This window comes from Ctenopharyngodon idella, chromosome 5, assembly GCF_019924925.1.
Source record: "Ctenopharyngodon idella isolate HZGC_01 chromosome 5, HZGC01, whole genome shotgun sequence".
NCBI lineage: Eukaryota > Metazoa > Chordata > Actinopteri > Cypriniformes > Xenocyprididae > Ctenopharyngodon > Ctenopharyngodon idella.
This window is the reverse complement of record NC_067224.1, coordinates 14,980,024-15,268,381: the sequence shown is the minus strand read 5'-3', so window position 1 is coordinate 15,268,381 and position 288,358 is coordinate 14,980,024. Positions and strand designations below refer to the sequence as shown.

Genomic DNA, 288,358 nt, shown 5'->3' with positions numbered 1-288,358 from the left:
TACACCATGTTTTTTCTTTGAAAAAGCTTGTGGGTTTTAGGCATGATTATAAAACACGTCAAGTGAGTAAGGCTCAACTCTTTTTACCATGTCCACAAACAAATTTGATGAAATAGACTGTATTTTATCGTGGCTCTGTTGCTTGGAATATGGTTCCCACAAATATACGAAAGAGTAATTGCATATGTGTTTCGAAGAAAATGTGAAGATATGCTTATAAATATGTAGATGTATGTTTTATGTGCTGCTACTGCTAAGATGTATAGGTATAGTTTTGTGATGTGATGATTTTTCTGTATTGTACAGACTTGTGGACCCCAGGAAGATTAGCAACCACTTTGTGGAAGCTAATGGGGATCCTAATAAACAATAAACAATAAACTTTTACTGACTAAAAAGCTGAATTTCCATGACCTATAATGAACGGAAAAACAGGCCGCTGTTGTGCTGAGCACTGAGCTGACAAAAATCAGCCACAGACAGTATTTTAAAACCATATATTTGCAAGCTTTATTTATTTGTTCACAGACATTTTTAGTACAAAACGAAGTTAAACACTCATACACACTACTTTTTTTTTTTTTTTTTTTTCGCTTTTACTTGTTAAATGCACTTTGATATTTTTCTGTACTATTTCTACAGAAATTAATTTATAGTTTTTATGGTTTCAGGGGTTAAACGCTCTAGAGGATTTTCTGTTTGTCATCAAGTTCACCATTCAGTCTTTTTATTTCTTCACATTTAGTTTTTGCAGATCGTCTTAGACTGTTTGACACTAGGCTATTTCTGTAAAATGGTTGTTATGATTATTTAAGTCTGAAACAATGATTTAATAATTATTAATTATTTAAGTCCTGGAAAACCCATAATATTTTTCCTTCAGAAGTAATGTTGACAGTTTATCCAATGTGTATATATTAATTTATTCATATTTATTCATTCTACCATGGTGAATAAATGATGGTAACGGCTACACACGACCAATTTGAAAATTCTTTGCAACTGCCACTAGTGGGCGAAATGCGACAGTCGTATCATAGACTGTAAAAAATATGGACGTAATGTCCGTGACGTCACCCGTGGATTTCTGAAGAGCATTTTTGAAGTAAAAATGAGGCCGCTGCCATCTTAACAGCGCGTCACCGCACGTCACTCCCGTCACTTCAAGAGAAACTGGGGGAGGTTGCCGCTTGGTTCGGACCTTAGGACACGGTAAGCTAAAAAAAAAATGCCGCCTTTTCACTGCACACGACATTAGGATATGACTCAAGCGGCAACCACCCCCAGTTTCTCTTGAAGCCAATACGGAAGTAACTTAAACTGCAATTCATCGACTGGCCGCTAGGGACAGGCTCCAAAAGAGAGCAGAATCTTATTGACCCCCATGTTAAAATGGCCAACTTTACAGCAGAAAAAAAACATGTTTACAGCTGGTACAAATGGTGGTTTTGGTCTGTACTGCTAATTTTGCCCTTCATGACAACACTGAGGGGGGTGAATTTTTTTATAACCGTTTAAATTATATTAAGCCTTAAAGTTCTGCATAATTACGGGCGTGGTCACTTGAGTGACAGGTGGATTGCGCTGCCGTCTGTGAGCCGTCACCTCAGCTAATTCCAGCCACTGAATTTGGCTTCTCTGCCCTGTTTGTGCTTTTTTCGGGATTATTTTATACAATTATAAAATAATGTTGCTGCGTTAATGGTCGAGACTCGAGACAGATGTGCATCTGTGTAGATATGCACGCATGTGGAAAATAAACAGAAACACACGTTGTTGGATCGTGGCATTGGCTAAAAGTTTTGTTCGTGAGATTTACTACAATGACAATGGTGGGAGGATATAAAACTCCGACAACACTGCTTGGATATTATAACTAAAACTGCTGCATTTTGAAAAATTATACTTTGGACGTGGGCTCATTTGTTTGTTAGAAATATATATGATCATCAGAGCTGGGTAGTAACAGATTACATGGATTACGTAATCAGATTCCAAAAATCAAGTACTTGTAATTAGAGTAAACTACTTTCTAAAATACTCGTAATCAGACTACAGTTACTTTTTTTATGGATTACATGATTACATATTATTTACTCAATGGCAGTAAGTTGTTCACAATTCATTGATTCTCCTAATTTTTCATTTTTTTAATGTTTATATTTTTTTCATAATAAACCTGCCGCTTATATATTATAGAAATCAGCAACAACAAGAAATGATGAAAATATTTACGTAAATTCATAAAAAACACTTTTACACGCCACTTTTAAGCAGCAAGGTCTATGAAGCGTTTCTCAAGGGTTTTGGGGTGACATCTTTGACCTACTGTGGCAATGGTATTGCTGTAAATTTCATGTACTTTTTTTGTATTGTTGCTCTTGTTTGATTTGTTTTTCATTGTTACTGTCATATGAATTTCCGGTGTTTTGGGGTGAAATCTTTGACCTAGCAATGTTATTGCTGTGAATTTCATGTTCTTTAATATTCATTTTTTTGTAATGTTGCTATTGTTATAATAGAATATATTTTTTGGAATATATTTTTTCTTTGTATCTGTCAAAATAGTACAAGATTATCCTACAATATATGTGACATCAAATAAGGGTTAGGACAAAAGTAATCTAAATGTCAGATTACGTTACCAAAAATGTGTAATCTAAGAAATTATATTACTGATTACAAATTTTGTTATGTAATTTGTAATCAGTAACTGATTACAATTCATAAGTAATCTACCCAGCTCTGATGATCATACAGTTTTACAACATAAACACAGCTCGGGTTGCATAATTTCTTGAAGAACGATGATGGAGAGCAGATCATTCAGAAGAAATGTGATGCAAACAATGGATAATATATCAATATTTCATGGATTTAACGCTTTTGTGGACAAAAAGTACCGTTTTTGTTTTTCAATGGACACTCATGGACATTTTACCCAAGTGCCACGGATTGGATTCATCTCGCGAGTCACGATCGCTATTTCATTATAAAGGTATGAAGTCCCATTTGATTTTTTATGTTGCCATGTGCACACCCCACACAAATTACAATTACTGATGCTGGAGCATCTATATTGTAAAAAAGACACCGTAGATTGACAGTAATCCTTTAGAACTTTTTAATGATATAACTTATCTTTATTAACTAATAAAGATAAGTTATATCATTAGAATAATAATATTTTAGATAGTATCTAAGATAGATAGATAGCTCCTTTGCCTGCTAACATGATCACATCAAGCTAGGCAGGCGTGGTTTCAGCAACCAGGCACCTCAGTTCCAACCACGTCCCGCCTCTTTGCCCATTTTCATTTATCCGGGAGTGACGTGCGGTGACGCGCTGCTAAGATGGCAGCGGCCTCATTTTCGCTTCAAAAATGCTCTTCAGAAATCTACGGGTGACGTCACAGACACTACGTCCATATTTTTTTACAGTCTATGGTCCAACCAGATGTGACAAAGCTACAAGAAGACAAAATCAATCATAAATCACAGCTGCCGTACCATGGGTGCAGCAGGCACAATGATATTGCGCAGCATCTCTCACAAATGTCTCCATGGTTGCAAGGCACGCTCCCTGTGCAACCAGGAGGTCACAGGCGCTGCGTAATATCATCGGGCCTGCTGCACCCACGGTATGGTAAAATATCGAAACTCTTTGGTCATTTTTGAGCGAGATGCTAACAGTCTAATCAGATTCAATGAACTATGCTAAGCTATGCTAAAAGTGGTACCGCCAGACCCAGAGATCGGCTGACTGGATTCGAAAACGGTAAAACTCAACTGTTTAACTCTAGGGGAGTTGGAAAATGAGCCTATTTTCAAAAAAAAGTGGAGTGTTCCTTTAAATGATTGCCAGTTGACGAGTGGGAAGGGAATAAAATGCCGCTGAAAAATAGCCTGACTATACAAATACGCAAAATGCATGAAACAACACGATAAAAAAAAAACGGTATAGAAAAAAAACGGTATAGAAAAATTACATTTTGATAAATGGAAACTAAAATTTAAAGCGATAAACAAAAATCCCTGATATTCAATGACTTGGACAAAAAAATACATAAAATTCCCTGACTTTCAATGTCTGGAATAGACCTTTTAAAATTCCATGATATTCCAGAAATTCCATGACCCGTAGGAACCCTTCAGGATTTCTGAGAAAATAAAATAAGGCATATGAACCAACATAGATTTAAAGTGGTGTATCACACACAGTTTCTGCCAATCTCATGTTAATCTTGAGTACCTATAGAGTAGTAGTGCATTCTTCATATCTCCAAAAAGTCTTTAGTTTTATCATATTTATAAAAGACACATACGGTGTACCGAGTCTTTCCGAAAACATCCGAGCACCTGGTGGCATGCCGTGTGAGCGGAGCTAAAGAGTCACGAGCACGCGCAGCTTTTGCGTAGTGATCATCTGCAAGCTATCAATGGTCAGCTAAACAAATGTATTTAAACACACACAATACACCATCGCATTATCCCTGGATAACTTTTAAATCACTATAATGAATATAGCGTATAGTGAATGATGAATAATTAATTTATGAATTCACTATGTTCGTGTTGTTTACATTATATGCACTTAGGCGCCTATTGCCAACGAAACAGACATTTGAAACAGTTTTACTCACCACCTGCGGTTCCGACTCATGACCGGGATCATTACCGCTGTGACCGCTCCATTTCAGTTTCAAACAATCTGTAAATCCAGCGTAGAACTGGGCCTTGTTTATGAAAGCAGCCACGGAAAACACAACACACAGGCCCATACTCAAAAAAAAGACCAGGAAGTTTATGAGGATTTGGAAGAGTATTTTTGGCACAGAAATACTCCGTCATACGTCCAACTCGTGTTTTGAAACTTTGGCCATGTTTAGCATGAGAATCCAACTCTTTAACAGAGTAAATAAGTCAGAATATATGAAATAGCATTCTTCTCAGAACTAAACTAAGTTTGACTGAATTTTGACTTTGGCTGAGTTATAAATGATTTCTAATCTCTTTATAATCTTATATTAAATTATAATATTATTTTTATGCATATTTTGTTAAGACATAGATTAAAAAAAAAAAAAAAAAAAAAAACATTAAAGAGTTCGCCTTGCTCAGATCTTGATTTTGACCAATCAGATTAGAGGAGCGATTGAATTACCCCAATTTGGCGCCAAACAATAGAAATTATAACAGACTTTAATAGAAAGCGTTGATGAATATTCCTAAATTACCCAAACGTTACGCTTTTATTTAGTGTCATGTGTCGTATTGTTCAATGCGAACAAATATGGATTTAAACCAGGATGAGACCATCGCGACCGATGACGACAGTGGTGAAGCAGACCAGAGCTTTTACCTCAGCAGGTCATCTCATTTACGGCTAACAGCTCCAGTTCTACATTCTGACCCGATAAATGTAGCGAAAATTCGAGATTTGCAATCGTAACGACTGATTCATATATTATTGTAGGTTAATGTTGACAGAACATCAGTTATCGTCCCCCATCGTCGTCTCTCCTGGTGTCCTGAGTGAAGGTGAGATCATGTAACGTTAACGTTAATCAAACTCAGCTCGTCTCTTGAGTAATGTCGTTTTCGCTTTTTGATCCTCCAAATATAATAATTTTCTGAAGAAATGTCAGTGGTGGTGCTTTGCCCTTGCAAAACTTGTAACCATGATCGCGAGGTGTTTGTATGTGGCCCCGATTCAAAAGATTCGAGTCAATGTGATTAATCAAACATTTAACTTGAAACATCTGAATCGGTTCGAGACCTGTTGAAGCTGTCTTGGCAAGAACAATTAATTATACTACCATTAACTGTACAGTTACAGCTGCAGCTAAAGTAGTCTCTTTGGTTGACAGAGATTTCTCCTCAAATTGACCTGCGGTGTTGCACCAAACAGAGCAGAAATACATCTACAACGGAACAGGTAGATTACATTAGACTGCACATGCTGAGGTCCTTATTAAATCTGCACCTCTGCACTTGTACTTACATTATGTGTTGAATTCTTTTTTTATTTTATAATGAGCAGACTCATGGCACCGTGGTTCCACCAGCAAATGTTGTAAGGTTTGTACACCTTTTTTTAGACTTGGAAAAATACAAATTCAACTGTAAAATTCACAGAATAATAATTTGATTTGTTCTGTGTTTATCAGAGTTCAAGCTGTTCTTAATGAAGGAGAAAGTCCTTCAGAAAGGGAACACAGTGAAGGTAACCTTGATGTACACAGTCTGAAAAAGTGAACTTTAAACAAGTTCATAAGACCCACAAAAGCCTTTAGTGCCTTGCAAATGAAGAATGCATCTGTGCTAACTAGACATATAGATCTTCAAAACGTTTTCACTGTAAGCTACGCACCTGATCCACCCTGTTTCATGGTTTTGGACTGGAGAATAAGCAGTTCATACTTCTGATTTGTGACTAATTCTTTTGTTACTTCTGCCCCCTAGTGGTGAGACCCATTTCCATAAATGGCAGCAACTTGGAAGCCTCTCACCTGCAGCCTGAGCCTTCTTTGAGACGTTCATTGAGAATAAGTGCCAAGAATAACGGAAAAAAATCTGATCCATTGGCCACAATGAAGAATACTCAACTACTTAATACTCAACACAGGTCAATCTTGAATATGCAATATGGAATTCACAGATTTGTAACTTTCATATTGTCTTAAATGGTCTTAAAGTGTTAGTTCAACCAAAAAAGAAAATTCTGTCATTAATTACTTACCCTCATGTTGTTCCACACCCGTAAGACCTTTGTTCATCTTCAGAACACAAATTAAGGTATTTTTGATGAAATCCAAGAGGTATATGACTCGTCCATAGACAGCAATATAATCACTTTCAAGGTTCAGAAGGGTACTAAAGACATCGTTAAAACAGTTGACGTGACTGCAGTGGTTCAACCTTAATTTTATGAAGCGACGAGAATACTTTTGTACGCAAAAACAAAACAAAAATATTGACTTTATTCAACAATATCTTCTCTTCTGTGTCATTCGCTGTTTATGTCCAGCGCATCCAGGTTCTACGTCAGAACGCCGACTCATTATTGGCCGGCTCCTGCATCAGCATCACACGCATGCATCGTGCTGCTCATGTGATCAGCTTTGGCCAATACTGAGCCGGCATTCGGACATAAACACGGAAGCCTTCACTGTGCTTACTGCGTCAACTGTGTCAGGATAATGACAGGGAAGAGAAGAGATTGTTGTATAAAGTTTTTATTTTTGTTTTGTTTTTGTGCACAAAAAGTATTCTCGTCGCTTCATAAAATTAAGGTTGAACCACTGCAGTCACGTCGACTGTTTTAACGATGTCTTTAGTACCTTTCTGGGCCTTGAAAGTGGTAATTGCTGTCTATGGATGAGTCATATACCTCTCACATTTCATCAAAAATATCTTTCGAAGATGAACAAAGGTCTTATGGGTATGGAACGACATGAGGGTGACAGAAATGACAGAAATTTCATTTTTACTGTGAACTAACCCTTTAAACCATACTGAAAATTTGAGATTCAAATGATAATAATAGATGTCTATTGAGTCAAATCAATACTAGATGTTTAAAAAAAAAACAAAAAAAAAACATTATTTAATTGTATTTCAGCATAAATATACATTCATAGACAGGTAGTGAACATAATCTGGTTATTGTTTATACAGCTGAATGTTGAAAGGGTATGTAATAAAGTATTATTATAATGTACTTTAAAGCTGCTGTCCGTAACTTTTTTGGTTAAAAATTATCCAAAATCAATTTTTGAGCATGTACATAATCAGCCAGTGTTCAAAACTATCTCCTTACCTTAGACAGATTCACATTGGTAAGCTTGTAATAATGTTTTAAAATTCGGGTGGTACTGGTGGGTTTCTGCGGGAAATTTAAGCATGTCTTTGCGTCATTGCTTCACATCTGTATACATAAAGAACGAGTCCCAGCTAGTACACTACATCGCATGTGAGGAAGATCATTTATAGCCTTTTCTCATAGCAGCTGCAATAATTCAACTTATCATTTTGATGGCAGATTGTATGGTATGACAAATTAATGTTAGAGATTAGATCTATAGGTAACGCTAATACACACTAAATACCCTACACATAGTCACACAATGCTGATGTTGTTAACATTAACAATTTGAGAAAGTATAACAATAATAATAATTTGCACAGTTTGATGTGATCCGAGCTAAGCGATCATTAGATTTAATCACCATTGGCAGCGTGATTTATTGTAATGGGGTTTTTTTTTCCCTCGGTCAGAACAAAAGTGGCAGACATGTTACTTACTTGTTCAGATGACATTTTCCGTTGAAAATACTTCTGTTGGTCATATTTCAAGACTACAAGCTGTGATTCCAAAGTACAGTATCCACACCGGTGTAGTGATTGACAGCAAACATTAGATTCATCCGCGCTGAGGAGCATACAGATAATAATTTCGCAAACAACTGCAATTGCAGGTTTTAAACAGAGATGGTGACAAAGAGGCAAAACTACCGACTGCAGCTTTAAATAGCTTTACAGAAAATAATGTCAGGAAAATACAACCCGAATTCTGGAAATGTTGGGACGTTTTTTTAATTTGAATAAAATGAAAACTAAAAGACTTTCAAATCACATGAGCCAATATTTTATTCACAATAGAACATAGATAACATAACAAATGTTTAAACTGAGAAAGTTTACTCTTTTATCCACTAAATGAGCTCATTTCAAATTTGATGCCTGCTACAGGTCTCAAAAAAGTTGGCACGGGGCAACAAATGGCTGAAAAAGCAAGAAATTTTGAAAAGATTCAGCTGGGAGAACATCTAGCAACTAATTAAGTTAATTGATAGGTCTGTAACATGATTAGCTATAAAAGCGATGTCTTAGAGAGGCAGAGTCTCTCAGAAGTAAAGATGGGCAGAGGATCTCCAATCTGTGAAAGAGTGCGTAAAAAGATTGTGGAATACTTTAAAAACAATGTTCCTCAATGTCAAATTGCAAAGGCTTTGCAAATCTCATCATCTACAGTGCATAACATCATCAGAAGATTCAGAGAAACTGGAGAAATCTCTGTGTGTAAGGGACAAGGCTGAAGACCTTTATTGGATGCCTGTGGTCTTCGGGTCCTCAGACGACACTGCATCACTCATCGGCATGATTGTGTCAATGACATTACTAAATGGGCCCAGGAATACTTCCAGAAACCACTGTCGGTAAACACAATCCGCCGTGCCATCTGCAGATGCCAACTAAAGCTCTATCATGCAAAAAGGAAGCCATATGTGAACATGGTCCAGAAGTGCCGTCGTGTCCTGTGGGCCAAGGCTCATTTAAAATGGACTGTTTCAAAGTGGAAAAGTGTTCTATGGTCAGACGAGTCCAAATTTGACATTCTTGTTGTAAATCACGGACGCCGTGTCCTCCGGGCTAAAGAGGAGGGAGACCTTCCGGCGTGTTATCAGCGTTCAGTTCAAAAGCCAGCATCTTTGATGGTATGGGGGTGCATTAGGTGCATACGGTATGGGCAGCTTGCATGATTCGGAAGGCACTATGAATGATGAAAGGTATATAAGAGCAACATATGCTCCCCTCCATATGACGTCTATTTCAGGCAAGGCCTTGTGTATTTCAGCAGGACAATGCAAAACCACATATTGCAGCTATTACAACAGCATGGCTTCGTCGTAGAAGAGTCCAGGTGCTGAATTGGCCAGCCTGCAGTCCAGATCTTTCACCTATAGCGAACATTTGGTGGATCATTAAACGAAAAATATGTCAAAGACGACCACAGACTCTTCAGCAGCTGGAAACCTATATCAGGAAAGAATGGAACCAAATTCCAACATCAAAACTCCAGAAACTCGTAACCTCGAAGTCGACCAGACGTCTTCACACTGTTTTGAAAAGAAGAGGAGATGCTACACCATGGTAAACATGCCCCCGTCCCAACTATTTTGAGACCTGTAGCAGGCATCAAATTTGAAACATTTGTTATGTTATCTATGTTCTATTGTGAATAAAATATTGGCTCATGTGATTTGAAAGTCTTTTAGTTTTTATTTTATTCAAATTTAAAAAACGTCCCAACATTTCCGGAATTCGGGTTGTATCAGTTCTGCTGTTGTTCATGAATAGCAGTAGTGACACTGTAAAATGAGAACATTTTTATGTCACCGGAAATAGAGTCATCAGTGTCCCAATGTGTAATGAGCCGGGGTCCTTACCAGTGCCCGAATTCATGTACGTGATATACTGATTCGCAACCTAGGGAGCTGATTGAGACGCACACTAGGTCAATAATCAGATAATGGACAAATGATCATGTCATCAGTTAGGACAAATCATGTGTACTCTTTTGTACAAAAAGTTAAGATGGTCTTTGGTGCTTGCTTAGACGTATATATGATCTAATCCAACTTTTCACACTAATTGTTATGCTAATAATATAATTTGTGATTAAAAAAAGTTAATCAAATTAGAAAAATGATAGAAGCATGTTTTAAGCATCATTTCAGACTTAATGCCCCACTGTATGTTATTGATTGAATTCAGCTGCTCTATAAGTACCTAATAAATCTGCTCAAAATGACATTTGTAAACGTTTGTTATTTTTCTGTGTATGTACAGGTCACTGAAGGAGAGTCCAGACACAAGTGAACAACAAACATTACTCACTGAACCCTTCGTCAATACAGGCAAGTGCTCAAACCTGACCAATAAAACTAAGCTAAATTTGTACACATTACACATGTGTTCTTGTTGATTTTGTACAGAAAAACGAAGCCATGCTAGAAACGTAATAACTTTCTTGACATTAAAATGCATATGTGTACCCTAATGATATACCCTTAGATACCCCAAATTCTGTTCCTTAGGTTTCCATGGCAAAGGCATTATAAAACAAAAGACAGGGAGATCCCTATCACTCAAAACCATTCAGAAGCGGAATCGATTTGGAGAGACAAAGCTGCATTTGGCTGTCATGAGGGGAGACATTCAAGACGTCAATGCCTTTCTTACAGTTGGTGTTTCTGTTAACGTAACAGGATTATGCAGGTAAGACATGTTGGAGGATATAATAAAATTGTTAATTTCTCTATCAACCTTATTTTAAGAGTGAGTGAGGGTGCACCCATTTGTAAGATGAATGCGCGAGGCTTTTAGCTGGGAAAAAAAACAGTCCATTATGCTGCTTGATATTGCAAACTGGTATTTGTTATCATATTATTTTGATTTATTATCGTAATCATAAACAGATAGTTTCGAAAAATAGTTTTACCATTTACTGCACTTTGTAATTCTTCTAGTTCAGGGGGTTCTCAAACTTTTCCATTCCAGGACCCACCTAGACAAGTCTATCTCAAGACCCACCAATATATTTTTAAGTGAAGTATTGGGGGATTGTGGGGAAGGAGGGGGGATACATAAATAATCGATTGTGTCATTGCATTCATGATCAGACATACCACTGTATAATGCACATACAGTATATATTTCATTTTAAGAAGCTGTGATTGAATAAGTACACATACACAGTGCTGGCTCATGTTTGGAGCCTTAGAGTAGATGATATGTTCATAAAAACGTGAAACACACTTGCTCCAATCTGGAAATGAACTGTGATCCGCTCTGCGAGTGTTAAACTCATTGCGGTGTGTTCAGTGCAGAAAACGCTGTCATGATCGTTCTGTATGTACATGTAAAATGCTTTTATATTTTTCCTTATGTGTTGGTAGGTAGCTGAATGCACGCGGGGGAACGATAAGAACACACTCATACGACCATGTCTCTGAAAGACAACAGCGCTGAGTTGAACAGACGACAGAGATGAATGAACAGACCTGAAACAGTCTTTTGTGACATTTGAATTCGCCAGTGTAATGCGAATGAGTTTCTTCTCATTAATGAGCCTCTCTGAGATGCAGAAAACATTGTTTTAACAAATCACACTCGCGCACTTCACTAAAAACACACAGCTAGCGCATATATTTATATAATTAAATCGCAGTATTTGTGATTCAAAAATCACACTAAGCAATATCGCCGTTTCTAATTAATGTTGGTATATCGTGCAGCCCCAGACTAAACCTCTTCCCACTCTGCGACCCGCAATTTGAAAACCCCTGTTCTAGTTAATTTCCTATAGCTGCTAATGAATCTGAATTCACATTCACAGAAAATAGCTTACTTCTGCGTTGCAAAATAAGATGGATAGGATTTCACTTTTATTCCTGCCACAGGCTTTATTTGGCATCCTTGTTGTACAAAAATTGGTCGAAGTTAGCACACATTTCCACCTGATGGCATTGTGGACCAACATTTCTCAACTGAATACTCTATTAATTCTTAGGTTGGACTCCACTCCATGAGGCAGTGTGCAGAAACAACTATGACATGACAGAAATTTTACTTGAAGCTGGAGCCCTAGTCAACTGCAGAGGAGATAATGGAATTACACCTTTACATGATGCCATACACTTTCAGTATTACAAGGTGTGTAAATTGCATTCAGTGGTTAACTATTATTATTAAAGGGGTCATGAACTGGATTTTTTTTACTATTTAATGATGTTTCTTGAGGTGCACTTATAATGTTAATATGATTTTTACATCAAAAAACTTTTTTTTTTTTAATTTAGAAAATAATTTAGAAATAAATGGCCATTTTCTATCCTGATTTTAGCCCTCTGATTTGAGCGCTCTGTTTGAAGGGGCGTGTCTGCTGTGAGACTTCAGTGTAAACACCCACTGCTGTGATTGGCTGACATCTTTGCAAATGAAATAAGTATTATAGATGGAACCCTCTAGAATACTTTTACTACATTTTTACTATTACAGCTGTCGAAATTAACAAATCATGAAAAGTGTTGATTATATTTAGATCTATTCCCATCTCATGGAAGGTTGCAGTGATGAGCATTGAGCAGATGACAGTGCAGATGCAGTGATCTCATCATTGCAACGCATTTTCGCACTCTCACAAAATGCTTTCACCATAACTAACAATGCAAACAGGATGTAAATACAGTAAGAAATTCATTGTGTAGTGTAAGGCTCTCGCTGATTATAACGGGAGTTTTGGCGAGCGTCCAGATAAACTCGAGCTGCGTGATCACCAGCTTCAGCCATTGTAAAGAGGGCATTTTTTGAAGTAAAAATTATTGGATTATTCATTATGAATTTAACAGTCATTACCGATTTAAAAATGAAATACGTTACTTATAGTTTGCAGGGTCTTTGCTGGTTCCAGAATAGTTGGCACAGCCTGATCTTTGAACAAAAGTTTTTTTTAAGCTAGTATCGTACTGCGACTTGTCCTCAAAACAGTTGCTGGTAAAATATACTGACGTGACTAGGATGTTCATTAAAAATAAACTGAATCCATTTTTCTCTGACATTGGGATCCTTCAGCAGCCTATGCAAAGATGATGTTTTTCCACAGCCAGGAACAGCACAGCATCTGCCTGGCATCACAAATTTGTTATTATCACAATCGTAAACAACTACTTTAGATCCACTCGCTGCTCATCGACTGAACACCAGTTGGTGGGAACAACGATGCAATGATGTAAAAGTGGCCGTTGTCTTGCTCCAGAGGCAGTCGTATGCAAATGATTGTGCCCCTGTGATGTCACATGCCACCTCGGATCCAAACGAAGCTTTTTTACAGCTTGCTTTTTTATTGATGATGAGGACATTATAAGTTATGGCACTTGCAGGATGTATTAATGATACAAAGACTTCATATATGCCAAAAGATCAAGGAAATGTTGATTTCTCATATCATGACCCCTTTAAAAATATGCCTATAAAATACACAGACTGTGATAGTTATTATATTGAATACATACAGGTGCTGGTCATATAATTAGAATATCGTAAAAAAGTTCATTTTTTTATTGTAAATTATTTTAAAAAATGAAACTTTCATATATTCTAGATTCCCTACATGTAAAGTAAAACATTTCAAAAGGTTTTTTTTTTTAATTTGTTGATTAGAGCGTACAGCTAATGAAAGTCCAAAATCCAGTATCTCAAAATATTAGAATATTTACATTTGAGTTTCATTAAATGACCATCCCTACAGTATAAATTCCGGGTATCTTTTGTTCTTTGAAACCACACTAATGGGGAAGACTGCTGACTTGGCAATGGTCCAGGAGACAATCATTGACACCCTCCACAAAGAGAGTAAGTCACAGAAGGTCATTACTGAATGGGGTGGCTGTTTACAGAGTGATGTATCAAAGCATATTAAATGCAAAGTTGACTGGAAGGAAGAAATTGGGTAGGCAAAGGTGCACAAGCAACAGGGATGACCGCAAGCTTGAGAATACTGTCAAGTAAAGCCGATTCAAACACTTGGGAGAGCTTCACAATGAGTAGAATGAAGCCGGAGTCAGCGCATCAAGAGTCACCACACTCAGACATCTTCAGGAAAAGGACTACCAAGCCACTTCTGAACCAGAGACAACGTCAGAAGCATCTTACCTGGGCTAAGGAGAAAAAGAACTGGACAGTGAATAGTGGCCGAAAGTCCTCTTTTCAGATAAAAGTAAATTTTGCATTTCATGTTGAAATCATGGTCCCAGAGTCTGAAGGAAGACTGGAGAGGCACAGAATCCAAGCTGTTTGAAGTCTAGTGTGAAGTTTCTGAAGTCAATAATGATTTGGGGGGACCGTGACGTCTGCTGGTGTTGGTCCATTGTGTTTTATCAAGTGCAAAGTCAATGCAGCCATCTTCCAGGAGATTTTGGAGCACTTTATGCTTCCATCTGCTGACAAGCTTTATGGAGATGCTGATTTCCTTTTCCAGCAGGACTTTAGCACCTGCCCACAGTGCAAAAACCACTTCCAAGTGGTTTGCTGACCATGATATTACTGTGCTTTATTGGCCAGCCAATATGCCTGACCTGAATCTATGGGATATTTTCAAGAGAAAGATGAGAAACAGTCAATCCAACAATATACAGATGATCTGAAGGCTCAATAGTGCCTCAGCAGTGCCACAGGCTGATCACTTCCATGCCACACTTCACTGATGCAGTAATTTGTGCTAGGAGCAAGTCATTTGCTGTAATATGTCCTGCCGATCAAGTATTGAGTGCACAAAAGAACATACTTTAAAGAACTTGAACTTTTCTGTTTTGCAAATCCATTTTTTGATTGATCTTAGGAAATATTCTAATATTTTGAAATACTGGATTTTGGACTTTCATGAGCTGTACGCTCTAATCATCAAAATTTAAAAAAAAAACTTTTGAAATGTTTTACTTTACATGTAGGGAATCTAGAATATATGAAAGTTTCATTTTTAAAAATAATTTATAATAAAAAAATGAACTTTTTGATGATATTCTAATTATATGACCAGCACCTGTACTTGCTTACAGATAGTAGATCTACTTCTGAAGAACGGTGCTGATCCATTATCAAAGTGTGACAGAGGAAAGACTCCTATGGACATGACCACCGACACATCTTTGGACATACTGGGGGAGAAATACCTGCAAAAGCCTAAAATAGATCCTTTTACAGGTGTATCCTCTTTACATACACAAATCTGTTTTTATTATTATTATTATTATTATTCCTACAATACAAAACATTCTTAACTTCTTTTTTTTTTTGCTTTATTTTGGAATAGCTGAAAATCCACCCAGAGATACTGATTCTGAATTTAATCCAAATATGAGCAAAAGAAACAACCAGAACTCCATCAGAGTAAGTCAAATGTGATACATCATTAAATAAAATATCCGCTGTCAAAGACTCTGACATCATTACATGATCTGATTACTGATCAGTTACTTTTGTTTCATTTAAATTGGAGGACACAAGAGCTCCTCTTCCTAAATCAACTGTCGAAGGAACTGCTGATACAATTGAGCATGAAAGCAGCCTGCAGTCTTGTGAAGATGAACCCATTCCTGGTCCAAGCAGAGGACAGCCAAACTATGATCCATCCATGAAGTTTCAGGCCCCTTTCAAAGGTTCTTCCCTACATTTGTCATGGGTTGTGGGAACTAGATATGGCTCATGCAATATTTAATAGCAGTAAACGTGCACCCCTCAAGAGTCTCAACTAGTCACTGTGATGATCGCAACATTTACCCGACGGTGAAATACGCATATGTTAAATTTCACTTGATGCATTATTATTCAAAGTCAGGTTAAGTTAGCCATCTTAAATTAGGACAAAGATTGCCTTTTAAGATATATCAGATATTTTCTTTCATCTGATATGAATTTGATATCCATTTGATATGTTTAGTTAGTGTGGAATCATTAGTGCTGGTGCTGCAGAGATGAATGTAACAATGAGCTGACAGATGAGTTTTTAGAGGGTCAGAATCTCTCATATTTAGTAGGCAGTGTTAAAACTACACATTAGCAAGCAACACTATTTTCAAATTGAGTCATGTTTTGCCCAAGCTCTGCTGCCAACAGCTTTATTTACAAAAATGAGTCCCTTACGTCTTTGGACCACATATACAGGTGCTGGTCATATAATTAGAATATCGTGAAAAAGTTCATTTTTTTATTGTAAATTATTTAAAAAAATGAAACTTTCATATATTCTAGATTCCCTACATGTAAAGTAAAACATTTCAAAAGTTTTTTTTTTGTAAATTTGTTGATTAGAGCGTACAGCTAATGAAAGTCCAAAATCCAGTATCTCAAAATATTAGAATATTTACATTTGAGTTTCATTAAATGACCATCCCTACAGTATAAAATCCGGGTATCTTTTGTTTTTTGAAACCACACTAATGGGGAAGACTGCTGACTTGGCAATGGTCCAGGAGACAATCATTGACACCCTCCACAAAGAGAGTAAGTCACAGAAGGTCATTACTGAATGGGGTGGCTGTTTACAGAGTGAAATATCAAAGCATATTAAATGCAAAGTTGACTGGAAGGAAGAAATTGGGTAGGCAAAGGTGCACAAGCAACAGGGATGACCGCAAGCTTGACAATACTGTCAAGTAAAGCCGATTCAAACACTTGGGAGAGCTTCACAATGAGTAGAATGAAGGCGGAGTCAGCACATCAAGAGTCACCACACTCAGACATCTTCAGGAAAAGGACTACCAAGCCACTTCTGAACCAGAGACAATGTCAGAAGCATCTTACCTTGGCTAAGGAGAAAAAGAACTGGACAGTGAACAGTGGTCGAAAGTCCTCTTTTCAGATAAAAGTAAATTTTGCATTTCATGTTGAAATCATGGTCCCAGAGTCTGAAGGAAGACTGGAGAGGCACAGAATCCAAGCTGCTTGAAGTCTAGTGTGAAGTTTCTGAAGTCAATAATGATTTGGGGGGGCCGTGACGTCTGCTGGTGTTGGTCCATTGTGTTTTATCAAGTGCAAAGTCAATGCAGCCATCTTCCAGGAGATTTTGAAGCACTTTATGCTTCCATCTGCTGACAAGCTTTATGGAGATGCTGATTTCCTTTTCCAGCAGGACTTTAGCACCTGCCCACAGTGCAAAAACCACTTCCAAGTGGTTTGCTGACCATGATATTACTGTGCTTTATTGGCCAGCCAATATGCCTGACCTGAATCTATGGGATATTTTCAAGAGAAAGATGAGAAACAGTCGATCCAACAATATACAGATGATCTGAAGGCTCAATAGTGCCTCAGCAGTGCCACAGGCTGATCACTTCCATGCCACACTTCACTGATGCAGTAATTTGTGCTAGGAGCAAGTCATTTGCTGTAATATGTCCTCCCGATCAAGTATTGAGTGCACAAAAGAACATACTTTAAAGAACTTTAACTTTTCTGTTTTGCAAATCCATTTTTTGATTGATTTTAGGAAATATTCTAATATTTTGAAATACTGGATTTTGGACTTTCATGAGCTGTACGCTCTAATCATCAAAATTTAAAAAAAAAACTTTTGAAATGTTTTACTTTACATGTAGGGAATCTAGAATATATGAAAGTTTCATTTTTAAAAATAATTTATAATAAAAAAATGAACTTTTTGATGATATTCTAATTATATGACCAGCACCTGTATAAGACAAAATAAAATAAAACAAATTACCACTCATTCATTTTGAAGCATGATGTACATGCAGACTATTTTATCCTATTTCTTAATTACAGCCCATTGTGGTTTAGTAATTACACTTTGCCACATTGTGCAGCTTTTTCAATTCAAGTTTATTTTTATAGCGCTTTTCCCAATATCGTCCCCTTGGAATTATAAGGTTCTAGCTGACTTTTTTATCAAAAATGTTATTCACATATTCTTATTCTGTGACAATTTATTTACATTATGTGATGTTTTTTGGGGATTTTTATTTAGAAAACAAAAAGGCTCTATCTACAAAGTCGAATGGAATGCAAAAACTTTAAAGCTCAATATCTCAAAACTGCTCAGAATGCAGATAGAACCTTATAATTCCAAGGGGACGATATGTATTGTTTCAAAGCAGCTTTAGAGAAAATGTTAGTTGAATATGTTACCTTGAGGAGACACATAATAAAAAGTTTTTTTTTGTTTTTTTTAAGTTGTTTGGCATTTTTTTGCTAGTTATAAGAAGACAGACTGTGAAGTAGAAACAGGAATCAATGAGGGAGGAGATAGAGGAACTCGGGTCACCCCAAGGTTCTACTCCACAATATGTTGGCGCACTGTGTGACCTGTGATGGGTGCACAAAAAGTTCAGCCAGAGTTGAGGCTCTTGTCATTTAGGGATACATTCAGGGCTTGATATTAACCTTTTTGCTTACCAGCCACAGTAGCTAGTGGTTTTCCAAAGTTACTAGCCACTCAGCATTTTCACTGGCCACAATTTTGACATCAATAGCATGGGGAAAAATTGCTATTAATATTATCTCTTAATTTGGCAGCAGGTACAGGGCTCGACATTAACACTTGTCTGGGACAAGTGGATTTTCTGAAGGGGAAAGTGAGAGAATTTTACTTGCCCAACCGGACAAGTTGACTGATTAAATCTAAGAGACAAAAAATAACTAGGGAAGCATTGAAATTCGAGAATGATTGTGATTTTTTTTTTTATTACATTCAGTGTAAATGCGATTGATATTTCTGGTGCTGTTGAGGCTCACACTGATTGTCTCTTTGTGAAGAAATTGTATTTACACCACCAAAAATCTTTTTATTTTTCCCCGGACAAGTAACTTTTTTACTCGGACAAGCACATGACAAGGCTTAATGTCGAGCCCTGAGGTATATTAGGCTACTGTCACTTTAAGACCTGACGCACGGATCCATTATACTGTTACACACGCGTTTTCTTTCTCAACTGTATACATTCACTTAAAACATAACTGACTGCATTTTGACCTTATTTTGTGTGTATTTGACTGTTTAAGCGCAATAAGCAGTGAAAATTATGCGCAATGTGCTCAATCCCACGCCGAAATTCAAGCCCTGTAACACCAACAATATTCATGTAGAGCAAATGCAAGGGGAGGCGGGTTTGTGTGTCAACTCGCTATCGGAGAGATGAGAGAGCGAGAAAGCGCAGCTGGTATTATGTTTATTCTGTGGAAAATGAGTATTGTAAGCGTTTCAGATATTTCATTATCGATATGTATCATATGTATGTATATTTTTGACAACACTACATTGCACTTAGTTTATTTCAGATGCCTTTTTAAAAGACTACAACTGAAAAATGTATATATTATATATAAAATTCAACCCGCCAGAGTGGCTAGTAGCTGCTGAAATCCACCCGCATTTGGCTGGTTGGCAGGTGTTAATGTCAACCCCTGGATACATGTATATTCTAATCTAAGTGTGAATAGGAATGTGCGGCTCAGTGTGAATTGGGGTGTTGTGTGTCCTCATTTCCCAGTGGAACCATCACCTCAGACTAGCAGCAATGTACTGTGTCTTGTGAGAGACCAAGGACAGGACTTCTGTAGCCAGGGTCCCTCTCTGGTTCAAGATCAGGAGAGTGAGGGATCAGACACCTCCAGCTGCCTAGACAGTGATGTTACAGTGGAATATATCGAAGATAATTCATCATCACCAGAGCATTGGACTCTATGTGCCACTCAAGATTTCTCTGGTTCCTAGAGCACTAGATGTTTCTGTGGATTGTCAAATATCTGAAGTTCATTCAGTTGACATTTGACACTTAAATTTTGGGTTTTTTTCTGTAAGTTAGTTCTCTTATGTTCTTTTACATCATTTGAGCTGTATGCTGTCTGTGATAATACATGCTTTGGTGGAAGTGATGTCATCGCCTTAGTAATCAATTACAAAATGTATAGGCATATGGTATATGTTCAAAGTGCTGCAATTTTCCATATGAATTTGTAGCTGCATTTTAAAATTTACATGAATGTCCAGCCAAAATTGTATTAAAAATTGTATGTTAATTACATTTGTTTTGTTATGCGAAGTAAGCAGTGTTATACAAGTATGTAATTAAAATTTATAATAGCAGATCTACTCTAGTTTCATTTGTTTGGAATTTATGACACAATGTAGTTGTTCATTTGATTTAAACATTTGATCTGTCTTCTGAATATGGTTGTAAACACAATACCACATAGTTTTAGGGGGAAATTATTTGTTGCCTTTTGATTCATTCAAAAAACCTTAACGCCTTAAAATAATTTTAATGCAAATAAATTAGTGAAGCATGTGAAATTGCATCATTAATGTAATTTATTTTACGCAGTTAGATGATCTTGGGTGTTGGGAGTTTATCACACTGAGCATCTACAATGCAACTGTAACCCTGGTAGGCAGAAATTTCTATTCTAACCCTTCTATTCTAACCCGATTTCGCTTCTCTGTTAGAGATCAGATCATTCTAAGCCGCTAAACACCAGGAATGTTTTCAGTCCAATGATTCAGTAAGTGATTTCATTCAAACAATCAGACCAAAACAGCGCTAATGTAAAAAAAAACAGGCTGATTAAATCATAGATTGCAGAGAGAATGGAGACTCACATTGCGTTTTCAGTGAATTATTCATTCCAGTGTGTGTTTCACTTTAAAACACGAGCTCTGTCATATTCTGTCATTGTTTCTGAAGTGCGCAAGCACTCACGCATCGTGCTGTGTGAAATACAGACTGAACGGAATGTCGAAACATCCCACAGTTTCTCTGCTGGATAAAGCAAACCAGTAAGAATTCATGAGTCCGTTATATTAATGTGCAAACATGTGGTCCTGTTCGGTATCACAACTTGACTTGTCTAAAATGTAAATAAGGTCTTTTCTGTTGCACTATATGCATACTATACACTGTGAATTCTGAAAAGTTTTTTTTCCTGTAATGTTAGCTTTTTATGGGTGCTTTGGTGTGCATACATTTATGAATTATATGGACTCCTTATATCATTTGGTTTTTTGGTGTCCTTTTGGAGTCTCCAAGTGTCCTTTTTTGGAAAGACACCTAAATTAACCTTGAAAAAAGCACTCAGAAAATACATTTTTGTGAGAATCACTCCAATCTGATGGTTTACTTTGCTGGATATAGCAAATAATGACAAAATGAACATGTTAAGATAAATGGTGTATGCTTAATTTTATGATAAGTGTGCGATGAATCGATTACAATTTTTAATCTATTAACAGCCTTATTTTTTATTCTATCTTTATTTGTTTGTATTTATTATTCTTAGGGGAGGCTGGTGAAACTCTGATGAATGATGCCAATTCAGTAGCAGAGGAGACAAGCTCACATTCTTTCCATGACCACAACTATCCAGTGAGTGGTTTCTTTTAAACCAAACAAAGTCTGTCATATGAATTTTGCATTGTAATACAAAACTGATCAGGGTTTTTATTTCATGGACTCTTTCAGATTACTGATAAGGGAAATCCAAGTCAGAGCACAATTGGAGATTCAAATAATGTTCTCTCTGCTAAAGCCATGTCAGCAGGAAAGAGGGTATTGGAAGGTTGTCAAGACAGTTATGGGGCTGATATTAGAAATGATAACGACTCTGCCATGGCTAAGAAACGGATCAAAAGAACAAAATATAACAATCAAATACAAAATGATTTTTTGGAGTACTTGCTGAACTTTGATATGAAACATTTTTTTGAAATTATAAAAGATGTTGATTGCCCCTCACTTCAACAGAATGACGATGCAGGCAAAGATGAACGGTCAGCTCTTGATGTTTACCAAAAGGTTCAATCTGAAACTGTGTTTATTTCTGACACTAACAACGGCAGCAGTCAAGAATGTAGCAGTTCTTTACGGTCCCCTCATTTAAATGAACTAATTGACTCATGTTTACAAGGTGAATTCAAGGAGGATGTTAATGTACATCCATCTGGAGCAATGGTGGAATCACCATTACAGAGTGAGGAACTGTTTGACTCGAGCAGCTCTGGTTCACTGTCTCTGCTTATGGCCAAAATCCATAATCAAGGATCAACCTGCAGTCAAGAGTTTCCAGAGAACAATGAACCATTAGAGGAATTAGACAGAGCCAACAAACAACTGGCAGATACTGAAACATCAAAAGAACCATTTGTGCAATCAACCAGCCCTGCCATTGAGTCCCTCCATGTGGATAGTATACCTGGATGGTTTAAAAACAGTATAAACACACCATGTAATGACTTGACCCAAATCAGCCTTCAAGAAATGCATTCTCCTAACACACTGTACCTAAAGAAGCCTATAAATCAGGATGAAGAAACAGACATGGTCACTGTTCAAAACCAGCAGGGGGTGGTAGAGACAACGGAGACAGCACTTAGCACTAGTCGGACTCAAATGAGTAAGAGCTACACTGAAAATCATGGCATGGAATGTGAAAAGCTGGAAGGTGACGCATTAATTTTAAATGAGACAGATCTCATTGATGGACCTGAAGCAGAACCACATTATTCCTGCAGGGTGGCAGTTAATGAGCTATTGATTGACGTTCCTGAAGTTCATGCCAATACATGTGCTGTTTCACCAATTTTTTCCTGTGCCAGGGTAGATGTTGAACATTCTGAAAATTCTCACAGGGCTGATTGTATTGTCGAGGGTGATATGCTTAAAAATTCAGCTGATTCAGACTGCACTGTTGTGGAATGGTCCAGTGCTACTGACATACAGGATGTGGCCATCACATCAATTCAGCATAAAGTCTGTGGTTATGAAGAGAGGCAAAATGAAAAGGAAGCAGAGAGCACAGAGGGCACACCAGACACAGTGGCCTCAGTGAATGTTTTAAGGCCGTTTCTTCCTGAAAATTTGCGTAAACATCCATCACTGGATAACACTGAAGAAAAAGCACATTTAAAACATCCACACATAGCTCTGGAAATGGACGGGCTTTTCAACTCGGGTGAACTGACAAGTCAGAAAAAGAAGTCGAATCAGCAGAAAAGGAGGTTTAAACAAAACTTGTTAAAACGAAAAAATGATCCAGATGCATTGAATACAGGTGATTCCCTGGGGTTAAAGGAACACTCCACTTTTTTTGAAAATAGGCTAATTTTCCAACTCCCCTAGAGTTAAACAGTTGAGTTTGCCGATCTCAACAGTTGAGTTGAGCGGTACCACTTTTAGCATAGCTTAGCATAGTTCATTGAATCTGATTAGACCGTTAGCATCTCACTCAAAAATGACCAAAGAGTTTCAATATTTTTCCTATTTAAAACTTAACTCTTCTGTAGTTACATCGTGTACTAAGACTGACGGAAAATGAAAAGTTGCGATTTTCTAGGCCGATATGGCTAGGAACTATACTCTCATTCCAGCGTAATAATCAAGGAACTTTGCTGCCGTACCATGGGTGCAGCAGGTGCAATGATATTACGCAGCGCCTGTGACCCCCTGCTTGCACGAGATGGTCCTCACTAGATCCGACTCCTCCCACTTTCCATATCTCTAAACCTACCCATCTCCGCCCCCTGGATCTAAACCTACCCATCTCCACCCCCTGGATCTGGATTCAACTCCTCCCACTTTCCATATCCCTTAACCTACCCGACTCCGCCCCCTGGATCTCGAGTGTTCTGCAGTGAGGGGCTACTGGCTTGCACAGGGAGCGTGCCTTGCAACCATGGAGACATTTGTGAGAGACGCTGCGCAGTATCATTGCGCCTGCTGCACCCATGGTACGGCAGCAAAGATCCTTGATTATTACGAGAGTAAAAAAATCGCAACTTTTCATTTTCCGTCAGTCTTAGCACACGATGTAACTACAGAAGAGTCAAGTTTTAAATAGGAAAAATATTGAAACTCTTTGGTCATTTTTGAGCAAGATGCTAACGGTCTAATCAGATTTAATGAACTATGCTAAGCTATGCTAAAAGTTGTACCGCCAGACCCGGAGATCGGCTGAATGGATTAGAAAACGATAAAACTCAACTGTTTAACTCTAGGGGAGTTGGAAAATGAACCTATTTTCAAAAAAAGTGGAGTGTTCCTTTAATCATAAGGATTATCATCACAATTTAGAGCATGTTACTTTATATATTGTTATTTCTTAACAGTATCAAAGAAGGTCGTGCAGATTTCCTTGAAATCTCTCCACAAGAGAAATGGTTTAGGAGAGACTCACCTTCATCGGGCATGCAAGAGAGGAGACCTGCAACTGGTCAAAGGCTTGATAGAAGCTGGGATAAATGTTAATGTATCAGATAATGCAGGTGGGAAATCTGTGCCTTGTTATGTCTACATTATTACCTTTGATCTATTTAATGCTTTCATGATGTCTTGGGTGGACAGGATGGACTGCCCTTCATGAGGCCTGTTCTAGAGGTTTTGTAGATGTGGTGGAGCATCTCTTGGAAGCAGGTGCCGATGTCACCAGCAGAGGGCTAAATGGATGTAACCCACTGCATGATGCTGTTGAATCAGGCACATATGAGGTTGCTTCTATATTTCTGTAATGATCCGTTACAATTTTAAATGTCAGAATACTTCACTTTCTAGGGCCATTCACCCAAAAAGTAAGATTCTGTCATCATTTACTCACTTTCATACTGTTACGAATGTTTCCATACAATAAAAATATAGTGATCATGGGCTGACAAGCTCCTATAAAAGTAACCCATGCAACTCATGCACTATGTTCTTCTGAAGCCAATATGACTACATGTGTTATAGCCAGAATTATGTAATTGCAACTGAAGCTCTTCCAGTATTACAGTTTTCATCTTTTCAACGTGATCTCCAGTTAACCACCACCAGTTCACCACCTCATTCACACTATCAGTCTGTACAATGTGAATGCAGTTTCAAAAGCAGTTAAAGTTCTGATCTTGATGTTTTATGCATAGATCGTGAGACTTCTCCTTCAGTTTGGCTCAAGCCCTCATGACAAGAATATGCTGGGACAGAGTGCAGTAGACCTCGCACCACATGAAAGCATCAAAGAGCTGCTTTTGACATTTAAAGGACCTTTTCGCAAACCTGCCCGGACAACTGACACTTCCAAACAGGGATCTCAGCTTTTGGCTGCAGAGCACATGCAGCCAGGTGAAGGTCTCTGCATAGAAGATACTGAGAAAAAATGGCTTATTAAAGAGATAGTTCACAGAAAAGTAAAAATTCTGTCATCATTTACATACCCTCATGTTGTTCCAAACATGACTCACCTTCTTCAGTGCATACGTTTAATATATGTGTATTAAGTTTATTTATTCACAGTTATCCTCAACAGATCAGTGTTTACAGTCAGCAAGAACAAGGATCGATTTTAGTGGCAATAGGAAGTTGACCTGCCTTATAAGAGATGGAATCATTCAACATGGGGATGATAATTTAGAAATGACACTTAAGGTACAGTACTTAATAAATCATTTGTCAGGTGCGGATCAAGACATTGCCATTAGACCATTTCAAAGTTGGTTTGGTGACTTTCATACGATTTGTAAAGCTCTGATTGAAATGTAGGGTTGTAGCCACAAGGCCTCTCTTTTGGAAAATGGATTTATCAGAGATGCCAGTGGGAGAGTCTTTCTTCTTCCCGAACAATGGGTTGAATCAGTCCTGGAGACTCAATCCATAGCTCAATCCGTCACCTCAGATTTTGCCTGGAAAAAGGTAGGCCTTCAAGACAACCGTTTGAAGTGTTAGGCTAATATCTGCAATTCTGATGCATGGCTAAAATTGTAAAGAAATCATGAGACAAGAATATTGTGGCTCTCTTGAGTAGGTACTTATTTTGAATAAGTAATTCACGGCCGCTAAGAAAGTACGTTCTGTATAATACGAACGTAATCTGGACATGCATACAATATAGACATTGATCTCCCATGGCCTCATGGGATAGTAAAGTGTCTATCGTATGTACACTTCAGAATCTCAACAGAAGAAGTAGGCCATCCGGGTACTTTTTGCCTACTCTTTATAAATACTGTGAATTTGGACATACTACTTTTGTCACATACTGTTTTTCACCTACTATATAGAAGAGGAGTATGCGATTTCAGATGAAGCCTGTGTCTAATGTGAAAATGTGAGCTCAGTACTTTCATGATTTACTAGTGAACTTGAAACCACTTCTGTTTTTTTTTTTACCACATTTTTTTTTCTTCCTTGACAGGTTATGTATCAGTCAAAGTCACTGTGGTATTACATTTCAAGTTATTTAAATACAGAGAAAAAAGCCAAGACATCAGTAGAGCCTCATTGTTGCAATGCCAGTGCATCAGAACCTGCTGTAAAAGGTTAGTCAGCAAAGTTACTTAATCATGGACAAGCCTCACTACTCTTATAAGAAAATCATTTAAGATCATATTTTCAGTTTCATACATTCCAATCTTATTTAAAATCAGATATTATTTGTTAAAAGATTATTACAAAAAATATATAAGCAGGATCTGTGACATGCTGTCAGTAACCACAGAAACTCCACAGTTCTTAAACTTGCTGTAACTCTCAATAGCATGGAAGCATACAGTGTGTCCTTTTCTATGTGAAGAAAGTTGAAATTGTTAGTGGTAATCGACAGCATGCCATATATGTTTTATAAACTTATTAATATTAATGTAGGCCTATGTATGTAATATTTTGTTTAATAATTCTTTCATTTATTCATTTTGTTCTTTAGAACCATCCAAAAATGACGTTTTCATAAACATCAGGTCGATTCATTTGGTCAGCGATGAAGAGTTTTTTCCTAGCCATCTGACGAACAGATTTTGGAACTTATTCGCACGGAGTGAGGAGTGGAACTTTGAAACTTAGTTGCTTGTGTACCTCAAGTAGCTGTTAGAGCATCAAGAGAAGACTGTTCTAGTGTTATAAAATATTTGTTATAACTTTAATAAAGTGTAAAAGTGTTGCTTTTTCATTATTAGTTTGAAAATATGAATAGCCTGTGTGTGAAACGTCTTTGTACACCGATCAGTTTCAATGATAAGTTGATGGTCTTGATATTAAAATAAGAATAAACACATTACCCTTTCCTTTTGTATGTGTATTACATAACTAACTAGTATAGATCCTAGCCTTTAGTGTTTCGATTAGGTTAAGTTGAGTTTGTGTGTGTGTGATGCTCGGAAATGCTGTCGAGTAGTTAGGTTCTAAGACAAAGCTCTGGGATGAGTGGGCGGACAAGACTTTCCTGGCGTTCACGCCTCGAACTGCCTCTCTTGAGTCAAAGTGAAGTCAGCGGTAAACCCTGAACTTTACTCATCTTGAGCGGAGTAAGTGTACGAGTTCACGCAATCTTAACAGCAATCGTAAGTATCCTAAATTCGATAGATTTAGAGATCGATAATGTAACAGATAAGACATTTAATTCGTATTTCGATTTCTTTGTTTTATATAGGCTATACAAAACGCGCAAATGTGTTGTCTAGTCATTCAGTCTTTTTTTTATTCTGTCTTTATCAAGATGTTCATTTGCTTGAGTAGTATAATTCAACTTTTCTTGCTGTTTGGGCAGATTGACGGAAATGTATCTAATCTTTGTGGCTCGTGCGTTTTAAAAATTTTCAAACCGCAGGCGTTAACTTTTGTAATATTAGGTGACAAATTATAATGTCGAAACGGCAGGGTTTTTACATTTATACGTTATCGTTTCTTTGTCACACAGGTTAATATTTTGTAATGTTGAGAAACATTTGATGGCAGTGGCACAAAACAAAAGACCGGCAGTGTGCAAGGTAGGCAAATCCCCTTCAGTTATATGATGTAATTCAACTGAGTATGATACCTTTTCATGTCAGAAGATTAGCATATGCCAGATTTATTTCTAACACCTATTTGTATGTACTTTTCCAACAGAATGAAAAGAAGATGTGCTATCTTACACTGGTTAAGATGCAAGTTTTACGTGTTTGTTGTTTCACTATTTGTTGTGCTGAAGCTGGTGTACATAAAGATTTCAATGGATGACAGTATCTACATTGAACCCTATGGAGCTACACATAAATCACTCAAACCTCAGCCTCTGAATGGCATTAACTGCACAGCCATTTATGAACAGGAACCAGTGGAAATTGGCAAGTCACTGGAGATAAGACGCAAAAACATTGTCGAAGTTGATGATAGGAGTATTGTCTCTTTCACTGCAGACTGCAAAAACTACATCGAAAAAAGGGGCTACAATGAGATCTTTGTAACTGATGAAGAATGCAGCTTTCCAATTGCATACTCTTTGGTGGTGCACAAGAACAGTGCAATGGTGGAAAGGATTCTTCGAGCCATTTACACACCTCAAAATATTTACTGCATTCATTATGACCAAAAGTCCTCGAAACATTTTATTGCAGCATTGAAGAACTTGGAGAAATGTTTTCCAAATGTCTTCATAGCCTCTAAAATCGAGTCTGTTCAGTATGCACACATTACAAGACTTAATGCAGATTTCAACTGCCTTTCAGACCTGCTGAGTTCAGAGATCAAATGGAAGTATGTTATCAATTTGTGTGGTCAAGACTTCCCGCTTAAGTCCAATTATGAGCTGGTGACTGAGCTCAGGAAACTGAATGGTGCAAACATGCTCGAATCAAGCAGGCCCAGCGAAATAAAAAAGCAGCGATTCGAGTTTCAGTATGAATTAAGAGATGTATCATATGAATACCATAAAATGCCTGTTAAAACCTCAAATGCTAAAGACCCACCACCGCATGACATCGAGATGTTTGTTGGGAGTGCCTACTTTGTGTTGACACGTGATTTTGTGACATATGTTATGAACAATCAACTGGCAAAGGATTTTCTGCAGTGGTCAGCTGACACATATTCTCCTGATGAGCACTTTTGGGCAACGATGGCCAGAGTACCTGGAGTTCCTGGGGAGATCCAAAGATCTGAGCCTGATGTTTCAGATCTAAAGAGTAGGACACGTTTGGTTAAATGGAATTATCTTGAAAATCATTTATATCCACAGTGCACTGGCATACACAGACGTAGTGTCTGCATCTATGGTGCAGCCGAGCTCCGGTGGCTTCTGGAGGACGGCCACTGGTTTGCAAACAAGTTTGATCCCAAAGTTGACCCTGTCATTATTAAATGTCTTGAAGAGAAACTTGAGGAGAAACAGCTTCAACAATGCTTTAAAAGAGTGTCTTAAAACGGGACCTTTTGTTTTGGACTGTATTTTGGTTGAAATATGTATGTTTGCTGCTGCACTTATGTGTATTCAAAGTACCAGCTGATCAAAAGGTTAGCTGTATCTCCAAGCTATTCCTTTTAAATTTTGAAATGTTGCTGTCCACTACCAATGCTAGGTCAGTATGTTAATGAGTTTGGAAGTGCCTTTCAGCTTCAGCTTTTTAATCTGCCCAAAATACGAAGTTATGGGTGCTTGAGCTATGAAATATTTATGTATTTTATTTTATTTAAACCAATACTGTTAGATTCATGGAGAGGAAACCCTCTTTTTCATTCTGTTTTTATCGAATCAGTCTATGTGGGAACTTTCATAGGGCTTCAGCTGTGAGAGTTGTATTGATAGTGTTTTTGTGTTAAAATCATTATTACTGGCCTTCAAAGATAAAATTGAAGCTGAAATGATATTCTGTGTAGTGCACTTACAGCAAGATTTTCTACAGTCATTTCAAAACAATATCTGTATCAATACCAGGGTTATGCTGTGTCTTTTTAAGAGTAATTATATAATATCTGACGGTCTCTACTGTACATTCAATATTTACTGTTCAAATAAAGCTGTCTATCTATTGTACTTGTGTCTTTCTCCCCACCTATGTACTGTAACAGAAAAACAGTCACACCTGTGTACTTAGAGTCATAGTATATTTGCTGTCTATCAGTGATGTAAATGCTAGCCTATTAAGCAACAGTTTGTTCTGGTCCTCTTAATTTTTTTAGCTGAGTGATATTAAGTGTTGCTGTATTTGCTTGTTTACTGAACTGCTGTACAAACAATTTTACACTCGCAATAATGTTGCTGGTCTGAATATCACCATGTGCTATATGATATTCGGAACAACAACACTCTTGCTTGTGTGATATATTATTAATTATTCATAGTTAAAGTAGGCTTATGAAATTTGCTTATGTCGAGTTTCTATGTGCTGCACAGCATAAATCGCTTATTTAAACAGGACATCTGCGTCATAATCAAAGTCCTTATTTAACTTGCTTCATAAAGCTGTCCTTTGTTTGCATTTAGGTGGTTTTAAAATTTTGCTTTGTTGAAACCACAGTCTGTTGAGTCAAAGCTCAGCAAGTCTTTAAAGTGGAGATGCAAGACCAATAAGTAAGCCAATAAGTAAGTCAATGGCTGGACAAAAGCACCTAAACTTTAACTGCAACAAGACACTCGAGTGTACAAACCGAATGAATTCCCCAAAGCCACTTTTTATAACTGATATGTCCCTTGGGATATTTTAAAAACAGGCATTTTTTTAAAGTTAGCTTGTAGGACAATCATTTCACTATTTTGGAAGCTAAATGAATGTTGTCAAATACTATAATAGAAATTTTTGTAAGTTTAAAAAGATTTTTATTTAAAGCTAAGCAGCGCCAATGTCCTGAGTTTGCCCTCTGCCAGTCTGTCTCTGTTCGTTACTAGAGGGCTGGAATCAGAGCTCTTGAACCTACTTTTCTGAAAGGTTTTCACTCTAAGACGTGATTGTACAGCATGTTTAACCACTGAGGTAGCCAGCGAGGCTTGATTTCCTCAATCTAAATGCAGTACGACCGGCACATGCGGTTCTGTCACAGTGTTGACAGTGTAAGTTAATGCACCCTGGAATGTAGACGCCTGCCATTAAAACCTCTTTTACCCTCTCAGTTTTTCCTATGTCTCAGACCCCACATTGATGTAAATAGTACAGAAAGCCTCTGTGTAGGATTTATTTACTCAATATCAGTTACTGCTCTCTGCGATCAACAGTTTGACTTACCAGTTCATGGGTCTTGTACATGTGAGTACAAAAAAATAATACATACATCTACTGGAGTATTCTAGATATGAACTGAAACAAGGATTAGTCAGTGTCATATAATGTGTTTCCTAAAAGGCTGGCATGAGGAAGTCCCTTCCAAAAGATAAAGCTAAAGGAGAAATGCTTCTGGTTTAAGTGAGTAATGAGTCAACTTTACAAAAGTGGGTGGAAACTAAACTGACTGAAAACAGGAAACAGGCAGCAATGACACAATTTCCTCAGAGATATTTGCAAACGCCAGCAGGCTGGAGATGATGCCCAGGACACATCTGTTTGATCACAGACATGCAAATATGATTTGAACAAATTAAATATTAACCTATTGCAACATTGTATTCTTATGTCATGGTTTGCATAGTATTCTGTAATGGCATGACTAAAACACAAATGAACTGAACGATCATTTAATGAACTTTCATACAGGAAAACAACTTGCGTTAGTGGTTTTGTGGATTCAAAGTAAAACACCATTTGCATGGTATCATTTGTTGATTTTTGAGCGTTCAGCCTTGCCCAGCCCTGCCTTGCATTTAACTACAAAATTGTTAGGTACAATGTACTTTTTGTGTTCGTGTTGTATTGCAAAGCACTTTTGCTGCTATTGAGGTGGATACTGGTAATGTTAGGGACAGGTTTGTTTAGGTTTAAGGGTTGGTTAAGGTGTACGGGATGGGTCAACAGTGTTATCATAAATGTTATTACAAAAATTAATAACAGCCATTACATGCTGTCAGTCTGGTTTGTGTTTGAGTTTAGTTTGAGTTGGACTTTGAGTTGGTTCTGCACTGCACTCCATGACACATGCCGGTATTTTTAAATATAAATACAATGTAAAAACATGTATGTAGACAATAGGTGCAATGTATCAAATTATTAATATATATGTTAGTGCAAAGTAGTTAAAGACATATAAAGTGGGACCTATTTTCCTTTATTCTTAAGAAAACAATATGTTTTGTAAAGTTTTAGGCCCTGTATTTATTTTTCTGCATTTGAAAGGTCCCAAGTTTAAACAATAGAATTGCATGAGGTCAGGAACTGTGTCACATTGACTCTCCACATTTCTATATAAAAGGAATGAATGAATGGGTGGTTTGTATTTTAGACTGAATGTGTGTAAATGTTTCTTGTTTTTCTAAGGCTGCAACAGTACATGACTCTTGCCCAGATTTTTGCCAGAATTTGCAGTCTGGACGAGTAAACGCTAGTTGTGGAAAGATAGAGCCAGTCTGCATATTTTGGCAGTCGGGGTTGACAGATTTCCCAGAAATTCCCAGAAACTGTATGATGGACACAGACTAGCTTCAGACTAAAAATCTATCCAATCTGAGAATCTCAAAAATGTTTGATATTTTGAGCCGATTTTTCATGCATCTCACTGAGCCGCACATTTCTCTGTGCGTTTGTTGTTTTTGGTACGACTTGAAAGTCTGTCACCCTTAATTATTTAGTGTATGATGATCAGTTTTTCCTGGTTAGCAAATGTGTGATGCCTAGTGTTTTAAAATCTGTTTAAAAGTCTGATTAGGGATGGTTTGGGATCAATACTTGCAATTAACCTTTTGCTTTTTAAGTCATGTTTTCAAATATGACATTCATGAAAACAGAAGTAAACAAAAAGGAAACTGTTTCGTGAAGCATTATCACAAATCTCACCCATTTCCTTTTTGACATGGTGGTTTAACTAGCTGAACATTTCCACTCCCAAAGCATTTGCGTCACCACAGACCAAATATCATCAGCCTTCATGGATGATACTAAAAAAGACGGGCACTAGAGCTTAATTACAGTTTCTTTAGAACCTGAGGGTAGAAAAGACCAAAATGAGGGGTCATCCATTGTAGCGATGTGCAGGCCTTCACTGAGACCACACCTCTGTGTTATTCATGCTAGTGCTATTTAAGGATGTGACATTATTAGCACAAACTTGTGTAGGCTTCTTTTCTGCCAGAAAGAAACTGGTGTGAAAACTCATTTAAATTGACTGCTGTCAGTTCTCAGTATCTTAGTCGCTCGAAGCAAAGGACTGTGCTCACAGAGTTGATGAAGTGGGTTGCAAAAAGTTGATGTTTGTTAATTCACAATCTAAAGTTTTTATCTTATATTTAGTCTCTTCAAAGTGCTTACAAATACGCTGGGGAATCACAAAGTCAGAGTGTTGACAATGCACCTTTAATGTTCGATTTCAGTCAAACTATAACAATAATTCGACTTTTAAAATGTCATGTAAATGCTTTAGTCAGACCAGAATCATGCATTTCCAGCTTTTGTAAAGTCAGACCAAAAGATCTTGATAATGTGTTTATAGCTTGACTTTGTCCAGCATGTAAACACACTAATCACACAGTTGCCCATTATACACACACAGAGTGTGTATATAATCTTTCACTAACTGATAACAATATTTTCCCAGAGTATTGACAAAATCAATAAAAATAGAAGTCCGTAAAAAAAAAAAAAAAAAATTTCCATGAACAAGAAGTCTGAGTCTTTGCTCTTTGACCGACTCTGAACAATGTCATCATATCCGTAATCACAGCTATAATCACGCCCATTGTGGGCCTGGTGATGGAGGCCCCAGGGTCCATGACAGATGAGCAGAGCCACACTGACCGCAAGAGCTAGCAAGACAAGCCCCGTCACTCAGCATTGTGCGCAGAGTCAGCCAGGTGAACCGACCAAACTGCAACAAAGAGCCTTTTTATTCTTCTTACTCGTTTGCAGCACTTGCCAACCCTCCAGGCTAAGCTTGTGCACCCCAAGGACATTTGATTTTTTTTAATTAGATTAGAAACAGAGAACATGGCAGCAATGAGCTCTTCCTATTTAATATTATCTAATCATAGTCATCAAATGCCATCTGGAAGTCCTCAGTTTGTACCAGGAAATATGCTACCAGACTAGTGTCTAGATGTTGAGCAGGTCCCTGTTGTAACATTCAGCCTTGTGCAGTAATACAACCCGAATTCCGGAAATGTTGGGAATTTTTTTTTAATTTGAATAAAATGAAAACTAAAAGACTTTCAAATCACATGAGCCAATATTTTATTCACAACAGAATATAGATGACATAACAAATGTTTAAGCAGGGAAATTTTTACAATTTTATACACAAAATGAGCTCATTTCAAATTTGATGCCTGCTACAGGTCTCAAAATAGTTGAGACGGGGGCATGTTTACCATGGTGTAGCAACTCCTCTTCTTTTCAAAACAGTTTGAAGACATCTGGGCATCGAGGTTATGAGTTTCTGGAGTTGGAATTTAGTCCCATTCTTGCCTGATATAGGCTTCCAGCTGCTGAAGAGTTTGTGGTCGTCTTTCATTTAATGATGCGCCAAATGTTCTCTATAGGTGAAAGATCTGGAATGAAGGCAGGCCAATTCAGCACCAGGACTCTTCTACGACGAAGCCATGCTGTTGTAATAGCTGCAGTATGTGGTTTTGCATTGTCCTGCTGAAATACACAAGGCCTTGCCTGAAATAGACGTCATATGGAGGGGAGCATATGTTGCTCTTATATACCTTTCATCATTCATAGTGCCTTCCAAAACATGCAAGCTGCCCATACCGTATGCACTCATGCACCCCTATACCATCAGAGATGCTGGCTTTTAAACTGTACGCTGATAACACTCCTTCCTCTTTAGCCCGGAAGACATGGCATCCATGATTTCCAACAAGAATTTCAAATTTGGACTCGTCTGACCATAGAACACTTTTCTACTTTGAAACAGTCCATTTTAAATGAGCCTTGGCCCACAGGACACGATGGGCTTCTGGACCTTGTTCACATATGGCTTCCTTTTTTGCATGATAGAGCTTTAGTTGGCATCTGCAGATGGCACGGCAGATTGTGTTTACCGACAGTGGTTTGTGTAAGTATTCCTGGACCCATTTAGTAATGTCATTGACACAATCATGCCGATGAGTGATGCAGAAGGCCCGAAGACCACGGACATCCAATAAAGGTCTTCAGCCTTGTCCCTTACACACAGAGATTTCTCCAGTTTCTCTGAATCTTTTGATGATGTTATGCACTGTAGATTATGAGATTTGTAAGCCTTTGCAATTTGACATTGAGGAACATTGTTTTTTAAGTATTCCACAATCTTTTTACGCACTCTTTCACAGCTCTGCCCATCTTTACTTCTGAGAGTCTCTGCCTCTCTAAGACATCCCTTTTATAGCTAATCATGTTACAGACCTGATATCAATTAACTTAATTAGTTGCTAGATGTTCTCCCAGCTGAATCTTTTCAAAATGTCTTGCTTTTTCAGTCATTTGTTGCCCCCGTGCCAACTTTTTTGAGACCTGTAACAGGCATCAAATTTGAAATGAGCTCATTTCGTGGATAAAAGTGTAAAATTTCTCAGTTTAAACATTTGCTTTGTTATTTTTCTATTGTGAATAAAATATTGGCTCATTTGATTTGAAAGTCTTTTAGTTTTCATTTTATTCAAATTTAAAAAACGTCCCAACATTTCCCGAATCCGGTTTGTATGTTAAACAGGATTAGAATGTATAAGCTTGAGTACATATTGATACATGCTAGAACATATTGACTTACAGTGTCCATGCACTATGTGAGTCAGTGACTCTGGAAATTCAAGTGTTACCAGTATTGTTCAAACATTTTTATGCAAAGTCATAATGAGTCATGTGAAGTCAGCTTGAGTAAATATTAAAACGCATTAGGTTATATTGACTTATTCTGTACATTATGTGAGTCAATGACGTCTTCATTAGGCAAAACCTGAGAGCGTATCATCGATGACTTCACAAATTCACAAAGTGCTACCAGTATTATTCAAAATGTTTTATACAAGTCAGTCTTGTTTGGAATGCAGAATATATCTAACTAACAAAATATCTCTCATGTCTTTGTGATTAATTCACTCCGGCATCAAGCCAGACCAGAACGCAATCTGATCACACGTCCAACCTCACAACCTGTTTGCGTGAGAAAAATATTTCAGTCATCTTATGGGATTGTCTGGCTGAATTCAGCCATGACACATACTTGAGTCCACTGAACACTGTTTGTTTAAAAGATTACAATGACAGTTAACTGAAAGTTAAGACTAGCTTGTCGACTTTTGGTTTGTGACAAACACGTCCCTTTTATTTGTAATAACAGGAAACCTGAAAGCTCCCTATTTCCAAAATGAGTTATGTTCCACAGTTCTTAATAATAATAGTGCAGATTCTTTAAATACCTGTGATCGACAATCTAAAAGCACCTCGCACCTCACAGCTTGTGAAGGTCTATTGTTTGAGCAATGCCAATAAGCTTCAAAGAAATGTACCCTATCATGATCAACATGAGGGCACTAATGAAACCCAACACCTAACTCACAGTCTTAGCCACACAATGATACAATTGTTGAGGCAGCGGATCATTTTCTGCCGACATGTAATGGCTTCCTCTGCATTCTATAGGGTGGGCGTGCAGGTGGCTGAGTAATTAAAGAATATTGCGAGGTGGGCTTATCAATAAATTAAAACGAGGGGGCAGAGTTTCTTTCAATAATTGATATGAAGTCTTATGTATCCTCACTCTTCTACTGCCCAGGTGGTTACAGGTCACTGGCTCCACAGAGGGTGATAGTCAGTGGGGGAGAAGGACAGGCATAACCTGTGGCGTCCGAGACATAGCTGCTTCCTGCGCTCCTCACATTGCTAGAAGTGTGCAAAGAGAGAAAGCAAAAGTAGGAGAGAGTGAGTGGGAAAATGAAGACATAAAAGGAGGTTGGGGTTAAACGCAAGCATTTACATTCCCACTTTTACAGTAGATGTTTTGCGTTGATCCATGTATAAGTCCAGTGGCGTAAATTTGTTTTTTAAAAAGTGAGTGGGACATGAGTGTGTGTGTGTGTGTGGGGGGGTGGGGTGTAACAACAATTACAGAAAAAAATAACATTACAACGTAGAGAACTCAATTTAAATAGTACAATGAGATTAATTTATCGACATAAAGTCATGTTTAACGTAACTTACATCTACTATAATGCAATATATTGTTAGTCCCGAAATTGACCTTTCGCATAGACCCACTCCCCTTTAGTTACTGTTGCTTTGTCGAACAAGCCATGGCGATCTCACGCCACACATCATGTTCTCACAGAATGAAATACATTGCGGAACAAAGAGGACTGACAACACGTCGACAGACAAGACAGAGCAGTTTACTTTTGGTATGAAACAAAGTCTCAGCTTTCAAATTTTGTAATTTTTCAAAGAAACTCAAATCACTGCGTTTCAGTTCAAGCGGCATGCAAACTGATAATCTCTTCTTACTAGTAATAAACATGAATTAACATCAGTGCTCACCGTTTTTTAAGTTCACCGACGTTAATTTATTAACTCTTCTGTATGGTTTGTTTGTTAGACAAACTCAGTGTCATGTTTGGTCAGATCGTCTGTCATTCAAACTTCCGGTGAAGAGTGAATTTCACGTCAGTGAATAAATACATAGAATTACATAAAATGTTTGTCTGACTTACAGCATCTCACAGAAGTGAGTACACCCCTCACATTTTTGTAAATATTTTATTATATCTTTTCATGTGACAACACTGAAGAAATTACACTTTGCTACAGTGTAAAGTAGTGAGTGTACAGCTTGTATAACAGTGTAAATTTGCTGTCCCCTCAAAATAACTCAACACACAGTCAATAATGTCTAAACCGCTGGCCACAAAAGTGAGTACACCCCTAAGTGAAAATGTCCAAATTGGGCCCAAAGTGTCAATATTTTGTGTGGCCACCATTATTTTCCAGCACTGCCTTAACCCTCTTGGGCATGGAGTTCACCAGAGCTTCACAGGTTGCCACTGGAGTCCTCTTCCACTCCTCCATGATGACATCACGGAGCTGGTGGATGTTAGAGACCTTGCGCTCCTCCACCTTCCGTTTGAGGATGCCCCAAAGATGCTCAATAGGGTTTAGGTCTGGAGACATGCTTGGCCAGTCCATCACTTTTACCCTCAGCTTCTTTAGCAAAGCAGTGGTCGTCTTGGTGGTGTGTTTGGGGTCGTTATCATGTTGGATCATGCTCTGCTTCAGTATGTCACAGTACATGTTAGCATTCATGGTTCCCTCAATGAACTGTAGCTCCCCAGTGCCGGCAGCACTCATGCAGCCCCCAGACCATGACACTCCCACCACCACGCTTGACTGTAGGCAAGACACACTTGTCTTTGTACTCCTCACCTGGTTGCCGCCACACACGCTTGACACCATCTGAACCAAGTAAGTTTATCTGGGTCTCATCAGACCACAGGACATGGTTCCAGTAATCCATGTCCTTAGTCTGCTTGTCTTCAGCAAACTGTTTGCGGGCTTTCTTGTGCATCATCTTTAGAAGAGGCTTCCTTCTGGGACGACAGCCATACAGACCAATTTGATGCAGTGTGCGGCGTATGGTCTGAGCACTGACAGGCTGACCCCCCACCCCTTCAACCTCTGCAGCAATGCTGGCAGCACTCATACGTCTATTTCCCAAACACAACCTTTGGATATGACGCTGAGCACATGCACTCAACTTCTTTGGCCAACCATGGCGAGGCCTGTTCTGAGTGGAACCTGTCCTGTTAAACCGCTGTATGGTCTTGGCCACCGTGCTGCAGCTCAGTTTCAGGGTCTTGGCAATCTTCTTATAGTAGGGTGACCATATGTGCCATTTTCCCAGGATGCATCCTGTCCAGGATTTCTAAGTTGCATAAAATGTCCCAGTTTTGTTTTTGTTTTCATGTTTGCGGAAGGTAATGACTGAAAAATAATTTGACCAATAGCGTGCATTATACATAATCGACCAATCGTGGCTTGCGAGAAGGCTGGATCTACAGAGAACGGTCAAAGCATTGCAAATACGACAACATTTTAATGCATTGCATGAAGACTGTCAATAAGAACAGTGGCTTGCACAGACCTCCGTGTAGAATTCGCGTTCCTAAATCGCGTTCGCGGGGGCACATCGATATGACCACTTTCACGATTAAAGAGGCAAGGGCTCAAGCCATTTTAGGCAATTTAGAAATCCTGGACAGGACGCGTCCTGGGAAAATGGCACATATGGTCACCCTATCTTATAGCCTACGCCATCTCACCCATATATAGGTGAGATCAAGACTAGTTGTCACATGGGGAAGTTGTCTATATCTAGCAGTGGTGTTAAGTGTTAGTTTCAAACATCACAATTTCAAAACTAGTTAAATGTAGAATCATTTTTGATCAATTTTACTCTCAAACCTAAAATTCAAATATCATATTTGCAATAACTGTTAAACAAGTGAACACAGTAAAGCCAGAATGAAATAAAACTGAAAGGTTGAACTATCTTAGGTTTTAAGGGTATATTTAACAAATGCCAGGTAGGGACGGGTTCTGAATTTTTTATTGAGCCTTTTATTGTGTTTTAAGTCTTATAAATGTATGCATTTTAATAATTACAATATTTGTTGTCCAGAATAAGAGTTATAATATTTTTGTTTTACTTTATACATTTCTGTTGTTAAAAAGGTATGTGCCTATACAGAAATTGACTCTCAAAAATAAATAAATCTACCCTGAAAATTTCTGTTTAATGAGTGTAAAACTCAGCAGTCACACAGTTATATAAAATGAGTATTGCACGCCACCTAGTGACAGGAAATTGTACAGCGCAACCACACTACTAAAAAAATGTATAACCGAGCTCACTAAAGTTCAAATAGAAAGATATAGCCTATTTATCTTCATGAAAAACTATTTTGTTCAGAAACAACAAGAAATAATAAAACAACTTTTAGAAAAATTTTAGAGTTTGATAAATTTTTGATAAATTAAATAAAACGTTTTTTTTTAATCGCAAATTTAAAAAATAAAAACGATCTATTTTCATACTAATCAAAAAGCTTTATAATAATTAATATGACAAAATAGTATACATAAGGCAGAAACAAGAACTCACTGGAGAGAAAACCATTGTGGCTGAGAATTTTATAAAATTACATGTGATCTAGGTTCTTTGTAGAGTGCATGCCATTGTAAAGACTGCAAGTCTATCTCTCACAGCCTTCTTTCCTAAGGTCTATTGTTAACAGTTAAAGTACATATCTATGAAATGAAGGTGGACAGCAAAGTTTGGTTTTGGACATGGTATTTGACGAATGTTGGCATTCTTATTGAAACTCTGACTAAAATGCATACTTATGTTGCAAGATCTGAGTACAGTGTTGAGGACCGGTCTGTTCTGGGGAGACACATTAATTGATAGATTAATTGGGTTTTCATTTGGCACAGGAAAAAAAACGATGACTTAAGAAAAAGTCTCCTTTTTCTTCCAGTATAATGTCATTACTGTCTATAAAAAATAATATGGTTATTGTAACAATAATGAAAATCTTTTCATGCTACCTGATTGTGGTCTTACTTACTGTATCTGTAACTTTGGCACTGTTTGGCTTTTATTTTGAAGTTCATTTGTATATGTCTTAACTTTGTTCATTGATTCCACCCTGATTGTTCTCTTTCAAACATTCGCTCGGTAAGCGAAGTGTCCCCCTCCCCAGAGCTTGACCTACTTGAAATGTGCCGGAAGGCAGCGGAAAAACTCTCCATTGACTGGCCATTGCAGTAGGCGGGCAAGGGAATTGAGATCTCTATGATGGCAAGAGAGAGTGCTGTCACGTGCCCCAGCTGTTAACCAGCTCATTCCAGTAGCCTGCGTGTACGTTTCAGAGATGAAATGTTTCTGGCCTTTTTCACACAGAGTTCTTGTAAAAGGGTTTCCAGGCTGAATTTTAATAACATGGAAGAGTTAGGGATGTCAAATCCCCCTCCTGTCAGTGGCACATCATAAACCCTAACTGCAGGGCAGCCTTTTCCTCTGCCTCAGCCTCACTGCCAGAACGCACGCGGGCAGAATGTGATTTTCACCAAGTGCAACATGTCCCTGGAACCATGAGCAACCTAATCCGTCCTTCTGTTCAGGAGAAAGGGATGAGCAACAGCACTCTCCCTCAAAGAAAGCAGTCATTTTCTCCCCCTCCCACCAAGAGAAGGTGTTAGACATGGGAACTGTTCACAGAAATATCAAACAGTTATCTTATGACCAGCTCATTTGTGGAGCTGGCACCAGTTCCCCCAGTGCCCCACAGACAACTTCTTCCCCCCTCCACCCATGGGGTTACAACAAAGGGCAGAGAGCCAAGGACATTGTGTGGTGTGAAAATAATAAACGTCTCAGGTTACGCATGTAACCATGGTTCCCTGAGAATAGGGAACGAGACGCTGAGTCCCCTAGGGGTCGCTATGGGGAATGCCTCCGGCATGAGTCTTAACACTTCAATGAACTTGACATTGGCAGGCGGCAACCTATGACACCGTGGTTACGTTCATGACATCTTACAAGGAGGCTCACAGAGAGCCTACCACTCGCAATCGCTATCCCAGCGGAGCTCAAGTGAGTGGAGGCCTCAAAAAATATAACTCGCTTTAGCAAGAGGAGGCCTGACAATGCTAGCAGTAGCCAAGGAGTCTCACAGAGAACCTAACAACTTAGCAAACCTTAGCCGAGCTCTAGGAGCGAAGGCCTCAGCATGACGACTCTAAATCGAGAGGAGACCTAACAACACCCCACACTCAGGGTATCTTGCAAGGAGGCTCACAGAGAGCCTACAACTCGCAATTGCTATCCTAGCGGAGCTCTGGGAAGTGGAGGCCTCAAAGATAACTCTTTCTAGCGAGAGGAGGCCTAACGCTCGTAGTAGCCAAGGAGGCTCACAGAGAGCCTAACCACTTAGCCTATGGCTGAGCTCATAGGACGAATACAGTATGTCCTACACCTGTTAAGGAAGCTAAATAACAGGGCTAGCAGCCTACCACAATAATGGGAGGAGCTCAGAGGAGTGGAAGCCTCTAATAGAATGACTCTCTAAAGTGAGAGGAGGCCTAACAACTCTCTGGTTCAAGAGCAGTGACCAAGGAGGCCTACAGCTCAGCGTAATTGCCCAAATCTGGATCTGAGAATGGAGGCCTCAATATGCTTACTCTCCAAAACGAGAGGAGGCCTATCTACATTCTATACCGAGGGCAGCGCCAAAGAGGCTCAAAGAGAGCCAACAACTCAGAAATATAAAAAGGGCGGAGCTCCGGGGCAGCAGATGCCTAATGAACAATATTTCTTAAAAAAGAGAAGGCCTAGCAATGCTATATCAAAAGAGCAGCCGAGGAGGTTCAAAGGAGGGCCTAGCAACTCTGCTTTGTAGCTCCATCAAGCTTCCATCAAGAAGACACGCAGTGCACCTAACAACTCCCCAGGTGGAGCACTGAGGAGCAGTTTCTATAAAAGCAGTAGCCAAGGAGGCTCAAAGGGAGCCTAACGAATTGACAACACTGCTTACTAAAAAGCAGTGCCTTACAGGAAAATTCTCATAACGCGAAAAAGCCTAACAATGCTTCAAACCTAAGCAATAGCTAAGGGGGGCTCAGAGAGCCCAAAAAACAGCCTCCAAAGGAGGCTTGATGGAGCCTAATCAAATCGCACCATATGCAGGTGAAGTTCAAAAGAGTGAGGCTAAAATACCCATGGCGCTTCCTAAAGGCAGTGGCCAAGGAGGCTCAAAAGCCTGACAACCCAGCACCACTGCGTGGAGGAGCTCTGCGGACAGCGGCCTCAACATGACAACTCTCTAAAGCAACATTCTAAGCAAAAACACCACTTATAGCGAGAGGGCATAACATGCTCCATAGTAAGCAGTAACTAAGGATGCTCACTGAGAGCCTACTACTTACTACACTATAGGCTTCAAAAGCTTAACTCTGACCCGCTATTCAGGTGAAGCTTTAGGGAGCGGAGGCCTAAAAGAGTGACTATAACAAAAGGAGGCCTTAACAACGCTCCGCTACTGTAAAGGCAGTAGTCAAAGAGGCTCACAGAGAGCCTAACAACCTAGCGTACTGCCTAGCTTATCTCTGAGGACAGAGACTTCAGGATGACGACTCTCTCTAGTGAGAGGCGGCCTAACGATGTTCTACGCTCAGAACAGCTTACAAAGAAAGCTTCTCAAAGCCTAACAACTCAAATTAACTGTCTGGGCGGAGCTCTAGGGAGAGGAAGCCTCAGAAGAATGATTTCTATAATACCAGTATTGCAAAGGCAATAGCCAAAGAAGTTCACAGTAAGCCTGACAAACTAGCATACTGCCTAGCTGAGCTCTGAGGACGGAGACCTCTTCCGTCCTAGAGAGCATAACTCTCTAAAGCGAAAGGTGGCCTAAAACGTTCAATGCTCAGGACAGCTTATCAAGGAGGCTTACAGAATGCCTAACGACTTGATACTGCTATCCAGGCAGAGCTCTGTTATTCACAGGAGCAGGGCAATTATGTCCAGACACAAAATGTTTTTCATAAAGTCTGTCTCATGTGGCCAAACCAGATCTAATCTGTCATTAACGCAGTCATAACTTCTGATCTAATTCCTCAGAATTAGAAACATACATAATAACAATAGTGATATTTGAGCAAACAAGAGGAGCCAAAAAAAGGAAACTTCCTGTTTGACTTATCCCTGCTCTGCCTACAACGCCCACATTCAATCCCGCCTCACTGTAATGGTGGCCGAGGGACCCGAACTGCGTTAAAAATCATTAATCATTAAATCATTAAAAATTCCATGGCACTTCTCATAAAAGAGTAGGGGTGTAACACTGGTGTCATGGCCACATTCCCTCCATTGGCCCCCATCAATCATGGCCTCCTAAAATTCCCCATCCACTCAATTGGCTGTATCACTCTCTTTCCTCTCCACCTATAGCTGGTGTGTGGTGAGTGCACTGGCACCGTTGTACTGTGGCCGCCGTCGCATTATCCAAGTGGATGCTGCACACTGGCGGTGGTTGAGGAGAGACCCCCTGATATGATTGTAAAGTGCTTTGGGTGTACAGTAGTACAAAAGAAAGGCGCTATAAAAATACCTCATTCATTCATAATATAATAGCTAATATAATATACACAGGTCTCGGTCCTCCAGAAGGGGAAGCTCATTCTACCTTATGGGCACCGTTTATGGGTGTTTCAGTTCAGGACATTTGTGCAGCAGCAACTTGTGTTTCACCTCACAGTCTATTCAATTTTATAGACTGGATGTCACAGAGCCATCGCTGACTCATTCCTTCATAAGTGTGTAAAAAAAAAGGAGAAAAGAAAAACAACAAAACAAAACACTCATTCATGAGGTGTTTTTGTTTTTAGTTCTTTGATAACATGAGTTAGGTATCTCACCACACGTCCTACCTCGCAGTTGCAAAGAGAAGAGATATGCTGAGAATGAAGTAGGGACCAGCGGCAGCAGTATATATTGTGATTGGTCTCTCAACTGACAGACATGGTGTTACTGGTGTTTCCAGGATCTGTCACTCCAGAGGCGTTTCACATAGTGAGATACCTCACTATGTTATCAGAGAACCAGGGTTATGTATGTAACCTGTTTCCAGGTGTGTCTTGGTTTTATTTCTTTATCCTTTGTATTTACCCACCTATTTGCCATTGTCCTTTCTCAGTTATTGGTCTGGGTAAATCTTAATTTTCTCCGATTTCTGGTTTCAAGTTTTGTTTCTACCCTGCTGAAAAATCCAGCATAAACCAGCAAGAGTTAGCTGGTCTACCAGCACTCCCGTTTCCCAGGCTAGGAACCAGCAAACCATCAATCAGCATCATATGGTCCCAGCCTGCAAAGCATACCTTATGCTGGTGACCAGCAATGCTGGATTTTTCATCTGGGTAGTCATAGTGTTTTGTTTTTGGGTTAACCAATTCTTCTGAATTTAGATCTTTAGCTCTGCTTTTGTGAGCCCTTGTTTTTCTGTACAGAGATTATTTTTGTGCTTTCTCTTTCCTATGGGTATTTTTTTTTCTTGACAGTACCAAACCCCACTCTAAACACAAACCACACTCTAACCCATGAACTATCAATGAACTGTCAATACTACTTATGTAAATTAATGCACTTAAATTTTATAAATATAATGGTACCAGAAACTAAAGAATTTTGTAACTGAACGTTATAAGATTTATTTATACTGTAACAATCTCCTATAAAATAAGATTTATTTTCTCCTAAAATGGCAAATATAAAAAAACTAAAATGACCACTACTTTTGTCAACACTAAGTTGTGATAGTCTTTTCTTCCCTATTATGATATATTTTCAAGTGAAACCACATCTTGAACAAGAAAACAATGTAGGCAGAGAAGAGAAGAGAAGTAGCTGCTAGAGGAATGGAAAGTTATTTTAATTAAAGATTATGAGGGCACATGAATTAAAAAAAATAATGATGTGCACAGATATAAATCATTGATAATAAATACTGCAATATTCTATAAAAAGAAGAATTATCCTTTTGGTTTCTTGGTGACTTTAAACACTACTTTAAGCCCTACATGTTTGTCGCTGTGTACTGCAAAATTAGATTTGAGGTCATTTGGTCTAACATGTAATAATTTTGCAAGATAATCTTTCAAGTCGAGTCAAGTCAAGTCAAGTCACCTTTATTTATATAGCACTTTTTACAATGCAGATTGTGTCAAAGCAGCTTTACAGTAATACCTGGTAAATAATTTTGGCTGCACAGCAGCTCTTAAAGAAAATGGTGTCATTGTACAGCTTAAGTAAATTCAGTATTGATTCATTCCATTTTAAAAATCAATAGTTATTAATTTAGTTAATTTATCTATAAATCAGCACTGGAGAAAACATTGAGACAAAATATGTTTTCCAGTTTTGTTGAAGGTAATTTAAGCAATAAGTTATTGAAAGTTTTTCAATAACTGTCACAAAAATTAAATAATATATCAAGTACAATACTTGCTGAAGGGGCTAAAGCCTAGGCAAGGTCTTCTACTTTTTGGACTGTAAATCATGCATGCTATATGCCTACCACAGTAATAATTTTTCTGTCAATGCACATTATGGTGTCTGAAGAGTCTCATCTTTCGCTGAATGACCTTTTGCATCAGATTTTCTTGCAGGTAAAGTCAGATTCTACATTTGAATAGTAGCCTATGTCAAAAACACTAACCTGCAAGATTTTTCTTTTTTTTTTTTTTTTGATGATGATGATAAGAATTAGTTGTTTAAATTGTACCTACTAACAAAACATGTGCGTTTCAATTTTTTTTTTATTTTGAATACCAAACGCGTTCCAGATTTAGACCTAGAATATAGAAGGTTTTAAGCAGTGTGAATGTGATTGCATAACGCGATTGTGCGCTCATCTCCCGTTGGCTGCTCGTGCGCTTCTCAAAGTGGAGGGAAAGAGAGTGTGGGAGGGGGCTCGAGCTCGCACTTACATACACAACTACAATGTAACAGCCACGTAATATTCATTTACGGAGATTTACGGGAAATTCGGGAATTAAAACATATTATAATCGACGGGAATTTAAAAAACAAAACAAAACAGGTAAGTTCTGCTTGCTTTTTATGACAAATGGTTTGTTGTTATTTTTGTTCTTCAAATCAGAACAATGTAATGGCGTGACGTGCCAAGTACGCATCATCAGCGCACTGGATTAGTGTTTGTTTACTAAGCTTCTCGCTACTGTTCGAGTTCACCAGGTCCACTGTTTATAAGGAATGAATCATGCATATTTATTGAAATTCTTCACTTTTGCCCAAGGCTGGTCATTCTAGAATGTCGATAATTGTATTAATAAAACTGTTTTTACACTCTTGCAGAACATGTAAGAGCAAGTCTTAATATTTAATTAGGTTAGTTCATTATTAATGACACATGTGCGCTGTTTGTTATGCAATTGCAAGCTTTTGGTGGCTGCATATTTTGCCAGCGCTTTACTTGACGAATGCTGCTCGGTTCACCTAAAGAGTGAGCTTAAATTCGCTCGAAAAGCCCCCACTGTGTGTTTATATCTATGTTTGTAGATGTTTAAACGCGAAAGATTTTTTTTACACACATGCGCGCACAGCACAGTTTGGCCATCCTTACTTAAAACCTCTCGAAACACCTTTCGACTGTCGTTCAAAAACAGACAAAGGCTTGCGAGGGAATATATTCTCGTATAGGTTCTTTCGAAGTGTTTCTCCACAAATGTCTCTAGTTTGTCCATAAATGTCTCTAGAGATGGAGGAACATGTGCAAGAAGTGTTGGATAAGTTAAAGTTTTGTTTTGGTTCGTGGGACTTTAAATGCAGGGATTCCTCCGGCAGCGTGCCGGGACACACACACCCACTCTGCTTTTGCTTTTTGCTTTTGCGCAAAAAGCAAAGTACACAGTGTTACCAAACCTTTCAAGGCTTTTGTTAGGGGCCCCAAGCATTTCACTGGCGACCCTAAAGATCTTTTCTTGCACTATATCTTAGATAAAGCGTCCGCTTTCTGTATTTTAACTTTATCTGGCCTTTGATTTCTCTCTTTATATAAAAAGCTTTATAAAAAATAGTGTGTATGTTGTATAATATGATATATATTACAATTGGTGGTATGTTTCAGGTGACTGCTCCCAAGTGTTTTCTCAAAGTTTAGTTACTTAATTCATTTATTTATGTAATCTTTCATTTATTAATTTGTTTATTCATTTAAGAACGTTTTTATGCACACTGCAAATAATTCTCCAAAGCTTGATCTTAAACTTTAGTTTTATTTGTTTATGTATGTATTTGAAGAAATATATTTTATTAAAATGTAAAATTTTATTTGAATGCATTCAGCAGATAAATGCTGAGACCAATAGCAAATGCTAATGTGTTGAGTAGACTTGTATAATGTTTGCGTGACTTGTTTTCATATTGGCCTACAATGTCACATGTAAATGCCATGTGCAAAGCACCTCCTACATGTATTTTAAATGAACATGGGTAATGTTGTGTTAAATTTGTTCTGTACAATACATTTCATACATGTCTGCTGTTCTTTTATATGGAAAATACAGTGCATTTTTTCAATTGGAGAGAAACTTTTTAATCTGATATCATTGGTAGCTGTGAATTGATCATATACGTGACTACGAATGGAATTGAATTGAATCCATACATGACTGGCTTGTAAAAGAGGGAGTTCATCTGAAGTTGACATTAATTTGTTGTCATCAATTTTGTTAATCTAGCACATCGTGACAACATAACTAAGTTGCTGGTTAGCTGTTATGTTTGATACCTTTCAGACAACCAGATTGCACACTGGTTGTGCAGTTGTAGTTTATGGTGAGCATGTTTCTGCAAAGAGCTGATATTCATATTCAGTTGCCCTGCAGGTAGGTTGCCATGAGGAAGGTGTTCATCTGGTTTTCAGTAAACCCAAACACACACACACAAAGCTTGCTTTTCTGCCTCACTGGTAATGTTTCCTGACAGAAGGGCCGTTGACTAATTCATAAGGCAGCGCTTAACTGTTTTTTACTATCAAATATATAGGCACGAACATGAACAAACCCACTTTGTTATGTGGCTTACTAACACCTTCTTGTATTGACTGGTTCAGGCACAAGCTAACATTAAGTCTGTACTCATAAATGCATAAATTAATTACATATTGACTCATTCTTGTAGCTTCTGGAGTGTCTGCTTCGTATTCAATGTTTTTCCCTAATAATACTGCATGTGTTTACTGTGTATGTCATTTATCATTGCGATTTGCACTTTCAGAGGTAGTATCTGTCTCTCTGTGGTCTGTACAAGTATGAAATTACACACTTGATCTTTAAGACGAAAGCTTTGGCTGCAAGATGTAAGACAGCTTTTTACACAAGAATTTAAAAGAATGCCAAACCAGAAAAGGGGCCCACAGCACAGATGACTTTGTTTGTTTTTGTATGTATGCTACATATGTTGCTCCTCCCACTTATATGTTCTTCAGCTCCAGGACTCTTGAGCTACTTATGAAATGCACAAGAACTACTAATGTCTATGTGATTGAGTTGAGGCATTCTGGTGTGCCACACCTCTGCATTAAGCTATCTATTGATATATTTTTCTATCTCCACTGCAATAATCATCAAGAGCAGCTGTCAGTTCTATCACTCAAGGGCATTTCTTAGCCTTATGTCGCAAGCAGCATTTACCACATTCCAAAAAAGCCACAGTTAAAGACACATTTAAGAAGATATGATGCACCTTGCACACCTCAGTGCCAAAGTCTAAGTTAGAGGCTAATGTGACATTTGTGACAACAGGATCTACACTGAACGAAGAATCTCAGAACTCCACAGTAAATCTAGATTATCTCTGGAATCTTATTTTTTGAAGGTTGAAAAGGAATGTTTGTTTATTTTACATTTTTTGTGTAGAGGGTTTTATGCATATTCTGCCATTCAAACAAAGTGATGTTTAGCTATGCTCATCAGGAATTGTACAACTACATTATCTACAAAGTAACACATTGCTTATTGTAGATTTGTTCCAAAAGTTCTGTTCTTTTGAGAATTTTGTCTTTTAAAAATTGTCAGTTGTACAAACTTTTGTTCTTTTGAACTTTCTGAAAAAAAAAAGAATCCTGAAAGAAATGTTGTCACGTGTATGTACGGGACATATACGTCCCACCACTAGTTTATTTCTATGGTTGTTAATTAGTTCCCCACACCTGTTCTGTTTCTACCTTGATTACCCAGTTTGTATATAAGCCCGGAGTTCTTCTTAGTTCTTTGTCCTGTATCATCAAGTGTTTTCATGGTTGTGTTCTTTAACGTTCTCCTGTGTTTGCCTTGTGGATTATAATAAAGACTGTTTTTGTTTACAACTCCCTTCGTACAATCACAGCGTGACAAATTTATCTCAGTTTCTGCAAAAATATTTGGAAGCAGCACAACTGTTTTCAACATTGTTAATAATAAGAAATGTTTCTTGAACACTAAATCGGCATATTAAAATGATTTTGGAAGAACAAAGTGACCCTGAAGACTGAAATAATAGAGTGCAACAGTGCCCGCTCCCTTTTTCAGAGGTGCTGTTTCTAGACGTTATTTTTTCCATTCATTTTTCCCATAAGGATTTTAAAAAAGTCAATTAAAATGTTATAAGCCATGAACCAACCCAATCAGCTATGAGGTGAATCACAACACAACAAACTTTGATTTGAAGCAAAAATGTTTTTGAAAAAAAATGACAAAAAGAACAAAGGTACAAGACTGTGTACTTAACGACTTAAGTGAGGGAAAGAACTGCTATCCTATGAAGTATTACGAACAGCATAATCAAATTTAAAACGATGGAGAAATAGAAAAAATGCTCATTTATAAATGTTGATTTAATATATAAAAACAATAATATGTAAGCAATAAGGTACGAGAGGCTGTGCTGTATCGTGAATAAGTTGATTTATTCACAATACAGCACTAACCTCGAATACCTTATTGCTTTTATAAAACGGTTACCACACAATACAAATATTAAAGCCAAAAATATGTAGCAATGCAACATTCATGAAGTAAAATCACTAAAAGCCTTTCTTCTGCCGGAAAAAATAGTCCCTGACTGTGAACAGCAACAGAAGTTACATTATTACGCCATTAGATGGCGGCAAAGACTGTCTTTATGAGTGTGTCAGTCAGTAGCGAAGACTTTTACATTGAAAAGACTGAATTGTTGTGAACACGGAAATAGACGCAACTGACAAATGCTTTGACTAGCGCTGTCAGTCACGGGAAAACCCCTTAACTGTTAAAAGGACAAGATAATATCGGACATTTAAACAGATTTTTTATTATGAACATAGGACTGACCTGAAGGAAAATGCTAAATCTGAATGCAGGTAATAACTCCCTCACTCGATCTCTTTCTCACAATACTCTTCTACATAATAGAGTAAGCTTCAATGAACAATGTCAATTGAGAACATACAGTTTACGTTGCTAAGAGTGGTTGCTAAGGGTGTTGTGTAGTGATACATAGAACCGTTGGGTAAAGCGGTCATAACCGTGTTTTATCGTGAATAAAACACAGCTATTGACCAATCAGAATCAAGGACAGGAACTAACCTATATATATATATATATATATATATATATATATATATATATATATATATACACTAACTTCTAAAGGTTTATAAGTTATCTTTAAAATTCAATTTCCCCATGGAGAAAATGAATGGAGTTTTTACTTCTGGAACCTGACTGTTGCACTGAAAATTCAGCTTTGCCATCACAGTATTGAATTACATTTTAAAATATATTCAAATAGATAATAGTTACTTTAAATTGTAATATTATTTCACAATATTACTGTTTTTACTGTAAATATGTTGGTCTCAAACCACACTCAAAATAAAGGAGCAATAAGCAGTTGTACATTATCATTTACATCTTCCATAGCCAAGTTAAGACATACATTTTTAGATATTATGCGAGTGGTATTTTTTTAAGTATAACAAATACTATAATTTCTTCCATAGGATGGCATTCCCTGTAGATATTCTGACAAATGTGGATCAAGAGTCCTTAGAGCTAGCAGCCGAGGAATACATGTCTCAGCTCCCCTACAGAAATCATAAAACAGCTGAGTACATCAGCCTACCTGATTCCAAACAGGTAAGATGGTTGGTGCTATCTATAATATAATTCTCAGGAAAGTTTAATATTATTGTTTATTATATATATATATATATATATATATATACATATATATTTTTTTTTTTTTTTTTTTTTTTTATTATTATTATTGATGGAAATACTCTATAAACATTGTTCTTATATGAACAATGTGGTTTCAAAACATGTTCACATTTTCAATTATGTTCTCTTGGTGACAGATTGCGATTGGACCCTGCAATGTGAGTTTTGTCCCTCTATATGGAATAGATACTAAAAAGAAGCTCCTTGCATTGTTCTCACCTGATGACTTTACCACAGGTAATATGGTTAGAAGTTATGAAAATCAGAATCATTTGTAACATATTGTGATGTTAACACTGTATATTTCACCAGACATATTACATTATATTTGCAGTTGTTGGGCTTTATTTGTTGGGTCAGTGGTGGGGAGTTGAAGATGTTCTTAAAACAGCAGAGCCCTCAAGAACAGGCCTGATCAAGGTCAGTGTTTTCTCTTTTTTTTTTTTTTTTATGTAAGGCCAGTAATGCTTACTTTGAAAATCAGAGATCAGTTGAATACATTTTTAAAACTACTACAAGACTAGTGCCATGCTTATCGTAGGTCAGCACTCTTGGGGAGAGGATAGTCCTATATGTTCTCAACAGAATTGTGTTGAGAAATGAGAAGAGCAGTGAAGATGTTTCCTTTCTCTGCCATTGTGAGCATGAAAGTGCAAAAATACTATGGAAGGATGGAGAGGCCATTGGCTTTTACTCATACAAACCCAAAGGTAATGACAGTTCCTTCAAAGCCTTATGTACACTCCCAGACCTTACTTGTTGTTTTTACATTTTAGAAAACTTCATATTACTCTTCACTTACAGGTAGCTTGTGCAGAAACTTCTTGACCCAGTGCTATCAACTTCCTGTCATGGACACAGTATTTGTCAGGAAGTGTCACCGGGGCAAGGGTCATGGCGTGAAGATACTGGAAGACTTTGTTGGTAGCTTCAGAAAGGAGTTAATAGGGTTAAAGTTTCCTCTTTCAGAAGCTATGTATAAAGGTATAGAAACAGACTTACATTCTGGTCAAATGTCACCTTTTCTCACATATCAGATATTATTCCAGGTTTCTACATTTGGTAACTCTTTCTTTACAGTTTGTGAAAAGTACTTCAGTATATATCCAGCTGACAAAGAGATTCTGTGGGAAGTAGAGAAAATAGGAAGCCCTTTCCAGAGAACTCTAATAGCAAAAAGGCTACAGAAGTTGAAGCTAAAAGGTAAGGAAAATGCCTGTATTTTTAGCTTCAGTGATATGTAAATAAAAAACAAACAAACAATACACTGACTTCTAAAGCCACTTTTTGTCTATTCAGTGCTTTTATCTGACATGATGATGTCTTTGAATCATGTTAATCTGGTAGCTTTTCTCAGCAAATACTGATATTTGCGATTACTTGTGATAATAAATTTGATTAATTAAATAATTAATTAATTAGGATATCATGTAAATAATATAATTAAAATGTGTAATGGATTACAGCCCTAACAATGTTGTTCTTTATTAGCAGAGAAGGACCAGGTTGTGAGCAAACTGAATTTTGAGAAAGAGGATGTCACTGCTCCAATGGAAATTGAGATCACAAAGGTTCAGGAAACCACTGAATATACAGTGGAGATTGTGGTACATGAATTTCTGATTCTGTTACCTTTGTATTAATTAACTTTGTGTAGATTCGATTAACTAGTTTCCAATTTGATTCAAAATCATATTTTTTTGGCAAATTCAGAACAATTCAATACGATTAACAATGATTTGATTTGATTGATACAATTTTAGGATTTTTTTATTTTTTATTAATATGTTTATTATTATTTTTTATAGTTTTACAATAACAAAACTGTGGTACAGGTGTCTCATGGCAGTATATACAGTCATTCATCATACAATCCATCATACAATCATACAATGGTAGTTCAATGGTCGAGTGGAGGGAAATAGCACCAAACTAAACAAGAATCAAGAAATAAACACAATCAACTTACATTCTCAAGGAAATTCCAAAGAGGGACCAAACATGCCAAAAATCATTAGACCTCCGGTGTAAGTCACCGGTTAGTTTTTCTAAAGGTAGGGAAGTAGCAATTTGAGTCAACCACATATTGACAGAAGGGACCCGAGGAGTGGACCACAACAAAAGTATACATTTTTTCACCAAAAAGGTACAAAGATGTAGCACACATTCTAGATCATGGTTGAGGTGTAATTCAGCTTTACAATTCAAGAGATAGACCCTCGGGGATAGAGCAAAAGATTTACCAATGGTCCTCTGTACAACTTTATGTATCTCTTTCCAGTAAGTCTTGATCATGTCACAGTCCCAAAATACATGCATAACCGTACCAATATTAGACTTACACTTGAAACACAATTGGAAAACATTAGGAAAAATCTTGGGGAGGCAAACCGGTGTTAAATAAGTTCTGTAAATTAACTTAAAGTTTTGCTCATGACCAGGGTTCTAAATTAACTTTTTTGATCACCAGCCAGTGTGGCTGGTATCTTTTTAAAGTTACCAGCCAATCAGAATTTCCACTAGCCAAAATATTTTCCGGTGAAAACAAGAGAAATTATGAGTGCCACTGAATGCATTTGATCATTTTATTAACATTGTTGGCATGAAAAACACATATAAAGTACATGCGGCAATCATGACAAAACATGACGACATTTTCATTCACATTCACGACCCGTCAGCCATTTGGCATTAAATTTTCTTTTCTTCGTTTCTCTGTCGATATCCTCATCCCCTGCCTCGTTCCTCTTCTCGCCCCTGGAAATCTATCCCAACCACCACCACATTTAGTTTAATCTTAACTTTTTCCTTTAGCTAACTCCCTCCTCTTTCAGTCTATGCTCCCTGCTCTGGCTCCGTTCGTTCTTCTTCCTCCTTGTGTTTTCTGATGGACACTCTGTTCGTTTCCATGATTTCTCGCGCTGGTTTCACTGCAAACTGCGTGCAGCCAATGGGCGTATGAAACGTCATCGCGTAGCATTACGGCACAGTGTTCATGGGAAATGTAGGAAGTGCTGCTAGGGGGATAAATGACCGAGAACAGAGCCTCATGCATCACCGGCCTAACTGGCTAGTAAGGTTTTATTAACACCCGCCAAAATGAATTTTAACCCACATTTGGCGGGTTGGCGGGTGTTAATTTAGAACCCTGCTCATGACTCGATATTGATGCGCCTCTAAAGTAGACGCCAGAGCATGCCGAAAGCCAATCCTCGTCACTGAGATTAGTTCCAAAGTCTTTTTCCCATTCCAGTTTCAGAGGATCAAAGGAGGAGGAGCCAACATTAGATAGCATAGTATAAAAAACAGAAATCTTCCTTTTGAGAGAAAATGAAGAGTACAATTGTTTTTCTAAGCGTATTCTCTTGTCCTTTAGAAGTGATTCCAGAAAATGTCGTAATTGCACAACATAGCAACACAACAAATTTGGGAAACATCTCAAAGCCTCAATCCATTCTATTTAGAAACCAATTTATCATATTTTTAATCTGGGCAGGCCAAAAATATAGCTGGAAGTTAGGGAGTGCGACCTCTCCTAATTCTCTAGGTTTCAGTAAGATAGAAAATTTGAGTCTCTGCTTTTTTTTATTCCAGATTAATTTTGATGTAATGGAATTTAACTTTTTAAAGAAAGCAGCAGTCAAGTAACAGGGCAGACTTTGAAATAAAAAGTTCAACCTGGGTAGGATGTTCATCCTAATTACGTTAATCTTGCCCAGAAACGAAATGGGGAGGTTTGACCAATCGGACAAGTCCTGATTAATTTTGGTAACTAATGGGGTGTAATTAGCTTTGAATAAATCACACAAATTGGGTGTGATATTTATTCCTAAATATTGAAAACCTGAGGGAGCTAAACGAAACGGACAGCCCAAAGCAGCTTTGGGGGGAGCATACAAGTATAAGGCCTGAGATTTATTTCGATTAATCTTATACCTGGAAAATGTACTATATTCTCCAATAATCGAAAGGATTGTGTCAACGGAAGTCTCTGGATATTCAAAATATAATAACACATTGTCGCCACATAGAGAAATACGATGCTCATCTGAGCCAATTCTGATACCCTGTATACTTGTATTGGCCCTCATTGCCACAGCCAGAGGCTCAATGACCAAAGAAAATAAGAGGGGTGAAAGCGGACAGCCCTGGCGGCAGCCTCTACCAACAGGAAATCTACTAGACATTAGCCGGTTCGCCATAGACTGGGAATATAAAAGTTTAATCAAATTAATAAAATTGTGCCCTAAATTTATCTTCTCTAATACGGCAAAAAGAAAAGGCCACTCCACCCTATCGAATGCCTTTTCGGTGTCAAGTGAAACAATTAATGTGGGATCTTTGGTCATATGTACATAATCTAGAATTTTCAGTAATCTACGAATGTTATCAGAGCCATATCTAGATTTTACAAACCCGGTCTGATCTGGCGAAACGATAAAAGGAAGGACGGATTCAAGGCATCGAGACATTGCTTTAGTCACGATTTTGTAATCTACATTCAATAAACTGATGGGGCGGTAGGAGGAGCAATTTAAAAAAGTTCTGTTTCTTTCAGAAACAACAGGAAGAAAAATTTTACGCAAATAGTCTGATAAATCCCCCTTCAAACCACAACCCTCAGCTTTGTATAAAGTCCTATAAAAATTGGAAAGAGTATCGTTAATTATCTGGGGATCAAAAGAGACCCTGCCCTCTGGAGTCCTGATTGCCTTTATAACTCTTTCTTGTTGTGCTTTTTTAAGTTGATATGCAAGTAAACGACTAGGTTTATTTCCGAATTCATAATATTTTTGCTTACTAAAAAAAACAGTAATTTCTTAATATGCTCCATGTGGTCTAAATTTAATTTCGCTCTGGCTCTGTTCAGCTGAATCCAATTGGTCTGATTTGGTATTTGTTTGTGTTGGTTTTCTAGGTCAATCACTTCGGTCTCTAATTCTCTCCTTTTTTAGGGCCCGAGCACCGATGGTGTGAGGACCCTATTGTAATTGCTCGGACAATTCTTCTTCTTCTCTGAAATGAATCGCATTTTTGAGGGCCTAAACATACTCGAAAACTCATGAACCTTTGCACACACGTCAGAAGTGGTGAAAATTTATGTCTGAAATGGGTTTCAGAATTAGGTGTGGCGAAATGGCTCGATAGCGGCACCTACAAAATTTTAACGAAGTGCCCCTGACGCTACATTTCACGTACAAGTATGAAATTCGGTACACATCTAACAGCCCAGTACCTACAAAAAAGTCTCTTGGAGCAAAATCTGAAAACCAACAGGAAGTCAGATATTTTGAATTTTCTCTGCAAAATTTGTGCAATTTTTGCCATTTCCACACGTTGTACTTTAACAAACTCCTCCTATAGCTTTAATCGGATCAAGGTCATATTTGGTCAGTCTAATCTAAAGGCCTTTGTCACATTAAATTGCGAAGATCTAGAGTTTTCACTAAAGGGCGTGTCCGTAGCGGCCTGACAAAATTCGATGTTTCGCCATGAAACAGGAAGTTGTTGTAACTCGGGCATACAATGTCCAATCTGCCCCAGACTTCACATGTTTAATTAGAGTCCTGGCCTGAAGACATCTACATGGCAATATTCAGTTATAGTTATAGCGCCACCTGTGGGTTACAGGAAATAACATGTTTTACACTGTGATTAACTCCTCATAGACATTTAACCAGAACCACATCATATATGGTCAGTCTAATCTTGAGGCCTTAGTGACGTTAAATTGCGAAGATCTAGAGTTTTCATTGAAGCGCGTGTCCTTGGCGGACTGACAAAGTCTGATGTTTCGCCATGAAAGAGGAAGCTGTTGTAAGTCAGGCATACAATATCCGATCTGTCCCAAACTTCACGTGTGTGATAAGAGTCCTGGTCTAAAGACATCTATATGCCAATATTCAGTTAGTCATAGCGCCACCTGCTGGCAACAGGAAATGGCATGCTTTACACTTTAATTCACTCCCAGAAACACATTTCAATATGCCACGAAGTGCCAAACATACTAGAAACATGTTATATCATGCAACACTTGGCTAAGTGCTAATGTATGCGATTAACGCCACGAAACAGGAAGTTGTTGTAACTCAGGCATACAATGTCTGATCTGCTCCAAACTTCACATGTTTGATAATGGTCCTGGCCTGAAGACATCTACATGGCAATATTCAGTTACAGTCAAAGCACCACCTGTTGGCAGCAGGAAGTGTGGCACTTTGAAATGACTAAGGCCAATGAGTAGGAGTTTCCCTTTCAGATGCAAAATTTATGGAAGGAGAATATTTAAATGAATCACGCAACGCGATTTACTAATGTTTGCGCTTGTCAATTTACTGGTATTTTTCACCATTATTTAACGCCCCAAAAAAGCATGTCTTAACCTATTTTGCGACATGGCTGCAATTGTTGCTGCTAGGAGGAGACACCACAGAGAACAGAGAGCGTGTGGTAGAAGGGAAAAAATATTTTCCACTTGTATTCATTTCCTTGGAATGCCAGAGGAAGACATTATCCGAACATATTATTTGCCAAGCAGATTACAAGATTGACAGATTACAAGTTGCGCCTGTGTCGACCTGCACCTGATAAGCATCAGTTCTGTTTATTTGAGACCCAACGCTAATTTGCGCTGCTCTTGTTAGATTGCATTGGTCATTATGTAAATGATTTGACTGCGTCTGTGTTCTTTAATTTGAATATCACATGCAAAACTTACCACTCCCATTGGCGCATTTGTGGAATTGCGCTTTCACGTTAATTTGCCCTGTTTAGTAAACCTGGCCCTAAGTGTCCCCAACTAAGCAAACCAAAGGCGACATTGGCAAAGAACCCAAATTCCATCAGGTAACAGAATTGAGAAGATAAAAAAACTCTGGGAGAATCCAGGCTCAGTCGGGGACCAGTTCACCTCTAATCGAATGAATGCACATGGTGCGATTATGATTCCAGGCTGCATCACAAGTCAGATTGTGGAATTGATATCATTCAGGATATTTCATCTAGTTCCTTCTGCTGAAAGATTGGGATACATCACACTGGCATATGCAAATGAAATTCTCACAAAATGAGTTGGCAAACTGATTCAATTTTTAACATTTTGATTTGATTAATAAATTAGACTGAATTGTTAAATTCATATTGAATCTGTAAATTATGAAGTATATTATGAAGTAAATCTTATATCCAATATTGATATTAACTTTAGGAGGAGACCATTACAGACATCACCAAAGGCAAGTATAATCTTTTGGTTGAACAATAATTTGCTCAATAAAGTCTCTCCAGCCAAATCTAACTGATGTTCTTCACTGTTACAAAAGTAGATGACATACCTGTCACAAGGCGTGGCAGAGGTAGCGACCTGAAACGCAGAGGTATCAGAGAAAATTCAGAGGAGAGTCTTTCAAAGAACACAATCAGGTAACGTTACTTGTCAGCAGAATACCATATAACAGTATTAATTACTACATTATGTTCATAATTAACTATGTCTCACAAAGGGTGGAAGACATTGAGGCAGGAGTTGAAAGTCCAATTGAGGTGGCAACCGAGGAACATCTTGATGACACTTTTTCTGTAAAAGAATCAGAAACTCTCAGGGTATGAATTCGACCAAATAAATCTATGGTTTATATCATTACTAAACAGCTTGAACAGTATTATTATGTACTTGTTTACTTAAAATGTCCTTTTTTCCAAATTTTCACACTTTTAGTACAGTAATTAACATCTGCCTTCTCTAATTTGGCAGAGTACAACAGACACAGAAATTGCAACTGTGACAAATATTTCAGAGGTTAGAAGTTCACAGAAAGAGGAGGAATGGGAAATTGAAAAAGACAAAGTCACAGCTACATCAGAGGGGACTCCAGTCACCCACTTCACCACAGCTGGGGAAATAAAGAGCCAAGAAGGCAGTAAAAAGGAATGTGAAATGGTTAATAAGGAGCAAACTGTAGTAATACAAAGAGCCACTATAGGGTCTATTGACCAAAGCCAACTTCAGTCTGTGGTGGATATAGAAATTGTCAAGATGAGTACAGGAACTGAAGAGGAACAAATTGAGAATTTAGAAAAGAACAAAAAGGTTGAGAAACATAAACCTGTGTGTGAGGCAGAGAAGGAGGAAATAAAGCAAATGCTGGATGAACCTGAAGAGGAAAAGGCTGTGAGTGGGATTGTTGAAACATATAACAATACTGAAGCTTTAGAAGAGGTGACAGATCAATCAGGGACTCTTGCTAACAAAGTAAAAGAGTCTAAGGTTGAGGAATACAAAGAAAAAGACAAGCTTACAGTGGAAACGGATTCTACTATGGATGCTGAAATCACACAGGTTGGGGAAACTGTAGATGTAGTTCCTGAAATTTCAGAAATAGACCAAGAAGAAGCACCACAACAGTCATCTGTAGAGTCTGCTGAGGTACACAAATTGAAAACAACACCTGAAGAGGATGAGGAGACAGTGGAAAATAGCTCTATGATGTTGACACTGAGTGAAGCCAAACTTTCTCCTAAAGAGGCAAGTGATAATCACGGAGAGATAGATATTGCTGAACAAGATGAAATGAAGCACACAGTGTCAACTGAGAAACAAGCAGCTGAAGAAATTATGAGAATGGAGGAACAAGATGGTACATTGGACACAAGAGAAGGATATAATGCAGCAGCTGATGCCAAAATAACTCCAGAACAATCAACTGGATACAAAGAACAAGAGGGTGAACCAGAACCTGAAACCACAGAGGTTGTTCTTCTAAGCCAAGTTGAGAAACCAGAGGAGAAAACAGACACTGAACAAGCTAAAGAGGATGCACAAACTTCATATGAGGCAGATAAGTTGATTCCCAAACAAGGCAAACAAGCTCAAAAGAAAGGATCTACTGACACCCCAAGTAGATCAACAAGTCTTAGAGATCAACCTGTTGACCCTGGGGCGACAGTTAGATGTCTCAGAAGCACTTTGAAACCAATCAAGATCACCCCTGTTAGGAGATCTACACGTAGCAAAGTAGTGATTCAGCAGGTGGAAAGTGTTGAGCCACAAGTTGAGGCAAAATTCAGGACTGATGAAAACCCAGAAAGGGATGAAGTTATTGCAGAAAAAGTAGGTCTAGAGGAGAGTGAAAAGGCAAACACAAATGTTGATGAAACAACAGTCATTGAAACTGGAAGTTCTGAACTGCTGAAAGCTACAGAAATAGATGACAAAGAGAAAACACCACAGATTACAGAAGGTACTGAGGAGGACATCCCACTTGTAGAAGCAGAAACTGATGAGGATGTAACAGAAAAAGTCAAAGAAACCAAAAAGATGGAGAACAAGGAAGCAAATTTAGCTGAACAAACAGACAGTGGTATAGAGATGAGCAGTCTTGCTCAGGAGAAAAATGTCCAGGAAGAGGAGGTACCAGTCAGGACAGAAAGAAGTCTTAGACGTAGAACAATAAGAGTTCAGTCTCCACTGAGAAGGAAATCTAGACGTGTACAAAAACAAGAAGCTGAAGCAGATGTTAAACATCAGGAAAGACATGCAGTGGTGACCAAGAGTAAAACTGAATCAGTCTCAACAACAGAAGAGAGAGTTGAAGAAATGGATCAAGAGGTCAACAAGATGGAGAACAAGGAAGCAAATTTAGCTGAGTTGGAGCCAGTGGAAGAGGATACTGAGAAGATTATCCCACTTGTAGAAGGAGAACCTGATGAGGATGCAACAGAAAAAGGATTTGAAGAAATCAACAAAATTGAGAAAAAGGAAATAAATTTAGCTGAGTTAGAAGAACCAGACATGATTAGAAATGAAGATGAAAAAACTTTAGCATCAACAGAAGAGACTGTGAATGTCTGTGTACCAATTATTACAACAGAGACCAGTTTTGAAAGTCTTGATATAAAAACTGTAGAAACTGCAGCTGTTGATACTGAGAAATCCGAGCTAATGATGGATGTAGAAATAGATGATCAAGAAAAAGAAGCAGAACCTGATGAGGAGACAGGGATAGAGGATGGTACTCCAGTAATAACATTACAAAAAGCCACAGTAGTACTTGTAGATTTGAACAAACTTTCTCAAAATACAGAGGAGGTTGAGACTCTAGAAATCTTAAAACATTCCCAAATGGAGGAACATCTGGAACTTGATAAACCAGATAAAAGTGAACAAGAACTGTGCAACCTGGCATCAGAAGAGGAAGAACAAAAAGAAGAAATACAAACACAGGAAGCCACTGAAATGATCCCCGAGGAAGAAAAAATAGAGGAAGAAAAGATCACAGTTGAAGAGCAGAACAAACTCAATGAACAAGACATGACATTTGAGGAGCAAAAGCCAATAGAAGATTTAGCCACAATGCCAGCTCAGAGCAACTTGGTGGAAAGCAATAAAAATGAAAACAATCAGAATGAGGATGAATTTGTAGAAGCAGAACCTGAAGAGGATGTGGTAGAAAAAGAAGCTGGGAACAAGGAAACAAATTTAGCTGTGACAAAGGACACAGTTGAGGAGGCACCTGAGATGGGAGAAGAAGCCAATTTAGAGCAACAGAAAAATGAACCATTTATTAAAAATGAAAAAGAAACAGCTGAGACAGAAAACCCCATGGAAATTGACCCAGTGGTTAACAAGAAGCAAATGTACATTATAGAGGGGACCACCATTCAAATAGAGGAGAAGACCTCACAGGTGGAAAGCACTGAAACCATTCAAAGTGACAATGAAAGGATCACAAGGAGAAGTCTCAGGCTCAGTGCAAAATCAGTCACAGAATCTACACAGAAGACCAGAAAATCTACACGTCTCCACAAAGCAGATTTGGAACAAGTAAAAGCAGCAGATATGAGTGGAAATAAATGTGAAGAAACCTCAGCAAAGACAGAAGAGACTGTGAACGTGTGTATACCAGTAATTACATTAGAGCCCAATTTGGAAAGTATTGGTGAAATAGCAAAGACAAATCTTGAAGAAACTACAGCTGTTGAACCTGAGACTTCTGAACGGATGAGTGTAGAAACAGATGATAAAAAGGAGGCACCTCAGATTCTAGAGGAGGTCACATTTGTAGAAGCAGAACCTCATGAGGAGGTAGAGAAAGATTATGGTATTCCAATAATACAGCTGCAAAAAGCCACAGTAATACTTGTAGATTTAAACAACCTTTCCCAAAATAGAGAAGGAGAGTGTGACACTCCAGAAGTCCTAACGCATTCCCAGACAGAGGAACAACTGGAACTGGATGAACCAGATAAAAGTGAATATCAACAATGTATACAGACATCAGAACATGAGGAACAGCAAGAAGAACTACAAAAAGAGGAAGATACTGAAAAGACCCCTGAGGAAGAAGAGAACAAAATGGAGGAAGAAAACACAGTTGAAGAACAGAATAAACATGATAAACAAGACATGACATTTGAGAAGCAGAAACCAATAGAAGATTTGGAAGGACAAAATGATGTAAAGGAGATTGTAGAGGAATATAAGGCAGTCGTAGATGAGGATATGGAAGAAGCTGTAACATCTAAAGAGCATCCAGAAGCAACAACAATGGCAGAAAATGATCAAGATATTGCTTTAAAAGAGAAACAAATGGACAGTGATGTAGAAATTAGTGGTCTTACTCAGGAGGCACCAGAAGCTATCCAGGAAATCTTAGAAGAGGAGGTTCCAGTCAGCACAGAGAGAAGTCTCAGACATAGAACAATAAAAGTTCAGTCACCACCAAGAAGGAAATCTAGACGTGTACAAAAACAAGAAGCTGAAGCAGATGTTGAACATCAAGAAAGACACACAGTGGTGAACCAGAGTAAAACTGAATCAATTTCAATGACAGAAAAGACAGTTGAAGAAATGGATCAAGAGGTCAACAAGATGGAGAACAAGGAAGCAAATTTAGCTGTGTTGGAGCCGGTGGAAGAGGATACTGAGAAGATTATCCCACTTGTAGAAGGAGAACCTGATGAGGATGTAATAGAAAAAGGATTTGAAGAAATCAACAGGATGGAGAACAAGGAAACAAGCTCAGAGAATGATGCGGCTCCTGAGATGGGAAGAGAAGATGCCAATTTAGAGCAACATGAAAATGAGCCATTGGTTAAAAATGAGAAAGAAACAGCCGAGGCAGAAAAACCCATGGAGGTGGATAAAGTTTCAGTGGTTTGCAAGGAGCAAACATGCAATATAGAGGAGACTGCCATTCAAGTAGAGGAGAAGGTCGTGCAGATGGAAAGCTCTGAAACCAATGAAAATAAAAGCGAAAGAATCACAAGGAGAAGTGTGAGGATCAGTGCACAGTCAGTCACATCTACACAGAAGACAAGAAAATCTACACGTCTCCACACAGCAGAGTTGGAACCAGTGAAAGAAGCAGATATGAGTGGAAATGAAGAAAGCCCATCAACGACAGTTGAGACTGTGAATGTCTGTGTACCAATTATTACAGTAGAGGCCAATGTGGAAAGTCTTGATAAAGATGGAGATGGAGATATGGTTTCCATGAGTAGAAAGGTGGAAACTACTTCATATGAGCAAGAGATAGACATATCAAATGATAAGGGAAAGGTGGATGAAGCTTTGCCTGACAAATCTACAGATGATGAAGAAGATGAGACCAAGAGCTCAATTAAAACAACTGAAAATGAAATTCTGGTGGAAATTGATAAAACACAAAAAATTGTAGAGGGGGGAGTTCAAGATGAAGAAAAAGTGGAGCCTCCACAGGAAAACACAGGCCAGAAACATGAGGAGAATATTCAGGAGAACGAAAGAACAAGCTCAGTAGAAGAGGATGTTGCTCAACAAGAAGCAGCACTGTCAAAAGAGGAAAATGTAGGGGAAACCACTCCGACGAATGAACTTAAGACAACCGCTGTGGAGGAGAAGGTTGTTTTAGAAAGCTCGGATCAAGAAGCACCCTTCATTACAAGAAGAAGTCTCAGATACCGAACAGTAACAGTCCAGTCTACACCAAGAAGAAAATCAAAACACCTCCACAGACAAGTGGTGGAGTCAGAAAAAGAAACAAAGGACAACATATGTGGAAATGAAAATGACTCAGCAATACAGGAATCAGCTGATGATTTAAATATCCCTATAGAGAAGGAGAATAAGGCATTAAATGCTGAGGAGAGCATTGCTGAATTTGAAAATTTGAAGACAAAAGAAGGAGAAGGCATTATTCAGGGAAATATAGAAGGAAAGGCAGATGAAACAGGGACAAAAGATGATGCTGTAGAGGAAGGAAATGAAGTCCTGTTTGAAATCAATGAAAGTAACAGTGCCAGCCCTAGAAAACACTAAGCAGAACAAGACTCAAGAGGAAAATTTTGAGAGAGATGTACAGGTGCCTAAGGAACAGGAGGATGAGGTCTCAAGTGTACAGGAGGAAGAGAAACCACTCCAGGAAAGAGAAAATGAAGACGCAGTGCAAGGAAGTTCTTTTGGTTTGGAGGAAACAGCAGTGGAAAGCAGAACCCTGAGAAAAAGACTGACTGTTGAAATAGCTGCTCCAAGAAAATCAAAACGTCTTCGCAAACGAGAGCATGATGACGATAGCGAGCAAGTCAAGGAGGCAGTTATGGAACAAACTGAGACAGTTGAAGTGACATTTACAGCAGATAATGTAGAGCTGAGCTCAGATGTACCTGCAGCAGTTTTTGAGGGCAGTCATTTGGGTGGAGAAATACAACAGATAATACAGAAAGGGACTAAATCAGATGGAGATTGTAATATACATGAAGACACCAAGACATATGTAGGTGAATCTCAAGAGGAGCAGAAAGAGAAAAAAGTAAATAAACCTCAGACAGATGAGGATAACGAAGAGGTTATGGAGCAAAATAGCAAGAAAGTAGAAGAGACGGGTGAAATGGAGGAAGTGATAGAGCAACATGTGGAGACAGAAAAGCAAAAGCTTGAGTCCAGTACAAATGAGGGCTTCACTTTAGCGTTGGAAGTAGAGGAAACATCTGATCAAGAAGAAAATAAAGCAGATGAGGAGAGCAGAGTGGCCATGGAGGCCACAAAAGACATATTCACATCTGCAGAAAAATCTGATGAAGGTGAAGAAAATATCTCTGATGAGGATGAGAAAGGTCTTGACATTGAAAAGCATGTTCTTCAGAGTAGCTCAAGTACATCTTCAAGCAGACGAAGATCAATGAGACTGCAAATGCATGAACCTAAAAAGAACACTAAAGAAGATGAATCAGATTCAGAGGAGTCAGAAGTACAACAAACAGCGAAACAGAGACATCAGAGAAAAAGAAAAGCCATAACTGACTTGACACCTGCACGCAGATCAAAAAGCTATGTTAGGGGAAAAATTGTTTAGCAGATTTGTGGCTCTTGTATTAGTACAAGCCTGCTATGCATTGCTTAAGGGACCTACCAATTATATACATAATGTGAAGTTTTCTATTACATTTTCATATGCAAAATAATGCAAATTATTTTAAACAACTATATTTTGTATTTCTTTCGGAAGTATTGGGGATTTTATAAAATACTTGTTTCTTGAAATTATGATTTATTGGTAAATTAAGCATGATAAGTATAACATTTTAGTTGGTAAATGTCTAACTACAATATATTTAGGTTAGACGGTTATTGTTTCTTTTTACATTTTTATTCTATATTGTGCTTTGCAATTTCATTATAGAGGTAGTTTTTATTGTAGCACTATTTTTTATATATTCTATAGTAATTTTTATTTTAAATCCAGAAAATTCAACTAAATGAATTCACATGCAACAATTCACTACATTCAGTTCTGGATAGGATGCTAAATTAAATATTGTTCCTCATTTTCAGAGTCAACGGGCAAGTGTTTTGTGTGAATTTTTTTCCAATGTGCAGTATGTGCTTCCATTACATATAGTGTACCTTTCAAAGGTGGATTTGTGACAAGTTTTGTGACTGCAGTGTCCCAAATTATAGAGAATCTGCCACAACTGCTCTTGTTTTATTGCCAAGGAAATTATATTAGTCTTTTGTGAATCTCAAAGCAATATATTTTGTAACTGGATCCATTTGATCATTTTCATAGCAAATGGTCGCGAATGTGTAATGCTATAGGTTTGTTGAAGGTTGTTTATTTAGCACTCCATTCTGTTAGCAGAGCAGTTTATGTAGCTTAACATTTTACTTTTCACATCAATATTAAAATGCAAAAAGAATGACTTTTTTCTTTTATCTCTGTGATTGCCCTGTGAAAACATTTCCCTGAACTGTGATTTGTCAGCTAACTTTTCTTAAATGTTTAAATAAATTCATAAATTAAAAATAAATTTGTCAGTTGTCAATTATATGTTGAGATAGGCTCCAGCATCCTTTGCGATCCTATAAAACATAAAACAAGCAGTTTGCGAAAAGGATGTCAGTTGTTTGACATATTTACAGTATTTGTTTGATTTATTTTTTATACATCCAACACTAATAGCAAAATAGCTCACATAACTACATATGAAATACAATGGCCCCAAAAAGTAACTTTAAAAAGCATGAACTTGCACAAAAGCCAAGTAACATCATCAAACAAATGATGCAAGACTTTTATTCTTATTTTTCCCAGTTACTTTTAAACAATTACAGTTAATAGGCTATGATCCAAAGGTGATTTTAGTGGATATATAACGTCAATGTTTTTCTCATTTCATTTAATCACATTAACCAGAACATGTCCTGCTTTACTTTTTTTCTTAATCTGAACATTTTATTGATTGTTGTAAATGTATTTCTACGATAAGCAAACAATTGTTTTTTCATTTTTATTTGTATGTTTGCCTTAAAAGTATTTGTGCTATTTTTCTTTAAACAACAGCAAACATCCAAATACTTTTAGAGAAAGGGGCTTATCTAGTGCAGGAATGTTGGAACTTTTATTTTGAAATGTGGGCAATACTGCCCGGAAACTCCAGGGCACCGACTACATACGGTTGGTTTATTTACATATTTTAGTGTTTTAAAAGAAAAGATTAAAGCTGTCGCTTGTGCCAGAGACATGGCTGCATTTTTTTAATCAACTCAAGTTTTAACGAAGATCTGTGTTCGTTACTTTTTGCGAGAAGACACAGCACATGTAGACGCGAAATCAGCAGTGTTGACCTATGATTGCGAAACTCGTGAGAAATTTAAAACTAAATCTAACTGAATCAAGGTAAATAGACTACATGTATTTACATAATATGCAAAATGCATTTTCTATGCTGGATTCTGCCATTATAGATGCAGAATAAATTAATACGTAGCCTGTATAGTAATAGCTATATGTTTTACCCTGATGAATGAATGTTTTGTTCTGTTCTGTTCAGGCAGGATGCAATGTGTGAAACTGCCCATCAGTGTGACAGTGGAGATCAATCTGCTGCTGGTGGCAGTGACAGCATTTGCGCTCGTGACCCGACTTTATGGCATTCACTGTCCTAAAGCTGTAGTGTAAGTTTGCGTTTAATCATTATTTTTAAACATTTTTATTTATTTATTTTTAATTTTGTGAAATAAATTCACCTATGTTTATCATGTTTGTATACTACTAAAGGTTTGACGAAGTTTATTATGGACAGTTCCTGTCTCTGTACATGAAGCAAGTGTTTTTTATTGATGAGAGTGGTCCACCTTTTGGCCACATGATACTAGCTTTAGGAGGTGAGAAAATCATTGATATTTATAAATCATATTCATGAAGAAAACCACTTAATGTGTATTTACTAATGTATATTATTTATCCATGTAGCGTATTTAGGAGGATTTGATGGCAACTTTGTTTGGAACAGAATTGGAGCAGGTGAACATACCATACACTTCATGTTGGGTTAACAAAGCCAACCAGCTGTTCATGTACAGACGTTTCAGTTTTTTTTTTTAGTGTCACTAATCCAATTTAACTGGTTTTAGAGGAGTTATATTAAACTATTTTAGGGCTAGAGCCCCGGAGCATGGACCCTTGACCACTTTCGCAGACGAGGCTTAAACCTAGTCCCAGACTAAAATGCATGTTTGTGCTGTCTTAACTGAAAGCAACTTGCTCTGACATATCTTAAATAAAATATGTCAGTGCCATTGTTTTGTCACAAGATACACAACAGTAATGTTTTTATTTCTAAGGCATGTTTATTAAAGCTACTTAAATTTCCTAATTAACTAAGATTAATCTAAGCCCTGTCTGTGTAACCAGGCCATTGTGTTACATAATCATTTTAAGCCTAGCCTAATAACACGCATAACATACTATGGTAATATATTGACATACTTTGCTATTATGCTTACATTTCAAAGCCATTAAAATAATCATTATTGATGCACAAAGCCATATACATTGGATTTTAATTTACCTTTAATATGAGATGAACAGTGAAGCATATGACTATTTTTTGAAATATATTCTCTCTCTCTCTCTCTCTCTCTCACACACACACACACACACACATAATAATAATAATAATAATAAAAATAATAATAATTTAAGATCAAACGTAGCTTATTTGGCGAACCCCCTGTCCTAGACCAGTGGTTCTCAACTGTTTTGACTTGAAGGCCCCCATTGTTGAACACAATTTCTCTATATTGGCTATGTCTATTTTATCTGGTATTTCTCCTGCAACTTTGAAAATGCTGATGGTTTTAAAACTTTTTATTAACAGAAACTGGAAGTGTTGAATTAAATTGAATTAACCCTGATCCAATATTCTGATTTTGTATGTTGATCTATATATAAAAACCAATAGTCATTGAGGTGGAAAAATAAATAGGATTTCAATTATTATTATTTTTTTTAAAAATATAATTATATAATTTTAAGTCATCCTGTGGCCTTCTTGTAAGTACGCTGAGGCCCCCCAGTGGGCCCTGGTTGAGAACCACTATAACATATTGAAACTTGCCTTGCCTTGCCTATCTTGGCCCAGTCTTTCAGGCTGTTCTGACTAATTCTGTATTTTCTCTAAATGATCAAACTCATGTTTCTAGGACCTACTGCCTTGCAATGTCCTAGCCAGAACACCTTAGAGAACACTTAGCATCATCTACATTGCATCAAGCTTCAAATCTCAAACTAACACTTAGATAACCTTCAAACTGTCGTGAACGTTCAGGCAAGGCTTTGTCAAGACAACATGTCAACTTTCCTTTTATTTTTACATGTTACACTGCTATACATTAACACAGACTTTAGTAATTTCATTACTTTTACTGATTATCCTTTGATTCCATTGTAGAATACACCAGTAATGTTCCTGTTTGGAGCCTTCGGATAATACCGGCCCTTGCTGGCTCCTTTTGTATACCACTTGCTTATCTTCTGGTGGTGGAGCTGGGATATTCCCACTTGTCAGCATTGGGGGCCTGTGCACTGCTCCTCATGGGTAACCACTTGCCATATAATTTTCAAGTCATTGCCTGAGGATGGTTTTTCTTGCATGTTAGGGTAAATACTTTTGTTTCATTTTTACAGAAAATTCCATGATTGTGCAATCACGCTTCATGCTGCTGGAGTCTGTTTTAATCTTTTTCCTACTGTTAGCTGTGCTGTCTTACCTCCGCTTCCACAAAGCACAAAAGTAAGAATTGCTGGCTAATATGTTTTGTACATCTCTGATCTGGATTGTCTTGTTAACCTCCAATGGCTGTAATGATGATGACCTAAATGTGTCATGTGCTCTCTCTTCTTCCAGTTCATCTTTTAGGTGGTGTTGGCTCGTGATTTGTGGGGTCAGTTGTGCATATGGAATTGGGTATGTCTGGGTTTTTTTTTTTTTGTCTCAGATTTTCTTCAGAAAAAAGTGTTGTTTAATTTGCTCATCGAATGAAATTCAAGTAGTAAGTTTTCTTTTATGTCTTATTTTTCAGGGTAAAGTACATGGGTATGTTCACATACTTTTTACTGCTAGGCCTGGCAGCTGTACACACCTGGCAACTTATTGGAGATCGAACCTTAAGCCATGTGAGTAATACTTACCAAATTTTCATGGGTTTTACAGCGCTTTGGGTACAACATTATGATTTTGCGATCTATGTCAAAAGGGCAAAGTAGTGGTCCAGGTTTTGGTTCGCTTCCTGGCCCTTGTTGTGTTACCCGTCATCATGTACCTTGGGTTTTTCTACGTCCATCTTACCCTGCTGTATCGCAGTGGACCACATGACCAGATGATGAGCAGTGCTTTTCAAGCAAGTCTAGAGGTACAGAAAAAATCCTATTAAGTACACTACTGTTCATAAGTTGATTACATTTCATCAATTTAATGCAATGGAAGTTGTGATAGTCTTTTCTTTCCTAAAACAAAACAGAAAAAAAGGGGGAAAAAAACTTACTGACCCCAATTTTTTTTTCAATAGTAGTGTGCAGAATGTATTCAAACAGATTTGTTCAAATACACAGTGTAATAGTCACCTACCTAAATAGCGAATCTTATCACAGAAGCATTTATGTTTGTATGATCATCTCCTTTATTTCTCCTATAAAGGGCGGTCTAGCACGGATCACTCAGGGGCAGCCCTTGGATGTAGCGTTCGGCTCACAGGTTACTCTCCGCACCGTGTCCAGTAAACCTGTTCCATGTTGGCTTCACTCCCACAAGGCTAACTATCCAATCAGGTGAGCCATCAGCAGTCACAAAGCTGCAGGTTCAACCACATCTTCATGCAGATCTTTACTGTTTATCTATGCTTAAAGATATGAAAATGGCCGCGGTAGCTCCCACCAGCAGCAGGTGACCTGCTATCCTTTTAAAGATGTCAACAACTGGTGGATTATTAAAGACCCTGGGCGGTATGTATTTGTTAGTAATTTTAGATTTTTTTGTAAAGTTCATATAACCCATATTTGGGCTGCAGATAAACATGAATTGTATTGTAATTTTGAACCGCAGGCAGAGTCTTGTGGTTAGCAGCCCACCCAGACCTGTCAGACATGGCGATATTATTCAGCTGCTACATGGAATGACATCTCGCTACCTAAACACGTAATAAAATTCCACCAACAAGTTACATTTAATATTAACATTAATATATTTTTAAAAATAATATTAATAATAAACAACTGAACAATAATAATAGAACGTTTGTAATTTTTTTTGGTAGTAGCAATAACTTGACTGTGCTTTGTTTTTTAAGACATGATGTTGCAGCCCCCATGAGTCCTCACTCACAGGAAGTGTCTGGATACATTGACTTTAATGTGTCTATGCCGGCTCAAAATCTATGGAGAGTGGTAAGATCTCAGTCCCATAGGTCTATAATAAATATTCACATTTACTCAAAATGGGTTGTGTTATGCATTCTGTTCATTGCACCGTAGGACGTAGTAAACAGGGAGTCCGATAGAGAGATCTGGAAGACGATTTTGTCAGAGGTGCGACTAGTCCATGTGAACACTTCCGCTGTTCTGAAGGTTTGTATAGTTGGACAATTTGTACACAAGAATATAGGCATAATAATAATAATCCAGTATACAGTTTTAGGAAATATGTAAACTTGATCAAATTTTAGACTAATTTATGCAGAAATACATGGACAAAATCACATACATACTTTTTTTTTTTTTTTTTTTTTTTACTTTATATTAACTAACAATGAGCAATAGATTTGATATGGTATTTATTTATCTTTGATAACATTAGTTAATAAAAATGCAACAGTTTATGTTCAAAAAGTGCAACAGTTTGTTTATGATGGTTCATGTCAGCTCAGGCCCATTAAATAATATTAAAATAACAGTTTTTGATAACATACAGTTTTTGATTTTAATAATGCTTTAATACATTTTGAAATTAACATCAACTAAGATTAATAAATGCTTTAGAAGTATTTTCATTGTTAGTTCATGTTAACTAATATAGTTAACTAATGTTAACAAATGGAACCTTATTGTAAAGTGTTAACATATCGTTATATAATTAGTAATTGTTACTGCCCTTAAAGATATAGTTCACCTAAAAAGAAAATGATCCCATAATTTACTCACCCTCAAGCCATCCTAGGTGTATAGGACTTTCTTCTTTCAGTCAAACACAATCAGAGTTATATTAAAAAATATTCTGGCTCTTCAAGCTTTATAATGGGAGTGAATAGTAACTGAGTTTTTGAATCCCAAACAAGCACATCCATCCATCATAAAAGTAATCCATACGGCTCAAGGGAGTTTAATAAATGCCTTCTGAAGTGAAGCAATGCATTTTTGAAAGAAAAATATCCATATTTATAACTATATAAAATAATATACAGGTGCATCTCAATAAATTAGAATATCATGAAAAAGTTTTTTTTTTTTTTTTTTTTCTGTAATTTAATTCAAAAAGTAAAACTTAAATATATTCTAGATTTATTAGACATAAAGTAAAATATTTCCAGACTTTTTTGTTTTCATTTTGATGATTACAGCTTGCTGCTCATCAAAATCAAAAAATCAGTATCTCAAATTATTAGAATATTTAATTTCAAGTTATTTTAAATTACCATTCTCAGGGTATAAATACTGGGTATAGGTCAGTAATACCAACAGCAGTCATGGGGAAGTCTGCTGACTTGACAGTTGTACAGAAGACGATCATCAAGACCCTCTACAATGAGGGTAAGCCACAGAGGGTCATTGCTGAAAGAACTGGTTGTTCGCAGAGTGAAGCTGGAGTCAGTGCATCAAGAGCCACCGCACACAGACGTCTTCAGGAAACGGGCTACAACTGTCACATTCCACGTACCAAGCCACTTCTGAACCAAAGACAACGTCAGAAGCGTCTTACCTGGGCTAAGGAGAAAAAGAACTGGACTGTTGCCCAGTGGTCCAAAGTCCTCTTTTCAGATTAAAGTAAATTTTGCATTTCATTTGGAAATCAAGGTCCCAGAGTGTGGAGGAAGAGTGGAGAGGCACAGAAACTATGTTGCTTGAAGTCCAGTGTGAAGTTTCCACGGTCAGTGATGATTTGGGCTGCCATGTCATCTGCTGGTGTTGGTCCACTATGTTTTCTGAAGTCCACGGTCAACGCAGCCATCTACCAGGAAATTTTAGAGCACTTCATGCTTCCTTCTGCTGACAAGCTTTATGGAGATGCTGATTTCATTTTCCAGCAGGATTTAGCACCTGCCCACACTGCCAAAGGTACCAAAAGCTGGTTCAGTGACCATGGTGTTACTGTGCTTGATTGGCCAGCAAACTCACCAGACCTGAACCCCATAGAGAATCTATGGGGTATTGTCAAGAGGAAGATGAGAGACACCAGACCCAACAATGCAGATGACCTGAAGGCCACTATCAAAGCAACCTGGGCTTCCATTACACCTTAGCAGTGCCACAGACTGATTGCCTCCATGCCACGCCGCATTGATGCAGTAATTCATGCAAAAGGAGGCCCAACCAAGTATTGAGTGCATAGAAATGAACATACTTTTCAGAAGCCTGACATTTCTGTTTAAAATATCCTTTTTTTTTTTTTTATTGATCTTGAGATGGTGAATTGGTGGGTTTTTGTTAAATGTGAGCCAAAATCATCACAATTAAAAGAACCAGAGACTTAAAGTTCTTCAGTATGTGTGCATTGAATTTATTTAATACACGAGTTCCACAATTTGAGTTGAATTACTGAAATAAATAAACTTTTCCACGACATTCTAATTTATTGAGTTGCACCTGTATAAAAGAATCACTAGCTTCCGGTATCGTCTGTCCGTGCGTTCACGAGAGTCGAGTTCTGGTGTATGACGTAGGATGTAGGAGTAGTATAAGCTTAGGTGAGAGTAGACGCCTCTCGCAGTTCAAACAAATTGGGCTGTGGAACAAACTCAAGCTCCTCTGACATTTCTCTATAAAAATTCTTATTTTAGACTTCTAATTCATGACTATTGTTTTGCTCTCTCCTCTGCGCTTCCGTGTTCATCAATATGTCATGTGTCAGGTCAAAGTTCACTCTTCTGTCAGGATTGACTTGCGTATGGAAGCCAGTGATTTTAGTTCATAAAGTTATAAATATGGATATTTTTCTTACAAAATGGATTACTTTTATCATGGATGGATGTGCCTATTTGGGCTTTAAAATATTGGTTACTATTCACTCCCATTATAAAGCTTGGAAGAGCCAGAATATTTTTTAATATTACTCTGATTGTGTTTGACTTAATGAAGAAAGTCATATACACCTAGGATGGCTTGAGGGTGAGTATATTATGGGATAATTTTCATTTTTGGCTGAACTAACCCTTTAAAGAGATACTCCACCCAAAAATGAAACTTCTGTCCATATTTACTTTATTTCTTCCATGGAAGATGTTTTGAAGAATGTTGGAAACCAAACAACAGCTCATTGAGGAAAAAACAAACAAACAAAAAGTCAGTCATTTTTGGAATAACATAAAGGTGGCAGAATTTATATTTTTGGGTGGAGTATTCCTTTAAGAGATTTACTTATACTGGTTGTATTTATACCTGTTTTGCAATGTTTTGCAGCTAAGTGGAGCGTCTCTGCCAGAGTGGGGTTTCAAACAGCTGGAGGTGGTTGGGGATAAGATTCATAAAGGCTACCAGCAGAGTGGCATGTGGAACGTGGAGGAGCACCGCTATGGCCGAAGTATGAGAATTAACATCTGTATATGTTTTCATATTGCTTATGTCTTCTTTTTCAATGTAATACATATCTATACAGGTCAGGAACAGAAGGAAAGGGAGTTGGAGCTGAAGTCACCTACTCACGGCGACGTCAAAAGAAACCTCACTTTTATGGCCAAATTTCTTGAGCTGCAGGTGAATATTAAATATTAATCTTGATTATATTTCAATTGTCAGAAAAGCCATTTAGAGTCTGTGTTGAAAAATGAACACACTTCATGTATGTTTGAGTAACAGTGGAAGATGCTGACAGTAAAGAATGAAGAGTCCGAGCACAAATATAGTTCATCACCTCTTGAATGGATCACAATGGACACTAACATTGCATACTGGCTTCATCCTTCAAGTAATGTATGTCAGCATCATTCTGTTGGTTTTTCCTTTATGTCTGTGTGTTTTACAGAATGAGAACAGAACTAATCTGTCTAATCTTTTCTATTTTAATACAGGCACAAATTCAGTTGATAGGGAATTTTGTGACTTGGACCATTGCAAACCTTGTGCTGGTTGTGTATTGTCTTCTGTTTTTAACCTACTTGCTAAGACGACGGAGAAAAGTTGAAGACATTCCTCAGGGTATGTGCCTGGAAGTACTGCCATGATTTGAGGTAGCATTCATGTCTGTCACACAAACAGTGAGGGAGACGTTACATACAGAAGTTGAATTCTTAAGGGTAGGGGTTTGTTTAAATCTCTAACATGAACTGTGAGCATTAATAGTAGATACACTATATTGCCAAAAGTTTTAGGATGCCTGCCTTTACGTGCACATGAACTTTAATGACATTGCATTCTTAATCTGTAGGGTTTAATATGGAGTTGGCCCACCCTTTGCAGCTATAATAGCTTCAACTCTTCTGGGAAGGCTTTCCACAAGGTTTAGGAGTGTGTTTATGGGAATTTTTGACCATTCTTCTAGAAGCGCATTTGTGAGGTCAGGCAGTGATGTTGGTGAGAAATCCTGGCTTGCAGTCTCTGCTCTAATTCATCCCAAAGGTGTTCTGTCGGGTTGAGGTCAGGACTCTGTGCAGGCCATTTAAGTTCCTCCACACCAAACTCGCTCATCCATGTCTTTATGGACCTTGCTTTGTGCACTGGTGTGCAGTCATGTTGGAACAGGAAGGGGCCATCCCCAAACTGTTCCCACAAAGTTGGGAGCATGAAATTGTCCAAAATGTCTTGGTATGCTGAAGCATCATTGAGAGTTCCTTTCACTGGAACTAAGGGGCCAAGCCCAACCCCTGAAAAACAACCTCACACCATAATCCCCCCTCCACCAAACATTACACTTGGCACAATGCAGTCAGGCAAGTACCGTTCTCCTGGCAACCGCCAAACCCAGACTCGTCCATTGGATTGCCAGACAAAGAAGTGTGATTGGTCACTTCAGAGAACACGTCTCCACTGCTCTAGAGTCCAGTGATGGCGTGCTTTACACCACTGCGTCCGATGCTTTGCATTACACTTGGTGATGTAAGGCTTGGATGCAGCTGCTCGGCCATGGAAACCCATTCCATGAAGCTCTCTACGAACTGTTCTTGAGCTAATCTGAAGGCCACACGAAGTTTGGAGGTCTAGCTATTGACTCTGCAGAAAGTTGGCGACTTCTGCGCACTGTGTGCCTCAGCATGCGCTGACCCCGCTCTGTGATTTTACATGGCCACTATGTTAAGATACCACTAACAGTTGACCGTGGAATATTTAGTAGTCAGGAAATTTCACAAATGGACTTATTGCACAGGTGGCAACCTATCACGGTACCATGTTTGAATTCACTGAGCTCCTGAGAGTGACCCATTCTTTCACAAATGTTTGTAGAAGCAGTCTGCATGCCTAGGTGCTTCATTTTATACACCTGTGGAAGTGATTGGAACACCTGAATTCAATGATTTGGAGGGGTGTCCCAATACTTTTGGCAATATAGTGTATGTTTGCTTTACCATCGCCATTTATTAAAACTGTTCTTTTTCTGTTTTGTTTTTTTTCTCTCTTAGACGCTTGGGAACAGCTGGTTTTGGCTGGTGTTGTTTGCTTCGGAGGCTGGGCAGTTAATTACCTGCCATTCTTCCTAATGGAGAAGACTCTGTTTCTCTATCACTATCTTCCAGCGCTCACCTTCAAGATCTTGCAGATACCGATTGTCATAGAGCACCTCTACATCCATGTAATGAGGTAAGAGCCATTTCTGTCCAAAAATCATCAGTTACTGAAGATCTCAAGTTCACTGTAGAAATGTTACATAGTATTATGCTTGGATAGTGTGTGTGTGTGTGTGTGTGTGTGTGTGTGTGTGTGTGTGTTTAAAATAACTGTTTTCTATTTTAAAATATTTAAAAAATTTAATTTATTCCTGTGATGGCAAAGCTGAATTTTCAGCATCATTACTCCAGTCTTCAGTGTCACATGATCCTTCAGAAATCATTCTAATATGATGATTTGGTTTTCAAGAAACATTTATTATTATCAATGTTGAAAATAGTTGTGCTGCTTAATATTTTTGTGGAAACGAATGCATTTTTTTTAAGATTCTTTGATTAATACAAAGGTCTAAAGAACACCATTTATTTGAAATAGAAATCTGTAACATTATACATGTTAAAAATATGAATTTCTTAAACACTTACTGACCACAGACTTTTGAATCATACTGTATATACAGTATATGCTCACATTAGAGACAGAGGGATGAAACTCTAAAAGTGCTGTTCTTCTTAGTTGGTAAAACATGTTGTGTTGAAACAGCCAATAATAAAATGTGACATTTTGTACTTATGCCTCCATCATTTAATCATATTTACAGATGTCTTGTCTTCACAGCAAACAGACCATTTTTGCCCTTACTGTCCCAATACTTATAGAGGGCACTGTATATTTAGATTTATTTTATGTTATATATATTAAATCAGATAGATAGATTGATTGATGTGTGCGATTGAATGAAAGCTGTGTTTATCATTGTATCACACCAGTGTTAATCACATGTCTGTGCTCATATCTGTATGTCATGCTGTTTCTCAGATCCCCAGCTCAACGGAAAGCATTTGGTGGTGTTATTCTGGCAGTCCTTTGTTCAGTATACGTGTCCTACCGTAACTTGAGTCCTCTCACCTACGGCTGGCCTGCGTTAACGTCAGATGAGCTTGCTGCACTGCGTTGGAGAGAAAGTTGGGATATTCTCCTACGAAAACGCTGAAATGTCCGACTTGTTTCCTTAAGAACAGGAGCGTCCATAACTTTATTATGACATGAACTTTGAAGGCAGTATGGTAGTGCTGTTGGATTTCCAGAGAACTGTGAAACTGTGAAACACATTTTGATGTTTGTACTCAAACATCAAAATGTGAAAAACTCTACAATGAGAATTCATGCTGCTGAATCTCAAAACTTTAAACCAAATGGACTGTAAAGCACTGTTTTAGTGCTTAATTTATCATGAGCTTGTTTACATATTATTCTGTTTGTATGGCAGTTTTATTGTGTTTTAGGGACTTGTTAAACTGAGATCTGTTGTATTTCTTAGAATTTCTTTTTATTTAATCCGTGCACAACACTGTGTGAAACTTGAAAATCGAATAAACATTTTTATCATAACAAACTTTGTATTAGCCTATTCATAGCAAAAGCCATTATGTTAATCATTAAATGAATCAAGCAACATGGAACAGATAAGTGTGTAAATGTTGAGTGGCAAAAGCACAGTTGTTCCTGTAAGACAAATCCATGTGTTGTAGTGTCTCTTCTCTTTGATGGTGTTTAATGCCTTGGCTTAGACTGTCAGTGTTCATAAATATCTCGTGGTCATTCAGAGTTGAGTGAAGCGAGGGTTTTTAGCTGACTCTGCCAGTGGTCGTGCCACTGCTTCAGCTGTCTTTCCTGAGCGTCACACTCTCGCTGGCTTTTGTCCAACTCCTCCTGAACCCTCTGCCCATAGAGCTGGGGGAAGATTAACACAGGCACACAAGCAGAACACTTGTTTTATATTTATATATGTTCATATTCTTTAACATTCAGCCTGCACCAGGGTTTCTGCTTTAGGTGCAACAAAAATTAAATAGACAAAAGGCTGTTTCTAGCAAATTACTTATGCATGATGTAATAGACCTCTGAATGGATGAACTAGCATCTGCCGCAGCCTCATTTGAGCTGTAATTGACACTTTATAGCTCCAACAGAGTTTGTTATTGTTGTAAATCCTAGTACATATAGCTTATGTACAGTTGTTGTATGCAGATCCAAAAAGAGCATATTTTCAAAAAAGCCTATTTTCATGCTCTATCAGGCATGTTTAGATGAAAACAATTCATTTAAACTCATTTTAAATGAACTTACCTCATGCATGGCATCTCGCACTTCAATGGTCTTAAGATGCCCTAGTGTTGTTTTAGCAGTTGTGATGGTGGCCGTTTCCTGAGCTTCTTTATGAAATGTGCTGTCATCAGTGTATCCGAAGTAATAAATGCCTGACCATGTTCTATAAAACAACACGTTATTGAGCATTTAATATTCACAATTAATGTCCCATAAACAGTTAACCCTCTGATACATGGTGACCACTACAGATGTGTAACTCTATCGGAATGAATTATTTGGAATTAGTAATTACATTTTATTAGATTTTATTTTTTTTATTAGATATGGAATCATGTTCTTGTTTTAAAGTCGTTTGAAGAGACCCAAAACATTGAGATCAGTGTTGTTGTTGTTGTTGTTAAAATAACTATTCAAAATAGTTGAAATAAAGCTGTAATGAAATAAAATATAAATAGAAGAAAAACTTGAACAAAAAATAGAAACGTTGCCTAAGCAACTAAGTGATATAAAATAAGTTTGAAGTTGAAGTACTAAAATTAAAAACTAAAACAACAATGAAATAAATCTAAATAGATATATAAATTAAAAAAATTAAATTACAAAATAACAAAATTACTAAAACAAACTAAAATTAAAACCGAAAAAAAAAAAAAAAAAAAAATATATATATATAAAAAATACTATACAAATACTATTAAAATTTCACTAATTAAAACTGTTATCATATGTGAAATTAAAAATTCATGCATCACAATGTTTAAAAAAAACAAAAAAACAGTGGTGTTTGAAAGACATTTTCCTTGGCTATGGTATTCCATACCTGCTGCCCTTCTGCATCAGAGTACTGCTCTTGTCTTCCAGCAAAAGTCCAGTTTGTGCTTGGCGAATAAGTTTAGTAATATTTTCCTTCTTTTGTTCAGCATCTGCTTTTCCAAAAGACATTCAGGTTCAATACAGTAAATTAATGATTGTTGTAAGCAGTGTTGGAGAATGTTACTTTTATAAGTAATGTGTTACGCTATTGTTACTAAAAAGTTACATTGTTACTTTTTATGGAAAGTATGGTTTTAAAAAGATTTTCTCCAACCATCAGCTGACAGAGGCTCAATTACAAATCTGTGAACAAAAGAAGCTTCAAGGTCTTCCTGCAGTTCCCTTTCGAAGTGGAACTCACTGCGTCTTGGATCGGCGCTATGGGGAACACCATCAGTGTGACCGGTGTCTGAAGCATGTGTATACACACAACTAGTTCATTGGCCGACAACAGTCCATGATGTCACTACCAGAGCACTCATGCATATAAGAGGGTGCCTGCAATAGATGTCTTTAACTCTTTTGTCTTTAGGAGATGCTTGTTTGCATGCGTGTAAAACAAATGCTAAAAAGTGGAGCGTGTTCAACTCCTGTTAGCTCCAATACTTACATGTCAGTTTCTAGTCTTAAAAAAAAGAGAGTTGAGGCAGATATTATTAATAAATCTGTTCCCTCTGCTGTCCACAAGCAGATAGCAAATGTTGCTGGCATCATCCAGCCAAGATGAGGTGGATGTGGTTGATGAGGGCGAGGATATTGCTTATAGTGAGCCCTCTCAGCCTGCCAGCTCCACTTACAAGGAGTTGCTGGAAGTGATGGCCCGTGGCACGACTAGACTAGATCTGGTTTGGGGGCGCGAGAGACAGGAAGTCCCTCATGAGTGATTCACGTCAGGCTTTAACTGCCCCACTCCGACCCTGCCTTGCGTTGAGGACTATCTCATGTTTGAACTGCAGGTATGTGGCAGCAAATCAGGCTGGTTGTTCCTTGCACACAATGATGATGTTGCAAGCGTACCAGGTGGATCTGCTAAAAACTTGGACCAGGGACAGGGACTGTCTCCTGAGGCGGTCACGGAGCCGTGCCACAACATGAATTTGGACCTCCGGGATACCAAATAAACTGCTGCTGCTATTGGATGTTCAATGGCAACGATGGTAGCCACGGAGAGGCATCTGTGGTTGAACTTGCCAGACATCAAGGAGAATGAGAAAAACTTTCTCCTTGATGCTCGCCCTCTGAATTTTTTGGCACATCTATAGAGACAGTAGTCAAAAGGTTTAGAGGTGAGGGTGCCGTCGGCAGCTTTCAGAGGATACATCCCGCACCGGTCTAAGTCTTCACCTAATACCTCTGGGGGACCTCGTCCGTCACAGTCTTAGGACTGGAGGCAGGGCCAGAGGCTGAGCGTGGACACTCTTGCTCTTCCTCCTGCGAGGAGAAGAGCGCAGAGGAGGCGGGACACTAGGAGGAAATAATTGAAGGAAATGATTTTGGCCTAATTGCAGAGGCCTAATTTAATTAAAACCTAATTGCAGAGGAAAAGTAGCATATAAAAATGGTTTCCCTTGGCCAGTATTCCCAAATAGCTGTGTCAAGCTAAAGAAGCTGTCATAGCTAAACCTTAGAGCTCTGCTCCTGGGCCACAGGTGGCTAAAACTGGGCCCACAAGGAAGGGAGGAAGGTTGAAAAAGGCTGGGACTTTCCTTGTCATGGGGTATATGAGCTTGGGTAATGGTCGAAGGAATATTACCACTTGACTGTCTCTGAGTCTTAGGATGCGCCCTGTATGATTGAGGCTTCGGACTCTGGCTAAACAAGTCAGTAGAGTCAGTAATGCTAAGCCTATTGTGGTTGTGCATAGGCACAGCTAATGAGGCAGGCATTCCCTTAGCATGGCAGAGTGAGTATTTGTTCCCCATAGCGTCGATCTAAGACGCAGTGTTGAGTTCCACTTCGAAAGGGAACGTCTTAGGTGTCAATGTAACCATGGTTCCCTGAGAAGGGGTACGAGACACTGCTTCTCATTGCCTGCACATCTCCAGACAAAAAAGTTGATGACAGCTATTGTAGATGCCCTCTTCTATGAGCGGGCACTCTGGCAGTAACGTCATGGACATGGAATTGTTGTATGTATACATGTGCTTTAGACACTGGTCACACTGATGGCGTTCCCCATAGCGCAGATTCAAGACGCAGAATCTTGTTCCCCTTCTCAAGGAACCATGGTTATATTCGTAAACCGAGACATTTTCCGCCAAAATAAAGGCTCTATGGTTTAACATTTCAAAGCAAAGAAATTAGGACTGCCATAAATATTAGTATTGTAATTTTACTCTTGTGTTGCAGATAAAATTATACAAAAATTATTATTATTATTATAATATAGTAATTGAATCGGGGAACAATGTTTTCCTTTTTTATATTTTTACTTCTATTTTTTTTTTTACAATATTAATAATACAATAAAAATAATGTTAATAATAATAACAAAAATTAAGATTTATTATTATTATTAATAATAGTTACAATTAAGACTAATTATTATTATTTAAGTTATATTGAATTGAGGAAAAAAAAAAACTGGATTTCATATTCTTTTTTCCCTTCGATGATCACATGCCTGAAAGACCCAAACCTGTGTTCTGGCACCATCTACATTTCCATACTATTAATTCATAAACTTACATCCCACTTGAACCTCATGGATGGTTATGAGGTTGTCGAACTGGAAGAGTAAGGCTTCTGCCAACCTGGAAAGAGCAGTTACAAATTCTTCTGCATTTTTGAGGGCACAGGCCTGTCCAGAAATAAGACCAAGTTTAAATTTAGTGAGTTTTTTTTATTATTATTATTATTTTTATTTTTTTTTTAAAAAAAGCAATAAAAGCAGAACAGCGATTATTTGAGTGAAAGTCTGAAGCAGTAAGTCTGTAACCTGAACTTCCTGTCTGGTATTCTGGATGGCTTGTCTTTGCTCTCTCTGTCTGTCCTCCTCAGTCGCCACCAGCTGCTTCAGTTCTGTCTCACAAGCCGGATGGCTCAGACGCACACGCAACTGACCACTATGCTCCCTCTATGACAGCAGGCCACAGAACAGCAGAAACCTGGTGACTATGCTTTATACATAGCTAGGAGTGCATGTATTTCAATAATATTTTGCAAATATCTGAGGCAAATAACAGTAATATTGCATTATGACAGTTTAATGGCTTCTTCCGCAGAATGACTACATGAGAGGAACTTAGGAGAGAGTTGTGATAGGATAATTTCCTCTGCCCTTACCATTGTTCTGCATATGTTCACATACCCTCTTTTGTTCACTCTGCTGTTGAACTAGTTCAAACCGGTGTTGAATTTCTGTCATGCTTTGCGTCAGTTCCTCAAGGTATTGATCTCTTAGTTTAGAGAACAGCTTCTCTGGTACGCTAGACAGAAACTCCTCAATGGCCTTTAACTGCACCTGAAATTCTACACGGAGTGAAAACTTTCACATATTGTCATGTAATCTAAATGAACATGATCTTGTCTCATAATTAGACCTCTGTTTTGTTATAACAGGGATTGCAAAGCAGTATGGTATTGTATGGTTGTACGGTATATTCCAAAAACACTGCATTTTAACTGTCCATTGCCATCTTTTCCACTATTTTCCACAGTTAAGGCAAGACACTACAGGTGAATAGGGTAAACATTTTAACAAATAGATATCACCATACTTCCCCAGCTGATTAACTGCAGTACATTAAGACACCTGTTTAGTATGACAAATTTTCTAAAATGTTATGTTTAAATATGCAAATGATGCATTCACTAATTAAATATGCACTATTTACAGAACAGAAATCTGAACATTAGATAAAGCTGGGTTGAAAATTAATGTTTTTGCCTGTAGTGTCTTTAATTCATCTCAAAGTCAATTTAAACTTTATATGGATAATACACTTTAGACATTCTATTTAAGTAACTCTGCAACTACATGTCAACTAACTCTCAGAGTATTAGCAGACTTTTAGGTTAGAGTTAGGGATGTTGACGATAGGGAAGTTGACATTTACTTGAAAATTTACTTGTAGTCAGTAGAATGTCTTTTTGTAGGACCATCAAAATTAAATGTTAATCCGGGCATACACGGTAAGATTTTTGCTGTTGTACGAGCTTGCAGGGTTTTTTTTTTCACTCTCGGGAGAAATCGCATGGAAATCATTGATGCTTGTATTGTCGCGGCACAATACAAAATTTGGGGAGTTAGCCCAATTTTGACCAGTGTATAGGCTGTTCCCTATTGCCAAATCATACACAACCATGTCACATAGGCTAGATCCCGGCCAGGCATCAAGAGGGGCCTACGATGATCTAAAGCCCCTATCCCCTCAAACCCCTGGAATGCGCAGGAACACAATTTGAACCAAACGCGATTTCAACCACTAGCCACCCTGAGAAATATAAAAGCTTTTGGCCGGCTTGGCGTGCAGTACAGCTGCTTCGACACGATTATCAAGTTAACTGACTCGTAATGTCGTAATGGCTCATGACCTCCCGAGTGTCCGAACTCACACAGTGTACGCCTGCCTTTGGCAGATATTAAAGGGTTAGTTCACCCAAAAAATGAAAATAATGTCATTTATTACTCAACCTCATGCCGTTACACACTTGTAAGACCTTCGTTAATCTTCGGAACACAAATTAAGATATTTTTGTTGAAATCCGATGGCTCAGTGAGGCCTCCATAGCCAGCAATGATATTTCCTCTCTCAAGATCCATTAATGTACTAAAAACATATTTAAATCAGTTCATGTGAGAACAGTGGTTCAATATTAATATTATAAAGCGACGAGAATATTTTTGGCGCGCCAAAAAAACAAAATAACGACTTATATAGTGATGGCCGATTTCAAAACACTGCTTCAGGAAGCTTCGGAGCGTTATGAATAAGCGTATCGAATCATGATTCGGATCGCGTGTCAAACCGCCAAACTGCTGAAATCACATGACTTTGGCGCTCCGAACCGCTGATTCGACACGCTGATTCATAACACGCTTCCTGACGCAGTGTTTTAAAATCGGCCATCACTATATAAGTCGTTATTTTGTTTTTTTTGGCGCACCAAAAATATTCTCATCGCTTTATAATATTAATATTGAACCACTGTACTCACATGAACTGATTTAAATATGTTTTTAGTACATTAATGGATCTTGAGAGAGGAAATATCATTGCTGGCTATGTAGGCCTCACTGAGCCATCGGATTTCAACAAAAATATCTTAATTTGTGTTCCAAAGATTAACGAAGGTCTTACGGGTGTGGAACGACATGAGGGTGAGTAATAAATGGCATTATTTTCATTTTTGGGTGAACTAACCCTTTAAGCAGATATTCTACTAATACTAATAAATGCAAAGTTACTTATAGTTAGTAGAATGTCTATAGTGGATTATCGAAATAAAGTGTTACTGATAATTTCCTTCTTAGGTGTGTCATTTTATTTATTTATTTATTTTTTCTTTTGAAAATTTCAATGCTTTTTAAGAAATTTAAATGTGAACCATACAATGGTGACAGCATCATACAATGGTGAGATTATCAAAATATTTGCATACTAAATTGTAATACTTTCATCTTTTTGCAAATAACATTTGAGTTATGCAATATTCGAAGAGTTAACCTTGCAGGCAGCTGTTGTGGTAATCATGTGACTGACTCTGGTAGATAAGAAGTCTTTTGTTTATCTCCTCTGCACACTGATCAAATGTCTCCTGCAGTTGCTCAGAACGAGTGATAGGGCGGCGCTCTTTCTTCTTATAGAACTCCTGACGATGACATATAGTTCAGTTACACACTAAAATCAACTTATTTAACACCAAATGCTTAATACACACTGACTGTGTTCACATTTTTTATAGTACCTCTGCCACCAAGAGGAGAATATCATTGGCTTTCCACAGAATACCGGTGATTGAGGCTTTGAATGAAACACTGAGAAATGCAAATTTCAAAGAACATGAAATTAATATGGCAAAAACAAACAAACAAACAAACAAACAAAAAACTTTAAATAACAGCTAGCAGATGCACTGACCTGTCCTGCTGCTCTTCAGGTTTTGAGCCAAAAATAAGGAATTTCTTATCAAAGCGGTTGGGTTTGGAGACCCTCCTTACACAGAATAATTTCAAAGAAATAAAAAAATTGTTTCTTAAATTAGAACATTTTATATCATAAATGTACATTTTACATGATCATTGAATGTAAAGTATATTAATTATTACAGTAACAGCTAATTCTCTATGTAGACAGATTTTATTATTATATTACTATATTACCACCAGAGGAGAGGCATAGCCACTTCTCTAACAGTATTTCCTAAATCTCTTATCGTATTTGAAATGTCAAACCTCTGTGTGGTCATTGACTCCACTGACTTTCTGTGCAGAGTCTCTATTCCAGACTGACTGGCGCTCTTTCCTGACCTCCTACCTGATTCAAGAGGGGAGTTTAACTTTGCTGAAGGCAAAGAATTTCGAATTTTAGAAGACCTCACAAAAACTAGTCACAGGTGAGTGTAAAAAGGCAAACTAATAACACTGTAGTTCACTACAAAGACAGTATTAATTAATGAGGACACATGAACAACCCAACCTGCTGAAGAGTGTCTTTCTGTTGGGTCAGTGTTTACCTCCTTGAGTTCTTTAGTTTTGCCTACCCTGTTCAAGGAAAGAGACATTATGTACATAATGAGAAGTAGATTATTTCCTCATTTTTGAAAGTTTTCATTTTACTTAGATGTCATGTGTTCTGTTAGTGAGCATTACAAAAAAGCTCCCCAATACAGAACAAATTACGCAAATAAACTGAAGCAAAACTTGAATCACGTTGAGGGAATCAAGTCACTTATGACTATGAGGACAATGTTAAAAAAACTATTCTAGTAGATCCCAAAAACAAACTCAAGACTTTGAAAAGGGCATACTAGGCCCTCTTTAAGGACACTGACTTGAGTAGGCCTTTGATAACCCCCACTGCTGCATCATCCAGGAAGGACACTCCAATGCGGCTAGGATGGAGCAGGCTGTCTCCATCTGGACTGCCTGTTTTTTCCTGTATACGGGACCTGGTGCGAGCTGCAACTGCAAAAGCCCCCTGAAGTGGAGTCTCTGGTCGGGGGACAGCCATAGAGGCATCCTACAAAAATATATCAGACATTATTATCCGTGTCTATAGGGATTACATGTCAATAGGCCAGTAGCATTGGAATGTGTAATGCCTTACCAAGAAGCATTCAAGGTACTGACACCTCTTCTGTAGCTCCTCCATCAGAGAATTTGTTAAACTTGTTATCTCCACTATGGTTACAATCTACAAAACAAATAGTTTTCTGTAGACCAGTATTATAATGACATAAATGTGAATCTAATAATATATTAAGAGGATTTACCTTCTTATCAGGGCTGGGTTGGCCATACTCAGCAGTCATTTCCTTTAAATCGCTCAACATGCTGTCAATCGTCTTTTTCTGCATGTTACTCTTTAAAGCCTAAACAGACACATACAAATATAAACAGATTATGAACAGTGGACAGAGGGCAGGAATAAAATAAGAGTAAATGATATACTGAAAATACCACGCTTTTGATCTGGACTCGTGTGTTGTTAAAGATTTGTTGCATTTTTTCAAGAAACTTCAGCTCGATAGCAAGAAAACGGAATTTTTCCTCAAACTTCCTGATTATATCCTTGACCTGAGGAAAAATGGATTCTTGCTGTGAATTCCTGTCGACATAATAATTATTTTGTGCATGATCACAGTGATCGACTTATGAGCTGGAAATCTTAACCTGCTCCAGACACTTTGATTCCTTTTCTTCCATGTCCTGCATCATGGCCCCCTCTGCTGAATCGATGCGCTTGTCCATTTTTTCCAGATGTGACTGAAAGACCTCAATTTCTTGGGGTGTGAAATTTCCCCCCTCAGAAAACAATCTTGTGGAATAGACAACAACTGTCGTTAATATATTTCACTGGGCCTATATCAAATTCACTGCACTACACAACACTGATAATGACTTATACAAAGAATATCAGTGACATACTTGAAAGATCTCATTATCTGAACATTTGCTTCCCTCAAGCCCTCCATTTTTAACTCCATCTTTTGTCTGAAGTCTCTTTGTAAAGTCTGGATGGTATTGATGTGTTTGTCCAGGCTGGTTTGAAGTGAGGTACAGAGTTTATTTATCCTGTGAATAAAAATGGCCAGAATAAGTAGATTGAGTATAAACTGCACACATCATTACCACTATTTTTTGTACATTTATTTGCATTTTACTTTTCAGAATTAGTGGCAAAGGTAAAATCTTTCTCTCTACTGTAGATCTGCATTTGGAAGTCTTCAGTCAGTTTATTTTTTTGTATCTGTAATTCCTGTAAGTCTGTCCGGCAGTCTTCTAGGACCTCTAGTACATCCTTGCAGTGTCGATCCACACTTTCTCGATGTAGCACTAGTTCAGCTGCCCAAATAATGAAGAGAATTATGAATGTATATGTATACTGAGCTCCCTTGTAAAAAAGAAGTATGCTTAATTCTATTGAATGTGCATTTGTAGTGTACTTCAAATCTTAATAGTATATTTTTAATGACTTTTTCATGACTATCCATGAGATATAAGTTTCAACAGAAATTACATTAAATTTGAATTTATTATACATGCTTGTTCATTCGGCAGTATGCTTTAACCATATTTCAAAGACAATAGAAGTAATTATGAAATAACATAAAAATGTACTCAAGTCCTACTTATGTAAAAAAAAAAAAAAAATGTATATATATATTTTATGCACTGGCTGGTTATGTACTTGCTAAAAAATTGATTTTGGATCATTTTTAACCAAAAAAAGTAATGGACTGCAGCTTTAAGTATATTATTTTAAAGTATATTATTTCCTTAATAAGTACTCTTTCAAAGTACAGTATGCAAAATGTACTTCTTTTTCACAAGGGCTCTTGTTACACTCTTTTAAATAAGTAAAAGCCAAAATGGCTTTAGATGTGATGAGGGGACAAACCTGCTCTGACATTGTGAATGTCCATCTTGATTCTTACAGCACGGGTTTGGTGGAGTTGGAGGCGAAGTTCTAGCTCTGCTTTCAGTTTCTCATTCTTGGCTTCCACAACAGTCATAGTGTTGGTTAGAATAATATGAAATCTCTCTTCCAGATGGCTGAAAAATGTTTGCCTCACACTGTAATGGGGAAACACAACAGTATTCATTTCTTTTATTACTCTATGCAGGAACTAAACATAAAAAATTATAGTGAAAGTAAACAACACAGAAAAAAACTACATGCAGAAGTAAACTATAGTTAAAAAAGAACATGGGTTTTTTTTATTTTTTTTTTATTGCACAATTTTAATTTCACCAAATTTCATCACTCAAGCTTATGGCTCTTGTTTTGTTGATTTTAAGTATACTGTTTTTGTGCTGTGTAAATCATTGGTAGAACACAAGTTAGACATCAACCAAAGCATTATTTTATTCTTTCATTTTTATTGTACACTTACTCTTTTAGCAATTCAAAAATTAGAGCCTTTGGGTATAAAACCAGCTCAGTTTCCTTAAGGTTTGTCTCCAGATCCTCATCACGTGTAGTGTGAAACCCATAGCAGTTGTACACATTTCCTTTTGCGGTAGTGAAAGTCTCATTGGTTTGAGAGACTGAAAATTCTAGAGCTTTACAATCTTGGTCATTCTACAAAATAGAGGAAATGAAATAAATAAATAATGAAATAATAAACAAAAATTAAGAAGGGGAAGTATGTATGTCATTATTACCATATCACAGGACGTGCCAAATGTTGAGCTTCCTTGGTTGTTGAAATGCGGCTTTTGTGCATCTCTAGGTTTCACCTCAACTTCTTTCTTCAATCTTTCTTTCTTAATGGCTGTCATGCTTTGATCTGAGTAAACACCAAATAAACATAATAAATCTGTGTTAAACAATTCAAAGGCAACAGAAATCTGGCTCATTGAGACTAGTTTTCAACTCACCAAGTTTAAGAGAGTGATAAAGTTGGCAAAAATCCTTAGAGTCCTTTGACAAAAAAAACAAATTTATTTTAACAATGTTTGTCTTGCACAAACATTGAGATAACAGCTTTGTTTGGTAACACTTTAGTATAGGGAACACATATAAACTATTAACTACGACTTTTCCCTCAATAAACTCCTAATGTACTGCTTATTAATAGTTAGTAAGGTAGTTGTTAAGTTTAGGTATTGGGTAGAATTAAGAATGTAGAATAAGGTCATGCAGAATAAGGCATTAATATGTGCTTAATAAGTACTAATACGTAAATAGCCAATATTCTATTAATATGCATGCTAATAAGCAACTATAAAAGACCCTAAAATAAAGTGTTACCCTTAGTTCTTGTGGAATATGTACCTGGCCATAAACCTCTTTGACATTAAAGCACTGGCTGACAGAAAGACTGTATGCTTGTAATTCCTGAAGGACTATAGATGGGTAACACTCCACAGTTTCCACTTCCTCCGTATAGATGTTCATATACCTTAAAGAACAATGCAGTTAAAGGATTTACAAAAATGTCCTGGTTTTCTTTCTTAATTTGTATAATTTTCTTATTAAAGTCAAGTTTAAGCAGCTTAAAGTACAAACAAGAACAACAACAAAAAACCTCACTCAAAAAAAATCTCAATGTGCGTTACCCATTCTTAACCTCTTCCAAATAGGTTAGTGTCTTCTCTAAGGAGTCTTTCAGAGCTTCTTCTGAGCTTTCCTGCCTGAGTTTGTCCAACATCATATCCAGCTGGGCCTCTTTCCTCTGTTGGGTGAGACATTTGACAGCTTATTTCCATGTTTAGCAAACATGACAAGGCGTTAAATGTTACAAAATATTGCAAAAAGATAGATATTATGAGCATCAGATTTGGTGGTAAAGCATCACAATAATGCAATTAATAACGCAATATTGTAACACATTACTTTAAAAAGTAACTTTTCCGAACACTTATAAGAAAGTTGCATAAAACAGTTAATACAATCTTGCCTGGCTCTCTTGGTTGTGGACTTGACTGATGGACTCCAATGACTTTTGAAGCTGCTGTTCCCTGTTCAACAGGCCTTCGCAGTGGATCTTCCACAGCTGAGCCGCCCCACACATAAACTTGAATAAACACTTGCTCTCGTTAGCTGCGGTTTTGGCCAAACTTTCAAAAGCTTTCTGTAAGAAGGTTAAAATGCACAGTGTATCATGAGAGAGTACTGACATAAAAATCATCTTAAGATGCAGAGAACACATCCATAAAGTTGCAAGCTTATAATCCAAAAGTTAAAGCATAGTTTAAAGCATTAAGAAAACTAAACTTACATCAAGTTTTTCCAAATAGACATCCACTTGTGACTGGCACTGGCCAATGAGAGGTAATATCTCCACGTTAACAATATTCTGTATCTCATCTGAGGTGAATCCGAATGTAGACACCTCTGTCTGTGTGTAAAGAGTTGAGAATATTGTTGTGTTAATGTTGTGTTTTGACAATCAAGACAAATGAGAAAGCTTAACTTATTTCTTACCTTAAATAGATCAACCTCCGCCAAACAGACCTGCCAACTGTTCTCATAGTTTTTGTGAAGTTTTTCCATTGTGGCAACGTGAATACAATCTAAAGAAATGGAACATAGTGCACATAAAGTGATGTAGGGCATGCAATACCGTTGTATCATATTGGATTATTGTAATGAGAAGCACATTTTCTGACCCATTTGCTCATTGATGGCAGACAGTGCTGAATACCATTCCGCAACTGATGACTCTGAGATTTTTGGAGGCGTCATGTCTCTAGATATGGGGCAGAAAATGTGAGTTAAAGGTACACAGCATGTTAACAATTAATATTAACTGAGTAAATAGAGTGCAAGACTAGAAATCTGTGTTTTATTTCTCACCTAAGAATTTCCAGCGTTTGGATGCGTTTCTCACTTAGTGTTTTCTGATCTGATTTCACTGTTCTCAGAGTATCTTGAATGTTTATAGGGTTCTGAATGTGAGGGCTGTTCATAAAGTCTCTGCAGGGAGAACATGAATATAATCAGTATCTCGTTTTTGTTGTGACCTGTTAAAAAGACTGGTACTGCTGGTCACCAGTATACTGTATATTATATTTTTACTGTTTTTTTTTTTAACATGAGACATACTTGAACCGGCTGACTGCATCAGTAAGTTTCATTCTTTTCCAATCTTGAAGCTTTTCCTCCCATCTCAGCCTTTGGAAAACATCTATCTGCAAATGTTTCTCCATCAAATTCAAACACAGTTTGGCCAAAGCACGTCGATTTGCTAGCAGGGCTTGGTTTATCATCTGTGGAGAACATGGACTCAATCCAAAAAAATAAAAAATACATAAAATGCATACAAATACATATTTGTCATGTAGAATATACTACCATGGCTTCATTGTCAATCAGTCTGTGGACATCAGGCGGCATCAAATAACTGATTTTCTCTAGTTTAGTGGTGTATTTTCTCAGTAATTCTGCTATCTAGAAAAGAGAAACAAATAAGCAGTGTACAAATCTACTGACTGCAGCAACATTCACTTTACATAATATAGACCACATACCATGGCTTTTCTCTCAGATTCATATTTGGCATATATCTCATCTAGCTCTTTAATCCACTTCTTTTTCATGGAAGATTCATGGCAGACTTTGTTCCAGATCTCATGCATGTCCTTTTTAAGACAACATATGAGTAAAAATTGAGTGATCCTACACTTATTTACTTGAAAATATTGAATTTGACAAGTAAGCAAGTATTGTATTTGACATTTGGTCCTCACCTGATAGCTATGTGCCATCAAATCATTAATGTTCTCAATCTTCTGCATAAGCCTTTCAATACTGTCATTATACTCAGCCAATCTGAGCAGGATATCTTTTCCTGTCTGTCTAAATAATGGTTCAAAACCCTAAATGCAGAAATATCACAATATAAGACACGTTTGAAAGAGATAATTGTAATATATTGATAACTAGCTGCACAACAGATGAACTTGGCTCAAATGAACACTATATAAATGTGTTTACCACAGTGAGGCTGGCGAGATCTGTCTGCAACTGAGACACAGCTTCATTGTGATCCGTTCGCCTTTTCTCTATAAGACGATCAATGATGTCTGAGTTTTTTTTCTCTGGAACTACGAACAAAACAGAATCACAACAGATTGACTTTTAGCTCTAAAAGACTTTGGGGAAAGATGACTAGGTCTACAATTTGGTAAATATAGCTGCAAGCAGCGATGACGGGCCCAAGCCCGGTGGCACTACCACCCTGGTGGCTTCAGGGCAACTGTGCATGGCGGGCAATAGGCATTTAAAACGGGTAAACATAAAAGGACTATGTAATTTGAATACACCACATTTACCGCAGTCCTTTTATGTTTACCCATTTTAAATGCCTATTGCCCGCCGTGCACAGTTGCCCTGAAGCCACCGGGTTGGCGGTGCCAACGGGCTTGGGCATGTCATCGCTGCTTGCAGCTATATTTAGAAATGGCTTCCCTATTAAAACATTATTAGGACATGTACTGCAATTATTCTATATTATATAATTCATTCCCCCGGTTTCACAGACAAGGCTTAAGCTAAAACCTGGATTAAAATGCATGTTTGAGCTGTTTTAACTGAAAATAACTTGTACTGACATATCTTAAAATATGCCAGAGCCATTGTTTTGTTTCATGATGCACACCAGTAATGTTTTTTTTTTCTAGGGTATGTTTATAAAAGCTACTTAAATGCCCTAATTGAACTAAGGCCTAATCCTGGCTTAGTCTAAGCCCTGTCTGTGAAACCGGGCCATTGATTAATATCAATGGCAAGAGATATGTCTTGAAGAAAAAGTTTCTTTGAATTAAATATAACAAATGCTGGTTTAAAACTAATGTTTGTGTTCTTAGATATTGTTTAGGTTTGCGTACGATGCGTATATGTGAGAAAAGAAAAGAAACAAGATTCCATGGTGGAAACAATTAAGCATCAGTTCTCACCAACAGTGTCTGGAAGACCCCAAACCTCCTCAGTATCATCCTGGCCCTCCTTTCTTTTTCTACCTGAATAAATTGTGTCCCTATCAAAAAGAGTAATTTTTAATTAAGGTTCAAATCTTCACATTAAAATAAAAATAAAAAAAAGCAGCAGCATCATACCGTGTGGTAATGTTGAATGTCTCATTGAGCTGCTGTGATGCAGAGTCTGCAGCATCTCCACTTAGCAGACAGTCGCCCTCATCTGCCACGCGCTTCCTCCGCGAGTCATAGAGAGCCAGAGACAACTGAACCTGAGCACAAACACTCAAAATCAACACATGCGCCAAGAGCTTCCTCAGCATATTAGGCCAAAACAAGTCTTCAATCCTGAAGATGCTCGACAATATTACAAAGAAAGCATCAATAATAAGTAAAACACACATATGCCGTTTAGATATGAACATGAGTTCGTACTATTACCTGGGCGTCAAACATTTGCCGATACACTTTACCACTGGGAAGCACACGCGTGTCTGCCATTGTAGCGACAAATAATTGGCTTATTTCTTATTTCAAAACGAAACTATATCGAAATCAATGGGACAGTTCGTTTATTATCAGAGTTTACAAAAAAAAAAAAAAAAAGCAAATGCTATCTACGACTGTCTGAATTCTTGGAAGCGTTCAATCAGGCTGTGTGAAAGCATTTTCTCGTTGCTATGGCAGTCACGCATGTGACGCAAGGAAAAGCCCAACCAGCGGTGAGCTGAAGTGGTGAACTCGGTCCAACCAAATTTCTCTTCGAAAGAAGTTTGAACCATTACACCGTAGATTTTCGTACAGTATTCAGTGAAATAGAATTTTTATTTTGCCGTTGATAACAAAACAAATATATATTTTTATTTTACCACTGTCATTATAATTTAACAAAGAAAGTTCATGAAAATAATTAGAATATCACATGCACATAGGTTCATAGTATAATTCATGCCCATATGACTGGGGGTAATTGTCATGCTTTTAGTCCTGTAAATATTTTTCAGGGTAAGTTTATATTTGGAAAGTCAGTTTAGTCTTGGCATACATACATAAAAATACATTATATTACTGTACTGTATATGTTCATAGACAACAGATAGATTGTACATAGCAGATCAGACTCATGACAACAGTCATGACTGACTGGATGTACTTTGACAGTAAAAACTATGATATTGATATGATATTAATCAGGTTTTATGGGTCACTGGATGCAGAACAATGTTGTATTGTGATTAAAATGTATTTTAAAGGGGTCATGACATGAGAAATCAAATTTTCCTTGATGTTTTGGCATATAAGAGGTCTTTGTACCATTAATACATCCTGCAAGTTCCATAACTTAAAACGTCCTCATCATCAATAAAAATGCATAATATATATAGTCAAGCTGTAAAAAAGCTTCGTTTGGATCCGAGGTGGCATGTGACGTCACAGGGGCACATGCCTTGTCTGCAGCAAGACAACAATGGCTACTTTTACATCATTGCATAATTGTTCCCACCCACTGGTGTTCAGTCGATGAGCAGCGAGTGGACCTAAATTAGTTGTGTACATTAAGAATGTGATAATAACAAGACTGTGATGCCAGGAAGATGCTGTACTGTTCCTGGCTGTGGAAAAACATAATCTTTGCATAAGCTGCCGAAGGATACCGATGTCAGAGAAAAATGGATTCAGTTTATTTTTAATGAACATCCTATTCACATCAGGGTTGACTTGCGTGTTTGTATACATGTTACCAGCGACTGTTTTGAGAACAAGTCGCAATACGATACTGGCTTTGCCCAAAAACTTTTGCTCAAAAATCAGGCTGTACCAACTGTTCTGCAACCAGCAAGGACCCTGCAAACTGTAACATACTGTATTTCATTTTTAAACAGGTAATGACGGTTAAATTCATAATGAATAATCCTAGTACTTAAAGTATTTTTTACTTCATCACTGCAACCTTCCATGGGATGGGAATAGATCTAAATATAATGCAATAATCAACATTTTTCACGATTCGTTAATTTCGACAGCTGTAATAGTAAAAATGTAGTAAAAGTATTCAAGAGAGTTCCACATGCAATACTTATTTTAATTGCAAAGATGTCAGCCAATCACAGCAGTGGGTGTTTACACTGAAGTCTCACAGCAGACACGCCCCTTTAAACAGAGCGTTCAAATCAGAGGGCTAAAATCAGGGTAGAAAATATCCATTTATTTCCAAATTTAACAATTTTTTGATGTAAAAATCATATTAACATTATAAGTGGACCTCAAGAAACATTATACAATAATTAAAAAAAAAAAAAAAAAAAAAAAAAAATCCAGTTCATGACTCCTTTAATATGCTTTCAAAAAAGGCCAAATTTCTTCTTGTCCAAAGCTGTATGTCACATCCCGTCTGTATCACTCTCGGTAGTGTTGTCCAGGATGGACTGCACATTCTCTTTGTCTGTGAATTTTTTTGTTCTTAAAGCACGTTTCCTGTACAAGAACACATTAGGAGTATTGCTTCACTCAGTTTAATTAAGATCTTAAACATAGTAATTACCTTAATAAATAAATTTAATAGTTCAATTAAATGGTTAAATTGTGGTTATGAAAGAATAATAAAAAACTACCTCCTATAATGGAAGTTGCATTTTCCTTTAAGTCTGCAGTTGCTTGATACGTCCTCTTCAGAGAACTTCCTCTCGGTAAACAGACATGACTGCAAGCATGAAAAATGCAAAAAAAAAAAAAATGAAGCCACTTTCATTTTATACAATGAATGCATAAACATTCACAACAAAGATACCTACAGGTAAATTGTACTCGCCAGATGTTAGGCTCTGTGACTCTTCACTCATATCTGTGTGAGAAAAAAGGAACAACGCTTAAAAAATGAGAACAATCTATTTTTGAGCATGAGGCCTGATAGAGAAAATCAGAGAACGTTACCCTTTTCACCCCTCTCTCTGGACTCCTCCTCACTAGTCTGACTTTTCATCTGTGGATAAAAAGTAAACAACCTTGTTGATGACCAATATAATATGTTCTTTGTATCAGCAGTGAATTCTGAAGGGTTTTTACATTTAAATTGGTTTAAGAGAAAGTTATTTAAAATTACCTCAAATGAACTAAGCAAAGAGCTTTCTTCTGAGTTCTGAGGAATAAAACAAATCATAACCAGCTTACTATTCACTATAAACTGTAACCCAGTGGTCATACATTTTGGTCATACATTTTTCCATTCATACATGTAATGGTTTTCAAGCGTACATACCACTTGAATTGGGTTTTTCTGTTTGCGAAGTTTTGCTTGAAGAGCAAGAACATCTCCTTGAGTTCGAAACAACTGGACTTGAAGTTCATCATAACGTTCTCCCATCTCCCGGATCTGTTTGCGGTACTGGTCCTTGTCTTGGAGGTTTTTTGAGTTCTCCAAATGGTACTCCTCTCTTGTACAAATAGCCTATCAATTGTGGCAGTGCCATACAATTGTAGCGGTAAATGAAATGCATAGAACAGGCACATTTAATAAAATTGGCGTTCATATAATGTAAAATGTCCATAAAATATCCATCTTATTTTACAATGCAAAAGAAAGCTATTTTCTGTGAATGTGCGAGACTTTTGATTTATTAGCTGTTATAGGTAAATAACTAGAAGAATAAAAAAAGTGCAGTAAACGGTGAAACTATTTGCTATCGTAAGAAATTCCAGTTTGCAATATCAAGCAGCATAACAAGCTGTTTTGTACAGCTAAAAATAACTGGAAGCAGATGACACTGGAAGCCAGGCATATTTAATTTACAAATGGCCGCTTTCATTAAAAATAAGGTGGACATTGTAGTGAACAGCAGGCGAACAGGCTGGCAACAAATTTGTGGAAAATTGTTTCTGTGGACAATGAAAACAGAGACTCTGAACAATGCTTAGGTTAATCTGGAATTGGTTTGAAAAGTGAATTAACTGTGAACTTAAATTAAGCAAATAACCCTCACAGCAGAGGGGGGCCATACTGTGGCCTTCTCTGACAACAATAGCCAATCAGAATGCTAGAATGGAAATGTGCCAATTTGCTAATTTATCCTGCTCCGGAGACTGTTGTAGTAACCTGTTGTTAAATGCTGTGGTTGTTGCTAAAAGAAACTCTGGTAACACTTTATTTTAAGGTGATGTAGTTACACGTTACTATATGTACTTACTGTAGTAATAACAGTAAATTATGAAGAATAGCAACTAGGGATGTAACGATACCCTCATGTCATGATTCGATACATATCAAGATACTGAACTCATGATACGATATTATTGTGAACTTCAAGACATATGGAAAAAGGTTAACAAAAAATGCACTGTTGATTAAAATGCTAAATTTGGTATTACATTGGGGGTGGAAATGAATAGGCTTGGCCTTTGTGCTGGTAACCCAATACACAGGACAATGCTGATACCAGAATAAAAATATTCATGATTCTGGAGCTGAAAGTACAGAAAAAATACGAATGTGCTTGCACTCTGTCATTGACTAGATATATTTAAAATAATGTAGGCCACTTTTTACTGGTAACACAAGACTGGCATTATCAGGACCCATAAATATTCCCCCATTGCATTATTATACATTATATTCAACATTATATATATAGTTCAATGTAGAACTGACACTAAAACTCTGTAAACTTGAATTTTTTCTCACACATTAATTTTCATTTTTTGGGTGAACTATACACAATGCATACTGTCACTATCCACGATACATATTGTTGCAGTTTTGTATTGCAATATATTGTGACACAATATATTCTTACACCCCTAATAGTAACTAACCCTAAACCAAACACTAACCATAACTGTAACTCTATAGTAAGTACAAGTAGTTAATTAATATCACTCAGTACTTATTTGAGTCAGTACCATGTAACTACATCACCTTAAAATAAAGTGTAACTGAAACTCTCAAACTTGAACTCAAGGAAAAGACTCTGACGCTCTAAACTGAGAAACAAGGAAGTTCTGCAAGAATGGAATTTCTGGGAGTTCGGAAACAGAAACATTAACAACGACCAAGCTTGTGCTCCCCCATTTTGAGGACCCTCTGCGCCAACTTCAGAATCTTCTCTTCAGGGATTGGAAGACATTGCTGTCTTTATTTCATTATTCATTCATGGTATTCATTTAGTAGAGGATAGTTATTCTTGTCTATCTTTTTGTTAAAAAAATCCATTTTATTACACTTCCTTGTCTTCCTTAAATTTATAATATAGTAAGAGGCTGTATAAGTAAAAAGTGTCTCACAATATTGGTCAGATGACAAACTCCCAAATTATATAAATCTTATTTATTCAACAATCTTAACTGTTTGTACTTTATTGTCAAGGAAACTCCTGGTACTTCGCAATTTAGGAAGGAATCATCTGACACTATCACAGACACCTTAAGTGACGTGTGACCAAAACTCACAATAATTTGGTGCTTCCTGTGAAACCCTCTAAATTCTGGTGTCCATTGCGAGAAACAGCTAAATTAGTGTTGCCGGTGTAGGCTAGGCCGAACATTACAACATGATGTTGCTATATGCTCTGTCATGCAAAGGTTTGATACCTTGTCTCTTTCTTTGATCACCTCTTCCAGCTGCTTCAGAATGTCTTCCATTCGATCACGATACATTTTGGAGTCTTTTCTTAGTATTGCGCACTTCAGTGCCAACTCATCCTTCTCTTCTCGATACTTAAATTTAAAAGGAAATTAAAAAAGTAGAAAAAAGTATTAGTTTAAAGTAAATTTAAATTAATACTTTGATTTAAATAATGTCCAATATGAATGTATTAAACAAATGCTACCTTATCACGCAACTCTTCTGCGTCATGTAGATTTCTCTTTAGATTGTAGAGATCATTCACCAGCTCCTGGTGTTGTGCCTGACTTTGTTGCTTGAAATCCTCTAATGACTGTGAATCAAACTTTTCGTGCTCCAGAGTTCGGACCTGTATGAATGAATTGTGTTGTGCAGTTATCCTTACTCATATTTTGATTAGTGTAGTCTGGTAAGTGAGGCTGATTTACCTTGGAAGCACTTTCAAGTTCTTGTATACGTGCTGTAAGAAGATCATTTTCTCTCTGCATCTGCCAGATGATCTCTGGACTCGGCCTCTGCTCCATAGCATTTTTCAAAGTTACTGTCTTTTTTCGTTGGATCTTTGAGTCACTTTCTGCATTCATTAAGCTGTGTTTCAATCTCTCAATCTTATAGAAAGGACCAAAACGGAGGGAAATAAATACAAAGAGAGAAAAGTCAAAATAAAAAGATAAAATTAAATAGAAAAACAATATCTTATATCAAATCTAATAGGCTACTTTCTTCATCTTTGCCCTTCCCCCAACATCAACATTACGCTTGTAACCATAAATGCACATAAATAAATGCATTAAATTTCTTATTTCTATCTTTACATTTTGTGTTGAACTATGACCTGAACATGTTCCTGACAGGCTTTCCTGAATCCTGATGGAATGACTGATCACCTCGAGTTGGAGGTCTCTGTTACACATGAGAGCGCTGTTCTTCTCCTCGCTCAGTCGGGTCAGATCGTGCATCAGTCGGTAATTCTCGTCTCTCAGTTTACGAGCTTCCTCGCATATGCGCTCACGCTCCTCTCGGATGCGTTGCACACGATCTTGCTGTTTGTGAAGCTCGCTCTCACGCAGCTGCAGCTGGCGGATGCTGTCTAGATGCTCTGCTGCCTGCGCAGACAGTTCGTGACGTGCCCTTCGTTCATCCTGTGCGAGCTTCTGTAGGCGAGACACCTCGCTCATGAGGAACTGAGTGAGGCCACATTCCCCGGCAGTGTCTGGGTGGACAGAGAGAGTTATATAAACCAGAGGTTTTCATAAGGACAATTCATATAGTCAAGTGGCCCAAAATTTCTAGCAACGCTCCTGGAACATCAGTTTAAAAAGCTAATATTGTCCTCTAACACGTTGTATTCATTTTTATTTAGAATACTAACAGTACTGCATTTTATAAAACAGTTTTGGTATAGGCTAGTCAAATTTAATCGACGAGCGTAGCTCTAACCGCACAGGGACATTTTACTGTTTGTATCATCACACTGCATCTGTGTGCTTTCCAGACAGACTCAGCATTCCTGGTAGGGAATTTTCAGCGATTCTTTCTGCAGTTTACATTGTTACACCTGTAGGTGGCGACAAGGCCGTAACCACGTCTTGAACATTGGGGGGGACCTTTTTTTTTTTTTTTTTTTTTTTTTAAATGAAGTATAAAGAAACAAAACAGTGAACGAAACTGCTGCTAATACAATGCTATATCAGATATGTACAATAACAGTTAAACAGAAAAATAACAGAATAAATAATAACAGAAAAAAAAATAACATTACGACCAGAAATTAATTTCAATAGTATATTGAGAACTCATTTTTAATGTGATAGTTTCACAATACGATTCACTTTTAGTTCCGAGATTCTTCAGTTTAGTGAATAAATATATTGTTCCTCAATAAATATTTAAATTCCCTAATGGTCTAGTAGTAGATATTTTGTTAACAGTATCAAAGGTTGCATGTTCTAATCCGCCCTCGCATAGTTTTTTTTTTTTCCTCATTAAAATCAAAGATGTATATCAAGAGCAGGGACATGTTTGTGTGCATCTGTTTTGTGATTTTACCGGAAAAATAGAACCTCTGCAACGGCGTTAAGCGATCGATTAACGCGCCCGTCTGTGCTGTGAAGACTGTGCACGAGCAAAGAGAGAACGTAAACCCCGCCTACTTTTTAATTTGATTGGCCATCTCAATCATTTTGACATTGACGAGCGTTCTTAGACTGCTAAGACAGACCAGACTAAAAATGTAACTTTTAAAACTTTTTGTCATCCTAACAACATGCAGGGTGCTGTAATAAAGTGCAGCTGAGCAGTGCAAGAATTTCAAATATTGGGGGGGACTTGTCCCCCTCAATGTCTATGGTGGTTACGGCCCTGGGTGGCGACAAGTGGCTATGTTTATGGGTGAGTCATTGAATCATCCATTCAACGGATTTGTTCAAAACAGTGATTCATTCAGGAATGAATGAATGTGAATGGCTGCGTCAAAAATCACATACAGTATGTTCTGAGTAGGTAGACCTACTTATTTTGAATTAGTTACTTCATAAACTGGTAAAAAGTATGTTCTATATAGTATGAAAATGTGTAGAATTAATGTAATCCAGGCATACTACATTGGTCATGTTGTTACTGTCACATGACCTACAGTGACGTCGCTTCACTGCCATTCACAACTCCTCTCCTTTGCCCTCATGGGATAGTAAAGTGTCCATCAGATGCGCACTTCAGAATCTCATCGGAAGTACTGGGTACTGTTTGCCTACTCTTTTATGAATACTGTGAATTCAGACATTTTACTCTTTTCACATACTATATAGTATGGAAGTATGCCTATTCGGATGTAGCCACTATGTGTGTTTGACTTGAAGCAGCACTGCGCAGACCAATCGGTGTATGACATCAAAGTAATATGACTCTCTAATCGCTCTCGTGGTAATGTCATACACCTATCGCTCACGGTCTTCCTATGAATCCGCACTTTCGTGATGTAATGCCACCTTCACTGTCGGGAAGATGTCTGCTGCGGAGCTCACACCAGTGTGGGCTCAGCAAAAGTGTGCATCGAGGGTGCATATTGACCACAAAGGGGGCGCTCGCGAGCACCCTTCTGAGACCTAAAATTGACAAATGGGACACCCTACGGTGTCATGGACTTTACGGACATACGCACGTGGCAGCCGTTGTCAGTCCACAAGACCGAAAGTGCTATGAAGTGTGCCATTTGGGACAGGGCCCTACTGTCTTTATGAGTGAGTCGTTGAATCATTTATTCAACCAAATCGTTCATAAATTCTGATTCACTCAGGAATTAAATGCTACAGTGTGTTGCTTGGAGATGTGTCGGTTGAATATGTTTAGAATTATATATTTGCCGGTGCAAAAATACACAAAGTAACTAAAAATCTTGTGTTTAATATATTTAATGTAGGCCTATAAAAGCAAAAGCAATACCACACTTGCAATTGTGCTGTTGGTTTGAATTTTTTTTTTTTTTTTTTGTGGAATAGTGCCGATTGCGAATCACAACGGTGCTGATGTTCAGATCAACAGTTGTGTTATTGCTAAAAAGCTTAACAAATCTTTAGAAATTTAGAAATTATTTAATGATTAAAAATCTTATGTAAATATAAGCAAATAAGAAATTCCATATGTTTTATATATCCGATCCTATTAAGGACTCCTTGGAGTACCTTCAGAGAAAAATCCTGGCAATATTTAACAAAATCTATTCTCCTTTGGCCGATGATGATAGCAGTTATCAGAGCAATTATCATTTTGCATAAAATATGTGACTAAAGTATATTTTACATGACATAATACATTTGAAAAAATTTACAACTTACCAATTAGTATGGAGAAGACCCTAGCAGGCTCTTTGCCAGTGATTTTACGGTACACATCTGGGTAGTCTAGCTCCAAACTCTCTAGAAATGCCTCATATCCTTTCAGGCCAGTTCTTTGTAATATGTCCAGCAGCACCCCTACAAGCGAATAAAAATAGTCATTCCTAAGCTCTATATAAATATCTGCTCAGATAGTATATGCTCAGAAAATAAGATAAAAAACTTCATTTCACAGTAAATATCCCTGTCAACAACATTTTTTAGCATATTTAATGTTTGAATATTTAATGTTTACATAACATAACATAACTTTAGGTGGTCTGACACATCTTACCAACTTTTCGGCGTCTGATAACCAGACTGGGGTCATTGTAGATCTGTTCCTCGTCCTCGCTACTCAGCACCTTACACTGTCTCAGATAAGGCGTTATCCTTGAGGGCTCAATGGTCTTGATGAGAAGCATTCGGTAGTCTTCCAGCTGTGCCCAGCACTCATCATCATCTTCCACCTCCAAAACTCCTGTGCCATCAGACATGACTGACACTAGCTCTCTGTTGGCTTGACAAGAGTTGTCTGATAGGAAGCTTTATGGCCAAATGCACATTACACATTTGGCTGGTCTCTAAACTCAAATAGGAAATGAAGTTCACTGAGCACTGCGGTGGCATAAGTTCCCCTTTTCCAGTTGTCAGTGCATTTTTTTTTTTTTTTTAATTTCCCTCTATTTCACAATAAATTGTGTTGAAATGCACTTGCTGTAGTGTTTGGCTGCAGAATGAATACAGTACATAAAGTAAAGATGTAAAGACATTTTCTAAAGAACTGACAGTCATCCATGAATTATTTATTCAGTGTTAAGTGTCTCTGTGATCTTAACTTGGCAGCATCTGTGAGGCTTCCAGCTCACATAAAATACAACAGCTTTTATCAGGCTACTGATATGACAGGAGTTCATCTCACGTGAGTGTACATGAACAAACACATTTTTTAAATTTTTTTTTTTTTTTTTTTTTAATAAATTGAGAACTACTGTGTGTACCTTAAAGAACTCTAGAAATGCCATACTTTTATAGAGTGGTATTGAACATACCGAAACATTATATTATAAATTTACGATTTTCAAAAATGTCACTTTTTGATTCTATAAGTTGCACATTATGATCACATAATATAAAAGCATAAAAACTATAAACACTTATAGGCCTAATACAAAAACATAAATGACAAGACATTTCACAATTCTAAATAATTTATTCAAAAAACAACAGCAACAAAAGCATAAAATATTTTAAGAATAATTTACAATAGTTCAGTGCAAAATTCTGTCTTTTTTTTCCCCAAGAAAATTGCCAGGACGCATGTTCTTACAACAAAACATATGGATGGAGTAAAATAAATCAGTACAATGAACACATACTGGTCCCTTAAACTAATAAAACGTCAGATTGAACAGAATCTAAAGCCATTAGCACTTCATTGCTATAGCATGGTATGGACATTAAACAACTGATGAATCTTATGTAACTTGACGTCGACTCTTTTGCCTTTTTGTACTGATTCCTGAGAACTGTTTTGCTGATGCTTCGTTTTCATTCATGTTAAGCTCAATCCTCTGAAAGAGAAAAATACATTAGCAAAATATACTAAAACAAACAAACAAAGGTTACTTCAATGTTAAGCGCAACTTACTGCAGCCGGTGACTGAACGCTTTTTTTCCTCTGTAGTAAATGTAAGTCCTCATCTTCATCACTAGTGTTTTCTGACTGACATTTCTCAGATGGGTTTATAGTGGCCAAAATGGCTGGTAAGGTAAAGCATGACAAGAAACGAGCCTTGAAAAGCAGGTATGCTGGATTTGAGGCAAACCTTTCTGCAATCATTTTGCGGATGGCAGCTACTTGAGCTTCTTCTCCCATGCCATTTTGATACTCAACTGGCAGTTTTTTCACTGCAGATGTAAGCAGAGATTGTTTAGCTTTGAGCAAACAAGTCAGTGTTTTGATGCTGGCAGCAGATGGTGGAAGGTAAGGCAAAGACATCTCTAGATGAGGTATCGGGATTCCACCTTTCCCATTTATCCAGTCATCTACTTCAGATGACTGCTCAGGAAATATCAAGTGAGGATCGAAGCTCACACCATCAGAGGGAAGATCAGAAATAGGGATCAATGGTTCATTTAATGTTGTGATTTGAGGTACTACCGATGGAGCTACAACGCGAGGTGATGCAGCTACAACACGAGGTGACGGAGCTACAACACGAGGTGACGGAGCAACTACACGAGGTGATGGAGCAACTACACGAGGTGATGGAGCAACAACACGAGGTGATGGAGCAACAACACGAGGTGATGGAGCAACAACATAAAGTGATGAAGCTACAACATGAGGGGATGGAGCTACAACATGAAATGATGGAGCTGCAATCTGAGGTGATGGAGCTGCAATCTGAGGTGCAGGAACCAGAGGTCGGAGAGGTCTTCTAGGAGCACAAAAGGGGCTCAATATTGTGATGGGTAAACTGTTCTGTTGGATTATGGTTGGCAGCTGACTAGTTTTCACAGGAAAGCAGCCATTTTCAGAAACACCACAAGGCTTTGCCACTTCATTTGTTGGTCCACTAGTCAAAGTTTGCACAGTCAAGGGAACTGGAAAAACACTGAAAACAGCATGAGATGCACTGGGAACAGTTGATGGAGATGATTTATATTGCCTTACAATGGCTTCATCAGAGGAGGAGTCTGATGAGTTCTTTGTAGCTTCAACATGAGAACCTTTCTGGTCAACATTGGTAGGTGCTTGGGACAACCCCTGAACACTATGTGGCATACTTTGGTTCGGTACTAAACTAGTAGTAGTTGAAGGAGGCATCTGGATGCCTGAATTATTACCTCTGGGGCTAATGTTCATAGAGGAGGAAGTCTTTTGGGTATAGCTGGAGGCATCTGAGACAGAAGAACTTATAAGGGCAGGACTGACAGAAGCAGCAGCAACAACAGGGGCAGATGATAATGGGTATAAATTGGTTGAGGTAAGTGGACAAGTACTGTTATTTAGGGGGGAACTGTTTGGCACAATCAGTGTCTGGTTGCTTGGGATATTAGCAGAAAGTGGGCCAGTTACTTGTACCAAACTGGTGGGGGTAAGAATCCAGTTTACTGGCTGCGTCTGCAATGTAATAGTCGGAAAAACAGCGTGTTTGCTCTTTTTTTGTTTCTGTGACACTTTTTTGCTACTTTTAGCTTTTGATTCTTCCATTAGGGCTTGGACTTTCTCAGTAGGTTTGCGGATGCGTTTCATAGATCTGACGCAGTCTGAGTCCTCTTCACTTGGTGATGTGGACACTGAGGTTGTAATGGGTTGTGCTGGAGGTGTCCCTTGTATTACCGGTAGAGGAATTGGTGACATAGCTTGTGGTGGTGACTGTAGTAGTAGTGATACTTTCTGTCCTTTAGGCATTAAAGGTTTCACTGCCTCCTGCATGTTTGGCTGTGTAATGACAAGATTGTTGGGATGAATCAAAGCAGGGGGCATCATTTGCCTGACTGGCAGCTGAGGAGTGTTAAGATGATGAACTGGCTGCAGGGGAGGTGGATGTTGAGGAGGTTCTGCAGGTTTCTTGTGTTCAGCTTTCTTCTTTCCTTCCTGAAGCATCACTGCCACTGTTTTAGGAGGACCTAAATAACCTTAGGAACGACATAATAGCATTAAGCATGATTTGACAGAAATAACCAGAGCTCTTTGGATATGTGTATTTTTGCTACTTTATTTTAAAAATTTAAAATGGATAAATATAAACGGAGATACCTGTTGTCGGGTTACATACAGCAATAGGCTCCTGGAAAGAGGAGACAGGAGAAAACAATTGACAACACTGATAGAACCCTAATCTTCTAAATATTAATTTCTTTTCAAAAAACTATGTATTTATTTAGGGCTGCCCCCTAATAGTCATCTAAACTCCACAGGAATTGGCAATCCGCTATCATATTTTCCGATGCCACCCACCAGTATATATATTCAAGTAATTAAATTAATATCATAAATGTGTGACTATTAGTCGACTAATGGCTTAAATGAAGGACTACTAGTCGACTAGAAAATCCAAGGGCAGCCCTACAACAAAGTATGACAACTACGCTAATAAACGTAAGATGCTGGATTGATAAATACCTTAATGCCTTTCTCTTGCTGAATTTCAATGACATTTCTGCAACCCATGACATCTATGTGAAAAGCCTGTTTTCAGACATAACACAAAACTATGTGAAACTCTGCAATCTTCGTTTCTTTTATTTCATTATAAATGTTGACCAAGATGTTAGGCTTACTTTGATAAAAAATACAAGCATTGATGTCTTAGGAAGAGGGATGTCTTCTGCTTTTATTCCAACAATATCACCTGTAAAGTGATTATTGATGAATTATTGACAACAAAAACATATGCATTAAACTTTTCGCTTATAACTAGGCCCACTTGGAATCTGAACATTATAATACTAACACTTAATGCACTAAAGTCAATGTAAATTGTGGTTCACATTTTAGTTCCATAATGAGACATACCTTGGTAGTGAAGCATAAAAAAAAAAAAAGAAAGAAAGAAAAAAAAAAAAGCTAAACTTCTGATATGATATCTGAAGTTGCTAAAACATTGCTTCAACATCACTTTAACTAATGGTATCGTTATCCAGTAGTGTGCCTGACACAAGTCGTTTTAGAAGAAGTGCAAATTTGATTAAGGAATACAAATTTATTTTTTGTGCAAACTCCATGCAGGCCTGCTTATAACTACATATTTTCAGGTGTTTTGTCAGAAGTCAAACAAGGGTCTGTACCTTCGCGAAGTGTATTTTCTTTCACTGGGGGAGGCATGATCACATTACCAATCCATGGGGTGATAGCTTTCAGGAGGTCATTTTTAAGGCTGACCATGTCCTGAACCGGCCTTCTTTTTTTATTATTTCCTTGACTTTCCTGGACTTTCTTTTTATTTGCTGGACTTTTTACTTTCTTTTGAAAAGAAAAACATATTATCAATATAAAGTATATCAATTTTTTTTTTAAGTAAATACATTTTCCAAATGTTACTTAAAAAAACATGAAGTATGATTATAAAGACAATATGCTGCCTTAAAGGGATAGTTTACCCAAAAATGAATCAATTACTCCCCTTCAAGTTTTTCCAAACCTGAATGTTTGTAACCAAGCAGATCTCACCCCCCATTGACTAACATAGTAGGAAAAAAAAAATACTATTGTAGTCAACGGGGGGCGAGATCTGCTTGGATACAAACATTCTTCCAAATATCTTCCTTTCTGTACAGCAGAACAAAGAAATGTATACAGTACCAAGTCTGAATAAGGCTATAGTTTTTAAATCTTATTAGCTTTTGCCAAGTGGCAACCATTTTCATTTATGTTTAAACAAATATTAATAATGTAATGGCCTTATGTTATTTACTATAAATGTAGATCTAGCATCATCTCTGTTAACCACACCTTTATTACAGATGTTCCCTTGCACTGCACGAAGAGTCTAATATCACTCTCTGCCACCTTGATCATGGCCTTCTCATCGTCAGTCTGCATGCATGAAATGAAATTTATTTTACAAAGAAAAATGGCAGAACATATAAATCTGCACTGATCTGACAAGAAAAGAGAATGAAGAAAGAAAACATCTTACCTGGCTTTGCAGGACAACAGGATTCATACCCACATAAGTTCTTTCAATGTTTCCGAAGCGGTTCAGGACGGTGTTGCGCACCAAAACGGGCCTGACTTTCGAACACTTGCTCTTCTCTGATCGATTGCGGCCCAACTCAGATTCTTTAGTGGCATACTGTAGCTCCTCCTCATTGGTGGGAAGACGGACCCATACTGTCCTGAGAGTTTCTTGAGAAACAACCAGTAAGTTTGCATTTGCAGGTATCCATTTCTTCATATCTGTCTGTACATAGTCCTTTCGTATTATTTCCATTGCTTCAACTAAGGGCACGTCTGGTTCAGCATCACTGTCCATATACTTTATCTTTTTTTCATCCTCAGAGCTGGAGGAGGTTCTCATCTCCTTTTTAATTTTTTTTCTCAAAACTTTTCGTCTTTTTGCTTTTTGTTGTATTGTTGTTGGCTTCATTTCTCTTTTTATGCCTTTATTTTGACTCTTAAAAAAAGAAAACAGTGTGTATGATTATTTATGATATTTAATCTTCTTTTGAAAGCTACAAGACTGAACAATGAACTTACAGCTTTTGTCAGTAATTTCCACTTGTTCAGGCACTGGCAGTCAACCCGGTTTGGGATCTCTGAGGCAATCTTACTCCACTTGCCTGGAAAATTATGATACACAATGGATAAAGACAAAGACAATATAGAGTCATTAGGATACAGTATGGATACATTTTGGTCTGCCAAAAAAGCAATACATGTGGTTAGAGCTCTTTTGAAGGCTGACAGTGTCTACATTGAAAAATACCATTGCCATTGTGGGTCAAAGCTGCAATGTTTAATAAAATCTGTTGGTTCAAAAATTCCCTTTGCATGAGTCATTTCAAAATGTTGAAGACATTTTTACACACTTTTGTTATATTTGCTCCATATTCATATGGAAACAAAACATGATTTAAATTAGTCATGATAAGTCATCTTGACCTAGCCTTGATGTAATGGTCATTCGTTACCGTTCAAAAGATTTGATCAAAAATACAGTAAAAACAGTAGTATTTTGTAATATTATTCCAATTTAAAATAACAGTTTTCTGATTTAATATATTTTAAAATGTAATTTATTCCTGTGATGGCAAAGCTGAATTTTCAGCATCATTACTCCAGTCTTCAGTGGCACATGATCCTTCAGAAATCATTCTAAATGCTGATTTGGTGCTCAAGTTAATTTATTAAAAAAAACAAAATTGTATTGACCTCAAACTTTTGAACGGTAGTGTATATATACCAAATATGCAAAAAAATAAAAAAATAAAGTAAATAAAAATAAGAGGGACAACACTTACCAACACCATATTTCTCAACCATTTTTTTTAGTAGTTCTACCTCCTCTTCGCTCCAAGGCCCCTTTTTCACATTCTCCTGAAGACAATCCAAATACCTAAGATACAAAAATATTAATATTTACATATCAATTACCTAGCACTAGTCCATTCAGCAAGATTGATTTAAGAGTTAGGAGATGATTTCAGGCACGTTATTTTAAACATTAGATGCAGAGCATAAATTTACCTTTATCTGAAATGAGTCATACCTGTCACGACAAGCACCGTCAGTCCTGCCTGGCACTTCCATTCTGATTTTCCCCCATTCTTTGGTGCCATATTTTGCGACAGCGTTCCGTAATAACTGGTATGAGAGCAGTTAGTCAAATTAATTAACATGGGGACATGTGATTCTAGCAGGTTAAGAAACAGCAAAAAAACTTGCATGTGTGACTGCAACAGATATTAAAACTGTCTTCAGTGATGGGATATGCTACAAAAGCTTCTGTTTGTCATTTATTATACAGGGCTCCTACACATTTTCCATTTCAAAATTTCATACTTTTCCAGACTCAAATTTCCAAACCTGTACATATTTCAGACCATAATTAACATAAATGTATTTTTAATTTTTTTTTTTTTTTCCACTAGTTTTCTCAAAGTGGTAACATGCGCTTACATGAGCCTAAAACGCTTAATAACCTGTACAGTATATATTCACCTCTGACACACCAGTTTGATACTGTAAATGTGGTTTGATGTTGCACGATCACCAAACAGCAAAGTACAATCGGATTTACATGATTGTTTCTCCTTTATCTGTTGCTGGTTTGAGTGGCTCACGCACATTTGTTTAGTACGGTTCAAAAGAGACTCGCTTATGGTAAAGACAAACAGTTTTGCGTAATGAAAATGTGCGCCTTGAATACATTCCATCGTGTATGACAATCACTAAAGGATCAATAAACTTTTGCCATGAAAACTCTCTGCTTGTATGATAAATTTATTTTTTTAGAAATTCTTAATTTTATAAATTTAGAAAACTAAATAGGGGCAATAGTCTGGAAACTGTTTTTTTTCCTCCAATACTTATCCAGACCTGGAAGTTACTAAAATCAAATTCCACACTTTTCCAAACTACATTCTGATAAATGAAAAAAATTAATTATGCTCCATACCTGGTCCTCCTCTTTGGACCAGGGACCTTTCTTTATAGAGGGATCCAGAACAGACGTCCAGCGATATGCCAGCTGTGATCCATCACGGCCCGGCATGAAGTATGACACTATGGAGATAATAAATATTACAAATATATGGCTCCTATGATACATTCTTGTTTCCAAAATAGTAAACAGTCAATTAAACCTGTCATAAAAGTCACATTCCTGCATTTAAAACAAACTGTATAATAAACTATTTTAAAAAAGTGCAGGTGTATGCAAGAACACATCATGTGAGAATGAATTCCTCATAGTTCCCTTACTGGTTTTCTACTATTTGTTTTTAGAAGAATTACGTCTACATTATATATCACCTATTTTAATTTGAATGTGAGTTATCCAATTTGATTTCAGAGTCAGAATGATCTGTTTTAGAAACAAATACACCACATCCAGTACAAGAGCTCAAGAAGACCCAACTGTCTCACTTTGTATGTAAGGAATGAAGTTGCCGATTCTCATTTTCTCAACAAGGTCTCTGAGGACCTGGTCTTCTTCCGGTGTCCACTCTTTCCTTTTGAAGGTCTTTGAAATGTAGCGCTGGTAAGTCTGGAAGCACATGAAAGCCGTTCTGTTCGTCTGGAAAGCAAAAGAAAACAAGACATATATATGTCAAAGGCATTAAATGAGTGGTAAGTTGTGTTGTTAAACATGATGTTAAATATTAAAAACCATAATACACAATAATACACACAATATATTTACATAAGCAGCTATTTTGAAAGTGCATGAATTTCTCTATCCTTACCCCAAGAGCTTCTGCGATTTTGTCCCAATGGCAGCAATTGTATTCTTCTACAATTCCTTTCAGTTTATCGATCTCATCCTGTTTCCACACAGACTTGTTAATGGAGGGGTGCAAATAGTTCTGCCAGAACCTTTTCAAATCCTCAGCCTGTCGCAAACCTTCAAACTATCACACAGAAACAAGTCCTTTCATACTTTTAAAATGAGAAACTTATGTTAGAAGATAGTGCACAATTTATTTGGCTGCAACTACATAACTTACGTCAATATTTGATATTTTCTCCCAGTCATGATCATCATGGCGATTGCCCACCAGCTGATCATCTTTCAGGGTGCTAAGGCGATATTATTAGGTTTGATTACACATTTTATTGCACAACAAGTACACTAACATTCAAACGTTTGGAGTCTGTAAGGTTTTTTTTTTTTTTTTATTGCTTTTGAAAGTTTTTATTGTTTTTGAAAATGCATTTATATGATGGCATAGCAGCAGTCTTCAGTGGCACTTGATCTTTCAGAAAACATTCTAATATGGTGATATGCTGCTCAAGAAAAAAAATTCTTATTTATTATTATCTTATTATTTCTTATTACGAAAACAGTTGCGCTGCTTAATATTTTGTGGAAACCATGACACTTTTTTTTTTTTTTTCAGTATCTTTGATGAATAGGAAGTTCAAAAGAACAGCATTTATTTGTGCATATATTATATATATATATATATATATATATATATATATATATATATATACACACATACACACATATATATACACACACACATATATATATATGTTAAAAAAATCTTACTGTTCTTAAACATTTGAATGGAAGTGTAGGTACAATCTTACAGGACATCATTTATGAGACAAGAAACTTAAAATGTCTTTACCTTATTTCTGCAATATCTTTCTCAATTAATTCCATTTGTTTTTTCAACTGCTCTTTTTCCTCATCCCCAGCTCTAGACATCTTGGCACTCAAATAGTCCAGCCTATGACATCCAAAAAATTACGATAAAAGCAAACTTGCATTTCTAAAAGAAAAAACTCTTTTTATCCAAACTGAACAGACAGCGCAACAATAGCCAGATATTTAGGTCAACTTTTTCTGCAACTCACTTGGATAGTTTGGGTTGTAGCATCCTTTTCAGAATGTCTTTGGCGACTCCGTTAGTCAGCAAAGTCTTCTGCCAACCCTCCCCTGAAAGACATAACCACATGTTTTATTTTTATATATATAAAAAAAAAATCTTCAAGTAACAAGAAGCAAGCACAATGTCTTAAAACATACATCTTCTTATTTTCAGCTCATCAATGGGTCTGGTACCATGACTCAGCCTCTCTTTAGTTTCTGGATTTGCTGGAGGGCCCTGGAGGCAAATAAAAAGAAATGAATAAATATTTCAATTTCAATGACTCTGAAATGCATGATTTCACAGACACCACAAAAACGTACAGATTTCCAGTATTAGTTTCATAACATACCAGACCGGTGAGTTTGTCTTTGAAGTAAGGCTTCATGAAGTATCCAAGATAGAGTTTCTGAGGGGGAAGTCCTGGTACAGAGGAGCTAGAAGTGCTTGGGCCAGAGAGCTGGGCCTCAACCTCTTTCTGTGGAGATACAGTCAGCTTTAAATTGGTGATAGTGTAATTTAACTCATGCAATTGAGTGGCATGAAAACTCTGTTTCAATGAACTACAGCCCAGATGTTTGTTGTTAACCTGCTGCTGTCGATTCTCTTTGAGGAGCTGTTCCAGCTCAGATAGTTTCTCTTTCAGGACCTCCTGATAGACCAAATTCATTTGCAGGCAAGTCTCCACATTTTGCGGGAGATCCAACTCATAATTATCATCATCACTGTCTTCATCACTCTAATGGAGGTAGAACAATTTTAAAAGCATTAAAAAAATGAGGAAAATATATATATAAAAAATTGGCAGTATAAGCATGTATGAAGGAAGCAAAGGGGTAACTCACAGAATCAGATCCATGTTCACTGTCTGTTTCCCCCCCCAAAACAACAACAACAACAACAACAACAACAATTTAATAACTCAAACAGCAGACCCTATAATGAAATACTACGAACCTTTCAGATTATGAATCAAATATTTAAAAGCAACAACCCACTAATTTCAGAGAAAGTTCCCATGGAGACTATGAGAGTTAATTTTTTAAGCTGATGAAAATCACTGTCAATCTGTCAGTTAATATTATTTACCCTCCAATACGTCAGCCAGTGCTGCATTAGCACCAAGTGTATTCTCTAACTCCTCAATCTCCCTCTGAATCCGCAGCCGCTCTGCCTCCAAGTCATTGGGCTTTGAGAGAGAGTTACAAATATATAAGAATTAAAAAAATAATAATAATTACATTTCATTTCTATGGTGCTTTATATTTACTTTCTAGATTCTTACCACTCCTTCAATCACAGGTCCACTGTCATCAGATTCATCATCTGTCATGGAAACATAATATTACATTAACACAGAGCACAAGTCAAAAACACAGCTCCCAACTTTTTGTCAAATGAATTTCCATGGGTTTTCCATGACCATTCTAGGTAAGGATTTCATTAAATCATCAATAGTCCACTACGGAATCATTTAGAACATTTTGTGAATCAGTTTAATCAATTAATTTGAAAGGACTTACTCAAAAGAATGATTCACACATAAATTGAACATCTAGCCTATAATACAGCAATATAAGATTTTATTTATTTCCAAGATAGGCTGTTTCTCAAGTCCCAGTGAGCTGCCTATCTACTACCTAGGCAGCATTTGTGGGCGTCATGGGTGTGTTAATGCGATAGGATGGTCCAAAACACAGATTAAGTGGGCATCTCCACAGTGACTCACCGCTGTTGCTGTCAGATGACAGTAGGTCTATGATGCTGCTGTCTGCACCTAGAGAACTCTCAAGAGCCAAAATCTCCCTCTGGATTTTTTCCCTCTTCGCAAGCAAGTCATCCGATGCCATTTTAGACAAGATGAAACCTGAAAAGCCAGTATAATCATAATCATTTACTTCAAGATGGAATTTAAAATGTAACGTTTTTAAGACATTGTTTTTACATCTAACACTGAAAACATCTAAGTGGTTGGTTTACAAAGTCTCTTGATAGAAAGTTTACTTTGTTATTTTTACATACTTAACTTTTACAATTAAAAGTGGAATGGAATTTTTTTTACATTGACTCTGTGTTTTGTTTAATAGACGTTTAGGTGAGTACATTTTTTGATTCAGTACCTACTTTCTTTTCGTTTCATTTGCTCAACTGTAATGTTGTAGTAATAAACAATAACTCTTTTAAACAAATGCCTAAAACGCCCCTCTATATTCAATATAAAATAAATAAACCTAAATTAAGAAAAAGTAAAGCATTAGCACGAAGCAGAATATACAGTTTATGATTATCTGGCAACATGAAATGCATACAGCAACAAAATACCTAGTTGTCCGTCTGTGCCGTCTGGACATGTACTTGCATTAGCTTTCCTTTAATGCATTAGGCTGCTGTGGGCTTCAGCATTGCTGCTCTTCTATAACACAAAAACAATAATAACACCTGCTGGATCTTGTAGCATCACTGCTCGCGTTTCTGAATGTCTCACTCAAATCTACCTGTACAGCAGCAGCATGTTCACAAAGAGTGCACTTGGGGTCTCTGAACTAGATTTACACTTATTACAACATAACTCGAGGTCGTTGCTTTTAATGAGTGACTTCAAATATCACCCTGATTTAAATTAACTTAGTTAAACTGTTAAGAATATTTCTGCCGATAAAACTATTCTACGTTCATAGAACGTCATACGTATCCAAACACGAAGCGCGCGTCAATAGTGCGTCATCTTTACTTACGCTTCATAATAAAGGTCCCATCGACCCTTCACCATTAAAAAAAAAAAAAAAAAAAAAAAAAAACAGAAAAATGTTTTACTGTTAATTACAAATTAATACACATTAAATTAATACTTATTGCTTTAATATTTAGCATAAATATTGTATATGTTAAAAAAATACATATACAAAATTGTATACAATAAAATGGTTTTATGATGGTATCTATTAAATGTTAGTGTGACAATTTAGGGATATTAAGTGTTGGATTTTCAAAGAACAATAGGACCATATGATTGAAAAACGTTTTTATTAAGTCAATAACGAGCATTATAAATATAAGGCACTTCATCCAATGCTGATTAGTAAACTATTGTTTACATAAACAAATAACTAAAATGTTGTAATTTAAACAGCATAACTATAAAAATTTATGTTAATTTATATATCAATACACAAATCACGAAACACTAAAAATCTTGTAAATAATATGTAATAGACTTTTAGGAAAGGACTTATTTGACAAAAGTGCAAAAGGTTTTAAATACTACTACTACAACATAGAGCTTTGATTTTGATGAAAGAATCCAAGGCACTATTTGGTGCACTTAAGTCTCTGTATGCTTAAGCTCCTGTTAGAGCTTAACTTGGTCATTATTTAGCCCAGCACACCTTATTTTGCCATTTCATAAAACCTAAACATGATTTTAATGAAATTTATGAATGAAATAATAAACAATGAAATACCACAGTCTAAATATAGTGGGCCCATAGTGTACAGAACATGATGTTTGGCTGTGAAAGGGAAACGCTTAATCATGAATCTCTGTGATCTTGTCAATGGAGGTCAATAACTGGGATACAAAATAGAGTGTCTCTCTTCCTGTCAGCAACTGCCTGTAAACATAAACAACACATTCAGTGCAATGATTTGATTCATTTACTGTACATTTCTGATATTTTTTTAAAAGAGAAATAATCAAAAAACGTAATGGTCATTGTTAATCATACTTGATAGAAGTCTCTGCATCTTGAGCTGCTTTGTTAAGGTACTCAGAGGCCACTTGTGCATTGTGTCTCATTGTGGTTAAGGCTGTAGTTTCTCCATATCTAAGCCTCTCATTTTCACTTTTATATCCTTCAAGCTGGCCCTGAGAAGAAAACAATAAAATAATCATAATGGTGGAGTTTTAACCTGAACAATAACAGAAGTGAAATAGTCATTTTGATCACAAATTCACACAACATATTATATAGTAGTATATATAAATGTATTACAGTATACAGTGGTATATACATATAAATGTACAATTTATTATATTGTATATAGTGTGAATTTTCAGTGTGCATGTGGAAAGAAGTCAAACCTGGAGTTGTTGTATCTCTTGTTTCAATTTTGAAATATTATTTTCAGCCTTGACTGCCCGCTTCTGTATTCGATAAAACAGAATTTTCATTTCTTGAATGCAGTAAAGATAAAACATCTTCATCTTATATTTTAAATAAATATTTTAAATATTTTTAATAAAAAAAATTGTTATATGAATGACAACACAATGCTTTATACCGTCATTAACTGAAGGTTTTGTTCTACTGACTGCACCATCGTCTCCAAAGCCTTAGCCTCTCTCTCCTCCTGTAACTTCTTGTTGTGCAGCTCATCTGTGAGTTGTTCGATCCTATTACAAATTGGAAAGTTTAACTATTAGAAATAATCTAGAAGCAACCAGAGATCTTTAATCACACAGCAACAATACTGATACACTTCAGTCCATTAAAGGCACAATATGTACATTTTCACCTCTAGAGATCGCTTATTCAAAACAAAGACGTAGCTACAGCTAATGGAAAAGAATCGGGACGGGACTCGGGCAGAAATCATATTCATGGATGAGATTATTAACGTTACTGTAGTATGAAGCAGAGCAGGGCCGAGTGCTGTGCGAGCAGAAACGAGGCCGCTGGAGCGATTGCTAATGAGAGACGAGCACGACACACGTCTCGAGAGCAGCGGAACTTTTATTATGCCGCAGTCGCCGCTTCCGCTTATTACATATTGTGCCTTTAATTACCTCTGAATCATTCTAACTTGGTAATCTGCATTAAGACTACACACATATAACATTACATTCTGTGTAAAGAGCCTTACCTTTTGGAGTCAGTTTCTGACCTTCTAAGGAGTTCTTTGATTTGCTTTCTAAGTAGAGAATTCTCTTCTCTGAGCTAAAACACATTAAAGTCAACATAAAATCAAAATGGACAATTCTGTTTTTTTTTTATGGAATATTGAAGTATTTATTATAAATGATTTATGTGCACATAATCACTTTTTTTTTTATTCATGTGTCCTCATAATCTTTAATCAAAATAACTTCCCCTCCCTCTTGCAGTGACATCTCTTCTTATCTCTGATGATGTTTACTGGCGTGAGGGCGGGACAACCTGTCACTTAATTAAAATCTACCAATAGCAACAACCCAATCAATTCCTACAGTTTTTCTCATTCGAGAAGCCGTTTCATTCAAATATACATCTCAATAAGGAAAAAAAGACTATCACAACTACCGTTTCATGTCGACTTGAGAAACATTTATTTTGAAAAGCAGCACTGCACCCGTTATAATATAACAAACATTCACCTCATGCATATGTAAAAACTCACACCATGCACACAACATACCTGTTGAGCATTCTTTGTGCCATTTTCAGCATTGTTCCTCTTAAGATGGAAAGAAATATCAATCACCGAAGTCTCTTCATCACCCTCATAACTTCCTGTGCTTCTTCTTCCTAAGTGCTTCTTTGGCAGGAAGTCGGACTGATCCAGCTCCCATTCAGTCACATTTGCTTCCCTCTCATCACTGCACAGAGATGACTGCTCAGAGTAAGTGCTGAGGTCTAAAGTCCCACTTAGTTGGAAGTCATGAGAACCTTCAAGGGCTGATGGGTGGCAGCTTTCAATCCATGTCTCCTCAGGTTCGCTTTCAGAAGGCTGACAGAGCACAGAGGGGTCTGTGAAGAAAGGCCCCTTGGTAGCAAAATCTATGGAGGTGTTATAGTCCCGCTCGACGTGGCATGCACCATCATATACCTTTGGAAAATCAATCATATCACAGGACTACTGAAGTAAAATGGTGATCAGAAAGTATCTGAAAGTAAATTTGTCCATGTGCACAAAAGACATTAAAAATAAAGTTGATTCATTTACATTTCTGATAATTATTAAAAGAAAAGTACTCAAAAACGTAATGTCATTGTTAACCATACTTGACAGAAGTATCTGGATCTTGAGCTGTTACAGTTACCTGAACAGTTAATAGACATACATACATTTTATCCTAAAATCTAAAAACTATACCAGGTGACAGTGCATTTGTAATCTTCTTCCTCACCTCTGTGGCTTCTGTAGTACAGGGCTGCTGGTTCTTGTTTCTGATAAACTCTTTGAAAGAAAATGGATTCAGCTCATCTTGCTTTGGCTCATCTGAAAGTAAATTTGCCCATGTGCACAAAAGACATTAAAAAAAAAAAGATTTCAAGAATACAGAATGTATTCTGTAATACCCATTCAAGTCAGAGAACTGTATTACATTATCATGTTGGTTTATAGAAAGAGCAAAAGACAAGCAGGTTGACACGCACCATCTTCAATGATGAGCTTTTTCGTCTTGTGTTTGGACATGTTAACTTACAAGTCAACTTGACCACAGACGTAAACTATCCTGCAGACTGTAACTGCTAAATAACTGAGCTCAACATCACAAGAGAAGAAAATTGATGAAGTACTGTAGAAAGTAAAAGGCATTCAGAGTAAACGGTTTCGTTTAATTAAGGTCAATGTCGAATAATCTGTCATAAACCTTAATTCATTACTGTATTTTAGAAATGGCAATACTAATCTCCAGCAGTTCTCATGGGTCTCCTTCTGTCCGACAAATAGAGGTTTTTCTACAGGGAACATGTACAACATCGCCACCTATTGACGTGGAGGACACAAGTATACAGGTCGGACATGGGTTGGTGTTTGGTTATGAGAAATGCTGACCCCACTGCGTATTATTATTTTTGTTTATATTAATATTAAAAACAATAAAAATAACTTATAATAACATCTTAATACCCCAATTGTCAACACTGGTACCTGTACTGTAATTGTACAATGTAGAATTGAGAAACAAGATTTGACAAGACTTTGCATGTAAACTGACTTGCCCTTTTCAGGATAATTATTATTCTAGCTGAATAATATTGGTTAACTTCCTACGCAAATTTTATTCATATTTAATTTGTGTAAGTATATACAATGTCAGTTTTTAAACCTTTAGAAAAACGTTCAATTTACTCATTTCCCACAAAGGTATTTATTTATTTAATAGTTTGTGTTTATCAGATTTTAATGTACATCATTTAGGTCAGCATTTGTTGTGTAGTACATGCTGACTTTTAATGAAACTGTAGTACTGTAAGAGTACTGCACTGTTTATAAGCACGTTGTAGAGAGATTAGATAAGTAAGAAAGTTTTGTAGGTAGGCCAGGTAGACATCTGGAAGCAGTTATGGCCGCAGAAAGTTGTACAGAAAACTGGATTTGCGGTATGTTTGCTGAAGCTACCGTGAAAAGCCTGTTCTTTTCAATTGCAGAGCTCAGTGCGTTGGATATTGCTTGCCTCTCCCATCCGAGGCTGTTTTGAGAGTCTGCAGCACAGGCATCAGGACGCGTCTGCGTCTGTTCGTACTTCCACCAATCACATTCAACAACGTCACGCATGCGCACTGGTGCACCGTACCGACTGCTGTCGCTCTCGCATCGCAGGTGTCAACGGAGCAAGCGTCTCTGCTGCAGCTGTGAGTGAGGAAACCTATCTGTCCTATCGAAAAATATTAGTCCTTCTAAGAAGGCGGCAGTACAGATCGGACGGCATGAAAATGTTCGAATGAGACCGTGAGCTCGTGTCTGTTGCCAGGGCAGATTTTAGCGGGGAAGAGGGCGGCTTTCCGGGCTGTAGACAGCGGGCTCTCGGAGCGTCTTCAGTGGGGAAAGCTGCGGTCCTGCTGCCGCCGCCGCTGCTGCAATGTTCGTGCAGGAGGAGAAGATCTTTGCAAGCAAAGTCCTGAAGGTCCACGTCTGTACTATGGAGGGGACCGAGTGGCTGGAGGAAGTCACGGAAGACACCACTATAGAGAAACTCAAGGAGAAATGCTTGAAGCATGTAGGTTTGCCATCGGTTAGCTGGCACTGTTAGCCAACCCGGGCAGGACAGGCCCGCTAGATTTTCAGAGTCATTGCCAAGTATTTTTAGTAACTTGCAGACGAGTCGACGGTGCTATTTATAATTTAGCAAGCTGGCCCGTCACCTCCGTCTCTGTGGCTGGACTGTAACTACCACTGTCACTCTTGTTGACTCACAGTGTACAGCTGACTTTAACTTGTTGACAACCTCTTTTTGTTTACAATATATCTGTCAAGTACTGTACACACATCTGTGGAGATCAGTGCACACCCTTTCATATGTTCTATGAGGATTTGATCTGCAAAACTTAATTGTTTGAAGGTTGTGGATGTGTTTGTAAGCACTTTAGCAGGTGGCATCACCACATAGACTGTACTGTAAGTCAAGTCTGGTTCCAGCTTGAAGATGTAGTTTGGTCTGAAGTACAGTGGTATTACCCTGTGCATAATGGCACGATAATACCAAGTTTTATGGACATATATCATGCCAATGCTGTAGTGTTCTTTAAAGTACTTTGGAGTATCATGTAAAAAGCAGGATACATTAATTATTCAGTACGAAGGTGTATATCAGTGTATCGTGGTGACAATTGACTTTAACTGTACCATGGTACCAGTGCCACAGTACTGGACCACCCTGTGTAGATGCCAGAATGGGCTGAGCTCATAAGTGGGGGGGACCAGATTCACATGTAAAAGATGTGAATTTTATGGAGTAAATGTATAAAAGTGTGGGGTTGGTAAGATATTGATTCTCTTATGCAGAAAAGAGAAAAGAAGTTTCTTATGCTTGACAAGGCTGCATTTATTTGATCCAGTAAAAACAGTAATATTGTGAAATATTATTACAGTGTAAAATAACTTTTCTATTTTAGTTGAGTAAGTTTAGTTTAGTTAGGAAAAAAAAAAATCAGCATCATTACTCCAGTCTTCAGTGTCACATGATCCTTCAGAAATCATTCTAATATGCTGATGTACTGTTGTGGAAACTGTGATTTTTTTTTTTTTTTTTTTTTTTTCAGGATTCTTTGATGAATAGAAAGTTAATTAATTTGAAATGGTATTTTTGTAACATCATAAATACCTTTACTGCCACTTTTGATCAATTTAATGCATCCTTGTTGAGCAAAAGTTTTAATTTCTTTAAACTTACTGACCTCAAACTTTTGAATGTGTGTGTATACTTTTGTATATACATATTTTTTTGTTAGGACTAAACAGAAATAAATGTCCTTTAAACTCATTTATGTTCTTAGGCACTGCAGAATGCACAATGCTATTTAAATCTTTTTTACTTAATCTATATTTTCGTCTCTTACAGTATGTCCATGGAAGTCTAGAGGATCCTAAAACTCTTACACATCACAAACTTATTCATGCTGCCACTGAGAGAATTCTCACCGAATCCAAAACAGTTGCTGAGGAAAATCTTAAAGATAAAGGTAATGAACTTTTTTGATGCATCTAGAAAGGTGATTCTCAGCCTTTTTGACTCCAAGCCCCTCATTGTCCACAACAATCTTCAAAGGCCTCATAATTTTTGTAATTTATTAAAAAAAAAAAAAAAAGGATAAGGACTTTTAAAGGTATGATTTATGTAAATATATAAAAAAGCCTATAGAGTTTTATTAGGTTTTTATAATTTACATGACTTTTCCAGGTCTGGAAAACACGTTTAAAATTAAGACTACCTTATATATCCAGGTTTTTCAAGACACTGGAAATTAAAATAAGAATTGATTTAGATTTTTAGTTGTTTTAGCTTAATTTAACGCTTGTTTTGTCTTACTTTAAATCATTTTAATGTCATCTCTGGCTGAGAACGACTGATCTAGAGTATTACATATTGTTTTGCATATGTTCTTTGTATTTAAAATTCTAAAAGACACAATTTTTTATTTGTTATTTTTTTATTGTTTGTTTTCTAGATTGCTTATTATTGATAAAGAAAAGACCTCCACTGGCTCCACCAAAAATGACTGACATATCTTCTGAGGAGAAGGTATGTGGTGACAGTTTTCATTTTTGGGTGATCTATTCTTAATGCTTACTATGCTTTTACACTTCTAAGATTTTTGATTCTGCAAAATTAACCAATTTTTGTGCTTGTTGACAGAAAAAGCAAGAGAACAAAGCACCAGATAAGGAGGCCATCCTTAAAGCCACAGCAAACCTGTCCACTCGTAACACTGACCGTACTGTAACTCAGCACAACATCAGAGATGTGGGTACTTGCAGTCTGTTCATTTTGACTTTTCATTGCACTGCTTATGTTTTAGAATATATTGTTTTAAATGTTACAATATTTTTATTTTATTTTATTGTTTTTGTCAGTTTCAGACAGAGCTGAGGAAGATTCTGGTCTCACTTATTGAGGTGGCTCAGAAGCTGCTGGCTCTGAATCCAGATGCTGTTGAGCTCTTCAAAAAGGCCAATGGTAAGCTATGGAAGTATGGATAGAGACCTGAATTTATTAAATCCATGCTTTTCGGACATCTACCATGGTAATACTATCGCTGCGTCCGAATATGCCTACTTCCATGCTATATACAGTAGTTGGTGAAAAACAGTATGTGAGCCAAGTAATAAGTCGAATTTATAGTATTCATAAAACAATAGGTGAAAAGTACCCAGATGACCTACAACTTCTGCCGAGATTCTGAAGTACACATTCGATTCACTATCCTATAAGGCGGTAGATCACATGACAGTGACAACATGGCGGATGTAGTACGTCCAAAATTCATTCATACTACATACATTCATACTATATAGAACATATTTTTTAATGGTCTTGAAGTAAGTTTCAAACCAACTGTAGTACAATCTAAACAGTATGCGATTTTGGATGCAGCATATGTTTTGGGACATATTCCATACCATTTTATTTGAAGTACAATATAGTAACATTGTTGTACCATAGTACTGCCACAGTACTTTGTTGTTGTTGTTGTTTTTTACAAGGAGTCGTTATTAACCTATTTGTTCATTTCATATCCGCTCAGGCCACTGTGCAGGAGTCATTTTGCTATCTTTGCGAATGTTGGTGAGTGAATATTCTTTCTATCTTCGCTCTCTGACAGCCATGCTGGATGAAGATGAGGAAGACCGTGTGGATGAAACGGCCCTGCAGCAGCTGACTGAGATGGGTTTCCCTGAAAGCCGCGCTGTGAAGGCTCTGCGCTTAAATCAGTAAGTGCTCTCAGCTGTGTTTGTGAAATATTTGTTTTGTAAAGAAGTCTCTTATGCTCACCAAGGCTGCATTTATTTGATCAAAAATACAATTAAGAAGTATTGTGTTATATTTGCTGAGTTCACGCCATGTCACAATTACCGTAGTCTCAAGATGACAACACGTGACGTTCAATTCGCAGCTGTAACGTCCTCAGACTGGAAATTATGCGTTTCTATGGCAACACTATCAATGCCTAAATGAATCCACAGCAGTCATGTGGTACAAAAGTAGGAGCTCTCAGAAAATTCCCATCTTACAAGCTGTAATTACAAGCTCTAGAAGGACTTGAACGCTTTTTACAAGTTAAAATCTTGTATTTATGGTAATTACCATGGCATGAACTATTATTACAATTTAACATAATAATAGTATTTTATTTTAATATATTTTAAAAGAAATTTTTTCCTGTGATGGCAAATCTGAATTTTCAGCATCATTATTCTAGTCTTCAGTGTCACATGATCCTTCAGAAATCATTCTAATATGCTGATTTGGTGCCCAATAAACATTTCTTATTATTATCGATTTTGAAAACAGTTGTGCTGCTTAATATTTTTGTGGAAACTGATAAATTTTTTTTCAGGATTCCTTGATGAATAGAAAATTGAACAGTATTTAAAATTGAAATAGAAATCTATTATTATTATAAAGGTCTTTGTCACATTTGATCTGTGTAATGTAAATAAATGCTGAAATTTTTTTTTTAAATTTATTTTCTGTTACACTGCTGACTGCAAACTTTTTAACAGTAGTGTAAATTATCCATGGATAAATATGCATAGCATTTCAAATTAGCAGTATAAAGTCCAAGACTGCTGTCACATTGGTCAGCGAAACAAAAATTACTTAGTGCACCCATTAAGTGTCATTTCAATCGATATATGAACACGTGACGTGATAAAATGTTTAAACATGATGTTTTGAGTTTGGTGCAGAATAACATCAGCTCTCAGTGGAAGAGTCACTAATAACTAATTACTCTTTCCGCAGCATGTCTGTGACCCAGGCTATGGAATGGTTGATTGAGCATGTAGATGACCCCATGGTTGACACTCCTCTGCCGGGACAGGACACCCCAGGGGCAGCAGCCGCTGCAGCTGCAGCCCCAACCCCAGCACCTGCCCCAGGTCTTTCCGCCACAGTTTCAGGAGCTCGTGCTCGTCTGTCGTCTCAGGCCAGCATAGATGAAGCCAAGCAGGACGAACTGACAGAAATCTTTAAAAGGATCAGAAGGAAAAGAGAGTTCAGGCCTGACTCACGGGTTAGTGTCATGTGGGTGTCATAAGAAACAGGAGAAGAATAGTTCATTTTTAAACCCAAACATTGTAAGTTTCCCGATGCACTGATGATATACTATGTTAACAGCCTCATTGGTTTGTCCCGAGCATGGAGATTAATTTGCATGAAATCAGATCCTTTTGTTCAGTTTTATCTATATACCGTAGAAATGACTTAAACACCAGCATGATGCCACAAGACATTCTTGTACAACAACTGAGAGTAGCTGTCATTGTTAAAAGTGAAAACTGGAAATCTGTGCTTCTGCTCATGTCTGTTATGATATTGAGTTTGAATTAATGAAATGCGAACACATTTCCAGAAGACTTATTTTAATCAGGTTTCTAACCACATATGAAGAGACTTTTTTAGTTTAGGTTTTTTGTAAATTTGTTATGTGACTTTGTCATTTTTATTATTATTTTTTTTTTAATATTTCTATTTAGCTTTAATTTATTTTTATTTTAGTTTTAGTCATTTAAGTACTTCAACTTTTATTTCAGTTAATTACCAAGGCAACACTTCTAATTTTCTTTTAAGTTTTTCATATCATATATTTTATTTCAGCTTTATTTCAATTAAAGAAAACGATTTTAATAGTTATAATTTTAGTTAAAGGGTTAGTTCACCCAAAAATGAAAATTCTGTCATTAAGTACTTACCCTCATGTAGTTCCAAACCCATAAGACTTTAATTCATCTTCGGAACACAAATGAAGATCTTCTTAAAGAAAAAGCTTTCTGTCCCTCCATTGACAGCCTACGCAATTGAAACTTCAAAAAGTTCTTAAAGAGATCATAAAACTAATCTATATATATTGAACAGTTTAGTACAAGTGTTCCAAAGAGACACAATTGCTTTATATGATGAACAGATTGAATTTAGACTCTTATTCACATATAAACATTCATCAACTCACACATCAGTTGTGGTAAACGGAAGCTCAAGCATGTTTGCTTGATGTGCGAGAACCAATAAGGTTCGTTCTCGTGTGTTACGCAGTATGTTTGAGCTTCTGGAAGAGGTTTGTTCTCGCATGTCAAGCAAGTGTGATTGAGCTTCTGTTTATGTTCACTGATCAATGTTTATATGTGAGTAAAAGCCTAAATTAAATCTGTTCATCATAAAAAGCGATCAAGTCTCTTCAGACAAATTGGACTTAACCATTCAATTCAATCAATACTATGGATTAGTTTTACAATCTCTTTATGAAATTTTTGAAGCTTCAAAAGTTTCAGTTGCGTAGGCTGTCTATGGAGGGACAGAAAGCTTGCAGATTTCATCAAAAAGATCTTCATATGTGTTCTGAAGATGAACGAAGGTCTTACGGTTTTAGAACGACATGAGGGTGAGTAATTAATGACAGAATTTTCATTTTTGGGTGAACTAACCCTTTAACAATAACAACACTGATAGCAACAAGCTAAAATCCATTAAAATACTTTAACCACATAGCAATGCCCTGGCAATCACCCACAGCACCCTAGTATTGTGTAAGTGACTTTTTCACAGGCAAACGCCACTTCAGAATGTAAATGTATAATTCAGGATCTTTGTAAAGCCTGCAGTAATTCACATAAAATAGCTGCTTCTGTGTTACTGTAGTTTTAAATGAGATGCATTGTCTCATCTGTGTGTTTGTGAGCAGGCAGTGATTGCGCTGATGGAGATGGGATTCGATGAGAAGGAGGTGATTGATGCCCTCCGCGTCAATAATAATCAACAGGATGCAGCTGTATGTAAACATTCAGAGGATCATGTATATTGTTATTTCTCCAGCCATTTTAGATACTATACTAATTAAGCTGTAAATTCTTTCAAAGTTAAACCTCTATTTCCACACAGTGTGAATGGCTGCTAGGTGACAGAAAGCCCACCCCTGAGGATCTGGATAAGGGCATTGATACCAACAGTCCACTGTTTCAGGCCATCCTGGAGAACCCTGTTGTACAGCTTGGTCTCACAAATCCCAAGACTCTTCTAGGTGACTTTTCTTCCTCTATACTAGGGATGTGCCCGAAGCTGAATATTATGTTCGGAAAGGAAATTATGCATTCTATGGATCCCCTAAAGGGACATGGTGATGGATAAAAAATGAGATGGAAGTAAAAATTATATTTCAATGCTTTTCCATTCTCTCGCAATTATATAGTTGGGTAATTATATTGTATATAATTTGCAGGCATCAGGGAGCCGCTATCAACACACAGGGTATTGAAATCGCTTTCGAATGCACATTCGCTTTTTACTTTCACTTTAGAATTTGCGATCACGAGTACTCTGTAGGAAGCGGCGGTACTGACCACACATTTTATAAGATATTTGTCAATGACTCTCCGGATTTGCGCACCAAATCCTCCGACATAGTCTTGTCAGTCATCTCTCCTTACTGTCTTCACGTGATAAGTGAAATCATGATGTACTGTAATGTAACGATTAACACAGCAAGCCTAACCATGTTCCTTTTGGGGCTCCGTAGAATGCATTATTCATTTTTAGGGCACATCCCTAAATACTCTTCTTTTGAAATGTTTCGGTTAGGCATTATTTTGATGGACCCCTTTAGACATTCTGTTGACTATAAGTAAATTTGCACCTACATGTCAAACTAAGGTTTGCCTTAACATATCAATTCACCAAAGAGCGTCTGTGAACACCAATTTTCTAGTCATACCACAGATGCAGTTGGATTGATTTTTTTTTTTTCCCCCTTTAAATTAATTTTCTTCTAGTTTCTGCTCTGTACTTTTCAGTTGGAAAAAAAGATGTTTCTGGCTGATCAAAACATGTCATTTCAAGGTTTTCTAGTCTTTATTTGATTATCCATTTGGCCAGTTACTGTATGACATCCAGTTTTCCAGTTTCTCCAGCTGAAAAGTAACCCTAGACCATGATGCTGCCACCACTATGCTTGATGGCAAGATGACGTTATCTGGGTGTTGGGCTCTGTGTGGTTTGTTGTAAACATAGCACTTTGCTTTCAAGCTAGAGTGCTCAATTTTCACTTCATCAGACCACAGCAGTTACTTTCAAAGCCTTTCAGCTTTTGTCACATGGCTTCCCATAATCTTCAGAATTAAGTTGGACATGCTCGGAAGTGGCTCCCTTTCTAGCCACTCTCACAAGGAGGACTCAATCTTTGAAATGCTGAAAACATTGCTGATGTCTGGACAATATGTCTTATTTAAGGCAAAGAGCTCTTCAAGTGACCTCTTGGTCCCTTCTCTTTCAGTTGCTCTTTCTGTCTGGTTGGTCCATTAGCTAAGCTGCCTTGATCTTAAAGGGTTAGTTCACCAAAAAATGAAATTTCTGTCATTTCTGTCGTAAGACCTTCGTTCATCTTCGTAACACAAATTAAGATATTTTTGATGAAATCCGAGGGTTTCTGAACCACACATAGGCAGCAACGTCATTGCACCTTTTAAGGAACAGAAAAGTAGTAAAGACATCATTAAAACAGTCAACGTGACTACAGTGGTTCAACTTTAATGTTATGAAGCGAAGAGAATACTTTTTGTTTGCAAAAACAAAGCAAAAAAAAAATTTCTCTACCCTGTCAGTCTCCTACGCTGTTGACGTAGTGAACACAGTGCAGCGCTTCCGTGTTTTCGTCCAAATGCCGGCTCAGTATTGGCTGACGCTGTACATGTGAGTACCACAACGCATGTGTGTGATGCTGATGCAGGAGCCGGCCAATAATGATTCAGCATTTTGATGTAGAACATGGAAGATCTGCACTGTGTTCACTACGTCAACATAGGAGACTGACAGGGAGGAGAAGAAATTGTTGAATAAAGTCATTATTTTTGTTTTGTTTTTGCGCACAAAAAAATATTCTTGTCACTTCATAACATTAAGGTTGAACCACTGCAGTCAATGGACTATTTTAATGATGTCTTTAGTACCTTTCTGGACCTTAAAAGGTGCAGTGACTTTGCTGCCTATGTGTGGTTCAGAAACCCTCGGATTTCATCAAAAATATCTTAATTTGTGTTCTGAAGATGAACGAAAGTCTTACGGGTGCGGAACGACATGAGAGTGAGTAATTAATGACAGAATTTTAATTTCTGGGTAAACTAAGTCTTGATGTGATTTAAATACTTTCTGCTTCAAAGTCTAAGACCACACAGGGCTCAACGCTAAGGATTTTTTCTACTTACTTGCCCTGCCAAAATTTTCACTGGCCCCGCAACAAAAAATTAATAAAGTAAAAGAAAAGAAAATGGACCTATAAAAAAGCCTAATTATTGTTTTTGTTGTTTTTGATACATGTAACCTTAATAAATAGGATTATGACACCAAAAGCTACTAGATTAACTCACTTACATTTTAAATATTATTAGACAAATAAACTGTAAGTAATAAAATAGTAACAAATAATCAAATTATGAGTAATAGCAAAATTAAATACAACAGAACAAACTAAATGAAATAAACGTTTCAAAAGTTTTTCATGTAGGTTTAAACAGGAGATTTTCAGGTACAGAAATTGTAATCTAATGTATAACTATATAACTATAGATTAAACTTTATTAAAGTTAATCAGTCAAGAGCAGTTACAGATGCATAAATAATGTTTTGGAATGTTGAAAATATAAAACGTTAAATACTGTTATTTGAAATAATTTAAAAAATGAAAAGACACTTTAAACTTGAAATTAAACCCGCCAGTAGGTGGTAGCAAGTCCCTGTTAATGAGCGAGTCATTCAACCGATTCATTCAAACGGCTGATTTATTCAGGAAGCGTTGCTCAGAGACGCAAAACAATTCTGTGGACTTTGGAACTATTTTCGTAGGCGAAATAGAGCGAAACAGGTGATTTGGTGTCTAAAATGTAAGTCACTTGATATTAAGTTCTTGTTCATTAAACTGTACGCTGTATAAAATCAATATCACATTTGTAATCGTGCTGATATTTGGAGAAAAACTGCGCTCTTTGTTTAATATTGGTTAACTATATTAAATGATATAAATATAAAAGATATACAGTTATATTTTTGCCCATTATCTTGAATTCTGATGCATTCTAAATCCGTTTTAATAGACTAAATCACACAGTGAATGCTTACACTCTAAATAAACACGCGCACTAGTCTAACCTACTGGACTACGTCACGTAGTGCATGCGTGCACTCAATGGGTGTGTTTTTGTAAAGTGAGGGACATACGATAACGCACACCCTAAAGCACTGGCCCGATCGGGCAAGTGACAGTTCTGCCTACTGTCCCGAGCGTCGTTCACACTTATTGTCGAGCCCTGCACTGTTGAGTCATTTAGCAAAACAAACTAGTGCACCTTTAAACTGTATTTTCAATTAGGTGCAGTCCAGTCTGTGCCAGTTGTTAGTTGGATGTGGCTGAGACATGTTTTTCTTGGCTTTGCAGCGTTTGAGGACATGCTGGAGAACCCGTTGAACAGCACGCAATGGATGAACGACCCTGAGACAGGTCCCGTCATGCTCCAGATCTCCAGAATCTTCCAGACACTCAACCGCACGTAAAGCACACCTCATCTCTGGAGCAGCCGGAACCACAGCATAGGGGAAAAGGTCAATCATTTATAAGAGAAGAGTGAGTGAGAGTGTGTGTGCGTGTGTGTATGTGGCATAACTATTGTTTTAAATGGAGAAATCACAGAAGATGAATGTAAAAATACGATGATGACATTTCACACCGTTATACAGAGGAAAATATCTATTTATAACTCTACACAACACTTGTACAAATACAATATAAGCAGTAACTTAATAAATTGCTAACTTCATTATTTAGTTTTTTATGTTTTAATAAGATCTGTTTTAATTATATTAAGCGCATGCTTTATTTTATGTAATTTCTCTATATAATTGTACAATTGGACACAAAAAAAGAAGAAAAAAAAATCTCAAGAAACACTTTTGTATGTTTCTTGTGCTCAAAGATCAAATTACAACCAAATTATTTGACACTTCACATGGTACATTTGTCATAACTGAATGTTACTACAGGGAGATATGTGTATTCAGTTATTTTTATTATGTTTAAAAATGAAACACTTCATGTATTCGATTATAAGTTCCTTCCAAAAACATAAACTGAACGTACGTTGGGGGGAAAATCAAGCACCAGCAGTTTTTGGCTTCTCATTTGAAAATCATTCAAGCTTTGTGGTTTCATTAACACTACAGACGTTTCTGTGATGTGGATGTGACGCAATAGCAATTTGCAGCCCCCTACTGACAGCTATGTGATAGATATTGAAATCTAACCTGATCCCTTTGTTCCTCTTATCTCTTTCATTCTTCTGATCTATAAACCAATTATTCAGGTGGAATCAGGTCCAAACGGACTCGAGTCAGTTCTGATTCCATCGGTTTAGAAAAAAGATGGTATAAATAAGTACTGGATCATTTACTTTGTTTGCCCTCAGTAGCTCCTGCATCAGGGGTTTTCAAGTTGAAGTATTACAGTACCTTTTTATCCAATGTCATGATCAAGCTGCTGCCTCTGATCTCACTCACATCCCTGCACACGTTTAATGTTAATGTGAACTTAGATTATTACAGGAGGCTGGACAGACTTTAGTTTGTACTAACTAAAATAAAATGACTTCTCCTTTATGAATTGGTTCTACTACAGTACATCAGTTTCTACAGTATATGTACATCGTTGTGTTTAATGACCAGTATGAATTATATGTGCTTAGTGTGATCGCAGTTCTCTTATGTCACACTTTTTACAGTGCACTTACTAGTTTTTGCACAGGAAATTCAGACTACGCAACATTCTGATGTACTCTTTTATTTTAAATGATACATTAGATGTTCATCTTGAAATTCCCTGTCTAAAGTGAAATTCAGGCATTGTGTTTTCTAAAAGAAATGGTTATTTAAGTTTTCAGTCAGAATCAAGATAAAATGTTATTTGATTGGTTCTGTTATGCATTTTTTCTAACATTTTGATTTGTATCAGATAAATATATCACACAAATGTGGTCATACCAAACACCAATTTTAGATTCATAGATAATTGTGTGAATTAGAGGATGGAATATACTTTTTTTTTTTTTCTTTTTGGCCAAGCGTGGAGTGTTTCCATTCAATATTTGAATCGTGTTGGTGTGAAGTGTGTGCTCAGGGGTTTCTTAGCCATACCGGGCAAATATCTGCTATAGTAATGCCTACTTTATCAATACAAATAACAGTAGCTTAGTGATTGCATTATCAGAGAACTCTATGAATATATCTTAAAACTTACTCTTTAAAGGAACTTGCTATCCTTGTGTGATTTATTTATTTTGAGGCCAAATATAGTCAATCATGAAACCATCGTTAGAGAGATTGTCAATACCGTTTTAGAGAACCTCACCTATTAAAATGGTACACTAAGTTCACTTCACTGTCTGAGTGGCTTCATATTGTATGTACTTAAAGACTATGTTTAACACATTCAGCATTTGAAATCAGACCATCTCCATTGTCTTGACAACATAAGTTTTTTTTTTTTTTTTTTCCCTTAAGAGAGGTAGCTTATATTGTTTTGGATGACTAGAGAGTAAAGGCTTCTATGCAATTCAATTTGTTTTTTGTTGCCTCAACAGAAAAACAACAGGTTTCAGTATCATGATGCATTTGTAATATTTGAGTATTTGATGTGCACTTTCATATCATATCTTTTTTAATTTTTTTTAATTTGAAGCAAATTTTGGTTTCATCATGGGTAAGTCTCTGTGAAGTAGAAAATGGTTTATGATTTCAGTATTTTAAAATGTTTGATGTTCATTCATTTACTGTTTAGAAATGCTTGTATGGTTGAACAGTGTCATTTTGGAACCTGAATTTTAATTTTCTTAATGTCAGTGTGCTGAATACCTTAAAAAGTTTCAGATTTTTTTCTCCCTCATTTTAAAAAGGTTATCAGGTCACAGAGGTTATGATGAAATGTCCTGAAGGTCTGGTGCTCGTGTGTTACCATTTTACTTTTGTGTCTTTGCTCCGTGTACAATTTCACATAGAGTCCCCACTGTCTGAGAGCTGAAATGTAACTTTTCTCAATCCAATTGTTGAAAAGTCTTTCATGACAAATAATAAAAAAAAGTTTTGAAATCCCTGCTTTTTCTAATGATTATTATTATCCTCTACATGTTGCGGTAAATTCAACAGCCAAATATCTTTCTTTACATGTATCATGGCCTACTATCTTTCACCTTCCCCATATAGTCACATTTATCAGATTAGAGCTGGTCGATAGTTTAGCCTAATTTTGTTGTATTACAGCAGTAAGCCACTTTGGGCAGTGTTTAACAGTTATTTTACCATAATTAATTTAATTTGGTTATTGATTTAAATCAGTATTAAGTTAATTTGTGATAACAAATCGTGGACTGCGCATATCTAACGCCTCTTTCCCCCGCTGCACTACAGCAGCGACTGCGCATATGTAGCGCATATTTCACCCTCTGCAGTACAGCAGTTCGCATGCGCGAGTGGGTACATCACTCACGCGCCAACATGATCAGCTGTACTACTAGTCTCTTCTCTAAAAACTATTTTTAATCATCAGAGTTTAGGCCTGTTTTCAAACAACAAAGTAAATCTTGCAGGCCTTGTATTAATAATCAGTTAATGCTGTAAAATGCATACAAGTGTCAAACGTGTGCTTGCATCCAAATCCTCCAAAAAGTCCAGTACTCAGACAACTATCAGCAGATTCTTCACAAGTGCAAGCGATCAATCTCAACCAGTTGACCAACCTGGGATTAACTTCCAAGACCGACGCCATGAGGGCAGAGGAAAGGTAAGAGCTTTATATGCAGAACAGACAGCTTGTTTACTTTGTAAAGAATCTGCACTCATATCATACTATAGAGCCATGTCAACAATGCACGTCAAGTATGCATCGCATTCGCATGAACGAAGCTTTTGCTGTTTCAAAGCAGCACCGACTGAAATGTAAACCTGTTCTGATTTAGAAGAGGTTACGTGATGGAGGAATGTCCTCAGAGAAACGACCCAAACTCTCTCACAATGTGGAGGAGGACAGAGATGAAGACTGCATGGAGACCCACAGCACCTGTAAGGACATATGCACCATGCATGTCATTCTTTTCATTATGTTTATTGGAATTTTTTGTTGTTGTCAAGCTGATTTGTGTACCTGCACTGCACATTTTCTTTTAAAGCAGCTTGTTTACGTTGACCTTATAAAATGTACAAATGTGTTTTCTAGCATTTACTCTAAGCAGGGCTCAACAACAATGTTTTTTGTGCTCTTCAGATTTGAAATGGACCGTTTCACTGACCCACCATTATTTTTATATACTTTTTTGTTTTAAAAAAAACAATAAAATTTTATTTAGCCAAATAAAATGTTTGTTTTTAAGGCATAAAAACACAATCGATTAATCGCATCTAACACAAATGTTTGTTTACATAATATATGTGTGTAACTTTGTATACATATTACATTTATATGTTATATATGTCTGTATATGTATACACACACTCATATATAATATATAAATGTTATTATATACACACACATATATTATGTAAACACAAACTTTTATGTTAGACGCGATTGATCACGATTTATCGATTTGACAGCCCTAAGTACAGTACATGATCAACATAAGATCTACTGACAATGCATCTCTGTCTGTTATTCTTGCTGGCTTATTAATTTTATTTTTCTCTTCTGTGCAATAGATAAGATGGTATCCCCTAGAGCCAGTGTCAGCCATGCCACCCTGACGAGACTTAAAGATTTCAGCTGCCCAGGGAACTCAGAGAGCCGAGTCTCCGATCAGGGTATAAAGATGGAGGTGGAGCTTTCAGACTCTGGAAAAGCTGAGAGATCTGCCATGCAGCAACATGATACTATCATGAAAAACAACTTATCTGAGTTGGTGGAGGAGGTTAAAGAAGAGCCTATTAAAATTAAACAGGTTTGAGTTTATAAGCAGTACTTGTATGATTCAGAGTTGTCTTTGCTTTGTCTTAACTGCTTTAATTGCAGATTTTATATATATATATATAAACTCTTTGATTTGTCTACAAATTTAAATGCTAAAGGCTAACGGACTAATCATTGTAGACTAGTCACATTGTCATAGTAATGAAGACACAAATGTTCGCCAGAATGGCATTTCAAACATGATGTTTTTCCTCTTTGTTTTTAGGAGCTTTCCTTTAGTCAGTTTGCTAAGAATACTGTGATCAGGAAAAGTTCAGAAGAGCCTGGCGTTCCCAACAGGAGAACCAAGACCATATACACTCCTCTAGAGGAACAGTACATGGAGATCAAAAAGCAACATGTGGACACAGTGCTTTGCGTTGAGTGTGGCTATAAGTACAGGTTCTTTGGTGAGGATGCAGAGGTAAGAACTAGAGCAGCCCATCACAATTATCATACAATGGGTAATTAATTACCCTATTCAAGGGTTATATATACATATAGATTACCGTCCCTCCATTAAAAGGTCATTCCACCAAAACTTTCAAGCTACAAAAAGTTCATAAAGAGATCATAAAAGTAATTGACTTGATAGCACTGGTGCTCTTAACTAGTGATCCTAACTAAAAAATTTACCCACCAATAAAAAAGGAGCACGCACCACAACTACAAAGTGTGTATTTGTATGTATATGTATATACAGTGGCAAGAAAAAGTATGTGAACCACTTGCAGAATCTGTGAAAATGTTAATAATTTTAACAAAATAAGGGAGATAATACAAAATGCATGTTATTTTTTATTTAGTACTGTCCTGAGTAAGATATTTTACATAAAAGATGTTTACATATAATCCACAAGACAAAAAAATAGCTGAATTTATTAAAATAACCCCATTCATAAGTATGTGAACCATTGATTCTTAATACTGTGTGTGATTACCTGGATGATCTACGACTGTTTTTTTGTTTTGTGATGGTTGTTCATGAGTCCCTTGTTTGTCCTGAGCAGTTAAACTGAACTCTGTTCTTCAGAAAAAAATCTCCAGGTCCTGCAGACTCTTCAGTTTTCCAGCATTTTTTGCACATTTTAACCCTTTACAGCAGTGACTGAATTATTTTGAGATCCATCTTTTCACACTGAGGACAACTGAGGAACTCAAACACAACTTTTAAAAAAGGTTCACTGATGCTCCAGAAAAAAACATGATGCATTAATAGATGGGGGGTGAAAACATTTGGAATTTGAAGATCAAGGTAAATTGTATTTAATTTGTCTTCCGGGAAACATGAAAGTATCTTCTGTTGCTTCCGAAGGGCAGTACTAAATTAAAAAAATGATATTCAAGTGAAATAACAAAAATTTGGACCTCTTCATCCTGTTCAAAAGTTTTCACCCCCCGACTCTTAATGCATCGTATTTCCTTCTGAAGCATCAGTGAATGTTTGAACCTTTTTTAATAGTTGTGTTTGAGTCCCTCAGTTGTCCTCAGTGTGAAAAGATGGATCTCAAAATCATTCAGTTACTGTTGTAAAGGGTTCAAATATGCAAAAGATGGTGGAAAGCTGAAGAATCTGCAGGACATGGAGGATTTTTCTGAAGAACAGAGCTCAGTTTAACTGCTCAGGTCAAACAAGGGACTCATGAACAACCAACACAAAACAAAAAAACAGTCGTAGATCATCCAGGTAACCACACACAGTATTAAGAATCAATGGTTCACAAACTTTTAAACTGGGTCATTTTAATAAATTCAGCTATTTTTTTGTCTTATGGATTATATGTAAACATCTTTTATGTAAAATATCTTACTCAGGACAGTACTAAATAAAAAATAACATGCATTTTGTATGATCTCTCTTATTTTGTTAAAATTTTGCACATTTTCACAGATTCTGCAAGTGGTTCACATACTTTTTCTTGCCACTGTATATTATTGCCGGTCGACTGGTGCATCTCTATTGTGGTGCACCCTGCTTTCTAATTATTTGCACTTGCACAAATGCTCAACGCAAATATATTTTGAGGTCGCATAGACTAAATTTTGGGAGCAGATGCAACCAAAATGGTCGCAGTTTCGAGCCTTGTAAATAGAAGTTCAGACGTGCTTGCTTGATGCAGAATTTTCATTTTCGGGTTAACTATCCCTTTAATGTAGTGGCATTGACTTATCGCCATTAATAATGTTCAACTTTGAAAGACTTATGGTGTGCAAAATTAACTTTTTTTAAGAAACCTGATTTGTTTTTTCCCCTAAGTACCAACATTTTTTTTCATAGATTGCTGCAAAGGAACTCAATATCACTTGTCATCTGGACCATAACTTCATGACGGCCAGCATCCCTACTCATCGCCTGTTTGTGCATGTTCGCCGACTGGTCTCTCAGGGTTACAAGGTCACTGACATTCTTCTAATTACAATATGCTGCAAATTTGTCATGTAGAGATAAGTATATCTATCAACATCCCATTTTATTATTATTTTCTGTGATTTCAGTCTGTGTAAGAGTGTTTTCATGCCTCATTTCTTAGGTAGGTGTAGTGAAACAGACCGAAACTTCAGCCATCAAGGCCTCCAGCACCAACAAGAGTTCTCTCTTCACACGGCAACTTCATGCACTTTACACCAAATCCACGCTTGTGGGAGAAGGTATTGTTTCTGCTCTTAATACTCCATAGATTCGTAATTGCCTTTCATTTCTATTTTAAGATTAATTTCAATATCTGTTGTTGACTAGATTCTCAGCTGCAGTTTACAGTTTTCAACTGTTTGATGGGTGTCATACAGTACACTACCGTTTAAAAGTTGGGGGTTGGAAAGATTTTTTGGTAATACTTTACAATAAGGTCTCATTTGTCAATATTAGTTAATGTATTAACTAACATGAACCAACGAGCAATACATTTGTTACAGTATTTATTAAACTTTATGAATGTTAAGTTAATACAAATCCAGCTGTTCATTGTTTGTTCATGTTAGTTCACAGTAACTAATGTTTACAAATACAACATTTGATTTTAATAATATAATTGTAAATGTTGAAATTAACTAAGATTAATAATGCTGTAGAAGTATTGTTCATTCTTAGTTCATGTTAACTGAAGTAGTTAACTAATGAACCTTATTGTAAAGTGTTACCAAGTTTTTATTTTTTTTTGTAATTTATTCCTGTGGCAAAGTTTAATGGCAAAGTCTTCAGTGTCACTTGAGCAGTGTTGCCAGACTGGGTCAATGATTTCCAGCCCAAAAGCTCTCAAACCCGCCCAAAACATTCACTGCCAAAAGAATGTGATAGAACTCTGTTGACATGACAACCAAGATTTATAATGACCATTTACCTCATTTAAACTAAATAATGATGACAAATTAAAATGATAAAAATGAATGAATTTCCCTGACAGGAGAACAATACAACACAGGAAAGCTTAGCAAATACACACAGTAAAAGAAAATGAGCAAATATGACAAAAATTGTTACTTCGCAAACAGGTAGAAACTTTTAAAGTTTATTTGTAGGGCTGTAGCTAACGATTATTTTGGTAATCGAGTAATGGTTTGATTATTCTAACGATTCCTCGAGTAATCGCGCCAGACTCCCTCCCCCTCCCCCTCCAGGCGCGTGTGCTGAGCCAGAGACAGATGCACTCAGTGCTTGGCATATCACAACTATTCAGTATTTCAATCACATGATGTTTATTTTAGTTTTCAGATATTTAAATACACATAAGTACTAGTAACAATACATTTAGAGTTTGTAAAATATACACTGATGTCTATGGAAGCTGCAGTACCTTACCTTACAAATCTGATTAAATGTCGCACATTGCGTTTCCAGATGAACATTAAAAGCAATCCAAACTCACAGCATATGCAGAGATGGAGTTTGAGACGCGCCATTCATGTAAATAACAGTTCACTTGAAGCAGCATTTACTGTGAATGGAGCCGCATGATACGCACATGGATAACCTACACGTATGTAAATAATTACAATGCATATTAAACCTGCAGCACATACATTTATTTAGTTTCATGGATTCTCGTCCATGGAAAGCGCCACTTGTATTTTACCGGTTACTCGACACGGGCAAATTGAAATCGAGGATTTTTTAAAATCGAGTATTCGAATTTAATCGAGGAATCGTTACAGTCCTGTTTATTTGTAAATGGCAGCCAAGAAATTAACAGACTTCAACCCTCGGAAACACACATGGTGACACGCTTGTGCACACACCATAACAGCTGAAAATGTGTCATTCGTGTTCAAAACCTCAGAACTTTTGCACAGTCAAAACTGACATCAACACCAGCCCACTGTGTGTGTTTACTAACCTGCGTTTTGTTTGTTTACCAATTAGCATATAAACTTTAAATGTTTGAAAACCTCCAAACTGATCCCAAACAAGCCCAAATTTGGTCTCACATTGAGTCTGACAATCAAATTCAAAACTGCCCAATCTGGCAACACTGCACATTATCCTTCATAAATTATTCTAATATGCTGAGTTGCTGCTCAAAAAACATTTCATATTATTATTATCAATGTTGAAAACAGTTGTGCTGCTTAATATTTTTGTGGAAATTTTGATAATTTTCATGAATAGAAAAATTCTGTCACTTTTGATCAATTTAATGCATCCCTGCTCAATAAAAGTATTAATTCCTTTCAAAAAATTGAGGACAACATTTCGAAGGATATCTATTTATGAAATGGCATCAGTATCTTTTTTTTTTTTTTTTTGTGATGAGCGACCTACAGAACCTGAAATGAATTAATTCATTGCCTTGTTCTCAGATGTGAATCCTCTGCTGAAGCTGGGAGATTTGGAGCAGGCTGAAGATGTGGTGCAGGACAGTGGCAACAACTATCTAATGTGTGTGAGCGAGAGTTTTGATAAACAGAGCAAGGAGCTGACCGTAGGGATGGTGGTAAGAAATCATTGTGGTAATTGATAGTGTTGGGTGAGCTTTGAGGCCGTGACACACCAAGCCGACGTCAAAGAACTAGCGGTGACAAAAGCCGACTGTGTTGTCGCCTCATGTTGGCTGGGACAAAAAGCTGCGTTTGAGCACACAGCAAAGACTACAGCTAACTGCCAACTAGCATGTGCTTTCTGCATCTGCATGTAAAGAAATAACCATCTATATTAGCAGGTATCAAGTCTATATTCATCATTCATAAAGGGAATCTGAAACTAGGACCATAGATATACAAACTATAAGCAAAGCAGCGCTTGCTTAGCATTTTGAATATTATTCATTCTGATCACTTTATTCATTCCAGGCGGCTCATGATATTATTAAAATATTTGCACATTGGAATGCTCAGGTAAGATGACGTAAAATTCTAACAGCCTTCTGTCTGTGCTGTCTTCACTCCTTTGCTCACTTTCATCGCTTTCTCTTTTATTCTCGTGCAATGACTCGTTCACTAAACTGAACAGCCAATCAGAGAAATCTCTCTCACCAATGACCCCCGACGACAATTTAACATGCTGAATCGGGCGAACTGCCGCCGACGTAAGCCTGACTACAGTTGATGTGTGGAACACTGCAAAAATTAGCCCAACTGACCGTTGGTGTAGTGTGTCCGGCCCTTAGTTATAATACAACAGAGAGTTTCATTTAGTTAAAACAATCCCATATATTCATAACATTTAATGCTCACTACTACAACCCTGTCTTCCCTTTTGAGTTTAGGTGGTCCAGCCAAGCATCGGGGACGTGATGGTGGACTGTTTTAAAGATAATGTGGCCCATTCAGAGCTGGAGTCCAGGGTACTTAAAATACAACCAGTAGAGATCCTGGTGCCTTCAGACCTCTCAGAGACAACTGAGAGGTTATTACGCAACATTGCTCTGTCCAGGTAAATGTTCATGTTGTGTAGGCATATTTTGTCCTGTAGAGATCTTATTGTGATTGAATATGTTTGTGTGATGCTACATTGTAGATGATTTATACTAGGGCTGCAACTACTATTCGAATAATCGATAATGAAATGACTTGACACACAAGAATGCATTTCTATGAACAAAACGCACCTGAAAAATAATGGAGGACAGAGTGAGCTGCTGCGGTAAGAGTGAACAATCCCAGCTATGCAAAAAATAATGAGAATGTTTTATATTAAACAATTCAAACAATGCGGCATGCCATGTCAGGTGCTCTTGTAATATTTATTTCTCCATTTTACTTCTTAGTAGTTAACAGTTAGATTGTGCTTGTTTTTCTTTATCATCAGTATAGTGATTTAAACTGTCTTTCTGCTTCAAAACAACCGATAAGCTGTTGTTTTTTTATGATGTAAGATTTATTTTTTAAATATTTGTTGCACATAAAAAAAAAAAAAAAAAAAAAAAAAAGGGATGGCATACAAGGATGCAAGGCATATTGCATAGCCTACATAGATACAAACACTATATTTGTTGTTAGTGTGCCTTCAGTTTGCACATTGTTTGGAAGAAAACAATGGAATAGTGTGTTTTTCAAATAAAAACAGAAAATAATGTTTTATCTGATTAATCAATTAATTGATGAAATAATCGACAGATTAATTGATTATCAAAATACACAACTTTAGGTAGTGGACCTGATTTCATGGAGTTATTCCATGGAGTTATTTGCAATTTTATTGTGCGCTTTTGTTATTTGTTCTTTTTTTCTGATTATCTTAAATATGCTTTTGGTGAGTAAGTTAAAACTGTATTCCAAATTATATATAATGGGCCTGTTCAAATACCCACACTTGCATTCTTGGCCATTTGAGAGCATGTGCAAGTAAATTAACCAACCTGCGGGCACGGCGTCCCGTCTAACACCGTGTCTACACTGGATGCGGTGCGATGCAACAAATTCCTGACAGTAAATGGATTTCCCGTTCTATTTCTGACGTAGTCTAAGTGCTTTGCAACGGTCGGTTTGTCGCGTTCAGTCTAGACAGCTTTTAGCTGTAGCGGTGCGCCGTGACGCGAAAAAAGTTGCGTCTGGTGTAGACACGGTGTAAGAAGACACTGTCACTCTCTTACCACTTCCAAAGTGTATGCTAGAATCTTTAGTGCTTCTCTTTCCTTAGCTGCGCAGTATCAAAAACACCACTCCAAGTTGCTCTTTAAGGGACAGTATTTGCCCCCTGAAATTGATTATTCAGTGCATTTTTTACCTTTATAAAATAAATAATGTTTTAAATAAAAAAAATGTTGGTAACACTTTACAATAAGGTTCATTAGTTAAACATTAGTTCATGTATTAATTAACATGAACTAACCATGAGCAATACATGTTACTGTATTTACTAATCTTCATTAACGTTAGTTAATGAAAATACAGTTGTTCATTGTTAATGCACTGTGAACTAACATGAACTAACTAATGTTAACAAGATTTTAATAATGCATTAGTAAAGGTTGAAATTAAAGGTGCAATATGTAAAGATTTTGTCCGCTAGAGGTCGCTAGAGGCCTATTCAAAACAAAGGCGTAGCTTGATGACACCAAGTTTGAGTGCGGAATCTTGGCACATGTGGTCTTCACCTCAACGGACGGTGCAAAACAATAGGGATAGGACTCGGGAACAAATCATGTTCATGGATGCGATTATTAACGTTATTGTAGTATGAAGCAGAGCAGGACCGAGTGTTGTGGGAGCTGAACGAGGCCGCTGGAGCGATTGCGCAACACACGCCTCGTGAGCAGTGGAACTTTTATTATGCCACAGTCGCCGGCGCCCCTTCTGCTTTTCCGGTCATGTGTATGAGGTAACGCAGCTCTGTTTATCATATTATATACATTTGAGTGTTGAAAATGATGTTATAACGTTACTCAGTGCGTTCGCTCGGCGGCTGCTGTGAGACACTTGTTTGAGACACACTGCAGTAAGCTAGATCGATTTTGAATATCATATTAAATTCTGGATGGCTTGTGTTGATAAATGGCATGCAATTCATTTTAAAACGTATTGTATGATGGAGAAAATTTTGTATTACTGTTACTAAAAATATGTTAGCTACTTGACAAAATAGTGTTTTTCTCTGAGGCATGGTAAAGCATGGCACTCGCAAAAAATCAAGAAAATTACATTTAAACAATAAGACTAAACGTGTTGAGCTAAATAACAACAATTCGTTTTCTGTCTATAAATATATCAAAACAGTTGCTGCCTTGTCTATTAAAAAGTGTAATATATTAAAGCGTCTTTGGTGTTTCCATGGTTTCTACAAAATAAAACCGGAAACAGAGGCAGACCGAGGGTTAACGCGGGTATGACGCAATTGACAAGCGACTCCTCACACGTCCCGGAGCCTTGGTTAAAATTGCAATTTTCTCACGATTTACAAATAGTTGGAAACATTTGGGATATTGTAAGTACTCAAGTGAACAAAATATATAACACTAGCCTAGTGGTTTTTGGATATTTTACTGCAAATATATTACATATTGCACCTTTAACATTAACAAATATTAATATATGCTGTATAAGTGTAGTTCATTATTAGTTCATGTTAACTAATGTAATTAACTAATGTTAACTAATGAACCTTATTGTAAAATGTTACCAAAATGTTCAATAGAGAAATATTCAATGATGTTAAAAATGAAGCGATACTTTTAAATGTTAAACTAAAAACACCAGTAGGTGGTGGTAAGTCACTGTCTTAATTAGTGAGTCATCAAGTCATTCATTTATTCAGTAACGAAGCAAGTGGATGTATTTATGAAAGGGTCATTGAATCATTGACTCACGAGTCATTCAAAGCTGCAGATTCATTCACGAAACACCGCTGTGTGCTGCAGTTTTGCTGTGGCTTTCGTTGGAACTATTATTTTGTTGCAAAATAGCGCAAACAATACTGACAATACTGTGCAATTCTTCACAAATATCCACACGTCTGCAAATGTACATTCTTGATCATATAATGTATCATCAATGTTAAAAACAATAACTCACACAGGGTATGTTTTTGTATCAAAGAGAGTTTGAATCTCAATCTCTATGCACAGTCTGTGTCTATATTTGTTCATCATGCTAATAACTGCAAAATACCCCCTTTTACAAAGATACATTGTCGAGAAAGGCAGAAATGCAGCATACTCTGCACGCAACCTATCATATGCACGCTTCTTGTGTGGATGCAGTCAGTTTTGACCGCAAAAGATGAGGTAATTTGATTGGATGTCGTGTTTGACCTTTTATGGCGTTGTGCCTGTTTAGAAATACATGCTCGGTTTTAATGTTATTTTAATGTGGAGTAGAATTAAACTGCAAAACTCAGCATTTTGTTTGTGTACCCCAGTTTGGAAACCACTTATATAGTGTATACTTGTTGACCATAAAACATTGAGACAAAATTAAGTGACATTGACCGCAAGACCGCACCTATCATTAGACTACAAAAATACTATTTTAAGATCACTTTAATTATTTAACCTTATAAACCTCCTCACATGACAGAAACTTATTTTCAGTGTCTTTTTATGCTTTCAAATAGTTTTCAATTATAATATGTAACTGCTACTCAGTGACTAGCAATTGTTCACTGTCACCACTAGATGTCAGTAAATGACTATCACCTCTTAACTGACATCATTTCATTGAGGGTGGGAACATTTAAAGATTTGAAAATATGTATTTTGGTCATTTTCAAACTCATATTGTCCACCCGAGAAGCGCGGCTCAGTGTATTAGAGTATGTGTTCTAATTGTTAAGCCACAACAATCCATCATCCTATATATTCTTATGTACACATAGCTATATACACTGAGTACAAATGATGTGCATGTTCTATCCTACTGAAGTGCACTTTTTTTTGCTCCTATATTTGTAGGATACCTCAAACTGAGAAGAATTCCATGGGGGTGTACTGCAAGTCTTGAAGTATTTCCCTCTTAGTTTAACTTGACCCAGCCTGACTTTGTTGGCTGTTTCACTGCCTGTGGCCGTATGTAGACAAGGTTGCTTAACATGGCAAAGTAGAATGGATGGTATTCATTAGGGGTGAACTGGTGCTGGTGCTTCATCACCCAGTTGAAGTGTATGTTTTATATAGTGTTGTACACTGCTATTTACTGATACAGGATCGTGTTGTTGTTGTGGTTTTGCTGTAAACGAAGTGCTTGAGGATATCCGAGGGGGGAATTTTATTTGTGATGACATAGTATTTAGATGTAGATTGAATTCATAATTTTGTCAAAACTCTTATGCGTTTTACATGCAGGTGTAAAGAATCCTGCAAAAATCACCCCAAACCTCAGCAGAACTAATCTGTGTGTCCCCATCTAAGACTGCTAAAAAGCTTTTCCACTGGCTGACCCAACCAGGTTACTCTGAGTAAGTCTTGGAGCACCACAAAATAATGTGTTACTCTATTGTCCTTAGATTTTCCAACCAACTGGAGTGAAATTTGGCTTGTTTTGAAGACATCTGCATCTTCGCACATAATAGCACATCTGCAAAGCAGTCAGAAACACTTTAGCTGTCATTATTGGCACAGCTTTAGACTGATGAACATGTCTAGATGATTGTTTCTTCAGACAGACCTTAATCCACTATTTAATGTTTTCACATGTAGGATGAAGAGTAAGTTGGCTGAAATCGTTAATAACTACAAACCCAAGAGAACCACACTGAATATTTACTACCGGCATAAAAAAAATGCTACAGTACCTAGTTTTTTTTTTTTTTTTCTTTTCTTGCCTCGAATCATAGGTAACATTTCTTTGACAAATCAGGGTGATGTTTTTTCACACTGGCGATCAGGCCATCCAAAGTTCCTCCAGAACATATCTGAGATCACATCTAGTGGTTACTTCTGGCCTTGGCCACCCAACTTTACAGCAGCATCAGTTACAGGATAATGTTCTGTCAATTCACTTTTTGGAATGACCAGAAAGCGTGAACAACCAAGACCAAGAGGTTGTGCTCATTTCCCCTGGTGGACACCTAGATCCATACTTGAGCTCAAAAGGGCGTTTCTTTGAGGGTCAGGAACACCTTGACAACTTTTATTGTAAAATGAATTGAGGGAGATTTGAACTGAAACATTCACTCGTCTTTTTGCGGTTGTCATCTGAAGGACCTTTAAGAACAGGAGTAGGGGTTACCTTCCTGTAGAGTTGAGCTCCTACCTTAATAAAACAAACCTGAAACCACTAATCAAGAGCTGTATTCAAAGCCCCCTATACCCTCATTCACTATTCCCTACATTATGAGTGAAAGAAAATGAGTGAGCGAATTCGGACACTGAGTGCACCAGAAGGGCTGCCACTTTTGCATATTTTGTGTTTGCTGTTTAATAATGATTTGAAACTTAGCAAACAGGCAGCTCCAGTAGTAATGAAAAGAGTTATTTTGAACTCTGTCATGGAAACTAGCATGTATAAATCTTAATGAAACAACTAAAAAGGAATTTATACTTATGATATTACGCTGTACACACATTGGAAAACTGGTTTGGAAAATGGATGGATGGATATGATTCAGCTGCGGTCGCCATCTTCTGGTCTGATGCGGGAATTCATTCTGCACGACCCTTACAGTGCATTATGGGTATTTTCTAGCCATTGAATGTACATCTGTTGTACACTCCCTAATTGCGGTGCATTACGGGATTGAATGAGTGCACTCGATAACATCCACTATGGTTTCAGTCACCACTACAAATAGCTGTAATCTCAAGTAGTACCCTATTTAAGGGTATATGGGGGCGATTTCAGACACAGCCAAGGTTTTTAGAGTACTTATTAATTAATTACAGGCAGGTGTTTTGAAGCAGGGTTGGAACTGAAATCTACAGGAATGTAGCCCTTGAGGAGCAGGATTGGAGACCCCTGTAGTCTGTTTTCTCTTTTGTTGCACTGTGTCAAGCAGCATCTTGAATCAAGGTTGGTCTTTCTCCAGGAGAAGAAACCATGGCCATATCAAGCTGTCATTTTCTGAGTTCAGCTGCTGTAGGTCATGGTCACCAAGCAGATCCACTGGTGTGCTGTCCTCAAACTGAAAGTGGTGGTTAATGCAGACTGCACTTCAGAATTATGGAGGTCTCCGCAACACCTTGCTTGGTGAGCTTTGCTGTTAGATTATGGCACTTTGCCTGTTGTTTATTAACTGCCTGATGAGAGTTAGATCAGTAAGTGGTTACAGGCGCCAACATGTGACAACTGGATAAAGTTGTAAAACATGGATTCTATACTTGCTGGCCCTGCATGTGAATATACCTTTAAAGGGATAGTCACAAAGAGATAGTTCACCCAAAAATGAAAATTGTGTCATCATTTACTCACCCACATGAAAACCGGTATGCGTTTCTCTCTTCTGTTGAACACAAAAGAAGATATTTTGAAGAATGTTGGTAACCAGACAGTTGACGGTAGCCATGGACTTTCATAGTATTTATTTTCCTACTATGGAAGTCAATGGCTACCGTCAACTGTTTGGTTACCAACATTCAAAATATCTTTTGTGTTCAACAGAAGAAAGAAACTCATACAGATTTAGAACAACTAGAGGGTGAGTAAATTACCATGTTTTTGGGTGAACTGTCCCTTTACCACTCATAAAACAGGATGCAAATTTCCTGGGTGACTTAGAGGTAGTATGTAGTATGTCCAGATTTAATTCATACTACACACATTCATGCTATATAGAACCTCACAAAGTTCTTTCCTCATCAAATGTGGTACCTACTCAGGCAGTATGAGATTTCAGATGCACTGTGGGAGTCCAGGCTGGTGGTTATAACTCATCCTGGGATGTTATTCTTTCTATTCTGGTTGGTTCCTCGGAAAAGAGACCTTAAGCCCGGAACACACCAAGCTGACGGTCGGCCGTCGGGCAGAGAATGACTCCCCAACACCAAGACCCTTGAACTTGCTAACACTGTTAAGATTGAAGAAACTCTGGCAAGGCGACAGCTGCAGTTTGTCCTCAACAAGTTCTCCATCAGTTACTCTGTGCCATTAGAGCTCCTGGCAGAAGGATGTAGTATAACACCAGGGGACAATGGGAAATTGGCTGGCATCTAGTGCTACATATAATAAGGGTGTTGAACAATTAGAAATCCAGTGTAGAAAGACAAGTGGGTCATTAATTGGGTTCCACAACAATCTTCAATGGCATTGCTGACAACTTAACCCCAAATTAACCACATTTCTGGAAATGACGACATCTTCTGTAAGAATGAACAGTCATTAGTGAATGAACAAGCAAGCTGTTTTGAAGGAGCTTGGATTCTGTACTCTCTGGGAGTCCCGATTGGTGATCATGGAATATCACGTGGCCAAGTCTAGTCGTTTCCTAAAGAAAAGAGAAATGGCCATTGCAGTCCTGCGAGACACACTGCTCAGTTGACGGGCAACACCTCTTGTTTTGCCTGTTAAACAAGACAGATGTTGTCGATTTATTTTGACTCGCTGTGACTGTGATCACTGTTGCCAAGGGCAACGCTTTAAGGAACTAGATGGAAGGTATTAGATTAAATTAGTGAGGGGCACATACTCCAGGAAAGAGTGTTGCCTCCCCAACAGGCCTTATATCTTTTGAATTTTACTGTTGCGCTCACTCTATCTATATGTTTCTCTACTGTCTCTAATGTGCACTGACCATTCATTCATTCACTCTCTCGCTTCTCACTTGATTTTCTGTCTTGCTGAATAGGTTGTTTGCACATGGCGTCATGGGATAGTGCAAAATGCAGATGGAGGGCAGGAAGTGATTTTCTACATAGGGAAGCACTGTGAAATGCCTAAGTTTTGTGTCGTTTGTAATCTATCAAACTGAGAAACCACAAAGAGCTTTTATCGTGTACCAAAAGTTGTTGTTCATCAGGGGGGAAAATGCAAGAAATTGACTGAAAAACGCAGGAAAAAGTGAATTTTAATCCTGCATCTGCGGTCGGGAGGAGCCGAGTCGGATAATGCTTGTGTGTGCAGTGACCACTTTGTCAAAAGTTAATACAACCTGCATATGCAACCATTAACAAAAAAGTAGTATGCCTTCATAGTTTTGTATGCTTTCATTTGTTTTCTGGAGTAGAATGATGTCCGTGCCGGTTGCATAAAGTACCTCAAGTGTAATTTTCCTTAGTATAACATATGTTTTGGAAAACTTCACCTTAAGTGTTACATGGAGTGAGCAGGTTAAATCCAAGTCTTCTAACGTTGCTGTCCTGGGTCGCTGTTGTGAAACATTAGCGGTTTAAGGGATTATATCAAAGACTTTATATGCAGCACCCTTAAGTCATTCCCATAGGTAAGGGGAAATCACGACTTAATTCTCATTCTTAAGGGAAACATTTGAGGTGCTTTACGCAACTGGGCTCTGGAGAAGTTGCTTACAGTCTCAGTGACAGGCAAATATTCCAATTCAGGAGAAAAATCGCTCCTCTTTATAACGTAAGGATCACGTCCAACATATGTTGTGATTTTCTGTTTATACCTCTTGTAATAGTGTCTAAACCAGTACATTAAGGACTTTCCTCCATCTTGTCCATTCTGCTCTTCACTTCCTGCCCTCCATCTGAATTTTGCGCGTCATCAGAATCACGTCATTGCAAACAAGCTATTGCAGTACTTCTTGTCCCTCTGTTTTCTCCTATCCCAGCTCAAAATGCAGAAATATGTATAAGTAAGCCATTTGTTCTTCCAAGAAGTGTAAACACTGTGGCTACGTGATTGTTTGAGCATCCTGACCAACCCAGCATAGCAACACCAATGCAATGAGTTTGGAGGCAGAACTGTTTGCTCGACTGATAGCAGACAGGGAAACCTGTTTGATAAACAGTCATTGTTTTTGCAATTCTGTTTGGTGTATTAGCACAGAAATTACGTGCCTAACCTTTAATTGTCCTAGCTGTCTCAACTCTCCCTTTCCTGATTATGTGTTCCTGTCATGCTCTCTCTGTCCTTTTGTCTTGTCTCAAGCTACTTCTCGTTGCCTCATTTTACCTCTTTGTGTTTTATAACCAGACATGGCTGGCCTCATGTTCCCTTGCTGTCCTTTCCCTCCATCGCCCTGTCATTGTTCTGCCATTAACATAACCTCTGATATTGTATTACTGTTACTAGGAAATCTGGGGGAAATTAAGCATGAGTCAGAATTATATATCAAAGTGTGGATAGGTTAAAGCCTCTGACCTGAACAACTGTCAAATCACTGCGTAGGCATTTGCGTCCGCATACAAGCTATAAAGGGCACTCTTGTTAGGCAGCTTAAACTCGAGACTTGTTAAAATGGTTTGTGTGAACTATGCAGGTTTGCATAAGTGCTGTCGGTGAACCTCCGTTCAATCAAGCAATGCTTAATGTTTGATTTTTATATATTTTTATGGAAGTAAATAAGTATGGACATAAATACCACCATGTAAAATGTCTCATTTTTTAAACAACCTTTGTTTTTTTATTTCTGAATTTATGATTCTGAAGAGAAAGGCAAGATAAATTGGAGGCCAATTTATCATCATCATTGTTAAAATCACTTCTTTCACATTTGTTCTCAGTTTCCATTGTCCCATTCCATTCTTCTTGCTTTGAATATTGTAGACACATTTCAGGGTTCCACTGCTAACCATGTGCTGTGCGCTTCAGTTCTCAGGGGCGCGATAGTACGGGAGGGCCCATAGCAACTGTTGCCGAGTAGTTGCTGTGCTGTGGGTTAATGAGACCCTCAGGAGAATTGCAGGTGGTGTGTTGTAGGTGCCACTGCCATCAATTTATCCCAGTGCGTACTGGTTACTTGAAATGGATTCTGAATGCTCCTCTCTGCCCTACCGATCAAACATCTTCAAATTCTTCGTACACAAACACAATCATGCTTCATCACTGGAAGTTTTTCTATCATTTACTTCTTCAAATAAATTTCCTCATGTTATCATTATTTGGCTTTGATAACCAAAGACGGTAATGAAGTTACTCCAGTGAGGGTCAGAACTGGTCCTTAAATTAGTTACATTTCAGGTTGAATACAAGTTATGTTCCATCGAAAGCATCTGTTGGTCAGCTGTCAGTTACCACAGAAAATAATTTTGCCTTGTTCCTCAGTTTGTAAATGCAAACTAATTTCACAATAGTGTACAAGCAGTAGGAGCCTGTGGGGCAAAAATAAACATTGAAATACACTGTTTAAAGTATAGCCAACATACTTGTATGCAAATAATATAATGCAAAGTTATGATCCAGTCTTTCGTGACCATGTAAATTTTGTAATGCTCTTAACTCTTCCATGGTATCCACACAAAGAAGAATGTGACATTTTCCTTGAAGAATTTTTTAATGGTGCAAAACTTTGCCCAGAGGATTTATGCCTAGTAATGCGTAACTAGTTGAGAGACTACATGGAATATTTGCACTTGGATAAATTCATTTATCACCACAGGATTAATTAAAATAAACTAATGACGGCAAAATTGTGATCAAAGTGACCTAAGAAATTTCCTTTGCTAAAGTGTATATATAATTTTTAACCTAAAATCTTGTTGTTCAGAAAAAAAATCAATGGATAAGTTATGAGTCAGTGCTACCCATGATATTTCATGCCTAAAAATATTTATTTTCATTTTAGGTTCTGTTTATAGAAATGATGCTTAATTTTAAGGTATTATATCCATATTCATGTGATCATATTTCCCCCATTCCCCCCCGGTTGTTTTGACCTCAAAGATGTTTCTTTGCGCCTTTCTCTTGTTAATGTGTTTGCATAGTTAGATTTGTGGAAGCAGGCACTCATGGGCACAATTCCGTTTTAAATGAATTATTACTATTTGTTTTTTCCGGCAAGTCAATTACACTGTTGGGGAAGATAAAGCTGGCTGCACGCTTGCATAGGCCACATATGTTCATTGGTTACCCTAGCAACAGCACAGAGATACAAAGAAAACCTGCGTCCTTGAGAGCTCTGTGGTGTTGAATGGTGGGGAAGCAAAAGTGAATGGGCTGTTGGTGAAGCTTGTGTGTGTACTAGAAACTAATATGCACCTTATATCCACTGGTATTGAAGGCTTCAGGATGAGACAAAAAGCAGAATTCATTGCTTCTATGAATGATTTCTCTTATGTAAATGTTAAGTTATTTAGTAGTTGCACAAACATGTCGAGCTCACATTTCACCCTAATATCAAAAGGGAAAAAAGAAATTAAGAAAATGAAGCCATAGTTTATATATATATATAAATTTATTTATTTTCTTTGTGCACTGTGACATCAGTTTCATGACAGTAACTCCCAAACCCGTATTACAGTGATTTTTTTTTTTTTTTTTTTTTTTTTTTTAAATTGATAACATTTGAAGAGTCCTATTTTTAAATGGCTGTTCTTTAAACTTTATATTCATCAAAGAATCCTAAAAAAAAAAAAAAAAAAAAAAAAAATTATCATGGTTTCCACAAAAAAATATTAAACCGCACAACTGTTTTCAACATAATGTTTCTTGGGCACCAAATATGCATTTTAGAAGGATTTCTGAAGGTTCTGATGACTGGAGTAATGATGCTGAAAATTCAGCCTTGTCATTACAGGAATAAATTACATTTTAAAATCTATTAAAATAGAAAACAGTTATTTTAAATTGTAATAATAATTCACAATATTGCGGTTTGTGAAATAAATTAACCTTGTTAAGCGTAACCTTGTTAAACATTAAAAAATCTTACAGACCACTCTTTTGAAAAGTAGTGTAGATTTGTTTTTGTTAGGACAATAAATACTTGCATGACACCGAAATACTTAAATCAAATAATATATAGTAATACTTGATATACTGTACAATGAGATTTGGAGCTAGTGTAAATAGCGTTTGCCAACAAGGGACGCTATTTGCACTTAGTGTAAATAGACACCTTTTTTTTTTTTTTTTGCATTGACAATTTGGGTGGAAATTAGCTTAACCATCAAATTTTGTCGTGCATTTTTTTTTTTTTTTTAAAGCTTCGTTTTCTTTAGGCAAAATCTAATTTACATGTATGTAATTTAATTTATTTTAAGACTGTTTTATCTAAAGTGACTACATTTTATCAGCCCGCCAGATCCATGACTGTTGATAGTGCTATTTATGGACAATACCAGCAACACTTGTGGCGTCAAGGGGTCAAAATAAACAAAAAATGGAGCTAAAAGATCAGCATTTTATTTTGCCAATGCGTTTCGGCACACTGGCCTTCGTCAGGGCTCAATAGTGATAGTGCTATACTTCGTGAGCTTTAGAAACCATTCAGCAAAAAACACGTGTTTTAATTTATAATTGACTTTTTATGGGAGATCGATTTTAACACACACCTTACAGGTGCAACCTAGACACATCATCAGTGATGTAACCTGAGGTCATCGGGTGTTTTGGGTCTTTCAACATCATACACCCTTGCCCAGGCAACCCAGTCAGGGATGATCAGTCCCCGACTTGTGTCTAGGTAGCTTGTGTGGTCCACGGATCACCTCTTTTGATCCACAGCCATCTAGATGTCTTCTCAGCGGCATCCATGATGTTCCTGATGGCTTTCTCCTTGTGCAGTCCCCTGATTCCCAGGAGCTTGAGGGCCCTGCAGAGCGAAACCCTATGCAGCCAGCCTTGATGGGCAGGCAGCGGGTCTTCCATCCCCTGCTACGGCATTCACCTGCCAACTCCTCGTACTTGGCATGCCTCCTCCATTCAGACTTCCCAGGGTACAGTCAATTTCAGTAGGACCACCTGCCTTGATGATTCTGAAAGGAGGACCATGTCAGGCCTAAGCGTGGTCATGGCGATGGTTTCTGGGAATCTGAGCTGCCTTCCCAGGTCGACCTTTAGCTGCCAGTTCCGGGCTGTTGAAGTCCCCCTGCTGGGTTCCTGATCCGTGATGGTTTCTCTCCATCCTTGACAAATGCAATTGAGTGCTGTGCTGGCTGCTGGTGCCTGCTGAGAGAGATCCCTGTGTTGATGGCTTCTGTGATGGTTGTGACACCACTAATAATGTCCCTCTCCCAGGGCTTTAGGGAAGCAGCTTAAGATGTGCTCCAGGGGTCCTCTTTTTGGCATAGGGGGCATGCAGGGGTGTCTATTAAGCCCCAGGAGAAGAGGTAGGTTGGACTGGGGAGGACATCGTAGACAGATTGGATGGGGAACTGGATCCAGTGTGGCTCCACCTTCCATAACTCAGAACACGATATCTTTTGGACCATCACCTGTTACGATCGAGTCCACGCCCTTTGTTGTCACATCCCCAAACATTCTACAGATATGTCTTTCCTTCACCCCTGCTCGGATTTCTTCTTGAACCAGTTGAAGCCTGTCCTTTCCCTGGGCCTTGTCGTATTGAGTTCTTTGGATACAGCCAAGCCCTGCACGTCCTGACGCCACTGTCCCCACCAGCAAACTGTGGCTCAGCCACGCTTCAGCACGGTCGACTGACTCCTGGGCCCAACTATTCCTACCTATCCTCACCTCTATGCCAGCTGAGGAGACTTTGGTGTCAGTGGACTCTCTGTAAAGCAGCACCTCTCTTGCTCGGGAAACCGTGAACTCTTATCACCCTGTGATTATTCCTTTATCCAGCCTATGAAAATGCAGATGTTATTGATCCAGAGGTGACTCTCAAGCTAAAGCAGTTATAATAGTTCAGAATGAGGTCCCTGATCTTTTCTGGAGCATCTTAAACATAGTGTCAGATCAGTGAGGTTTCCACCAGCTTGTGCGGGATTGACCCATAGGCATTGGCAAGGTCGAGCCACAGCACTGCCAGATCGCCATCGCCTTCTAGAGCCTCCCTGATTAGATGGATGAGAACTCCTGTGTGCTTAGTGCAGCCTGTCACTTTCTGTACAGTGGTGTCAATGTACTCATTCTGCAGGAGGAACTCCGTAATGCGTCAGGCAACGATACTGAAAAATATCTTTCCCTCCATGCTGAGGAGTGAGATGACCCTGAACTGCTCAATGTTGCTTTTCCTCCTTAGGAATCCAGACATTCTCTGCTTGTGTCCACTGCTGTGCCACTTTCCCCCTCCTCCAGATGACCTAGCTGCTTTGACAACCTCCTGGACCTCTCTCAGGGTTGGATCCTTGAGGTTGAATGCCACACTGGGTTCTGGTGGGATTATTAAAATGCTGCATGATTTGAGATCCTGGTCTCTTTCACTATCGCTGTAGCTGGCACTGAGGTACTTATCAACCTACTCTTTAGTGCAGGTGAGTCGACCGCTATGCTTCTGCCAGAGTAGTCTCTTGGTGTATTCAGTAGGATTTGCAATGAAGGCTGCACGTGTGCGGGCTCTCTCCTTGCCCCTCTTTCTGTGCCACTCAGCCCGACGGGTGGTAGTGAGCTTACTCCTTACGATATTCTGTAGCTCTGCCAGGGCAGCCTTATCCTCCTCCTTTTCCTGATTGAACTGCTTTCTGAGCACACTGAGCTCCTGCAGCAGCTGTCAGATCTTCTCCTTCCGACGATTTGGTCCCGCAGTACCGCTGGTCGAACGCTGCTCCTTCAGGCCAAATCTCTTAGAGGCTATGTTGATGTTCATTTTCCTTATTAGCGGCGGGCCACTTAACCTGACGTTGCAAATTTTAAAACTATCGATAAAACAATTTTTTATTTTTTGATAACATTAAAAAATTTTTGTCAATGTTAATGACAAGCTCTCTTTTGAATTTTTTTACTTTTTTGTTTCAGAAGTGTAATATGGTACACAAAATCTACAAAATATGCAGCAACTCCCTTGGGTTTCCTTTTCTCATATTGCACATCCATAAGTTTTACCTGGTGTGATTTCCTGTTGTCTCATGTAAACCTCCTGTTTGTCTCCTCTCTCAGTGTCCAAGCAGATGACCGAATTCGCATTGAGAAACGAGAAAGTGCCATGTTTGAATACCCAACTGCGATGAGAATTATCAAAGACTTCTACAGAGACACCCCTCATCCAGCTGTGGAAAACCAGGGAAAGGGTAAATTACTTTATCTTTGTCTCCTGTTTGTCTTTTGATGTCTGACCTCCAGTCATGATGAAGCATCGGCTGGTCTTTTGGACCGAGATGTCTGTCCAAACTGATGTGAGGTCAGTATGTTTAATTGAAAAATCATTCCCTGTAGGCAGAAGGGAGGTAGATCAATATCTGCTGTCCTTTAGACTGGACATGTGTAGGACAAGGGGTGGTGGCTTTTCCTGTCAAGACTGGGACTAAATCACCTCTTTGTCTTGTTCAGGATCCATTAATGGCATACAGCAGACTTCCTTACCATCACTAAAGTTTCCTCTGATGCTTTGATGCCTTGCTTTGCATCTCAAATACTATGTAAAAGCAACAAGTCTAAATCTATAAAATGAAAACAATGTAGCAATCCAGTATTTCTACAGCATTCTTGGCAAAAATCAACAACCAAACATGAACATGAACTTGAACAAAGTTAGGTCTAAAAGGGAAATACTCTGTGTTGGTGATTTTAATTAATAACAGGTTACTCAGGCATACACCCGAAGCATTGAATTAGTGTTAATGTTATATCTAATAACCATTTAGTAAAGATTGATTCAAGTAGTTCCGATTCACATTTGATAGATTTTGCATTTTATTTCAATTTCTATACTGTATGTTTACTTCACTTGAACAACTGTTAGATACCTAAAAAAAAAAAAAAAAAGCTCAAGCATTGTTTACTTAATTTCTTATTTCTGCTGAGTTTTTATTTGTTCTGTTCTGCTTCTTTTTTGATTTAATTAATAACTGTTTACTTGAGTAATTACTTATCAATCAGTACAATTGAGAATTGCAATGAATATGTCTACATCATTTTTTTCTCCTTTGTAAATAGGTTCCTACTCCCTCTGTGTGGGTCTGGAGAGCCCGATTATCTGCTGTCTTGGTCCTGTGATCCAGTATCTGGCTGAGTTTAAGCTAGACAAGATTTTAATGTGTTCCAGGTACAGTACCTTACATACTTTTCATTAATGCCTAAAAGATTTAATTAAAGGTATAATTGATCCAAAAGTGAAAATTCTATCTTTATTTATTACCTTCATGTCATTCCAAACCTGTATGACTTTCTTTGTTCTGTAGAACGAAAAATTAGTTATTTAGCACAGTGTTCTGGCTGCTCTTCTCCATACAATGAAAGTGAATGGGGACTGCTGAGCTCCAAAAATGACAACAACAAAAAATGTTTTATAAAAGTGGTCCATGTACATTCATCAATGGCATGTCAAGGTCATTCAAGCTATTTAAAAACAAACAAACATGAGAATGAGTAAATTTGATGACAGAAAAACAATTACAAATGTCCTTTTTGTGTGAATTATCCATTTAAATCCTTTTTTCTGTTTTTCCCTTTGGTTTCTGTTTGGATTTCTGCTTTAACAGTGCTTGTTGCTTAGTAGTAATGCATATTTGAATAATAATAATAATAATAATATAGCAAACTCAACAGAGTGTTAATTATGTGTTCACTGTGTATTTCCTGAATGAGTTAGTGTCTGCTACACCTACACTTTCCTGTCGTTGGCTTTTGCTTCAAACACTTTGAAGAATCCAGTGGTATAGCGTGAACCTATTAGGAGACTCTCTTATTTTCCCTCCTCACCTAAAGTAGAAACATCTCACACCTGCTTCCATCAGGCACATGGATAAACGAACACCCTTGTTATTACCTAAGTATAGTGTAGCAGCAGGGAACAGAGCCGGATCTGAATCACAATGCTTGCAGCGTGTCACCCCTGATGTGTGAATGTTCAGTAACCTCCTATAATTACAGACTGATTAAGCACATTGTTTAAAGAAAAATAAGAGGCCTTGACCTTACAGACTTTCTGAAAGAGCTTTAATTAGCATGCATCATTAGCTGAAATAGGGCCTTGCTGCCTAATAGTTTGTCATGACTGTGTATTGTTGTGTCTGACTTGTTTTTCTATTTTTTGACTTGGTTTTCACGTTGCTTTTTCTGACTTGGTTTTCACATTTTTTCAAATATGTAGAAATGTGTAGATGTAATTATGAATCAGTAGCTGCTCTTGTGGAAAACACATTTTGGTTGTTCTGTGATGTTTGCAGCTCATTCAAGCGGCTGTCGAGTGATGCTGACCATATGCTGCTCAGTGCTGCTACCATGAAGAACCTGGAAATCCTGTGCAACCAGGTCAGTCTAACAGATGAAAACATGGATGATGGAATATTATAGACAAACAGTCGTACTGTTTACTTCTGGTATTAACATTCGTCTTGGGTGATCCGATCACATGTGCTCAGCCATGAAAGATTACCATTTACACAACGCATTATAAATGATTCTCCACAGACCACCTGTGATTGGTTTTTGTTAAGGGGAGGGCCTAATTTTGTGACTGCATACATCAGTGTCACTAGCCATGTTTCCATCCCGAGTTGCGAACTGAATTTGTGCGCAAAATTGAAATAATCTGTAATAAAAATGGAAGTTGCTGCAATCGGGGAAGCCACTGTGACTCTTTTTTCCTCCATCATAAATTACTTGCGTCTCAGATGAAATGCAATAAAAGCCATCATGTTATCTTGCTTTCGGATGCTGGTGTTTGGGAACACAATCATGTGAGACACTTCTGGGAGTGAATTAAACCAAATCATGCTGATGACAGATTTTGTCTCAGGCATTTCAGAACAACCAAACCAACATTTGAGATGCTGTATGATGTGATTGGTCTGCTGGTTAGTCCAGTTATCCAATCACACGCTCTGTTGCGGCAAAATCACGGGAGGTTTTTTTTGCACATCAAGGAATTTATTCAGTAAATATGCTTCCATTATAGTTTATGGCCATGTCTTCTTATCAGATTAAAAAAAATGTTTTCACCTGAATACATTTGAGCAAAAAGCTGTTCTTTCAGCTTAAAAAGGCTGTTCTCACGGCCGGTAACAGTGTGCTTTTGAGCGCTAAAAAGCCGTTTTTACGGACGGTAAGAGGAGCGCCTTCTAAGAGAGGTGAGCACACGACAGGCTGCACACAGTTCCTGTCTGTGTTGCTGCGGCCGTTTCCCTGCGTGCTTCAGCACTTTTAAAGAGCAAGTCCCTGAAAGAGCTTACACAAGTAGAGCTTGCGTCTTTTTAAAGATGACATTCTACTTGTGTGTTTCTGGATGCGGTCGTTACCTGGCACCGAGGGATGGTCACGACTCCGAGATGGTCATCTTCCCACAATGGGTACATGACTCATCCACGAACGCTGCCTCAGCGTGCTTTAAGCCCAGACATGTGATGCAGCGTTCGTGGATGAGTCATGTACCCATTGTGGGAAGATGACCATCTTGGAGTTGCGATCGAGACTCCAGTTCCTGCAACGGGCCGGAGTCCCAGTGCCGCTGCCTCGTTCCATTCCTCCTCAGAGGGTTGCTTCGGGTAGCGGCACTGGTGATCTGAGGATTACAGTGAGCGCGCTTCCTTCGGGGAACCAACCCCCTAGGAACCCTCACTCCTCCTGCACTCCGCAGTCAGTAGAGCTGCTGGGGGAGCGCGGTGGGCCATCTCAAAGGTGTGCACCATCCGTATCCTTCGGAACTCCCCCCGATGACTGAATGTCGATAGATGCATCGGAGGGTGAGCCAGATTTTTCTGGAGATGACGAGTTGGCACAGCTGCCTCCTTCGGGAACGGTGACGGTGCCCGATTCGGATCCGGAGATGATGGCTATGCTTTCCCGGGCCACCAACAGGGTCGAGCCTGTGTGGAATCCTCCACCGTGTCCCAAGCCCTCGCGGTTGGACGATTGGTATCTCGGCGTGGCACGTACTGGTTCTCAGCCACCCACCCTGGTTCCTTTCTTCCCCGAGGTGCATGCAAATACTCACTGGTACGTGGACGGCACCTTTTACTTCCTGAAACCGTTTCGGTGGGTCCTCCTCCCTCACCACCCTTGATGGCGGTGTGGCAAAGGGTTATACGCGCATCCCCCCTGTGGAACGGGCCGTTGCTATGCAACTGTGCCCTAACTCCACCTGGCGGGGGGAGCCGTCTCTCCCTTCCCGGGCCTGTAAGCACTCGTCGGATCTTACCGGCAGGGCTTACCAGGCCTGCGGGGAAGCCGCTTCCGCCTTACACGCTATGGCGTTGTTGCAGGTCCATCAGGCCAAGGCACTGAAGGACCTGCACGAGGGTGGTCACAATCCACAAGTTCTCCAGGAACTTTGTGCCGTGACGGATCTCACGCTTCGTGCAACGAAGATTATGGCGTGGTCAGTGGGTCGTGCGATGTCCACTATGGTGGTCCAGAAACGGCATCTCTGGCTGTGTCTGGCCAACATGAGGGATACGGACAAAGTACAAGTTCCCTGTGTCCCGGCCCGGCCTCTTTGGTGACGTGGTCGAGAACTTTGCCCAGCAGTTCTCGGCTGTACAGAAGCAGTCTGAGGCCATCAGTCACATCCTGCCGCGACAGTCAGCTGCTGTGTCCACCCATCCGCCACCGGCAGCACCTCAGCCTGCTTGTCGCCGAGGGCGCACCCCTGCAGCTGCTCCCGTGCCGTAGCAGCCTCCATCCAAGCGGCACCGCGGAGCCAGTCGAAAGCGGGGTGCCCAGCCCGTCCAGGCCCCCGCCAAGAAGGGTGATAAAGCCAAGAGCAAGAGGCCTTAGGACGGGTGATACAGAGATGGATGGGACTGCTCTTCAGGAGATGGTGACCGCACCACTCCTTCCCCCGGAGGAGGGCCGGGTGGTAAATCCTTTTTCATTTTGTTTCTGTTTCTGTTTTGCGGTACCCAAATTTTCAAAAAAAGAGCGGTTTCCTTCATCTCCGGGTCCAAAGAGGGTTCGGAGAGCAGTGGGAGGTCAACAATCTCTCCACTCTCATCCCCCTCTTCTATCGCCAGCAGGCAGCAGCGCGTGGTTTGAGAAGGCAACCAAAGCCTCCCCTGTGCCCTCTGTCAAACCGTGGAACCAGGTAAGTGTTGCACAGCACACTCAGACCTCGCTTCAGGCCGCCTCGCAAAGAGAGCCCCCCAAGCTGCGTCCCTGCGTTCCACCTCGCTGCCCCACTGCGGGTACTCCTATGGTCCCTTTGATCCAGCTTCTACAGTCCCTACTTCATTGTACTCAAGAAAAGCGGTGGGTTACGACCGATCTTGGACCTGCGAGTTTTGAATCGGAGCCTCCACAAGCTACCGTTCAAAATGCTCACGCAGAAACGCATTTTCGAGTGCATCTGTCCCCAAGATTGGTTTGCAGCGATCGACCTGAAGGACGGGCACTTTCATGTCTCGATTCTCCCTCGACACAGGCCGTTCCTGCGCTTTGTGTTCGAGGGTCGAGCATATCAGTACAAGGTCCTACCCTTCGGGCTGGCCCTGTCTCCCCGCGTCTTCATGAAAGTCATGGAGGGAGCCCTTGTTCCCATGAGAGAACAGGGTGTTTGCATCCTCAACTATCTCGACGACTCACCTCAGCCAGTTGAGCCTTCAGGTCAACTGGGAAAAGAGCAAGCTCTCCCCTGTGCAGAGGATCTCTTTTCTCGGTATGGAGTTGGATTCGGTCGAACAGACAGCACGCCTCACAGAGGAACATGCTCAGTCGGTGTTGAACTGTTTGAATACGCTCAAAGGCAGGACAGCGGTCCCACTGAAATTCTTTCAGAGGGTCCTGGGGCATATGACAGCCACAGCGGCAGTAACCCCGCTCGGTTTGCTTCATATGAGACCACTTCAGCACTGGCTTCATGGCCGAGTCCCAAGATGGGCGTGGCAACGCGGCACGTTCCGAGTGGCAATCACTCTGGAGTGCCGCCAAGCCTTCAGCCCGTGGTCGGACCCCTTGTTTCTTCGGGCAGGAGTGCCCATAGAGCAGGTGCCAGGAGAGTGGCCACTCCACCCCCAGGTGGTCCAGCTGATTTGGAGAGAGTTCGGGGAGGCTCAGGTAGACCTGTTTGCCTCGCCAGAAACCTCTCACTACAGATGCACTGGCACACAGCTGGCCCCAGGGCCTTCGCAAATATGCGTTTCCCCCGGTGAGCCTACTTGCACAGACCTTGTGCAAAGTCAGGGAGGACGAGGAGCAGGTCCTGCTAGTTGCGCCCTATTGGCCCAAACGGACCTGGTTCCCGGAACTCTCACTCCTCGCAACAGCCCCTCCCTGGCGCATCCCTCTGAGGAAGGACCTTCTTTCTCTGAGACGGGGCACCCTTTGGCACCCACGTCCAGAACTCTGGAAACTCTGTCTGGTTCCTGGATGGGACTCTGAGGTTCTAGGTGACTTACCCCCTGAGGTACTTAACACCATGACTTCGGCACGTGCACCATCTACGAGACGTGCTTACGCCTTGAAGTGGAACCTGTTCATCAAGTGGTGCTCTTCTTGCCGAGAAGACCCCCGAAGATGTTCGATCAGAGTCGTGCTTTCCTTCTTGTAGCAAGGGTTGGAGCGTAGGCTGTCTCCCTCCACCCTCAAAGTTCATGCTGCCGCTATATCCGCATACCACGACCACATCGATGGCAAGTCTGTTGGTAAGCACGACCTGGTCGTCAGGTTCCTTAGGGGGGCGAGACGGTTAAATCCTCTTCGACCCCCCTCCATACCCTCTTGTGACCTTGCTCTGGTGCTTCGAGCACTGCAGAATGCTCCCTTTGACCCCTGCAGTCAGCAGACTTAAAGATTCTGTCGATGAAGACTTTGCTGCTGGTTGCATTGGCCTCCATCAAGAGGGTAGGGGACCTACAGGCATTTTCGGTCGACGGATCGTGCCTGGAGTTCGGGCCGGGCGACGGCCATGTGGTACTGAGACCCCGGCCTGGCTATGTGCCCAAGGTTCCTACCACTTCCATCAGGGACCAGGTAGTGAGCCTGCAAGCGCTGCCCCCAGAGGAGGCAGACCCAGCCCTGGCTTTGCTCTGTCCAGTTCGCGCTTTGCGACTGTACTTAGACAGAACTCAAAGCCTCAGGACCTCAGACCAGCTCTTTGTCTGTTACGGAGGCCAGCAGAAGGGAAAGGCTGTCTCCAAGCAGAGGATGGCCCACTGGATAGTGGACGCCATTGCCTTGGCTTACCAAGCACAAGGCGTGCCCTGCCCGCTCAGGTTGCGTGCTCACTCTACGAGAGGTGTTGCATCCTCCTGGGCACTGGCTTGTGGTGCCTCGCTGACAGACATTTGTAGAGCTGCGGTCTGGGCGACACCTAACACGTTCGCTAGATTCTATAGCCTTCGTGTCGAGCCGGTCTCCTCCTGTGTTCTCACCTCAGGTCAGAGGCACGGAGAGGCCTCGGCTTAGTGTCGGCTTGCTGCACATGTGCTTATTACTCCAGAGAGTCCTTACAAGGCAGACCCTGTTGAGTCGTCCGGCGGAGCGTCTGGCGCCAGGCCTATTCTCCGTTGTATCCTTGAGAACCGGTTCTGGGGTTGGGTACCATATGTGTGACCCTACAGGGATCCCATATATGTAGTTCCACGGTTGCTCCTAAACGAAGCCCGTGTCTTTCCTTCTGGGAGAACCCATCTCTCATCAGCTTGGAGTCACCCCAGTACTTTCATATGTAGTACAGCCCTACGGGGTTAGTCCATATGTACTTTTCCACATAACTCCTTCGGGGAAGGATGTGGCTTCCGAAGCGTTCCTTTCCCAGCGAAAGGGTACGCTTTCCCAGTGTTATCCAATAGTCTCACTGAATGGGTTTTTGGGGAACAGCAGTGATCGACACTCTCTGTGTTAGCCCTGGCCCACCGTCCTTAGGTAAGGGGGTTCAGGTGGCTTACAACAGAGCGCTGGAAGGGGGCAGCTCCTGTGGCACTTTGGTAGGGATTCCTATTCGTCGGTCTGTCTGACGTACGTCGAACGTGACCGACTGAATGGGAACGTCTCGGTTACAAAGGTAACCCTCGTTCCCTGAAGGAGGGAACAGAGACGTACGTCCTGTCGCCACAGTCGCTGGACCCCGCTGATGCTGCCGCCTAACCTGTTTGGCTCCTCAGCGAAAACCTGAAGATGCAACGCACCTGCTGCTCATTATATACTGCTGCATATGATTGCATGCCAATGTGCATTGGCTCGTTTTAGTTACACTCGAAGCAGATTGGCCTCTCTAGCGAGATTCCTATTCGTCGGTCTGTCCGACGTACGTCTCCGTTCCCTCCTTCAGGGAACGAGGGTTACCTTTGTAACCGAGACGTTAATACATGAACTAATGTTTAACTAATGAACCTTAATGTAAAGTGTTACCAACTTAATAAAAACATACTAAATGAAACAATAATAATAGACTATAGACTATAACCTGTAACCTTTCAACAACCAGCTCTTGTTTTTTTTTGTTTGTTTGTTTTTTTTTTTTTTTTTTTTTTTTTAATATCTCTGCCCCAGCTGAATGTCAGTACAAGGCAAATTATTTTGAGAACAGAATATCCATATGACAACTTTTGTTAGGCATGGACTGAAGATAGTCTGACTCCATTTTGGTGAAGATCAGACAAAATTTGTACTAGGATTATTACTGAAATCTGTTTTGCAGTAGTAAACAGTACACCTCTTTTGCTTACATTGAAACACACTATCCATTACAGTGGACAAATTTAAACAAAATCCAGAGTAAGAAATGTAACTTTACATTATGATATTGTGAATTGATTTAATGTGAACTGTCAACTTTGAAGAGGTCTTTTTATGTAGTTTTCCGATGTAAATGGCAATTATAATTTAAATTATGCAGTTTTCTTTGCCTTGTGTTACAGACTGCCTGGAAAATAACATAGGCATTTGTATCTTGATAGTGAAGTGATTTATCCATTATCTAGGATGTCAGTTTGGATTTAATGATGACTTCCTTTTCATTGCTGTCAGACCACAGGTTCAGTAAAAGGCAGTCTGCTCTGGGTTCTGGATCACACTCAGACTCCATTTGGGAAGAGACTGTTAAGAAAGTGGGTGAGCCAGCCGCTGAAATCTGTGATGTGAGTCATTATTTAATTTTATTATCATGTAATCGCTGCGATTTGAATGCTAGTATGTAACATGGACAGTGTTTGCAGTGCTGAATAGAAGTGGTATAGGATAGTAGGATAATCCAAGTCCTACAATATTTTGCAAATGGAGGAACTTTGCACCCCTCTTCTCAGCCACTGACGGGATTACAATTTCATTCTGGTTCGATTGAAAAATCCCCCATGGATTATGTGGAAACACTACTGCATATAAAAATGGATAAACTGCCATAAAATTCAAGTTTTCATTCTGAGAGTTAATTCTATTAGGATATTACTCAAATTTAAATGTTTGTTTTATTTCTCCAGAGTTAAATTGGCAAGGCATTGGCAATCTGATGCCATCTTTATATGCCTTCTAAAGATTGTAGGGGATTGTTTGGATCTATGTGACGTAATGCATGCTTGCAAAGATCTGATTATGTTTGTGGAGAATAAATATATTAGATTCCATATTACTATAATTTAATCTTTAAATCCACATATTTTTCTGCCAAAGCTCTTAACAGACATAGTGGGGAATGTTTTTGAATTGAGACACAGAATATCATGCCACTGAATGTCCATGTAAATGCTTGCATGTTGTCTGTGAAAGAAGTGGGCAATTCAATCAGATCGATATATTATTGATGCAGTATTCTTCATGTGTGTCTTCTGACATACATGGAATGATCTTAAACTTTTACAAGCCTCACAAATTTTATCAAGAAATGTTGTTTTTTTTTGTTGTTTTTTTTTTTAGAAATTAATACTTATATTCAACAAAGATGCAGTAACGACATTATAAAAAGTGTTATATGTATAAATGCTGTTCTTTTAAACGTTCTTTTCATCAAAAAATCCTGAAAGAAACCATCACGGTTTTCACAAATATAATAAGCAGCACAACTGTTTTCATCACTGATCATAAGAAATGTTTCTTAAGCACCAAATCAGCATATTAGAGTTATTTCAGAAAGATCATGTGACACTGAAGGCCGGTGTAATGATGCTGCAAATTCAGCTTTCCATCACAGGAATAAATTATTTTAAAATATTACAATAGAACAATTAACTGTAATGATATTTCACAATACAGTTTTTTTTTTTTTTTTTTTTTTTTTTACTGTAAATGCAGCCTTAGTGAGCATAAGATACTTTTTTAAAAATATTTAAAAAATCTTACTGACCCCAAACCTTTGATTAGTAGTGTACATATTTAAAGCCACTTCTCAAAAGATACAGCAATATATCTGTTAAAAATATTTTCTTGCAGTACTAACTGATTATAAAACAGCCAAAACTAAATAATATATGTAAAACAAAGACATTTTGTTCTGCAACAAAAAAATGCCTTTGGATACCACTGAAGTCAAGAGCACACTTCAAGACTGAAGCTTGAAGCTTATTTTGATCACAGGTGCTACATTAGATTTAAGAGTTCTATGTTGAACATAAAAGTTTGGAAAAAACAATATAAACTTCTTTATCAACACAACATCTTTTTTTTTTAATGTATGCTTTTATGAAACAACATTAAATAATGAAGTAGACTGTCATTTTATCATTTATAGTCTTTATTAAAAGAAGGTATTTATTCGAGTATGCCACAGCTCTCTTATGCAGCAGAAAAGCACAACATGAGCTGTTAGGGTTACACTGCTGCTTCACTTACACTCTGCTTCTGTGTGTTGTATCACAAGCTGGTTGTGATCCAGTGGTTTTTATGGTTTGTGTACATAGCATCTGTTGACTATAATTCCTCCAATCCCTACTACTATGCCTGCTTTTGTTTATGCTATTTTTCAAATCCTCTTTCTCTCTCTTTCTTTCTCTCTCAGTGATATCCAGGCTCGTCAGGAGGCAGTGGCAGAAATTTTGTGTTCTGAATCCAGTGTCCTTCCCTCTCTTCAGTCTTTGCTAACTCGTCTGCCCGACCTCGAGAGAGGACTTTGCAGTATCTACCACAAGAAAGTAAATCCTGTAGTACTTAAACAGTATCTGTTTGAAACAATTATTCTGCACAGGTCCACCAGGAAGCCCCCTTTCATTTGCAATTCAAAATTAGTTCAAAACAGTGGGAACCGTATATTTTAGACTTTAGTGGCCATGGTCACACAAAAAGTGTCTGTCATGTTCTGTCTGACAGTGAAAAACTTTCAAAGCCAGAATTGATTTTAGCTGATGGAAAGTTCTATATTTTCCTTTCTTTTTTTTTTTCTTTTTCTTTCTTTTTCTTTTTTTTTCTTTTTTCTTTTTTTTTTTTTTCAAACATCATTCCATTTGTTTCTGGAATCAGGCAGGAGGTTGAAGGGATGGTGCTTAATGGCGTGTTTCTGTTGAATGGCTCTATTAGCATAATGACAAGAGTGAGAGCAGGAATGGGAATGATTATTGTTTTGTAGCATGTGTGGAGAGACAGAATGTCCTCAATAACCCTGCCTCACCTGCCTGTTTCTGTCATCTCATTGTCCTTCTTTTTTATAAACACACATTCATCAAAAACAAAATTTAGAATTTATGAAACAAAATGTCCAGCGTTAAAGGTCTAAATGTAGTTTTGTACAAAAACTTTATTGTTGGTAGATTAAAATCATTAAGGTGCGGTTTCCCGGACAGAGATTAAGCCTAGTCCTAGAATAAAATGGCCCTTTAAACCAGATTAACAGAAATCTGCTTTCTCTGTCATGGTTTTAAATAGTCCTAGACTTAGTCTAGTCCAGAGTTTAATAAGCTGATTTCCTGGAGGAAGACTAGAGCTACTTCAGGACTAAATTGAGGCTTAAATTAAACCTTTAACTTTAGATTAACGTTGTGTTTCAAAGAAGAGACATGTATTACTTGGATATATATCGATATTGATATACACTGTGTGTGTGTGTGTGTATGTGTATATAAATATAAATATAAATATATATATATATATATATATATATATATATATATATATATATATATATATATATATAATCTATATATATATTTTTTTTTTGATGCTGTTCACTTTTATTTAAACAATTTATTTTGATTTAACAGCATTGTTTCTGGTTCAGATGTGATTGCTTTATGTTAAATTGACATGAAATGGTTACTAGAACTCACTTGATGTTTTCATTTTGAAATAACATGTTTCAGTCAAGTAACCCAATCAAACAGGACTTTCACTTCCCATCATGCTTTGCACCAGGCTGAATTGGGAGAGTAAATGTTGAAAAAATGTTATTTTATGCATTTTTAGAAAGATGAGAATATGGAGAGACTTCTTACTGTTTAATGTTCCATTATGTAAAAGTTTTTGTTATGTTAGTGTTTTTTAGAGATTACCGTTGTGGTGAAGTGTAGAGCTTGTGCTTGGGATAAGGACCTGCTAACAAGATTTGCCTTTTTTTTATATAATGAAGCAACCACTATGATAGTGTTTTGGATCAAACCAGTATCATTTCTAGACTGCCAACACCAATTATCACATGTGTAAATAGTTACGTTTAGTTTGTTGCTATGCAAAGGACAAAACAAAAGCATTAATAATCATAGGATTATTATATATATAGAATTAATCTATTTAAATAGAATTCATTACAAACAGTTTTCCAGGCATTACTTTTTTTCACACCTGATGTATTTGCTTGCTTTAAAAGAACTGTCTCTTGTTTAGTAAAGTTTTTTTTTTTTTTTTTTTTTTTTTTTTTTTGGATTGCAGTCTTTTTCTGCTGCCATTGTTTTCCTTGGATTTGCTTCTCAGTTCCATGCAATTTTAAGCTTTTCTTGGTTCATTCCATGTTTTCTAGGCAACCTCTCTTATGCTAATTTAGGTTAGCACAGTTGGTTTTAAATTAATCTAGTTTATTTTAATTCAGGACTCCATAGTCCAGGTTTTAGGAATCTGTGTTACAGAAAGCCATTTTTTAAGCCATGATTAACTATTCTAGATTAAGGCCTATCCTGGCTTAATTTAAACCCTGTCCGGGAAACCACCCCTATACATCAAGGATGAGACTTAATAACCTAAAAAAAAAAAAAACAGTATTTCTCAGTATTTGTGTTTTTTGTAGTTTTCAAAGTAGCATTTCCGTCATAAATTAAATGTATGTACAATAATAAGGGTCAGAGAGTGTTTGCATAGATCTACAGGGGACTTTCACACTTTTTTAATGAGCAAGGAGAGTGGATATGCATTGCCTTATTATAGTGTATAATGTTTAGTAGGAATGACTAACGTTAAGCCTTTGGGAAATGGCCTTGATGTTTATAAACATACACAAGATCAAGCAGAGATTTAATTGGCTCCTTGGTGCTTACTGTCATCAAAATATGGAAATTACAGATTGCATACACATGAGCCATTGCGTTTGACGTATAATGATTAATGATGCCCAGTAGTAAGTTACGACTAAGCATTATTATTTCTTCTGGTAATCAATAGTTTTAGGGTTTTTTGTTTCATTATTAATGAAGTAAAGCAAATTGAAGGGAATTTGTTCATTATTCACAGTCTTTGAAGAGTTCATATCTTGAAAAATATTCTATATCATTTAAAGTGCTGTTAGGCTTTCAATGAGTCATATCATAAAATCAAATCTGAAATGTAATCATTTGAAATAAGCATTGTAACTTTCATATTAACTTGTAACTTTTCAGTCCAAACGCACCATTCATTGAAACTAATCTGCAAAAATGACTCGTTCTGTACAGATTTAAAAGCATTTAAACACTTGCACACAAGACCATGTTTAATTGTTTTCTAAACCTGTCACAGTGTTATGAAGAGTTTACAAAGAGGCTGTTAATTTTTGATATGACCCCATCATGAGAAGTAGAATGTGTACTTCAATATATTTTAAAGACTGTACATGAAAGTTTTCCTGTGTTTTTGTTTTGTCTGTGTCTTGTCAGTGCTCTACTCAGGAATTTTACCTCATCACCAGCACTCTCTCTCGTCTGAGCACTGAGCTTCAAGCCCTAATGCCTGCCATCCAATCACAGCTCAGCTCTGCCCTTCTAAAGAACCTCCTACTGGACACACCTCAGCTTCTAAGCCCCGCCCACAACTTCTTGAAAGTACTGGATGAGAAAGCCGCAAAGTGCGTTAAATCTTTTGACAACTTCAAGAATATTCACCTTTACCTGTGTATTTTTCCAAATCCAAATACTGTACATGCAATACATAAAGAAAAGAATCTGATGCAAAAATGCTTTTTATTCTGTATGTAGCTTTTCTGATTAGATATCTCTGAAATGTGTCCTTTTAGGACGGGTAATAAGACAGAAATGTTTGTGGATCTGACTGACTTCCCAGTGATCCAGAACAGAAAAGAGGAGATCCAGAGTGTCCTATCAGACATAATGGAACACCGGCGAGAGGTTCGGCTGGTGTTAAAAAAACCGTCTTTGGATTATACAACAGTGTCTGGCCAGCAGGTAATAGCATCAAGGATCTCCATCTCATCATCTTTTTAACTCCTGTCTTTTAAACGAGCTTCAAGAACTGAGCATTTTAACACCTAATACATTCCACGAATATGCTACACTTTATTTTTGCATTCGAGGCAGAATTTACACAAAGTGCACACATTTCAACTGCTAACCCCAGTTACTTAAGTTATTTTAAGAAAAAAATATAAAATATCCAAAAAACACTAAAACAATGTTATATATTTTGTTGACTTGGGTACTTGGATTATCCCAAATGATTCAAACAATGTTTAAATACAGAGAAATCAGCTATTTTAACCAGTATAATGGCCCGTGTCATTGCGTTGCCTGTCAATGACGTCATATCAGCGTTACCCTCGATTTCCAGATTTACTTTCGTAGAAACCATAGAAACACCAAAAAGTCTTTAATATATTATGCTTTTTATTAGACAGGTGAGCAACTGTTTGGATACCTTTATCAACAGAAAACTAACCATTGTTATATAGTTCAACACGGTTAGTCTGTTTGAATCTTGATTTACCGCGATTAACATGTTTGTACCATGCCTCAGAGACAACATAATTTTGTCAAGTGGCTAACATAGCATAATCAGAAAGAACTTTATTTGTAGTAACAGTAATACAGCATTTTCTCCACCATACACTATATTTTTAAATTAATTGCATGCCATTTAGCAACACAAGTCATCCAGCTTTTATTAATTTATTTTTATATAATATAATTTATTTATTAATTTATTAGCTTACTGCAGTGTGCAACAAGTGTCTCGTACCAGCCACCGAGCGAACGCACAGAGTAACGTTATAACATCATTTTCAACACACACTGAAACGTATTTAGTATGATTGTTTTGACCAAGTAAAACAGTGTTGTGTTACCCCACAATTTTAATTCATCAAATAAAGTGAACTGTATGAATAGTAATTTAGCACTTGTGGATGTTTTATTAGAAAGAATTAAAATAGTGTGAATTTAAGTGATCAAACGTACAGTAACTGTAATAAAGTTGAAGAAGGGAAGAAGGAGCTTGGGTGTTAAACATAAATTTAATCGTAAAATGAACAACAAATGAAAAGAGCGGCACTAGCGGCCGACTGCGGCATGTAAGCATAATAAAAACAGCAATGTAAATTGTTTTGGCCCTGCTTCATACCACAGTAATGTTAAAACTTTAATACATTAGCTTACCCATGAACACGATTTCTGCCTGAGTTCCGTCAGATTGGTTTCCAAAGGCTGTGGAGGTGAAGACTACAACTCCCATGATTCCACGCTCATTCACGGCTTCGTTAAGCTACACCTGTTATTGTTTTGAAAAAGCGCTTCGTAGCGCAAAATGTTGAAATTCAACTGTTACCTGTTACATTTTTTTTTTAAATACTGTATAAATTAGAAGACACAATGGTCTCATTATCAGTTGTCTACAATTACTACCTTTTCTACATTACATACAACCTTGCAAAAGCTATTTTACTAATTTTATTCTACTGTAGATATACTGTTGAATACTGCCTTACTAGAAGATGACAACTACAAGGACAATGTCTGAAATGTTTCAGTTTGTATGCAGCTCAACATCTGTTTCTCCATCTGCTCACTGTTGCCATTCCCTCATGAATACACAACAGTTTTTCCACCTAAGAGTATAGACCCCGGCCATACCACTTTCTCCCACCATCTATGGCCGAGTCTAGCATTGCTATGCTTTTGAATATCAGCATACAATCTGGTCCACTTGTCATCTCATTCTGGCCTAGAACCACAAGAGACTGTATGACTGACGCAGGCGGCCAACCACAGTTTCATTTTATGTGCCATGTAGGGACGGATTTGGGAGTTGATACCATAATAATAGACTAGTGTGTGAAAAAAAACTCACTAGAATAACAGCAGTGTTGTACAGAAAACAGAGGAAATGTTTGTATGTTTTCCCAGTGTACTCCTAGAAATCTCTGTCGGATTTTTTTAATTTTTTTTATGCAATATGCATTCAGTACATAACTACAGAACTGATTTGACTATAACCATCATTAAGACAAACAAATGAGACCATGAGAATATGGGGGACTTTAATGGTATAGTCCACCCAAAAAATGAAAATTCTGTTGTCATTTACTCACGCTCATGTTGTTCCAAACTCGTATGATTTTCTCTCTTCTTTCTGGACCCAAAAGAAAATATTTTGAAGAATGTTGGTAACAGTTTTGGTGACCATTGACTTGCATAGCATGGACAGAAAACAAACAAACTCTTGAGACATTTCTCAGAATATCTTCTTGGTGTTCCACAAGAGAAATCATACAGGATTGGAATGACATTAGGGTGAGTAAATTATGACGATTTTCATTTTTGGAAGTTGTCCTTTCGATCTTTGAGAAAATTATTGTTACTATGTAATGTGATAAATACAGTGTCCATGTTGCGCAAAACATTACGTTTATAAAATTATATTTTTTAACTGAAATTGTGAGCTAATAATTTTCAGCCTTTAATACTGTGAGTATCTGGTCTTCACCATAGTAAAATCCAACAAAGGTTTTCAGACAGTCTACAATAATTTGACAATGATTTGTCTCTTTTTCTTTCTTAGTTTCTCATTGAAGTAAAGAACAGTATGTCATCCATAGTCCCGTCAGACTGGGTCAAAATCAACAGGTAGGCACCATTGTTGAGAAATTGGATCACTTTGTCTCTGAAAATCCATCATCTTACCTATGTACTACTTTTTGAGAGAGCTTTTACCAAGTGTCCTCTCCCATATAATTTGTATTTCAAAGTAGCTGGTTCCAGTTATTTAAGCTGTACAAAAACAATCCAAAAACTGCTTGATATTGTAAACTAGTATTTGTTATTATATTATTTTAATTTATTATGAGAATTGTAATCACACTGGCTTGTAGCGCAAGTTGTTTTACATTTTAATGCACTTTGTTATTCTTGTAGTTATTTATCTATAGTGGCTAATGAATCGGAAGTCCTGCACATTCACAGGGAATAGCTTTCTTCTACATTGAAAAGTAGGTTGGATACAAATCAATTTTAGCATTTAAACATGCTTTTTATCCACAGCACTAAGGTTGTTGGCCGCTATCACACTCCATTCATTGTGGAGAAACATCGGTGCCTGCAGCAACTACGTGAGCAGCTGGTTATTGACTGCAATCACGAGTGGATCAGTTTCCTTCAGTATGTAACTTTGAAATATGATAAAAATCCTTTTTATAGCAGCCCTTTTGATTGTCTGAGATGCTTTCAGCAATTTGTTTCAGTGTCGACTTTCAGATCAGGAAGCTGCAGTAGTAATTGAATCATATAAAACCTGTTTTGTCTTTCACTTTCTGACCCAACAGTGCTCGTTCTCTCTTTCTCAATAGCCTTCTATCTTTTTTGCCTTGCAGGCTATTTGGGGACCATTACTACATCCTGAGGAAAGCAGTGTGTCACCTAGCAACCATGGACTGCCTCTTCTCATTGGCCCAGGTTGCTAAAGAAAATAATTACTGCAGGTGTGGTAATGAAGTTGGCTTTTTATTCCCATATTCTCTGCTGACTTCCTGTCCTCTCTCATATTTCAAACCTAATCATATGCACAAGCACGCATATTCCCTCATAAATTGCCCAGTTCGGCAAATTAAATATATTAAGCTTTGTTTCCAAGTCTTTTATTCTTTTTGAACATTCAAAAGTCACATATATGTAGTTCTGGGAGCAATTGTGGGGACTTTTCCCAGATTTTTTATCTTTTTTGGCACAACATAGTGCAATAAAATCAATCATTTCCGAGCATCTACAAAGAAGTTCTATTTCTCTTTTGTGTTTCGTGAGAAGCTCATAAAGCATCTTACATAAGCTTTCATAGATGAGTGAAAGTAAGGGGACCCAGGAGCCCCCACATCTCCGTCTCTCCCTGGCCCGAATTGAGTCCAACAGTAGGATGAATCCCACCCCCATGCAGTATAGAGCCCACTCCATATCCCTCTGACAGTCTGTGTGGGGGAGTGGATTTGACTTTGAAAGCAGAGGTTTCCGCCAACTACTCCCCCTCTGCTCCTTACCGCCTCCCCCTCCCGCCTGTTCTGCAGAGCACCAGAGCTTATCCTCTCCCTCTAGACTTTTCAAAAGTATGTTGAGCTGATACCATAAATTCAAACTCTTATATGTAAGGTGTCGTGCCAAAACGGCGTTCGCAAAACTTTATGTTGGCGAATTCATTCTTGAATTTTTGTGTCAGCTTATCTAAATATGTGAGCACTCTGTTTTTTTTTTGTGTGTGTGTTTAATGCATCTTTTTTTGCATGTCCTGAACATAGGCCTGAGATTCTTGAAGATAAAAGTCAGATTTTGATCACAGCCGGCAAGCATCCGGTCATCACCTCGCTGATGGGAGATCAGGATCAATATGTCCCCAATGACACTCACTTACAGGTGAAAATATCCATCGAGTTTTTTTTTTCTTTTCTTTGAGTACTGGTACTATTGCATCTTAATGGATTAGTTGACCCAAAATGAGAATTCATTTGCACACCCTCATGTGACTTCAAACCTCACTAAAGGAAATGTTTTTAAATAATGTGCTTGTTGTTGCTCATTTTGCTTTTTTGAAGCTTTAAAGCTTCCAAAAGGACACAAAAGCAGCATAAAGGTATCATAAAAGTGGTTGAAATGACTCATCCACTATATTCTAGGTCTTCTGATTAGAAATGCACAATATGTACCATCTCTGTTATTAGCTGTTATTTAGAATTTTTTTCAACTCATCAAAATAAAAAATGTACATTTCTTTTTTTTTTCCTTTTTTTTTTTTTTGCATTTAGATGGTCTTTTCCATCATCTAACACTCATTTAATAATTAAAAACACTAATAAATCTCAAAATAAATATCCATTTTTCATACTTGACATTTTGATGTTGTGATGATTAAATTCACTTGACAGATTTTTTTTTTGTTTTTAGTGTAGTGTATTTTTTTTTTTTTTTTTTTTTTAAATCTATTTTAATTATTGATCAATTCCTACCTCTCATAGCTTAAATTTAAAGGGTTAGTTCACCCAAAAATGAAAATTCTGTCATTAATTACTCACCCTCATGTCTGTATGACTTTCATTCATCTTTGGAACACAAATGAAGATCTTTTTGATAAAATCTGACAGCATTCTATCCCTCCATAGACAGCAAGACAACTACCACTTTGACGTTTCAAAAAGTTCATAAAGAGATCGTAAAACTCATCCATATGAATTGAGCGGGTTAGTCCAAATTTTTCAAAGAGACACAATCACTTTATATGATGAACAGATTTAATTTAGGCTTTTGCCCACATATAAACCTTGATCAGCGAACATAAACAGAAGCTCAACCGAACCTGAACGACGCACAAGATTACACCTCTTCCGGAAGCTCAAACGTGCTGAGTAACACACGAGAATGAGCCTTATTGGTTAAGCAGCACGTTTGAGCTTCCGGAAGAGGTTTGATGTTGTGCGTCATTCAGGTTTGGTTGAGCTTCTGTTTATGTTCGCTGATCAAGGTTTATATGTGGAACAACATGAGAGTGAGTAATTAATGACAGAATTGGGTGAACTAACCCTTTAAGTTGTTATTCACTGATAGATCTTTTTGTCCAGCAAGTTGTAAACTGCTAATCTTGAGAACCGCATCGGTCTGGTTCATTCACACTGGTTTTGTGAACTGGATAAAGTGATTCATTGAAACAGCCCAACTCAAAATAATCATTTACCCTCCAATTCTGTTTCATGCCACTAGTGGTGCAGAAATTGCACACTTCACCTTAGATCCATATTCATGAGCTATATTAATATCTGTTCCTCCACGTTCTCATTAACAACTCCTTTTCATATAATGCCTTTGGGGCCTTTAGATCTTAGAGATTTTATTAAACTTGATTATCATTCTGGCATTTAATTTCATCTTTAAAATAATGGTGAGGGAATCTGTGTTCAAGCCAAAGTAATCATTTTTACTTCACCTGTAGGAAAATGCTATTGAACCAGCAGCCAAACCTTTTGTATCGGCCACCCACTCTGCCATGCCGATTAGCATATGTTTTTTAATACCTTTGTCATTTCTTGCTTTCTCTCTTTCCACCCACCCAATCATTGGGCTTCCATTCAAAGCGTGAGTCAGGCTTTAATAAAGCCGTCTTACTGGGACACCGTAGTTTTCTTCACATTACTTGTCATATGTCCATTCACTCAAGACATTTTTCTTAAAATCCTTCAACAGACATTAGTTGTCACTCAAAATTTGGGCACTTATAAAAATGTCTGAATATCATTGAAAACTATAACCAAGTGGTGTATGCAAACAAATTATGTTTATGAGCTAATCTGAGGCATTTTTGCAATGACTTTTAACCAACTCTGTTCAGTAGTCCTTTGAGAAAACATCATAAAGGCAGGAGTATTGTTGCCATAGCTCCACAAACATTTCCTCCATTGTAAAATTCCAACTAGCAGGAATAATAGCCTTGTCTCTTTCACTTTGGCTGTTTCGAATGAAATTCAGCTTGTTTGAAAGCATGTATGAAGGTGCTTCTGTGCTCCTATTGGTCAGTGTCATAGATGTGATGGAACTCGTCGTAAACGACCAAAAAAAAAATTAAACATGCTAGTCTTGCTGTCGTGACATTGTGAAGCATCACAGACTCGGCATCGGTTGTCGTCCACTATGACACACTCACGAGATGAAACGATTGAATCTTGCATCCTTACGGCCATTGTCATTTACGAATCCCCACAACACCCTACGTCAAGCAGATTGTGCCAAAAACGGGCTGAAATCGTGTAGTCTGAACCAGGCATTAAAGGATTAGTCCACTTTCAAATAAAAATTTCCTGATAATTTACTCACCCCCATGTCATCCAAGATGTCCATGTCTTTCTTTCTTCAGTCGAAAAGAAATTAAGGTTTTTGATGAAAACGTTCCAGGATTATTCTCCTTATAGTGGACTTCAATTGGCCCCAAACGGTTGAAGGTCAAAATTACAGTTTCAGTGCAGCTTCAAAGGGCTTTAAACGATACCAGGCGAGGAATAAGGGTCTTATCTAGCGAAATGATCTGTCATTTTCTAAAAAAAAATAAAAAATTATATATGTTTTAACCATAGACGCTCATCTTGAACTAGCTCTCTTCTTCTTCTTCTTCTTCTCTATTAGAATAACGGCAGTGTAGAGTTAGAGTTAGAGTATACTTTATTGTCCTTTACAGGAAATTTGCTTTAAATTTGTTTAATACACAATCATACACACCCAACACACAATAAACAATGAAGAGAGGAGAGAGAAAAAAAAACAAAACAAAAAAAACCCTACATCTTACTATTTAAAATATCAATAAATACAGGTAAAAATAATTTTGTGTAACGGTTGCTCTTACAGAGTGGGACTCTGTAACGTTTCCCTGATGGCAGAAGTTGATACATTGGGAATAAAACATGGTTAGGATCACTCACTATTGTCTGTGCATTCTTAAGGACCAGTGATTCATAAATTAATTGAAATGATGTATACTCTTTTACACCTATAACCTTCATTGCAGTTTTAACAAGACGTGCAAGCTGCGATTTTAATTGGACTGAAAGATTGCCATACCACGCTTGCATTCCATAATTTAATAGACTACCTAAGACTGCTTGATAAAATAGTTGCATAATTCTCTGATTTACAACAAACAACCTAAGTCTTCTTAAAAAATACAGTCGTTGCTGGAACTTTGAGCAGAGATAGTTAATGTGGGCTTTCCAAGTAAATGAAGAGTCAACGACCACGCCTAGATACTTATAGATATCCAACTGTTCGATGATATTATCATGAATGATTACTGGACTGTAATCACCAAATCTTTTAGGGTCCACTATAATTTCCTTAGTTTTTGAAACATTTATAATAAGATGATTTACATTACACCACTGCACAAAATTCTCTATTTCAGACTGCTAACCTGATATATCCTGAGCTTTTCCTAACAGACTTAAAATTACAGTGTCATCAGAGTATTTAATAATATAATTATTCTTATTTCTACTAGAGCAATCATTTGTATGTAAAGTAAACAAAATAAGAGAGCAAACGCAACCTTGAGGGGCACCAGTACTAATAGATTTAATATCAGAAAGTGTACTTTTACATATTGAGTACGATTTGTTAAAAAAGAAAAAAGCCACTTAATAATAAAATGGTTAACATTACTATTTACAAGCTTAGCTAGGAGTAACTGTGGCTGAAGCGTGTTAAAAGCTGAGCTAAAATCTACAAAAAGTAGTCTTCAGGAGCAAGTCCTAACGACCCAAAACATAAGGGGAGAACTAAGCTCGACCGGGACAAGCAAAGCCAAACTTGAACAATAAAGGCGATATGAAACAGCACCAAAAACAGTGAGGATTCCCAGAAGAGCCTGGAGAATCTGAACAGCTCAGAGATGGAGGTAAACAGAAAGTGAAACTTAACACCATCTAGATAACGTACCCAAGGAGGCTCAGAGGAGCCAACTACTTAGACGTGAGAATATATATTGCAAGCTTGGAATACTCGTTCGCACAGCAAACAGGAGCCGTGTGCTCAGCATATCACTGATCTACCCTTAAATAAAGGGGAGCACAACATAACGCTACCGGGATGGCGAGGAGGCCTCGTGAAAGGCCTGCTACTCCCAATAAACACGACCTCAGGCCCGGGTTGCCAATGCTAGAGCTCTAGGGGAACGAACTCCAATTACCAATAGGAATGAGAATAATGCATTCGACCTTAGCAGTATAGGTGTAAAGCATGCATGGGGCATAGAGCTTGAATGTAAAGAAAGAGAGATCCAGGGGATCCCAGAGAGACTCAAAGGAGCTAGCTCTGGATGAATAGCGGACTCAACAGGGAGAAACCCAAGGAGGCCAGCCATTCGAACCAAAACTTGAAACAAATCAAGGGGCCACTCACAACGAGACTACCAAGCTCAGAGAGCGGAGGCTTCAGCAAAGAGCACACTTTGAAAGTGAGAGGAGGCCTACAACGCTTAAAGCGACCCCAGGGAGGCTAATAACAAAAGCTCAACGCTTGTCACTATGCTAAATGCTGAACACCACCAGGGAACCACATACTCAAACATTGTTAAAATTCAGTAGCAATGGAGTAAAGGAACACCCTGAACAGAGGAGAGGAGGCCGCAAGGCCTGCTACTCGCATTCTTAGCCTAATTCAGAAGGCGGGCCCCCGACCACAAGCAACCCTGACGAGAGGGAGGCAAAAATGAGCTGAGCGACTAGCAAGGGAGGCTGAAACCGAAGTAGCCAACACCTACTGCTGAAATAGTCAGAACAGGTTGACAGTGTCTGCCTAGGTCGGGACAGGGGCGGCCCAAGAGGAGGGCCGACCTTCTGAACATGACCTCGCTGAGGCTCATTGGAGGCTAAAAACCCATATAGTTAAATAAGTAAAAACTGGGTGCCTACTAGGTAAGTTTTTTCTCTATAATAGAAACCGCTAGCACTCAGCGGGGTAGCGGTTTGAACCTAACGATTCTCATATGAGAGGAGGCTGGAAAAATAAAAAACCCAAGGTGGCCAAGAGGGCCAGCACAAGAAGGAGAAATAGCCCGGAGCTCTAGGGAGCGGAGGCCCTACAAATATAATAACAAAGAGGGCCAACACACTCGAGAATGTCAAGGCGGCCTCAAAAAAGACCTAAGACGAACGCAAAGCTCGACAGAGCAAAAGCACAAAAACCACTACCCAAAAACAGGCAGCCAAAAAGCCGCCACCAAGGTCATGAAGAACTGGAGCTCAAGGAAGCGGAGGTTCAAATAGAACCGCATCACTACAACCTAAGGAAGGGACCTGAACCGGAGGCCAAGACGGCCTACACTAAAAAATGAACTCAACTGAAGCCCAACATAATTAGAAGGCTTCAGAAATAAAGGGCAGCTAAATGATAAAATAGCTTACCATACTACACAATTGTTCTGAAAAACACCCGCTAAGAGCTTTTAATAAAACTCATTAGAGAGGAAGCAATAGCAAGGATGTGAGATCAGCCTTCCATAATAGCTCCAGGGCCCTAGAAAGGCCCAAAAACCCTAACGTATGCACAATAAAAGCCCCACCAGCCTAAAGCAGGGAACTGCAGTCACTGCAAGATGAATAAATCTCCCTTAGCGGGGAAGTGACCAAAAAGAGTAGAGGCCAAATGTAAAAATGGCCTGCCATACTCCAGCAGTCTAAAAACGGCTGTGCTCAAAATCAAGCACTAAGCCGGACCCTCAGAAGGAGTTCCAGAATGGGAACAAATCATCAGGCCCAGGCTTCAGGCCTGATGTCAGAGCGTGCGCAGGGCAAGGAAGGATATAGGGGGAAAGAAGAAAAAGAGGAGAGAGAGATGGAAAACCCTCAAAAAAGAGAGGAAACACTCAGCGGCGCTCACCGCGCTGGCTTTGTATCACCTCTCTCAAATCCTGCTTTTTTTTTCTAGCGTCACGCTTTCTCTGAGACCTGCTCCTCTGCGGAGGAGGGGCCCGAGAGGCGACGCTAGACCTCTGGACCTGTCTATGACCCTCAGTCCATGACAGGCCAGGTGCCCCTGGCTGCCTGGGTGCAGATTCGGATCGGCGCAGTATACAGGATTTAAATGCTGCTGAGCGTGCCCTCGCCTCCCTGAACTTCCCAACCACCACCTCAACGGAAGTCCCGAAAAGTTTAAGCGGCAAGACCGGCGCAACGAGGAGAAAACCCTTCTCTTTCTCCCCGATGTCGGCCAGGTTCACCCACAGGTGTCTCTCCGTTGCCACCATCGCCGCCATCGATCGACCGATCGCAGCAACAGTTTGTTTGGTGGCACGGAGAGCCATGTCTGGTGTGGCGCAGCTCAGCCACCGCATCAGGGGAAAGACCCTGGCCCTGGTCCAAATCTTTCAACAGGTCATATGTTTGAAGCACTGCCATAGTGTGCAGTGCAGCACCAGCCTGACCTGCAGCCGCATATGCCCTGCCATTCAACAGTGAAGGTGTTTTTAGTGGTCTAGTAGGCAGGGCAGGAGCCTTCAAAGATGACACTCCACCACCAACGAGATAGTTCGCGAACGTCTCATCGATAGGGGGCATCGCCACATATGCATGCTCGCGTATCCCCTCGACATTGGCATAATTCGCATGCCCAAACGAATATGAATATGGGCTGAATAAGGGTTTTTCCATGCCTTCTCGATCTCAGAATGGAGATCAGGAAGGAATGGAAGGCTCACGGGAGCTGGAGGTGTATGGCCGGAAAGAAAGCGTTCGTCTAGCCTCCTACGAACCGCTTCTTCCCGAGCGCGCGCCCATGGCAGCTTTAATCTGCTCGAGGCGTGCTCCATAACGTCCAACAACTCAACATACACGGGCAAGATGGTCGCGCGGGCTCAGATGAAATACTCTCACTGCCCTCAACAACCATCGTCTGCCCTTCAGTGTGGCTTGAAGCCAAAAGAGCATTGTCTGCTGAACCAGAGGATGCCAGAGAAATGGCATCCTCGTTGAGCAGATCGCTCTCTTGAGCCGCCAAATCGCGAGAAAGAGAAACGCCTTTCTTAAACTTTTCTGGCGAGCTCCACCTGTGAGCCCCATGACTTGAGTCTCCTCTTGACCTCAGCACGAGAAGAAGCCACCAGGTGCAGATGCCTGTCCCTCATCCCTCGAGAAGATTGACAGGTGAGAGCGGAGCGTCCGCATAGGCAGACGCTCACAATGAACGCAAACAGATCCCTTGAGAACTGAACGTGCATGCTCTTCACCCAGGCAGTGAACGCACAAGTCATGTGTGTCATCTGGTGTCAGATATCTCGGACACGGATCAGCACAACACTTGAAACGCTTCTAAGACATGATCAAAAAGGATCTTACCTTGAAACAATCGCAACAGACAAAACAGTCACTGAAGACGAAAAGAGGATGACATGTTCTCTAGGCGCCCCTTATATACTGTCTGGTCGCACTAGTATGACGTCATAGGCTATCGCCGGCCAATAGGATTGGCATGATTCGACTATCTCTTCAGACACCTGTCACGCGAGGGCGTTCCCCATATGCGTTCTAGGACGCAGTGCGAGTTCCCTTTCGAAAGGGAACTGTTGCCAAACATATAGCATGTTAGAAACATAATAATCACTGCAATAATGGTCCAGTCATAGACTCTTAAGCCCCGGCTATATTTTCATCATGCGGAGGGCCCGCGCGGTCTCGAAATTTGGGCTGCACGCAGACGGGGTGTGCGTGCAACAGCGCATGCGCAAGCAGGACAGAAGAGTCCACTAGGTGACAATACGCTTCTCCGATCCTGCCCAGCGAATGTCCGGTTGATGACATGATGTGTGGTAAAAGTATAGAAAAAATTGTACTGCGCATGTGTTGAACTCGGTCACCTGCGCGCATCCTTGGTTTAGTATACTTTGAAAGATGCGCGGACGCGACTGCGCACGAGACGTGTCCGGGCGCGGAAAGTGAAGTATACCCGAGGCTTTAAGCATTGGCCTATTTAAATCCAAACAACAACTTTTTTATGAAACATTTTTTTCAGTATTCTTTCTTCAAATTAACAGCATTTATATGAAATAGGAAACTTTTGTAACATTATCAATGTCTTTACTGTCACTTCTGATCTATTTAATGCTTTTCTGCTGAATAAAAGTATTAATTTCTTTAAAATATATATCCTTTACTGATCCCAATCTTTTGAAAGGTAGTGTATCTATGCTCTTGTCTCTGACCTTTTTTTATATTCCATTATAAATAGATTTTTGCTGGTCATATGTTTCATAATGAATGAGCTGTGTCTCCTCAGTGTTTTCTGTCCAGATGATTGAGATGACCTTTGTGCTCCCTCCGTCTTTAACTCTGATACTCAAGCAATCAGCCACCAATCAGTCACTTCCTTGAGAATCTTTATCGTAATCTTGGACAAATATTCATCTGATTACCTTTCCTGTCCTTAGGGGGATGGCAAGCGAGCCATGATCATCACTGGGCCCAACATGGGTGGCAAAAGCTCTTACATTCGTCAAGTTGCCCTGGTGACCATCTTGGCACAGCTGGGATCTTTTGTTCCCGCCAGAGAGGCGTCAGTGGGCATTGTAGACGGCATATATGTCAGGTAACTTCCACCTGCCAAATGCCACCTTTCTCTCTGTGGTCTATCAACAATTATTGAGAAGAGATTATTGTAGTTGTGACAGGCCTCACAGTGAGTATAATGCATATAATTTCCTCTGGTTGTCACAAAATGCATCTGAGAGCTTTTAATTGCATATTATCTTCTTGTGAAAAGAATTTTCTAGATCTTTTATTCTCTATCATCTTTATTGCAGTTTTTTTTTCAGCTTTCTTTCCTAAAGAACAAAGATCATTTTCATAGGAGATTTATCACAGCCTCCCCCTATCTGCCATAATGGGGTATTTCTGAGATATGTAGATGGGTCTTTCTCCAAAGGAACAAGGGCCCATCCATCTGCTTAAACCCATGGAAAAATCAGCTCTCACTGAGATAGTGTTCCTTTTGTTTTCTGGCCATTAGAGAGGAAGTTATGTTTGACAGCACAAAGCTGAACTTCAGTGCCCATGACAACACCTCAGAGGCTGAGCAGACTTCAGAGTTTGTGCTTGAATGATCCAGAATTGAACGGGGTGAAACCATGCCCACTAGTCTTTTCACAAAACCCCGGTAACCACAGATTACAGAGGCAGGAGTTAAACCTATTCAGACCTTATGCCACATCTTATAACAGTTATACTAGACCACGTACACAGTGTAAAGTTTCAGGAGTGACAACTGCATTTAAATACCGGAGTGAATCCACTAAATTATCGTTACATGTATTTACGGAACACAACTCACTCTAGCAATAGCAATGTTCTGGAATCTTGTGTGTTTGGGGTCCGTTATTGTCACCAAAGTAATATTACAGTGACAAAATACTTATTTTCAGCAATTTTAACCAAAGCAGAGTGGATGGAGGCGTCGTGTTTTGTTTATGCTTGTAAAGTCTGCTTCAAAGAGCACGCTGTTGCCATGTTCACTTATTTCAACAGTTTTTGAGCTTGTTGTTTTAGCTCGGCTCATAAAGTGATGAAGTTTATGAAATTATTAATGGGTTAGTTCACCCAAAAATGAAATTTCTGTCATTAAGTACTCACCCTCATGTCGTCCCAAACCCTTAAGACCTTCGTCAATTGCGTATGACAACAGTTCAAATTGTTAAAAGGTTAGTTCACCCCAAAATGAAAATTCTGTTTCATTCTCAAAAATGAAAACACCCTCATGTCGTTCCACACGCGTAAGACCTTCGTTCTTTAGAACACAAATTAAGATATTTTTGATAAAAATCCGATGGTTTAGTGAGGCCACCATTGCCAGCAAGTTAATTAACACTTTCAGATGCCCAGAAAGCTACTAAAGACATACTTAAAACAGTTCGTGTGACTACAGTGGTTCAACCTTAATGTTATGAAGCAACGAGAATACATTTTTTTGCACCAAAAAAAACAAAATAACGACTTTATTCAACAATATCTAGTGATGTGCAATTTCAAAACTGCTTAATAAAGGCCTTCTGAAGCGAAGCAATGCGTTTATTCAAGAAAAATATCCATATTTAACAAGTTATAAAGTAAAATATCTAGCTTCATATCTAGAATCATAACAGATATTTGCACATCAAAACCAAGCTTGTATTTGTAAAAGGAATCCATGGATATATCTTGTGTCAGTGGTAATCTGCTGTCATCCTGTAATGTGTTCTGAGAACATAAAAAGTGGCCTGCCTGTTTCATTTTGTCCTTTTAAGGTTCGCTGTCACATAGATTTATTCTACGGTGTTTTACCTCCCTCATAAATTCAAATGAAATATCTAGATTTTTGTCAAGTATATTAACTAAACATGTCTTGCTTTTATTTCTTAGTAACCTCAGTGAACTTCCAGCACCTCTTTACTTGTTTTGTCTTTCATTTTGATGTGATTTATTAACATTGTTTACTGTTGTAGGGGTTGGCTGATTTCTGCTGACTGTGCTAGTCATTAGACTACCAACATCAACAACATCCACAGCAGTTCACTAATTAGACTCAGATGTGACTTGTGCCACTTTTTTACACTTTTTGCTGGACAAGTAAAGTGCCTGAGATCTATCAGAGATTTTAGCCTTTTTCAAGTAAGGCCAATAATGATGTAGAATTAATTCATTTATTGAGGATTTTAAATGTTCATAACAGCCAGCAGTGTTGTAGAGAAGTGTATGTTGATGTATATAAAAAGTTAATTTTGCAATGAAAATAGTTTTTCTCTACACGTAAAGCTATTTAAGCATTGCTGTGAGACCGTTCAGCAGGAAGGGGATGTGATGTAGAGTGTTGTGTTTTCTGACACTGTCTTGTCAGTCTAAGTCTGTACATACCACTAACAGTGAAGTGCTGCCTTGTTAATTAACCCAGTCCTGGTGCTGTTCACATCAGAAGATAATTGCCTTCGCTCCCCAGAGTTATGTTGGTTTGTTCCAATTAACAGGTCAAAATCAGGTTCAAACAGCGCCCAATTAAGTCTGAAGGGTTCAGTGGCCTATACTGCACTCTGGTGAAGCGGAAACATTGAGTGGTTATTGCATTTGCGTAATGGGATTGTAGAACGTTGGAGAAGAGTTTACATCCTCAAAGTTTCACAAAAGCCCTTGCAGCTGCTTTGGCTCGATTTTGGCTTTTTATTTTCAAGATTTATGACACTCTCTAAAACTTTTGTGGGGTAGTTGACATGAAATACCTTTGCAAAGTGCACATGTCCTGTTGTGTGACGTGCCACTCCATTTAAAACAGTTTTATGAGACATTTTTCAATTCTTTGATAATTATATAAATTGAGAGACTTTATGGAATATTAAAAAAAAAAAATACTTTAAAGTTTTAATTTGTCACCCTGCAGAGTAATTCAAAATTTACAAGGCAAAAAGGTGAATTTTGAAACTTGAAATGGTGAAATGGATATAATAGATACACTTTCCTTTATACATGCATTTAACCTAAATATTTATGTTCATTATTCATGCAAATAAACACAAGAAAGAAGATCAATCATAATTCAATTCCAATGTTAAAATGTCATCATTGTTGGTAGTTTTTTAATGGTGAACACTCTAACAGTGCAAGTCAGTTATACTTTTTCTAACTTTTTAAAAAAGATTATATATAATAAAAATTAAAGGTACACTATGTAACTTTTGGTGCTCTAGCTGTTAAAAATCAAAAAAATCAAAACTGCATGGATTTTGCGGAAGAACATTGATTTGGTTGTGCTTTGGCTCTGCGTGACTGTGTGGATGAATATGGTTCGCGGCAAATGTGAACACATGGAAATCTAAAAATGTCATCTGATCATATAAGTGCAATATTTTATTTTTTATTTTATTATTATTCAGTATTTTAGTGCAATTGTTTTGACTAATTGGAATCACTGATATTTATTTTAAATTAATGATGTTACAAAAGTAATGACAATTGGCAGTCTGATATGTCAAATGTTGCATTTTTTTTTTTTAATATATTTTTTGATATTCTTGCCAAAGAGAGAGAGAGAGAGAGAGAGAGATTATCCTACTGCTCATAAAACATTCACTACTTGGCTTAAGAGATATAACCAGTTTATATGGAAAGGATCTCAAGCTGACTAGCTGAAGACGTTATTGTAGCTATACCCATTAATAGACACGGTACTTCCTTGAAAATAAATTCCATCACAGCACTGGATGAACCCATAATGAAATGACCCTTAACAATACATAATGCTTTTCAATAAACTCTGTTAGAGTGCTACATATGGCAATTTATCTGTTCAAGATCGTAAGTTCACAAGTTCATAAAATACCTTTCTAACCTGTTGAGTAATAAAAACTCTTTTACAACAACAACAAAAATTTTTTTTACAACATTTAAAATCCCTACGTTTTGGCCATCTCTGAAAAGCCAAGCCAATGTTGATTCTCGTTGTATTATGAGCTCTGTCGCGTTCATTCTCTTTTTGCCAGCAGACTCTCCTCTGTTCGCCGTTTTTTTTTTTTTTTTAAACAAGTGATTCCTTGGAGGTTGGAGATTTAGCGTGCTCCATGTCAAAGTTCATCTCTCGTTGTGACAACTAACCTATGCCACTCCCACACCAACGCACTGGCGAGAGACGTATGTACGCAATTTCCTGCGAAAACCATCCCATCAGGTCTAAAATATAAGCACTTATAGGCTTACCATAATGATTCAGGGTAAGACAAAGACACGTTTTGGAAGAAGGATTGATGATGTATTGACTATTTACATTTTGTTAATTTTGAACAAAAAAGTTACATAGTGTATCTTTGAATAGTTATAAACTATAATAAATCTGTTTATATAAAAATACTAATGTGCAAAACTAATATTCACTTGATGAATTTAATTTTTAAATTAAAGATTTATTTAACCATCTACAGCACAGCGTTGCCCTCAGGCAACGGAAAGTTTTTTTAAGCCCTATGTTTAGTACATGTTTCTTTAAAGGGGACCTATTATGCAAGTTGTAAAATAAGTCTCTGATGTCTTCTTGTTTTTATCCACTATATTAGTACAAGCCTGTTTACCGATGAGTTTTATGACATTTATTGTACTTCACACAAAATATGAAGCGTCTGTTTTTACTCTAGAAAATCACTGTAAGAGCTTAATAAAACACTGCGCAAGAGTGCATTAAAATATTATCCATAAACTCTCTCTCTCTCCCTTGCATTATCATCAACATACACAGCGAAGTACACAGAAACACTCGTTACAACTAACAGTAAACAAATATATAAAGACCTTATGCCTTTTCGGGTGGTGCTTAATAAACTGGTACATCCAGCTACAGAACACCTAAAACGCTTGGGAGACATTCTCGTCAGTGCAGCAATGGCAGACTGTGTAAACTCACTGTGAACTCGCTCAGGGCGGTTCTATGTTAAAATGGCAGTGTCTGTCAACATTCGTGGGCGGGGCCTGTGGCTAATGTGACGTCACATTGCCAGGAACCTGCAAACGGCTTGTTCTGAGACACTGCTTATGATTTATGGGGATTAAAAAAAAAAAAGGAGTGGTTGGATTTTTATCATTATAGGGTGTTGTGTACACACTGCCAACACACATTTATGTCCAAACACCATGCAAAAGTGAATTTTGCATATTAGGTCCCCTTTAAATGATTGCAACCAATTAGAATGGTTGAAAAAGTATCAAAGAACAGTCCAGTAAGGTGTGGGAGTCACTATCAATCACCACTTGAAGGTGCAACTTCCTTTTCTGACACATGGTCACAGGAGCACATGGTGTGAGGAAAAAGCCAAGATTATTTGCTTTAGTAATCTTATTTAAAATGACATGAACTGTACATAAAAAAATACAGTATGTGTAGAGAAGCCTTTTGTCAGGTTTTATGAAGTTTTTTTTTATTTTGCATGTTCAGAAATTCAGTTTTTCTTTTCATTGCCTCAAGGCAACATGTGTGATAAGGGGTATTTTTCAAGGATGTCTCATTGGCAAATAATGTGTGACAAGAAGGGAAGATGCAGGGTTCCTGGGTGTGCAGGAACACCCAAAGTGATGTGCAAAAAATCTAATGCACACCTCTGTTTCACAGCAGAGAAGAACTGCTTTTTGATGTTTCGTACAGAGTGAAATCTTATTACATGAAGTACATTATATGACATGACACACTACATGATACAGACCTATGCCTGTATCAAATCCAATATATCAGTGTGTTTCAAGTGTTTTTTTCAATAGCTTTTGCTATTTGCACAAATGGAAACTAAAAATATATTTAATGAAGTCTCTCATTTACCACTATAAAAGTTTGCCCAATTATGACGACTTCTACTTCTAAGAAGCCCGGAAATGTGAAAAGGGTCTATTGTAAAATGTAAAATTTATTGATTTATTTTGTGCAGTTATTATTAACGCATTGTGTGTCAACTATTCAGGCACAGAAGCAGAATATTGTCATATTTGTAATAATACACACATGATGACTATTTAAACTGCAAAAGTCTACAAGGTCCAGAGCATCTGTGTGAGTCCTTGATCGGACAGGCTTTTTTTCCCCCACTGATGGAACACTTTTATTAAGTGGCACTTAAGGTTTGGAAGCTCTTTTCCTTCTCTTTTTTTTTTTTTTTTTGTGATGGAAACAGGACATTAAGTGCAATGCAAAAAAATACATGAAGCGTTAAATGAAACCTTTTGTGAAAAGGTAAATCTTTTGTAATAAAGAAAAAATATGTGTTACCTAAAATATCTAAATCATATTTTCATAGTGCTGTCTGACCTTTATTGTGTTTATTGCTGTGTTCAGCCTGAGATTGCCGGCAGCCAGACTGATTCACTGTAGAAACATCTTATTGCTTACGTGGCTAGTTGTGAATTGTTTCTACAAGAAAACATTTATTGTGTTAATATTAAGTGTTAATAATAAGCACGTGAATCATGGAACAAAATCAAATAATTTGTGTAAAAAAAAAACAAAAAAAAACACATTTTTAATATTCCGATTGTCATAGAAATCAACATGATTGCAACAGCCTGATAAAAATTCTAATTGCACTTGACTCAAAATGGAAATGTAGTTTTGCAGCTCAAGCTCAATTCCTAAGTGAAATCTGTTGACAAAAACTCTGCAGAAAAACATGAAAATGAAATGCATGTAGTCAAAATGTTTGGATGTTAAAATACAAGAAAACAGACAAATATAAAAGCAACAAATAGAATGAAAATGGCATTTTGTTGCTGTGGCTCATAGCAAAGCAGAAAACAGATACCATCTGTGTTCTCTCTCAAGCGAAGCCAAGAGCTGCACTATTAGTCCAGCTAAAGCTTCTCTGTGATGTTTTATTCAATTTATAAAAAATAAAAAAAAATAAAAAAGTAGGATGAACCTTCTTATCAGGATAATGAGAATGTTTTTCAGATTAGCTGTTAACAAAGGATAATTCTGCGATCTGGGAATCTTTGTACATGACCTATAATGGCCGGCACATTAATTGGTTCATGTTTTGTAATTTGCACAATAATGTAAAATAGCACAATTACAAATTATTATTAATAATAGTAATAATATTACTACAGTTATATAGGCCTAATAACAGTTTTTAGGTCTGAACACAGCACAATAATCAGTAATCTATGAAAATCAAAAGCAGCTTCAAACACCAACTTTAAAAAAAAAAAAAAAAAAAAAACTTGTTTAACAAGAAATATTGATTCTTTTTTTTTTTTCCCCCACTATCATTAATGTATGGTCCACAAGAGAAATATTAAGCCACTAAATAAAGATAGTTGATATACCGTTATCAGCATTGAGGTATTTAGCTCTCGTCATGTTTGAGAGAGTTTCAGTTTTACAGAGTTTCACATTCACTTTTAGGGAATAATTGACTGTGGTTTGAGACTCCTTCACCCACATAACTCTTGTGCAAAGTTGACAAATTGCATGCGTGATATCCACAGGCTTGCCTTTTGGGTGAAATATTTCTATGCGACGTGATGTTTTTCTTTATCACCTATTCTATCTTTGCTCACAAAATGATAGAAAATGATTCTTATTTCCCACGATAATAAAACAAAGCAAGTGAATAATTAAATAAATGAGCAAATAAACAAGTAAATATATAAGTATATTAATGATCAAATAAATACCTCCAAACTCTGATGTGACTATTGAGCATATCGCTCTACATTGCATTGCATTGTGCTTTCCTACTAACCATTGGAGGAAAAAAAAAAAAAAAATCCAAACTTTAACACTGCTTAATACAGCAGTTTAAGAGCAGGTACAAACATACCCTGGAGGTTCGTTCACCTCTACATGGTGATTTTTCAACAGCGTTAGCTTTTTCTTGCACTCTCAGCATCTTATGATATAATGAGTCACTGCATTTGCCTAAAACATGTGATCTTTGTGTGGTGGTTCATATTTGATTGTCGAGCTCCTTGAAAAATGTTCTCAGCAACCACCAGGTTTTTTTTTTTTTTTTTTTGTACTCAAACTGGGTAGTCATTACTTTCCCAGGCATTGCAAGAGTAAGAGTATTTAAGAGTATTTGTAGGTCCTTTTCATAATCATCTGTCTCTCATTAGTGGATATGAATTGGTCTTATCATCCCTAATGCTGACTCTGGCCTGTGTAATGTGGCTTAACCGCTGGAGAACAATGAAGAACCATTCCAACACTGCAGTTTCAAATGCTATTTGTAACTTACTTTAGTTTAAAATTATTTTCAGTTGTGACAATGCTAATGGTTTGGACAGAGTTAAAGGGATAGTTCAGCCAAAAATGAAAATACTGTATCATTTACTCACCTTTAAGTTCCAAACCTTTATGACTTCATTTCTTCTGTGTAACTAAAAATGTGATATATATATATATATATATATATATATATATATATTTTTTTTTTTAAAGATCAACCTGGCAACATTTTCAATATAATAAAAGTGAATAAGACAAAAATTGTCAAAAAAGTAGCATGAGCATGGTCTAAAAATTGTGCCTTATACAACTTGCATTTTGGTCTACTCATCACACAAAGCTATTGTATAGCTTCAGACAATTTGGAATATAGTACATGACCATGAGTCATATGTATCACTTTAATGATGCTTTTATGGTTCTTTTGCGTCCTCCAATTTGTTCCACAGAAGAAAGAATGTCATGCAGGTTTGGGTTGACATGAGGGTGAGTAATTTATGACAAAATTCACATTTCTAGTAAGCTAATGCTTGTTCATAGACTAATTTAAGTTTCACTGGTTTTGATTCTGACAGAATGGGCGCATCTGACAACATCTCAAGGGGCAGGAGCACCTTTATGGAGGAGCTTGTGGAAGCATCAGATATTTTGGCTCATGCCACGTCCCGCTCCTTGGTCATCCTGGATGAACTGGGTCGAGGCACCAGCACTCATGACGGCATCGCTATCGCCTATGCTACCCTAGAGTCCTTCATCAAAGATGTAAGTGAGACTGAAAGACTTGGAACCCTTGCTTGGCAAATATACCTAAAGAGAAGGCTGTGATTGTGACATGATTTCATGCCAGATTATAACAGGCCATATAGTAACACAGTTCATCCTGAATGACTTGTTGTATAATTATTGGAGGGAGATTCACCATGCTGCAGCCTGTGGTTATGTGCTCTGCTTACAGGCTAAATAGAGGACTGTGATTTCAGTAATTCTACAGTTCTCAGGTCACTGCTACTTTGGATTGAACCCACCTCCCAAATCCTTAACTCTAATACTGCGTGGCAAGCCAAGCCCATTAATTCGCCAACATTTGGATTTTGAGTATATCAGCATCAGTGTTGTCTCTGCCTTGAGTCAGTTCTAAAATCTGCAGATGGCCTTGTCAGTGCATAGTTTATATACAGTATCTCACAGAAGTGGAGTACACCCCTCACATTTTTGTAAATATTTTATTATATCTTTTCATGTGACAACACTGAAGAAATGACACTTTGCTACAATGTAAAGTAGTGAGTGTACAGCTTGTATAACAGTGTAAATTTGCTGTCCCCTCAAAATAACTCAACACACAGCCATTAATGTCTAAACCGCTGGCCACAAAAGTGAGTACACCCCTAAGTGAAAATGTCCAAATTGGGCCCAAAGTGTCAATATTTTGTGTGGCCACCATTATTTTCCAGCACTGCCTTAACCCTCTTGGGCATGGAGTTCACCAGAGCTTCACAGGTTGCCACTGGAGTCCTCTTCCACTCCTCCATGACGACATCACAGAGCTGGTGGATGTTAGAGACCTTGCGCTCCTCCACCTTCCGTTTGAGGATGCCCCACAGATGCTCAATAGGGTTTAGGTCTGGAGACATGCTTGACCAGTCCATCACCTTTACCCTCAGCTTCTTAGCAAAGCAGTGGTCGTCTTGGAGGTGTGTTTGGGGTCGTTATCATGTTGGAATCCAATATGTTGGATCATGCTCTGCTTCAGTATGTCACAGTACATGTTGGCATTCATGGTTCCCTCAATGAACTGTAGCTCCCCAGTGCCGGCAGCACTCATGCAGCCCCAGACCATGACACTCCCACCACCATGCTTGACTGTAGGCAAGACACACTTGTCTTTGTACTCCTCACCTGGTTGCCGCCACACACGCTTGACACCATCTGAACCAAATAAGTTTATCTTGGTCTTATCAGACCACAGGACATGGTTCCAGTAATCCATGTCCTTAGTCTGCTTGTCTTCAGCAAACTGTTTGAAGGGCTTTCTTGTGCATCATCTTTAGAAGAGGCTTCCTTCTGGGACGACAGCCATACAGACCAATTTGATGCAGTGTGCGGCATATGGTCTGAGCACTGACAGGCTGACCCCCCACCCCTTCAACCTCTGCAGCAATGCTAGCAGCACTCATACATCTATTTCCCAAACACAACCTCTGGATATGACGCTGAGCGCGTGCACTCAACTTCTTTGGTCGACCATGGCGAGGCCTGTTCTGAGTGGAACCTGTCCTGTTAAACCACTGTATGGTCTTGGCCACCGTGCTGCAGCTCAGTTTCAGGGTCTTGGCAATCTTCTTATAGCCTACGCCATCTTTATGTAGAGCAACAATTCTTTTTTTTAGATCCTCAGAGAATTCTTTGTAATGAGGTGCCATATTGAACTTCCAGTGACCAGTATGAGAGAGTGAGAGCAATAACACCAAATTTAACACACCTGCTCCCCATTCACACCTGAGACCTTGTAACACTAACGAGTCACATGACACCGGGGAGAGAAAATGGCTAATTGGGCCCAATTTGGACATTTTCACTTAGGGGTGTACTCACTTTTGTGGCCAGCGGTTTAGACATTAATGGCTGTGTGTTGAGTTATTTTGAGGGGACAGCAAATTTACACTGTTATACAAGCTGTACACTCACTACTTTACATTGTAGCAAAGTGTCATTTCTTCAGTGTTATCACATGAAAAGATATAATAAAATATTTACAAAAATGTGAGGGGTGTACTCACTTCTGTGAGATACTGTATGTTTGTTTCTTTATTTTTAAATATTTTAGCTACATTTTGTGTAAAATGTGTTCACTTAAATTCAGCAATGTGTAATCTTGTTTACTATCACTAAATTAGCAAAATTTAAATTATAAAAAACGAAATAAAATATGTATAATGAATAAATGTGTAGAAATGTATAAAATAATATTTTATATAAGATGGCTAGGGCTGCCCCTAATGGTCTACCAGACGTTAGTCGATGAGTAGAGGCTTAGTCGACCAAAATTTAAAAAAAATATCTTCATAGGAAGTGGTGAAGTCATGCAGTCCATGAAGGACAGACTGTTAACACGGCTAGTGTATGTGGTAATTATGTCGGGCAGGAAATCCAAACGTTCACCTATCATTCATCAACCTCAAACATGGCTTATCATTTGAAACTTTTAAGTAGTAGCCTAATGTTAGCCACTTTACATGGCTGCTCGCTCTAACGTTAATCTAGATAAATGTGTGCTATTATTTGGTGCATATCCAAGTCTTCGTGCGGAGTGTGGAAGCTAAATTAGTACCGTGCTTAATGCATGATATTTTTAACTTAACGTACGTTTATCTCTATAAGCGCATCCACTATACTGCGGAGATGATGAGTCAGCAACTTCATCTTTGCAGCTGACACTGACTCAGAAAACACTAGTTTTTTAATAAATTATTAAAATGTTCAGACTTTCTCCTTGCTGTTTTTTATGACACTTTCTTAATCATTACTTTTTCCTGTGCGCTGTGTGCCTGAATGCTTAATTTATATTTTAAAGGCTTATTTTATTTTTTTAGTATTTTTCTTTAATGCACATCAATGTTAGCAATGTTACATTTTTTTTTTCAGCCTTGAAGCCCAACAGTATATGATTTAAGTAATAAAAATAAATATCATAAATGTGCGAATAGTCGACTAATGGCTTAAATGAACGAATACCAATGGACTAGGAAAATCTTTTGTCAGAGGCAGCCCTAAAAATGGCCCTTGATGTTGGTTTTGGTCATTAAAGTTGGAATGAAACGGAAGAAGCGAGTGTAACAGATTATCGGAAATCAAAAGTAGGACGGAGACTTTATTCTGTCTGTCGGTTGTTGAGATGTGGGTGTCGTGCTCAAAAATGAATGTGAGCTTACAGTCCATTGTGGAGCCGTTGGATTTAGAGGAGTAAACGATTGGAGAAGTCTGGCAGTCGTCACCAGAGAGAAGTCTGTCGTTTTCACTGGAAGGATTAATGGATTAATTGTTCACAATGAGATCTATTAAATGCATTTTCATAATAGATTGGGTGAAATTTCATGCCAAAAAAGCACTCAGTACTTAAATATCTGCTAATATCCATTTATTTTTCTTTATATAAATCTGAATTTATTTATTAATAATGTCACAAAATTGTATTGCTTTTATGTGTTGAAAGAAAGTATTTAAAAAAGGCTAAACTCTCTAAAATCTTGTATTTTCCTGTGTTAAGGATCATATTTTTGTCTTCATTTTCTGATTTCTCCTCACTCAAAACTGGTCATAAAATATAACGTCGTGACTCTTGAGAGGATCCACAGAATGTTAAGTGAAAGGTTTTCAGTTCTTTGACCACGTGACCACGTTAGACGTTGTGTTAAAATGACATTCTGTGGGGACAGCTGTGTTTACCATCAGCAGTACATTTACTCTGCTAAAAGAAAAACTCAGAAGAGCCAAAATTTTGCCTTAGTTAAATGTGTGAACTTCATTAAAGCATTCACAGTTTCAATAACAGTTCTCTGGCATCTGGCAGCATTTGAATGTATGACGTGCAATATGTCGTAGTAGGTGCAATTCTGGCAGAAATTGAAAATGTTTTTCTTCCAACTGCTACAAGGTCAAAAATTCTCTGTTACTGGGTAGCAAGACTTAATGGTTTATACTCTAAAGCAAAGCATCAAGGGGATATGCTTGACGCAAGGGAGCCTAATCCTCCCCAGACACATAGAAAAAATATCTCATACCAGTCCATCCATTGGGACACAGTACATCTAGAGTCTCTGTTTATCCCCTGTGAGACACACTTGTTTAAATCTGCTGTGTATAGTTTTTTTTTTGATGTATAAAAACGTTCTCCTGAAGTTAACCATTGGTAGGTTGATTTCCTCGAAAGTTAAAATGTTCTGTGGTGGTTTCAAAACATTCTGTTTGTTTGATTTTCCCAACCAGTTCGATACAGCAGCATTGATTGAACCAGTGAGTTTGGGGGAAAGTGTGAGGAAATCTACTGAATTTAAAGAATTCTTTTTTTCAGATCGATTAATCAAATATGTTGATTTGCTGTTTATGTGGTATTGTCTTTTTTTTTTTTTTTTTTTTTTTTTTTTAACAGCATCCTCTGTGGGTATAAATTTAGCTACAAATGATTCTCAATATATAAGTCACTTCACACTAATGTGAACACCAAATATTGCTGCAAAGTTAAATGAGATGGTTGCTAGTGAAATTGGCAATCATATCCTGTGTGTGGCAAATTAAAAGTGCTAATTAGTTGGATGTTGGATGTAGTTGGTCATATTGAAGGTAAACGTCACTTTAGATGCTGTGCTGGTGTTTGGGCTGTCAGATGGTGGGCTCCACTGGGTATTGCATAATATTGTGTCTCTCTATGGCATTGGCTCAGGTGCAAGATCTATCACTCTTTCTTTTTCTATTTTTCTCTCTTTCTCCCACCAGTTCTCTTGTACTGATACTGCCTCAGGCTGGAGTTTATTTATTGGCACATGGATGGGCTTGTTTGCCACAACTCCACTGTGATACAAAATAGCCAAGGCACTGTTGCTTTTGTCTTCGGTTCAGATCATTTTCACATCGTTCTCCCTCTCTTCCATTCTTTTCCTCTTTCTCACTCACTATGAAATTTATTGTAGGGTACTTTTTTATAGCAAGGTAACATTTCTTTCTTGATTTCTCAAACAAGATGATCTTTGACTAATAGGCCAAATTTACACTGTAGCTCTTGATGCCCAATTCCGATTTGCTGGCTATATCAGATTTTTTTGATGACCAGCTTACAGTACATCTTCTTTTAAAAGTGGCCCATACCTGGTAATCTTGGTGATCTCGATGATCACCATATCTTGATGAAACAACCCAAGGTAGACGCACTGACCCGGAAAAAATGGTGCGATTTGCAATGGACGTAGAACAGTGGCGTGCGGTCCATATAAGCTGCGAATGCTCTGCATACCCAGGCCATTCGTGGACTTGGCAATTAATATTAACATTATAAATTACTATTAATTCCCTTGTTTGAGGTGTACCATAAAGCCTACATGATTGGCAATGCGTATGTAACTGTCCGTAATTTATTTATTTGCCAAACGACGGTAATTTTCTTTAAATCTGCCAGTTACGGAGACTTCCGGGTAAGCTGATTTACAGCTGATTTACTTGTTATGGAGCGTCATCATTGTAGCGCGTTCTCATTGGTTTGCTGGCCTATGGCGAATTTCATAAGCAGGATAAGCTGTGAGCTGATAGCTTGCCCAAGAGGAAAAATGAGCTGCTGCCAGATCTCGATCACCGAAAATCACATTGTATTTGATACAAAACTAACTAGACTTAACCAAATGGGGAAAAAAATCATAACTAAAACTATTTTCATAGTATTTCATTTTCTCCATAGGGATTTTTTTTTTAATGAAAACTTTCCAATTGTTTAAGACAGTACTGTAACCAAAGAGTATATAAGTATAAGTATAATCTTTGCTGTAACTAGGCCTATCAGAGGATGTTAATCGATAGTCGCAATATTGTTTTTTATTTGTCGTGTCTGATTTAGATCTGTGTCCTAAACTGATATGTTTAAAGGTGAAGTATGTCGTTTCTGTGACACTAGCGGATTACAAAAATACAGCATATTTTGTGAAGGCACATCTCAGGTAAATGTAGACTACTCTCAATAAAAGGTCCAACATATTAGAAATACTTTTCGCTGTGTTGCTATTTGTCATGAGCAAGCAAATGAGTAAACTAACAGTGTCTAGAGAGAACGCGAGCGTCTCGCTTATTAGCTATAAACCCATTTAACGCAACTGCATCGGCTCTATTTTTTACATGACGCACCACCCAGCATACCCGGTTAAAAAAGTCACCGCTCGCCACTGACGCAGACAAAATGATAATACAAGCTTTTCATTTCTGCTCCATCTTTAAAGGTCAGCAAAACATTGGGTTGAGCTTTCATCCTCCAGTGCGCCATTGAAAAGTCATGTGATCGCAGTGTCATTCTCCACCGTCGATTTTTCAGTGAAGTACAACAGGGAATATCCGATCTGTCCGTTTACACAAAAGTTGCGTCCCAAATGACGCACTATACACTATGCACTTATACACTATGTACTGATGCACTATGTACTCATCCGTGTAGTGCGTGAATTGTATTTAGGTTATTTTGTCATTTAACAACAGAGTCTGATACCCCCTCCCCCTCCGCTACATAATTAAAGCTGCGACAGTTGAGTGCATGAAGTGTCCAACATTCCACACTTCGTTTTTTCGGTTAATTTAGTGAATCATCCGGGTTATTTAAAGTGCACTTTTTCTTTTTGGAATTTTCTGTGTGAATGTACTACTCGCACTATTTGTACTTAAAAACATAGAATAGTGCATAAGTATGCGAATTGGGAGGCACCAAAGAATATACATTGACAAGAAGTGAAACTCAATAGAACGTTCCATTGCAACACCGGTGCCCAGCAGCAGCCCTGCGTTTCTGCCATTTTGGGGTGAAAGCGACTCGCAGTCCACTAGTTTCTATCGCACTTTGTATTTTTTTTTGTTTTTTTTTTCCCTCCACAAAACCTTTGCTCTCTAGAAACCATGTCAGTTTGTGTTGAAATTATTTGAAGTTCAAGTATTAGCATTATATATTAATATTAATACCAACATATGAAATTAAATTAAGGACATGCATCAGAAAAATTGGGAATGTAGGGCAATAAATATATAACAGAATATAACAGCTTGACAGTAAACTGTTTTTGCAGTGTTGTTGTATTAATATCCGTTAAAGCAAGACTATGTAAACAAAAAAACACAGCCACTGTGTCCAAAAGTGGGAATTATGGGATAATAGACACAGCAATGCATCATGTTCTATAAGATCATGTTTGTAGCTTAATTCAGGGGCTTAAAACATATATATTTCAGATCTAGTGGAGTAATTTACTATTACTTACTGCACTAGGTCTGAAATATATATTGTACGTTTTAATCCCCTGGATCATGCTACAAACATGATGATCTTAATTTTATTAATTATTAATTTTTTTATTTACTGTTAATAGTAAATATGTAAAGTTGCATAAAATGGAAATACTCAATAAAGTAGGCTGTATGTTACCACAGATGTGTAATGGCCAGATTCCACAACTGATAATATAAAACATATAGCCTAAGACAATACAACATTTACTGTAGGTGTCATAAAATTTACTGAATTTGAGAAATTTTCTATTGCGTTCTTGATTTAGCTGTGAGATTCGCCGATTTTGGGTGCGTAAAATGTGATGGATTCTATTGTCCAGTTGCCATTTTCACCCCAAAACACCTAGTGGCTGTTACCCAAAAAGCATCAGAGTTTCGCCTCTTGGGTTCTGTGCTCTTTGGTTTACATGGCAGAGACGCAAATGCATGTATCATATCAGATTTATTTACACATATGAATGATACCTGAAACGATCGGAAAATATCAGAATCCGTGTGCTTTTTTTTTCTGCTTATATGTTCGTGGGTCATATCCGATCTGTGCAATATGGGAGGAAATAATCGTAATTGGGTCACTTGAACCATGTAATGTAAATGTGGCCTAAAGGCCTTTGCACACTGAGTCCGAAATTTTCGTATGTGTTTTTTCGTATTCGTGATCTTAAAAATTCGTCACGCACAGAGACCTTGCACACTGAGTCCGATGCGTATTAATGAATCCGTTGTGAAAAAATTCGCAAAATAATACAAAATGAAGTCTTCAAGCAGTGAGCATGATTTAGTTGTCCTCTCTCTTCTTAAAAAGACAAAAGAAAGAGGAAATATTGGGTACATCCAATCCTGAGATTGCGTAGAGAGGAAGGAGAGTTCCACCTCATCAAGAAGCTGCATGATTATCTCGAGCGTTTCAAAGTTTACTTCAGGATGTCAGTGCCTCAGTTTGATGCTTTGCTAGCGATACTGGAACACTCTATCTTTATATTCTGTCTCTTTCCGCACTTTGTTTGTCATACAGTGCTACTGCTTTGTGCTGTAGATGACGTGGATCAACTTGTCAGATGGCATTGGGGATTTTGGCATTCGCATACGGTGGCTCTGAATTGTCAAAACGTCTCTCAAAATGCGTGGCACGGATGCGAAAAACGCAGAAAATCGAACCTGATCCGAATTTTTTTTATGACGGATGAAAGTTTCGGAGGCAGTGTGTAAACGTGATTGACACAACGTGAGGTTGTATTCATTTTTTAACGTGCGAACATTTCGGACGCGAATTTCGGACTCAAGTGTGCAAAGGCCTTTAGTCTCAGAAAATCATCATCCTTTATAGGGGATGTGGCAACAGGCATATAGAATATTTATGCGTTCAATAAAGAGTATAAATGGTGTAAATGTAGCTGAATTTCAACAGTCAACTAATTTTGTCATGTCTGCACTTACCCTATAATGCCGTTACTGTATCATATTTGATACCCAAATTCCTAAGGCCTCTAAATTATCAACATGATCAAAACATTGCTTAAAATCCTGTTGTACACAATCTATTACATGCCTTCTGTCATCTGATTGACAATTCATACTTTTTTAGTAAGTAAAAGGCCTTTTATTATAATTGTAAAGATGTCCACATTCAGGTTGTGGTACATGTGTCTTTTTGCTGTAAAAAATCTTTCCCAATATTTATAAAGTAAATGTAAGAATTTTATGTTATTAGTTTCTATTGTTATATTGTTAGTAATATTTCAAGAAGAACATGAATATGTCAGGCTTTGCAAGTTTAATGAATTGTAAATTGTAAAGCGTTTCTCTAGCAAAAAAATGGGGTTCTCATTTGATAGCTATTTCCCCTCACGTTTTCAAGCCACCTGTAACATCACGTCTCAGCCTCATACGATGCAATCAAGCCTAAATTATCTTTTTTATACAAGTAATTTTTTGGTCATAAACCAGCTACAAGAAACAAGGCATTTGTTTGTTGCTTTTTCTATTTCTTTGGCATTCTATTGATTGTGGAAATATCATTGGTCCAAAATCCCACTCTGCATAACTGTATATTAAACATCAAATATGTTCTGATTGGGTGTGATTGTGCCACATCATGATACATGTTCACTTTCAGTGAGGTGAGACAAATTGCTTGACAAATTACTCAGTGGAAACGTGTCTCGCCTGGTTGGGACGCAGTGTCAGACGGCACAGCCATGGGCCAATCACTGACCATCTGATGCATATTGCTCACAGAATTGGCATGAGCTGTTTGTTTCAAAGCTGTTGATGCATTATGGAAAACAAAATGACTTTTCTGTTTTTTAAGGCAAGCATCATTTCACTATTGCTCATAGTTGGGGTTAAGGGTTTGTTCAGATGTTTTGTACAATATGTTTTTTTTTTCCCACAGCTTTTTACTCTTACTTATCCTGCCAACATTAACAATATTTAGTTTTAGTATAATTAGTTTTTTTAGTTAACTCAAGTTTTCTTAAAAAAACAGCTTGCTACAAAATAATTAGTTTAATAAAAAATAACAAAATAATATAAGATGATTACTTAGATAATTACTATCTTTGTTACATGATCCTTCAGAAATTATTCTAATATGTTTATTATTATGAATGTTGTAAACAGCTGTGCTGCTTATGCTTAATATTTTTGTGGAAACTGTTTTTTCAGGATTCTTTAATAAATAGAAAGTTCGAACATAAACAGAACATAATTTATTTGAAATAAAAACCTATGTAGCATTATAAATGTCTATACTGTCACTTTTGTATAACTTAATGCGTCTAAGCTAAATAAAAGTATACATTTTTTAAAAAATCTTACTAAACCCAAACCACTCATATATACAGTATGGTCCAGTGACTTTTCTAAGCATTTAAACTTAAGAATTGCACCCAGATGATAACATGAACAAATAAATTCCATAGACTCAAAAAAAAACATCAAAAAGGAGCCCTACAAATATCTAAAGATCAGATTATCATAGAGACTTGTGGATTAGGTAAACAAACAACACTAGCAATTCCTTAGCAATCAATTCTGATCTTAGTAAGCACATACCAACACCCTAGCAAGGTGGTGGTGACTTTTAAGGGCAAGCACCACTTAGTTTCTTCAGAATTTGTACTAGTCTAGTCTTATTTTGTATACTAGAATCCACTTAGAATATCATGAGCATTATATTCTCAGACTGTCGCTGCACAGTTGGAGTTGTGACACTGCGTGCTCACAGAGGTTGGAAAATAAAATGCTTCAATGTTTGTTCAAGCGTGTGCTTCATGTTGAAATTCCCCCCTTCACACTAGAATAGCTTTTTGTCCATGCCCGTTTGCCTTTACAGTGCATGCATGTGTCCTGGCAGCATCTTGCAGAGAGTGTCTGCACATTGCCATGGCAACAAGGCTCACTCGTTCACCTGCGCTGTATTTAAGAATGTAAATACGTTTGTTGTGTAACACCCTTGAATGATGCATTGTGAGCAGCCTTGATGCAGAACTTTCTTCAGTGGGCAATAGGTAGTAGAGCAGCACTAGTTTCCATAGCAAAGCTCTCCGAGCACATGTTAGAGGCAGGCAGTCACTCCTCAACATTTAGAGAGCATTTCCAAGTTGAGATAACTTAGAGTTGAAGAACTTTAGTTCAGATAAATTAGATGAATCCATTAAATAAAACATTACCTTCTCTCTCGTTTATTTAACTCTGAAATAATATTCGACCAAGGCTTTTCTCGTGACTTTTCCCTCTTTAAAATTGGGCATTATTGGCAATGACTTGAAACAATGGTGACTCATCATTTCAAAGTAATGTCGTCTCTAAATTGGACTAATTTGGCCAGTCACGCTAAAAGTGTGTTGTTTTAATAAAGGTAGTTTTACGTCGGAAAAAAGAATAGCCTACTTGCCTAAGAATAATCTTGTATTCTTATTGCCGACCCTGTTTTGCAAAAGGAGTTGTTACTGGAGTTGGGAATCGGAGTCGACCCTGATAAACCTGGAATCAAACAGTCCTACTGTTTTGTTGTTGCCGGAGTATCCAAGACATGAGCTGTAAAGGCACCACCCTTTTCTGGAGAGGGGGCGGGGAGCAGCAGCTCATTTGCATTTAAAGTTACATGCACAAAAACAGCGTGTTTTTGTTTCCACCCAAAAAGGGGCATTTTGGCCATGAGATAATAAATGGTCTGTGCGGTATTTTGAGCTGAAACTTCAAAACTTATATTACATCTTGTAAAAAGGGGCATAATAGGTCCCCTTTAAACATCTAATGTGTTTGGTATCACATTACTCATCAATTGCGCTTTCAAACAGACAGATAAATTACTTGATTGAAAACTTAGTCGAATGAGTGATTTTACAATCTGTACATTACTTGTACTGAGTGGCTGGCTTTACATCATTTCCAGGAGTAAGGGAGCACAAGTCTTTATCAACCTGCCAGAAGAAAAAGTCATGTTTAAAAGTTCTCAGACAGAAAAACTAGTAAATGAATTTACTGAAGTTTGCAAGGTACATGGTATCGAATCTAGGTACTCAACATTTTGTTTGAGATATACTAATGTTCAAAAGTTTTGGGTCAGTATGTACCTGAAAGAAATGACTACTTTTATTCAGCAAGGGTGCATTAAATTGATCAATAGTGACAGTAAAGGCATATATAATGTTATAAAAGTTTTCTATTCCAAATAAAAGCTTTCTTTTGAACTGTATATTCATCAAAGAATCCTGAAAAAATGTTTGTTTCCACAAAAATATTAAGCAGCACAACTGTTTTCAACATTGATAATAAGAAATGTTTCTTGAGCACCATTTTGAATTATATTAAAGGGTAGGTAACACACACAGTTTCTTGAGTACCTATATTGTAGTACTGTAGTATTGCATCCTTCATATCTCCGAAAAGTCTTTAGTTTTATCATATTTTTAAAAGATAGATACGCTGTAACGAATCTTTCCAAAAAAAGCAGAGCTCCTGGAGGCGTGCCTGCCGTGGGCAGAGCTAAAGAGTCAGGAGCGTGCGTAGAGATCGTCTGCAAGCTGAGACATCATTATAAATAAAAAGGGAACAAAAACATGCATGTTGTTTATATTTTATGCACTTGCCAACAAAACACAGACATTTGATCCAGCGTCAAACTGGGGCTTGTTTACAAAGCATTCATCACCAAAATTCTGGGAACAAACAAACATACATGCACAACACCGTTGTTGCCCCGAACAAACTTCATCCACTGTTCCCTTAACCCTGGGTTCTTTGGGAAGCTGATAAAGGTAATCTTTCCCTCACAACCAAAAACACACTCCTTTGGTGACACTGTTGAAAAGCCTCTCGGCTTCCATAACCCAAACAAAGTGCGTTGATGGCCGTACTCTTGCTCTCGCTTTGGGTGATGTATGTGTGCACGCTTATCAGGGTGAAGTGCCCATACAAGGAATTCCGCCCTTTATTACGTGATAAAGGGACATACTCAAAAAAAACCTCTCAGAAACTGGCGAAAACAGGTGAAAATCTTTAACAGTGTAAATCAGTCAGAATGCATGAAATAGCATTAGACCCTCCCTTTAAAATATAAAACAGTTAAGACTTCTTTCAAAAACATAAAAAAAATATTTTACCGACCCCAAACTTTTGAATGATAGTTTACTTTTGAAGTAAATGAGCGATCTTCGACCACAACTTTGCTCTCCAGATTGTATTTGCCACTAAACATCATGTAATTGAAGCACACTTTAATTGGATGTTTTACCTATTGATCAGATGATATTTGTACTTCTTAGTGAGTAGTTTTTGACAATAATAATTCAATAATAATTGAATAGTGTGACAACTATTTATTGTAATTGTAATGTAAATATTAATTTAAAGCAGTGTTAATTTCGTTAACACAAACTATGACAAAAAATGTTCGTTGACAACCTTATTTTCCATGACTAAGACTAGACAATGAGAGATGACACCAATGTCATTAAACGATAACTAAACTGTGACTAAATCAACACATGCAATATCATTGACGAAAAAAGACGAGACTGAAATGTGGCTAAAAAACTTTACCAAAATCACTCTTTTGAAATCACTTTTTGTCAAATAAAGGAGACGAAACATTACAGATTGTTTTTACAAGCGTTCATGCTTACGGTTGCCAGATTTCCAGAATTTAAACCCCCAATCAGAGCTTTTCTGTTAAAAGAACACATTTTACTTAAAGTGTTAGTTCACCCAAAAATGAAAATAATGTCATTTATTACTCACCCTCATGCCGTTCCAGACCTGTAAGACATTCGTTAATCTTCGTAACACAAATTAAGATATTTTTGTTGAAATCCGATGGCTCAGTGAGGCCTGCATAGCCAGCAAAGACATTTCCTCTCTCAAGATCAATTAATGTACTAAAAACATATTTAAATCAGTTCATGTGAGTACAGTGGTTCAATATTAATATTATAAAGCGACGAGAATATTTTTGGTGCGCCAAAAAAAACAAAATAACGACTTATATAGTGATGGCCGATTTCAAAACACTGCTTCAGGAAGCTTCTGAGCATTTTGAATCAGCGTGTCGAATCAGCGGTTCAGAGCGCCAAAGTCACGTGATTTCAGCAGTTTGGCGGTTTGACACGCGATCCGAATCATGATTCGATACGCTGATTCATAATGCTCCGAAGCTTTTTGTGTTCCGAAGATTAACGAAGGTCTTACGGGTGTAGAACGCCATGAGGGTGAGTAATTAATAACAGAATTTTCATTTTTGGGTGAACTAACCCTTTAATCTTTGCAATCTGGCAACCAACACACACGCGCTCTCTCTACACTGAGGAAGAAGCGCGGATGATCTGAAAACACAGACAATTAAGCTGGAGTTCAGCGATCTTCATTTGAGTTTTCTACGGAAATTAAAGTGTCATTTAGTCGGTCCTCTATATCTCTCGCTCATAGCAGATTAACGGTTCGAGGGGCCAACTGTTATTTTCAACCCAAGCCATCAAACTGACGTCATCAGAGAAGGAACGCCATTCCAGACCGAAAGTAACTTTTCAGACTTTGATTAAAGATTACCACGACAAACTATTTTTTTTTTCTGTGTATTAACTTAAGATTAATTGTTTAACACTGTAACAGATTAATTTTTCACCACAAGACTAATAATATGCACTAACAAAGTAAATAGGGTCAATTTTGATTTCATGACGACTTTAAAATAAAGGCCTTTTCACACTAAACATGAATATTTTGCACAAACAAGAATTTGAGTAGAAGCAATGCACTCCTATTGAGCTACAGTATTTACAACTGAATTGAGCATTCGTCATATAGCAGAAACGCTTTTTTATCCTTCAAGTCAATTTTTTTTCTTTTAATAATGTTCATCCTATGTATTGACAAATAATGTTGGTTTTATTTGATAGTGATGGTAAAGTTTTCGAGCAGCTTTGCCTCGATAGTCTCTAACACCTCCATCAGTCAAAGTAAAGACTGCCTCTAATAAATGTGAACTTCAGAAGACTGCATCACAGAAAAACACAAGACATAAATCTTATTTATGGCATATACAGTGCACAAGCAGCATTTTCTTTGATTGTGCCACATTTGTACGTCCCTCACGCCGACCTGTGTGTAATCTTCTGACCTGCCAAACTGAGACTTCTGTCAGCAAAACTGAATGATAATGTCAAGAGCAGCTTCATGTCTCTTGTTCTGCTTCAGCGCTCTGTCTGCGTATCCTCTGTGTGTCTCATATTCACACTCCAGCTCAATGCCTCACATGAGCCTGCGAAAACAAACACATCAATAAATGGAGAAATGAACACGTCCCCCCTCTGGAATGAGATGTGCGCATTGCATGAGGTGGTAACACTATGCAGATAATGGGCTGCTGATAATGTTCGTAAGTGGCGAGTGAGGGGGTGGTTGCTGTTTGCGTGGTTTGTGCATCTGGCTCAAGAATGTCTCGCTCTTTCACACAGTCATTTAGAGGCAGGATGCTGAGTAACCAAATCTATATTGTTATTTCTAATGAATTGTCTTAAGTAGTTATAGTTAAGTAGTAATTTCTTTCTTCTGCTGAACACAAAAGAAGATATTTTGAATAAAATGGGCAACCAAACAGTTGATGGGACCCCAATGACTTCCATATTTTTTTTTTTCTTTTTTTCTCCATACTATAGAAGTCAATGGGGTCCATTAACTGTTTGGTTACCCATTTTCTTCAAAAAATCTTCTTTTGTGTTCAGCAGAAGAAATAAATTCATACAGGTTTGGAACAACTTGAGGGTGAGTAAACGATGACAGAATTTTCATTGTTGGGTCTTTCATTGTTGGCTCTTTAAGGTGAAGTGAGTGAAATTGCCATCCATCCATCCATCCATCCATCCATCCATCCATCCATCCCCAAGTCCTTTCTGACTGTGGCTTTCAAGCTATAATCACCAAATTTGGCACAGTCAGTGTTCTGACTTATTTTTTCTTGATATTCCTGTAGCAAATGATCAAATATGACTCAAATTAGAGTCTGGCTCATAATTTTCATGATTTCAAACTCCAAATGTCACATAGTTCAAATATAAAGATACACAAGACCTTTAACCTGCTTTATGCTTCAACCTATCTACAGTACCATTCATCCATCCAACACTCAGAACACCTTAGCAACTGCTTAGTAGATTTTAAACTTTCAGGTAAGAATTTAACAAGTCAACATTAAAGTTTGTCTGACAAACTTTCCTTTTCTAGTTACTTTTGCAATTCTGTTTGGTGACGCTAGTGGTGCAGAAATTATGGCTTCACCTTTAAATTGTTCAGATGTGTGAAGTTAGATTATTTTTCATCTGTGTGTGTTTCTGCAGGTGAAGTGTCTGACGTTGTTTGTGACCCACTACCCTCCGTTGTGTGAGCTGGAGCACTTGTACCCGCAGCATGTGGGAAATTACCACATGGCTTTCCTGCTCAATGAGCCAGAGAGCACTTCTGATGGTGTGTATGCTTTTTATCTACCAACTTGCGTTACATAAGCTTCCTGACTTAAGATTGGGCTATTATTTACACTTCTGTTCAAAAGTTTGGGGTTGTTAAAATCTTTTTTAAGATGTTTGTTTTCTCAAAAAGACTGCAGTTATTTTATCAAAAATACCATTAAAAAAATAATATTGTGAAATATAAACAACCGTTGTCTAATTTAATATATTTTAAGATTTAATTTATTCCTGTGATGACAAAGCTGAATTTTCAGCAGTCATTACTCGATGTCACATGATCCCTCAGAAATCATTCTAATATGCTAATTTGGTGCTCAAGAACTACTTCTTTGATGCATAGAAAGCATTTATGTGAAATATTTTTTGTTAGTTCACATTGTAAAAGTCATTACAGTCAATTTAATGCATCCTTGCTGGCTTTTTGGTAGCTTTTTGATGATAGCCAATCAATATTCATGTATGGCTTAAAAGGGTGTTTTTAATCTGGGAACCTATATTTGCAAGCAAACGGCAATTGCAGCTAATTATATTCAAACCATTTTGTATAAGTAAAATGCAATAAAAGTCTACTTAATGTATCTATGTATAAGGCGAAGAAACAGGACACTTTCAAAAGGAATCTAAGACCATCGATAAGTACTTAAAGGGATAGTTCACCCAAAAATGAAAATTCGGTCATCATTTACTCACCCTCAAGTTGTTCCAAACCTGTATACATTTCTTTGTTCTGCTGTACACAAAGGAAGATATTTGGAAGAATGTTTGTAACCAAGCAGATCTCGCCCCCCCCATTGAATACCATAGTAGGAAAAAAAAATACTATGGTAGTCAATGGGGGGCAAGATCTGCTTAGTTACAAACATTTTTCCAAATATCTTCCTTTGTGTACAGCAGAACAAAGAAATTCTTACAGGTTTGGAACAGCTTGAGTAAATGATGCAAGAATTTTCATTTTTGGGTGAAATATCAATTTAAGACTTCTGCTACTATTGTGAAATAGGGTAAAACAAAACATTGTCACTAGATTATATAGTAGTATGATAACAACATCAATAGTAAATAAATATTTGAGAATGAAGGCCTTGTTCATAGAGTGGTCTAATAATTATTTGTTGTTCTATGCCCATCATATTGTAGTTATATCATTGTTCCCCTGCTTGTACTTTTATATTTTGGCATCTGCATCCTTGATGTATGGCTCTTCTGTGCAATCCATCAGTATTACTGATCTTCCCTTTCTTGATAATGAGCCAGGCACGTTTATTAACTTCATCTTGATATCATCTGAGAAAGCCATTAGTGTCTGGATCAGGAAGTTGACTTCATCAGTGCACACAAAGAAGTATTAGAGATTGAGGAGTGCATTTTCTTGGAATATGCTGGTTTTGATAGCCTCTGAACCAGTTCCTTTGCTATTGTATGTCAGCTGAGTCATCCGGGATTTCATGGATCACTTACTCATTTATGTGACCTTTGCAATGACCTTATGCTGCTTGAGTGATCAAGGAGTGCGGCACACTTTCTTAGACCTTCTGTTAGTCAATCCACCTATTGTCTATTTGATCTGTCTGCAGGAATAGTTCTATCCAACGCATGATTATGATGATTAATATAATATAATACTCAAGTCTTTACCAAATCATTTTCTGTGTGTTTCCGATGTGTGTCATGATGATTTTCTGTAAAGCCTTACATTTAAGTTGCAGAATATCAAATGTCACTTCAATTTTCAATGTCAATTCACATTTGAATGCCAAATTTAATCGTTTATGCTCCACGCTTCTCTTTTAATTTATTTACAGTTTTTTGACAAGCTTCTGCCCATGTTATCTACTGACAAGGCAGAGCAGAGCCTGATTTAATGCCAATGTCCATTAAATGCCTTAAAGGGATAGTTCAGCCAAAAATGAAAATTGTCTTCATTTACTTATTCCAAACCCATAAGATTTTGGTTAATCATCGAAACACAAATTAAGATATTTTTAATAAAACATGAAAGGTTTCTGTCCCTCCATTGAAAGTCCAGGTAACCAAAACTTCATAATCCATCAAGGTCATAAAGCTGTCACAAAACAAATCCATAAATCCAAGTGGTTTAATCAAAGTCTTTTTAAGAGATACAGTCATGAACAGATTTATTTTAGGCTTTTATTTGCATCGAAACAATGATCGACACACATGCATAGAGCATATTATATATGATAAACAAACACAGATGCTTATATGTGCTTGTGTGGTGCACAAGAACCAATGAAGTTTCATGTTTACCATATGTGATGGGCTCTATGCATGTGTGTTTAAATATATAAATCTGTACTTCATGTAAAGCAATCGTATCTCTTCACAAGACATGGATTAAACCGCTTGATTCATATGGGTTAGTTGTACAAGACCTTTATGACCTTTTTGAATCTTTGAAGTTTTTGGTTACCTGGACTTTCAATGGAGGGTCAGAAACCTTTTAGGTTTCATTAAAAGTATCTTAATTTGTGTTTTGAAGATTAACGAAAGTCTTACGGGTGTGGAACGACATGAGGGTGAGTAATTGATGACAGAATTTTCATTTTGGGGTGAACTAACCCTTTAAAGGAAAAAGGATGGTCAATGTACTGTTTGTTTTCAAGCATCCTTTTCAAATATTAGTTGATATTCAAAAAAAAAAAAAAAAACTGGAAATGGGTGAATCATTCAATGTGAAAAATGAGAGTTATTTTCCCTGCTTTCATGTGTGAAATAGATTTGGTAATCAGTTGTGTAGCCTGTTGCATAATCTGTACATGACTTAAGGAAGTGACAGGTAAACAGATCATGTTTGCTCTTATGTAGTGTTAAGGAGCAGATTGCAAAGACGATAAAAAAGATAGTTTTTGCTAATGATTCAAATATGAAATGATGAATTACTAAAAAAACCCAATGTGTATATGCACCCATTTCTCCTTTACCATGGTTAACAGATATGTTTGTTTATCTCAAGACATTTTTCAAGTGTCTTTTTCAGCTTCTTCTGCTGTTTTAGATTGTAAGGCTATAAGTTCCTTTGGTTACACTTTATTTCCTTGTTACTGTGTACATACAAAAGGGTTAAAGGATTAGTTCACCCAAAAATGAAAATTCTGTCATTAATTATTCGCCCTCATGTCGTTTCACACCCGTAAGACCTTCATTCATCTTCAGAACACAAGATATTTTTGATAAAATCTGATGGCTCAGTGAGGCCTCCATTGCCAGCAAGACAATTAACACTTTCAAATAGTTCATGTGACTACAGTGGTTCAACCTTAATTTTATAAAGCGACGAGAATACTTTTTGTGCGGCAAACTGCCAAAATCACATGATTTCAGTAAACGAGGCTTCGTTACGTCATAAGTGTTTTGAAATTTCAATGGTTCACATGACTTTGGCAGTTTGATACATGCTCCGAACCACAGATTCGAAACAAAAGATTTGTAAAGCTTCAAAGCTTCATGAAGCAGTGTTTTGAAGTCGCCCATCACTAGATATTGTTGAATAAAGTTATTTTGTTTTTGTTGGCGCATGAAGACTATTCTCGTTGCTTCATAACATTAAGGTTGAACCACTGTAGTCACATGAACTGTTTTAAATACGTCTTTAGTACCTTTCTGGGCATTGAAAGTGTTAATTATCTTGCTGGCAATGCAGGCCTCACTGAGCCATCTGATTTTATCAATAATATCTTAATTTGTGTTCCAAAGATGAACGAAGGTCTTACGGGTGTGGAACAACATGAGGGTGAGTAATTAATCACAGAGTTTTCATTTTTGGGTGAACTAACCCTTTAAGTGCTGAGTAATATTAATTAACTGTATGTAATTACTATAAGGTTAGGATTAGGATTTGGTTTAGGGTTTCTTCTGCTGAACACAAAAGAAGATATTTTGAAGAATATGGGTAACCAAATAGTTGATGGGCCCAATTGACTTCCATAGTATGGAAAAAAAATACTATGAAAGTCAGTGGGGCCCATCAACTGTTTGGTTACTGACATTATTCAAAATATCTTCTTTTGTGTTCAGGAGAAGAAAAAAATTCATACAGGTTTGGAACAACTTTAGGTTGAGTAAATGATGACAGAACTTTTATTTTTGGGTGGACTATCCCTTTAAACCCTTGTAGCACTGTTATAAGAGCCAGGTAGTGGTTACTTAACAACTGGCTTGTGTGTATGACAGTAATCCTATTGTATAAGTAGTCTTTCCTCTTCTATTTCTCATTGTACTGTACTGTGTAGTTTCACATCCCGACATTGCAATTTATCCTTAAATCACATCCAGAGTTCAGATTTAGATCATCTGTAAAAATCAGAACTCAGCTTGATTCACTTATGTATGGTTCTTTCTTCCTTTTTCCTTCAAATTCCTCAGGCCTTCTCCATTTCTTTCTTCTTAATTTTTTTCTGACTAAATAATCTGTGCCATACTGAAAAGGTGATTGAGTTTGTGACAGATTTGCTGAGAAATATTGCGGAAAATGCCTAATAATATTCACAAATCATATTCACAAATCAGATTAATAAAAATTCTGTGGCTTCTGCCACACCGTGACACAGGACTTTTTCTGAGCACTAAGGAAGTGTCATTTATCAGGCAAAACTCTCTTTCTGCCCTTCTAATGTTCATCATTGAAATACCTTTTCTCAGACAATATCTATATTCTCAGTTATGTCATCATGTGAGTATTTTACACAGGTTTTACACTTTTTTGCCAAAGGTCATGTGATCATATAGTGTATTTGATCAGTTGATTAAATTTTAGTGCACTCCACTAAAGTATTATTTTACAATATTCACATATTTAGACAGTAGATGTTTACTAGTTTTTTTCTATGTATAAAACCATAAAAGACACAAAATCATGTCAAGTCATCTTCACACACGTTTATATTTAACACAGGTTATACAATTAATGTCTTTGACTTATAATAATAAAGTGAAACATAGGCTGGTATCCTATTGGACAATCAGGCTATTTATTAAGCAGCATCATCAGGATTATAATGGATCTTGTTTCACAAATTCTCTTTTCAAAACTTTGTTCTTTCACAGTGCGTCTTTTTTTGTTTTGTTTTTTTTTTACACTGAGTGCTTCTGAAGTGTTTAATAACTCTGTTACTCTCATTTCTAGAGGAGGAGATGCACCCAGAGTTCATCACGTTTCTCTATCAGCTGATTGAAGGCGCAGCCGCCAGGAGCTACGGGCTAAATGTAGCACGTCTGGCTGAAATCCCAGAGTCCATCCTCAGGACCGCTGCATTCAAGTCCAAAGAGTTGGAGGCTCTCGTGAACAGCCGGAGGTACGTGGGCTGATTGGTTACACAATGGAAAAAGAACACTGTAGTAGATTTGGATTGTGGAGGAGCTTCCTTTAGAAAAAATGTATAGACTTTTCAGGGAGAGAACTATCTGAAATCTGAAGAGGTTACAAAGTATTATAAGGTTTAAGTCTCCATACATATATATACCGATCAGGCATAACATTATGACCACTAGACCACCAGTATATTGTTAGAAGCAGGAAAATGGGCAAGCGTAAGGATTTGAGCGAGTTTGACAAGGGACAAATTGTGATGGCTAGACGACTGGATCAGAGCATCTCCAAAACTGCAGCTCTTGTGGGGTGTTCCCGGTCTGCAGTGGTCAGTATCTATCAAAAGTGGTCCAAGAAAGGAACAGAGGTGAACTGGCGACAGGGTCATGGGCGGCTAAGGCTTATTAATGCACATGTGGAGCGAAGGCTGGCCCGTGTGGTCCGATCCAACAGATGAGCTACTGTAGCTCAGATTGCTCAAGAAGTTAATGCTGGTTCTGATAGAAAGGTGTCAAAATACACAGTGCATCGCAGTTTGTTGCGTATGGGGCTGCATAGCCGCAGACCAGTCAGGGTGCCCATGCTGACCCCTGTCCACCGCCGAAAGCACCAACAGAGGGCATGTGAGTATCAGAACTGGACCACGGGCAATGGCAGAAGGTGTCCTGGTCTGATGAAACGTTTTCTTTTTTTCTTAACATTTTCTTTTTTTCAACTCCCTTTGATTTAAAATGTCATCATGTGGATGGCCGGGTGTGTGTGCGTTGCTTACCTGGGGAACACATGACACCAGGATGCACTATGGGAAGAAGGCAGTGTGATGCTTTGGTCAATGTTCTGCTGGGAAACCTTGTGTCCTGCCATCCATGTGGATGTTACTTTGACACGTACCACGTACCTAAGCATTGTTGCAGACCATGTACACCCTTTCATGGAAACAATATTCCCTGGTGGCTGTGGCCTCTTTCAGCAGGATAATGTGCCCTGCCACAAAGCAAAAATGGCTCAGGAATGGTTTGAGGAGCACAACAACGAGTTTGAGGTGTTGACTTGGTCTCCAAATTCCCCAGATCTCAATCCAATCGAGCATCTGTGGGATGTGCTGAACAAACAAGTCTGATCCATGGAGACCCCACCTCACAACTTACAGGACTTAAAGGATCTGCTGCTAACATCTTAATGCCAGATACCACAGCACACCTTCAGGGGTCTAGTGGAGTCCACGCCTCGACGGGTCAGGGCTGTTTTAGCAGCAAAAGGGGGACCGGACCAGCACAATATTAGGAAGGTGGTCATAATGTTATGCCTGATCGGCATGTGTGTGTGTATATGTACAGTGGGTACCGGAAAGTATTCAGACCCCCTTAAATTTTTTACTCTTTGTTATATTGCAGCCATTTGCTAAAATCATTTAAGTTCATTTTTTTTCCCTCATTAATGTACACACAGCACCCCATATTGACAGAAAAACACAGAATTGTTGACATTTTTGCAGATTTATTAAAAAAGAAAAACTGAAATATCACATGGTCCTAAGTATTCAAACCCTTTGCTCAGTATTTAGTAGAAGCACCCTTTTGATCTAATACAGCCATGAGTCTTTTTGGGAAAGATGCAACAAGTTTTTCACACCTGGATTTGGGGATCCTCTGCCATTCCTCCTTGTAGATCCTCTCCAGTTCTGTCAGGTTGGATGGTAAACGTTGGTGGACAGCCATTTTTAGGTCTCTCCAGAGATGCTCAATTGGGTTTAAGTCAGGGCTCTGGCTAGGCCATTCAAGAACAGTCACGGAGTTGTTGTGAAGCCACTCCTTCGTTATTTTAGCTGTGTGCTTAGGGTCATTGTCTTGTTGGAAGGTAAACCTTCGGCCCAGTCTGAGGTCCTGAGCACTCTGGAGAAGGTTTTCGTCCCGGATATCCCTGTACTTGGCCGCATTCATCTTTCCCTCGATTGCAACCAGTCGTCCTGTCCCTGCAGCTGAAAAACACCCCCACAGCATGATGCTGCCACCACCATGCTTCACTGTTGGGACTGTATTGGACAGGTGATGAGCAGTGCCTGGTTTTCTCCACACATACCGCTTAGAATTAAGGCCAAAAAGTTCTATCTTGGTCTCATCAGACCAGAGAATCTTATTTCTCACCATCTTGGAGTCCTTCCATGCGGGCTTTCATGTGTCTTGCACTGAGGAGAGGCTTCCGTCGGGCCACTCTGCCATAAAGCCCCGACTGGTGGAGGGCTGCAGTGATGGTTGACTTTCTATAACTTTCTCCCATCTCCCGACTGCATCTCTGGAGCTCAGCCACAGTGATCTTTGGGTTCTTCTTTACCTCTCTCACCAAGGCTCTTCTCCCCCGATAGCTCAGTTTGGCCGGACGGCCAGCTCTAGGAAGGGTTCTGGTAGTCCCAAACGTCTTCCATTTAAGGATTATGGAGGCCACTGTGCTCTTAGGAACCTTAAGTGCAGCAGAAATTTTTTTGTAACCTTGGCCACATCTGTGCCTTGCCACAATTCTGTCTCTGAGCTCTTCAGGCAGTTCCTTTGACCTCATGATTCTCATTTGCTTTGACATGCACTGTGAGCTGTAAGGTCTTATATAGACAGGTGTGTGGCTTTCCTAATCAAGTCCAATCAGTATAATCAAACACAGCTGGACTCAAATGAAGGTGTAGAACCATCTCAAGGATGATCAGAAGAAATGGACAGCACCTGAGTTAAATATATGAGTGTCACAGCAAAGGGTCTGAATACTTAGGACCATGTGATATTTCAGTTTTTCTTTTTTAATAAATCTGCAAAAATGTCAACAATTCTGTGTTTTTCTGTCAATATGGGGTGCTGTGTGTACATTAATGAGGAAAAAAAATGAACTTAAATGATTTTAGCAAATGGCTGCAGTATAACAAAGAGTGAAATTTAAGGGGGTCTGAATACTTTCCGTACCCACTGTATATACAGTGTGTGTGTGTGTGTGTGTGTGTGTGTGTGTGTGTGTGTGTGTGTATATATATATATACACGTATTTATGTTGCATTTGATCCTCGAAATGGAAGTCCGTGTTAAAAAGGACATGTCCTTGCATTCTTCTGCTGGTAAAAGCTGTTATTAAAGTTTTAATTTACTGGGGAAAAACATGCAAAAGATAATAATTGCTGAGCAGCTGTAATTTGAATTGTCAAAGCTTGAAATGTATCATAATTTATTGTACAGGGTGAGCTGTTTTACATAGATTTTCACATACAGTACATAATACAGTTTGTCCAATATTGCATGTATTTTATGTTAACACTTGCAAGAAATTTAAAAGAGGAAGTTCTAGACTGAATAATTGAGTAAACAGAAAAATGTCTCCCTTTGATTTAAAATGTCAATATTTACAATCAATTATCCATGATGCATTTAAATTTACACAAGCCACTAAAAGACAAAATTGTCTTGATTGATTTGGATACATTATTAAAAATATTTCCTGAAGTATTGAGGATGCTTTGTTTATCCCTTTTTGTAATGGTGTGAGATATGTAACATGATATCCCCTTCTCTTTTTTCAAACATAGGAATATGGTGAGACTGTTATCTGATGCCTGGAGTGTCATCAACAAGGAAACATTGCTGAATTGGAGAAAGTGTAGTTCCTAATAATAGTGCGACGGGTTTTTCCCCATATGATGACGGTTAAAAACCCTCAAAAAAACAAACACTGAATATCATGTATTTAAATACACAATGCATTTCTTCACCTGTTTTAACTTTAACTTAAAACAGTAGATCTTACAACTTCAAACATGTTGTCTTTATATAGGCTCTCATATCCAGGTGCTTTGACCAAAAAATTTGTCAATATATGTTTGACTGTATGGAGAAAAAAAAAATGTAATGTGGTGTTTACATTGATTAAACTGGATATCAAACATCCTGCTGGAAATTGTGCTGCTCATTCTCTTTAAAGGGATAGTTCACTCAAAAATGGAAATCCTGTCATTGTTTATGACATTCTTTCTTTTGTGGAGCACAAGAGAATATATTTTTAAGACTGTTGGAAAGTCAAAAAGATTTGAAACAACATGAGGGTAAGTAACTGATAGAATTTTCATTTTTAGGTAATCAATCCCTTTAAATTTCCTTGGTAATCTCATTGTCCTCCACCTCAGACTTGACATCTGAGGTGAATGATAATTATTCGTCATGAAAGCTGAAGCAGTCAGAGAACATAAAACCCTCCTGTGTCTCACATTTGCATTGCTTGCCCAGGTTTGTTTAATAATGTTATTTTAAATGTCATATCAAATTAACAATTTTAGATATGCTGCATTTTATAAAGTAAACTGATTTAACTAAATTTTAACATTGATTTAGATTAGTTTTCTTATCATAACCATCTTAACCCATTATATCTGTCATGTTAACATGCAAAAAGGTTAAAAGGCAAATAAAGGAAAGGAAAATGAGTGTTGAATTCTCAGATGTAATTGCAGTTGATAGAGACTGATGTCACTTGCATGTGCACTGGATGGTGTTTTTCAGTCCTGGTCCTGGTGCACTGACCGTTATCTGAACAGTTTAGAGCTTCATTCCGCCCATTCCATGAATATTTTTATTTAAATTCATCTCCTCTGTCTTGCAGCAATCTCTTCTGTTCTCTTCTGATGAGATGTTTTTCAGCGCGAGAGCGGGACAGCCTTTCAATCACATGAGATCACAGCAATTGTCCTTATTCACTGCAGCGCCATCTTTGATTTTTAATGGGAATTAAAGCAAGGCTATGAGTGATAAACATACATCTCTTCAGTAGGTTGTACTGTTATTTAATGTTTTTGGATTGTTCTGCTGACGAAACACTGCAAAAATATCTTTCCAAGAAATGTCAGTAGACGAAAAACTCCAGACAACATGAGCTTTGGAAAATTCTAAGTGATCTGGGAGCTTTATACAGCTTTTTATAGCGGATGCCATTGAAAACACGGTAAGTCTGTCCCTCACAGCATTGCTTTCATACCTGTCATGGCGCTGCTCTGAATAAGTTCTATAGCAAACCACAACAATCTAACAATCCAATCAGTTCCTGAAGGACAAAATCAAGTCCCGCACTACGTTTTGTTTCTTGTTCGAGAAGCCATTTCAGTATATGTCGCAGCAGGGAAGAAAAGACTATCGCAACTTCCGTTTCAAGGTGCGATCACATTTACACCGTGTTCACACCAGACATGAGAAACGCAACAAAAGCAAATCAAACCCATTATAATCAGTGATGCTGTCTACACTGGATGCGGCATGCTGCAGCGCGACACTTCAAATTCCTGACAATAAACTGATGACCTGTTCTATTTCTGGCATATGCCAAGCACTTGCGCTACTTCTGATATGAAGGACAAACGAATTTGCAACGGTCACGTCCGGTGTAGACACTGTTTCCATTGTCAATTTTTGTGGGCAAAATCCAGTCATTCAATAGAAATCTACACGATTAAGAATATCACATGAAGGAATGGGTGAAGGTTTCGCCCACATAGATTTCACATCGTGTTCAAGTTGGTCGTGCAAATTTGCCATGTTGTCCCACAGAAAGCTGCTTGATTTGAAAGTGACTTCTGTGTGAGCTGTGCTTCATACATCACTTAACTTGTAATGAACAATGGACCTTTGCTTTTGCTAATGCGACCTCACCTTTTCACTTGTTTACATGGCATTTTTATGCAATCATTTATGGAGCGATAAACAGCATGTATTTAATGTGCAATTTGTGTCGCCGCTTGTAGTTATTTATTGTTAGTACAAATTAACAATTAATTTGTTTAAAAAAGTGTCAATGACACTGAAATAAAAGGACATTTAAATATAACATGTTGCCATGGAGTAAATGTGAATTGTAGCTTTTCTTTTACTGCAACTTGACCTACCAGTAAAGCGCTTAATTGAGCCCTGTGATGTGCGTTAGCGCGCGTCGCCCCGCCCCGTCATTAAAATCTCTGCATCGCCCCGCCTCCTCATTAAGATCTGCAAGTCGTTCCGCCAGCTTTTTGATCCGCCCACTCATTAAAACCTGCGCTCAGCCTCAAGGGAAAGTGAATCTCAGCGAGAGAGAGAGAGAGAGAGGCGCTGTCTCTTTAAGAGGATGCCAAAGCCGATTACATCTGAGCTCAACAGTGATTCTCTCTCACCGTCTGTCCACTACTATTGCTTATTTTGCTGAACTACATGAGCTGAACGCGTTGACTGACAGTGTTGTTCGTCGGGGTTAAAACTTTTTTCACGTCAGAATGGATTGGGCTCCGAACTCGTTTGGATGAGTCGCTTATGAGCAGTGCGCTTCAGCTCGGCAACTTTCCCGTGCGCATTTCTCCAAACATCCTAGGTGGAAAGTTAAAATCACATGGGATATGGTGACAAACAAGTGAACACATATTAAACCAAGACGGAAAATGCAGAAGAGTGTTCGGTACAATGAGGGACACGCTCTGTATCTCTCCGTTATCGCGCGTAAAGAGGGCACCAAGCGAGGCTATCTCAGCAAGAAGACCACAGAAAACAGCAAATGGCACGAGAAGTTTTTTGCACTTTATCAGAATGTTTTATTTTACTTCGACACCGACCAGAGCGCTCGACCATCAGGGATTTATCTTCTGGAAGGATGCACATGTGAACGAGTCCCTGCGCTCAAGGTGTCCACTGTTGGCAAAGACTCGCTTGACAAGCTGGTGAGTTCAACGTTTCTTCAACATATCAGTACGAATTATGGGGGTTTGGTGACCACTCTTAAGGTTTGAAGTTACCCAAAGGAAGTCAAAACGGATGGTTGTCTTAAAACGTATTCGTTTTACATAAAACTATATGTTCGTTACATCTGCATTTTCAACGTTTCTTTAAAGACAAAAGTTTAATTACAAGTTAGTCAGACCGCACTAGAGACGCTCGTGAATAGAAGTCGCGTTCGCCTGATGAGGTAACCATAGCAACAGTACGCTGCTTTATAGAGCTTTCGGTTAAGATCTGGATCAATACAATATAATACATACGTGCGCCCATTATCACTTTACTATATATTGAAATATCGCCTAATCTCAAAAACTATACTGTGTTCTTTAAACGTCTTTTAGATGTTGACGCTTAGCTTAACTGTGTCTAAAATACGTTTTTGGTTGCGCGTGAGGGACCTCCACAAATCGCGTTCTACAATGACAGACGGAAAACCTTTTCAAATCCGTAACCCCTTGAAGTAATTGAATAATTTTCACGTTAAATATAATAATAAACTTTAAAAAAAAATGCAGGATTTGAAAGGGAATGCCCTTTTTGTATTTTGAGTAAAAGGGATCTGATAGAATTATCACTGGCATCTGGAAATCTTGGAGGATATATTAAACTATTTCTGCTCATACTGAAGAAAAAAGAAGCAGCAAAATGTCGACAATGTGTAACAAATATCTAATAGATAATTACAAATGTTGTTATAAATGGTTTCTTTGCCATGTGAAAACCTGTTGCATTGGACACCCCAAGTCCTCATTTGAATAGGATTCGAGCAGCGCAGAAACGTGACCATGAAGCTATGCATTTAATTAATCAGACCATCACATCCAGAGGACCCCTATAAAATCTATAATGTGTCGTGATGTCTTCATTGTCATGTGAGGGGTAATATTCGAATTTCACATGAGGTTCTGCCAAATAAATGTGGATGAAACAATTTTATCATGCAGAAATGTTCACATTCTGCTAATATAATGCGGTGATCTGCTGATTACATAAAAAATATGTAAAATCGTTGGCTACTGATGTCAGTTAGAAACTGCTTTAGAGGCTCCCCATTCAACAGGTGCAGTCTCTTACCTCTGCATAGAAAAAATTATGTATGTAAGTGTCAGAAGTATCACAAGTCATGCCAATCTTTTGGTTAACACTTACATCTGCTGATAAATCTCTCACAGGCACACAACTGCAGCTTTGCATTCATATAATAAGTTGCAAAATGTGTGGTAATTCCCCCTCCCCTTTTTCAGTAATCATTTATGTGAACACTATAGTGTAGGTCTGTCCTGCTGCTGTATTAGCCTATTTATCTCATGTAAAATGATCTAATTCAGACCTCGATTTTCCAACTAAAAACATATTTTCTGACTTTACTCTAAAATGGAACCTTTTTACATGTGAAAAAGTCTTCTGTAAAAGTTGAATCTCTTGAAATCAAAATGAGAGTTTTGTGTCTTATTCTATCAGTTTTGAGACCATTTATATGGCTTTTAGCAAATAAATATGGATGTTGTTTAGCTGGCACGCACAGGTCTCCCTATAGTGATTTAAATGTTGCGTAGAAAAAAAGATATACTGGTCAATGACGTGACGGGTCAATTTTAATAAACAAAGATATGACATCCAAAGTATGTAAAGTAATACAACTAGATCTCTTTTATTGAATCCAAAAGGTTTTAATTATATTTTCCTACATATAAAGGTATTTTAAAGATTTTGAAGTGTCAAAAGGTCATTCGGTTTAACCGTCCAAAGACCAATACAGCCATTTCATTTGTGATTAAAATATCTTAAAATGTAATAAATGTATATATTTTTTTATTCTGGCAGGATTTTATAACATCATATATCAACATAGTGCAAAATGGTATTAATGTGTAGAAGTCGTTGCTTTGTTATGAGAAAGAACGTCCGGGAAAATGAATTTCATTGATGTCGTTCGGAGTAACCAATATAAAGGGACCATTTTGGATAAAGTCATGTGGTCAGTGTCATGTGACAGTATGTGACATCATTCAGAGACACCTGCAAAGGACCACATGGTCATGAAGCAAAGTAACTAACGCTCTCTTAACTATTTGAAAAATTCATGTTTCCACTTACTCATACACATGTCCCGAAACATCAGGTAATTCGATACAACCGCTATAAAACATGGAAAATGTTATATTATTTTAAAAACTTGTACTAAATATAAAATGTTTGATTGTACAAGCTAACTAACTAACTAGCTAGCTAGCTAGATATCAGTCTGTTAGCATTGTTTGAAAATATCGTCATTCGGTATAACCAAAAGTGTCATTCGGTAAAACCGAAATTTTGGTTAAACCGAATGACTTTTTTGTAAAAAATGACAAAAGCTGTGTTAATTGATTATAAAAACCACATAATCTCATTGTTAACACTTAATAAAACTTCAAAATGAATTAGCTCCATTATGTTTTTCTTACACTTTTAAAAACCTTATTCGTCAATGACCCATACATCAGTATGGTTGTCAATGTAGAGACATGGTATGTGCAGCCAGATTGTGTGTGGTAACCAGCTAAACCTTGACCTCTTGGTAGAAAAACATGCTTTTTGGCTGTGACATAAGTAAAGACTGTTGGCTTTTTTTTTTTTTTTAAGGGATAAACCATTTGAGATGTCAAGGTAAGTTCATATGTCCTTAGATTGTGTCCAGTCTTTTCAGGCGTAGGCCTAATTGATTTAGTTATGAACTTTTCTTTTATCTTGTCTTTTAAAAGTTTCGGTAGCATCAAAAATGAACTGAATCAGATGTTTGTATCTCTCAATTAATTATCTAATTCTGCTGCACTGCTGATGAGTTAATAAAAATCTTTTATTGATTTCATGTTGCAGTTGCCAAAGATTCATGTACACGCTTAAAGATAAAGGTTCTTTATTGGCATGTATGGTTCCGTATTTAACATCCATAGAGCCTTTCTATGGCACAAAAGGTTTTTTATAGTGAAAAATTATTAAAATGTTCTTTAAACAAATAAAAATGGTTCTTTTGTGAACTGTTCACTGAAAGGTTCTTTAGTGAACCCCAAAATGGTTCTTACTTTTATATACTTTTTTGACACGTTTAGACATGAAAAAAGACTTGTGACGTATCAGCAATCGTGTATCGCTTTGAATATTATGCCTGTTCAAACAGAAATGAGATGATTTTTAATCTACAGATGTTATATAGGCCTAGTTCTCTCGCAACGTGAATGTAGTTGATAGAGTGCATATTTGTAGCTTATCGACTCTTTCCTCTGTGAGAACACAGTTAGAAATCCTCTCTCAATCACACACCCACAGACTCCCACACGGCTGCATATAAGTATGCTCACTCTCTCCCACAGATAACTAAAAAGACACAAAGGAATAAATGTGGGCTAATCTATAAAGAGTACAGACAGGTGTAGAAGGTGTCGATGGGGATACTAAAACTCCTTTGGAGCGAAAAAATTCCCAGTGGAATAGAAAATGTAAACCAACCAAAAACATTTACAAATAAATGTTTTCAGCTCTGCCATAACTGATGATCAAAATTTCCCACTTGTTAAAAAAAAACAAAAACAGAATTACTATTTTTGATGAGCAAAGAATACAGATTTTATAGAAATGTGTAGGCGGAGATTTCCAGCTGCTTATTTGAAACATAAAGTCAACACTAATGTCTCCATAGTCAATGAAAACCTTCCTGTGTCGGACTGATTTTATTTGTGTATTCTTATGAAGTCCAAGACTCTTTTTATAATGCCAGATTTCTGAGGACTGGGCATTTGCCGAAATACTGTAAATAGATGCCCTTAAACTCATAAAGACCGTGGAACAATCAAACAACATCATGATTTGATTTTGGGTCTTTTGTTGTTATGAGACCTTTTGTATTAACTGCCTTTATGAAAGATTAATTACATCAACACAGAAAGTATATGGGACAATAAAACACTTCTTAGGCTCATGAACTGCTTAGAAACAGACATAAATTATAAATACTGTATTCCCACTAATGTCGTGTCCTGGATCAATATCATAATCTTTTTATTTCTGAATAAATAATCACCTTAGAGCAACAATAAACATGCTGCATTTATATGTATTGTATGAGGGAAGCTGATTTTTGTTTTGTTAAAGCTGGATATTCTTCCAGTGTTTTTAGATTGAAATGACTTTGTGTGTATAGTAGTATAAATAATGCAACAAAATGCCTTTGCTGTTGTTCTCAAGATGGTCATTTGGATCTTAATTGCTGATAATAACAATTATTTATTTTTATACATTTTATACACTACCCCAAAACTGATTGATGTTCCTTGGACTTTGTGTGTAGTTCATTCATAACATGCATATCTGATGAGCTGACAGTTTGATGAATGAGGGGCAAAGAGATGCATCTGTGGGGGCTGAGTGTATAATTTTCAGAAGATACTCAGGTAATAACTTCAAGGTAGAGAGGGAAAGATGACAAAGTAATAATGCAAGTTTCTTGTGAGCAAAATTTATGATTTTTGCTTTGTTGATGTGTCTTTTGCTTGAGTTCTCTTTGTACCTTTAGCCACGAAAATTAGTCTATGATTAGTTTTCAAGACTTGCGCTATTAAAAGGGTTAGTTCACGACAAAATGACAATTTAATTCATTTACTCACCCTTATTCTTTCTTTTGCGAAACATAAAGGAGATGCTTAGGTGAATGCCTTGACTGTTCTTTTCCATATAATGAAAGAATGGTGACCACACTCTAAAAAGCTGTGCTTCCATGAAGAACATCCATAGAACCTTTCTATTGCACAAAAGGTTCTTTATAGTGGAAAAAAGGTTCTTCAGATTATTAAATTAACTGTTCACTAAAAGGTTCTTTGGGGAACCCAAAATGGTTCTTCTAAGGCATCACTGCAACCCTTTGGAACCTTTATTTTTTAGAGTGCAGGGGCTGTCAAGTTAGAAAGCAAGATTCTGAGTGAATAATTGCATACCTTTTGGTCTGTTCTGTACACAAAGCTATTTTCTGTGGCTTCAGAAGGCTTGGAATAGAGCACATCTAGGGCCGGATGCATAAACTGCTTAGACTAGTCTTAAAAGTTAGTCATATATATATTTTTTTAAGTCCTAACTTTTTAAAGTTAGTTACATATAAAGATACTCAGTTTCAAATAGTTGCTTCATCAATACAGACCAGATTATGTACTACTCATCTTATTACATGTGTCCATTATATGACATTGCTGATGTTTTTGAAAACATCACATTGTTTACTTTCACTTAGATCTGTTAGGTTCAGTTTGCAAACTATTGCTGAATGTTTTTTTTTTATTCAAGAGAATTAGTCTGTTGAAGCTGCGAAATTTCTTCGTAACTTCTTTATATTTAGTACAAGTTATTGATATTATTGTGCTGCTAGTCTTATTACAGATGACAATGAAGCCACTAAGCTTATGTCTCTAACACCAGTGATATCTCATTCATTATTGATCAGTTTACATACTGAGTTTGTCCAATCTCGGTTATTAATGTTGTTAATGTAGTTAGACACATTATGTGGTAGAAGTGTTTGTAAAGGGCTCATTACAAATATACTCAGATCACCACTCACCAATAAGTTTACTTTGCATGTAATCCTTATCCTACAATGTCTGTGGCTCTGCTCATCTGAAAGTAGACTTCTGTCAGGACCACTATCGTCAAATATAATTGATAATTGCATAGAGTTTGTATTGGTGGTATGGTTCTGTTCTGGGCAAGAACTCCCTACGCATCCATGCAGCCTAGCATGGATAAGAGCAGGGAGAGCAGCAACCAACATATGCAGATGTAATTCATGTCAATAATTTAACATGTACACATATTTCAAGAATTAGTTTGATTCAGGGGAATCATAAGGCCAGTCCTGACTGAAGAGAGGAGGAGCTGGGAATGGAGGAGGGTAATTAGCTCCTGAGAAATGCACTAGCTGCTGATAATACTGAGGAGCTTATATATGGATGCTGTGATAGGCGTCGTATTCCTATAGGTAGAAGTGAGTCACCTGGGAGTCAGCTGATGCGAGCTTGACTGACATGACCTGCCAGAACTGACGCTAACGCTGGATTTTTAGGTTTACTGTGCATATGACTGGCATAATCTGACTGAGAGACTACAACATGTAGATAATTCTTTCCAGCGGACAAAAAAGCACAGGCTGAGTAGGTTTGCTCTCGTAAAATGAGCAGGTAAAGAGTCATAGAAATATGAAAGAAGGGGAGAGGTGCCAGTATGAAGTCAGTTTAAGCTGCTCAAACATTCTAAATCTCTGAATGTTGTTGCAGTTATGTATTTACAGAATATTGTACATATAATACTAATGCCTGGTTTTAGACGCGAAACAAACTTTAAGCAAATATGTGAACAGCAAACACTTTTAGCCATGCAAGCTCAAGGTTGTGCGTCATCACTGCAGTCTGACTGCGTTCTCATAATGCTGTAGAAGTATGTGTTGCTCTCTCAGCGAACGTTAGTTTGATACAATAAAGTTAATGTAATCTGGCAAAATTGCCATTAATGCTTTTAAGACGAATGTAGCCCACACCCTAAATGCATCAAATCAAGGTGTTTTGCATTTTTATTAATAGACACCTGACATTAGTTTGTTTTTCCAATTAGGGGAAATACATACGTAAGGAAATCCCACATAATTCCCAGCAGATCATTGGATGGATGTGTTGTGGAAAAAGTTAAAATAGTCTGGCCTTTCCTACTGCACTGCAATTCATGCTATGACCTGTTTTATTGTTTTAATGGTTCTGTTCAGGCCCAGATAGCACACAATAATATTTTTTACAGCATGAGCTGATATAATAAACACAACTGAGATAATGGGGCAGTGATCATACTTTCTATGTTGGAAAATGTTGGAGTGGAAAAACAAGCATGTGTTTCTGATATAGCTGATATTGTGCTCTATAATTTGCAAGGAAGGACAGAACATGTGGAATGTGACACCTGTCTTTACATTATTTTGCATTTAGTCCCAGCCTGTTTTGTCTAGACTCTTGCTAATAACAGATTACAAAAACAGTCAACAGTATATTATAATTCTTTCTGAATAAATAACACATTTATTAAAAGAAAATCACTGTGACGTAACTCCTCTGCTCCAAACTCCACTGAGCGGCAAAATTATACTTATTAATATATTTATTTATTTTAAATATACTTCACCTTATTTTTCAATATTTAAGTAAGCTATTTCCTGTGAATCTGCAATACTTCCGATTCATTTGCCACTATAGGTAAATAACTAGAAGAATATCGAAGTACAGTAAACTGTAAAACTATTTACATTATGATAGTGAATTAAAATAACATGATAACAAATACCAGATTGCAATATCAAGCAGCATAACGAACTGTTTTTGTTGCAGCTGAAATAACTGGAAGCGGCTGACACCAGAAACCTTACACATTCATTTTAAAAATGGCCGCACCCACTCTTACCTTAAAAATAAGGTGGATATCCATTTTATTCAATACTGCAAAGTGTTGATAAAAATAGCTTTTCCAAGTAAATAAATACATTTAAAAATAATCCATTATTTGTGTATGTAATGTCATGTTTATAGAGCGTTGCTGTTAGCTTAGCCATATGCTAACACCAGACTATTGGAAAAAACTGTGTACTTCACATGAGTGCGCAATTTGTGTCTACATAAGTGACCATTCCTGCAGTGTAGCTTCAATTCAGTCACCTCTGAGGTTTCTGCGAAGTTACAATGCTGTCTTAGAAGTTAGCTGCCTAACACTCTATAAACAGCGAGATAGCTCAATAGGTTTTGAAACAGAGCTAGTTTGAACACCTGCAAACCAGTGTTCCCTACAAAACAATCTAAATGCCAAACCATCTAATATTGATCTACTAATATATGCTGAGCCATGGCCATTGCAGTCAAGATGATATTAGATTACACATACAGTATGCTCTCTTGACTGCAGTTATTAATAACATTAAGGAATCACTGCTGGCCATCTCATTACCGTTCACACCCGAGTGGGAATTATGTCATTCTGCTGGTGGGATACGCACAGCTGGACATGATGGGGTTGTGTTGTTGGTACAACATCATAATAAGCATAATGCCTCTGCTAAATACAAAGTGATTTTTATGAAGTATCTTTGTATTATATTGTAAATATTTCTAACTGTGAACAAATAGATGTAGAAAAGTCTAGACAAGTAAGAGAACGGTGCAAAATGTAATTTGTCTGGTTGCTTTGGTGCAGAAACTTAACATCAGACAGGTGACAATACACAGAGCAGTATTTATTTTTAATTTGCACGACATTCCAATATATCTATAGTGAAGCAGCTGCTATTATTGAACATCTTCTGTTAATTATTCATATTAAGAGGCTATTTCCAGGTCCATGACCACCATTCCTTTTCTTCCTCAGCATCTTGTGTAAGCTCATCCATCTTCACACAAGAGCAGATGATATCAAATTCATACACTTTTAATGTATGAAATTTATCACAGCCCATGACAGTTCCTATACTATGGTGCCTCGAGAATTATCATTATTACCATTACCATGGGAAGAACAAGATCAGACATAATGTGAATCTTTTCCAATTATACTGATGTGTTTTGGCATTAAATTACAGTATTTTCTCAGTGAAAGTTATTTGGTCCCTGTGTTCCTCATTACCAAAATATCTTGTGAGGAAATCTTTCAGCTCAAGATGTTATGTTTTCACTAGATTAAGGGGAGAGATGGGGAATCTTATTCCCCAGTTTAGCTTTGATTATTGGCTTCAGAAATGAGATCTAGATGGGAAACTTTAAAATGACAGGTCCCTCCTGTTTCAGGATGTGAAGCCTGCTGTTTTGTTGACTTGTGTTATTGCTGCTCTGTTTTAATTCAGGTTTTTTTTTATTAAGAGCAATTTGTGGTGTAAATGTTGGCACTGGTCATGTGGCAATGCTTTCAGGATGACATAAATAGTTAATGTAACATCTAATGTCTTAATTATGAAAGCTTGTTTTTGCCATGAAATAAAAAAAAATATGTAAATGGTTTAAATCTTTAAATCTCGCAATTCAGACTTTATATCTCACAATTGAGAGTTTATATCCAACGTGATCTCATGAGTAGAGTATTTGTACGTAAAGTATGGTTCTAACACGTAATTTTACTTACAAACATTAAAATGGTTACATTAATATTTTGATTTTATTGTATTCAGTTGTCATATTAATGACATTGTTTTCAGTCGCATTTATTAAACACAGTTTACTCATTTACTTTATGTGAAATGATAACATTTTGTTTCGAAGTATTACATAATATTAAACTCCTTAAAATGAATAGCATTTCTGTAATTGTTTAACCATTATTTATCATGTAATACTTATTTTGTTTGCCCTGGGAAACAAAAGGCGGTTTCTCAATATAGTCCTTTGCTGTGACTGACAACAGAAGAATAAAATACACTAAAAATGGAACATTCATTTACAAAAGTAATGAATTTTATTCATGCGCTGTAATTTAAATCTTTAGAATCCATACAATTATGTGGAACAGACCCAAATTCAAGCCTTTCTCAGCAGGCTTGGTGACAGAAATTACACACTTCTCCTTTGAGGAAATGTTTTTACTTGCAATATTTGAGTGAGAACAAAGTAAAAATCAATCCAATCCACGCATTCTCCCGCACTTATAACACTTATAACACTCTTACTCTCCCATAATTTTAGATATTGCTCTATGTGGGAGCAAAAGGGGGCAAAAATGTTTGTTATGGTGGAAAATACTTTATTTACAAAAATATTTTACAAATAATATAGGCCCATCTGTAAAAATATGCTCACATATATGAATATAATATTAGTACATAACAGTTATTAATAAGATGGCTATTTACCAAAAGTTAACCTAAAGTTAACCTTATCAAATTGGCTTGTACAAAGTGTAAATAGCACACTATGTTACAAATTAGCATTTTATTTTTTGTTATGGAGCTCTTTAGTACACATACACACGGTCTCTCTTTGTCACTTGTTGTTTAATTTGGATTAAAAAAAAAAATTGTATTTCAATTGTATGTTTGAAGCTTGGCTGCATGCAATGAAATACTGAAAACAAAGTCCATAAAGGAAGTTACAAAATAAAATAAATAATAAAGGATAAAAAAAGAATATCTCTAAACTTAGAAATAGGGATGAAATAATGAAAAACATTAGCAATAATGAACAAAATAACCAAAAAGAGAGGCTAGCAAAAGGCACTTCTTTCCAACACAAATAGCATGATAGAGATGAGAAATGGATGTCATAGTGGGAAATAGTTGAATCATTTGTGATGTTTTTTTTTTTTTTTTTTGCATGGAACAATTTTTTGGCATCCAGTATGAAAGTAAATTTGCAATTTAATTGTGCAGTTAATGTTATTGACTGTTAATTGTGCAATTATGCTAGGCATTGAAGAATGAGCAAAAAAGTTTTATATAAGATAGAGAAAGGGGAACAATTCATAATTTAAATGATAAAATTGAAAGGATGCAGAGAATAAACATTAACCCTAGTTCACCTATTTCACTCACTTGGGGATTTTATGGTTTCATCACAGGGCCGCATATTCAGAGATTGTCTAAGATTTCTACAGTTTGTGTTATTAATGTGATCAGTTGGAGAACACTAAACTAAATTAGTTCCATCTGATTCTTGCGTGGTGCAACTCCTCCTGTGGAGATCATACACAAGGTCTGGAAGCTGGATGCTCCTACTGGCATAACCCTGCCGAAAATAACAACTTAAACCAGCCTAAGGTGTTTTTCTGCACAGTACATGAGAGAGGTGGAGTGACAGCAATTTCTCCTCTTGCTGAAAGTGTTTTGTAATTACTCCACTCCAGCTCCACTCTGGGTTTTCCATTTCTCGCTCCTAGATTGCTCCTTGCTCATCACTCATAGAAACCACGCTTTGTGCTCGCTCACTAGCAACTTTTGTGTCCGGAAGATGTTTCTCTCATGTTTTTAAATCATGAATATCATTTCAGATATATTAAACTGTTTAAATGTTACACTTGTGATGTAATATCAGAGTGTAAAAATTTTTTGAGCGACGTATGAGTTACAATTCTTATCACCCCACATCTGTGATTTCTATGTATTTGTTAATTATAGAGATGGGAGTAGGTGTTTGCTTGATGTGAGCATTATAAAAGGTCATGTGCTGTGGTTGTGTGTGCTCATGTGATATAATTTAATATATTATAAAAATGTTATTTAAATAAATTCACATGTTTGTAGTACTGGCTGCTTATAATAAAGCCATGTAACTGAGCAGAATGTATCTTACCTGACGATGATATTAAAATGGCCAGTCTTATAAGTTTCCGGAATTTGACTTAATTTTATATTTATATTATTATACTTTTTCATCAGATGATGTCCATATTGAAAGCTGCAACATGCAGAAGATTAGTGTGCAAACTGTAGGTCAGGTTAGTCAAAAACACATGAGGAGAACTGTTGGGATCAGCAACCAAAGACTATTGCATTCGAACGGGATTTGATTTCTCAGAGGACCAACGAGTTTGCCGAAAAACAGTTGGTAATTTACTCTGGAATTGTTACAGAGGTTGTGTGAGGAAAAACACAAACTTGGCAGATGCAGTACTTCTGCGAAACACAAATTTCTCTAACCTCCTCTGGGAAAACTAGTGGAATCAAGCTTCGCTTTCACTACGCACCACTCGCATTATTGGTTTGCTGGTCTTAGCTGGTTTAGGCTTGTTTAGCTGATCTGCAAGCTGGTCTCCCAGCTGTCAAGTGGCCAAAACCCCTCTAAGACCAACATAAAAGACCAGCCAAACCAGCATGGCCAGGCCAAAAGACCAGGTTAGTTTACCTTAGGTTGGTTTAAGCTGTTGGTATGTCATTCCTTCAGAACTCTAGAATATTATTGACAGTCCACTTTATTCTCTGTGTTAAATATTACGTACATGTTTTGAAATAACTGAGGTGCTATATTACAATAGATTCCATAAAAACTTGATTGAAAGCTGAAAAAATAGTGCACTTTCATCCTGAGAAAAAGCAGGGCCCACTCCATTTCTTTATTGGCATCCGCCCGTCACAAACAAACCACAAAGGTGTATTGTGACAACAGCAAATATTGCTTTGTGATTGATTGTTTTATATCTGGCTGTAGCTGCAAAGAGAGCTACAGACATAGCGCAGAGCTAAACTGCATGATTGTAAACAGTATCAGTAAGCACCCAGCAGGAGTGAGAGCAGAAAGTGTCATCTATTTCATCCAGACGGCGAACATCAACACTTTTCCTGAAGCTAAGCTGACAACTCCATCTCTTCTCCCTTCCCCCAATGAGAGAAATGCATAAAATGAACAAGTGCTGCTAATCAAGACAAATATTCGCCCTTCTTAAACCACTACAGGGCGATCTTCCAGCCCGGTCAGGCTCAGGCTGCTCTGTTTTGCTGGTTTTATAAGGGTTTTGAGCGCTTGACCAGCTGGCTGACATGCTAAAACTGTTTAAACCAGATCAAACCAGCAAAAAATCCCCTTAGGCAGTTCTTTTCAACACAGTATTGCCATTTATGGTGCTGAGATCACTGCAGATATTATTTGCAAACGGCTGAGCCAAACGTATCTTCCAACAATCTGATGTCAGCGTAATAGACGAGGAAGTTTAAATGAAGATTGGCAAGGCATTGAACGAATAAAGCGGTAGTAATGAATGCAGAGCAAAAAGCATTATCGAACACCGCTCTTGCGCAGAGCACTGCGTTGTCATGGAAACGGGATTTGTTATGTGAAGTGACGGTTTAAAAATATGCTTGACACTTGTTAAGAAATGTTATGCAAGAGGGTCTGTCTCTCTCACCCACCCGCTCTGCTTTTCCCTTCTGGCTTGGCAGATTGCCAGAGCAAATTACTATTGCGGATACATGCAGAGATGAATTTGTGTATTAGTGGAGTGCTTGGTGACTAGATTTAGAGGTGTTGGGCTGGACCTTTACTCCTGCTCACCAGGCCTGTTGGTTTGTGTTGGCCTTGGGCACTAATGTGGCGACGTTGTGTCCTGTGAGTTGAACAAGAGAATTCTGTAGCTGTCTCCCAAGTCAGAGGCTGCATCCTTCGAAGGCCGAATGCATCATAGCAGTGTGACGAAGGCTGTTCCAGTTCGAAGGCTCCTTCAAATGCAGCCAACAAATGCATCCTTCTTTTCCTTGGCCCCGAAGGATAGAACAAGTGGACCCTTTGTAGCCTAGCCTATCCCAAGATTCATTGCGTGCTGGTGACAATTGTAGTTTTTTTACTCGAATATCTAAAAAAAAACAACAACAACAACAACAAAAAAAAACACTTGAAAGCTGTTCAAATGTTGACATATCTTAAAGGTACAATATGTAAGATTTTTGCAGTAAAATATCCAAAAACCACTAGGCTAGTGTTATATATTTTGTTCACTTGAGTACTTATCCCAAATGTTTCCAACTATTTGTAAATCGTGAGAAAATTGAAATTTTAACCAAGGCTTCGGGACGTGTGAGGAGTCGCCTGTCAATTGCGTCATACCCGCGTTAACCCTCGGCCTGCCTCAGTTTCCGGTTTTATTTTGTAGAAACCATGGAAACACCAAAGACGCTTTAATATATTACATGTTTTAATAGACAAGGGAACAACTGTTTTGATATATTTAAAGACAGAAAACTAGTTGTTGTTATATAGCTCAACACGTTTAGTCTTATTGTTTGAATCTAATTTTCTTGATTTTTTTTTTTGTGAGTACCATGCTTTACCATGCCTCAGAGAAAAAAACTATTTTGTCAAGTTAGCAAATTAGCTAACATAACATAATCAGATGCAGCTTTATTTTTAGTAACAGTAATACAGAATTTTCTCCATCATACAATACATTTTAAAATGAATTGCATGCCATTTATCAACACAAGCCATCCAGTGTTTAATGTGATATTCTAAAATCGATCTAGTTTACTGCAGTGTGCAACAAAGTGTCTCACAGCAGCCGCCGAGCGAACGCACAGAGTAACATTATAACATAATTTTCAACACACTCAAATGTATCTAATATGATAAACAGAGCTGCGTTACCTCATACTCATGACCGGAAAAGCGGAAACGGTGCCGGCGACTGTGGCATAATAAAAGTTGTTGCGCAATCGCTCCAGCGGCCTCGTTCAGCTCCCACAACACTCGGTCCTGCTCTGCTTCATACTACAATAACGTTAATAATCGCATTTATGAACATGATTTCTTCCTATCCCTGTTCTTTTGCACCGGTTGTGAAGTGAAGACCACATGTCCCAAGATTCCGCGCTCAAACTTGGCGTCATCAAGCTACGCCTTTGTTTTGAGTAGGCCTCTAGCAACCTCTAGCAGACAGAAATCCTACATACTGCACCTTTAACAATATGCGATTTTATAGATAGTTTATAGTCTTTATTATGTACATAAATGGACCAAGGTGAACATATTTAGAAAGGTGGTGAACCCTGTTTGGTTTTCAAACAGTTGACTATGGGTGCGTCTCAATCAGCTTCCTAGCCTTCCTAGGTCGTGAACCAATATATCGTGTACATGAATTCGGACAGTAAGGACCCTGACTAAGGAGGACCCACTACACATTGGGAAACTGATGACTCTAGCTGCGTCCGAAATCACGTACTGTCTGAGTAGGTACTACATTTGAATTTAAATTTACTTGAAAAAGTACGTTCTACAGTATATAGTACGAATGCGTGTAGTATGAATGAAATTCGCCATGTTGTTACTCTCACATGACCTACCAGCGTCAGTTACGTCCCTTCAACTTCACAAATCCTCTCCTGTGGCCTCATGGGATAGTAAAGTGTCCATCGTATGCGCACTTCAGAATCTCGCCGGAAGTAGTAAGTCATCCGGGTATTTTCGCCTACTGTGTTTCGAATACTATGAATTCAGACATACTACTCTGCTCGCATACTGTTTTACACTATATACACTCTAAAAAATAACTGTAAAAAAAACTAAACAAATTTACACAGTAAAATAGCGTTTTCCACTGAAACAGTAATATACCGTAAAAACAATACATTCTGGGTAATATTATTTGTCATTTTCACAGCCTATTGCCTACTTTCTCGAAAACAACAAATATTACCCAGAATGCTATGTTTTTACAGTATATTATTTCTGCATATTACAATGCATTCTGTATATTATAATACATTCCAGGTAGTATTATTTGTCATTTTCAAGAAAGTAGCCTATAGGCCTCTTTTCTTAAAACAACAAATATTACCCAGAATACAACTGTTTTATGGTATATTACTGTTTCAATGGAAAAAGGTATTTTACTGTGTAAATTTGTTTAGTTTTTTTTTACAGTTATTTTTTTAGAATGTAGTAGAGAAGTATTCGATTTTGGACACAGCATCTATTTCCAGGCAAAATGACAACGTCCTTATTGTACAACATTGCTACTGGTATTTATGAACAACAGCAGAACTTATATCTCTCTGACATTGTTTTAATGTTATTTAAAGTACATTATGATAAATACTTCACTTGTTACATATACTTGCAACATTTCAGCTGTAAATAAATTATAAATGTTTGCTAGATTATGTTCATTACTTGTCTACCAATGTATGTTTATGCTGAAAAATAAAATTAAATAATGGCTTGTGTCTCATTATGTGTAGGGAAACACATAGGGGAGACACATACCCGTTTACACCTGGTATTTTAATCTGTCTCTGGTTTTTTAATCCGAGTCTGCCACTTTCAACCACTTCTGTCCTGGTTTCTTCGAGGGGAGGGTCTATTAGGCGGGGAATGTTTTTTTTTTTTTTTTTTTTTTTTTTTTGAGATCTTTCTATTTAATGGACAAAATAAGGAATCAGGAATGGTGAGAGAACATTGTGGTGGTACGTTCTTCAAACTTGGGTCTTCAGACACCAAAGTTTAAATCCCATCTGGCTAATGTGCTTTCCATAATGTTTACGCATTGGATCAGTAGGCGGAGTGTAGGTGGTCTTTTGTGCTGTTTGAACACATTTGACCACATGAGCGCTTACACTATGAAAGCAATCCGGTCGAATGCGTTTTCGACTACCTCTGGAAGTGGTCGAAAGTGGACAACCTGAAAAAGTATTACACCCTGTTTACAACTGTATTTAGCATCATCCACTTGTAATCCGATCAACCAAAACATATCTTAATACCAGGTGTAAACAGGGCCTTTGAGACAGCCCTTAAAATGGCCAACTCCCTGATCAGTGCCCTCACTATTATTGAGACCCTATAGAGGGTATGCATAGACGTCACTTTCCCGCCGGAACGCACTCCCTCAGCTGGACTGAGTGGCAAAAGAACCTGCTGCATGACTGGATTTAATAGAGGAAACTGCCAAAAACGTGAGTAAAACAAACAATTACACTAAAGATTGGGCTCGAAAGTGTTCTTATGACATGTCAAAGAAACCTAATCCATGGATATTGGCATGCAGCCAGGAATCGTGTTTCCTGACATTTATATGTGCCTGATTTCGATGCCGGGGAAGTACATAAAGCAAATCGGCCTGTGAACGCTTTATATAACTACAATATAGGTAGGTCTAAATCAGAGCGATCACTTATATCAATGTTATATTTTTCGACATATAGTCCAGCCCTAAAACTTGTAGGCCTATAGTTTTTGTCAGTGTTTATTTAAAAACACCCAATTATGCAGAATATAAGATGGTAAATATTAAATTGATGAGTTGTCAACACAATATATAACAATACAATATATAGGGTATGATTTTACCCCAAAATCCAACATTTTGACACAAAATGATAACTGCAAAACATGTTTCTTTGCCTGGAGTCCAGCTGTTTCTGTGAATTGCAGCGACCTATTTGCTTCTTTTTTCTGTAGCTTTCAGCAGTCTGTAAAAGTATATCTCAGATTTTGTGTCAAAGCTATTTGTACAGTCAGTCGCAAAGCTCTTTCCCGTTTTGGATGTGTTTTGTGTGTTTTTCGCAGGCATTCACGCTGAAAACCAATGCTGCCACTCTGTCTTTTGCCACTCACCGCAGTCGTAACGGTTGACAGTGACATCACGTGCATGCCCTCTCTATAACTTTAAAAAAAAAAAGTCTAGTGCAAACGTTACTGCCACTCATCATTGGCACCTGTCACAGTTGCTAGGTGACAAGAACAATCCTCCATAGGCTAGACCATTCCATTTAACAACACTCGGTCCTACCTTCTTGGACTTCGAAGGTGTGGCCTTTGGTGTCTGTGTCCTTTGAAGGATGCAGCCTCTAAATTGGGACACAGCTTGTGTGTACCACTTCCATATAAGAGCTCTGCCCAGAATAGACACTCTTCATATAATTCAGCACTTCAGGGCATGGCCTTGTGAATGCAGGGCTACAGCATTTCACAAATGTATGACTTGTGTGAGGAAATAGGTTAGGAAGTATTTCAGTCAGACCATTAAAGGGGAAAAGACCAGCATAACTGCTTGTGAGTGGAGGGGTCACTGGTCCATTCACAGTCACAATGAAAGGAGCTCATGCGTGTAAAGGGGCAGAGTGCTGATGATTTAGTTTACTAGGTCAGTATCAGTGTGGGCTGTTTCTCCACTCTATTTTCATTTATTTTGTTCAAAGAGAATATTTGGCTCTATACTGTAGTGTAACACAGCATTTTAGGTCATGCAAACACCCTAAATTCTTTTGTTGGTTAAGTTCATAAATGGTTTAAGCAAAACCTGATCAACACGAATACTGTAGATTTTATTGTAAACCAGCATTCTTCTGGCTTATTGGTGTTCTGGTGTTCTTGTGTCTTGTGCCATGTCTGTTTATATTTTGATGTCAAAACATGACTCTGATAAGGATAAGAATTTTTTTTTTTCTGCTAGGCCAGTAGTTCTGATTATTAGTTTGCTCTCCACCACAGCAGAATGATCTTTGTTTCAGTGTATCCTTATATTTGCTAAACATTTATGTTGTTTAATTAAAAAAATGATTTAATAAAATGATTTATTTTCTTTACAAAATGCAAAATTTGCAACAAGCTGAAAATGATACTGCTATAATATAACTTATAAAACATAAATTCATAAAAACACTAATGCTAAAAGATGGTGTATAATGCAAAACATTACTGCTTGGTTTATAGTTTCTTACTGATGCATTTAAGAAAATCACTGAAAACCTTAATGTTGAATTTTTGCAGGCATAAAAACTTTTTAAACTATAAAACATTTTTTTTTTTAAATCTCTTATGCTCAGTATTTTTTCCCAATACCTTTTATTTGTATTCTTTTCACCTTTGAAAACGACAAACTTGTGTTATATACCCACACTTTTGTGTTTGTCTTTCATTGCGTTTATGTATTACTAAGTATGTATTACTGTTAGATGCAAATTAAAAGAATAATAATAAAAAATATATATATATAAAAAAGATGCTTTTGTATTGTCAGGCCATTTTTCATTTACAGAAGTTGATTTCATTTCTAAATCTTCTTTTTGTGAAAAATCTGATTGTCTTCCTTAGAAAATGTTAGGAGTTTGAGCAAATTACTTGCTTCCTGTTATTGCAGGAAGTATCAGTACACAAGAGCATTGCAATAGACCATTTAAAAGATGCTCCAGGGCTTATGATTGCAGAGATGTAATATTGAGTTGTGTATTAAATCTGATGTCTGTGTATTTCTTTTGACTTTGTTTATATCTCATCCTGTCACCAAGGCTGCTCACAGACTCTAGTCCATTGCTTGAAAAAAAAAGTTTAATCTTTTGATATTCGGTAACACTTATAAGGTTCCATTTGTTTACATTAGTTAACTATATTAGTAAACGTATCAGGTTTATGTTCTGTTTTATGGACTTTTAGTTTGTATTTCATTGATTCCCTGGCTGCGTTCCACTCCAATTTTAGATTCACTTGCGAACTTCCCTAAGCACTGCTCCTCGGGGGAATCCCTGCCGCCATTTTTAAGTGCATTCCACTTCGTGCAGCTCTATATCCCACAATTCATCTTGATTGTGACGTCACAGCAGATCGCGCATAACTGAAGTGTATGATATATTAATTATTTTGAGAATTAATCGCATAATAATTTATAATATATTAATTATGTTGAGATTCAATCTCATAATACTTGTAGCTACCTTACGTTCACAGACAGAGTTTATACTATTGATATTTTGTTTCATTTGTGTAATTTTATTTTTCTCTAACAGCTCATATACCTACAGGATTTTATGTATTTTCTCCAACAACTTATAAGCATATAGAATGTTACATAAAACAAATTCATAAGTAGAATAGGGGTTTAAATAATAAATCAGCTCCATAATGAATTCCAGGTGATCAAGGGCTTAGTGCGTTTCATTTAAACCTTGCACGAGTTCCACCAGTAGTGGGCACTTGTGCAACATAAGCAATGACGCACATCCGAGTCCACGAGATGGAGGGAAGTTAGCGAGTGAAGGGCATAAAAATTTGGAGTGGAGCGCAGCCCCTGTGTTCCGTTCCTGCTTCCTGTGTTCCCCATTTTCCCACTTTTCTGTTTCCTAGGTTGATTATGCCCTAGTTTGTTGTCATGAGCTTAAATTTAACTATTTGAGGGGACAGCCATTTGTAGTGGTGTCTGAAACCATAGTGGATGTTATCGAGAGCACTTGTTGAATTCCACAATGCACTATAATAACGAGTGTACAACCAATGTAAGCTCAACAGCAAAAGAATACCCATAATGCGCTGTTAGGGTCGTGTTGAACGAATTTCCGCGTCTCGCCAGAAGATGGCACCCGCAGCTCAATCATCCATCCATCCATTTTCCAAACCGCTGGTCCAATGTGGCTACAGCATAATATCATAATATTTTTAATTGATTTTTTAAATTGTTTAATTAAGGTTTATACATAGTTTCCATGACAGAGTTCTTTACTACTGGAGCTGCCATTTTACTAAGTTTCAAATAATAAACAACATCACAAACTAGGCAGCCCTTTCTGCACACTCAGTGTATGAATTCACTCACTCATTTTAATTCACTCCCTCAAGTGAACTATATTAGTGGACTAAGAATAGTGAATGAGGGTATATGGGGCGATTTCGGACACAGCCATGGTTTCTGATTGCTTTGCGCACCTGTTTCTTGTTCAGTTGGTTATCTCCTTTGTATTTAAGCCCTCAGTTTTGTTCCAGTCACTGCCCAGTATTGTCTTTGCCTTTTTGTGTGAAGCTGTTACGTTTTTGCCCTTTTGTTTTGTATTGCCTTTGTTTTAGTTGTTTAATAAACATTCTGGCTGCATTGGATCCACATCATCTTCTGCCCAACTTCCTTCCTCGCCTACATCTTGACAACATGAACTAACAATGAACAATAGTTCTGCAGAATTGATTAATTTCAGCATTTACTAAGACATTTTTAAAATTAAAAGTTGTATTTGTTAACATTTTTTTAATGCACTGTGAACTCACATGAACAAAGGATGAACAATTAGATTTTTACCAACGTTACAAGTTTACTAATGTTTACTAACATTAACAGATTAATAGTCTGTGAAAAGGGTCCATAAGTACATTTGGATATTTAAGTACTGCTAGGTTTACCAATAGCTTACAAAGCAATCTTGGTTTTGAGTATGTATTGGGAGGTCATAAAAATGCCTTGTGCTGATTTTATCCTTCTGTTTACATGCAACTTAAACGCCTAGAGAGAAGTGCAGGAGGACGTCCAGCGAGGCAGCCAGCCTGGGAGACTGTAAATAGATCGAGGGAGGGTTACATAAGGCCTCTCATGCCTGTCTGTGCTAGAAAATGCTGAACGCTTAATCCCTTGAACTTGACTTCAACTGCGGTTTTACGCTTATATGTGTGTACATACATATACTGGACGCATATGCACATCTGTAAACAAGCTGACGCACAAACAGTTCTTTATATCTCTGACATATACATGGTTATCACAAACTGAATCAGTTATTTGTACTGTATTTTGTCTTCCTCCTCACATATCCAGTGATGACTCAAAGAGCAACGAGTGGAGCTTTCTGTGTTTCTTGTTGCATGACCAGCTGTAGTAGGTTGTTTCATTAGCGTCAGCTGCAGATGTGAAATAAATAAATGTAAACATCAGATACACAAGCAAATACAATATGTTCTGCTTTCTGACCCCATAACCTTTTCATTAGTAGATTGCATTGATATGCATAACGATGCCTTGTATAAATAAATAAACTAGTGATAATTATCTACAGTACCTGTATATATCTTAGGCTTATTTCCCACTGGATTCTAAGTGTATGCTAATTCAGGCGCTAAGGGATGGAAATGATCAGCTTTCATGCATTTAGGCTGTGATTGCTTTCTCTCAGTGTCAGTTGAATACCGCTAGAGGATTTTTTTTTTTTTTTTTGGAAGTGATGGTGCATTTCACTGTCTGCAAAAGGCCAAACCTCACTTATTTTTTTTTATTTTTTATTTTTCCAAGATGTCAGGCTGTGGTTAGTACTGCAAATGCCTTGATGTTGTTGATATTTCATTAATAATTGTCTTTGAAGCAGCACCAATTTTTATGGATACACAAGATTGCAGTATAGTTCATTCCCCTATATATTCTCCTATGTATTTTTTCAAGCAGAAATGATAGACTTTATTCTATTTTATTTTTTTAATCGTTTATTTATTTAATTTTTTACATATAGTTTTTTACATATTTTTACATATTTTTTTACACCCCCCCCCCCATTTCTTTATTTACTTGACCTTATTTTTTATTAAGTAGAAAAAAAATGTGTAAACAGTGAATCTGCAATAAAATGTACAGGGGTTGGACAATGAAACTGAAACACTGGCCAATATAGTGTTGGAAGCTTCACGCTTATATATGCGCGGCCTGGTGGCCAATCTTCAGTGATTTTCCATTCCATCAGTAAGAGCAGAGTGTGAAGGTTGAATTAGCAGAGCAATAGCATAGCTGTACATAAAATATTGCAATCCACACAACATAATGAGAAACATATCAGAGTTCAAAAGAAGGCGAATTGTTGGTCGCGTCTCTCTGGCTCCTCTGTGACCAGGACAGCAAGTCTTTGTGGTGTATCGAGAGCCACGGTATCCCTGGTAATGTTGGCATACCACCACGTAGGATAAACCATATCCAACATCTGTTGACACATGAGGAAGCTGTCTGAAAGGGATGTCCAAAAACACAGCCGCCAAACTCACTGCAGAATTAAATACGCACCGCGACTCTCTGGTTTCCACCAAAACTGTTTGTCGGGAGCTCCACAGAGTCAATATTTATGTTTGGGCTGGTATGGCAAAAACTTTGGTCAATCGTGCCAATGCCAAATGTTGTTTTCATTGGTGCCAACAGTGCAAATCTTGGGCTATGGACAATGTGAAACATATATTGTTCTCTTCCCCACATCTCTGGGAGTTACGGTTTGGAGAAGCCCCAAAGAAGCTTAGCACCCGGACTGTTGCGTGCCCAGAGTGAAGCACGGGGGTGGATTAGTGATGGTTTGGGCTGCAATATCATGGCATTCCCTACTGTGCTTGATAGGCGCATCACTGCCAAGGACTACCGAAGCATTCTGGAGGACCATGTGCACTTAATGGCTCAAACATTGTACCCTGAAGGGGGTGCCGTGTATCAGCATAATAATGCACCATTATACACAGAATGATTTGATGAACGTGAAAGTAAATGTGGCCTGCACAGTCACCAGATCTAAATATTTTTGAGCCACTTTGGGATGTTTTGGAGGAGCAAGTCAGAAAATGTTTTCCTCCACCAGCATCACATAGTGACCTGTCCACTGTTCTGGAAGAGGAATGGCTCAAAATCCCTCTGGCCACTGTGAAGGACTTGTCATTCCCAAGATGAACTGATGCTGTATTGGCTGCAAAAGGAGGCCCTACACCATACTAATAAATTATTGTTGTCTATAACCAGGTGTTATGTTTCAGTTTCATTGTTGAACCCCTGTATGTGACATTTTAAAGCTTGTGAAGCCGCTTGCTAATATCACTATGAACGCACACATGCTAACCAGCTCATTTCGCATTTTCCCTCAGGTCATTATGACAATAGCTGATTCAACTCCTCTCGCACCTGCTGTTAAGCGGCTGCATGTGTTTATTTGCCTTTCAGATGGCCTCAAGCCACACAGTGCTCAGACTCTCATAACCCTGTACCTGTTTTGTTTCACAGAGCTTGTCAGCATCTGTGTGCTGGCAGTTTAAGCTTGATGTTTCTATGAGTTTGGAATATAGAGCAGGTGCTCTGATAAGAATATCTAAAAGCAGGCCTTTTGTGGTTGTTGTTTTGCTTGGGGTCAGCATAACACAATTTTATTCTTCATATTTTAGAGTTTAGACACAAATAAGATACAAAATAATGTCTAAAACTCTTGAAAAATTAATTACATTTGGCCAGATAATTTGACCTCAGGAGGTTAAACTAAATATTATATGAGCTATTTTATTTTCAATTATTTTTTGCAACTGCATTTCTAGCCTTAAAAATGAAATAAAAATAGATAAAAAGGATGAAGGATGAGTTTGACAAATGAATTGAACACTGCAATTTGTGTAAAAACCTAGATTATTTATTAGTCTTCTCATCATTCTGTAGAAAGGACATGATGTGTATGGTCCTGAGTGTCATAATTTTTAAGGAATATATATTTGTTAAAAGGGTAAAAATATACTAAGAAGGATGTGCAAAAATGTGGGATATTTAAAATTAAAATGAAGTAAAAATTACAAAATATATTCAGCAGATTATGTCAAGACTGTGACATTGTTGTTTGACTTGTTGGATACAGTTAATTGGTATCCAACAAGGTAGGAAAGGCCAAAATTACCATTTTAAGTAGACAGAACACAGACTAGTTTAAAAAAGCTTAGCAATGCTAAGTTACTTTTATGCTGGATAATATTTAACATATCTAATAGTTTTTATGATGAAAAAAACAAAACAAAATCATATCAGTTGTGCCTCTAATGTTTTAAAATTGGACACCAAAGCACACTATTTGTGGAAAAGTACAGATTGAAGTTCAGTAGATTCAAAACACACACACAGGTTTGTATAGGTCTGCTAACTTCTTAATTTGTTTCTATCTGTCTATTTTTTTCAGCATTATTTCCTTGTCATCTTTGGGCATGATGGACAGAAGCCTCTGGAGCTGCGGACGGAGGAGGAGTCAGACTGTGATGAATGGGTGGAGGCCATACTGCAGGCCAGGTAGAGTGCAGCAGTGTTTATATTTGTATATTTGTTTTTATATCCTGCTCAGTCAAGGATAATGTTTAGCAGCGCTAAAGAAGCTTTGCTCTCAGGCTGAAAGAATAAAATCATCATAATAAGAAAGAGACATATCAGAGCGGGTTAAGTCAAGCGCATTGTGCATTTATCCCTGTCACTGCAGAGCAGCACAGTAACAAATAAGCTGCATTGAGGTTGACAGCACTGTTGTTCCTCTCTCCTTGGTGCTCAGATATGCAGCCTAAGATAAAATTTTGTTTTATATCTTATCTCAAAGAGACAAATCTCTAAAGAAAGCTTAAACAGCTTTATTTGTTGTATCACAGATCTGCCTTAGAGCAAGGGTGAATATTAAGCTTTAATTTTAGATTGTGGAAGCACTGTTGCCAGAGGCGTCTTGTACCTATTTTTTGGTTTTTGAAGGCGTACCAGTCTTGTCTCACTTAGTGCTATAGGCAAGATAAGACTTTTTTAGCAAGTTAAAAACTTTTTAGTAACCTAGTAAGTCTAGTGGGACAGTTTACTTTTAGTATTTTCAATGTTTTTTCTTGAAGCAATTTTGAATTGATTTTTTTATTTTATTTTATTAAATTTCCCTTTTGTTTATCTCCCCCTTTATGTTCCTTTATTTCTTTATTTAAGTTTATTTATTTATTTTCCATATTATTTGTTGCTGTACTTGGTAATTTTGTAATTGTTAACAATAGATTTATTGACTCTGGAAAATTTTTTTTTTTAAACATTTCTGAGACAATGACATAAGCCGTGTTTCCCCCAAAATTACCCGGAAAAATTGTCCTATAGGAACTTTTCTCCCCCAGACCTGTTGCTGTCTGTGTTTCCATCACGGTCTAAAGTGCCGTGAAGATTAGGCAAATTAGTCCGCTGACGTAGGACTGCGCACAATTTTCCAGTTCCCGCTGGATTTCGTCTTTCGCATATTAACTTAAGACAGCCTTAACCTCGTCGCTGCTCCATTGGTCATATTTTTTAAACTCCATTGTTGATTCGAATAGCAAACAACTCTTACTGCACGCACCACAACAGACTTTTAAAAATGGTGGTTGAAATAAAATGCTGCGTGAAATCAATCAATCAAAATGCTGCATGAACTCAACCAATCAGCATGTTCAGCACCCAAGTCCCACCCCCGAAAGTTCCTGAACTTTGAAAAAGTACTACCTCATGAGCAGGGACTTTCTGAGGGGTAAATTTTTACCTGGAACTTCATTTAGACCCTGGTTCCTGCCGAAACACACTGAGTACCACCCTAAAGTCCCTAGTTTCTGGGGAAAGTTCCTGTGGAGGAAACGTGGCTATAGTCTAGTGCCACAGTTTTTTTTTTAGCATATACAAATACATTATTTATATATTTAGCAGATGCTTTTATCCAAAGTGACTTCAAAAGAGGAACATAACAAGCAGTTTGTCACAGAGCCAATAGTATTTAAAGTATACAATGACAGGTTTATTAGAAAGCTACATTAGAAAACAAGATTTTGTGTTTATATTACCACACAAGGATCCTGCGTTGAAATCAATTTTTTGGATTTCAGTGTTTTTGAACATTTACCATGGTAATATCCAAACTCATGTCACTGGTTGCTCAAACAAACATAGCAAAGCCTCAGTGTTTATAATTTTTGGGAGAATCAAATGGCTTATCAATAGTTATGAATGAATTTTAACATTATAATAAATATACTCTTCATCTTTAACAATGAAACAAATATAGTTTTATGTCTGAGTGGGAAAATAACTAATTTATGTAGTTATGACAGTGGTGTGTTGTTGCACACACACACACACACACACACACACACACAAACAAATGCACATGATATTCTGCAGACACAAAAACCCTCTGAGATTTAAAGCACTCACATGCTGATACTCCAGAGATTTATACTCCCTATACAGATTTATACTCAAGCCACCCGCAGTGTACATTTGTATTGCGTCACTATGGTGATGGGCTGAATCTAAAGGATTATTGGGTTACCCATGAGCAGATGTGCCTGTGAACATCTGGACAGGCCACAGTGGACTTCATTCAAAAAGGCCAACATTGTTCATTTAAAGGTGCAGTAAGTGGTATTTGAACTACGCTGTTGGACATTGTTGATATTTGAAATAAACCTAAACAAACACACCCCTCTCTTCATTGCTCCGCCTCCAAAACTCACACTCCAATTCTAACCACCCTGCTCCGAGTCGGTCTCAAACCCTGGCCCGATTGCTGCTGGCATGCGAGGCAAATGCACTACCAATGACACTAAACACTGCATTCCCTAGCAGCCATCAGTGCGCAGTAGTTTAACTGCAGAACTCTATCTGGCCGCTGTTACACACACAATGCGAGTGGATGTCTATTTATCACAGCTGACGCGCAACAAAATGCTTCACGAAAAATAAAGCGCAGTTGATGAACGAGCGACAAGGAAGCACAAAAATGAACATACAGTACACACGAGTAAATACAAAGTGTTCGTTGTTAGTCGCAAACAGCACAGCAGCTCCAGACAATCAAAACCCAGTGTTACTCACATGATAAGCGGGATCAAAGCAGTTTTCAGGCCTTCCCTCTTAACTCTCTCCAGCACTGGAAAGCTTTTCTAATATAACCGGGTCCTAAAGCACTTGCCCAGGCATAAACCTTCATTCCAGTGATATTCTTTTGAGCTGTTTTGTATTGTGTCCCATTTCTCGTTCAGCAGTTTTTTTTATTCTTATTTTCAAATCTCCCTCTTGCTCGTTCTCTCTCCTCAACCGTCATACGACCCCTGATGCTGATTGGTTAAACGTTTGTTGTTGGACTTGGCCCGACTAACTTCCAAACAGTGGATTTGAAATGTCACTGAGTCCCCCTTTAAATGTAACTGGAAATAAATCATGGACAATACGTAGAGACAAAGTGCGCCACAGTTAGTGCACCATAAACACATTTGTACAACAAAAAAATGATAAATGTCTTGTTATTTTTGCATCATATTTTGATTGCATTTGTTCCCGTTATTTTATTTTAATTTTTTAAACTTTTAAAACATTTTTCATTATTTTTTTTTAAGTTACAAAAAATATGCTTTTTATTTCCAATTTTATCTGGAAATTATCATTTAAAGCTATAATTTAAATCCATAACAGCAATAATGTCATAAATACACTGGAAAGTGAAGTTATGGTGAGCTTTTTAAAATTGTGTTGAAAAAAAAAAAAAATGTTTTGAAAAAAATCAGCTTCATTCTTGCAATTTTTACAAAACCTGATCTGTATGTTATCCAGCTGTGACAGTATGGTTTGGAAAAACACATGTTTAAGTGAAGATATAAGGGACTTTCGCACTGGAGGAACCTTTTCATAGTTCCTAGAACTATTGGCGGAAGTACCCAGATTTTGTCGTGTTCGCACGGCAGGAACTAGGAATGATTTTAGATCTAGGGACTCCTTTTGGGGGAACTAAATTAGCTCCTACTTCAGAGTAGGGTGTGAACCAGCACTATAGGAACTACCAGTGACGTAAGTGTATATTGATCGGCTAAACGCCTGTCAAAAAGCTGTGTAAACATATTTACTTCAAGAACATGGAAAACAGCGATAACGGCATTTACCTGTTGTGTGGGGTGTTGTGTTCTTTTAGTTAATTATCGAGGAACTATCCTAGTGGCTAGTTCCTATAACTGAATTCTTACTACCCAGTGCAAAAGCCCCTATAGTGACAAATATAAGCCAATGGGTGGAGCTTGACTTCCAGCTCCCACTCTCTGGACCTAATCATTGGAGAAGGTCCAACCACACCCAAACCCTAACATCAACCCTAATCCCTAAACCTAATTAAGTTAAGCTCCTCCTCTTAGATCGATAGAGACGAAGCTGGACTAGGTCAAGCTCCACCCATTTTACCAACTTGGCTCTCCAGTGAGCACCATTTGTCGATAGTGGCAGTTCCTTCAACTTACCATTTTTATTGTTGAGCCTTGCTAAATGAACCCAGGCATACATAAACTCCTACTCCTACTGAGATCTCATTAATTAACCCTGTCATTTTCATCTCAGCTACTCTGACATCATCATTGAGCGTGAGGTTCTTATGCAGAAGTACATCCACCTGGTGCAGATTGTGGAGACAGAGAAGGTGGCAGCCAATCAGCTCCGCACACAACTGGAAGACCAAGACACAGAGATTGAGAGGCTTAAAGCTGAGGTAATGTATATGCTTGAGCTGTGCCATTTAATGGGCTGTTTTCCAATGTGTGGTCCAATTTTATGAATCAGTGAACCACTCTAGATCCCATTAATCTAATAACAGTGCAGGTCTCCAAAATGTCGCCATTACTAAAAGCATTTGTGACTTACACAGATTGACACAATCCTGATAAGGAGTTTTACTGTAGGTTTACTTTTCTCATATTGCTTTTTCCAGTATATTTCTTTTTGTGATTAAGGTTACCAGCAACATATTCAATCCCAGTGTGCCACAGAGCATCTCTCAGGCTCTGCACCTTATCTGTTCCCTAGTTGTGTTACCAGGGAATTATCCTCCCCATTGGCCCAGTCGCCATGGGGACAAGAATTATGCCCCATTATTGACATTGCAGGGTCAGTGGCATGTGAGCACATGATTCAGAGTATAAATCAATGCAAAGCAATGAGGAATGTGTAATCTTAATTAAACTCATTATACTTAGTGGTCAATGTTTGTTCACAGAAAAAGTGATCTCTCTCTCTCTCTCTCTCTCTCTCTCTCTCTCTGTATCATTGTTATTAATGTTGTTTTCCTTGTGCTATTTCTTTGCACATAGGTCTGGTGAATAATAGAAATGCTCATAAAATCCACTTTTGTTGTAGTGTCACGATTATATCAGTAGTATTCTTCTATAAATAAATGATGAAGCCATAAATGCAACGCTTTGTTGTTTTAAACAGAAACATCTGTATTTATACTCGTTGTGAGTTATGAATATTTTATGAGGAGAAAATTAAAAAAATACTTTCAGTTTTAACAACTACTACAGACTCACACCCCCATATTGTAGAAAAACATTTGTATTGCTTACAAAAGCCAAGATATTGACAAATACTATACATTCTGTGTAAATGCTGCATTTTTGTATGTGATTCTTTTCATTATGGAATACTGTATAATTTTTTTATTGTTGTAAAAAAATAAAATGACATAACATAAATTTTGCATGTTATAAGATGGCAGTAAAACCAGATTAAGGAAACATTACCATCATCCTCTTAAAGCAAAGAGTAGCGATGAAAGCCTTCAGATTAGATGAAAGGATTTTTGTTATTCCAAACTAACAGGACAAACTAAAAAAGAAAAAATGACAAACATGACCATTAGTATCTAGAGTGTACAATAGCACTTCAATAAACTGAAGTCTTTGGCTTGTGCCAGCGGTCTGTGGACCACACATACTGGCAGATATGCTGCGGGGCATTTAACCTATTTGCATCCAGAGTAAATGCCTGATAAAGGCTTGGTGAGAGAGCTTTTTGATGAAGGCTGTTGAATGAAGGAAGGAAATTGTCCATGGAGAGGAAGTTAAGATGGTTATCTGATGTGCCAGCACCCACACAGGGTCTCCATGACCCAAATTTATGACACACTGATTCATTGAGAGGGATAAGCGCTAAATACCCCAGCATTATCTGAGTTGTCAAATTATAATCACAGCGACCATTTGCAGCCCAATTGTTTTGACAGTCACCTCCACCAATTTCCCTTCTCACGTGTTCGGCACGCAGTAATGTTGTATTTTGTTCTCTCTTAAAGATTGTAGCCTTGAACAAAACTAAGGAAAGAATGCGTCCCTACCACGTATACCAGGAAGACGAGGATCCTGATATAAAAAAAATCAAAAAGGTAAAGAACTTCATTATAAGCTAAGTATGTGGACATCTAAACAATGCAGCCATATGGGCTTTTTGAACATTTATAAAATGATGAAATAAGGATCAGAAGTTTTTCAGATTCTGTTGTTGTGCATCTCATCATCATTCCTTCATCTAACAGTGACCACAAATAATAATCCTGGGTACACTAAAACAACTCACACTTTCTTTTTGTAGGTCCAGAGCTTCATGCGAGGGTGGCTGTGTAGAAGGAAGTGGAAGATTATTGTGCAGGACTACATTTGTTCTCCTCATGCTGAGAGCATGAGGAAAAGAAACCAGATCGTCTTCAACATGGTGGAGGCTGAGACAGAGTATGTCCATCAGCTTTCCATCCTGGTTAACTGCTTCCTGAGGCCACTCAGAATGGCTGCCAGCTCCAAAAAACCACCTATAAGCCACGATGATGTCAGTAGCATCTTCCTTAACAGGTGCGTAATTTGGTTTCGGTGGCTTTGAAAACTCAAAAAAATCAACATAGGCTTATTAGAATAACTTCAGATTCAGTTGAAATTAACACTAGTGCATGAGTGTCCAATCCTGCTCCTAGAGGGCCAAAAACCTGCAGATTGTGGATGAATTTGAAAACTGAAAAAAAATGATGTCTTCTGAGGATGCATTCTAAGGTAGAAAGGCATCAAGACACGTCCGAATACAAAGTTTCGCTTGCTGTCTCATGAGATACCTTCATCTGATCGATTTTTTGAAGACAGCATAGAAGTATCCTTCGCTGCCTTTGATATCCTACAATCCTGTGCTTTCCATTCTGTGACAATTGAGCTAAAAAAATAAAGATGTTGTCATCTGAAAGTTAGTTTGTGTGTAAATGTATGTTTTTGACCAACATTTTCCACTTTTGATGTCATTTCTAACGAGAAATTACTATTGCAGTAATTAAATATTCGCTTAGTTGTCACCAAAGCTTGCGCTATTTTGCTGTAGATCATTAAACCGTTACGCTGCCTCAGAAGTCTTTCCGAAATCAGTTTCGTGAGGTGCCTTCACGCCCAAATGCTACCAAAGTCATTGCCTGATAGGGCAGCGAGGCAACAAGTCAGCTGCAGGATAGTGGCCCTTGGACACCCCTGCACTAGTGGCAATAAAACACCAACAACTTTTATTCCTCTTTACACAAATCATGATTACAGTGACAGATTACATTGGTCTACAGCCAAAATGTTTCTGAAATAAATGTAGTCAAACTTGACTAATTCAGGGTCACTGAGAATGAAAATGATGCCTAAAATTGTTGATTGGCTCTAGTTTTCAAAATATGCTATTGGTCAGTATATATGACGCTTGACTTGGCGAAGGATCTTTGCATCACATAACCAGCTCCATATGTATGACTTTTCTGATGTAGTAAACATTGCACTTGCGATGCAGAACATTTGTACGAATCCAGAGAAACTCAAGTCACGATAAAAGAGTTCAAAGACTTGGGAAAGTAAGCTAAGATGGTATGGTTTCTTTAGAAAATGTGTTTTTATCTCATGTTGGCTTTTGTTAACACTATTAGTTAGGTTTAGGGGAAGGTTTAGTGTAGGTGGTATGTTATTTTCGAACGTAACTACTCACCGGACATTTAATTTCTGAACTGCCATGATATACAACAACTAATGTAATAAAATGTTGCCAGATTCACATTCATCCTGATATGGATAAAACTGAACACGCTTTTAGTGACACTCACCGGATATTTCACTTTGAAAGTATAGCAAAACATGCAAGAAGCAATGTAATATCATTTTGCATTATTAACGCCACAGACACATTTTCCAATGAGCTTGGGTTAAAATATGTATAAAATAGAGCCTCGGTGTTGACACATCCTTCAAATGTTTTAAAAATGTTGTACTGCATTTTAACCTAAATGCAACCAAAAAACAACATTGTGCTTACAGGTGAGAAATGTTTTTTATTTTTATTTGCCTTTGTGTGATAATTAAAGGGATAGTTCACCCCAAAATAAAAATTTTGTCATCATTTACTCACCCTCATGTTGTTCCAAACCTGTATGAGTATTTTTCTTGTGTTGAACACAAAAGAATATATTTTGAAGAAGTTGACGTAGCCATTGACTCCCATAGTAGGAAAAAAAAATACTATAGAAGTCAATGGCTACACCAACATTCTTCAAAATAACTTCTTTTGAGTTCAACAGAAGAAAGAAACTCATACAGGTTTGGAACAGCTTGAGGGTAAGTGATGACAACATTTTTTTTTTTTTTTTTTTTTTTCATTTTTGAGTGAACTGTCACTTTAACTTATCATTTTGAATGGGCTGTTGTATTGATATACTCTTTTTTTTGTCCTCAGTGAGACAATCATGTTTCTGCATGAAATATTCCATCAAGGACTGAAGGCAAGGATAGCAAACTGGCCTACACTGGTTCTAGGTATGTCATGATGGTTACGTTTTATCTCTCAGAAAGCTAATTACCGCACTCAGAAGCAGCTATTCAGAACACCCCACCAACAAAGACAGCACATTGCAGGGTGACACTAACATCAAGGACAAGCCGTTTCCGCTGACGCACAGCATCTCAATCAAACCCGTCAGTGACGCCTGATTTTCTCCTATCTCACCGTATACAGACACGCACACATCTGCAACAATGGTAGCCAGACAAAAAACCCGCCAACATCCTAAACCCCAGATAAGCATTTTCAAGCGCTGCTGTGAATAAAAGAATCCATTTTTAATGACTTTGACTTTGTTTTCTCCTTTTAGCGGATCTCTTTGATATCTTGCTGCCAATGCTCAACATCTATCAGGAGTTTGTGAGGAACCACCAATACAGTCTTCAGGTTCTGGCCAACTGTAAGCAGAACCGGGACTTTGACAAACTCCTGAAGCAGTATGAATCAAACGCTGCGTGTGAGGGGAGGATGCTGGAAACGTTTCTCACATACCCCATGTTTCAGGTATTGCTCTCGCACTCTCATTAGTGTCTTATTTAATTCTAGCCTGATCACTGAAGAGCTTGATTTGTTCAATTAATTTGAACTGCCACTGGGAATTGCCTGCTTGTGTTTCTACAAACAAGATATTTGTTTTCCATAAACCATTTGAGCGAACTCTTCAAACTCACTCATGAAAAGCCTCATTTATCACTTGTAGAAGCCTGATGTATCTCAATTCCTCAACCATTCGAGGCAATCAGTTTCCTGACAGAATCTGTAGACTTTTTTTGGGTAATTTTGGGGTAAAATCTGTAGAATTAAACAAAGTACTTGAAATACTAGACTCTTGGATGAAAGCATTATCAAATTAGCCCCAATATGTAAGTAGCGAACATACTGTATATGGAGCGAAGGATGTTTAAAACTTGGTTGATTGATGGAGCGACATTCTGTGGGCGAAAATTCTCTCACTTTCTTTGTACACTTTCACTCTTTACAGTGTTTCTCTCTTTATACGATTGATTGACAGATCCCTCGTTATATCATCACACTCCATGAGCTACTGGCTCATACACCTCATGAGCATGTGGAAAGGAAAAGTCTAGAATTTGCCAAGTCCAAATTGGAGGAACTCTCCAGGTGAGAAAAGCACCCTGAGGCGAATTCACTAAAAACATTGCATTTGAGTGCAGAAAACCTTTGTCTTTTTCACTAACCACCCACAAACCTGTGTAACCATGCATTTAAAGAAATAGTTCACCCAAATATGAAAATTCTTTCATCATTTACTCACCTTAATGTCATTCCAAACCCATATGACTTTTTCTGCAGAACACAAAATAAGATATTTTGGAGAATGTCGTTAACCAAACAGTTTTGGTTACCATTGATTTCTATTGTATGAAAAAAATTTGGAACGACATGATGGTGAGTAAATAATGACAGAATTTTCATTTTTGGATGAACTATATGTTTAATGCTGCGAATTAGCATTGTGCCAATAGTAATAAAGGGTTAGTTCACCCAAAAATGTAAATTCTGTCATTAATTACTCACCCTCATGTCGTTCCACTCCCCTTAGACCTTCGTTCATCTTCGGGCCACAAATTAAGATATTTTTCATAAAATCCGATGGCTCAGTGAGGCCTGCATTGACAGCAAGACAATTAACACTTTCAATGCCCAGACACCTACTAAAGACGTATTTAAAACAGTTCATGTGACTACAGTGGTTCAACCTTAATGTTACGAAGCGACGAGAATACTTTTTGTGCTCCAAAAAACAAAATAACGACTTTATTCAACAATATCTTCATGAAGCTTTACGAATCTTTTGTTTTGAATCAGTGGTTCAGAGCGCGTATCAAACTGCCAAAGTCACATGATTTCAGTAAATGAGGCTTCGTTACGTCATAAGTGTTTCGAAATTTCAATGGTTCACCACTGGGGGGCGTGACTTTGGCAGTTTGATGCGTGCACCAAACCAATGATTCGAAACAAAAGATTTGTAAAGCAGCAGTGGTTGAACCACTGTAGTCACATGAACTGTTTTAAATACGTCTTTAATAGCTTTCTAGGCATTGAAAGTGTTAATTCTCTTGCTGGCAATGGAGGCCTCACTGAGCCATCGGATTTTATGAAAAATAACCTAATTTGTGTTCCGAAGATGAACGAAGGTCTTACGGGTGACATGAGGGTGAGTAATAAATTACAGAATTTTCATTTTTGGGTGAAGTAACCCTTTAAGTAATTTTTCTCAGTACAAACACGCCTCTTTCTATGTAAATTTTAAAAATTTCGCCCTATTCACAAAACAGCACAATTTGCCTGCTGCAAATAACACTGTGCTTATTCGGCTGTACAAAAGCATGTGGTAAATGGAAATTCAGTGAAAATACAACATATTGATCATGGCAACAGTCGATGATCATCAGAATTCCTTTTTGTAATCACAAATTTGTCATAGAGTACATGAAATTTTAAATCACAATTACATTGTATTTGATTTACATTTGAATTATTTTAGTGAATAATATGTCAAAACAATGCAGACAGTGCTTGCACTTGTACTTTAGCTTAGTGAATTCCCCACTGACCGTTTTTTTTAAACTTGGCATTATGTAGTGGTTGTAAATACGTTACACTTACACTAGTGCTTCTTATATCCTGACATGTTCATTTACAGCTTTGTCAGAGAACGTTTTTATCAAAGTGGCAAAAAGTAATATGGTGTTTTTCTCACATTTTCATTTGTGACACAAGTGTCATGTTCACATTGTTCCAGGGTGATGCACGATGAAGTAAGTGACACAGAAAACATCCGTAAGAACCTGGCTATTGAGCGCATGATCGTGGAGGGCTGTGACATCCTTCTTGACACCAGCCAGACGTTTGTGAGACAAGGTGAGTTGTGTCAACACCTCGAGCTGCCACCTGCCTGACACGCTGCTTTAAGCAGAAGCAGCACCTGAGTGACAGTGACAGCTTTGGTTTGATCCCCTCTGCCTCTGAATAATTCATGGTTTCAGAATTGGACAGTATTGTCTCCAGGATTGACAGAGTATTTGATGTGTTTCAGTCGGGTGTTTTATAATGTATTAGAATCCGGCGCTGTAACAGAGAAGAGGAAAACCAGGAATAACGAGTACTTGGAGGGGTCTCTGCACGGAATGTGTGGAATAGGAAATGACATCATTACACACAATGATAGTTCATAGTTCATGTTCTTTTGTAGAATGAGTGACAGGGGAAGCAATTTCTGTTGTTGACATTTCATTTGGTTCATCTCATATTTTTAAAACCCAAAGCCCCATGAGCCAGTGTGAGAGGATTTATCATTATTATGACTTCAGCTCAAGACAATATGAAATATCATTCAGAATGCATTTTACTTCCGTATTGCATTCTTTTTGCAGGATCCCCACATTATGAAAGAGTGGCTTAAGTTTATTATTTAAGAAGTACGCTTATTCTTTCTGTCCAGTCTATATCTCATCAGCTTAAATCATTTGGTATCCTGATGCCCGTCAGCAACTTCCGTCTGTAAAACAGGTTACATTGCTTCCAGTTCAGCTCTTTTGTATGTGCTTCTTGAGCTGTTTTACTCAAGATGCCTTCAAAGGAGCTACCAAAGATAAGCATAACTAATGCCCATTATATATTCAGATTGATATCTTAAAGTTTTTTCTCACGTACATTCAGATATTAAAATATGCCAACAATAAATATAAATAACTATGTTAGCCGATTACCTTAAAAGTCCATAGATATCATTGTCAGTTCATACAGCTGTTAACACTTTCTACAACAAGCGAATGCAATGAGACCTGTTTTCCTGTTTGTTCATGTGATGTTCGGCATAAAGCTTATACATGGTTTGCAAAAAGGCCATTATTGAACGATGGTGGAGTTAAACACTATATTGGGCAGAAAACTTACATCTGGTATGTAATAAGTTTCCCTTTTTTACATTCAACAAGGTGTTTCTTAAAGGCACAGCATAAACAATAGACATCTTTTTTAAAAGGTCATTCATACATACAGCAATCTGCAGTGACAAAGCTAACTTAAGTCAATGTGAGTTGTTGATTTTCCAGCGAAATAAGCCAGTGACCATTGATTTGACTGTTTGATTCGTCTCTGCCCACATACAGTGATATAATAAAAAATCATTCATGCATGCATTGATAGTTGATAGTACAAATGAAAAAAAAAAAAAAAGAAAATAGCAATAATGAAGAACTGATTCCTTTTCACAATAAAAGGACAATTCTTGTTTTTTCTTTGGAAATCTGCAATCCCTCCAGCATTTAAAATGTGGCTACAGCAAAGATGTTTTTGTCCTCTTGAAATGTTAACCTACGAGCTTTCATATAAGCAATAATTAAATAAATAAATAAATAAATAAAAATTTATTAGGATATCTTAAAAAAATATAAATGCTAGGGGGAAACATTAAAATGGTCATTTTGAACCTGTTTTAATTATAATTAATTTAAATGATATCCTTTCACGTTCATATAACTAATATGTATTAATTTATTGTTTATTTGTCAATAATAATAATAATAATAATACAGTTATGGGGGGGGATTTTTGGATTGGGGATTAAAATATGAATAAAATATGATTAACAAGTTTCTTTTACACCGGAAATTTTAATCATATTTTATTGTTCATATTTTAATAAATTAGTAAAAAAATATTTAAATGTTGTAATGTGTGTAATGTGTGATAACGCCCATTTAATAAAGTAAATAGATTCAGTTGTGATTTTTAATTTAAAATGTTTAAGTCAGATTTGAGGTAAGTGATGAGCCAGGTACGACCTTTTATGAATGAATCAATCAATCAATCAATCAATCAATCAATTAATCAATCAATCAATCAATCGGGGGAAAGCTGGACTGGCAGCAGGACTTGGTAGGACACAGCCGGGAGCAGGTACATACAGTATGACGATGATCTGGCACAGCACTAAGCACACAGGGACAATAAATAGGGAAGGAAACCCTAACGAGGGAGAGCAGGTGGGGCAATTAAACCAATAATCAGGTAATAAGAAGGGCAGAGTTAAGAGAATAGACATCAGAGCACATGGCACATAGAAACAAACAAAATAAAGCAAAGCCATGTGCTTACACAAAACACGACACACATGAAAGCTACGCAGAATGGGACAACATGATAGCATAAACGCCACAAACCGAGTGCTACATATAACACAAGAACGCCTGGCCAATGAAAACCTAAAACAGGCGCTCTATAAAAACACGAGACAGAGCGCACAGTGAGTGAATGAACACTCAACCCGTGCGCTCACAACAAGAGACAAAACATGAAGCATGAATGTCCGAACCCCGACACCAGTCTGAAACCAATCTAGACAGAAGTGCCAGGATCTGAACACCACGCTCCGAACATACAACACCACACATGGATGAAAGAGCGTACGGCTCGAGCGAACATGAGACTGCACACCTACACAAAGATGATAGGAGTGTCAGGGCTCTGTCACCAAACTAAGAATAAACCAGACTGAAGTGACAGTATGGATTTCCTGGACTGTGGCTTATGAGATCTGAATCTTATGTTTTTTTTCACTCCATGTCCTGATTGAAAATCTGACATGTTTCCCTTTTCTTCTTGTAGTCTTTTGTTCAGTGTCTTTGATCTTCATTTATCATTTGTTCTGGCGTGCTGCTGTGACTCTGTTGACTCAACTCGACTTGTCACTCTTTTTCACATTTTCCATTTCTCTTTCTTGCTGTCTTTCTCTCAGGCTCTTTGATCCAGTTGCCTTCAGTGGAGAGAGGGAAGCTCAGTAAGGTGCGACTAGGCTCTCTCTCACTCAAAAAAGAAGGAGAGAGACAGTGCTTCCTCTTCACCAAGCACTTCCTTATCTGCACACGCAGCTCGGGAGGCAAACTTCACCTGCTCAAGGTACGCACATGCACACAGAGTACTGCGACAAATCAACCAAAGAGAAAATTACATTTAATGCACACCAGTCACTCTAAAAAAACAACAAAGAAAACCCCAAAACCCCTTTTATGTATTGATAAGGCAGGTAAGACATAGTGATTATGAAACTAACCCCTGATGATCAATAACTTAGAAACCCAGAAGCAAATATTTGATAACTGTAATTATGTCAAAAGGTTAATCATGTGTGATGAAGTTTGAGCTTCCCCTGTTCATTTTGTTCAGTCCCTACACCCCATGCGCATATTATTGCATAACACACAGAATGTGTGAAGTGCATTTGTGCTTTTTTAATTGACTGGGTCAATCCTCAGGCACAATTTCTGAACGGAACTTCCTCATAACCCTCATATGTGTGTAACTCTTTTAAAACACAAATTACACTCTAGTTGTAAAACACATCAAACTAATATCAAGTCAATTTCTCATTTTCAACAACATTATTTAACTGTTAGCCAGTTAAATAATTACCAGTTATAATAATTATTTGGTGATCACCAAAGCAAAATGAGATTTATAAGCAAGCAATACACAGGCTTTTGGAAAACACATTTGGAATGTCTTTGTACATTCAGATCCATTACAAACCCATCATTCTAATAAACCATCAATATCAGGAAATTCTCTCTTTGTGATTAACCTCTCATCCTAATGGTTTGACTCTGGCAGCAAGGTGGTGTGTTGTCCCTGATTGAGTGCACTCTAATCGAAGAGCCTGACGCCAATGATGAGGATGGTGAGACTGTTTCTTTCATGCACAATTTTCAAACACATCAGCATAGATGATTGGAGACATGCATCATTAGCTATATATTGGCCATTATTCATATAGTCCTGGTTAATTAACTGTTATGAACAGGTCAGAAAAGAGTCAAAACTGCCTGCTGTTTAAATGTCAAATGGGCAGAGATGATAATTGTCATGAATTGATTATCCATTTGAGGGTATAGAAAGAGACCCAAGGGCTAATTCAAAACTGCATCACAATGACCCTCTCATGACTCCTTTATATTCTTCCTAAGAGCTTATTTATAAAACATCTCCATCACTATCATGTTTCTAAGAAGAGATCCCTTCAGTTCAATTAGTTTGTATTGCCATTGTTATTATGAGTGATCCCACAGGACTGATAGTTAGGATTTTGAGCATGATTCGTGTTCATTTTTAACCTTCTTCGTCTTCTTCTTTTTTTTTTTAGCGAAGAATTCAGGGCAGGTGTTTGGTCACCTGGACTTTAAGATTGTGGTAGAGCCCTCAGATGCTCCTGCCTTTACTGTGGTGCTGCTGGCGCCCTCCCGTCAGGAGAAAGCGGCCTGGACCAGCGACATCAGCCAGGTGAGAGGGAGCCACTTGTAATCAACAGCTCCTTTTCTGCATTTACAGTGAATTGCTGATGGTTATTTCAAGGGTTACACTACTGTTCAAACGTTTGGGGCTGGTGAGATTTTTGCAAGGAGTCCCTTATGCTTACCAAGCCTGCATTTATTTGATTAAAATCAGTTAAATATTATTACAATTTAAAGTATAACATTTTTCTATTTCAATATATTTTAAAATGTAATTTATTCCTGAATTTTCAGCTTCTATAAAGAAAATATTACAACCTAATACAAACTTTTGAACAGAAGTGTATATATTATCATTATTCTGTATATGCTCACTGATAAACTTGGACAGTGCTGTTGCACGGTTGTTAATTCATGTGTTGTAGATGCAGGTTCAAATCTAGCATGCTTCATTCCCCATATCCAACTACGATGTTGTCTCTCTCAACTCTCTTGTTGATTAAGGGCATACAAACACTCTGAAAAACACTGGGTTAAAAACAACCCAAGAGCTGGGTAAATATAGGACAGAGCACAGTTGGGTTAATTTTACCCAGCAAATTGGGTTGTTTATTTAACCCAGCATAATAGGTTGATTTAACCCAGCATAATGGGTTGATTTGTTTTTACTATAATATAGCTTTTTTTCTTTCTTTTTCTTTTTTTTTTTTTTTTACTTCATACATGAATTAATGTTTACAGATTAACTTAAATCCCCTCAACTTTTTTACAATACACCACACAACCACTGGTTTGCATAATAATTCCTTTTTTCCAATTAGATTTTACAGTATAGCATATTTTATATATATTTTTTTAATACATATTGCCTACATTTAAGCTCATTTAACAAATATTAGAAGTAAAAATTAAACATTTAGAACTAATTCAAGTGTAATCGACCAGTCTCTGTTGTCCCGTTTCCACTGTAACGGCACTGGATCTCATGCCGGAGATGGCTCGCGTTCGACGGGGGAACTGCTAACTTCAGACCGCTGCCCTGTGTTACACTCATAGCCAAAATATGCTGTGACTGACTCCATTAACTGTCCATAAATAATCAGTGTACAATTCTGAGAACATATTTTAACATCCTAAATATTTATATTCTGTATATTTTTGAATAAAATCATAAAATTTTATGCAAGCATCAGGCGTTTCCATCACACGAAAAGACCGATGCGACACTTGTTTAGGTGACTCGCATCACGCCTTATGTTGCTTTGCATAAAATTAAAAAATATACAGCACAATAACAAATTCATAGATAAAATAAAATGTACAAACCTGTATTTTACCGAAGACATGCACCAATTTGACAGAGCTGCACTGTTTCTGCAATAGTTTCAATAGTTCAATAGTTATAGTTTCTGCAATTGCTCTGAACCATATAAATCCCCTGTAGCCTTTAAAAACTAAAATTGATAATGGCTATGCAGAAGTGGTCAGAACATGGCTTACTGATGAACCCACAAGAACCTTGTCCTTGAACCCCCCAGTCTCTTATATACACAAAGAAATTACATTATGTCCATGTGTTTAATGACTAGATTAATTGTGTTGTTCCCTGTACTCTGTTCCTTGTTTTGATCCCTCTCTTCATTTAAATTTCTGCTCTTTGGGATGTAGTGCATCGATAACATCCGCTGTAACGGCCTGATGACCAGCGTGTTTGAGGAGAACTCAAAAGTCACAGTGCCGCACATGATTAAGTAAGTCAGATTTGTGTTTATAAAGAAACAATGTGTGTCTTAATTGCCATGGGTCAGTGTATTGTATAGAAGCACTTCCACTACATGTTCATAATTTTTGGGCCAGTAATACCGCATGTACACATACAAATGATTTTGATTTCATCTAGTAAAAGATCAAATGACTAAAAATAACATTTCAGTTTACCAAAAATACCAATTTTAGCCCTTCAAACTTAGCAAATCAGTTAGCTGAGAACAGCATCTTGCTAACAGCTTGTTTTGGAGGCACGGTGAACATGCACTGAAGCCCTGCGCCGGCCCTCAACATTTGTGCAAACACATCTGTCCAAGCTAAACATTGACAGAGAGCAAGCAACCGGGACAAATTTCCCTCTGTGCTGGAAAATATGTTGGCACTACCAGTCCAGGAAGGATGCGGCATTTCAGTACAACTGTCCAATGAGCAAAAAGGGCCTTAAGCAAAAAAAAAAAAAAAAAAAAAAAACTCGTTTTTTGTAGTTGTCCTTTTGAATTAAATAAATATACAGATATGAAATATTTATTTGATATTTTAAATCATTTTAATATTCTACTTGTGGATTAGCGTAAAGCTTCTAAAAATTGTCCATTAAACAGTAGAAAACAAATAATGTATATTATTATTATTTTTATTGTTAGTCTACAAATCTAGGTTACATTTGGACTAGTTAGCTAACATATTTAGATGCAAACAATAGCAATGATCTCCACTAGTTTTTCAAATCTCCAGTCACCATCAACATAAATGTATAGCATGCAGACCGTAAAGATGCTTTGGTTGTGCTCCTCATTAGATCCGATGCGCGTCTCCATAAAGATGATGTTGACATTTGCTTCAGTAAGACGCTCAACTCCTGCAAGGTTCCTCAGATCCGCTACGCCAGCGTGGAGAGGCTGCTGGAGAGGCTGACCGACCTGCGCTTCCTCTCCATAGACTTCCTCAACACGTTCCTGCACACCTACCGGATCTTCACCACTGCCACCGTGGTCATGGAGAAACTGGCTGACATCTACAAAAAGCCTTTTACATCCATACCAGTCAGGTAATGGAGCTCTCAAAGGGGTTAAAAGTCAAAAATGATGTCTATATTTTACAGCCTTTTGTTTCGATATCCAATATATATCTCAATTTTTATCTGAAATAGTCTGAAATATAATTATATATATATATATATATATATATATATATATATAATTTATAAAAAATATCGCATTGAAACAAATTATTGAATCAGTTGGGTTTTGAATCGATTTATTGAAACGGAAAGTTCAAACTGACAAACCAACCAACTCTAATAACATTTTTACTACTGAAGTTTAAATCAAAGACACTCATATCTTTCTTGACACCAGACACCAAAATGATTTTAAAATTAGTGCAAAAACAGACAGTTAAATAGTCAAAATGCTTTTTACTTTTATATGGGCTTTAAAAATCAAATCTAGTGCAGGGTGCTGCATATTATAATCTATTTCACAATCTACACAAAAACTATCCTAACCTGTGTCCTTCAATGTAAATCTAAATTTTGTCCTAACCACAGTGATCAACAGAAAATTTGGTCAATAACTGATTGAATTAGTTTCTAATTCTGCTGCATCATGCTGGGTAGCCCGGCCCACAAAGAGATCTCATTGGTCCTGCTCCACATAACTATGAAATGTCTTCTAACTGGCTGTAATTACATTGCGTCACACAGCAGTTTTTGATTGAAATATATGAAACATACATGGTGCACGTGTCTAATACACTTCTGTGAGTGAGACTGAGTAGTGCATTTATCTCTGCATACATCTGTGCTCAGGTTGAATGTCCTTTATAATGGAAAAATGTTTTCTATTCTGCCAAGTTAAACTGGTGCACTTTTAGTAACCTGTACCTAAGAAGCAGCCCAGAAAGTGCTCAGCAATTCCTCCTCAATTGCCGTTGAATGTTTAGTATTCTTGTGCAGAAGGCAAACACAGCATGTGTATCTCATGTGAAGATGTTTGCGGTCAGAGGGTGTCTTTGTGAGTGATGTGACGTTTAATGTGTTGTCTCTGATGCTCCTCATCCCCCCACTCACTTTGCTGTCACACAGGGTCCAGTATCACTCATTTGACCGCTTGTCCATTACATCCATCTGCCCAGACTACAGCCTGAAGATCAGGAAGATAGCACTGGATCAGTCAAAGTAACAAACCCATCTCTCTGTTACCAATTCACTTTCATCCCTGTCCATTTTTCTGGTTTATCTCCTCACATTTTCCACTCTGTTTGTCTGTATTTTTGGGAGTGTTTGTCTTTATCCTCCTTTTCTTTTTTTTGAAGTTACTATTATTTGATTTTAATAAATACCGGATTCTGCCCTTGCACAATTGCTATCATCCATTGCAGATTTCACATCTTGCAATGTTTACCTGTTGTTCTCAAACTCTGAAAGCTGCAGAGGAGGCATGCCTCAACAACTGATGCTCCTCATGTGTTTCCACACGTTAAATGCATCCAACACACAAGAATGTTAAGTGTACTTGGAGTATGCAAGTATGGAGCATGTGCCAGTGTTGCTCTGCCATTTATTCCCCATCTTTCAATGTTGTTTCCACAACTCAGATCCCTGGAGCTTTTCTTCGCCACCAACCAGAACAACCGCAGTGGAGACCACGTAAATGACAAATCCCCCAGACTGTGTCGCAAGTTCTCATCTCCTCCACCTCTCTCCATCCCCTCCCGTACTTCCTCTCCAGTTCGCACCAGGAAACTCTCTCTTAATTCCCCTATCAGCTCAAAAGTAGGCATCCTGGATCTGTCCACGACCTCATCATCTGCAGCCAGCAGTCCAACCTCAGCCAACCCCACCATTTCACCCCCACCATCCAACAACAACAACAAGCCCCCTTTGGACCTTAGCCATGGACAAAGTCCATCCTCCCCTGAGCAGAGCCCTGGAGCTCTGGATGAGAATGCCGAGGCGCCGCGAATCGACGCCCTCTGTGGTAAACTGCGCCGCAGCATCAGGAGAGGTAAGCAGAAAATAGATTTTTTTCTTATAGGAGTAGTAAGAGAAACTTATTAGCTGTTTTAAAACCTAGTGAGCGGCCCCACTGTCTACTGCCTTCTGGGTATCTACTGAAATAGAGCCTCATAAGTTGGAAGCACATGGAGATTCACATGGAGAGTGCAAAAAACGGGTTCTGGAAGTAAAAATACCATTAATTTTATACATAGGGGAATTGATTTTTAATAATAACTCATACACCCCTTTAAAGACAGACCTATGAGGCTATGTGGTTGTTAATCAATGACATAAGCCACTAATTGTTGAAGCCACTAGACCACATTACTTCAACTAATTTTGTTTAACAGTGAAATTCCTGGTGAAAACTACATTACCCATGATTCTGCAAAGAAATCTCCACCAATCAGAGAATCGAAACAAGACTCAAAGGCCCTGTCCCAAATGGAACTCTAAGCCCTCGCAATCTTCCTACAAGTATGCACTTTCTTGATGTAATGCCGCTTTGACTGTCTGGTAGAAGTCTGCTGTGGAGTGTGGATCGAGGGCACATATCGACCACAAAGAGGCGCTTGCGAGCACCCTTCTGAAACCTAAAATGACAAATAGGACACCCTTGTAGTCTTGTGGACTTAACGGTGACCATTGTAAGTCCACAACACTGTAAGTGCATATGAAGTGTGCCATTTGGGACAGGGCCTAAACATCGCACCCAAGAGAACTCTTTAGTGCCTGCCCACTCCCATGAAGTACAGCGAATGAGTCAACATCCCCACACTCTCAAACTTCTCAAATATTTCCATATACAGTATATGCACATTTTTTAGTACACATAAAATATGTTGTTTCTATATGTATATAATTAACATCTTTATATCAATAGTTTTATATTTATCCATTGTTTTTAATTCGATTCAATCATTTGCAATGCTTCATGGGATTGTAATTTTTTCTTGTAGATTTTGTCTGTTTGTCCTGTTTTCAACTGTTTTTGCTTCAAATCAGTTTGTAATGTTGTGATTAACCTCGTTGATGGTCTTTGGTTTGGTCTTTTACAAAGACTCTTTAAAAGTCCCTATGGGAAAAATGAATGAGAAAGATGCTTCCAGAACCAAGGCCGCTGAAAAAGTAGGTGAGAACTGTTGTGCTATAGAATTTGGTGCTAGCGTGTTGCTAAGCTAACAGCATAAAAATATGTTGTGCATACAAATATTTGGTATTGAAGTATTGAATAAAATGTAAGCTTTATAATTTATCATTATTTACTTTCATGGATTTACTTTTTTGCTGGGTTTATCACAATATATTCTGGGTTTGCTTTTTCCAAGAAGGATACATGCGATGCTGCCTTATTATATGGCCAAAACAAGGTATCTTATGAGCCAACATAAGTAAGATTTTTAATTTTACAAGCCTTCACCTTGGGATCATGCGGTGCCTCTGTAGCTCACTATGTTTTGGAATAGAGCAGTGGTGGGATGTTGGAAGTAGGTCAAGACACTAGCTGGATAGTAACATGGATGTTCATGAACACGACCTTCATTAGCTGGCTTTTGCCTTTTTAAAAGCATAATTTCATCTAGAAGTAGCTGGCAGAGTGAATATTCTAAGTAAAATTTCTGTAGGTGCTCCAAATTACATTGAAACCATAATAACTTAACGGCCAAACTAATGTGTTATTTTCTTTTATAGGCTATTAGTCTGACCAGCATTCTCCTGTCTCCACATAAAATCCACGCGCAAATAAAGTGCAAACGTGCTTGTATTGTGTCCCTCCTTAATGCAAAACAGAGGACTTAAGATTTTTGACGAAACACCCATAATGCTTGTGGTTATGGCCCTCTATTATACTGGCATCCAGGCAGCTGGGAATGAGAAGCAGGCAATGTTTGAAACCTCAACCAAATAATAAGGCATTTTCCTTATTCAGAAACATTCAAAAGATGGAAATGTGTCGAGGAAATGGACGTCTTTGAGTGACTTTGGTTAGGATTTCTGGTGTGCGAACTACTGATGGTTTGCTTCTTGTGTTTGCTAGTTTAGATTTTCTTGTATTGTTTTTTAGGGCAGGGACAATAAATCGTTGAATTGCGAATCGAGAAATGATTCTGGATTGATTCTGAGATTTACCGAATGCATCACGATTCTCTCTTGAATCGATTCTAAGCTTAGTTTTTAACAGCAGATGGCACTGCGTGCTTTAGAAACAGCCGTATTCTGCTTGCATCCAATTCCTTACACACACCACTTGAACCTTCTATAAAATAATCATTCATAAAATTTGAAAAGGTTGAAGCGAATTACAAGGGTGTTTGCAGTGAGCTGTTTACATTAATCTTGTGTCATAAAAGCATTCTGAGGTGCAAGTACATAGCTGAATGCACGAGCGCTCTTCTTCGTGTGCATTTGAGCGTGCGGTTTAAAAACTAGGCTAGAGCGCCATCTGCTGTTAGAAACTAATCTCAGAATCGATTCACGAATTGAGATGAATCGATTTATTGTCCCAGCCCTATTGTTTTTCCCTCTTTCTGCTATAAAATCCACCATATTCTGAGGTCAACCTTATTGTGAACTATTGGCTTTAACACCGCATCAAGCCACGTATTACTTTGTGATCAGACTTATAGACTAATAGACTAATAGACTTATAGTTCACCCACAAATGGAAATTCTGTCATCATTTACTCCCCCTCAAGTTGTTTCAAACCTGTATGAATTTCTGTCTTCTGCTTAACACAAAAAAATATATTTTGAAGAATATGGGTAACCAAACAGTTGATGGATCCCATTGAATTCTGTAGTATGGGGGGAAAAAAATACACTGGAAGTCAATGGGGTTTCTGACATTCTTCAAAATATCTTTTTTTTGTGTGTGTGTTAAGCAAAAGACAGAAATTCGTACAGGTTTGAAACAACTTGAGCGTGAGTAAATGATGACAGAATTTTCATTTTTAGGTAAACTATCCCTTTAAGTTTTTTTTTTTTTTTTTCTCCGTCTGTCAAACGATAAACCAGGCAAAATAATCATTTTCATATACATATGTCCCTAGTCGTATCTATAGCCCAGAATATGATAGTGTTATTTTAGTATCACTGCGATACTATTAGTTTTTATTAATAGTTTTAATTATTAATTTCATTTTTATGTTTTTTTTATGTTTAGTTTTTATTTCAGTTTTAGTTTTAGTTCTCTTTTTTTTTTAGTTTTTTAGTTTCTCTTTTTTTTCTGGAGCTGTTGCCCTAAAACCATTTATTTTTGAAAAATTAGGGGTTGCATCATCCATTTTAATAAAGAGTCTGACTTTCCCCTCAGCTGTGCTGGAGTCAGTGTCTTTGGACAAATTTATTCCAGAGTCGCCCCAGAGCAGTGAACCAGGAGAAATCTCTCCTTGCCGCTCACCCTCCACTCCACGCCACCTCCGCTACAGGCAGCCAGGAGGTAAGCGTGCGCATATCTATTGGTGTTTGGCTCTCTTGGCAGTGCAGGCCTCTTTTGAGACAAACTGTAGAGTCAAACACAGTGGTGAGTTATGACTTTCTAAAGGTAAAATAGATAAGTCTGTGAATGTAACAATTTCATTCCAATATTGCTAGCTCTTTTGCCATTAGTCCTGTTGCATGTATTATGTACAGTAGCTGAGACACGCAGTCACCTTTATACCGGTCTTTTTATGTTTCTTTTTTTCCTCTTTATGTTCAGTTTTTGTTTCTTTTATAATATTTTCAGTTTTCATTTTAGAGGAGAGGGCAACCAACATTCCTAATGGTTCCTTAAGCGAAACTTGCTCAGTGCAGTCCAGTTCTGTTACAAAATGGCCTCAGTCACAGTCTTGGATCTGAAATATTGTGCTTGGATGACATTAAATAAAACCATATATGGGGAGAGTTGGGACAGGAGTAAATTATATATAACACATTCCACCTGCACTTTAATTGGTTCTGATTAGCAAAGATGTTGTTCCATCCAGACTTTTTATTGGGTATCTTTTGCATCTTCATTTTGCTCAACATAAGCATTCATATCTGATTCTGTCATGTTTATGTATGGTATATGGTTTAGAATTATGTCTGCTCTCTCAGTTTCCATTAAAAGCTGTTTCCATATGTTCACTCAGTCGCTGACTCAATATGGTTACTAAAGGGCAAAAACCTCTTTCATTTTGAAGCATCACCACTGGATTAGCAGAAAAACTAGATATGTGATAATTATGGCTTTATGTACAAACTGTACTACACATCCCCTGAAAACTTCAAGGGTCAGTTCACACAAAAATAAAAATTCTGTCATTATCTGCTCGCCATAATATCATTCCAAATCAGTATGCTGTTTTTTTTTCTGCTGTGGAGCACACACACATTTTTCTTTAAAGATAATATTCAGTCTTTTCCAGACAAGAAGTGCGTAGTGACCAGGGGCTATTTAGCTCCAAAGGACAAAAAATAATTATAAGAGAAATCAATACAATGTGTCTGCTATATTCCAAGTTTCCTCAAGCCATCCTATAGCTTTGTGTAATGAATGTACTGAAATGCCCTACTAGATATAACTGATTCATACAGGTTTGACATCATGGTGTTCAGTTATGTTTGAAGTTATTGAGGTCCAACCTATTGGTCTATTAATCACACAAAACCTTTGTTTGGATTCTTTGTGTGCACTGGTTTAGTATGACTTGAGAGTTGAAAGAATTTTGAGTGACTTTAAAGTTCACCCTTTTGGGGTGATTAAATATTTTTCTCTAAAAATGGTCATCAGTTATTAAATCTTAATCTCTCAATATTTTTTTCTAGTCCAGTCAGCTGAGAACTCACGCTGCTCTGTTTCTCCAGCCTCTGCATTTGCTATTGCCACAGCAGCAGCTGGACACAGCAGCCCTCCAGGTACATTGCACCACTCACAGAACCCAAGAGATGTGCAAAGCTTCATATGCTATTGAAATTCACTTTACAAATACAGCTGTTGCAGTTTCTGCAGATCTAATAGCTTCTCCGTTTTCATCCCTCAATGACAGAACAATGTTCAAAATCATAACAGGAATAGCTGCCTCAAGATCTACATGTTGAATTAAGGATAATTTACTTAGAATAAACTCTAAAAAGCCCTAATAATCTTACTTGTCTAAACTAACATTCTCTCATTCTACTAAATACAATCAGAAAGAATTATATTAAAGGGTTAGTTCACCCAAAAATGAAAATTCTTTCATTAATTACTCACCTTCATGTCGTTCCAAACCCGTAAAGACCTTCACGTGAGCAGCACGAGGCATGCGTTTGATGCTGACGCAGGAGCCGGCCAATAATGAGCCGGCATTCTGACGTACAACCTGGAAGCGCTGGACGTAAACATGACGTATGACAATGACACAGAAGAGAAGATATTGTTGAATAAAGTCGTTATTTTTGTTTTGTTTTTGCACACAAAAAGTATTCTCATCACTTCATAAAATTAAGGTTGAACCACTGCAGTCACGTAGACTATTATAACGATATCTTTAGTACCTTTCTGGTGCTTGAAAGTGGTGGTTAAATTGCTGTCTAAGGAGGAGTCAGATACTTCTCGGATTTCATCAAAAAATATCTTAATTTGTGTTCTGAAGATGAACGAAGGTCATCTTCAGAGGTTATGGCTTACAGGTTTGGAACGACATGAGGGTGAGTTCCCCTGTAGTCAATAATTTTATCCCTTAAAACTCATCTTTGATTAACAAAATTACATATTTAAACTTTTTTTCCCATGGAAAAAAAATTTCTTTGTCTTAAAATAGCTTGAATGTAACTCCACACCCTTGCCTCATTTAATATATACGTGGATCAATGAACATGCAAGTTAGCCCCGCCTCCACTCACTCACACGAGCTCAGAGATCCACTCGGTCAACTTACTGAGGTAAAAGCTGCACAATGGTATCGCTCTTTTACAACATCAGACATATAACGGTGATTAATATGATTAGTCTTTTGCTTGTTATCAAACAGCTAATAATGTGTTGCTAATGTTACACAAACCATGTTCCCTTTCGTCATCTCAGAGTCAGACAGCTGTCTTCTAACAATCAGTATCCTTACAAACGCTTTGAAAAACTCAGAACGTCAGTGGAGAAAGTCATATAGTTCATCATAATATACATCATACACCCGCTATACTGCTAAATCTACACAATTTTTCAAATCAACAGAAAAATATACAGTGATAACTTGGCTTCTCTCGAGACCCCCCTGCTAGTTCACTGTTAATGATATGCTAAAGCCAGCCGGAACATGATGTGATTGGTTACAAGGTAGTTTGTGATGTAACAGACACCAGCGATTTCAAACTGTGGGTCTTTTTTCACTGCAGTTTTAAGGAGAAAATACTCAGCAATGGTGTTGACATATGAATTTGCACATGGTTTGTCTTAAAGCATATTGAAAACACCACATAGATATATAAACAACATTAAAAACTTGATTTTCACCACAGGGGGTCTTTAATGACAGAATTTTCATTTTTGGGTGAACTAACCCTTTAATAGTTCTTTTATGCCACTTTGTGGTTTCAACTTATGCCATTCCAGCATTGCAACTACAGGTATAGTGGTGCTGTGTTTGCAATTGTACTATCTATTGTGTAGTGTAGTGGCAGTAAATTTGATAGTGAAGCAAATGACAGGTATGTCTGTATTTATGTATTAAAATACCTTAATTTTGTTCACCTTTTTTCAAATAAGCTCTTGATCATGTGTAATCCATACATATTTCTTCTACAATCTGAAACGAGAGCCTGGATATTACAGGTCTGTATTACCCTCACAGTGTGTATATTCCTTTGCAGTTTTTAATAATTCTGAGCGGACTTGTGACAAGGAGTTCATTATACGTCGGGCGGCTACCAACAGAGTTCTGAACGTCCTGCGCCATTGGGTCTCCAAACACTCACAGGTCTGTCTTCAGCATCAGCTTACAGTATGTTTCATTCGCCTCACAGACACATTGTGTGTCATTACGTACCTAAAACAGTAGTGTCACACTAATCTGTGTCTTCTTCTCCCTCCCTGCTGATTGACTAATATTTTATCACAGGCACTTTTACATTTTAGTCCAGGCTCTGGCTGTGAACACATGCTAACCCCCAGGCCTCATATTTTACAGGGCAGAGGAAGCGTAACACCTCTTCACAATTTCCATGTTATTTTCACAAGGGAAACCAATTACCTTACATAAACAGTACCAAACCTTAATTAACACAGCAACCACTGGATCAAAATGCATTTCTTCAAAGAGAAGCTATTAAAGGCGAAGTTTGCAATTTCTGTGCCAGTAGCATCCAAACAAATGGATTTGAAAGAATATTGATTTTTTTTAAACTTTTTCCCGTCTATATCATTGGTTGGAGTTAGAGACATCTTTAACCGTCTTGTGTCTTTCGCAATGTCTATCACATGAAAAAGTATTTCAAATATGCGGCGCTCAAGTTGAAAGAAGTTCTTTCAGAAGACATTGTGCTTTTTTTGTTCCACTGACCTGTGTCTCTCATTTTTAACAGCAAAAAACGCATTCTGTGTGAACCAGCCCTTAATGTTGCTTTGTCAGGAAGTCTGGCATACATGAATACACAGAGCAATGTTTTGAAAAACCTAAAAAGCCACAGTGTTACACTTTTCAGGGGAATACAAATGACTTTGGATCTGCACATTCAGTTGGAATAGTAAAAAGTATTTTAACATAAAAATTTACATACTTGTACACAATGTACAAACTACAGTTTATTTTTGTATCTTTATTGATTCAGCTTTTTCAGCAGTGCTTGGTTTGCTTTTAAAGCCAGGTATTCATCATATTGATCTGTGTTATAATATGACCATTAACTCATAGAGATAAAAGATAATTTCAGTCCCTGCCAACTTTTTTATGAGTCAAAGCATAGGATATTATAACATTAATATTGACAACTATTCAGAGTAAAACTAAAATACTCACACAGTCACAGGACCTCACACACAGCCAACATAATTACGTGCTGCAGTGGAAACAGTTTCTCATAATGGCCTTCTGAAATAAGCTTCTCTTTTTCAGCTTTTACCTCGCTTTGAGTGAAGGCAAAGTGTGGGCTAATTGCATTGATCTGTTTTAACCCTTTGTCAGTTTATGCTAAGAACAGCCAGACAAATTCACACAGAGAGAGCTTGTTAGAAGTGACCTTTATGGTTGCACAGGTGAAAGATGCGGATAAGAGAAACATGAGAGGAGGAATGTTTACAAATGCTGGTTGTCTAGAGAGAGAAAGGTGAAGAATTTAGTGGATAGTAAGGAGTAGCTCAAATGTACTTCAAAGTAGTGGGAAACAATGATGCCATTCAAACATTTGTGGTAAAATTAAAAATAGAGATATAAATTAATACTTTTATTCATAAAGGATACATTAAACTGATCAAAAGTGACAGTGAAGACATTTATAAGTTTACAAAAAAATTCTATTTAATAAATATTTTAATACATTTAATAAATGTTGCAAATAAATGTTGTTCATTGGGCTTTCTATTCATCAAAGAATCCTGTAAAAAGTATCACCATTTCCACAAAAATATTAAGCAGCACAACTGTTTTCAACATTTATAATAATAATAAATGTTTCTTGAGCAGCAAATCAGTATTAGAATGATTTCTGAAGGATCGTATGACACTGAAGACTGGAGTAATGATACTGAAAATTCAATGTCATCACAGGAATAAATTACATTTTAAAATATATTCAAATAGAAAACAGTTCTTTTAACTTTTAATTTGTAATAATATTTCACAACATAATTTTTTTTTTTTTACTGTACTATTGTGATTATATATATATATATATATATATACACACACTATATTGCCAAAAGTATTGGGACACTCCTCCAAATCATTGAATTCAGGTGTTCCAATCACTTCCATGGCCACAGGTGTATAAAATCAAGCACCTAGAAATGCAGACTGCTTCTACAAACATTTGTGAAAGAATGGGTCGCTCTCAGGAGCTCAGTCAATTCAAACGTGGTACCGTGATAGGTTGCCACCTGTGCAATAAGTCCATTCGTGAAATTTCCTGACTACTAAATATTCCACGGTCAACTGTTAGTGGTATTATAACAAAGTGGAAGCAATTGGGAACAACAGCAACTCAGCCACGAAGTGGTAGGCCACGTAAAATCACAGAGCGGGGTTAGCGCATGCTGAGGCGCACAGTACGCAGAAGTTGCCAACTTTCTGCAAAGTCAATAGCTACAGACCTCCAAACTTTGTGTGACCTTCAGATTAGCTCAAGAACAGTGCGCAGAGAGCTTCATGGAATGGGTTTCCATGGCCGAGCAGCTGCATCCAAGCCTTACATCACCAAGTGCAATGCAAAGCGTCGGATGCAGTGGTGTAAAGCACGCCGTCACTGGACTCTAGAGCAGTGGAGACGTGTTCTCTGGAGTGACGAATCACGCTTCTCTGTCTGGCAATCCAATGGACAAGTCTGGGTTTGGCGGTTGCCAGGAGAACGGTACTTGCCTGACTGCATTGTGCCAAGTGTAAAGTTTGGTGGAGGGGGATTATGGTGTAGGGTTGTTTTTCAGGGGTTGGGCTTAGCCCCTTAGTTCCAGTGAAAGGAACTCTTAATGCTTCTCCAAGACATTTTGGACAATTTCATGCTCCCGACTGCGAGCCAGGCCTTCTCGCCAACATCACTGCCTGACCTCACAAATGCGCTTCTAGAATAATGGTCAAAAATTCCCATAAACACATTCCTACACCTTGTGGAAAGCCTTCCTAGAAGAGTTGAAGCTGTTATAGCTGCAAACGGTGGGCCAACTCCATATTAAACCCTACGGATTAAGAATGGGATGTCATTAAAGTTCATGTGTCATGTGTTTTTTTAAATTCCCCTTTATTTTCATTTTAATTTTAGCTCACATTTTAGTATTATATACTAATATTTTCTATGTTTTTCATCTAATATTTATATTTTATTTCATCTTTATTTCACTTAAAGGCACAATATGTAGGCCTATTTTTTTCGCTGCTAGGGGTCGCTAAACTCTTCAAAACAATAACAAAGCCGTAGATTGATGATGCAGTGAAGAGGCGTGGAATCATGGAACTTGTCATGCCGATAGATCTAATAATGTTTATGGGGAATAATGTTTATGGATGAGTGAATGCATGGTTGTTTTTTAATATGAGTTCTTAAGCGATCTTGCGTCCTTGTTTTCTCACTCTACGTCATCATCAACCGTCAAAGTTCAATTCCAATACTCAAGAACGTAAAAACAGAGGACGCATGAAAGTACCCGGATGTGTTCTTGATATGGAGGATGCATCGAATGCAGACTTGAGAGAATCGAACCGTTAAAAATCCCAGAAGACGCTGCAGGCGGTTGACGTACGGAAGCCTGCAAGCTTTAAAGTTCTCGTTCTCCCTTATGAGATTCCTGCTACAAGCTCGCAAATACGGGACGCCTCGTGAAAGTAAACATTTGTTTGTTTTTTTGTTTGTTTGTTTTTTTTGAATAAAGTGATAACCTGAAGAAAGCCTGCAGTATTTTTATTGGCATATAAAAATAATCTTAACATTGACAAAGCATAGGTAACACAAAGGCTACTTATTTTCATAAATATTTTCGTAAGATTATTATTTGAAGTGTCTATAATAATATGATATATTTATTACATTTGTTTGTAATGTTATATTGCATTTATTGTTCATTAGCCGCTACTTATAATATGCTGGTACGGTCAGTTGAGCAACAAGATCGCAGCACATCTCAATTCTCACAAGGATGCGTTCTGTTTCCTCGCGTCCTTCCGAGTTCCTTCTTTCAAGGTCGCCTGGCAAGACCGGACTCCACGAGAACACAAGTCCGTTCTCTGCGTTCTTGGAATTGAGGAACAGCCCATGTTTTTTAACATGACTGTGGTATGTAGCAGGGCGTGGCCGAGAATCGCGGGCGCGATTGCTAATGAGAGACAGATATCAGTGCCACACGCGAGTCCCAGGGTATATAAAGGAATGAGGACATTTCATTCTACCGATCTACTCGCAAGTGCTAAAATACTACTCATACAGTTTATTTGACGAATTAAAATTGTGAGGTTACGCAGCACTGTTTCACTTGGTCTAGTTACACTATCATACTAAACTGCATTTGAGTGTGTTGAAAGTTGTAATGTTATTCTATGTATTAGTTTGTTGGCAGTATGAGACTTAACAGTAAGCTAGATCAACATTAGAATATCATACTGATGATATTTTAACATTTCATTGTGCTAAGCTATATAACATTGATTAGTCTTATGTAGATTTGCTTACCTTGTCTAATAATGTGCAAGAGCAGCGTCTCTGTCAAGTCAAAGTCTGTCGCGAAGCTCTCGCCACCTCGGAAACGCCACGCCATTATTGATCCTCATTTTATTTCTCCTTTTGTCCCAAAGTTTGCTTGCCATGGTCCATAATATTTGAACAAAACAACAACCGCGTGCCGTTAGACGTTATGCAGCTGTCCGTGTCTTGCCATGGTTACTATGCAGAACAAGTGGAAACCAGGGATAATGCAAATATTACGTCATTGACAGGCGACAAGTGACAAGGGAGGGACAGGTGCTATTGAAAATTGTGAATTTCTCAGAATTTACAAATTCTTGGAAACATTTAGGATAATGTAAGTACACAGCTGAACGAAATATATAACACTGTGCAAGTGGTTTTTGGATATTTTAATATAAAAATCTTACACATTGTGCCTTTAACAAAAATATTTTTTAAATAGTTAACTTTAGGTTTAGTTAAGGTTAAGTTTAGTTTAGTTTAGGTTCAGAAATAGCTAAATTGATCCGGTTCTGCTTCTTTGTCTTAATATTTCTGTTAGCGGGAAGAATAATATCTGGCAAATATATCTTAAGAAAGTAAAAAGGATCATTTATCCAGTATGTTAAAACATATACTGTATAATGGAAGCTTGATAGGAATAAGCAAAGTTGCCCATTATGCTAACTACAGTCTAGCATATCAAACATGAGAGTACTCATACTCTGAGAACAGCAGAGCACAAACACTCAAGTGGTTTATGCATTTGCATTTGAAAGGCTGCACAAAATATTATGTACTAATTAATTGGTTTGTTTAAATCATGTCACTTATGCTATTTTGAATAACTGTTCCTTTGCAGAGGAGTATTTACATTTTTTGTGTCAGGATCAAGATTATTAGTAAGCTCAAAAACTGGCAGATGAAAGTGCTCTAAACACAGATGGTACAAACAAGGATAGATCAAATTAGCTGAAAGCTTTGGTCCCGATGGCCAAATTATTTCAACAATAAACCTAAAGTGAATGGGGGGAAAAACAGCAAAGAACATCGACTGTTTAATAGATGTGGGGCTTTATGAAGCCAGAAGTGAAGAATGCTTTAACTGTAACACAAGAGATTATAGCCACCCACCTGCAGTGCTTGCAGGCACAGAGAGACAGAAGAAAGGCTGGGTTAGCTGTTGATTATTGCACTGGGAAACTGTAGAGCTGAGGTACTGTAGCATAGCTTCTGATGAGCGCTAATGGAGAGTGTGCAATCTTTAATGCCAACACTTTCATGAATCAGACTACACACTGCATACAATCATTTTATTAATCTGTATTTTGTTCTTGCTTTCCAGTAAATATATCTAAACATTCTCAAAACAAGATAAATTAGCTTGAAGCAAAATTATGTATGTCTGATGTTTGCCCATAGATAAATTAAGCATAAATCTCACTAAATTCTAAAAATCTTAATTCAAGATATGTTCTTTGAAAACAAGTCTTAAATATTATATGTCATTTTGCTTGCAAAGTTTAGATGTTTCTACTGGAAAACAAGAAAAAAAAATACAGATTCATAATATTTTGCAGTGTACACACAGAATTTGCGTTGGATTCATTTGCATTAGTGTGAAAAAAGACCTCTGCATGTCAGAGAAATGAGTTTAGATTCACCCAGTAGTTGATTTCAGCCATCGGGTTGTCAACCCATTAGACTTTGCTTAGCTTAATTTATTATGCATGGGTCTCACATGTTTGTGGAACGTGATATTATGTGTGTGGTGGGTTTCAGGACTTTGAAATGAATGGAGAGCTGAAGATGGGTGTGATCTGTCTGCTAGAAGAGGTGTTGAGAGACCCCGACCTTCTTCCCCAGGAGAGGAAAGCCACAGCAAACATACTAAGGCAGGTTACATAAGCACAAACTCTCGCACATTAAAACTAAAGCACTTTCCGAAAGTCACTCTGAACGGGAGTGTCTTTGAATATAAATGTAGATCTTTTTTGAGATTTTATTTTCAAGGGATACATGAAAGCTGATTAGAGGAAGTTGGCTTTTTCTCCACAGTGCCCTTTCTCAAGATGACCAGGACGATGCACAATTGAAGATTGAGGACATTCTTCAGATGGTGAGAATATGTTATAGTCTTTTTTACATGTTTATAGACCCAATGAAATTGCTTGAGAAGTGCAGTTTTCTTTCCTGTGTTGACATGTGGGACTTATCAAATCAAAGATAGATAGATAGATAGATAGACAAACAGACAGACAGACATAGAGACAGACAATACACTTATTACATTGATTGATACCGTTGAGCAGCCACCTAAGGTTTAGATCTCAGAGGAAAGGCAGAGTTTGGCATGCCTTATGAGGCAGCATCAGGCTTGGGGACTGAATTACATGTTCAAACTGCAAATCTCTGAGCAGCAGGACTCTAATTACAACTTCAAACAGCGAGACGGAGCGCCTGTTGCAGTCCACCACATGCAAACTACAGAGCAACACCAGTGCACACAGAAACACACTCTAAAAGACATTTCAGGAGTATTTCCTTTCTGAAATATCCATGTATTGTTGTAAATGATCATGCTGTTACATTTCAAAGCCCTGCTAGTGATATCTGCTGAGTTTCAATTTAGAGGCATGGTTTTGGAGGGTTTTCTCTTGTTTGATAAGCATGTCATTGGCAGTGTAGGAAAAATAGCTATTATTTTATGTGATAAGACTGATGTTTATTAATATTGTAAAAGAGGCATCTGCACTCTATGCAGATGTACTTTATTATGCAGTCAGTTCCACTTATTCCTCTGCTTATATTATACATTTAATAAACATTTTATGCAGCATTCTGTGTTTTAGAAGGACAGAGATACATTTTTTAATGAGATACATTAGTTGATTTTAATGTTTCTTATCCACCATTGTTTATAGGCTGAATGCAGATAAATGTATTCACACAAACACACACGGCTGTATGATATAATGTGCTATGGCAGCAGCATACTGGGCTCACTAATTACAAACACAGCATGCTTGTGTGTGTGTGGGTGTGTGTATGTGTGTGTGATTGTGTGTGCGCGCAAGGGCACGTTTTGATAACATGTTCCCTGAACACACACACACCCTTATCTTGCTTCTGAAATCCTCACCTACTGTGTTAATTGAAAAGTGTCTGTGCCAATGAAAACACAACCAACAGTCACTCATCGCTAACTGGCAGTTTAATTATAGATTTTCATAAGTTCATATATTTGTACAAGTATGTGTAATTACTAGCCGTCAAATCAGCATCAGCATGGTATTTTGCACTTTGCCATTAAAGAGTGTTTCCCAGAATAGAATGTTTGGGTCATTGACGAATAAGGTTTTTAGAAGTGTAAAAAAAAAAAAAAAAAAAAACGTAATGGAGATATAATTAATTTTAACGTTTTATTAAGTGTTAACAATGAGATTATGTGGTTTTTATAATCAGTTAACACTTCTTTAGTCAATTTTTACAAGATGGACAAAATTTGTCACCAAAAAAGTCATTTGGTTTAACCAAAATTTTGGTTATACCGAATGACGATATTTTCAAACAATGCTAACAGGCTGATATCTAGCTAGCTAGCAAGTTAGCTTGATAGCTAGCTAGCAAAAGGACAATCAAACATTTTATATTTAGTACAAGTTTTTAAAATATGACAACATTTTTCATGGTTGTACTGAATGACCTGATGTTTCAGGACATGGCAAGTGAAAACATGAATTTTTCAATTAGTTAAGAGAGCGTTAGTTACTTTGCTTCATGACCATGTGGTCCTTTGCAGGTGTCTGAATGATGTCACATACTGTCACATGACACTGACCACATGACTTGATCCAAAATGGTCCCTTTATATTGGTTACTCCAAATGACATCAATGAAATTCATTTTTCCGGACATTTTTTCTCATAACAGCAATGACTTCTACAGATACTTTTTATACCATTTTGCACTATGTTGATATATGATGTTGTAAAATCATACCAGAATAAAAAATATATACATTTATTACATTTTAAGATATTTTAATCACAAATGAAATGGCTGTATTGGCCTTTGGACGGTTAAACTGAATTACCTTTTGACACTTCAAAATTTTTAAAATACCTTTATTGCAAAATATAATTAAAACCTTTTTGATTCAATAAAAGAGATCTAGTTGTACTACCTTACATACTTTGGATGTCATATCTTTGTTTTTTATTAATATTAAGGCCTTTGGACAAAAAAAATGATGCGTCACCTCATTGACCCGTTTACATTGCTGAAGGGATAGTTCACTCAAAATTGTTTGAAACCTATATGACTTTCTTTCTTCTATGTAACACAAAAGAAGGTGTTTTGAAGAATGTTCATGCTGTTCTTTTCTGTGCAATGAAAGTGAATGATGACCACATCTATCAAGCATTATTTTCCTTTAATATTGATTTAAATTCCAGTCTGTTCCTCACACATATCTGTCATATGGCTTCCCCCCCCCCCCCTTTTGGAACATGACATTCAATTTCATTGTATGGAAAATAGCAGCATGAACATGCATTCTTTTGTGTTCCATCAAAGAAAGAAAGACTTGAGGGAGAGTAAATCATGACATTTTTTAAAATTTATGATCCCTTTTCAGTTACTGAAAAAACCGATACAGTAACAAATACATGATTTCATATACTTTCTAAATATGCAGTATGTATAATACCTGAAAGAGTCATTAAACAATTACAGTGCCATTTGTCACAGTAAAGAACTTTTTATGTGTCTATTTATCTCATCCAGGCTGAATGCCCAAAGGCCGAGTGTTTCGAATCTCTGTCAGCAATGGAGCTAGCTGAACAAATCACTCTTCTCGATCACATCGTCTTCAGGAGCATTCCCTACGAGTGAGTAGAGCTTCAACACCATACAGAAAGATGCAGACTTCAAGCCTCTAAAGACACCAGAGAAAAAAAATGCATGAAAAATTCTATGTCAGCTTTACTGAACTTTTTCATTATGGGCCTGAAAAAAAGCTCCTGTGTTCATGAGAGAAGAAGCCTCTGCAGACACACTTCTATCAGAATACACTGACTGTGTTCTTGCTGTAGGGAGTTCCTGGGCCAAGGATGGATGAAGACAGACAAGTCAGAGAGAACTCCATACATCATGAAGACAAGTCAGCACTTCAATGATGTGAGTATATATGGAAATATCTATCTGCTTCTTAGCTTAGCTAGTTATAGGAGATACCAGGGCTAGTTGTCACACGTAGAAGTGTACCATATCTCAGTAAGTATAAGGTATAGAGTCAAAAGTATAATACACGTAGATTTCTCTAGTAGTGGTCTTGCATTTTTTATTTTATTTTATTTTAGTTTTATTCTAGTTGTTACTAGTTCAAAAGGTCCCAAATTAGAATATTTGGTGACACGTTACTTAAAGACTTTTTATATGAAAGTATTGATAAAAGTATTTGTAATGCATTAAGTATGCCTTGTAAATCACCTTATAATGCATTGTATATTCGCATGAATAATTGTAACAATAGTTATGATACATTGTAATATCCATCTATTCATTGTTACACCCAAAGTGTAATGCCTTAAAACACATGACAAACAACCATTTTCAGATAACATGGAATCTGCGAATATTATAACTTTGTTTACAATTGTTTATGAAAAGATAAGAAATCTTTTCATCCAAAAATGAAAGATTTCATCCATTCATCATGATTTGAGCTGATATTTATGAAATATATATTTATGAAAAAAAAAAAAATCCTATATAAAAGATTGGGTGATTTCACAAAAATGTTTTTCATAAATATCAGTCCAGTCATGTTGCATTTTTATTGAGTTTTAAGTTTAAATGTTATACATTACAGTATTCGTTTGCTGCAACAATGGTGTTTGTTAACATCTACATTTTTGCCGATAGATGTATTCTTTAATATCTCACAGTTCTTACCTTTAAAATTTTGCAACGAATATGCTGTGTAACATGGCAAATATATTGGGCCATGTTGTCACAAAATGTGTCCATTGAACTGTATATTGTTTCCAATAATGGTGGAAATAATCTGTTGTTGTTGTTTTTTGTTTTTTTTTGTAGCCAACACTTTAAGGCAGGGGTGTCCAAACTCAATCCTGGAGGGCCCCTGTCCTGCAGAGTTACCACAACACACCTGACTGGAAGTTTCCTGTATGCCTAAAAACCTTGATTAGCTGGTTCAGGTGTGTTTAATTGGGGTTGGAGCTAAACTCTGCAGGACAGTGGCCTTCCAGGATCAGGATTGGACACTCCTGCTTTAAGGTATATAGTATGTCTATACAGAAATTGAAATAATCCAAAATAATCCTACTCTATTAATGCTCACTGGAGTAAAAAAGTGTGACAACTAGCCCCGATCACCCCTCCAGTTATAAAAATGTCTCTCTCTTTCTGTGTATAGATGAGTAATCTCGTGGCCTCCCAGATCATGAGCCACACAGATGTTGGCTCTAGAGCCAGCTCTATTGAAAAATGGGTAGCAGTGGCTGACATTTGCCGTTGTCTCAACAATTATAATGGTGTCTTGGAGATCACATCTGCCCTGAACCGGAGCGCCATCTACAGGCTAAAGAAGACATGGGCTAAAGTGTGCAAACAGGTGTGAGATGCACTGCACTGTAACATTTTGTGTAGTAGATTATATCAGTGTGCTAAATTATTCACCGCTGTTGTGTCCTTTTAAACAGACTAAAGCACTAATGGACAAACTTCAAAAGACTGTGTCATCTGAGGGAAGGTTTAAAAACCTGAGGGAAACTCTAAAAAAGTGAGCTGTTGCTACATTTTGAGACACTTTGTTTGATAACTTATGACTTGTACAGTATGTGACCTCATTTCTGTCTTTCTTCAGCTGTAATCCACCTTGTGTTCCATATCTGGGTATGTACTTGACAGACCTCGCATTTATCGAAGAGGGAACCCCAAACTTCACAGAGGAAGGTCTGGTTAACTTCTCAAAGATGAGAATGGTAAGAAATTATATCGTATCCTGGATAATTTCCTCTGGGATTAATTAATATTTGTTGATTTAGTGTCTTTGAGATAATGTGGATAGACAGATAAATCATGACACTCTGTCTGCAGATATCTCATATCATACGAGAGATCCGACAGTTCCAGCAAACTCCCTACAGAATTGAGCACCAACCAAAGGTTAGACAAATCATTCATATTCAGATCAAGTCCTGACACCTCCATCTATTCCTGTTGCTTCAGTAACATTACTATATATCATTTGATTGATCTCAGGCATGCAGACTGCTTATACCATTTCATTAATTAAAAGTGTAATTAAGAGACATTCAATGACTGCTGTTATAACTATCACACTCATAGCCGTGCGATATGGCTGTATATCAGCACGACTGAGTGCCGTAGTAGGTAATTACAGCGTGCTGATATACAGCCATATCGCACGGCTATGAGTGTGATATTGCGTTTATTCAACAGTTCGACAGCAGTGTGTAAATAAATAAGAAATAACAATGGAGTGTCTTTAAAACCCTCTTTTGTGCAGAACTACTTCTTTCCGTCATGAATTCATGATTAAATATGAGTCACGTATTTCAGGTCTAAACAACTACATTCTCGCCTAAAAAAAAACTCTTAAAACTACAGTTCGTGGTACAATAAGTTGTAAAAAATACGGTGGATTTGCTCAGCCGCCATGACAGTTGCTTCAAGCGGAGTGATATATATATATATATATATATATAGTTGATTACATATTTTGCAGTTGTATTTAAACCTCAGCTTTTTATTATTATCACATATGATTGTAATTACTTATTTACTTAAATAAGTATATACATTACAGTTTAAACGTTTGGGTTAAGTAAGTTTAAATTATTCAGGAATTAAATTAAATATAGAAAATGCATTCAACTGATTAAAAGTGACAGTAAACACATTTTTAATGTTACAGAAAATTATATTTCAAATAAATGCTGTTCTTTTGAAGTTTCTATTCATCAAAGAATTCTGAAAAAAATATTTATCTCAGTTTCCGCAAAAATATTAAGCAGCAAACTGTTTTCCACATTGATAATAATAAGAAATGTTTCTTGAGCAGCAAATCAGCATATTAGAATGATTTCTGAAGGATCATGTGACACTGAAGACTGTTCAGTAATGATGCTGAAAATTCAGCTTTACCATCGCAGGAATAAATTACATTTTAAAATATATAAAATCAGCAAACAGTTATTGCTGTTTATTGCTGTTTTTACTGTATTCTTTGATCAAATAAATGCAATCTTGTGAAAATAAGAGACTTCTTTCAAAAACAATAAAAAATCTTGTACCAACCCCAAACTTTTGAACCAAAACAGTAAACCTCTACTGTATGTGTGCATTGTAAGTCTTGCCAGGGGTTTGAAAAGTTGCTTTTTGTGCTTATGAGATTGTGTGCTTTTAAATATGATGTGAAATAGTTATGAGCATATTGGACTCCAGATGAATCATCACATCCTGTTCTTTCTAGTGTTTTTTTATGAACTGTTTTAAACTTTTGTGTGCAATATGTGTCATTTTTATTCATATAGTTTCTTATTTAATCTACTTCTACTCTAATTTGTAATCTTTAATCTAACCGTTTTCATGTAATGTACTGTTTTTGTGTCCAGGTCACACAGTATCTTCTGGATAAGACCTTGATTATGGATGAGGACACACTGTATGACTTATCTCTCAAGATTGAACCCAGGCTTCCTGCATGAACTACAACCTCAGTACCTGGCAGCTTCCATCTAGATGTGCTTTTCACTCTTTGGATGTTTTGAAGGCATGAAGCATGCCTAGTGTTTTGAGGGACGCGAAGGATGAAGGGAACATGTCCTTTTGAAAGTGTGGAAGGGTAGAGGGTCCAGATTTGGAAGAGAGTATTAAACAGTGCTCACCACCACAATGTCACCTGAAGGGTGACTTTTATCATGAAGATGAAGGAAAGAAGAATGAAAACTGGCCACTGTCAGAGGTCAGGGGTCATGAGTGAGTTTCAGGGTCTAGCAGATGGATTCAGTCTTAAGTGAGAAGAGAGTGGGTGAAGATATGTAGCATGTACAGAAGTAGAGCTATTAGCCAGTTTCTATGTAGTGTACTGTGGCCCCCGGGCCTGTGGCCCCTGGCACATCCCCTCATTGGTAATGGTAGTGACTTTGTGCATGAACTAGACTGTGGGTTTGCTGCGCGCTTTGCCTCAACTTTACACTCCATGTGCTTTCCCATCTGCCAACAGCTGGCTGCATTGAACCAAAATGCCACATGATAATTTCAAAAGATACATCAGTCTTCTAAGTAATGGGAATGTATAGTAGCTTTCTAAAATCCTTACCAGTTGTAGATTATATTTATATTTCATAATTCCCCCTGAAGCTATGTGGGCTCTTTGAAAAATCAGTCATTTAATGTGCCTTCTCACATTCACAGACACTTGTAAATGAAAACTAATGTCTCAGCAATGCTTGAAAGTTATGATAATAGCAAATGATTGGCCTCTGTAGCAAATGACAGAACAGAGATATTCAGACTATTTAAACAAATAAATACTAGTGTAAATTTGCATTTTCTTCTCAAATTCTAAGACATCTTACTTGAAGATATACTCCACTTGCATGCAGATATACTCCACTTGCAGTAGGTTACATCATCCATGCATTAAAAAGTAAAAGTTGACTTGTTATTGTGCAATGCAAACCTAATCTGATTTTACAGTAAGTTGAGGCTTTGCTGCCCCCTAGTGGAGAAAAAGATCATTATTGTTAAAGGGTTAGTTCACCAAAAAATGAAAATTGTCATTTATTACTCACCCTCATGTCATTCCACACCCGTAAGACCTTCATTCATCTTCGGAACACAAATTAAGATGTTTTTGATAAAATCCGATGACTCAGTAAGGCCTGCATCACCAGCAATAACGCTCTCTTTTTCAATGGCTAGAAATCTACTAAAAACATATTTAAAACAGTTAATGTGACTACAGTGGTTCAACTTTAATATTATAAAGCGACGAGAATACTTTTTGTGCGCTAAAAATAACAATATAGCGACTTTATTCCACAATATCTAGTGATGGACGATTTCAAAAGACTGCTT

The 288,358-nt window shown here is 37.6% G+C and overlaps 12 protein-coding genes across 35 annotated transcripts; 8 read left to right on the top strand and 4 right to left on the bottom strand.

The window, feature by feature from the left end:
* The first annotated feature begins 4,634 nt into the window (after nucleotides 1-4,634).
* ankrd31 (ankyrin repeat domain 31) lies at nucleotides 4,635-20,707 on the top strand. Its single transcript, XM_051895189.1, is given in 14 exon segments — nucleotides 4,635-5,370; nucleotides 5,477-5,541; nucleotides 5,871-5,938; nucleotides 6,044-6,081; nucleotides 6,171-6,226; nucleotides 6,466-6,628; nucleotides 10,636-10,703; nucleotides 10,884-11,053; nucleotides 11,055-11,064; nucleotides 12,359-12,501; nucleotides 15,402-15,546; nucleotides 15,656-15,732; nucleotides 15,842-16,001; nucleotides 19,851-20,707. Coding segments are annotated over 14 exon segments (1,476 nt in total). The 5' UTR covers nucleotides 4,635-5,281; the 3' UTR covers nucleotides 20,075-20,707.
* A 6,798-nt stretch (nucleotides 20,708-27,505) lies between these two features.
* Nucleotides 27,506-30,108, top strand: gcnt4a (glucosaminyl (N-acetyl) transferase 4a). Of its 2 annotated transcripts, none has more exons than XM_051895186.1 (3): nucleotides 27,506-27,658; nucleotides 28,015-28,084; nucleotides 28,206-30,108. In XM_051895186.1, the coding sequence occupies exon 3, from the start codon at nucleotides 28,207-28,209 to the stop codon at nucleotides 29,494-29,496; it is 1,290 nt and encodes a 429-aa protein (XP_051751146.1). In that variant the 5' UTR covers nucleotides 27,506-27,658; nucleotides 28,015-28,084; nucleotide 28,206; the 3' UTR covers nucleotides 29,497-30,108. The 2 variants fall into 2 exon arrangements, with proteins under 2 accessions (XP_051751146.1, XP_051751147.1); XM_051895187.1 differs by having other exon boundaries at nucleotides 27,523-27,622.
* A 16,315-nt stretch (nucleotides 30,109-46,423) lies between these two features.
* On the top strand, nucleotides 46,424-65,240 carry LOC127512073 (trichohyalin-like). 3 transcript variants are annotated; one of them, XM_051892646.1, is made up of 12 exons: nucleotides 46,424-46,782; nucleotides 51,724-51,859; nucleotides 52,081-52,180; nucleotides 52,278-52,363; nucleotides 52,485-52,653; nucleotides 52,748-52,927; nucleotides 53,024-53,146; nucleotides 53,438-53,550; nucleotides 59,151-59,178; nucleotides 59,269-59,365; nucleotides 59,446-59,545; nucleotides 59,697-65,240. In XM_051892646.1, the coding sequence occupies exons 2-12, from the start codon at nucleotides 51,725-51,727 to the stop codon at nucleotides 65,238-65,240; spliced, it is 6,675 nt and encodes a 2,224-aa protein (XP_051748606.1). In that variant the 5' UTR covers nucleotides 46,424-46,782; nucleotide 51,724. The 3 variants fall into 3 exon arrangements, with proteins under 3 accessions (XP_051748606.1, XP_051748605.1, XP_051748607.1); XM_051892645.1 differs by having other exon boundaries at nucleotides 53,435-53,550; XM_051892647.1 differs by lacking the exons at nucleotides 46,424-46,782; nucleotides 51,724-51,859; nucleotides 52,081-52,180 and having other exon boundaries at nucleotides 52,299-52,653; nucleotides 53,435-53,550.
* On the top strand, nucleotides 65,237-67,228 carry zgc:194398 (midasin AAA ATPase-domain containing protein). Its single transcript, XM_051892662.1, has one exon. It carries the CDS (start codon nucleotides 65,518-65,520, stop codon nucleotides 66,271-66,273), a length of 756 nt encoding a protein of 251 aa, XP_051748622.1. The 5' UTR covers nucleotides 65,237-65,517; the 3' UTR covers nucleotides 66,274-67,228.
* A 536-nt stretch (nucleotides 67,229-67,764) lies between these two features.
* Nucleotides 67,765-79,123, top strand: pomt1 (protein-O-mannosyltransferase 1). Of its 4 annotated transcripts, XM_051892660.1 has the most exons (21): nucleotides 67,808-67,875; nucleotides 68,009-68,097; nucleotides 68,252-68,375; nucleotides 68,479-68,585; nucleotides 68,674-68,724; nucleotides 70,154-70,300; nucleotides 70,390-70,495; nucleotides 70,610-70,669; nucleotides 70,785-70,878; nucleotides 70,959-71,114; nucleotides 71,399-71,529; nucleotides 71,608-71,703; nucleotides 71,804-71,896; nucleotides 72,048-72,144; nucleotides 72,232-72,324; nucleotides 75,370-75,490; nucleotides 75,566-75,663; nucleotides 75,766-75,879; nucleotides 75,978-76,104; nucleotides 77,523-77,700; nucleotides 78,547-79,123. In XM_051892660.1, the coding sequence occupies exons 3-21, from the start codon at nucleotides 68,257-68,259 to the stop codon at nucleotides 78,719-78,721; spliced, it is 2,163 nt and encodes a 720-aa protein (XP_051748620.1). In that variant the 5' UTR covers nucleotides 67,808-67,875; nucleotides 68,009-68,097; nucleotides 68,252-68,256; the 3' UTR covers nucleotides 78,722-79,123. The 4 variants fall into 4 exon arrangements, 3 of the variants coding, with proteins under 3 accessions (XP_051748618.1, XP_051748620.1, XP_051748619.1); XM_051892658.1 differs by lacking the exon at nucleotides 68,009-68,097 and having other exon boundaries at nucleotides 67,769-67,875; XM_051892659.1 differs by having other exon boundaries at nucleotides 67,821-68,097.
* Nucleotides 79,036-95,449, bottom strand: ccdc180 (coiled-coil domain containing 180). Of its 5 annotated transcripts, none has more exons than XM_051892653.1 (37): nucleotides 95,183-95,449; nucleotides 94,883-95,013; nucleotides 94,724-94,803; nucleotides 93,762-93,871; nucleotides 93,515-93,643; nucleotides 93,296-93,406; nucleotides 93,120-93,215; nucleotides 92,871-93,034; nucleotides 92,622-92,741; nucleotides 92,435-92,514; nucleotides 92,250-92,338; nucleotides 92,044-92,163; nucleotides 91,723-91,896; nucleotides 91,382-91,497; nucleotides 91,098-91,224; nucleotides 90,701-90,743; nucleotides 90,485-90,609; nucleotides 90,214-90,401; nucleotides 89,718-89,893; nucleotides 88,981-89,161; nucleotides 88,745-88,891; nucleotides 88,490-88,634; nucleotides 88,277-88,393; nucleotides 88,090-88,188; nucleotides 87,924-88,010; nucleotides 87,649-87,836; nucleotides 87,294-87,358; nucleotides 87,050-87,158; nucleotides 86,736-86,810; nucleotides 86,563-86,632; nucleotides 86,322-86,466; nucleotides 83,963-84,123; nucleotides 83,591-83,728; nucleotides 83,341-83,452; nucleotides 80,660-80,765; nucleotides 79,858-79,999; nucleotides 79,036-79,461 (listed from the first exon to the last, which is right to left on the bottom strand). In XM_051892653.1, exons 1-37 carry the CDS (start codon nucleotides 95,240-95,242, stop codon nucleotides 79,327-79,329), a joined length of 4,461 nt encoding a protein of 1,486 aa, XP_051748613.1. In that variant the 5' UTR covers nucleotides 95,243-95,449; the 3' UTR covers nucleotides 79,036-79,326. The 5 variants fall into 5 exon arrangements, with proteins under 5 accessions (XP_051748613.1, XP_051748614.1, XP_051748616.1 ...); XM_051892654.1 differs by having other exon boundaries at nucleotides 80,660-80,762; XM_051892656.1 differs by having other exon boundaries at nucleotides 87,050-87,131.
* Nucleotides 95,450-96,803: 1,354 nt separating this feature from the next.
* On the bottom strand, nucleotides 96,804-104,839 carry card9 (caspase recruitment domain family, member 9). Its single transcript, XM_051892661.1, has 12 exons — nucleotides 104,523-104,839; nucleotides 104,189-104,326; nucleotides 101,243-101,568; nucleotides 100,784-100,963; nucleotides 100,561-100,704; nucleotides 100,322-100,447; nucleotides 97,998-98,186; nucleotides 97,842-97,877; nucleotides 97,673-97,721; nucleotides 97,534-97,583; nucleotides 97,354-97,442; nucleotides 96,804-97,216 (listed from the first exon to the last, which is right to left on the bottom strand). The coding sequence occupies exons 1-12, from the start codon at nucleotides 104,722-104,724 to the stop codon at nucleotides 97,123-97,125; spliced, it is 1,623 nt and encodes a 540-aa protein (XP_051748621.1). The 5' UTR covers nucleotides 104,725-104,839; the 3' UTR covers nucleotides 96,804-97,122.
* Nucleotides 104,840-105,420: 581 nt separating this feature from the next.
* snapc4 (small nuclear RNA activating complex, polypeptide 4) lies at nucleotides 105,421-117,010 on the bottom strand. Of its 4 annotated transcripts, XM_051892648.1 has the most exons (26): nucleotides 116,779-117,008; nucleotides 116,606-116,696; nucleotides 116,013-116,150; nucleotides 115,569-115,609; nucleotides 115,373-115,472; nucleotides 115,129-115,151; nucleotides 114,873-115,022; nucleotides 114,636-114,761; nucleotides 114,442-114,520; nucleotides 114,270-114,351; nucleotides 114,041-114,142; nucleotides 113,411-113,483; nucleotides 113,150-113,314; nucleotides 112,830-112,980; nucleotides 112,360-112,466; nucleotides 111,451-111,545; nucleotides 111,203-111,297; nucleotides 110,439-110,521; nucleotides 109,879-110,355; nucleotides 109,692-109,775; nucleotides 109,028-109,202; nucleotides 108,521-108,591; nucleotides 108,363-108,428; nucleotides 107,997-108,027; nucleotides 105,879-107,875; nucleotides 105,421-105,801 (listed from the first exon to the last, which is right to left on the bottom strand). In XM_051892648.1, exons 3-26 carry the CDS (start codon nucleotides 116,131-116,133, stop codon nucleotides 105,706-105,708), a joined length of 4,590 nt encoding a protein of 1,529 aa, XP_051748608.1. In that variant the 5' UTR covers nucleotides 116,134-116,150; nucleotides 116,606-116,696; nucleotides 116,779-117,008; the 3' UTR covers nucleotides 105,421-105,705. The 4 variants fall into 4 exon arrangements, with proteins under 4 accessions (XP_051748608.1, XP_051748609.1, XP_051748610.1 ...); XM_051892649.1 differs by having other exon boundaries at nucleotides 116,606-116,998; XM_051892650.1 differs by lacking the exons at nucleotides 114,636-114,761; nucleotides 114,873-115,022; nucleotides 115,129-115,151; ... (3 more) ...; nucleotides 116,606-116,696; nucleotides 116,779-117,008 and having other exon boundaries at nucleotides 114,041-114,184.
* A 280-nt stretch (nucleotides 117,011-117,290) lies between these two features.
* On the bottom strand, nucleotides 117,291-120,957 carry entr1 (endosome associated trafficking regulator 1). Its single transcript, XM_051895430.1, has 8 exons — nucleotides 120,640-120,957; nucleotides 120,390-120,481; nucleotides 119,678-120,088; nucleotides 119,147-119,220; nucleotides 118,565-118,676; nucleotides 118,365-118,427; nucleotides 118,009-118,148; nucleotides 117,291-117,894 (listed from the first exon to the last, which is right to left on the bottom strand). The coding sequence occupies exons 1-8, from the start codon at nucleotides 120,677-120,679 to the stop codon at nucleotides 117,810-117,812; spliced, it is 1,017 nt and encodes a 338-aa protein (XP_051751390.1). The 5' UTR covers nucleotides 120,680-120,957; the 3' UTR covers nucleotides 117,291-117,809.
* An 800-nt stretch (nucleotides 120,958-121,757) lies between these two features.
* Nucleotides 121,758-134,825, top strand: ubac1 (UBA domain containing 1). Of its 2 annotated transcripts, none has more exons than XM_051894936.1 (10): nucleotides 121,758-122,207; nucleotides 123,549-123,669; nucleotides 124,156-124,229; nucleotides 124,344-124,451; nucleotides 124,568-124,664; nucleotides 125,311-125,419; nucleotides 126,453-126,723; nucleotides 128,389-128,475; nucleotides 128,586-128,724; nucleotides 132,127-134,825. In XM_051894936.1, exons 1-10 carry the CDS (start codon nucleotides 122,070-122,072, stop codon nucleotides 132,240-132,242), a joined length of 1,260 nt encoding a protein of 419 aa, XP_051750896.1. In that variant the 5' UTR covers nucleotides 121,758-122,069; the 3' UTR covers nucleotides 132,243-134,825. The 2 variants fall into 2 exon arrangements, with proteins under 2 accessions (XP_051750896.1, XP_051750895.1); XM_051894935.1 differs by having other exon boundaries at nucleotides 124,562-124,664.
* A 372-nt stretch (nucleotides 134,826-135,197) lies between these two features.
* Nucleotides 135,198-219,451, top strand: msh3 (mutS homolog 3 (E. coli)). 2 transcript variants are annotated; one of them, XM_051895015.1, is made up of 24 exons: nucleotides 135,198-135,516; nucleotides 135,695-135,794; nucleotides 136,428-136,666; nucleotides 136,901-137,098; nucleotides 138,953-139,069; nucleotides 139,206-139,323; nucleotides 141,469-141,602; nucleotides 142,374-142,540; nucleotides 157,438-157,568; nucleotides 158,434-158,542; nucleotides 159,666-159,750; nucleotides 166,402-166,511; nucleotides 168,362-168,494; nucleotides 171,414-171,601; nucleotides 171,770-171,938; nucleotides 174,547-174,611; nucleotides 175,026-175,142; nucleotides 175,355-175,462; nucleotides 176,267-176,381; nucleotides 184,924-185,081; nucleotides 193,790-193,976; nucleotides 210,080-210,206; nucleotides 215,352-215,520; nucleotides 219,094-219,451. In XM_051895015.1, the coding sequence occupies exons 1-24, from the start codon at nucleotides 135,355-135,357 to the stop codon at nucleotides 219,173-219,175; spliced, it is 3,288 nt and encodes a 1,095-aa protein (XP_051750975.1). In that variant the 5' UTR covers nucleotides 135,198-135,354; the 3' UTR covers nucleotides 219,176-219,451. The 2 variants fall into 2 exon arrangements, with proteins under 2 accessions (XP_051750975.1, XP_051750974.1); XM_051895014.1 differs by having other exon boundaries at nucleotides 135,692-135,794.
* A 2,169-nt stretch (nucleotides 219,452-221,620) lies between these two features.
* On the top strand, nucleotides 221,621-288,113 carry rasgrf2b (Ras protein-specific guanine nucleotide-releasing factor 2b). 9 transcript variants are annotated; one of them, XM_051895381.1, is made up of 28 exons: nucleotides 221,621-222,231; nucleotides 246,447-246,553; nucleotides 250,628-250,775; nucleotides 252,357-252,446; nucleotides 252,653-252,906; nucleotides 254,795-254,874; nucleotides 255,210-255,403; nucleotides 255,912-256,021; nucleotides 257,667-257,785; nucleotides 260,664-260,824; nucleotides 261,536-261,602; nucleotides 262,065-262,201; nucleotides 263,821-263,903; nucleotides 264,764-264,967; nucleotides 266,006-266,098; nucleotides 266,518-266,927; nucleotides 270,234-270,359; nucleotides 271,712-271,801; nucleotides 273,734-273,840; nucleotides 280,007-280,119; nucleotides 280,283-280,343; nucleotides 283,013-283,116; nucleotides 283,321-283,405; nucleotides 284,667-284,864; nucleotides 284,953-285,032; nucleotides 285,117-285,234; nucleotides 285,350-285,418; nucleotides 286,891-288,113. In XM_051895381.1, exons 1-28 carry the CDS (start codon nucleotides 221,956-221,958, stop codon nucleotides 286,981-286,983), a joined length of 3,777 nt encoding a protein of 1,258 aa, XP_051751341.1. In that variant the 5' UTR covers nucleotides 221,621-221,955; the 3' UTR covers nucleotides 286,984-288,113. The 9 variants fall into 9 exon arrangements, with proteins under 9 accessions (XP_051751341.1, XP_051751342.1, XP_051751338.1 ...); XM_051895382.1 differs by having other exon boundaries at nucleotides 264,719-264,967; nucleotides 270,273-270,359; nucleotides 271,751-271,801; XM_051895378.1 differs by having other exon boundaries at nucleotides 264,719-264,967; nucleotides 270,273-270,359.
* The last annotated feature ends 245 nt before the right edge of the window (nucleotides 288,114-288,358 follow it).

Bases quoted from the DNA above. Each gene is read 5' to 3' on its own strand.
- gcnt4a (XM_051895186.1), top strand. From the start codon at position 28,207: ATGAAAAGAAGATGTGCTATCTTACACTGGTTAAGATGCAAGTTTTAC.
- snapc4 (XM_051892648.1), bottom strand. From the start codon at position 116,133: ATGGCATCGGATGACTTGCTTGCGAAGAGGGAAAAAATCCAGAGGGAG. The intron at 114,352-114,441 runs GTATGTTTTAAG...TATGTCTTTCAG, and splicing joins TGAGCTGAAAATAAGAAGAT to GGGAGGGTTGGCAGAAGACT. The intron at 105,802-105,878 runs GTAAGTTGCGCT...TTTCTCTTTCAG, and splicing joins GCGTTCAGTCACCGGCTGCA to AGGATTGAGCTTAACATGAA.
- msh3 (XM_051895014.1), top strand. From the start codon at position 135,355: ATGCATACAAGTGTCAAACGTGTGCTTGCATCCAAATCCTCCAAAAAG. The intron at 174,612-175,025 runs GTAGGCACCATT...TTTTATCCACAG, and splicing joins GACTGGGTCAAAATCAACAG to CACTAAGGTTGTTGGCCGCT. The intron at 176,382-184,923 runs GTGAAAATATCC...TCCTGTCCTTAG, and splicing joins CCAATGACACTCACTTACAG to GGGGATGGCAAGCGAGCCAT.
- zgc:194398 (XM_051892662.1), top strand. From the start codon at position 65,518: ATGGAACAAACTGAGACAGTTGAAGTGACATTTACAGCAGATAATGTA.
- LOC127512073 (XM_051892645.1), top strand. From the start codon at position 51,725: ATGGCATTCCCTGTAGATATTCTGACAAATGTGGATCAAGAGTCCTTA. The intron at 52,928-53,023 runs GTATAGAAACAG...CTTTCTTTACAG, and splicing joins TTCAGAAGCTATGTATAAAG to TTTGTGAAAAGTACTTCAGT. The intron at 59,179-59,268 runs GCAAGTATAATC...TTACAAAAGTAG, and splicing joins CATTACAGACATCACCAAAG to ATGACATACCTGTCACAAGG.
- ccdc180 (XM_051892653.1), bottom strand. From the start codon at position 95,242: ATGGCAGACACGCGTGTGCTTCCCAGTGGTAAAGTGTATCGGCAAATG. The intron at 91,498-91,722 runs GCAAGATTGTAT...CTCACCCAACAG, and splicing joins TCCACAACCAAGAGAGCCAG to AGGAAAGAGGCCCAGCTGGA. The intron at 91,225-91,381 runs GTAACGCACATT...TTGTTCTTTAAG, and splicing joins TTGGAAGAGGTTAAGAATGG to GTATATGAACATCTATACGG.
- entr1 (XM_051895430.1), bottom strand. From the start codon at position 120,679: ATGTCCAAACACAAGACGAAAAAGCTCATCATTGAAGATG. The intron at 119,221-119,677 runs GTATGTTGTGTG...AATGTGTTTTAG, and splicing joins GCACAAAGAATGCTCAACAG to CTCAGAGAAGAGAATTCTCT. The intron at 118,149-118,364 runs GTTTGACTTCTT...TTTTCTTCTCAG, and splicing joins AAGAGATACAACAACTCCAG to GGCCAGCTTGAAGGATATAA.
- rasgrf2b (XM_051895377.1), top strand. From the start codon at position 221,956: ATGCAGAAGAGTGTTCGGTACAATGAGGGACACGCTCTGTATCTCTCC. The intron at 246,554-250,627 runs GTAGAGTGCAGC...TTTTCATCTCAG, and splicing joins GAGGCCATACTGCAGGCCAG to CTACTCTGACATCATCATTG. The intron at 260,825-261,535 runs GTACGCACATGC...TGACTCTGGCAG, and splicing joins GCAAACTTCACCTGCTCAAG to CAAGGTGGTGTGTTGTCCCT.
- pomt1 (XM_051892658.1), top strand. From the start codon at position 67,830: ATGTGGGCAATACTGCCCGGAAACTCCAGGGCACCGACTACATACG. The intron at 70,496-70,609 runs GTAAGAATTGCT...CTCTTCTTCCAG, and splicing joins CGCTTCCACAAAGCACAAAA to TTCATCTTTTAGGTGGTGTT. The intron at 71,115-71,398 runs GTACAGAAAAAA...TCTCCTATAAAG, and splicing joins CTTTTCAAGCAAGTCTAGAG to GGCGGTCTAGCACGGATCAC.
- card9 (XM_051892661.1), bottom strand. From the start codon at position 104,724: ATGTCTGATGGCACAGGAGTTTTGGAGGTGGAAGATGATGATGAGTGC. The intron at 100,964-101,242 runs GTGATCAGTCAT...CCTTTCTATAAG, and splicing joins ACAGAGACCTCCAACTCGAG to ATTGAGAGATTGAAACACAG. The intron at 100,448-100,560 runs GTAGCATTTGTT...TTTAAATTTAAG, and splicing joins CAGAAGAGTTGCGTGATAAG to TATCGAGAAGAGAAGGATGA.
- ubac1 (XM_051894935.1), top strand. From the start codon at position 122,070: ATGTTCGTGCAGGAGGAGAAGATCTTTGCAAGCAAAGTCCTGAAGGTC. The intron at 125,420-126,452 runs GTAAGTGCTCTC...CTCTTTCCGCAG, and splicing joins AAGGCTCTGCGCTTAAATCA to CATGTCTGTGACCCAGGCTA. The intron at 126,724-128,388 runs GTTAGTGTCATG...GTTTGTGAGCAG, and splicing joins AGTTCAGGCCTGACTCACGG to GCAGTGATTGCGCTGATGGA.